The sequence below is a fragment of the Cyrtonyx montezumae genome, unplaced genomic scaffold, assembly GCF_038088225.1.
Source record: "Cyrtonyx montezumae isolate F1298 unplaced genomic scaffold, pur_monq_1.0 scaffold_10, whole genome shotgun sequence".
NCBI lineage: Eukaryota > Metazoa > Chordata > Aves > Galliformes > Odontophoridae > Cyrtonyx > Cyrtonyx montezumae.
Window position 1 is genome coordinate 19,609,766 of NW_027071826.1, and position 243,793 is coordinate 19,853,558.

The window sequence follows — 243,793 nt, forward strand, 5'->3', positions numbered from 1 at the left end:
TAAGGCTAGGGGACAGCTGAGTACTACACTGGTGATTTGGTAAAAGTCCACAAGGAAAATCATAGCCTTGTACCAACTAATCTGGAAACTAGCTAGCATATACAGGGAAGTAGTAGAAAGAAATGGGGTAGTAATACAAAACTACACACAAACACAAAATGAAGCCAATAAATATTTGGCAAGTAACTTCAGCACAGGCAGTATATGGAACAACAGCTGGGGCATGTGGTATTTTCCCTTATGGTAAATAAGTCTGTCTTGGAAGACCTGTATTAACAGAACATATAAAAGAACATTTATAACGACTTTTTCAGCAGCCACCAGTTGCTAGATATCAAAAGTCTGCTGAGGAAGCTTGCCAGCTTGGAATCATACAGTAACAGGGTCATTCTGTCTTGATAATGCTATATCCAGAGCCCAATGATTCCCCAGTGGGAGAACATCAAGTACATCTCCTAGATATTGCTTGTCAGTTGTGCCACAATATAATTTTGTGAAACAAGCAGAAAAACTATTCAAACAAGCCTGACAACTTAATACTCAAGGGCATTGAGGTAACTTCACCTCCTTATGAGAGCACATTACTCATCACTGCAGATAGTGCAAGAGGATATCTACGCCATGCAGTAATATTACCCTGGAAAGGTCTTGACCACTGTCACTGCATGGAGGACAATAAGTAGCATGCTTTTTCTCCAGGATTAGCTGTATAAATGTGAGGTGAGATCCTCTTGCTTTTGTGGTGCCTACACAATATATTGACCTCAAATGACAGAGGACTAGAGGTGAAGCCTAACAAATACCAGCAGTTCTGCACACCAGTGTTTTAAGTACCAATTGCTTCTTACCAGTACAATACAGCTCAATCTCCACTTCTCAATCTTTAGAGAAAACTATAAAAGAGGAGAAGGATATTGTCTTTCAGTCATAATATCCATAAACTTAAATTGTTACGTGTGAAAGCCGAGATGTTGAAGCTTCTGTCTACTAGGGGATGTAGAATACTCATCTGCTTCTCCACATGCTAAGTGCTTGACAAACTGCCTGCAATGACATGAAGATCCAGAAAAAAAAAAACAAAAAACAAAAAAAAAAAAACAGGCCTTGTCTTAGGAACACTGAGGCCAGCGGTATCACATGAACATCTTAGAAACCAGGTGATGGTAGGCAAGAATGCAAGCTAGTCTTGAGCTTGGAGATGTCAGTGGTAAAGGTCTACTTTCATAGAATCATAGAATAGGTTGAGGTAGAAAGGAACTTAAAGATCATATAGTTCCAAACCCCCAGCCATGGGCAGGGTTGCCAACCATTTTACTATGCTGAACTTCAGACAGAAGACGGCTTGTATGTATCCGCTACATTTCTTCAACCTAGAAGAGGGCAACAACCTCCTTTATTATTTGGTGTAACATAGCATGAGCAAAAGCTGCTTATTCACTCCTACATAATCTCTTGTATGACTCTCAGAGGAATCAACACCCACTTCTATTTGGGGCAAGCTTTCTTATGAGTGATGCCTTGAAAAAGAACAGGAAAAGGATATAAAAGATTAAACTGGACAGAGAGCTACAACTGTACCATGATTTACAAAATAGGATGAGACAGTCTCCAAAGATTTATGCATTGAATTCTGAAAGTGCTCCTAATCACTACTACAGATTTACAGGTGTAAAATATGAGTGGGCTGTATTATTAGGGAAGTGGAAGAGTGTTATTCTCCAGTATCTCACTAAAATTCTTGCCCTGATACTTAGGTTGCTACGAGAGTAAAATCTATTGATCAGAGTATTCACTGCAATTTGATGGCAGAATGCAAAACCCTAGAAAGCACCAGTTGGGCCTTCTGGTATTTCAGAACATAAAGTCTTACTCTCTATAAAGTCCTGTCATGTACTTCAGCTGTAGACTCAGAAGTGAAAATATTCAGGCTTAGTCAGAACCACTTTGAATATCTAATATCTTTGGTTGGGCCGTTTCTCATCCTCTAAGCTATAATATATGTCTTTATCTCCAGACCTTCCAAAACTCTTATGAACAAGCAACACCTTGATATACTCTAGTCTTCATGAAGATGACAAGGATATAGTTGTTCGTTTGGTAGTGAGCATTAGCACTGCTTTGTCACTAGAACTTTCGCGTCCCCATTTTTCCCCATGTCAATTTTCCTTCATCTCAAATGCAGTGCTGACTTGTTTCTTACAGACTGCAGATCACTCAGCAATGCACTGCCTCATGAAATACAGTTTATGATCAGTTTGCTGGATACTGGTCAACTTTAGGCTACTCCTGAGAAGGTTTGAGGCATGACCTTGGTGATGACCTTCAAAATACAGGACCTGGCACCAGTATTAATGATGATTAAGATAGCCATGGTGTTGCTGCCTCAGCAAACAAGTAACATCAGCTCCAGCAGCCTTCTGCTTGCTGTCTTTCCCACACCAGTCTACACTTCCCTCTCTGCCACAGCAGGCTCTACATGAAGGTGTAGAGCCCTACAGACACATATTTGCCAGAAGGTGTCTGGAGCTTGTCTCCAACAGGGCCTTCAAGGACTATTCCAGCAGATGGAGCTTTTACCTCATGTCTTGAAATCTAAATGTTCTTGTAGAGAATGAAAGTAAGGCATCTGTTTCTTGATGAAGTTTCCCAATATAGCTGAGATTCTTGTTGTGTCCATTTCTTACAATGATTGAGCTCAGAAAAGAAACAGCAAAAATAAGTGAGAGCCTACATGGCTTCAATTTTCTTATACCTGACAAGGTTCTCCAGACACTTTTGATGATAGCAAGGAAGGTGTGAGGAATGTCTCTTGTTAGTATTAAGTTGCCAATTCCAGCATGGAAATCCAGCATCAAAAGGAGGGAGATTTTGAGCTCTGCCAGTAGATAATCAGGGAAGAGATCCTTAAGTGATAGAGAAGCTTACACTTAGATAATGACAAATAATAGAATGTAAATGTGAAAGTTGAGCTTTCAAAAGGTGCCTTGGAGGCCGACCAGTTTTCCACGCATGGGCACTTACCACCTAAAGCACACAGAAACTGGGCTTTCCCTTGGAGAATCACTTTCCTCCAGTTGCAGAGTCTGCTCCCTCCCCAGCCTCCTTTAACTTTGCCTCACAGACAGCTTTGTCTCCCAGTGCCAGTATGTGAAAGCTGGTCTGGCCAGTCACAACCAGGAGACTCTTCCCCTGCCAGCCATGATCATCCTGACAGTTCTGCTTTCCCCTCACATCATCTGTCATTTCTCTCTCTCCACATTCCCTTCCTGAAATCACCCTTCCTCAACAACCACATTAGGACTGGGGTCAGAGGAACTAGGAACAGTGCCAAAGCCACATCACTCTCTCTGCTTCCATCCTACTCCCAACACAGTGATGAACCTGTGAAAGCCAGGGTTAAGTCATGATGGGATGATTAAGCTTGGTGAAAGCAGTGACAGAGCCAAAAGCAGCTACAAAAATCAATTTATGAATACTTCTGCTCTGGGGAAAGAACAGCTAGAGTATCAGCATCTGGTTGTGGTTTGGCTCATGAAAGACTGACAAAAAGATTTAAGAAAAAGATCCATACAGTCACAAATTTGGAGACAACTCTTCAAATACCTGTAATGGTGTTAATTGCTATAGAAATACATCTCTTTCTGGACTGGACACTCTTTTTTTTGTAGCAACTTGAGTTCCACTTTGACAGCACTATCAACAAATGTCACTCCTGATCTTGGCATTTCCTGTTATTTTAGATCTGCTTCCTTCTGGCCTACTTTGGCTGATGAGTTTTATTACAGGCCTGAAGAAATTATAGCAATGTGCTTCTTCAGAGAACAAGCCAGTAACTTTCTGTTGTGCATTATACTAAAATAATCCATAAGTAATGTTTACAGCTTCTGTAATAAATTAGTTATCCTTGAGCTAAGGAGTCATACTCATGGTGTTGTTTACTGTCTTTACCAGTGCAGAGACAGTGGCACCAAGTGCACGCTCAGCAAGTTTGTAGACGTTGCTAGCCTGAGCAGTACAGCTGATACAACAGAAGGAAGGGAAGCCATCCAGAGGGATCTGGACAAGCTTGAAAAGTGGGCTCGTGAACCTCCTGAGGTACATCAAGGCCAAGAGCTGCTGCACTTGGGTCACAGCAATCCCAGACATGAGTACAGACGGGAGAAGAACTCATTGAGAGCAGCCCTGCAGAGAAGGACTTGGGGTTGTGGTGGACAAGTCTGACATGAGCCAGCAATGCACACTTGCAGATCAGAAGGCCAGCTGCATCCCGAGCTGTATCAGAAGAGGGGCAGCCAGAAGAGTAATGAGGGCAATGTCCAAACAGTGCAACACACTAACAAGGGATATGATACAAGATGCTTTCAGGTAACAATTATGTGACAATAGACACAATCCCTAAAATACAAAACTTAATTTTTAGCTTCACATTCAACATAAACCACAGTATTCTGTGGCTTTTCTAATGCACTTGGATGAAACTAGATAAACTACTATATTGTTTAATACTTAGGATTTAGTATTCTGGATTCCAATCTCACCTCAGGCAGCTTCTGACACGATACCCTTCAATAATTCACAGTCTGTTTGCCTCTCAGTTTTGCCATCAGTAAAATGGAGATAACATGCATTTTGCTGTGTGGTAGAGTGATGTGAAGGCTGACTGATTTATCAGTAGTTGTGAGATGCTTAGGAATACTCTGATGAAATGTGCCACATGTATGCACAATTTATTATTAACCTGACAGCATTTTAGCTCTTTTATTTTCCTGCCTTGCACACAATTCAAGTGCAGGATGCCCGAAGCAGATTTGAATGGATGCCATGTGGCATTTTGATTGTAGCGGGTACTATCATTTAATTCTGAAATTCACAATCTTAGTATTGCACAAAAGCAGGATTTTTGCAACTAATTTTCCTTCTTCTCTCTGTCTTTAAAAACATTTATATACCTATATATATTTTAGTTCGGTATCAGTTCATTAAAATTATTAAAGGCAAGGAAAGAATCTCAAATGAAAAATGTTCTTTAGGCCAAACCCCTAGAGGTAAAAAAGGGAGGAAATAAATGTTATATGAAGGTTAAATGATTGAAATTACTCTTTCGAAGCCCAAGTTGGTCTCAAAGCTCCAAGGTGCCTGGGTCACTTTCCAAACTAAGACTTAAAAGTAGTATTTTCAAAAATAAGACCAATAAAATCTAAAGAGATTTTGGTTTAGCTCTTATTTAAGCACATCTTCTATCAGTATGAATGAAGGCTTTACCTGAATTAATGTATGAGATTAATTTTAAGAAGCATATCATTCAAATGTTCAAATGTGCAAAAAAGAATTTCATACAATGATCTTTACATTCCATATGTCCTTACAGAACAGCTCATTAATGACACTGCATCTGCAAGTTCGAGTAGTTCAGGCACCCACACTCTACATCACAGTCAGACCTTCATAAGGAGAAAATAACTAGATAAGTGTACACCTAGAAAATAAAACAAATGTAATGTACATTTTGTTTCATTCCCAGACCTGAAAATCATCAGCTTTCCACAACATTTTGTCACGTTACCAAGAAGAAACTTAAGCAATTTCATCTCCAGAGGAAAATCAGTGAAGACTGTTACAAATGCCCCAAAATAGTGGAACATAGATTCATAGATTTTTAAGGCCAGAGGGAGCACTAAATAGACCTACAATAAAGCAGTGACCTCCACTGTAAGTGGTAGCAGGGCTATAATTAAACACCATTGACAAATGAGGTCTGAAATCACAGCCAATTGTTCTCCCCAGACAGAGGATCTGAACGCTTTGGTTTAGCTATCTTTTGCCTCAGGCAAACTGGGAGTCTCCACACTGGCAGTGGCAATGACAGAGAAAACGTCCCAGAGCTCAGGAGTGGCTGTCATGCCATACTAGTGCAGTTCCCAAGTGATCTTCAAAGGCAGTGCCTTGCTCATCCAGCCCAAAATCTCAGCTCCAGTTGGCTGCATTTCAAATAACGTTTCTTGCACAGAGATATATTTTGTTATGTTCTTCACTGGAAATGCCCATCGCCCAGTCCTCAGGCCCAGCTACACTGCAAACTGCTTAGGTTCAATTTAACACACTAAAAAGCTAAATACCAAACTGCTGACAATCTCTACTTCCCAAATCAGCAATTCTAGCTCTTGTTTAATATATTCAGCCTTGTTGTCTTCACCTGTCACTGCTGAGAGACTGCACTATTCAGTTATAATAGGACATCTGAGACATTAAATGGGGAATAACCCAGCCAAGTCCTGTCCACCCTAGATCATTCCTCAGGCCCTTCCCTTAGTGGAACTCTTGACAAACAGCAATACCTACAGATCTGTCACTTCAAATGAACTTAAATGATAACAGTGCTTTGCATCACTCCTCCTTCCTCGGAGGTTTCAAAGGGCACTTATGTGACTCACCACCCTACCTATGCTGCAGGCTCCCCTGGCTAAGAGCTAGAAATATGTTCTCCTCTCCAGTCAAGTCAAACCTAAGCTAGGTTCCATTCTTCTGCCTCCACTTTTGGGCCTGACATTTCCCACAGCTGTATCAGAATGGGTTTCAGTGCACGGGTTTTCATTAGATCTTTCTAGTTGGTGTGGAAACACATGTACCAATGTTGAAATTCTTTAGATATTTACTGATATAGAATTGCTCGAGAGCAGTACGTACTTATTAGGGATAACAATGCCAGCAAGTTACAATATATATAGAACTGATACAGATTACATTTTAAACTGTCAGGATCAAGGAATTCTACAAAATATGCCTCTTTCTCTGCCATAATCAAAATCAGTACTTTTACTAAATATTTTTATTTTAATGAAACCACTATTGCTCTTGAGAAAAACAGTTCCAAGCTTTCTTATTCTGATATCTTATCTGGTCAAAATGTTGCTTCATATGCCTTTCAGTAAAACATGCCACAGGACAAGAACAGTCAAAAAAATGCCTTATGGATGCATGTTAATGCATGATGTGAAGCAGAGATAAAGTGTATAGGTATGTATGTTGAATATTTGTTCAAGCACAGCAGGTCTTGTAGTTTGTTGATGTGTTCATTGTTGAAGCTGAGGCACAGCTGAGCATTTCAGCTGAAGTAACGAAAGAAAACAGAATTTAGGAAAAGAAAACTAAGCCAGTAATCTAAACTAAAACTGAATTTCAATGTCTTAATGTCTGGGTCTTTTTTCCCAGCATTTTCTTTCAACTAGTCCTAAACAAGCCATTTAATTACTCAGTTTTCTCTCTCCTCCACACGTCTCATCTCTTCTTTTATTCTGTTTTAAGAGCAATTTATTTAATAACGATACTATAGACTTCTTCCCTTTGTTTTATATATATAGATATATACGTATCTTTAGGGAATAAAAATAATGCATTTTCAGCTATGTAGAGAAAAGAGCTTAAGGAATTTAGCTGCAAACACCACTGAGCTATGACATTCACAGATCACAACACAAGCTGCTCTCATCTGTGCTAGCCATCTCTGCCACAGCTGGGACATCTAAGCAGCCTCAGTGGACAAGCCTGCATTTAGCTCCATGCATTTCTTCTACACCATCTTAAGGAGAAAGGTGAAGAGACAGACTCTGCCCCTGAAAGTCAAGCTGGCAGGATGGAAGCATCAGGAAAGACTGGACACGTGCTGAGGGTGACACAGCAGAGGTTTGGAAAACTCAGAGAATATTTTCCTCAAGTACTGAGGCAACAAACTGAGAAGAGATGAAAATCCACCCAAGAGACTATGCAGTCTAAGAAAAAGTTTCTGAGTAAGCAGCATCCAAGCAAGAAGCAAGCTCTGCGGCACACCAGTAGCATTACAAATTGAAGCATATAACATATAACAGCCATTTCTACATCTGCAAATGAACCATCTTAGGTCCTGATACAGGTCTGTCAAATACTCAGAGCCAAACCCAGTCCATTATATTCACTCAGGTTACTTTACTAGTTGAATTCCATTCTTCACACTTGAAGAATAAAATCCAGATCACAAAACATCCTTTCCCTCCTTCACTCACATAGCAGACTGCAGACCAGCTACAAATAAGCATTGTGGCTATTACTGAACAAGAAGATTCAGTCATGTTAGCCAGAGTTTACAGGAAGAGAAACAGAGCAAGATGCCTTCCTTTTCAATGCTTTAGAAATACAAAGCATTTGCCAGCTTTGGGCTGTGACCCAACTCTGCCTACTTAGCCCAGAGCATCTCATCAGCACCTGGGGTTCACAACAGAGGGCATTTGGAGGAAGTCAGTGGAGCAGTGGGACAGATACAAAAAAAAAAAAAAACCTACAAAAGCTCCTCTCCCACTGTTCCTATCAGCACCCTGCAGTGCAGCACCTGGTCTGTGCCATCCAGCGGGCTGCACTGCTGCTGGCACTCTGGCTCCATCAGCACAGCTGCAGCCCACACTGGGACAGCTCCATGTGCACCCAGCATGACACTGCATAAAGCTGCAGGAAAATGGAAATTTCAGTGAAAAAGGGAGATGAGGAGCACTCCTTAAATGTGGCCACTTAACAAGGAAATCTACTTTATTTTCCAACTGCAAGCCAAGTGAGAAAACTGATGATCAAACCAGGTCACCGTTCTCAGTGCTCATGAATTAACATCATTGAACTGTCTTGCTAAGGTATTGATATGGTTTTATCTTTCTCAAACAGAATCATATGAGGTTCTTAATTCTTGAATTAGGAAGCCCTTTTGGCTATGTATTTTGGGTAGGGAAAATGAATCATAGAGGGTAACCTGGTACATATTCTCTGTGAAATACACTGAGGTGATTCAAGCCTGATTCCTGTACTCTGACAACAAATCATCCCATGGATGCAGGAATCCTGTGCCAGAAGCTGGAAAGTAGTCTTAGGTGCTCAGCTAACTCTTTAATGACTGGACCATTCCTTCTTGTCAAATATAAGAGTTCTGTTGCCCCAATCCAATTTCTTTACACATCAAACCTTGGCCTCCTCAGGATAACGAGGTGTGCAAGTGAATATGCTGGCCAGCTGAAACAACACTACTAGCAATGCCATCAGCAACACAGAATGGGAAATCATTGTTCTCAGGTCCCAGACCCATTGCAGAACAAATGTATTCCAACACCAATACAATACGGTTCTGCTTTGAGTAGTCTGTGACACCCTCACACCTCCCTCTCTCAGCCCATGGGCTGTTTTGCACCCAGCTGCCACCTCCTGGACCCATTTGCGCAGGTGGAGGAAGGGGGATTGCTTTGCTCTGCAGGACAGGTTAGCAATGACATTGAGCTTGTCTGCAATGAAGGATTGTGGGAGAGACACACACATACACCCCAAAATCACATTGCTGTCCCTGAACAGCAATAACATGGCAGTTGCCTTGTTTTCTAGAGGTGGAAGAAAGAAGCTTTGCTATTCATTGAGCTCAAAGTTGGTCAGCAAAGGAGCAAGAGATGAATGAAGTGAGATCAGAGGCTGGCCTGGGACAGGTGGCCGCTTTACTGTTCTGTCACATGGATTACCAACCACCTCCTCCCAGGTCGAGGAGCTCAGCGCTGAGGCTGACGTGTCGACATCCATCTTCTCAGATCTGTGCCAGACTGTTGGATCGATGTTCTCCTCTGCTTCCTTCCCTGTAGCTTTCTCATTCAGTTTCCAGCATCTCACGGTATCCAGGAAAATTATCTCCTCCAGTTTTCCACCAGAACTTAACAAAAATTACCCTATGGCAAATGACCTGCACACGTCCATCCTGGAGTAGAAATGAAAGACAGGCTACAGCATGTGTTGTCGTGCTCGGGGCTGTATTCACTGCCGACTGACCTTCATGACAGGCTGCTTAGCTCAGCAGAAGCCTGGACAGTAATAATAGGCCAAGTCTTTTTTTCCCCCCCTTTTTTTTTGTTTGTTTTGTTTTGTTTTGTTTTGTTTCTGTATCAGGGTTAAAACAAAGGAAAAAACCTTCCTCCTAAAAATCAACTTCCTGACTCTTCCTTTTCCTGCGTTGGAAAGGGAAATTCCTGCCTCCACACACTTTCATTAGTATTATTAGTTCTTTTTACCTTTTTAAAAAATTGTTACTCAGCAACACACCAAAGTTGCAGTTTAAGTCATAGCTGCAGCATTTGGGAAGGAGCAGAAGCCACCAGGCTGGTCTGAGGGCTGACAGAGGGAGCTGGTACCCACGCTGCAACTACACTATGTCTTGCAGAACCTCGCCCAGCCCATTCACACGGACTCCTGAAGATAGCAAAGAACTGTTCTGTTACAGAGCCAGGAAGGTAATTCTAAGACTGGACAGCTGTTGTAAAGAGCTTGTGTAAATTGTGGTTTATTCATTTACAAAGTAACTTTTTCACCCTGCTTTCTCCCCAGTCCCAGCTCCACCTTGCCTATAACTGTTCTCACTCTACGCCTGTTCTGCCTCACACCAAATTGCAGTCTGATGCTGTACCCAACTACAGCTTGCTTCGTTTCAGCGAAGGCACTGTCCACGCTTTGCCTGACTGCCAGCTAGAACTTGTCTGTTGCCTGAGGGCTGCAGCTGATCTGCAATCAAGCTGAAAAGGATTGTAGCCTCATGGTCATCTATAATACAGAAGAACGAAACAAGGATATAGCTGTCAGCATCTATTGCCACTGGACAGAATCAGTGGCACACTTCATACAGGGGCCTGTAATCTCCCTGTGGCTTCCCTACATCAGAAGCAGGGGAGGCCATGAGATAAAGCCAGCTCGGCAGAAGCTGCAGGCTCAACAAGGAGGGGAGGTGTGTCTTCGGCCATTTTTGTGAAGAAGCATGCTGGGTCTAAGCTGAAAATTCTGTGGCTCCTGCTTGTGGTATCATTAAAGTAACCAGCAATACTTAAACTGCACCTCGGAGTTTCAAAGCACCTTAGAAATTTTAATTAATATATTTCTTTGGTGCCCATCTGGCAATGTATCAAAAAATTACACCCAGTCTGGAAAAAAAAATCACTATTTTAAATAGAACCAAATGAACTTAACCTAAGAATTATGTACAAGAGAAAGAGGTGGGGAAAAAAACATAATCGTTACAAAGCTATGTCAGGAACAGAGTTTTTACCAGCTATCTGCGCAATAGCCTGAGCTGGAGCACAAACAGATTTGCCTCTTGAACCATTTACTTCACAGCCCTTCAAGACCAGCAGTTCCAGAGTTTAGCACTGAAGATCTGGGTCCCCACAGTGTGCCCCAGTGTGCCCTTTGCTGTCCTCAAGCGCAGAGCACAAGACCAAATGAAGGGTCTGCAGCTGTTTATTGCTGGTGAATTCAACAACAACCAATGTATATTCATCCATCAAGGAATATGCAAGTGGAAGCAAATATTATGGTCATGTTCATTTGTTTCTGATTACAAAATGTATGATTTACATGATGTATGTAATGCATATGCAAATTAACCTCACCCATCAGGTTCATGGCAAAGTGCCAAATGATCCCTTAGCATTACAAAGTTTGGAGTGGTGGGCAGGGAGGTGTGCTGACTACAAGGAAGGCTAAGGCAGTCTTTTTAGATTCAGCCAAAAACTGGGCTGCTCCAAAGAGCAGGTGGAGGATAAATTCTACAGTAACTTGTCTCTTTAAACGAAGCTGAGGGGCTATTGAAAAATCTGTTCCTGCTGCAGTTAAAAGTGTGATAATTACAGAGCAACGGGCTCCTCTGTCATTCAGCAGGCAGCATCCCCAGGAAATCTTGCTCTGTAATCAAGGGAAGAGGTGCAATCAGGACCCTATTCAGGCTTCGTTTAGAAACAGCCCCTGCAGGCAACACAAAGGCTTCAGCGTGGTGCTTTGTGAAGCTGGTGATCGCATCACATCTTGGTTCTGTAACTACAAGCAAAGTTAATGTCATTTCTGGGCACATCTAATGCTCACCTTCACCCTCCAAATCCAGAAGAGGCTAGAAAGAGGGGTGAGGTCGTGGACCAAAAGAATTGTACTCCTGATGCCACAAGGAGCTCACCCTTCACACCTTGATGTAGGAGGGAATTTCAAGCAGACTAAGCATGACAGTGTGGTCTAGAACGGGAAGATATGAGAGATAGGAGCATGCATATCTGGCTGTTAGCAGCACTGTTTGCAAAATCTGTGTGGGAAATGTTCCAATGTGACTTTTGGTTGGTTGGTTTTGGTTTGTTTTCTTTTTACTGACATGAGCATACTTGTCTGTGCTGCTCACATTCTACTGGAGCCTCATTCTCTTGGCAGGAGCCTGATCCCACAGAGACTGATGAGGTTCATTAGAGGGGAAGGTGTCTCTATGACTTCAACTTTCATGTTTAATGGCACCACTGCCCGGAAACATACAAATTAATTGCTACTCAAATCAGCCATCCTTCGTACCCTACAGAGCTGTCAGATTCAATGAACCTGTTTACTCCAACTGCAATAAAAATAGTATCACATTTTATTCAAAACAGATAGATCTTCTGAAGTGTGCACACATTTGCACTCTTGCTCAAGCACAGAAGTTGTACTTCTCATTGACCAGCAATGACCAGTTCAGATACCCATCTGGGCATGTAGCTATCTTGACACAGAAAATGCTGGCAACAGTGAATGCACACTGAGTGCCAAAAAGCTTTCTGCACATTGGGGCATATTTTGGACAGAATTTTGTTTTTTCTCATTATGAAATGGTTGTTCAATACTGAGGTTCACTATAACTATACTTTGCATTACAATAACCTCTAATAGTGTAAATGGAGCTTCATTCTATAAAGGTATGTGACCAGCACATTCCACTCTCTATTTTTTATTTTTCTGGCTGTAGAATAAATGAGAGTGCTGTGGTTTTACCATCTGCAGACATAGATATCAGTCGATAGCCAAGTAATGGCCTGGACCCTGTCGAAAGAAGTCATTATTAAAAAGGTACATTACATTTAGCTGTTCAAACAGAAGTTGTTATTGATTGGATCCCATCAGCTCCCACTAAAAGAGCCAACTCCCAGGACAAAATGAAAATACACACAAAGACTACAGACTAGTAAATACTATAATGGAGTTAAGGAACCTTTCCAAAAAGGGAGTTGTTGATATCCAGTTAAAATAGCATGTCTCTTTCAAAAACAAGACTGAGAATAAAATCAACATGTTGAAAATAATTTCTGCGAATAACCAGAGGCAGGATAAAGAAATAAAATAAAAGAGAACAGTTTTAATGACAAACACTTCAACCTCTTGGAACAAAGCAAACACAGAAAATACAGGATAGTTAATAGCCAATCATGCCACAGGCAGGAAGAGCCTGTCTTGCCATTCCTACAATGTTCTACTGTTCTTTGGTGGAAGTCCTGACATAGTTGGACAATGGAAAGCCAATACCTTTAAAGTTTCCCAGGTTTTTCAAAGTCAGACAAAAAGGTAACATGACTTCACTTAGTTCATTTTTTGTTTCCTCAACACTTTTCTTTGTCTGCTTGTTTCCACTTATTGAACTTCTGGTTCTCCTCTTCCCACAGATTACACAGACACTGTAACATTTCAGGGTGACAGCATTTAACACACATAAATCACCAACATTGCAGAATATAGGAGACAGAAAACAAGGCTAATTATAAAATCCTAACATAAACCAAATACACACCATGAATTTATACATTAAAAAAAAAAATAAAGACTAGACAAGGTGGGAATTGTTTGTGGAAATCTCTGTATTTCTTCCATCGGAAAAGTTATCTGTACAGCATCTTATGTGTGAACAAACAACACAATTAAGAGTTAAAAGTGTTTATTTTAAAAGGTACATTGAGACAAACTTCTTTGCTCTGCCTTAATAAAAGGTTGGGCTGAAAACTGATGAATCACTATAGGAAACAAACAGCAGCATTGACGCATAGCTTCAAAAGGTAACAATAGCACTGCTTGATCTGTGATGCCTACAACAGAAATATCCCTGGTTTCATCAGAAGATGGATTTCATCTTGCTCCACCCTTCCAGGAAATACAGAAATTCCACAGCTGAGCCTTGGCTAGAGCTTGAAGCCGCCCCACAGGTGTATATGGAAGCCTCACAGTATTTTCCCTAGACATTCAGTGAAAACCATATTCTGTTGATGTCTTGAATTGTGAAGTCTTGATTTATTAGCTCAGCAGCAGAAAAAGGCTTACATCTGTATAATTCAGTCTCCACATGCCTCTGTGGCTCTCATGATCTTCCATCACTCAAAATTTGCATTTGAGCACCAGGCCCCCAGCTATTCAAGTGCTCAAGTCACAACCAGAATTCTCACCAGCCCCACATACTTCATGGTTTGAGCAAAGGAAACTGTTCTGACTCATTACTGGTTTGGACCAAATTGATGATGAACAAAAAGCCAGGAAAAAAAATTTGGAGTCTAAAGATTCAAGTCTCGTTTGGAAGACTTGGAAACGTCACAAAAATGAGGGGGAAGGGGGGGAAATCAATGTAGACAGTCCCTTACTAGTCATTCTGAAAATGATTTTACTGTCGCACTTCAGTTCTTTAAGCTGCTATTTATTATTAATAAATACTTCAAATTTTATTACTGTACCTGAAAACTTGCTGCACGAGGGAGGTATTTCTTAAGTACACTACAGATCTCTATAGCACATACAGCTAATATTATCCCAGAAAATACATTAGTCTTGTCTCTAAGATGGCTATTTTGGTTAAGAATGATGAGTTATGTAAAATGGTAATGTATATTATTCCACTATTTGGATATAAATTTTCTTCTATCATTAATAGCACTTAAAATTAATGCCCATATAGATGTCATGCTTGTTTTCCAAACCTTCCCTTCCTGTAAAAACATGCTTGCTCCTCCTTATTTTGATGTAAAAGAAGAGCCATACTTACACAATATTTCTGTAAGAGTATGCAGTATATAGATGTTACTTTCAAGACTTCTCAAATTCCACATACTAAATTTCAATTAATCTACTTCCATTCCCAAAATACATCAAGGAATTGTAGTTGTGATAAATAGGATATTAATGCAATCTGACAAAAATTCAAAGTGGTTTTATTTCTTCTTCAGACTGGACACTTCTTGCCCAGTTTCATCTTTGGCATAAGCTCAAACCGTTGCGCTCAAACCCAAATGTCATTAAAAAAAAGCTGTAATAAGATTCTCAAATTCACACTGATTTCCAGTCAATTTACTTCATTCTTCTGCACATAGAGAGTTAATTACCATGACACAGCTAAAGATCAAGGAAAGATCCCTGAAATATTCATCATTATGCAGTTTGCTTAAAACTTCTAGATTGAAATTTTCAAACATAGCAAGAAACAATGAAGAAAAACTCAAATACCTCTTCCTTTTGCAATACTAAAAAATGTCATTCAGCATTTCCCAAAGCAATTAAATCAAGGGTGCTAAAACAATCAAGATGCCATTCAGCAGCTAGTACATGAGAAATTGAAGGGAAGCATAGGGCTTCCACAGAGTGCTTGCACCAACTTTGGTGGCCTAACTTCTGAATGCCCAGTCAATCAGTTATGTTAGCCATATACACACTGCTCATTTTCATCAACAATTCACTCAGCATTGGTAAAACATTGTTGAATTCATCCAGATAGCTAATTTCTTACCCATACTTTTATCAACATCAGCATCGGGTATTTCTGTATTCACCAATTCATGTTGCCTACCCTCATTAATAAGCTGCTGAAGAAAATCTGCCCATGCTACAAATGCATTTTTTCAAAAAGGCACTTTTTGCAATTGTTCATGCTTTCTGTCTATTCTCATTTCATTATTCCCAGCTGGAAAAAGAACAGTGGAACTTTAATTCCTCTGATAGCCACCAGCAGGGATAAGAGCTCAGTCATAGCCTTGCTAAGGGACAAATAAACTCTTAGGATTTTATACAGATCAATGGGAAGTATAGAAATATTTTCTTACCTTCAGAACACAGCTTGCCAACATACCCAGTAGCTGAGCAGTCGCACTGTGGCTCACCATCCAGAAGAAAGCAAGTGCCACCATTTTCACAGGGGTTTTCTGCACAGGGCCCATCCATTTCCAGTCGGACTCCTTGACTGCCCAGGAGCTGTGGCTCAGAGTTGCCATATTTCAGATCCAGAATAAATCCTTGAAATGGAGGCTCACTCAGAACACCATCAAGGGTCAAGGCAGCAGGACGGATGTCCAAAGGGACTCCACCCACAAAAAGGTCACTGACGATATTCATATACTGACGTTGTGGACGTACTTCACCTGGTTTGGCTTCACCATCCAGCACTAGCACTGTCCGAAGGTGATTGCGGCTGACCATCAGGAAGTGCCAGTTGCTGTCGTTGACCTGCTTATCTGTGATGACTGTAGTCTCTGCACAGTCCACACTGAACTGGAGCTGGATGCGCCCATCAACAAGAGACAGACAGAGGAAGTCACAGACACCACCGTCATCAAAGTACAGAAGCAGCCCGGCAGAGACATTGGTCTTGAACTGGAAGCTGAGTTCACTCCTAGTGCTGGCATCCCAACGGAGGTAGCGGGCCCACTGGTTGGGGATGCCCATGAACTCCAGACCCAAAGAGAGACCCAGCAAGGAGCCCAGCAGCAAACTCACCTTCAAAGTGAAGTACACAGAGTGGAGAGTGAAGCCCATTGTTTCAAAAATCTGCTCTTTGCCAGGAGAAAAAACAAAAGCCACACTACTGGGAGGACAACTCCAACAGTCAACACTGAATCTGTTAAATCCAAAGGAAGAGGAGAGCACAGACTGACAGAGCGAGGGAGAGCAGCTGGAAAGAGAAATAGCGAGGGCAGGTGACCAAGAAGAAATGCTTCCTCTCCAAGTAAAGATCTCAATTATCCAGAGGCCTTTACATCAGATGAACAGGGTATATGAAGTGACTTCTCCAGCTGGTGTACTTTTGTGAAGGGTAAAATAACCCACAGTGGTTTGTTTTGGTAATACACAAAGGTGATACTGGTTGTTCCTGGGAGGGAGGAAAGGTAGAGATGAAGCCAAAGCCTCTGATTCTGGTTTCCTAAAAGTGATGACAGTATTGAAGAAGGTGGCAGTAAGATGGAAGAGAAAGTGAATTCATAAAGTATGCAATCCTTGGGAGGGCAAAAGTGAAGTCAATCTTCATGGTGCACTGTTGGCACTCCAGCTCATAATTCAACGCTTGGCACTCAGAGAACTTGCAGGACCTGCAGAGTCAAGAGAAGAAAAAGGTTGGAGCTTTACTAACCATATCTTTACCACGAAGCTTATTCTTTACATTTCTTGATATTCTGATCTCTTCTTCATGCCTGCAGATAGCTATACAGTCCTTCAAAGCAGTAGGAACATATATGTCATCAAAACTAAGGGGTCCAGATAGAGAACATACCAAGAGATCTGCACACACCACAGCTCTAAACAACAACAACAAAAAAATACAACAGATTATTTTACCCCTTTGATGAAGGTAATGTCAGTGACTAATGAGAGAGATGGCACTGAAGATTCCATGCTAAAAATTTTCTGTGGAAATGCTTAGTGCAAAGATCAGTATACTTTAGAGTATAAGATCTGATGAAGGAAGGATAACATCCAAACTTCCCATTCTTTTCCTTTTCTTAGGCTTTCTAGAACACCAAGAAAACATTAGAGAAGACAGCTCCACTGGCAGCCTGTCATGCAACAGCTGCATTTACTTTCCATGTCCCTTCACACTTCAGAGACTTTAACAGGGACCTTTGTAACCTGGAAACATGTGCTACCCAAGGTATATATGACAATCTGCAGCTGAGATTATAGGAAACTTGTAGATTAGATGATAAAAAACTGTCAAACTTAACCAATTACTCCAGTCTAATGGTTTGGCAAAAAGGCCAAATTCAGCCCTAGCTAAGAGCAAGTAGTTTCAACTGCCTTCAGTAAACAGGATTTAGACCTGTTAGCACTGGGATTTAATTCACTTCTGACTATTCACATGTGGGTGACTATATGCCTAAGATGGGAGAATGTTTTAAGATGACAAGTAAAAATAGCATAAAACTAGGCTCCATTAACGCAGGAACTTGTTTGTAGAGATGGGCTAGGAATGAGAAAAGTTCTGGGAACTGCTAACATTAGCAAAGGTACAAAGCAGGAAAGAAAGTGCTATGAATCAAGGTCTGCAACCTCTCAGAAGATAGCATGAACACAGATTTCAAAAACTGGGTCAAAAATATTGTGATGCAGCATTTTGCCCAGGACAGATGTTTAGTGATAGGAACAATTGGGAGTTGCTGGAGATACTGCTCCTGGCAGTTGCCTCCCAGCCCTGACGCTCACCTTGGTCCTGAGGTACTGGTCCACTGACACTGTAGAAATAGGCAGTGCAGAACAGCATTGTCTAGTAAGTACAGTGGTTGAGCTGGAGGAGAACCACCAGGCAAAGGAGGGGATAGCTCACACAGACACAGCCTCTGCCTTACCTGCCCTAAGGACCTGCAGGAGCTGTAAGTCTCCAGGGCTGTCAAACTGGCAAATTTAGCCAGCACTGAAAAACAAGTCACTTAGAAAACAAAATGAATCAATTAAAAGAAAACCCTCAAGCTAGAAAGAAACGTGAGCTTTTGGTGCCCAGTGGAAAGCAGGCCTGCTCCCTGCAGCTGCCTGAGTGGAGCTTGTTAGCTAAACTGCTATAAACACAAATAAAATCAAGTCAAAACCAGAGGGAAGATAATTCCTTTTAATTGTTAACAGCTTGGCTTGGGAGAACTGAAGGAAGAAAAAGGAGGTGTTAGGAGAGGTGTAAAAAGAAAGAAAGAAAAAAAAAACAAAACAGAAAACAGATCCAAATGCTCAAATCATCTGTTTTCCCAAAGATCATAACATTGGCTCAATTCATGAAGGTTTAGGGGTGCTTCGAAAATCAAATGGAGGAAAAAGTACATGGTTCTTGTCCATTTACCTTTCTCCTCTGTGTTCCCAAGTGGCTCCACTAAAATAGCCTATGATTTATGGAGAAGGAGAATAGAGTGAGCAGGAGGAAAGAGAGAAAGTGATGACCCAAGCCTGGAATTATTGATGAGATGGGAATAGGAATATAATAATGTGTGTAAATTAGCCAGCGATGTGCTCCCAGCAGCTCACAGTTCCCTTTACCTCACATTTACCATAGCAGAACTCCATGCAGCTCTGCGCTCAACTTGTGCTTAGGAGGCAGCAAGCCCTGCACAGCCCCTATCACCCACGGGGCCCTGCACAGTGGATCCCACACAGCAGTTCCAGTCCTCCTGGTCAGGATGCATTGCAGCACCTGCACCAGAAGCAGCCCTCAGTCTTCCTACTCTGCTCTTGCTGTTCTAAAAGACTAACTCTTTGGGAACCAGTGGACCACAGTGTACATCATAGCATCAGGTGTGAGCAATCTAGAGGCAGTCACAGAAGAGATCTACATGCCCACCTACAGCTGTACAAAAAACCTGCCTATCTTTTCAAACTTCGTGTTGCTAAAATTCTGGTTTAGAGACACAAAGAAATCTAGATCCCCATGGAATGCTTCAGTCCTTGGCATATTTCAAGGCAGAAGTAAAGGAGCAGTGCTGCCTTGTGGTACAGATATCTGTAACATGGATACATGTTCATGGATTGATGGCAAAGGCTAATGAAGGAAACTTACACCAGGCAGAAACAGTTAAACAGAGACTGCACTGTTGGCTGAGTGAAGCCAAGCAAATCCTCTGTCTGCTTTAAAGAAGATGGGTCCAGGCCTGTTTCAGTAGAGGAAGGCAGCATGAAAAATAGTGAAATGCAGGTGTAATTCTGGGCACTTCATTGGCTGTTGGACATCCCAGAGCAGGCTTTGGGAAGGCAGCCCACATTCAATAGGCCAGGGCCTCCCCCAGAGCTCTGCCAGAACCCATCAGGCTGACCCACAGCAATCCTTGCTACCTGCCCTCTCACTCAGCTCAGCCTGTGACAGCAAACACCACCACACAACAGCAAAGCCTGCAAAGAAGAGCCAGTGGCCTTTCTAGCACCAGCCAGGAATTGTGTCTGAATCTTGACAGAGCAAATTCTGACACAACACACCTTGGCTTTACTCATTTCCCACAACGATCCTCTTTAAACACACTGAGAACAAATGCATTCCTGCTTTTACCATTTTATTTTTAGCATAAATACTACCCTAGCAGTCTCATACAGCACACTGCTACCATAGCAATGCACTACAGTTTGGGACAATAACTGTAGAATCCCATCGTATTTTCTTATAAATATGATCTCTGGAAATCTCATACTTTGCCACAGAATGAACACATCTAACATAAAAAAGACCTCATGATGGTCACTGCCTCCTCCAAGCATGAAGCAGCAACATCCCTGTTCCAACTCCACCTATTCCTTACAGAACAAAGTAACACAACTGTGGTATATTTTAGGCTTAATGTGAGTTAGCACGAAATCAGAGACCAGCATGTGAGACAGCACTCTGAATACTTGTTAGCCTGATGGAGCAAGGTTACCTCCACATGCAGTACGCTGGCAGCCCGCACACCTCCCCAGACCTCTCGAGAGCGGAAAGAGCCCACACATTGACCAGGCAGCTCAACATCCCACATACATGGGGCCCACTGGAGGAAGCACCCCGCTTACACTATTCCAACTTCCTACCCATGGAGCTGACAGACTACACAACTTCCCGAGCAGAAGGGAGGCAGCTCTGCCACAGCGAAGCCTACCCACCTCCACACAGCTGAGGTCACAGCCATCCACTCAATGGCCCACAAAGAGGGCCTGGGCCACATGTTGGAGTGGCTCTCAGCTGCTTATCAGCTGTATGCGGAGAGTGAATGACATTATCTAATTGCCAACTAATTTCCATAATTACTGACTGGCACACTCTGTATGCAGGGTTAGTATCTCTGTAAAAGCCTCACAACGCACCTGCTTAGGAGACAGAGTGAGAAGCCAGGCACTCTGCTGCTCGGCAGCCTATTTACCCCACGGCACTGAAAGGCTGCAGAAGGGTTTGAAGCCTGCCCTCCCTCCCTCCTTCACTGTCTCCCTCCCTGGTTACTAATTGCTTGGGGATGAATATTTTGGTATTTTCAGCAATTCCTAGTGCAGAAAGAATAATGGAGTTGGATGAAGCCAGGGATAGTCTGGCTTCTGCCACAAAGCACTACCACTGTAAACCTGCATAGGTCCTGTCATTCCAGTTAAGGTCACTTAGACAAAATCCCACTTACACGCTGATAGGTGAGGTTACTGTCCCCATAGTCTGCCACTCATTCCACAACCAAAACTACCCATTATGTCATACTTTGTATGAAGTGAAAAAACACATTATTGTCCTTAGATCCATGGGTTTTTTTACCCAAAGTGAATTTACCCTTGTCATTGCCTTCACTGGAAAAGAAAACTGAATGGCTTACTCTTTTCTCCGGCCTACATTTGAGCAGAGGAGTTTGAAGAAGGTCCCTAATTTGGCTCTGCTTCCATGTGCGTTCCCACAGTCAGCTCAAGGCACAGCAATCAGATAATTACAGCTCAGTGACATGTGCTGCTTGAAATGATCCAGTGAGAATCACAATCAATAATTGATATTAAAAGCCAGGCTTGCCAGCAGCAGAGAAATGGGGAATTAATCGTATTTATTCAGCCTATCTTCACTCATCCTGTTCTCTAGTGAAGAACAGGCTCCTTTTGGCTCATGGCTTGAGTGTGGGTCTCCAAAGGCACCACTCTCACATAAGAAGAAATCTTTCTGTTTAATCCATCCCCAGATGAATTATGGCTGAAAAAAGATGGGAGGAAAAAAAAAACAACCCGTCAGATGAAAAATACAGATGGGAAAACTGTGAGTTGCTACCATCTCTGGGGAAAAGAAAGGAACATGAAAATCCCCCCCACCTCACAGCTTCCTCAGCAAGTACGCCCGGTGAAATGTTTACAGAGAACTGAGAGGGACCATGGAGGCTTTGAAATTCAAGAGAACAGAGAAAACCACATAGGTCAATTTAATTTTTATTTCCTCTAGCATGATTTGTATCTCAGCTATAAATCTGGATTCTGGCATCACCCCCTTGCTGGGCTGGAGACGACTCCAGGGCGGTGCAAGAACTGCATTGAAGATAGACATAGACTGCTTCAACCACGGGAGATCTTGGCAGCAGTAGGCTGCTGGCAGAGGTCAGGGATAAAGGAGAATGGGCTCTCCTTAGTCAAGTGGCTGCAAGTGTAGTGGAAAATAGGGAAAAGTTTGGAAAATTTTATCTTGTAAGGAGCTGAATGCACCCAGCTCCTTTTTGAAGTTGACAACTTCACAGGAGGTAGCATCTTACATGATAATGCTGGAGAGAAGCAGAAGAGGAAAGGAGGGACCTTTAGGCCCTTTTTTATAGTTAGAGATAGCAGGATGAAGACCAGCATTTTCAAACTGGGGACTAGAGGTGACACTGAGCACCTGGTGGCCTCTTCTAGATGTTTTTTTCAAGGGATATTACCACTCATGCTACTCTCTGACATGGGGAACTGTACATACCTCTGCCCACAACACAACACAAGTCCAAGGAGAGGATGTATTCTTCTCTTATGTTTGCTGGATTTTCTCTCCATTGCTATAATGTGTGGGCTTAGCTTTTTCGTTATGGAAAGTGGATATTGGATTTGCTCAATTCTCCTTATCTGAACTCAGCACAGAGCTCCTCAGGAGACACTAGCCAAAAAAAAAAAACAAAAAAACAACCCACCAACAAAACAACATATCAAAGTGAAAAGTAAGAGCGGGAGATGCTACTATTTAGGAAGTCTACACACACAATCCAAGAGTGTCAAAGAGTGTCCTTTTAAAACAAAACAAAACAAAAAAAAAAAAAACAGAAACAAACAAACAAACATCTAGACGAAAAAGCTAGAATCTCTTTGTTTCTGCTCCCCTACAGCAGATAGGACACACACACCCACATGCATATACTGTCAGTCATGATCTGTCAGTGGTCAGACATTGAGTGTTTCTTCGTCTCCCAGTACCTGGGCACCTGGTTTGCAATCAAGCAGGTCATGCCCCTTGGTCTGCTTCTCCCTGTCCTTAATTCTCAGCTGGAGAGGGCAAGAATGATTGTCCACTGCAAATCCCCTCTTGGAACTCACCTCCAGAAATGCTACCATTTACGTGGGCATACGTGATACCCAAACTAGGTACCCACACCTGGGGGAGATGAGCTCATGTGCATTTCCCTCATGCAAGAGGCACAGCTGGAATGCTCTCAGTGAACTCAGAAGCGCTATAAGCAAGCTAGTAAAGTGCTCAGTTTTAGAACAAACATGGGGACCGTGCCATCACAGAGTCACACTTCAGAGCAATCCAGCTGATAAAAGTTAATACTGTATAATAATTGCCCTTCAAGAGTCTAACCTCCTGTACCTACTCAGCTCAGAACTGGAGCTCTTAGAGCTACACTAGAGGAAGAAGGGTTAAAGAAGTCTCAAGGGACAGCGTGATTCCCTTCTTAAACACTTTCCTCACCCCACAAGGAGTCCATGTAGTCCATGAGAGTGACCTTTAACTAGCCTACCTAGGCCAAGCTCAGCAGGAATGCAATTTACAGACCATTTCAGCTCTCCAGCTTTCTTAACACAAAGAAGAAAAATCAAAACCCAAGCACAATGGAAAAGAAAGAAAGAGAGAGAGAAAATAACCCTGCAGAGCAATCATGTCTGGGGCTGCTCTGATGGCTTTCTGTTCCCCTCCAGGACACAGAAATGACCCCCAGTGCGTTAATTACTCCCATTACCACAAACTTTCCACTAACAAGGACTAGCTAAAAGGAAGCACTGGCAGCAGCAGAGCAGTTATTGCTCTGTACTGCCACGCAGGAGAAGTCAGACTCCCCCACCCCAAGCCGGTACTAATCAGGTGAGCAATTTCTGCAAAACACCACAGCCTTTATTGTAATTCCCAAGGCAGCTGCACTAGGAACGCTGGCCTTCCTTCGATCCCTCCATCTTTAAAACAGAACCAAGAGTGCCTGCTTTCTAAAGACTTTCAAACTCAACAATTGCACAGCTCTGAATTGTTATCATGTATTTTACTGCTTCAGCAGTTGGTCTATCTCCATGCCTTGCGAAGTCTCCTTCCTGCCACCAGGAAACCTGGATGGTCTTCAGCACTCTGTTCTACCAGACCCTAAAATGTCAAGTGTGAAGAAGGAAGCTGCACATACGGAAACAGGGGATTCTGTGAACTTCCAGTGCTGGCATTACTGATAACAGTATAGCTTCTTTCAGGTTCCATATCCAATGCACACACTGTACTTCAGTTTTAATGAACAGCTCTTGAAAATGTGCTCCAGACTACTGAAAACTAATTCTGAATGTCATCAATGCCTGAAAATGAAGTCACTCCCAGGAAGACCTTCCTGAGACATACAGTCTGGAATTGGTCTGTTTTTCCCTGCATTTAGATTTGATATCACAGAGATGTACATCAGACACTCGTCAGATAACAAAGCTGGAGTGTGGGGGTTTCCCAGCTCTGAGGCAAGAAGAGAAAAGAAGTCACTCCTGCACTGCTTCACCAGTTACTTGACATTAGGAAAAAGTACAGAAAATTAAAAAAGAGCAAAATAAAACTAGTGTCTGGCAAACCAAACAAGAACCCCTTGTTCTTCCTATTCATCTGCTTCTTCTTTAGATATGCTTTATAAGCTCTTCATGAACAAGAGCAGTACTAGTTCCTGAAAGAAGGGAGGGGAGGGGAAGGGGAAGGGAAAACAAACAGAAAAGTGCTATCCAAAAAGGCCAGAATAAAAACAAAGGTCAAAATCATTCTTTCCTTCACTTTCAGATCACACTGAATTAACACTTTGTTCAACACACTTTTGTACAACTGAGCCTGATTTCCAGTAAGTCAGGAAAGTCTGCAGGTTTTTAAACAACACAATAGGTTTTCACTGAAAGAGCAGATTGATGCAATCGGGCTTTTTTTGGGTTTTTTTGTTTGTTTTTGTTTTTTGTTTTTTCCTGAAGAAGGGAACACTGCACCTTGTCAGGGCTCCCTGTCAATAGCAAAGCCAGTAAAAAGCAGCATCCACTTGAAAAGGAGGTATAGAGATTTATGAAGTCTCTCATTATGTAACATGTCATGCTCTATTTTATTACAACTTTCACATAAAACTTTCTCCTCAGCTTCCCACAAAGCAAACTCTAATACACAAACCTAGAAAGCAAGGGCGATAAGACATCCACAGCACAAAAGAAGTTCTGTTCTATTGTTAAGGACCCCAAATAGCTGATGTTCTGTTTAAGACCAATATGGAAATGACTTTCAGGGTGCTGATTTTAATGTTCACACTGGAGTGTGAGAGAGCCACATTCACTGACGTTCTGAGGGAGAAGGATGTCAGAGAGCTCATAAGCACTAAAAGTCAATGGCCTCTGTGAGATCAGATGCCTGCTTTCCAAATCACATTCCTCCTTTACCACCAGTTCCACACACATTTCCTTTTGTGGCTATATACACAACAACAGGCTAGGAATCCTCTGCCATGTGAAATTTGTGCATTCTTCTTGCTCTCTGCTCTTTCCACCTTCTGATATACAAAATTCATCCCACTGTAACCCCCTCACTACTTCTACCTAAGGATTATTGGGGGAAAATGACAAGAAGTTATGCATAGAGAGGTGTCTCAGTTCCAGCAGCAGAAAAGTCTTTGCCAAGATAGACTGCTAACGAAAATCTTTAAGTGTCAGTGTCTTGGCTAGAAACGGACAATCTTTGAAATGCTCAGGTTATTGAAAGCTTTCCAAATCAAGGAACTGTCTTATAGCCTTGCTTGACAGAGACCACTTCCTAAAGTAACTGGCAATTCTGTCCCTGTAATACAATGTGGTGACCTTCCGGGGGGTAACCAAGCAGTCCTGCACTGAGCTGGGACTGTAAGGCTGGAGAAGGACTGTCAATGAGTTAAATTCAGTTTTAAGAGCTCTGTCACCCCAAGAGAACAGCAGGAGTTACACACTGGATGAGTTTTATTATTGTTTCTTATTTCAAGTAAAATCTGCCCAACCTGTATTTCTGTGCTTCACACTAATTTGCCCCATAACTTTTCTCTCTAGTCAGCTCTTTTCCTCAAAGACTTTTCAAGATGAAGTGTAGAAATGGATGTGAAGTCATGTAAAACAAAACTATTTTTACAAAATTCAGGTATAAAGGATTCATCTGTTTAAGTGGAACTATTTAAATCATGGAATAACTTGAGTTGGAAGGGGCCATAAAGATCATCCAATTCAAACCCTCCAGCCTGGAGCAGGGCTGCCACACAACAGATCGGGCTGCTCAGGGCTCCATCCTACTGGGCCTTGAACACCTCCAGGGATGGGGCATCCACAACTTGTTTGGCAAACCTGTTCCAGTGACCTTGGTCTCCCACATGACAGACAGCGATACTCATTACTATAGTAAGGAAGTAATGACATTTCTAAGAGCAAGTGGGACATGACTAGTCAAAAAGACAGGGACCGACCACATGTAGCAAAGCATAAGTGGAATCACTGAGTGTACAGCATGGCAGAAAGGCAGATACTGGCTAAAACAAGCAGCCTAGGAGAACTGCCTGAGCTGCCAGAAGCACTTGAGCACATCTGCAGAAAGGTGCAGAGAGAGCACCACTGCCTGATACCTCTTTAAATGAACCTGGATAAAGCCGTTGTGAAATAGTATAAGAGGAACTGGTCCTCCAATAGCTGAGGCACAGATCTGTGCTCTGCCTGCACTGTGAAAACTCCACACTAGGCAGCAGTGTGTCTGGGCCGCAGACCCAGAAAACAAAACCCGTCCCAGTCAGCTTATTTCAGCTGAAGCCCTGAGGTGAGGGGTAACCAGTAGTATTAAGGAAATTACTGCTTTTAGAAATTCTTTCAAGTTTTCTGATTAAGTGTTCTAATCCCACTGGAGAAAACACATGCTTTAAATAAGCTTCATTTGTTACACACTGATAAATCAATCACACTTGGTAGATTTAGAAAGAACTAGAAGATAAATATTCTTCTTCAAATGTTCCTTTAAAAGTCAGACGGTCTTTTAGAGAGCTTCCAGCCTTGAGACTCACAGTGCAGTGCCCTGGAAGACAATTGACATTCTGAGTGACTGGGCTGTGAATTCAAAATCCCAGCTCAACCTGCCCAAGTCAGGATGCAAACTCACATATTTTAAAAATAGGAAAGAAAAAGAAAGAACGAAAGGGAATGAGGAAGGCAGACTTGTATTCCTGCAGCTGCCCAGGACAGACTGTCAGAACACAGACGTGATCGTGGCCCAGGGAACATCCCTGTAATGGATATGCACAGGCCATACTTTGTGCTTTGATGTACTGAATATGAATTTCTGTATTTTTAGCAATACAGTTGAAAAGGGATAATTGTTTGCGATGAAAGCCACTAGCGAAAGGAGCAACAAAAAAAGATGTATTACACTAAGGCATTTAATTTTCTGTTTTTACTTTAAAAAGGAAATTTTCTAATGTAACTGTTTCAGTTGTAGTAACTTCCACTCGTTATTGGTTCTCTTAGAAAAGAGAACAGAAGTGGGAAAACTGAGGCTGCTATATAAATAGCTTAATTCCTAGCAATTGCGTAACTTTTCATTTCAAATCAATTCTAAATGTATTTCTTCCCCTTTCAACAAGAAATCTGCACATTCTGAATAATACATCCTTTCTGCTAACATTGTTTTCACAGCCTGAAGAGTCATTATTTTGACAAAAACACCCTGAGCAGCTCCTGCTAACAGCGCCCACTTTTTCCCCATCACTCCAAGCCCTACACCTGGCTGGAAAGCTCTGCAAAGTTCTGCACGTTGTTGATGAGGTGGTAGCATCAATTTTTATCTTTTCCTTCCACATAAATTGTTCTGAAAGCCTCTGCTAGGCCAGTAGCACACTGGTAGCCAATGAGGCCCTGGTTTCTAAATTAATACCACAAATCCCCTTACCAGGAGGGACCATGGTTCTTTCTGTTGTCCACTGGGCATGGCAAGCTACAAAAGTACAAAGAATGAAACTCTTCTTGCATTGAAGGAGACACCCTAAGACATAGCTACAACATGTCAGGGAAAAAAAAATCACTACAGTGAGAGTACTCATTCCTGGGAAGCTGAGGACTCCAGTCTCCCACCATGTACCTGTCAAGGGGACAAAAATAAGCACAGGGGTGATAGAGGGAAAAGCTTCGCTAAGCAGAGCTTAAAGGAAGATACCTGAAGTGCTCATAATAGCCTGGCAGAACTTCTGTTTCCAAATTGCACTGAGTAACTGAGATTTAGAAGTAACGATGGAAAATGATTACTCGGTACCTCAGGCAACAGATGGTTCCTGCAACCTGCCAGTTGCCAGATTCCAGGCCAAAATTCTCCCCCGTGTAACTTCATCACACATTAATTTAACTCATTTTATCTGTGGTACCTAGTTACTGGCTGCCAGCATTTCGCTGCTCCGCAGCTCCTCACGCAATGGGATTTGTGTTCTAGCAGTCTGGGCGCGTGCATGAGTCAGAAGGAAAAGTCTCATGGCCTGCCTGTGTGGCCTTAGGCAAAGTGTTCTTTCAGGGGATACAGCGAAGGCTACAGCAGCCACATCGTGAAGTTTAATTACTGACTGTAAAGTGCTTGACCCACTCAAAAGACAAGCTAACATAAGAGCAACCTATTTTCCTTTATGACATGACTAGTCCCCTTTCAAATTAAGCAGAGAAGGCTCACTACGAAGTGCAGGTTTTGCTCAGGGCTGTGATGGGGTGACAGGAAGCTATCCACTGCTCCTCTAGTGACCACTCCACTGCTTTCCTAGCCTCACACCTTCCCAGGCTGTCCAGCCTCACAGGAGGGGATATAACATGCCTCACTTCTCCACTGGGACAGCCAGGAGCAGCCACAAGATACCTCCTGCCCATGTTACATCTGGGACACAGGTACTAACCTTCCCACTTAAATACAAATCAAGTGAATCTTTACTTTGGCCCTCTGTTTTAAGCAGGAATCATGCTAATCAGGAATCACAGCCCATGCTGGATATGCTGCTTGGGCAGGAGATCCTCAACCCCTAATTTTCCCCCACTCCTGCTTAAGGAAGACCTCATCTCTGGGGCTCCTCATCTCTGGGGCTCCTAAGTACTTCACCATTTGGGGGGGGGGGGGGTGGTAGATTTCACTCAATTTTTCACCATTACTAATCTAAACCATCTGAACGGTTCAGAGGAAGGGAAAGGTGTCAGGTACAGCAGGTTTCTTATAAGCAGCACTGCCAAGCATTGAGCAGTACTTAAGCTTGTTTTATTGACTCCTTTTTGTTCCTCCACTCTTCTGGGGTTTTTAAAAGTCAGAAATAAAGGCAATTTAAAAAGACATGCATTTGACACAAGAAAACTCCTGTGTACTCTATGTGTGTAGTTAAGATCTAAATAAAGAGAAAAAAAAGCTACAAATCACGTCTGTATATTTATGTTAGTCTTATGAGGAAATATAAGGTTTTAGCTATGTTTAATCACAAACATTGCTTTAAAGGAAGAAAAAAAAAGCCTATTTTCAAAGCAGCTAGTTTACAAATATGTGAAATGTGTAGGACTGCATGAGGCAGAACTGCTTCCACAGTTTACAGGAACAAGAAGACAGACACTAGTGTAAAACACTTTTACAGAATCCCGAACAGAGGATTTCCTACAAAATTAAATGAAAAAAAGGAAAGGGTAGGGAAAACCCATCAGTCTACTGCTGTCTTCCAATTATCTTGCAAATACAGGCCAGAAGTAATCACTTGCTAAAAAATACATGTCGATGAAAGGTATATAGTTACAGCACAGCTCTGAGGCAGCCTGTTGTCTTGGACTGCAATGCACTGCTAGCAGTCAGATGTCTCCCCAGAGAATCCTATATGGCTTCACCACGACAAACAGTGCTCGTATACAGCAGCAGAATCAGAGGCATTCAAAGTGTATCTCCTAAAATATCTTTTCCCAATAGCTTTTTCCAACTAGTGGGAGAGATTAAGATTGCAGCTATACTACATTGTACCTGCCATTCAATACCCAACTAGTTGATTTTATACCGCAGGACTGCAGGCTGTTTCAAGACGATGAAAATAAAACCTGAGGTAATAGTACCATAGAGTCAAGAGTGCATGACTGGGCAGAGGAAGGAGGCAATAGCAGTATTCAGCAGAATATTTGCTGTTAAGGTGGGAAACAGAAAAAAAAAGAAAAAAATCAGAAAAAATATTATTTGAGCAGCACTCCTATAGGGGAAAAAACAAAAAACAAAAATAAAACAAAAAACACAAAACCACACAGGTTCAATTGACTTCACAGACTTGAAGAAGAAACTTCCCTTAGTCTTCACAACCATAGAAGCTAAAAATCCAACAGCCCAGATGGCCAGCTTTCTCTCCAAAGACATTCATCCCCAACAGACTCAGTATTTCCACTTCAATACTGGCCTGAGAAAACTCTGCTGTTAAACAGCTTTCCTAAGTCACCAGGAGGGAACAGATGCCTCTAACCACCCCATCCCATTCTCCTTCAGTACTTTACACTCAAAACATAAGAACCTGCCTACGGAAATCAGTTGGTCTTTATAGCAGAAGCTCTGCATTATAGGAGGCCATCACACATTCCCTCCTTCCCTTCTCACCAGGGGACTTCCATATAATACAGCCCACTGCCAGAGCCAGGAGGCCACCTTCCACTCAGACACTTTACAACTCACTTCTCAACACTAAGTACTCACACTTTTAGAGAAGCCCCTCCCCCCTCTTTCTCAGTTCCCAGAAAATCAGAGGCCATGCCCAAATTCTCCAGACCTCTGTGAATTTTACAGTGCTCCCTGCCCCAGACCTCCTCTTGAAAACCAGAGTGCCAGCCATTCCACGCCTCCATTCATGGAGGAATCACTAAAGAAAAAGGGGAATTTTCTCTCAACTCTACTTCTAGGCAGGATGAACATAACTGCATGCACTTCATAATTGTATCATGTTGGGCTGGGATCTTGATGAGCTTTATAACACACAAAACAAAATAAAACAGAAGAAGTCCAAAAAACCCAAGGTGCCTCAGCATACTATTCCATGTAACCTGGGTTCTCCTTTGGCTCTTCTACAGCTTCCATCTCGGAAACATACAAGTGCATAACACATTAAGTAAAGTGCTTAGAATTCATCCAGAATGAACCTCCCATTCTGCCCCAAGGGAACAATTGCACTATTTTTAAAGGGCAAAATTAAAGCATCTGATTTTTAACTAGAGATCAACAAGTGAAAAGTCCCATTCCCATTCTAGTACTAAACCTCCCAGCCAGAAAATATTTTCCCATTTATATTGTATATTAATTATTTATACATTTATACACTTGTCTGCTACAAAATGACTGGGAATACTGATGCAGTCCCAAGAGCAGTAAAAGCAAAGTAGCTGCAGTAGGTGGGAGCTAAGCTGAAGTGATGAACTACCAACATAAACCTGTGTGGACCTCCAGGCACACTCCACAGCCATCAAACAAACAAAATGTTCAACAGGCTATTCAAGGTGATGGGGTGAGAGTGAATTATTTTCTTTTATCTATTTTTAGGTTTAGAGATGAAATTTAAGTTTTTCTTTGACCAAAGTAAGCTTACCACAGGGGAATGGAGATACTCTGCATCACTGAAACAGAATTTTTAAAAATTCTTCAGTGGCAAATAAACATTTCCAAAAAAGACTGAGAATCCCTGGGAAAGTAAGCTCAGGTATGTCAAATATCAAGCCTTTGTCAGAAGCCAGGGAGAGAAAGAATAACATGAGGAATATGACTTGAACAATCAGTCTCCTGTAAAAAAGCATTTTTACTCAACATTCTATTAAATACGTTCTTTCAGTGACTCCAATATTCCCATTTTGTGCCCCTTTGTTGGTGCTTTTCACTTATCAAGATCTGCCCACAATACCAATGACCCAGAAAAGAAATTAGTTACTTCCCTTTTTTAAGAACTGTGTTTGACTTTAATTACTTCTATACTTGCTTGGGAAATCAAACTGCATCCCCAAGAGGGTTAAAAAGGGGAAAGGGAAGGGAAAGAAGACATGGAGAGAAAGAAACAGGAAAAGTAGAGACAAAGGTATACAGAAAAATCCAATTAAAAGATTCTAAGCTCCTATTACTGAAGTTGCCACAAAAGCTACTACTAAGCAACATGGTGGTGTGTTTTTAAACTATTTTTTAACTTCTATTGTATCAGTTATCTATTCAGAAAATTGCTGACATTATTATTCAAGCACACATGATTATCAATCATTAGAAAATGCTTTTATCTGGAGCTGCTCGTAAGAAATTGAAGTCTTTCCAAGATTAACTTAATGCAGATAGATGGTAGTTCAAGGCACTGGAAAAAGAAGTGAACACAGGGATAGTCTGGGTATGTCTGTTTCCATTTGCATCAATATTCAAGACTAAAAAAGCACAAAGGGCTGCAGTCAGGGTTTTCAATTAGAAGATTCTACAGAAGTGAATAAGAAGCAGTTACAACAAAATGATTGTTTCATGAAAAATACTTTTTTTATTAAAAAGAATCACCTTCTTTCATCTTTTAGCATTGAGAGTTTCTCAGTGACACAACACTCTCTGTGTTGCTTGTCCAAGCTGTATCCATGACTGCCAAAATACTTATTCCATTGGTTACTCTGGACTTGCTGATCAGGACTCAGCAGCAGGGTCAGACCTCCACCTTTCACTTTCTCCCTCTCCCACACTCCCTTCATTCTCTGATACAGCCTTTCATTCTACCATAACCCTTCCTCACTCCATTTTAATCAAGACTCTTTCCTAATTAAAACAAACAAATATGAGGAAGCAATTAACATCTTGAAGGAAGCAGATGGTGGAATAGTGCCATTTCGTTATTACATTAAGTCTTAACTTGCAATCTCTTCAAACTTTTTGCACTTTAATTAAGCACTGTTACAGGCAAGTTCAATGGGCCCTAGAGTAGGCTTTATCCAATTAGCTCCTGAGAAGCCACTGGTGCACAGTGACAGGCTGAGCCAGCTGTGGGGGCAGCCATATGGGACTGCGAACTTCCCTTTTACATGCCCAAGGTGAGGAAAGGAGTGAGGGGGAATCAGACAAGAGCGATGCGGCAGTTCTGACGTAAGTTTTTCACTGTTCATGTCACAAGACTCACTGATCCTGAATTCCACGTGCACAAATTTTAAGGGGCTGCAGTGACTTAATGCAACCTTCCCAGAGTGAGGGCAGAAGTGTAGAAAACGGCTAACACAGGTAAAAAGAATTGTGGATAATTTTCAGGCACATTTATCACCCGAAAATCTCTGGCATTCCCTCCACTTCAGTCCTCTGCTTCCATTATACCTCAGATACGATGGACTGCCAAAGAGTTGGCAGTAAAGAACTTGAACTATTTAGAAAGAAACACCTAGAAACAGAAAGATTTATTTTTCCCTCACATGCTTTTGTTTGAAGCTAGCCTGGCATTGCCAAACACAGGTCTCTGCAGATGAAGGAAACATCAAAGGGCAGCTGTGTCAGCCAGGGTCATCCTCACACTTGGCCTCGACATACACATGCCAGAGAAGCAGGCAATTAGAAGATGCTGTGACCTAATTTACCTCTGCCCTACCACATTCTGGCAGGTGATCCTTCAGCAACAAAGCCAAGTGTCACTGAATCCTACCTGTGTGCCTCTAAAAGCAAAAAGAAAACCATTCAGTGTGACCCAGATGGACACAGCACTACACATCCTGAGCCTCAGGATGCATCTCCATTCTCTACACCCATACGAATTAAAATACATTACAACATTATGTCCACTTATAGACTGAGGAATGAGAGCCACTGACAATTTTTGTGATTCCCAATGTCAGCCAGGGCTGTGTAGAGTAAACACACATCAAACCTGTCCTTTCTGTTTCTCTCAAACATCATCCTTTTTGTATAATCAAGGTTGGAATATGACTCACGGAGGATTCCGAAATTACAAAGCCAGAGAACATCTCTGGGGTCACCTGGCCTGGGAACTTTTCTGAATTAATTTCTGTTTGAAGCAGCAAAAAAAATTCAAACCTGACTTAAAGATTTCTATTAATGGAGACTTCATAAAAACTCCTTGAACATTTTCTCAGGACCTAATTGTCATAGTTAAAGATGCACACTTTACTTCCAGTCCAAAGCTGTCTATTTCAGCTTCCAATCACTTCATCTTATTACACACCCTCGTCTGTACAACTGAAGAATCATCTATTTGCATAACTCCTTTGTCTCTGAAGGATAAAAGACAACATGTAACATACATATTTGCTGAGGGATGGGATACATAGTGTCATGGCACCATTTCATTCAAAGTTTCATACTCAAACAAGGAAACCATTGAACATAACACTAAGAAATGCAATCATGGCATCCTGTAAGTAGTGATGTTTTCCTTGCTAGCCTCTTATAGTTATGCCATGGGCAATGCAAACCTAATTATTATGTTGAGTATTTAACTGTGTAAAATTCAGAGGCTGTGAACATCCAGATCTCACACCAAGCATTATTTAGTATACATGTGAGGTTGTGTGTTTTCCTGAAGATGATGTAATTATGGCTTGAACATTGCTTTAGTAGCTTTCTGAGAACAGAACCTCTGAATTCCTTAGCTTCAGTTACTTAAATCCACAGTGACATTATCACACTACAGGTATACACATATAATAAGACTGTCAACATCAGATTCAATAGTTTTATATGGATGCTTAATCTTACATTAGAAGTGTGTGTGCATGTAATCATTTCACATTTATCCTTACTCAAGGCATGTTCATGTTCCTGTGTGAATTATCACACACAACTATGCCATGTTCTCAAAAAGCAGGTGTTCAGATCCACATACTACCAAGAAAAGAATTACCTTTGGTTACACTAAAGGAGGACCTATTTTGTACCAAGTTTATCATCTGATTATTTGCCCTCATGAATCAGTTTGAATATGCAATTAGTGTAAGTTGATGTTTCACAATTGCACTAATAGGAAGTGATAGTGTGCTGGCTACTGGATTAAAAGTGACTCACTCAGTTACATCCTATCCCCAACCTACAGGCATAAGGAAATCCCAGTAATACCTCGGGAGCAGTATTGAGTCCATATTGACACCAGGACCCAAAGCCATTGTCCATGACACCAAAATCAGACCCTTATGCTCCCTAAATTCCACATGATATAAACAAACTTAGAGATTTAGAACATGAAGGCTCTGTGCTGTGTCCTGAAAGATAGATCTACACACAAATCTGGCAACAAACAATCCTACAGCAGCAGCTAGAGTCGCACACCACATCTGAGGCTGACCTCCAGCCACTGTGCCAGCCACTGGTCAGACTGCCCTGGAGCAGTATGTGTTCTTCCAATTACCTGTGCTCACAAAGAAGAAGGCCAGATGAAATGAGCTTCAAGAACACTTCCGAGGGTGAACAGGAGAACCCCAAATCCTACCTCATAAAAAGAGACTAAGAAAACACAGAACAGAGATGACTACTGAGGACTACTAGAGATGACACTCTAAATACTCTGGGGACAGGAAAGAAGAGATTTAAGCTGGTGCTGGGACCAGAAAAGAGATACACAAACTGGTTATAAGTAACTGTACACTGGCAATTGAAATATCATTTCTAATAATTAGAAGACTCAAATTCTGGAATAGCCACCCATTCAGAAAATAATTGGATATTACAAAACTAAATGGTTTTACTTTCTTTAGATAATATACAACTGCTTGTCATGGGAGTCAGAAGGTCTTCTGCAGTCCCATGTTCCTGCACTGATCAACGTATTGTCACGGTTATGATTTTTTGTTTCTTCTTGAAGAAGAACCCCAGAGGACTTTGCATTACTTTGCATTTCCATTTTCCATTCAGAGGGAAAGATAAAACTGTTGGCAAGTCAAGAGATCACTCTGTTTTTCCATTTCGGCTCATCCCTGCAGCATGTGTTCTCCTTATTCATCTCGCCTTCAGCATTAGAGTAAGGCCTTTGGTTTTAGGACACTCTCACTTTATTTATTAGCTTCAATTGTAATTATACAAGGCCAATAAATATTAGAAATTATTTAAGATAAAATTGAGCAATGGTGGGGAAGAAAAACTGTCCCCAGAGTACCATTCCCAAGAGTGGTTTAAGCCTCAAAAGTATCTGTACTGTATATGAGCATATGCTGCAGCTCACGCAGCAGCTCCCATTACACAAGCAATTGGAGTAGATCATTATAACAGCTACCTCTGGTCTTAAAATCCATGGATCACAAGGCATGGCAAAAATGATACAAGCATCAACAGAAAACCTGAATTTCTATTCCCATTCACACAGCACTTGGAACCAGGCAGCTGGTTCAGATCTCAAAGCTTTTCTGAGCCAGGAAACACAGCCTGACCTAAGGCTCACACAAAGGTGAAACAAATTCCAAAACCTCTATTTCACAAGAGCCTGGGGATGCCTTCACAGCACTAGGTTTTTGCATTTCCTTGCTAATATGATCTGGAGATGCAGAGACCAACACATTTTGCCTTCTGCAATTGCTCTACTTCAGCAAGTGCCCACTATGTGCTCAACTGGCACGTTCTTTAACCGGGTGTCCAACTTCTAGTAAAAAATACATCAAATCCCACGAAAACATAAATACAGTGAACATGCTGTTTCCTCTAGAAAATCTTCTCAGAGATGCAGTCACCAGTGGACAAAGACAAAGCACACCTGTGACTTTTAACTCGGTGCACCTTCCTTTTTGACCCTTAGATGAAACACAAACCTCCATTGTCTGAGAATACCCAAAGTGTGTGACTTTAGCCCAAGGGAAGTCTGACTCCTACAGCGGACTTCACATGCACACAAGTTCTCTGTGTGGCTGAACTGATGCCAAGTCTGAGAAGAATTCTGTGGATCTTCAGATGAGAGACAGTATATGAAAACTGCATAAAACAAATATTTATCATCTATAAATACAGGCACATTCCTCCTCTCCTCTCCACAGAGCAGAGACTCCCACTACAAAGTGTCTTGCAACATGTCAGACATATTGACAAAACAAACAGAAGTTTGTTTTTTTTCTCTGCTCTGTATAGCAAGGCCATGTTCTTTATTCCTACTCCTCTGATATTTGTCCCTTCCTTTCTTCTCCTTATTCTGCCTCGAGCCATAGGCTTGTCTGCTGTCTCTTCATATTGGAAGCATGCAAGCTTGTTTGGTTTAAAAGGTCAATCACAGCTTGTTTATACTCAGTCTTTCTCTAAAATCTCTTACTACAAGCTAGGAAAAACACTGGAGAAGAGCCAGTGCCGGATGGAGGAGTATAACTGTAACACAGGTATCACATCAGGGGCGTGGATACACAGCTAAGGCACTGTGACTTATCAGGACATCATCCATCAGTTGAGGGCTTTGTGGCTGGCTCTGTTCTTGGTCAACAGCAAATAATCTCATTTCATTCAGGTTATAACAAAAAATGCTTAAACCATGTACAATTACCTCATATTCATAATAAATAATAGCATCAAACCAGCAGACAAACTGATGCTCCATATGTTAACCCAAAGTGACTGACTGTGTCACTAAGTTTAACTCTTTAACATCAGGAAATGAGTTAAAACAATGCCAGTTCTGTTTTACAGAAGGGGAATGGGTAGAGCTATTAAGGCTTATGCTTCCATGATTATGAGTCATAATAGAGGCCTTGGCATTTCAAATCAGTTCTGTAGTTGGTTTGGAGGCTTTTTTTTTTAATGCATTAAAAAAAATACAATACAATGTTTGAAAATGTATATCATCAATGGGGTGTTCTACTTCTTAGTTCAATGGCAATAACTCCCTTTCAAATTAAACTAGTTCCAGTGTGTGGTGCTGTTACTTTATTCTAATGCAATTTAGCAATGCTGAATTGTGTGTCATAAGCTCTTATTGGTTACAGAAAATATGAATTCTGCAATCAAATGTTCCTCAAAGTTGGAGCAGAAGATCCTACTCCTCCCTGCTTTTCCAACAGATACCTTGTGTAGCCACAAACCATCCAACACACCTTTCAACTTACAGAAGAATACCTTTGCAGTTGCTTCCTCTGTCCCAGGCCTGCCATTGCACAACCACGTGCTTTTGTGCAGACAGTTCATGGCACTGCTAAGGCCGTGCCCCAGGTGCTGTGAATGAGAACATAAACCACTTCTCACAGCTGGGTACCAGCAGTAAAAAATCCATCAGGAATCAGAGTTCACTTGTGTAACACGCACACCACAAACTACTTCATACCCACACTCCTGTGTTCTCTGTGGTATAGATCATGGGATATCTGTTCTTTCTTTCCTCCTCCTCTCAATTGTCAAAAGAATAATCAAGTTCATTTTCCACTCCCAGGATGGTGTCTCTGCCATCTTCCAGAGTAGTTTTTTTTCCTATTGCACAGCTATTCATCCTGGTACCCCCGTGACCTTAACTGAAAACCTAACCAAACCAAGACAAGTAACTGTCAATTCAAAGACTAAAAATGAGGTTTGCTTTTAACTAGGTTTGACAGGGACTGGCTCTTGGTATGTTATTTCCAACATTTATTGATGGCCTTTCATAACTCAATTAGAGGCTCCATACTGCTCTGTCACTTCAGAGTTACAAGGCCATCTGTAACCACTGAAAATAAGGTAACCTGAGAGGGACCAGAGCAGAACCTCCCTCTCCAAAATCTTTCTTCACCTGTGTAGTCTGGGCTGAACTACAGCACTGAGTAGCTGCTCAGTAGTGCAGGCTTCAGCTGACACCCACGCACCAGTGAGATGCAGCATGTTCATTCCAAAAAGAAAAAAAATCCCCAAGAAAACTACTACAGTTTCATTTTTCTTCTGTGTGAAAAAGTGCAAGTCCCTGTCCTGTATAATCAGAGACAGCCTTGGAGCAAACACCCACATAGCACCCTGCTGCTATTCATTACTCGCTCCAGCAGCTCACAATGAAATCCCCAGAGAGATTTTATAGCTTTCTTGTAACTCTACGCGTCTGTTTGAAGAGACCCCAGCCACACACATAGGCACCTGTCACACACTACCAGATATTTGAGAGCTTGGTGCCTGTGAAATATCAGAGGTACTACACATACCTGATCTCCTAAGAGACAAAAAGGACAAAAAAAAAAATCAGTGACCTCCTCTTAATTCATGTCATGTGGTGAAATACAACTGTGTACAAACTAAACATGCCTGCAGAGAGTATTAATGTGTTTATTGCACAACATATATTGGAAATTCCAGTAAGGCATATGATATTTGGAAATTTGGTTTCAGGAGCTAAATAGCAGTCTCTAGCAGCAAAACAAACAAAAAAACAAAAACAAGTATCCAAAGAAACAGCGGAGATGTTCATTGCTCCATTAACACAACAGGAAAGAACAGAAGTTACAGCTCCAGCAGATGATCCTCCCTAAATTTCTTCTATTCTCATACACAGATAAAGTATAGAGTCTACCTTTTGTTGGGATACGAAAGTGATTAATGTTAACAAAAGAATTAGGGGAAATAAACTAATATTTATCCTTACTCAGGACCAAAGCAATCTTAATTGGCCTAAGTAAGGCTAGAAATTCCTTTTTATCCTTTTTGTTGTTGTTGTTGTTGTTTTTAAATCAGCCACTTAAGGCAGGGGATACTTCATAAAAACAGTAATGAGTTCTGAAAATGGAATTTTGAGCTTCTCTTTTATCCTGAAGTTTAACCATGACATTTCCCAAAGACAAGTGCATCTCCTCTGTATTCAGTTGAGATCTACAGCACCCCAAGGATGCCTATTCCACAGCAGATGTAAACTGACACAGGAACACACTCTTCATCACCAGTCCAGCAACTTCCTCTCTTCTGGTTCAGATCAACTCTCTGTGTCCTTTTTCAAAGACGTTGATTGTAGATAAAGTCATAAAACGTGGTTAACTCTTTTAGCTTTACAACATCACGTCATGAAATGTCATCTCAGTTTCCACTGCTGTCAATTTATGCCACAGCCCATCTGGCCTGCATTCTTGCTCTTTCCATTCAGTTTGTCCCATATGTGTACTGCAGGCTACAGCATTTTTGAGCTCTCCACCTTACCTGTGTACATGCACTCTGGAATGATATGAATATTACATGTAGCAGCACTTGCAGCAAATGATACTCTAAGTCCTATATTTTTAATGCCACTTTTAGTATGCCTATAAAAAGACTCTATGTAAAAGATTGGATTTTGTATTTTTGCACTGTGTGGGAATAGGATACAAATGAGGGATGTGGCAAGTGGGAATGATCCCATCCAGGTGCAGCAGCCCTTGGCAACCTGCACTTACAGAGAATGCTGTAAAATGTATCTTCCTGCAGGCACCACTGCTAGTTAAACCCATAGGATTTTTACATCTCAGAAGGTTTCCAACAGGCTATCACATGGAAAGTGCTGGTGAATGCTATCCCTTGCAGTGAGTGGATTACATGCTGCTCTTCAATTTCTCTGAATCCACTCAAAAATGTGATAACTTCACATCTCATAGTATGCTCTCCCACAGCTCGTAACAGAGGGCCAGAAGGAAGAGAAATGCCTGCCAGACACTTTTATCAACACTGAATGGTATTTGGAGCCTTCTCTCATATTTTTCCTTACCTCTTTCAAACTAAATAAAGGCACTAAGACCCATAAGAGCTTCGTAAGTGTCTCACCTGATTCAACATCACTCCTGTTACCTCAGCTTTGGCCTGCAGAGACTTCCCCAGCAGCAAGAGAACATTTAACCTCTATGATCTTTACAATGTTTGATTTCCTTGAGATAGCAAATGTACAAAACAAGCAGGACTGGGAGCACTTTAAAGCAAGGATAACTCAGATCACCGCATGGCTTTTCTTCCCTGGTATCATTTGCCAAGAGAGACTTTCCTAAAAAAGACAGCATTTCCTAACACTGCTTCCCTCAAATAACAGAGAAACTTACCAGATAATTAGGTGATTAAAACAGAGCCTGACTCACAAAAAGAGATGAATCAATAAGTGACCTTTGACAAAGTGGGGCCACTGATCAATGGTTACTTTTTTAATAAATGATTCTTTTCTCATGTCAACTGGGACTTCTTCCCTCACCTATAACATTAACGTTAACCTTTGCCACACAGGGATTAAAGGAGATGACACTATGGAGAACTGTCAAGCAAGATGCCAACAAGAAACAAGAAGTGGCAAAACAGAGGCTCAACTGAAGGAAACTTACTATTTCCCTTTGAGGGGTTAGATGATGCTGCTCAATTTCATCACTACCATTCCACCCTCTGTTGTACACGAACTCTGTGATGGCAGGTTGGTCAGAGGAAAAAGGCAGCTCTCAATGGGGCTAAGAAGGCTAGGAACTGAGAGATAGCCAGTGAAGGCAGATGGGGCAAGGTGAGACAGCATTGCCATAACAATATGAATATATTGGCCATAACACCACAAGAAAAATCAAGTTCTACAATTCCAAAGCAAGCTGTGATGTTCCTGGGCCCTTAACTGATGGCAGGCACAACCCTCAGTTCCTTCTATTTCACTGGCTGGCTTCATCCCAAAACACTTCTGCCTCTATACAAGCCAACCTGTTTGACTTCAAGGCATTTGCTTCTCCTGAGTGGACTCCACCAGTCACATCAATCTGAAAAAGTTATTTTGTGAGAAAAGGAAAAAAGCTCCGTAGGGAAAAGCACAGTTTATCAAGTATACTGTGCCTGGGACCTGGGTTCAGTCTTAACCCAGATTTCCTGGTGTGAAGTGTGCACTAATCAGATGAGCCCTTTGGCACCATACCCACAGGAAAAAAAGACCATCTGGAAAGAGCTTTTGAAACCTTGAACAGGTAAAACTGCAAGCATGATAGAGGAACAGGAAAACCTCAGCATATAGCAGGGAAGCAACTGCTTCCTGTTTTTAAGGGTGGTACCTAAGTATGGCTTCTGCTACAACGCCTCTGCTGGGTTCTCCATATACTTCTTTAGTTGATATGTCTCACAGAAGCCGTAGGGAGGATCATATGTTTGCTTCTCACGCTGTCTGACTTCATTGTTCCCTGTATGTGTTGTACTATGATTCCCAGTGGGGAAAAACAATCCCATCTTGGCCATGTACCATGAAGCCAACTCCAACTTGAGCCTCAGAGAAAGAATGAAATACACTGAGGGCAGCTCAGCCCTTGGCAAAAGGAAACATTCAGCTAAAGGGAGTAATCTGTGGGAACCAGGGAACCCCTCAACAAGAAGCCTCTAGTACAGCTTCATGTATCTTGTGCATGTATGATTCATTGTCATACATGACGACAGCAGACAGTCAAGGACTACTCAGACAAATCTGAAGCATCTCCCCACGCTCATAGAGAAAGAGGGGACGCAGTCAGCTGAAGCTCACCTCACTAGACATTTCCAACGCAAAAGCAGCTTCACTGTGGGCAAAGAGGTCTGCCTTGTTTCTCCTTCTCTGGGATGGTCAGTTGGTAATTTTTTAAGCCACCAGCTTGATATGTCCAATAAAGACTTTGTGCAAGCCCTCTCTGTCAGATTACAGTGAACGCCTGCCATCACCACAGAAGAGAACCTTATTTATTGCCCATATTGCTTCATACTTTCTGTCCACGTCCAGGAAAGAGAGTTTGGAAGAAAGAGGAAGGGTATGACAGAAACCATTCCTACACAGAGACAAATTATAAGAGCACTGGTTACTAACAGTACAGATCTGAATTGTTAGGGTGAAGATGTGGAGCCTCACCAACTGCTTAGCACAGAAAGAATCCATGGGATATGACAAAGCTCTCTCAACTGAAGAAGAGAGTAAACTCTCAAGTTCTTGCAAACCCATAGCTTTGCATCGTGAAAACTTTTCTTGTCCTTGTAGGTCTCACTTCCAACATACCTATCTGCTCACTGGTGTCTCCAAGGGCTCAATCTGCACATGAAACATTGCTCTGCGTACTCAACTTCCTCTCCTCTCTCATCAGAAGAGAGAGGCAAGGGATCTTGTATTTTAAACATAATGAAGTGTTGCAGCCTAAGAAGTTTGATCATACATGCCACTTCCATGTCACTCCATTTTTGTGCCAAAGTTGTTAGGCACTACTTCTTCCCGACTCTGTGCCAATTCCCAACAAACAGGTCTTGGCATTCTTGTCAGAGCCAGGAAACATTGCCAGCTGGGTGCATCCAGCTCCCCAAGAGACCTTTCACTGTCACACCAAGACAAAAGCAGAGTGGCTCCACAGGACAGCACCAGCCTCTACCTCCACATGCAGAGAAGCCAGGAAGGGATTAAGACAGACAATTACAGATTCTGACTTCACCCCAGCCATTTGATGGATGGTATGCTTTTCCACTCATTCATATATCTATGTTTTGTCCTTCCAGACACAAGATGCATGTCAAGTCCTTTCCAGGAACTTGGTCAGACCAATATTTGTAGAGACTAGAGACCAGAGATAAGGAACATCATTCTCTTACCCCACACAAACTTGCTCCCTCCTTCCATTTCTCCATGATTCCACTCCACATTCTTCATTCCCTGTGACCCTCTATGTAGCTGATTCACATCTTACTCTTTATTATGAACTATTAGCTTGTTCTATAAATTAATGGTTCAAAATTGCATCGTTCGTCAAACCATGGCCCCAGATTTGAGACACAACAATGCAACTGAGTGGGATCAAGGCAATTCACAATAATTTCATTAAAAAACAGCATAATGGGGTTCATCATTAGCAGGCCTTGAAAAAAAATGCAAATTTCTAAATTTTAGCATCTTACACTGCAAGAGAAGTTGTGGATGCCCTACCCCTGAAGGTGTTCAAGGCCAGGTTGGATGTGGTCTTGGGCAGCCATATCTAGTGGATGGCATGGGGGTTGGAACTAGGTGGTGATATTTAAGGTCCCATCCAACCCAAACCATTCTATAATTCTTACACTGTTACTTCCGGCATATTTAAAACTAAAAACACACAAAGCTTTTCTTGCTTTTTGTCTTAGATCCCAGTCTAAATTGTGAGTGGCAAATTATATTCCATTAAGGGACCAATTAAAGATAATCATGCTTCTATGTGAATACTTTTCATCTGGCATTGTTACAAGCAACATCTAAGATTAACAGAACTGAAGGATTAGAAGGAAAAATGCCTTTCACCTAAATGCTTACTCCATGAGTTTGACAGCATTCCATGTCAAGTCAGTTTTACTTGTTCTGCTATAAGCAGCCAGTTCCTCTGTTAGTTGAGCTGGATTAGACCCATATAAATAGGAAAAGAAAAATACATATGGAAATGTAACTACAGAAAGTCAAATATTAGTGAAAGAGTCCAAGGAGAGCACTTCTTTTTTCATCTGAGTAAAATGAAGCTGCTGGGTACTCCTTAAACAACACACACACGCAGAAAATCATCTGCCTCAAATAAACACACATTTCCCATCAGGCACAAAAACATATTCAACATTCAACAGACAGTGTCAACATTGGCAATGGTTTGTTTTTTTTCTAATTTCAGTAAAACGAGTGATCAGTTTTTTCACACAGACTACCCTAGAAACACAAGATATCTATGATTCACTCTGCAACCTACCTCTCCAGTCACACAACTGGGGTGAAATCACACTGAATGTTTCAGGTGCTTTTTTTTTAATTTTTTTTTAACATCCAAGAATAAAAACATTAAAAGCATTGTGGGTTTTTCAGTATTTCGTTCCTCCTCAAAAGTAGCCTCATCACTTAATGTTTCCCTTCCGCATTTCCCCATGCTTCCCCCACTTCCAACCCACTGCCTGGCACTCTTTCCCTTCTCAGGGTTTGTCTCCTTCCCCACTGTGCTCCTTCGGGATACCCACTTCAGTGCTGCCTCCTGGCTCCCCCATCCCTCTCTGTGCTGAGCTGACTGGACTCTTGTGCAGCTGCTAGTGAGGTCAGCACATAGAGGAAGCTGTTAGACATATACTTCATGTGTCAAAAAGCCACTTTTTGTGCTCTTCATTCATTACGTTCACTTTGAAACTTTTTCTACAGTCCTTCACCCTCCTTCCTTCTTCGTTACTTTCTTCTACTTCCCTGTACCTTTTTCCCTCAGCCAAAGCTTATTAATTTTCTTTGTTTCTCTCCTGGTCCTAAAACCTCCCATTTCCTTTCCATTTTCCACCTACTTCCTCAAGCTTATTTTGTTACTGGACTGTGCTTTTAGCCCCAGCCGTGATTCCAGTACCTCTACAACTGTATCATTTGTTAGACTCCTTAAATTTTCCCCAGTTGCTCATTTGGAGTCCCAGCAATGCCAGTTTTCAATCACACAAACACAAAATCCACTCCCTTCAAAAAGCACATTCATTCACTAGGAATTGTCTGCTGCTATAGGAAGCAATCACCATTTTCACAGGGGTGTATGATGATGTATCAGTGGTTAAGAGGGTGGCTTACTAAGAACTGATTAGAAGAGATGAGCAAAGCTTTGATAATCAAGGCTGAATCCACTTGAGGTTAAGTTAAAGGTTTGGGCTGCCTGTTCTGGAGGAACTTTTCCCCAGAAACTTAGGAAAAAAAACTCAGCTGAGATATTTAGGCCATGGACAGTGCTAACCAGGGCCATCAAGAAATCCCAAAGCAAGAGGAATCAAACCAGCTACCTGCAGCAACCGTTCACCTCTTCAGGGTTCAAACTCTACGTAGTCAACAAGCAACTGCATATAAGGCAGCTTTCCAGCAACTCAAGGAAGCAAAGAGCAATGGGTCAGAGCTACAGCATTCAGAGTACTACAATTTTTACCTGGAAAATGAAAAGAAGAGAGAGTAGTACCTGTTCAGTAGGCTGAATGAAGTGGTCCACCTGGGACAAAGACACAGACAACACCCAAGTAGTGAGGTGGGATATAGCCTGTCAAAGTTTAAGGCAGGATCCTCAGTTACAAAGCTGTTTGTGGTGACCTGTCGCTCCCTCAGAGCATAGGAAGGTCACTTGTAGCATCACTGCATTACTGTGGTTTGCCCTGTGACGTGACATGCTGCCCAGCCAGACACAAATGTGGATGTGTGGGTGGCACAGGAGAAAGCAGGCAGAGAGGTGAGTGAACATGCAGGCAGCTGTGATTGAAAACTCTGAAAGTCTAAGGTCTCTGCAAACGCCTGAGTTAAAAGCAGAGGCAGTCTCCTGGATCAATTATGCATGCACGCCACCGAAAATACAGGCAGCTAAAGTGCCAGAGCCCTGCTGGATAATTTATAGGCTGTTGTTAGTATTCACAGAGCGGTGGGCAGAGTTCAAAGGAACGAGGTGGAGAATAGAAGTTTGAGCCTTACAAACACAGCCAGCATGAGCCTCTGCTCCATAAAGGGCTCCACTTGTGCTAGGTACAGGCAGAAGCCAGCAGACATCAGCACAGCAGGAGCTGACAAGTGCCATCCTGGCACAGGGGCAGAGCATCCAGGCAGTGTGCACAACTAGAGAGCACTAATGTGCAAACTGTGAATGCCTGAGCACGTGGCTGCTCAGCTTTTTGAAGAGTTCAGGACAGTTGTGTGGCAAACAGCCCTGTGGCTCTTCTTTCCCCACAGTCCTTCCTCACAATACCTTTGATTCTCCTACCTGCCACACCTCACATTTCATGGGCTACTTCTGCCATAAACACCAAGCAAAGAATAACTGAGGACCTTCAGACGTCTTTTTTGCTTAATGGTTTCACCAGGATTTAAAGCTGGGAGGCTTCAGAAAGAAAAATAATCACACTAAGCCACTTAAAACATGAGCTCTGTTCAGGTGAGCTTGAGTTTTTCAGTTTCACAACTTCCTGAGCCTCTTAGACATCAAGTTATCAGAGAGAAGGACAGTGGAGGATAGACAGTGAGGTCACCAGTTTACCAAGCTCCATGTCTGCACACATTTGAGATTACACACAACACCAACAGTATTAGCATAAGTTGTTGCCTTCAGCAGAAACATAAAGCAAAGCCTCCCTTGCCTGACTTCTCTCCCTGCAAGGCTCCTGTAAATCCAGAGCTTGCAGACAGACATACAGGAGCACTCTGCATGCTGTTACTATCCACCAACAACTGCCTAGCACAGTAAAAGGAGAACAAGATAAAGCATCACACAGACAGATAAAAGAAGGGGTTTAGCCAATTTTGTACCATCACCTGCATGCCCAGGTGCTACCTTTAAATTCCACTCTTGCATCACCTCTCCAGCACCCAGCATATTCCTCTTCAGCCTTATACATCTCCAAAGAGATATATCTGAAGGTACAAGTAATTACCTGATCCATAATGTTTTCTAAATGAAGCTCCCTAGCCATTACAACACACATCTGTACTGAGAAGGCACACAGGAATTTAGTAACACACACTGCCACTTCAGAGACACCAGCCACTTGTAATGAAAACTTTCAGTTCTACATTTGGACACCTAGCACAATACAGTTCTAGTCTATGACCCAGGATTATGGCAGTATGATTAATCAGATAACAGTCACTTAAAGTCCGCTCCATACACATTCAAATAAAATGCTTTTTTAATTTTTTATTTTATCTCCATAGAATATGTAGTACTAGAATATTGACAGAGGCATGTTCTTCCAATCATCAGAGTCTAATTATAATTAAGTAATTATTTTTAAAAACAAAGAAGCAACATATTTACTCTCTTGAGCAATGGCATGGACTCAGTGTAGTGCCAGCCAAACTATTAAACACAATATGTAGCTTTATTGATTCAGTTCTACATATGGGGTCTCAGCAATTAATCCATAAAAGGTCCACAGCAATATTTCGGGTGGATATTCAACAAAAATATTATTAGAAGCCTGAGAATAAACGTACATGATGCACACCACAGAATTTGGAAGACTGGCAGCATCTGCTGATAAGTTTGACAGCCATTAACTTGCAGAACATTTTGGGATAGAATCTCAAATCAATCCTAAGGTGAAGAGCACACAAAATGTGATTAAATAAATCAGTCCATTGTCTATGATTTTCAACACAGAGGATTTAAACTCCTTCTATTGAATTTGAGACCTATTTAAGCGATAAAAAATAAGAGATAGCAATTTGCTCTTGTCACAAAACAACACAATTGCAGAACAAAAATAAAAGTTTCTGCTTCCTGTCCCTTCCATTTGATTGTTTACCTCTGACAGTATAAAGAGTGGAGGTTGCAGGAAAAAAAAATCTGCATTTAATGCATGAAAAAAATCTGGACAGAGTCCGACAGAAAAAAAAAAAGGCTACAGGCAGACAGAAAAGAGTTGAGTGGAAACAGAGGGAAGAGATTTAATGTGTTTAACACGCAGAGAGACAAAAATTACAAAGAACAACCAAATCTGAAATGACATATAAATCAGTTTACAAACAGAACCATTTTCCCAGTACAATTATGGTGACAGAATAATCACTGGAGAGCTTTAAGAAATCATTCGCTGAGCACTTACATGGGATAATCTAGCAAGGGGACCCAGGAGACCTGGTTGATCTTCAAGAACAACCTCCTCAAAGCACATGAACATCAGAATTGATGTGCAGGAAGCCAAGTGGGTGTGGAAAGAAGCAGGTGGCTGAATGGAAAACTCCTGATGGAGCTCAAGCATAAAAGGAAGAAAAGGGAAGTCGAAAGTGAGGGTGGTCTCGCCAGAAGAAGAATGAAACTCCGCCTCAGCACAACAGGATGAAAACTAGAAAAGCTTGAAGCTGCATAAAAATTCATAAAATGTAAAAGGTGACAAGAAGGGCTTTGAAATACACTCTCATAGCAAGAGGAAGACTACACAAACTACAGCCCAGAGTTGAACGGGACAAGGTACTATAGTCATAAAAAGCACAGAAAATACATAGGTCCTCAGTGCTTGGGTCTTTGTTTGTGATGTCTGTTCTCAGCCTCCCTGTTCCACATGCTCAATGGAATTACCCAGGGAACAGAAATGCAGCCTGCAACAGAGGAAGACTGACTCACGAACTGCTTAGGCGAACAGAGCTTACTCAGTTCCCTGGGACCAGACAAAATGACCCAGAAGCAGCAAGGGATGCAACAACACCTGGTGTCATTTTCAGTCTGGTTTGAGAGGTCACAGTGATTGAAGGAGACTCCTGATGACTGAAAAAGGTTAACGTTGCACCTCTCTTAATGAAGGGAGAGAAGGATTCAGGAAATTTCAGACAGGTCAGATTAACATCAGTCCATGGAAAGATTACGCAGCAAATCCTCCTGGAACAAGGCAAAGGAATAACCAAAAGACAACTGGGAACCACCAGCAGGACTTTATCTAGGGAAAACTCAGGCTGATTATCTTATATGATGAGATGACTGGTTTGGTGAAGAAACAGCTTCCAACAGCATACCAGTAAACTATTTAGAGATGGCTCGAATCAGGTGGGCATACTGCAAAGCACGTGGAAAAATGACCAGACCGCTGAACTCAAAGGTTAGTGGTCAGCAGTACAGCAAAACAACAGTAACCCATTAGTAGTGATGTTCCTCAGGGGTTCTTTGCTGAAGAACTTCCCCATTTTCTCAGTGTCTTCTTTGTACTATACTGTGCTACATATGGTGAAATAGTCTCACACCCTGACTTGTCAACACAGTTTGGTATATAACTTTTTTTTTTTTAACCACTGCAAGAATTATCATGATGGGTAAGGGCTGGAGCATGATAGGCAAAAAGGCTGAGAGAGATGTGCTCATTCAGCTCAAAAGAAGAATAATATTTGGTCCCCATTCTCCATAGTTTTCAGCCCTGAATCTGAAAACTCAAAACATAGCCATGAAACTTCACCGTTCCCTAAAGGAGCATAAAAGACAAACTGAAACATGGAGACATGTTTCAAGAATCAAAAAGCAAAGAATTTTTAATTTCTTGTTTCCAAAGGTACATAGAAGTCTACAGGAGAGCCAGGAACAAACCCCAAAATAGTCCAACTCTCTTTTACATAAAAGCTTGCCCCATAAATGTGTTCTAGGACTAATAGTCCCATCATTTTGCAATTTGTCTGTTTTAGAGGGTTCCTGGCAATCAATTCACCCACAGAAAGTTAAATAAGACTGAAGTGGACAGTTAAAATTTTAAGTGTTAGACCATTGTAACTATACATCATGATATAAAACTTGCAGCTACATAGCAAGTGAAAGTGGAAGGGAATGGGGAATTGCAACACAGTTAATACAGTAGACATTTGTAATGTGCCTCACGTTGGTGTAATGCAATGATAACACATTACACAGTGAAGAACAAAAAACATCACAGCACTACATATAGTTGCTCAACTTAATATAAATTCAAAAAGAATATAAACTCACCTCAAAGTTACCCACTGTCTATCCCACATCATGGCCCTCTTGAGGAACTACTCAAAACAAGAAATGCAAATGCAGACACTGGAAAGGGTGCAGCTCCTACAACCAAGCAAGCCCAGGTTCCCCAGGCAGTGCAGCATAGCCTCACAGCTGGAACTGCCGCTCTCTGTACTAACAGTTCAGAGCCCTCCATGTTTTTGGGCAGCCTTGCACTCACTGATTTACAGCAGCAAAGATGCTGCTACATGTTTACATGTAGTTGATAGTGATAGGTCAAAGGGGGATGGTTTTAGACTAAGACAGGGGAGATTTAGGTTAGAAGGAGGAATTTTTTCACTAAGAGAGTGGTGATGCATTGGAACAGGTTGCCCAAAGAGGCTGTGGATGTCCCATCCCTGGAGGCATTCAAGGCAAGGCTGGATGTGGCTCTGGGCAGCATGGTCTAGTGGTTGGTGACCCTGCCCATGGCAGGGGGGTCGAAACTGGATGATCTTTGAGGTCCTTTTCAACCCAGGCCATTCTATGATTTTATAATTCTACGTAAATGTTGTTTCCTATGAATGGCATTAGATGTTTTTTGCATTAACTTGGCAGCACTTTAGCCAACAACCCTCCTGCTCTGTGCCACTTAGTTTGCATGCTCATCCTCCTGAAAACCTTAGTTTTTTCTCGGCATCTACATCACACTTAATGTCTCATTCTCTTTTATAACAACAACACAACCACCTCCTTTTCAACCAAACCTTCACTGGTCACTTCACTGATGGACCACTATGTCTCCCTACCTACATCAGAAAGATGATGAGAAGTTTTGGGACAGAAAATCTTCATCAAGTAAGAAGTAAGCTGTTTAAATGAAACAGATGGAAGATGCACAGACACAGACTCAGAAGCAAGGGCCACAGCTTGAATTATTATTGTAATCCTTTGCCACATGCCTACAGAAAACTTGACAACAGCAAAGCTGTCAACATGCTATCATACCACCCATCCTGCTGACCAATCTTTGTTTTTCAGTACTCCCCCAGCTATCTGTGTCCATCTGTTGTCTCTTGTCTCATTATTAGCCTGCTGGCTCTTCGGGGCAGGGAACATTTTTTGCCCTGTGTTTGATCCTGGACTGTGTAGGTGCTACCACAATAGGCAGGATAATAATAACAACAGTAATTAGGCTATGTCTCACTAACTCCTTGGACTGGAATATTTCCCTCCTAACTTCACAGCAAGTTCACAAACAATTATTACTTTGTGCAATATGGGGCGTCATAAACCATTGCATCCCAGCCTATCTCCGACCATTTTTTCAGTCACCCTTTCAGGCCTGCATGTACTGAGCTCTCCATGTGCTTCAAATGGTGAGTGCGTGTGAACTCAGCTCCAGAGGAAAATACCAGTCTTGTAGTGCAGCAGGACTAATGCCCTGTATATAACCCTTAGATAGATTTTCCCTGGACAGAACAACATTCCTACACACAAACTGTTGCCTCCTACTGTTATGTGTCAACCCTGACTCACTTCTACTGCCAAGTAGAGGAAATTTCTTCATCCTCCACTTCGAAAAATGGCAAGAACCTGCAGTTACAACTTTAAATAAAAGCAGAAAATGGATATATCATGAACTTCACACACACACAGTCGTCAATCCCAATGTTGCCCTTGTTCAACAAGTATATATTCCTGCATGTTCTGTTCTTTGAGGTTTGGAGAGGAAGTGGATCTTTGCACTGGATTTGCTCAGAAATTCACCCTTGGGCCTGATTAGTGTCTGTTCATGTAAATCTAAGATGTAGAAAAAAATTGTAAGAAAGACACCACATAATGTCTTGAATTGCTTTCCAGTAGCCACTTAGGAGGCTTTGCTAAGCCCTGAGAGAGTCAGTACAGTAGCCTCTCCAGAATTACCATCAGCCCCTTTTCACAAGTACTGAAAGTCCATGCCTTTACTGGGTCAGGCCTCAGGCTCTCTTTTCTCTAGCCAGTGAAGTCTAACACACCTCCCAGCAATGCCTAACCCACACTACTCTGCTTGGGGTAATTGGAAGAACATTTAATTCCACAGGTGAAAATCCTTTGCCTTTGTTCAATGCATTTCATGAAAGAGCACAACAAAATCATTTTTCAGAAATAACAACATGGTATAAAAACCTGCAATGGATTTTAACAGGGAAAAGGAGAGGTAGAAGTCATCTTTTTCATCTCCAGATCACTTCTCAAAGTCTTCCCAGTGCAAAGTAATTAATAACTGGGAGAAGAACCTCTAATCTCTCCAATTTCTAGTTAAGAGAAACATAGAAAGTTGGGTGAGCCCTCTATTCTTTATCCACAGAAACAGGACTTAAGTGCTGGATTAAGTGACAATTCCAAAAGCTACAAGTTTGCTTTTTGGGACACTATAAAACTGATTATGGCAGGGACAGACCAGGTGCTGCAGGGGCATTGCAGAGGGAAGGTTTCACAAAGATCCCTCCTCCTGACACTCCCACCGTAATAACCAGCAAAGGCAGATCTCTGCCTTTCATGGAGCCCAGAAGGTGCTAAAACCTGACTCTGGGGTTCAGGCAGTCCATTCCCCTCCTGAATAGGTCAAACTTATAACAAAACAAACTAGATAAGATCTGGCAGCTCTGTGCCTCACCTACTCTTAAAGCTTCCTGCGATGGAGGCACCACAACCTCTCTCAGGAAGTTATTATCATTCTTTATTAACCAGTCATAAAGCTTTTCTTAGTATCCATCTCCACATCTTCCTTGTGGCAAATTAAGCTGATTACTCTTGTCCCATCCCCATTTGACACAGAGAACAACTAATAACTGTCTTATTAAATTAAGGTTCCAAATATTGGAAGACTTTTCATGTCCTTCGTCAGTTTTCTCATCTGTAGACTAAACCAGCTGAGTTCTGGGATCCTCCTCTCACAGATGACAATTGCTGCTCTGGTCACCTTCTCCTTCCTCTATTTCTGGGTTTGCTGCTCATACTGGACACAGTGTTTGGACGTTGCCTCAGCTGTGGCTGCTAGAGTAGAAAAACTACCGCCTGTGTGCTACACGTGACATTTCTGTTAAATATACCCTGAAATGAGATTTGCTTTTTTGCAGTGTCACCACACTGTTGACTCACATTCTGTCTCTGACTCACTGTAGTGCCTCCCAGATTCTTTTCTGCAGCACTGTTGCCTGGCTTGTTATTCCCCACTTTGCATGTAGGCATTTGATTTCACCTTCCCAAGCACAGTACTTCTCATTTGTCTTTAATGAATTTCTTCTCACTGAATTGAGACTGTCTTCCAGTTTATCAGGTATATGACTGATGCTGGACCAAGGTAACTTCCCTCTTCATGTTACACATGAGCAAATAGAAAGAAGGAAGAACTGTGTTCACACAAACTTCTTAAAAAGAACTACTGTCTTATAAAAAGCCTATCAATTTGTCACTCCCTTTTCACTCTGCATTTCTGTGAGATACACCATAGTCTTAGTAAGCAAACAGCAGATCCAGCAGCTCACTGAAGCTTTATAAAATGCATTTATTCAATACAATTATAATCCACTGTCAGAAAAGGACTGCAATATCCCAAGCACCACATCACTCTGACCCAAGTGGGAACCAAACAGAGCTGCTAGCAATGTGTTAACTAGGTCATATCAACCAACAGGAAAGACAAAGGAGTTATCTAAAAACAAATAAACCAACCAAACAAACAAACAAAAAAACCACCCTATTCATTTTGGTCCACTGCTGTTAGATACACTGTCAAGTATGTATTTGATTAATGACTTGTATGAAAATAGATGGGGGATCAATTTATTTCTGGGAGCCCTTTGGCTCCCAGAGATGTAGCTGGTATTCTAAATGCATTTACCTGAAATTCTGTTGTACCAAGCCCTCTTTCAAAGCACTGTATGAGCTAGCCAGACAAACCAGTAGATTTTGATTCTGGATCTTCAACACAGGCATATAGAGTTCTGTAAGAAGGCAGATCCCATCACAGAATTCCTACATTCACCTTTTCAGTGCCCTGTGTAAGGCTTTTTTCAGTAGTACCCAGTAACAGGACAAGAGCAAACAGGCACAAACTGGAACACAGGAGGTTCTGTCTGAACGCAATGGAACTCCACTACTGAACACTGGAAAATGTTGCCATGAGTGTTTGTGCTCTCTCCCACCTTGAAGATATTCAAAAGCCACCTAGCCATGTTCACCTGCTCTAGGTGACCCTGTCTGACCAGTGGCATTAGGCAAGATAACCTCCATAGATCTCTTCCAACCTCCACAGATCTCTTCCAACCTCCATCATTCTTTGGGTTTCATCAGTCATCGACAAGTAGAACATCTTCCTGAAAAATAGTTTATCTGTTGCTTAAATCTGTTCCTCATGCTACAGTGGAACCTCCTGTAGTCTCATATTGACGGATGGTGCAGAAAGAGACGCAGCAGACAAGAATTCCTTCTTCAGACAATTCTGCCATCTTGATTATTACATAAACTGATAAAGATCTTTGCAAGAACACTTTAATTCAGACTTCTGCTATGTTCAGAAAGGTCAGACAGGTTATTCTTTCCTTTCTGTTATTTCCCAGAACCGGCGAAGACAGAAAGCCCAGTGGTCAAAATAATTCAAATCAAACTGTTTAATGCCATACTAATGTACTGTTCGCACCAGCTGAAAAGTTTATTCCACATCAGATCTCAGACTAAACCAAGGACTCATCTTCCTTACGACTCCCTAGCACAAGGAAAAAGGAAAGGAGTGCAGCACATCCTTCCACTAGCTCTTCCAGCCTAAACAGAAGAGGGTTCAAAAGGAAGGATATATCATAATCTTGTCTCACCTTCCATTGCTCTGAAGACCAGAAGAGAAAACTGTTAAACATGCACATTGGAATTTTATACCTGTGTTCAGCAACTGATTTATCTATGGGCATCAAATGAAGGCCAGTCAAGCTACTACATATCTGGAAGTAATGAGAGCAAGCACACCAGTATAGCTGGTTCTTTAACTTGCACCACAGCTTAATTCACCCAGAAATACAACAGTAACTACAAGAGTAGAAAAACAAGATTGTCAAACTGGTCGTGAAGCTTCTTGAGTACTAGCATTCCTTGAAAAAATCTCTCTTCCATTTTGTGTTTTAGTAAAAATGAAGTATTTTGTTAAGAAAATACAACAGGATACCTGGCAATTCATTAACACACATCCATTGAAATATGTACTAGAAATAAAGAACAGAATTCCCCCTTAGGACAAGTGAAGGACTCAAAACTTCACATGAGCGGGTGTGTTTTTCTGCAGCCCCTCTGTTGTTTCCCTCCATGACTGGTCACGAAGACAGCTGACAGAAGGTCCTTCCACACATCTCTTACCAGATCCCATTCCTTCTTGCTCCATTTAGTTTCTGCAGTTCAAGCAGATTCCTTTCTTCTCCTGAAATCAATGTTTAATTAACACATTATTGGAAAAAAAAAGGGCTGTAACAGCAGACTGAAATGAAGCCAGCACCTCCCTGCTCTGCAGATGCAGCCAGTCCCATCAAACAGTTACACTGCTGGAGAGCTCCTCCTCCCTCAGCTGCCAGCAAACATCATCCTTTTCCTTGGTTACCTTCCTTTGCATCCCCATGGGACTCTTCCCCTCCTTAAAGGTGGCACACAACAGCAGAAAAGACAGGCTCACAAAGCAGAAAGTAGAGGGAGAGAGCAGCAAGTGCTCTCTTGGTAGCCCTACACTATGGCCAATGCCTCATCTCTAACCCTGCCATCCCTGGAGGAGCAGCACACGATTCCCCTGATGCCTTCCCCTCACTCAACACAGAAATAGGAGGAGCTGTGCAGCTGCAACAGGGAAGAAAACTTTGCCATGAGCTCACAGGGTCAAACTCACCAACAGCTTCTAGGACTACACAGTTACATGTACCCAAAAGCAGCAGAGAGGCTACTGGCAACTTCAAAAGATTTACATCATGCCTCCCCTCATTGCCTCCTCCCAACTTCATCAATTATTATTCTAGCCCATTCTTTGGCTCTCATCCGGCTGCTGGCAGGTACTGTAGGGGATGCTGCAGCATTGTCAAGGGCATTGCCTGGCAGGCTCTGGGTACCCTCCCTGCTGAGCACCCAGCACCCAGCTTGACAGCAGGCAAGATACAAGAGTATCAATGAACTCCGGGGCTGCACTGCCCTAGTTATAAAAGAGACATGGGGATCTTTGAAAGAGTCTACTATCCCAGCACTGCCATTCCCAGGATCCAAAGCTTCTAGTGTTAATTAGTTCCTGTGATGTGATGGATGACAAGCGGCAGGGCCAGGAAGGACACAGGCAGATTGTGTTCAAAATAAGCCGTCCCTCACCATCAAGGGCAAAGGAAAGGAATCTGGAGAGGACAGGAGCTAAGCACACCGCTGAGAGATGACAGGTATGCTGACAGATGCCCCCTCAACCCTGACATCCCCTTCCCATCACCCCAGCTCAATCCTGCTGCCAGCAGACAAGAAACAGTCAGGGAAACATGCCTGGAGAATTTGGGCACAGGGATGTGAGAGATAAGGGGAAAACTCAGAGAATTGGGGAAGTAAGGCAGATGAAGGGCTAACTCCCTCTGCGGCAAGGGGCAACATTTCAGATGGACCTGAGTTCCTGACAGCTGCAGGCACATCTCCAGCACCCTCTGCAATGCCTCGGTGCAATGCCTGCAGCAGCCTGGGTCCCAAGAGGCCGCATGCTTTAACCCAGACAGAGGGCTCTGCCAAACTGGCTGCATGGTGTATGTTTTCCAGATGCTGTCCACAGTGCTTTATACAGAACCTTTTTCTGCAAATGGCAACAAGAAGCATTGCATCCCCACCTTTCCTTAAGAAAGAACACAGGATCTTCTGATACCACAAGCATTTCCCCACTGGGACCTCAACCACCCAATTTCTCAAGCATAATGCTAAGAGGACGTTACATTTCTAACAAGCTTCAGTAAAATGCTCAGGTTAGCCAAGCCCAAAGCTAGGACTTTTCCTTATCAAAATAATTTTAAAAAATGGAACAAAACATAGAGCACTAAAGGTGCCATTCCTCTGCCCACAACAAGGAGAACAAGAAAACTTTTCCCATGCCACCTTTCTACAGTCCTGTCTTGTTCTGGCTGCTTGGATTGATGGTGAGAGCTCAAAACACCACCTTTGGTGCTCTGAGTCCTTTATACATTTGAATTGTCTCAGTCTATGTGAGGAGAAATCAGAGGAAAGAAAAAGCAAAATAACTGTCTCAAGATTATGTTGGTTTCAAGAAGCCAACAATCCCACCAGCATCTTGGTTTCCAAAATGCTAAATAGTCTCCTCTGCATAAGAGCTTACTTTGCTAGATTGACAGATTCTGCTATTAACTAGAAGAGAAGGACAGAGGAGAAAGACAGCTAATAAAAATTTCCAAAGTCTAACCAAAATTTGGGTAACTTCTGGCTCCTGCTACATCGGCAACTGTCACAAAATAAAACCTATCTCCCTGTTATGCTGCTGGGGGAAGGGGCATGTCTCCTGAATTGCTCTCAGAGATCATAACCTATCCTGACTCCTCATCATCACCAAGTTTGTGGCTCAGTCATTTTGTTCTTGGTCATACTGCTATGTGTCCTAATCCTTGATACAGTACATCCCCTGCACACCCAGAGTTTAAGAAAAGAGAAAGCAAAGGAAAACTTATCAAAGGAATAAAACACATGGTGCTTCTCTCAAGACAAACTCTGGAGTGCTGGATAAAGATGCAGAAGACAAAAAGAAGAAACACAGTAGATTCACTGAAATACCACTGCTGCTACACCAAGAAAGGATCTGAGTTTTCCTTCCCAGGAGTGTGCTAGACAAAACCAGACCCTGTGTATTTTGAATGTATCCTTTAGGGTGACACTTTGAATCCAATCCTAACAGAAAGAGAGAAAGAGTTGTCTGATGGCTTGATAACTGGCTCAAAAGGGGAGAAAGTTGCGGAAGTAGCCTGCCCATTTCCTTTTTGCCGAGGCACTTAGGTATTAAAACTCACCATTATCACCACCATAAATTATGCCTGGCACCACTGCTCACCATCTCAGTGCTCTGCTACAACTGAGTTCTTCTCTCACATCTAGGGTACAAATCACTCAGGATCAGGAGTTACTTCTGCCACTAAGTGAAGTTCACACTGCACCACCAGCTGTGCAAGCTCACGCACCGACAGAGAACCACAGTCTACAAAACTCAATTTGTAGTCATTGAAGTTTTCCTGCTGTAATGTTTATTTTTCTATCTTCTCAATCTCTGCTAACAAATAATCAGTAAATACCTTAGTCAGTGGGAAATGGAGGAACCATAAGACCAGGCCCACCTTCACCCAACACAGTCGCAAGGTGGCAGTCCCAGGTGGCTGCTGCTCAGCCAGCCACTGCATCATCTTCCTACAGGAGCCATGCTCAGTCCACAGCACACAGGCACCACAACATGGTTTCTGAAGCAGCTGAGGAACGAGCAGGGCAGGGAGAGACCAAAAGCAGCTCCTGATGAGGCTGGGCAGCTGAGGGGGGCAGCAGAATCAGGCATCTCTTTGGCATTACCCACCACAATAGCAGTAACAGGCACACCCTACCCCACTGTCCTGATCCTGGCTTGCCATTACACCTCAAGGTCAGACATAAAGGATTAAAGCAGAAGGCTTTTATCCAAGGCAATAGCCCTGGGTAGGCCTAGTTGTTGGGCTTTTGCTATTGCTCCACAAAGTGGAAAGATCCAGAAAGGTGGAGCCCCTGTGAGCAGGCACAGCCACATGCAGGAGATAAGAAGCAGTGGCTGGTAGAACCCCGAGAGCCTTCCTCTTGTAATTGCCCTCTGCCTGGGTTGCAAGCAGCCCACATCCCATGGAGAAGGTCTCCAGACCCAAGGAGGAAGGCGTCAAGCAGGTTTGCAATGCTCACTCCCCACCCTACACATCCAAGGCTTGCTGGGCCATTCCTCTTGCTCCTGCTAGGGGGAGGAAAGAAGGGAGTGAGGAAAAACAGGATTCCAGGAAGCATGTCTTCCTTTCTTCTTCCCCCCCTTTTCCCTGTTCCACACAAGCCCAAAAAGCCATGTCCCTCCTGTGCATCCTATAACAGGAACATAAGAAGCTTCTCCTCCTTTTAATTCACCTCTCTCCATCAGGGACTGCACAGAAATGGCGATGTTCCCATATCGTCTGGATCAACAGCACGGACGAGCTCAAGGAGGACAAGGGAGGCTGGCATGGGAGGATGAGGCAGGAGGCTTTGTTTGGTGCTGGTTCCACCCCCTCTCTCCATCGCAATGCCCTCCAGCTTGGACACGTGAGGAGGCAGTGGGAAGGGAGGGGGCTGGGGGTGCCTATGAATTTTGTTCCCCCCGTCAAGGGGACGGCTCGCTCCCCCGAGCATGCCTGGCTCCGCTAGAGCTCCCTGGAGTAACCTTTATTCCAGTGTGTCGCAAGCATGTATTTCACGGATGGTTACACTGAATCATTATCACCAGACGTTCATTTGACCAAAATAATGTTATTAGCATCGTCAGGTCCATTCTCCCAATCTCTCCCTCCCTCCCCAGTACATACGTGCTGCCTCCAAGCCCCAGGTCCCTTCCATCCACACAGGGCACACCCCTCCCCAGCACAAAATCTCATGATGTGTGACACAATGTCCTGGAAAAGAGAGTGGCGAGATGGGCAGGCAGAATGGATGGACGTGCCTTTGGCATTTAATGCGCTCCCAACCCTCTGCCAATGTTTATCAGCCATACACACGCACGCACAAAGACATGCACGCAAAAAATCAGAATTAAATCACGGCCCGTCCTAGGTACGTGACCACAGGCGCCTGAGCGTGTGCACGTGTGCTCGAGCTGTGGTCACAGTCCTGTCGGTAGCCCAAATCTGCGTGGCATGAAGCAAAGGTCATCATGCCACTGTTGTGATGCACTAAAAACCACCGCAGAGCCATCAGGATGTAACACAGAATTTTCTCGTCAAGGGACAAGAAACCTTCAGAAGGGTGGGGGCTGGGAGGAGGAAAGCGGGCGTGCGGATGGGGGGATGGAGGGAAATGGCAGAAAATGGGGAGGAAAATGAAGAATACAAAGCTCCACTTCGCTAATCCAAGATAGACAATCCATCCCTTCCCCCTCTCTATGCCCTCCCTCCCCCCGAAATGTTGGTGCAGATGGATTTCTGTATCTTGGTTTTGCAGCAGTGGGTCTAATGACTCCAATACCAAACCCCCTCGCTATCATAACCCCTCCCACTATTTTTTTTTTTTAGACTGGGCTGAAGAATAATGTGTTTTTAGAGATAATGGGTTTTATAAAAAGAAAGAAAAAGGGACGCAACGCAGACATTATGTGAGTAGGCTGCTCCCCGCATCACCCCCATCTTCTCCCAACCGCATATCCCGATTTCTCCCCCTCTCGTCTTCCTCCAGCCTTCCCCATCGGCTCCCCCAACGAAAGGGAAAAAAACCCACAACGCGATCTGGGTAGCCGATCTCAAAATCCTAAGCACTAATCCGCTTGAATTTGTTCTTCCCCTTATATAAGCAGCAGCACGTCAACATGTTCAGTGGAAAGGCAGCGTAAAATGAGGCCAGGCTACAGCCATGGAATGGGGCTGATATCGGCAGATATCGCATCTATTGAGAAGCCGTTCCCACCAGGACGATGAAAGCAAGCATCGGGCTTTCAGTCCCTTCTTTTATTTATTTATTCCTCAATGCTTATTTTCTCATTTTATTTCATTTCATTTTGGTTTCATTCTAGTTCATTTTTTTAAAGGACGAAAGTGAAATAAATAATTAAAAGCCAGAGACATACCCCACCGGAAGGTGCCCGAATGCTCCAGAAAGAGAATCCTTACGTTCTAACTTCTTTTTCTCTTTCCTTTTTATTTATATATATATATTTCTAATAAATTTACACAGTCCTGTTGCTCCCGTTATCCCCAAACATCCAACATCCCCATCTGCTTCTCCCTGCTCACAAAAACCACGTACTTTTCTTAGAGAGAGACAAATGTTTAAGAAACTGACAAAGACCGAAAAAGAAACCGATAGAAAAATGGGAAACGAGCTGTACAATAGTCGAGTTTGTTCAACGGATAAAAGCGCGCCCAGTCCCAAAACCAACAGCAATAATCTCTGGAACTTCCTTCCCCCAAAACAAGATTCACCCTCAGATAAACTCGCCCAACTTAACACTGATGACCATTTTAACTTAAACCAACGGCAAACGTAACACCCTCCCGGTTCACGCTACAATTAATAACTGACTGTGTCACCCCGGCAAACAAAACCCTTCGGGATGAATTTTTCCCCCACCTACCCAACATCTCTCTCAGACTTTTCGCAGGTCTAGGTAAGAGTTCGCCCCCTCAAAAGCAGCCCCTCAAAAAATGCCATCAGCAGACAGTGGTGAGCGGCCGCATCAATGCCCGTCGCTTTGGGAGGGCTGCGTGCTCACCACAGAACAATTGAGTGCAGGAAAAAATACAGCAGGAACAATTAATATTTAGAAAAAATAAATAATTTTTCAAGACTAGCTCCAATGAAGTGTTGAACAGTTTGACCACGGAAAGGTGGAAAGAGACTTAAAAAGCAAAAGGTTGAAAGAACCCTTTTTAAAAACAATTTTTGTGGTTTTAGCCAGGGTTTCTCCTCCCCGGTGCTTTAGTTTTTCTGCCACTGATCTCACACCAAATCTTTTTTATTGTTTTCTTTAAGAGGGGGAAAAAAATGAGATTTTTTGTTTTTTGAAAGAGAAAGATTTGTTTTAACAAAAGGCATCCTCGGAGAGACCTGCTTAAATATGTTATTTCCAAGCTACAAAGGACTGCAATTAAAATAAATTTAAAGAGTAAGCAAAAGGCAAGTCACCTGCAAAGCACCAGAGTCAGTGCCCTTAGGTAGGAGAATTACATCACTCCCTGACTGCACGATGTTCTCTTTTAAATTATAAAGCAGGTGATTTTTATTTTCTTTTTGTTCCGACAGGGGAAAAAATTGAAAGCAAAAGAAGAAAAAGAAAAAGAAAAAAGTGGGTATTTCACATACATCTTGCACGAAGAAAGCATTGAACCAACCTTTAAGGTCACTCACTGCCTGAAAACCCACAGCAGCAGCTCACGGTGGAAGTTTTCAGGCAAGACGGCTACTAAATCATTAATACAAACAAATGGAAGGCGGGGAGGAAAGGCACTACTGTAATAGATCCGAACGCTTGGAGAAGGGAGAAAAAAAAAAAAAAAGCAAAAAAATAAAACTTTCATCTTCAGCCTCTCTTCGTTTCTCATTAATTTTTTGGAAAAGAAATCCTTAAGCTTTAGTCAAACAAGAGGCTCTCTCTAAGCGTCTCGCTGCCGTAATTCAGCGTAGTGCCTTCCTTCTTTTTCACGAGGCCCCCCCGTTTTTCACTCCGAAGAGCCCCCCGCGAGAAGAGCGGTTGCCCAAAAAGTCGGGCAGAGCAGCCGGAGCGTCCCGGGGCCGGGATAGCCAGGCAGCGCCCAGCCCCGCCGGGGCGGCCGGGAAGGAAAGCCGTTCCCCGGCACTTCTTTTACAGGGGACAGCGGGAAGCCGCCCGCGGAGCGGCCGAGCGGGCAGCGCCCGCCGTGCCGAGCAGAGCAGAGCCGAGCCGAGCCGAGCCGAGCCGCCCCCCGCCCCCTCTCACCTCCGCAGCCGGGCGGCCGCCGGCCGCCGAGCCAAGTCGCGGCTCGCCTCCGCTGCGGGGCAGGGGGCTCCAGCGTGGCCCCAGGCGCGGAGGCTCGGGGGGGTACCGGGGAAGCGGAGCTGGGCTGGGCTGGCCGTAGAGTGCCGAGCCGAGCAGAGACGTGCGAACCGCGGGCGGCCGCGGGCGGAGCTGCGCAGGGCTGAGCGCGCCGCGGTGCCGGAGCAGCCCGAGCCCCGCGCACGCCGCCGCCGCCCCCTGCCGCCGCGCCCGGCCCGGCCCCGCCCGGCCCCGGCTTTTAAAGAGACCGCGGGTCCGCGCCCCGGCACGGCACGGCTCCGGCAGAAGCCGCCGCCGCTCCACGCGCGTCCCGCGGCGGCGCGGGCGCTTTCTCCGGGACGGGGCTGCCCGACCGCCCTCCGCCGCTGCCGCTCCCGGGCCGACGAAGGCGGGGGATTTCCGTCCCCCCGGCCCCAGCGGGAGAACGCGACCTGTTCTCCGGCACGCGCGGAGCTGTCCCGGGGCAGGAGGTAAGGCGCTCCTCGGCCTCTTACTTTTGCGATACCCCGTAGCATCCCTAAAGTTCAACCCTCGAGGATTTTTCTTCTAGCTCGGAGTTTTTCCATAGCTCCACAGCATCTCATTTATGCGTTGCCCCGTGCCCCATTCATTTAAACCAGCCCCGAAGTTACTCTATTAACGCTCTCAAACTCTTAACCCATTCATCCGCTGCTAAAGCAGGGCAGCGCCTGACACCATGGACAGCGCAACGGGCAACATTACCTCCGGAGCGGACGTCCTCAGTATTGTAGTCGACTGCTGTTTCATCACTAACACTCAGCATAGTAAACAAGCTCATTCGGAGTACCTTCTGTAGGGAGCATCTTTGGGAAGTTTGAGGCATTACTGCGCTGGAAGTCCAACTCAAAGAAGCACACAGAAGACCAGGCATGCCAAAGCCAAAGTCAAAGATCCAGCCTTTGTGCCCTTCTCTCAAGCCCCCAGAATTTTGTAACTTTTCTGAGGGATGCTCATTTTGCAAAGCCAGACACTTGGAATTTCATTTGCCTGTAGCACAGGCTGGGAAACTGTTTGCCTTCCATTCTCTTTCAGATCACCATGTAAAGGTTTTTGTTCTTTTCAATCCTTTGAATAGAAGTGAGCCTACTCACAGCACTTAGTAAATAAATAATTATTTTATACAAACGTATGCATCACTTTGACCACTATCGAAACGGAGTGGGGCCTGAGGTGTGCAATAGCAGCACAGAAGCACTAAAAAGAAAATAAAATTAAATCACACTTTCAAGCATTAGAAGTCCCCTGGGAAGCTCCTCTAGAAAACACAGTCCTCCACAGCTCCTAACAAATTCAGATACATGCACACAGAGGGTAATGGGGACCTATTTCAGGGAAGTGACAACAACCCATCAGAGAGGCATCTTCCAGACTCAAAATCAGAGTCCCTAGAGCAAGAATTTATCCCATTATGTCTGCAGGTTATTGTTGGCTTCCTGTTTTAAATGGTCAGCATCACAGTGTGAATTATCAGCCCCTCCTCGGGGCATGAGATTAGATCCTAGTCTCAATTACTGTGAAGAAAATCAGGTGTTGCCTTATTTTACTTCAAGAGTTAACTCCAGATATAAAACGCACAACTGTCAATAAAATCTGGTTTCTAGTACCTCTCAGCCCCTGATGATAGCTCAAGCAATCCCACATTTTGTAGCTTGCAGTTTATCAAAGTAATGATTTGATGAGGCAGCCATCTGAGATTGCACCAGCTCTGGACCTCTCCAAGGTCTTCTAAGACCACGCATGTCCCCACATCAGATCCTGATCTGGCCACCTATCACAGTCTGCCATGCAAAAAAATCAATGTCAACAGCACAGGCTCCACTTTCAACTCTAAGCTAAACCTCCTCGGTTTGGCAAGGGGCAAACAGCACATACTCAAGAAAAAGAAACAAACAATAATGGCTCACAGACAGTTTGGTCAAGAAAGTTTAAGCCTGAGTGGATTTGAGGGAAGTAAACTAGTTTTCATCTACTTTCTACTTTTTCAAGTAGAAAATCCAGGACCCCCATGAAGAAAGCACTTATAACTCAAAAAGGGAGAGGAGAGGCTTCATCTGAGGAGCTATTCAGAGCGCTATATATGGACCAAGGAAGGTAACATCTGCTTTGAAAAAAATCTTACTGTGCATAACTCGGACACACAGACCTCTACTTCTGAATAATTGTTACAGTCAGATACCAAAATAGCAGCCATCATTTTAAAAATAGGCAGACAGTAGCGGGAAAACATTAGGAGGGCAGGAAAGCTTCCTCAAGGCTGCTTCCTTTTGCTGGAGTGTGGAGCAAAACAGAGGTGAGAGCAAAGCAGTGCAGCACAAGAAGTTCCACACCCAGCCCTCAACATTCCCACTGCTCTACAGGGGAGTGGATTTTTCTAATTCTTTCTCTCACATCCCCAGTCTATCCCTGCAGTTTGCAAACAAGTTGTTATTGAGAGGAAGGGAAAAAATAAAATAAAATCATTAGGACTAGTGAACTTTACAGCAACCCTCTCTAACACTGCTCCTCCCCCTAGTATACACCACTGGCGTCTGACAATCTCATACACCTGCATGACCCTGTAGATGACCAGTAGGCATACTAACCTTTCTCTGGTCTCTTCATTAAGAATACAGCAGGATCCCTTTCCAAAGAGATTGGCACAGATTTATACATCTGGCCACAGGCACCCCTCTGACACTGCTACCACCATCAGAGAGAAGAGGCAAAGGCAAGTGCACCCAAGCATAGGCAGTCATTCATCATCTCTTGCTTCCTTTCTTTAGAAGGAAGACACAAACTTTTCACCAGTCTCAAGTGCTTGAGTGAGAGAGAGCACCACAATGCTGCCATTAATTTGGGGGCAGTTATCAATAAGCTTTACAGTCAGACTGTTTGTCTTCAATGCACTTGTTCCTCTCTTTGATCTGGGGCTGGTAACTCAGGACAGTGGCTATAGTATCCATGAGACAGCATTCGCTCTCACCTCTCCAGAGGAGCAAGTTGATTCACAGGAGCTACCTAACTCTGAGGCACTACAATCTACATATACCATTACCACCAGTTTCTATTCCCCCTCTGTTCACTGAGGAAGGGTAACGGAAGATAGATCACAGTTTGAAATGAGCCCTGAAGGCAGAACAGGCAGGAGTTAGAGGCATTACCTGTCATGGCAGGATATCCAAATGTTACAATACTAAAATTGAGGTAATCCTATGTAAATAAATGCCCTGGGAAGGGCAGCAAGGCACAGGAAGAGGGATTGTACTGCAATATTGCCCCATTTAATATAATCTTCTGAACTTTTTCCTCTGTTTCTCTGAATAGCATTCACCAAACCACTGATTTCACGTATTAGTGTGGTTCTATTACTGGAAGTGAGATTTGAGGGGAATTTACCATTGAAAGAGCGGCAAAGCAGTCTGTGCAACAAGGCAAGAACAGTATTATCTATGGCTTCTCTCACTTTTTTTTTTTGGCCACATTAGCACTTTCAGTGTCTTTTTGCCAGAAGTTAATACCCAAGGTGAATCTGGAAGCTGCAGTCCAAACTGCAATCAGATCATCTTGGTTGTGCCAAAAAAAAAACCTGATCTTATCTCACTTGTGACCTTATCCTACTTGAGAGAGCAAAACTCATTACAATAATAAGCAAAAACAGATGGGAAAAGAGTAATGATGACAGCATCTGACCAGAACTCACTCTACCATCTTTTTGGAGGGGTAGTTCTAAGCCTTTCTACCGTAAGCATTATTTTTACCTCCAGCAGGAGGTGCAACCTCCAAAATTATTCTGGCCCCTTGCAGGATGCATCTGTTTATTCTTAATTCTCAGATGTTTTCCCTTCCTCCTCCGAGCATATTCTGTTGTACTTTAGCTACAGAATATCTTCCTGTGTAGACTTGTTTGCTGAGCACTTCTTTGCTCAGCACACTGTACAGGGAACAGAAAATATACAGTTACACTGCCATACACTCAGATGTGTATGAATGAGAAAGCACGTGTCAAAAATCTGCACTGCATGTACTCAAGTATGTAAGGATGAACACATTCAGATGAGTATTCTCACAGGAGTAAAAATGCCCCCCCTTAAGTCCTCATAGACAATTATGTAAATACCACAGGAGCGCCATCAAAACAAGTTGTGTAGGTAAAAAAGTATATATCATTACTTAACGCTAATGTAATTGGAGGGGGGGGAATGGGGAAGCACTTGAAGTCTTATATATAGTTTTCATTTATCTTTAAGTGGAGTTGTGGAAGAGCATCTTGTATACGGGTATTTAAGAACATGTAAACGTAATGACAACTGATGATTCCTGCACATGAGTTTGCAAGGAAAGAAAAAAGCTATGCATACTTTTCATCTAAAGTATGTATCTAAAATTTGATGGTTGTTGGTTTGTATGACCTCCCCTACCAGGTATTACATGTGTATTATACTTCATTTTAAGATAAATACTTTCCATCACATCCACTCAACAGAAAAGCATCCATTCCCATCTTTCATATTGTCAACAGTCCCGCTACTATGACCCTGCCCCAGTGCTGGCTCATAAGGAAGACAATCATTCATACAGCCCCTTACAGGCCTTCACTCAAAAAAAAAAAAAAAGTGGAATTAACCAACTCCGCTTTGTGCTATCCATCAGGTAGTGTCCTGTGAAATGGTCAAAAACAAAGGCATGGTCGAGTCAACCCATGAACCTTCCAACATGAATCTTCCAACAACTATTTCCACCTGTTTTGAACTCTATTCTTTCTTATTTGTCCAGTCTTCTAAACCAGTGGGATCACCCCGATTTCTGTGATGTTCAGCTCTCTCTGCCACAAGACCCAGCAAATCCTTAGTGCTTACTGGTTTCTCCACTTAGCTCTGAACCCCATTCTTGTTTATGAATGCTCAGATGAGGCTGAAAAATCATCTGATGACATCAGTATGCTTCCTGGGCAACAAATACTATATCCTACCTACCTGTCCATAAGCATATTTGGGTAAAAAAAGAAAATAGGAACAGAGTATGGGTGAGTACTCAAAGCTATGAAGAGCTCCCAGTGATTCCCAAAGCAAGATTAAGTATTATTTCCACGTTGCCCATGACCTCTTCAGCAATACCAAAGTATAGAGACCTTGCAGTCTATCAGTGGTACAAGATAGGGACACTTCCTGCTCAGCCATTCAATGATACTCCAAACAAAGTAGGAAACAGCCATTTTTCAGGTTTTGCATCTAGTCTTGCATCCATTCTTCTCACTTCAAACACTTATCTGTGGTCTGTTACACCTAAGACAGAAACCCTCCTCGGCCAAGATGCACAGGTGGAATAAAAACATTAACGCAGGACAACACCATCAGTTGCTTCTCACAGATGACAATTAAATTATTTATTTTACATAAATCTATAACTAGATTTAAGATGAGATTAAGAACCTCAAATATGTCTACATTAAAAGTGGGTTGAGGAGAAGAATTCTCTCTCTGATGCTCTAAAACATTGCAAATGGGAATTTTCTAACATAATCAAAATCATCTAACAAGCCAAGAAGTGCAAAACATGTCTTTCCACAGAGTTCTCCATGGCAAGTTTAAAGCCTTGATTTTTGACTTTTAAAGCACTATATAGTCCTTTTTATTTTTATGTTTTAATTAATACAAATTAGATAGCTATGGTATTGAAGTTCTTTGTGAAAATCTTACTGGGTATCTATCTTTGAAAAACCAACACTAACCAAGTTTTAAAGCTGAATGCTAAGTGGCCTAGGTCCCAACCTCAGAGAAGGTTAGGCTAGCACTGAATCCCAGCCACAGCAGCATGGAGGCAGTGAGCCAACAGTGCCAGACCAGGTACTGCTTGCAGGACTGTTTCCCCTTACATATCCCTGAGCCTAATGGCTCTGAGTGAGGCCATGGGCCTGGCAGCAGGTCTGTCTTGTCCACTTACAGATTCTGCATACCAGCTCAGCCAGTTTACATTCTTGCATTTGCTGGGCTCGGCCAAGGCTTTAAGACAGTAAGACAGACAGGTTCTAAAGCTAGACAAATGCCTGCATTTGAAAAAGGGACAGCACAAAATGGAGAGCAGTTCCCCTATTTTAGCCTGGTCCCTATGTCCCAGACCAAATACAAAGCTTGCTTTAGGGCAATATATAAATTGGTATTATAAATTCAGATGGTGCACCAGGGAGTGCCTCATTCTGTATGATTGGAGTCATTCTCAGGAGCAGTTCAGGCACTCAGTCTGCCACATGCGACTGCTGCCCCAAGGGCTGCCATTACAGATGCATTATTACAAAGCTCCGCAATAAAGCATGAACTAAAACAACTTCATTGAAATGAAGATTAATACAGAACATGTGTTCACCTCCCTACACTCAGAAGGAACAGTCCAGCAAACACAAGCACCACAACACTAGAGCTGATGGGCTAGGGGAGCAATGCAACTGGCCGACCGTTGCTATTGCTGAAGGCAAGCAATACATTTCCATAGCATCTTCTAAGCATCCACAGATAGATTTAATGTAGCATCTGTGAAGCAGAAAGTGAGGCAAGCAAGACACGTGGAGTGCTGGAACACACAGGGAAGCATGCTGTGTCTAAAGCAGAGAACATAGAGGAATGCTTCAGACCTACAGAAGTAATATCGCTGGCTGAAGAGTGATCCATACCTTTAGTTATCACAGACTCCAATGGATATTGAGGCTTTTCAGCACTTCAAAGTGTCATATCCACATGAGAGTTACAGGTGAGAAAGATCAACTAAGGCGATGGCTTATCCATCCCTCTCACAATCAGAGGACTATTTCCCATGATCTGTTTGTTGGTGCTATTGTTGCCTCACTTAACCTCTCCCATACAATTCACAACATTCGTTACCTCCTTTTCTGATGCTGACAGAACCTCAGATTTCAATACTGGCATGAACTGATGGACATCACATCTATATATTTCCCAGATCAAATTAAACTCACGATACTCTGTTATGGTTTAGTGGCTCAATTTCCATGCTTCCCTTCCTGATTTTCATTCTTCCTTTCCTTGAAAACACTGTGAGGCTCCTATCAGAAGGCAGCTGTGGCTAGTGACAAGTTTAATGGGGTTCCTTCCTTCATTCCATCACCCACATCAGCCCCCAACTTAAAGTAGCAGTATGCATAATGCCATCCAAGATAGACACAATCCGTCATGTCCTAAATAAGTGAATGACTTGATCAATCCTGAAGGTACTCCACTAGATCCCTTTGAAATTTCTGGACTAAGACCCAGTGTGAAGGCACCGAACATAAAAGGTCTTCTTGCAAAGGATTAAATAATAATAAAAATTTTTGAAAGGCAGGGGGGAGAAACAGAACATTCATTATACTTCACAGAAACCAATGATAGAAGGCAGGATTGGAGGTGCGACATAGTAACAAAAGTAACAGATTCATAAATAATCTGCACGATGGGTATTTGGCATTTGACAGGGAAAAAACAACTATGTTCTCTGAGGACACACCTCACTCAACTGAGCCTTCGAGCCTTTGGAACCAACTGCATGTAAAGGCTTTTATTGATTACTTAATAGTGCTTAAGACCTCATAGATGGTCTATCTTTGGCTTAGCACCCAGATAGAACATTGTAATGGATGACACAGGTACTAAAAAAATAAAGTCATGCAGCTCTGTATATAGGATAGAAGTGAGTGGGGAGAAAGGATTAATTAAAAGTAGAGAACAGATGCCCCCATGATGCTAGCATCTCTAGTGCTATCTGTTTCTGGAATGAAAAAAAATCATAAAAATAAATGAACTGACATCAAATATTTGAATAAAAAAAATAAGAAAAGATTGAAGGGGAGATAATAAATACACAGTAAACAGGCAAAATCTCCAGTTAGCAGGTTTGCCTTTCCTCCCCAAGCTGACTGGCACAACACCAATGCACCTCAGAGAGAACAAGATCTGCTGCATGCAAATGATTCCTAACAAAGCTGAAACTCTGCATTTAACATGGACGAGCAGAGCTTAGGCAGCTGCCTTTAGACAACGCTGCCATGTCACTGGTCATTCAAAGGGCAATACTGTAAAGAAATGGGTATAAATTAGATTATTTCACAGCAAGGTGCCATCCATTCCTACTTGCACTGCAATTTTGTATCCCAAAAATAGAGTAGCCTTCACAGCCCTCCTACAGTGCACCTCTCATACCACCACAGATACAGCTCCATAATATTTCATTGGCATCAATATTCCCCTAACTGAAGATGACTTAATAAAACATTCTTGGAAGCCAATGAACATGGCTTGTAATTAAAAATGAACCAATGTCAAGCTCTGTTGAATTACTGCTTTCTCTCAGCTCTCCACGCTCCTACTAAGCCAAACACCATGCTATACTCCAGAATGGATCTATGCTTAATGCCTAACTCTGAGTGGAGAGCAGACTCTCACTATACAGACTTCTTTTTTAATTCTTTTTTAATACAGAACTTCAGACTTGCACATCTCAGACTTATGCCACATATAAACCCCAACATAGCTCCATGCTGTTTGGATTTCATGCTGGAAACACTCAACCTTCCTACCATTAAGATCAGGTATGTGAAATACAATGTAACAATCAATACCTGGCTAAATAATAAGGCAGAGGCAAGCCTTTCCACATTGGCTTGTTGTCAATGAGTGCCCAAACGCTTCTATGGGAGCTGATCCTTCAGGTAAATGCAAGAAACAGTCAAAAGACCACGCTAGGTCTGCAGTTGCTATGTCTCCTAGTTGTATCCTAATAAAGGAAAATATTTCCAACAGGTTCTAATAAACAAAGTTCTGCCTAGCCTGTCACTGCCAAAGCAAGAGGCACTGGGGTTAAAATCAAGGGGACTACTGCAACCTGAACATGGCACAGGTCAGTCACAGCAGAATTGCAGTGTCTTGAAAGTACTGCTCTTAACTCTGTGCAAGGCATCAGAGAGATCATAGGAAGCACTGACTACAATCACTCTATGCATAGACAAATACTTAACAGAAGACTGCATGAAACCATACTTTTGTTTTCTGCCACTCTCCTGCAAACCACAGGTGACAGATGACCTGGATTATCTTGTGTCTTTGTGCCAGGGACAATCATAGGACTATGGCTAAATCTATTCATGGCACTACTGATCATCACTGCAGAAGTGGCCATGTCATTTCTGAACCTGTTCATCAAATAATCGGCTTCATAATAAAAAACAAGTCATTCTAGTTCTTGTCTGAACAGAAGTTTCACTGAGCCTATCAGTTCAGTTTCAGAAATCTTGTTAAATGAGAACTATAATTCCCTATGCAGATGCTTGCTTCAGAACAGGAGTTGCTATTACGCTTTCCCAGCTTAAACTCCTTTCCAAGTGATGCAAGATGACATGAGAAAAGTTCTTATAACAAAATAGTGAAGACATATTGGTACATCAGTTTAAGTTCAGACTCGCATACACCAGAATTACTACACCAGGTAGAGAGCCCAAGAGATATGGAGCTTTCATAGCCTTTTCCACAGCAAGACAGAAAATTATGATTGTCTCTTGGGTCGTTTCCCACCTTGGGAAGGAAAGTGTGATTTGGTATCCTGTTTAAACAATGGAACACTCAGACTTGATGATCCAGGCACCTGCAGCCATATCTGTAAGCCAGTTTCCTTCTCCATGCTCTATCTTATCCGACTGTTAAATGAAGAGCACTTTCCAGCCCCTCCCCATATGTTTTCCAAAGGTTAACCCATTAGTTCAGAAGAAAACCGATTCAGGCAAAAATTGATGGAATGTTATCTGAGAAAAATACTTTGAGATATGAATTACTGGATTTTTTCAATGTTTTAGACTTCCTTTTTGAAGTAACTTAAATGTACATGTACGAGATTTCCACACTGTGGGTTCCCTGGCAGTTTCAGTAACAGAAACCTGGCTATCCTCCATGATTAAAGACTTACAATATTAAAAATAAAAATAGAAAAGTTTGCCTACAGTAAAATATTCACAATTACTCCTTCTTTATCCCTCTCTTTCCACCTCAGAGAAAAAAAAATATTTTCAGAAAAATGGAAAAAAGAAACAAAAAACCTCATTGTAAAGGATTATGATGCATCTTTAATGAAGGAGGCAAGAGAAGTGCCTGCCATACAAAGGAGCTAATCAGTCAATCAAAAATCAGCTCACAAGACAGAAGCCGTCAGCGCCTAGCTGTTCCATCTCCACCTGCCCGGAGAAACAACAAAACAGCATGGGACATGCCTGACAATCGTGTGCAAAATAGCAGAAGCACTTATGTATTCCTAAGCACTAAAAGGGGCAAGTCATTGCTGCAAATTAAAATTTTCAGTAATAGAAACAACAAACCCAGCACCACGCATGTACTGATGTGCTTTTTAAGTAAGGCTAAGTGACTGCTTTTTATCCGTTTGAAAACACTAGCAGCCCTCAGGATACAGAAGGGCAGAAGGTGAAAACTGCTGTAACTGGGCTAGTTTGAAATTTTTTTGCCATAACCATGTTAATCTAAATCAGTTAAGTGAACGGCAGCTTAGAGAACGGAATACATCTCTTAAAACCAAAATGAGCAGAGTTGAGGGAGCTGTATGGCTTTCTGTTAGAGAAAGCATAAGGGTTGTAATCTTTACTTCGCAGGTCTCATACTGGCTGACTGAGCAGGCTGAGGCAAAACACATTTTATCTGCCTCAATTTCCCAGACTAGAAAAGGATAACGTTGCTTCCCCCAATTATATGGAGATGATTTGGTTTTGCAGCTGGCTTCATTAATATTCATGAAGTGCTTAGAGAACCTCGCATGAAAATCGCTGCCAACTACAGGTTTAAACTTGTCATTTTGCCGAGCGCTCTCGTAAAGAGCTTCGACTTTGCTGTTTCCCCATCTCCGCGCGCACAGGCAGGTAGCGCTCCCCCCGGCTCGGAGCACGGGCCGGGCCCTCTCCACGGTGCTGAACGCGGCTGCGCAGAGCAGCTCCCGGCCCGGCCTCCCGCGGCACCGTGCGGGGCGGTACCACGCACGTCCTGCCAGGAACTCCGGAGCGCGTCACCGCGTTACTCCCAGCAGGCAAACCCGAGCTGCGAGTCTAGCTTGTCTCTAATAATGCCAACCTACTCCCACTCGCTGGCTTAGGGGCTTCCCACTGCAAAAAAGCAGCTCAGGTCCTAGCAGGTCTGTGATCTCACTACATCACAGGATGCAAATCCATCCTGCATCTTACTTCACAGAAGTCATGTACTCCCGTGGTCTAAACCATTCTGGGTATGGACATCTGCTGCAGAGCATTTCAGACAACTTTGCTCACCATGAAGCATGGCCTTACTTACACTCTTAGCCATTGTTCACTTATCTATAAGGTAATGGGCAAGAGCAACAAAAGTGATACTCCAGCTTGAAAAATTATACATATATTTTTTGAGGGGAAAAAATAGAGAGCATAATCAGTGTCCCTAGCTTATCCACCTTCTCTTTTAATTCCAAGTCCTCACCTAGCTAGTTATTTCTATGATCACAGGTGCTTGGGCCAGCAGCAGGCTGCAGAGCTGTGCAGCTGCTCTGCAGAAAACAGTCTGCAAAGTGTGTGTGGGGGGGCATCTCTTTCATCAAAAAACAATGCTTTGGAAGTGAAAGAAAGCAGCCCACAGGTAAGGCTCACATAACAGGAAAGCCTACCTGAACAGAGAATCATAGTGTCAGCCCTGAGGAAGAAGGGACAGGCCAGCTGTGTAACATACAATACTCTATACAAAACAAACTTGATATTTTGTTCATTAAATATACAGCCCCTCATTCTGCTTGGTTTTTCTGCTCACAAAGAACAAGGATGGCAGTGAGGGAAGTGCTCTGGTTCCCATCAAGTCTTTTGAGGCTCATTAAGTTACTTCCTAATCTGAATATTTATGCCCTTTCCTTGTGGAAAAGGACAGCAAATAAAACTGTATTCTCCAGTGCAAGAAACAAACCAAATGTCCTCATTGTGTACTTCTTTTCAGGGACCACTTCCAGGCATGAAAAGGTATCTGGGAAAGTACTTCCTAGTCTCACAGAGGTGAGAAACTAAATTCAGTCAAGTTTTAAGGCTCAGATATTAGAAGAATGCAGGTCATAGAAAAAGCTTATCAAGAAAATTAAATACAAGATCCTCAGTGCCTACTTCTAATCTTAGGAACTCTCAGGATGGGGAAGAGATAAATAAAATCATACTTGCTTTGAGGGTCAACTCTGTGTCATGGCTAAAATCCAAATTGAGTAATTACATTCTGTCTCCTGAGCATGCCCTTGAATTTTCTGCTAAGCATGTGACTTCCCTCCACTTCCTGTTGCCAAGTTCTGTCACACATGCCTAAATATCAGCTGTACTTACCCATACAACCTGACTCGTGCTGCAGGAAGAGGAATGTTCTGTTCATTCCCCACTCTGAGCTATTCTGTCTAAAGGTCTTGCTGCATTTTCATATCTTGCACAATTCACGAGAGTTCCAAAGGCATTTTACTAGAATTGTTTCTCTGTTAACAGCAATGCCATGTTTGCTCCACAGCACATTTTATTAATACCCTTTTCCAGTGACAGCAATACCAGGTGTGTGCCAAACTCCTAATAGCCACAGCATACCTCTTTATGTTCCCTTATTTAACAGAGATGCTGAATAGGCTGAGAATATGCTGGCTGTTTTCTGCACAGGGTTTAAAGGTATTGTTTAGCACAAATATCACTCTCTGAACTACAGAAAGGGCCTATAGAAACCCCAAACAAAATCTTCTTGCAATATTAACAGAGCCATGAATTATCTCCCACAGACACTTTTATACATCCCTTTATTGTATATTTACTTAGGCTTCTTCCCTTACACATTTTCTCCTGACAGGAAACGTGTTTTATATCCCCCCAATATTACTCTAGAGAAGCTAGAATAAAGATGAAGACAGCATCTACTTCTCACAAGTTACTTGACTTTCTTGGAATGCATCTTCAGCTTATGAAATGCTAGGAAAGCATTTGGTGATCAGGGTTTGGTCAGGTTAAGAAGGTAGGATTAGAGTTTTTAATCCCTGAGATTTGAAAATGTCACTGGGACAGAAAAAATAATAGCAAAGAATAAACATGCTTCCCCTAAGCAGATCCCAAATTTTAAGAACATACAGGTACCTTATTCAAACTGGCACAGATTACTGAAAACAAGTTAAATACTTATATACCCCAATATCCTTATTACTTTTTTCACTTGCCTTCAATTTTAACCTCTGGACCCTGCTATCCAAGATACAGTATCATCTTATAAGATCTTGAGACTCAAAAATCAAAAGGCTTCCAAAAGCTGTAATAGTGCTCATGTCCAAACTAGCCACCCACGTTTCCTGGAACCCAGGAAGCAGGAGAATACAATTCTAAAGCTAGATGTGTTACCATGGGTTTTTATTTTATTATTTTTTTTTAATCCAGTACTAAGCAGCAGTGGGGAAGGTAGCTTCTCACTACCTGGAAAATAATAAAAATAATGAAGTCTAGTTCCTCATAAATGTTTTCCATCCACACATGTCAGTAACCTCTATTAATAGAAGAGGTTTTCTTGCACTGAAAACCTGCAGACCTATTTAGCTTTAATAAAGGCTGTGGGCATCAAAATGAAAGTTAAACTAGTGCCATCTGACAGTATTTTGCTATATTAGAGGCAAGAAATTGCTCTCATCCTTACCTGTAAAGGAACCAACTGTCATCTGTAACTTGGTATCCCAAGTTTCTTCAAGGTTCTTCTAAAGCACTAACAACACAGAAGGATGCTCACCATTTATTGAAGGAGCAAGATGAAAAAGTACTTGAAATCCACTCTTTTGGATACAAGCAAAGCAGTAGCTTTGCAAATCAACGTACTTACATTTCTTACTTGCATGCACAATCATGAAGGAAAAAAAGACAGCTAGTTCTCTATGGATCTTCAAAGTCTCAAACTGAAACCAGTCAAGGGAGGCACTACCTAGACTGTTATGTGTCTGTGATGTGCACTTAGTGACCAGAAGGTGGATACTGCTAGTGACTGAAGTTAGTAGTCTAGGAGATAAATAAGCAGCTGATTCCAACACCTCAGCAGTTTTTCTAAATTGAACATTCTAAATTTTCTGTGCCCAGACCAAGGTACCTGTTCACATGATTCAAATCCACCACTGTCACATGGATGAATGAAAGCCATCTCCTCTGGAAAATGCTGGAGATGTCCCATGTCCGAGCTGAAGTCATTTGACAGTGAGAGTAGAAGCCGTAGCCTGGTCTAGGGCTGTGAAGTACCATGACAGCATAGACTGACATGGAGTAATATCCTCCCTCTGAGAGGACACGTCACTGCTTTGCACCATTTTCTCCTATTTGCAACATAATCCATAATTCCAGCTAATGACCATTTACCGTGCTTTACTCAGACTAGCTGCAAAAGTGAAAGGGCTGGAGCTACATAAAGACATGACATAAGCAAACATGCTGTCTGATGACTGCTTACTAAAAGAGTACAAGTAACCTCGTGATCCCCACCCTCAGCCACTGGTTTGTCACTGTACTATATGGAAGAATTGCTTGACAAAGTCACAGCACTGCACCCTCAGAGGACTGAAGTAAAAATCCTGCAATACATCATACACAGTTCATGTAGGATAGATCTTTAACTAGCCAATATGGACTTCATCATTTCTTTGTTTCCCTATGTTGCCTCATCTCCCCTGCTGGACTTTGCTTTGCCTCAGTAAACTCCCATTGTTCACAGCAGAACACGAAGGTTGATAAATTTATCCTCACATTACTCTCCGGAAGGCAGAGAAGTGTCAACTTCTCATCTGCAAAAGGGTGATAATTAAATGCTGAGAGAATAAATGACATGCACAAGGTCACTTGGGAAGTAAGTAGCAGAGCTGAAAATTAAATGCAGATCTCCAGAGCTGGAGGTCAAGGCCTGGAACACAAAATCTTACTGCCCTGGTAGTATAGAGGAGACCGGACTCCAAGAATATTACAAAGCACTCTACAGGAATGCGTGTTTTAAGAGAGATGAACAAAACTCCTTACGTGCAACTTATCAGTAGGAAGAACTGGATGAAAAATCAGATGAATATTAGAGATCAAGGAAACAGGAAAACAACACCAAATCTACCTGAAGAACAACAGACTGCTTTTTCAATAAATTACTTAAAACAAAGATGTTTTTGTAGGCTTCTACAATTGAGCATACCACCAGTCCAGGAAAAGAGATAATATCAGCACACAGGGTTTAATGTGCAAAAGTAGAAGAATGGAACCATAAAGTAATCTTTGCAATTTAACATAAGGCATACTAGTAGGTATAAGATTTTAAGTAGCTCTACAGATTGACAGGATTACAGTCTAACAATTATGCATCTGCACTTTCCTTTCTTCTTGCTCTCCATACCATCTCTCCCTACTCATGCTAAGCACCCTCATTTAACCTTCCTTCTCTTTTCCTTGCAGATGCTCCTTGCTGCTCAGTATGATCAGATTTATCCCCTTCCTTGAGAGCAACATGTTCTTTTCAGACTGCTTCCTAAAAAAACTTTCTAACCTAGGGCTTTTTAAAGGAAGCTATCATCTCAGCTGTTGATAACCCAATGGCACAGCTATATTGGGCTCCTCAACTTGTTTGACAGCAAACAGTATTATCATTGCTAGGTGTGATTCAATTGCTGCACTCTCTCCCTCTGACCTGCACTCTGAAGCCTGACATGGCCTCACTTGCCATGGCTCACACTGTCTTTTTTCAGATAATTATAGAACAGTTGACAATGGAAGGGATGTCTAGAGATCATCACATTCAACCCACCTGCTCAGAGTCACCTGGAGTAGGTGACAATGTCCAGGCAGCTTTTTAGTATCTCCTAGGAGGGAGTCCCCACAGCTTCTACCACAACCTGTGCCAGAGCTCAGTCACCCACATATTAAGCGATCCTTATATGCAGACAGAAACATTTGCGTTTCACTTTGTGCTCAGTGGCTCTTATCCTGCCAAGGGACAACACAAAAAAGAGCCTGGCTCTATTCACTTCACATATTTCTACACATCGGTAGAATTACCCTAAGCTTTCTCTTCTCCAAGCTAAAACAAAACCAGTTCTCTCAGCCTTTCCTAATATGAGAGATGTTTCAGTAACTCACTTATTTTCAGGGACCTTTGCTGGTCTCTATTCAATAGCTCTGTGTCTCTCCTGTACTGGGGAGCCCAGAAACGCACACAGCACTTCAGATATGGCCTTAAAATTGCTAAGCAGGGGGAGAAATGGATATCCTTTTGCCAATGGTTTATGGGCCAGTTCAACCTGGTTCTGTGACTAATGGGGCAAGGGATCCACGCCCCAGGAAAGGGGGGAAAAAGGGAAAGGGTAGGGAGATGGGCCTACAAAAAAAACCAAAAACTAGTTTACTAAATAAGACAGTGGAATGCAAACTAATACAATATAACACAGTACAGCTGGAACTGAAGCTAATAAGTCAAGTAAAGTGTGAGAGAAAACGTCCGAAACTGAAGGCCTTTACTCTAAAGCTGAAGACAAGATGGCTAGGGAACCTTCACTGCTGAGAGGAACAGCAAAAAGAGGGCAGCCATGGGACTGGTATGCAGTTTTATCTTTCCCCCTGAGTGGAAAAACAAGAACACAAAGTCCTCTGGGGTATGTAGTTCTTTCTCCTGAGAACCAGGTAACCGGAAATTCAGCAGTCCATGGAGCTGGAGCATTAACTCTTTAACTCCCAATGCCTTACATGATGCTAAAAGGTGGAACACCACTAATAAAAATCATAAAACCATGACACCCTTCTCAGCCTGCTGGCAAAACTTATCCTAGTACAACCCAGGATACCACTAGCCTTCTTCATGGGAAGGACATACTACTGACTCATGTTCACTTTGGTGAGAAGCTGCTTTCCAGCCAGACAGCCCCCAACCCATACAGGTGCTTGGAGCTGTCCATCCCTAGGAACAAGACTCTGCACTAGTCTTCATGATGTTTCTGTTAGTTCATTTCTCCAATCTGTTGAGGTCCCTCTGGATGGCATCATGACCATCTGGCATATAGCTACTTCTCTCTCAGTTTTGTACCCGCAGCAAGTTTGAAGATGATACATTACAGAATCACAGAGTTCAAGTCCAATCCCCTTGCCAAATCAGGTGTTTACCTTACAGTAGGTCACACAGGTAGGCATTCAGACAGATCTTGAATATCTCCATAGAAGGAGGTGCCACAACCTCTCTGGGCAGCCTATTCCTGTGGTCCATCAACTTTACCACAAAGTTCTTCTGCATGTTAGTACAGAACTTCCTATATTCGTGTTTTAGGCCATTACTCCTTGTCCTATCACTACACACAACTGAGAAGAGCCTGGCCTTATCCATTTGCCTCCTACTTCCTTTTAGATATTTATAAATATTAATCAGATCTCTTTTCAAGTCTTCTTTTCCCCAGGCTGAAGAGACCCAGATTACTTAGCCTTTCCTCATACAGGAGTTGCTCTAAGCCCTTTATCATCTTTATAGCCCTCCACTGGACTGCTTCCAGGAGATCCCTGTTTGTTTTTTTTTAATTGGGGAGCCCAGAACTGGATTCAGTATTCTAAATGTGGCTTCACCATGGCAGACTAGAGGGTGAGGATCACCTACCTCAACTTGCTGGCCATGGTCTTTTTAATGCATCCGTTCTGTTCTACATTAAAGAATACGTTAAATACGGCTAGATGTATTAAGGACCCCTGCATACACTGCTAGTTACTGGCTTGCAACTAGTCTTCATGACACCGATCACCACACCATGGGTCCATTTGTTCTGCCAGTTTTCAGTCAGTCTCCCTGCTTGCTCATCCAGCCCATACTTCATCATCTGCTCTGAGAACTATAGTGGAAACATTGTCAAAAGTCTTACTGAAGTTCAGGTAGATTGTATCTACCAGTCTGTACTCATTTAAGAAGCTAGTTGTAGACTGATATCAGGTTGGTTAAATACAACTTCCTCTTAACACCTCCTGATAATTTTGTTGTTGGTCTCATGCCTGGCAACTGCTTCCAGGATTAAGCACGCCTGCAGCAGGGATTTAGATGACGCTAATTTGCCTGTAGTTCCCTGGGTACTCCTTCTTGGAGATAGGAGTGATACAGAACACATTCCCATTGTCTCTCCAGAGCTGGAGAAGGAATTTTGGGACTCTATAATCCATAAAGACTCCTTAGGGAAGCAGCAGACTGTCAGAAGATGGTCAAGTAGCAGTGCAAGCTGAGCTGCTATAAAAATGGAACTGGGTGGGGGCCTGTGAAAGCACCAAGATGGGAGCAGGTAAAGGAACAGGCAGGGAGCTGGGAGAGGAAGGAACTCATCCAGATGGAGACCTGATCCAGGTGCATCCAAGCTCCATGTTTTATTCCAGAACAATCAAGATGAATGAAACTGAGAAGTCAACAAGAAATAAGACTGCTCTTGAGAACTCCCACAGATCTCTATCCAGAAAACACAACAGTATTCGGCAATTCACACTTTCTTGATTCTTTTTGGTTATCATCACCATAACAGATCTTACTGATCCTTGCTCACCACAAACCCCAGGCATACGCTTCATCTCGGCAGTGAATGTCCCACACATGTAACACAGGTAACTACACCATTTTCCTGCTGTCTGAACCCTGCTGTGAAGTTGCAGAGTGGCCCTTGTTCTTAAAAATGCATTGAAGAAAGCCAACAGGCAATATTAAATAGTGACAATAACAATAGATCGAATGCTGTTGCCACAGTCCTTGCAAAGTTCTGCTAACTTTACAAGTCCTGCATTTGTATTCAAAAACTTATCAAATTAAAAAGTTGCAGCAGCTTCACCTCAACAGTTCAGTGCTTCATATTACAGCCCTGTTTCTACACAATGCCGGGTGTTTCAGACAACAAATTATTTGGGGAAAGTCTTCAGCTACAACAGTTTTACTCCACACAGTCCACCAAAAGAGCAGAGTTGTTTCGCTGGATTTCGGTTTCTTCTGTTTTGTGTTCACTGCTTTGTTTGGCTGTTGTTTTTGTTTGTTTTATTATGTTTTTCTCAAGGAACATAAGCATTTATGTTCAGAAGAAATATCTGGCACAAAAAAAAGGTCAAATGGCTAGGAAAAAAAATATACCCCAAATGGGATTTTAAAACTTACTTCAGTTTTTTTTTTAGTATATTAAATTATTCATGATTTCTTTCACTCTCAAACAATTCATTTATTGCTCCAAAATAAGTGTGGGGGAAAAATATTTGTTTGAGGGCTTCTTTTTAAAATGCTTATCTAATGTTCTTCATCCAGTCACTAGGGCACATCATCAAAATATAATTTTGGACATTCAAACAAACTAGAATTATCTCAAAGGCCATCCCCATCTCAGACATCTGTACTGTTCTGTATAAGAACCTGTCTTTGCTCTCAGTACTTGTCTGAATATCGCAGAGCACCCACAGACAAAACTGTTTTTATTTCAGTGAAAAAAATACATGCTGCTGCCCCATCTTGCTCCTGATTTCACACTGACTTTGGTTAAGAAGAATTTCAGCCAAGTAAATAACCTTAAAATTTTTCTTCTCCTATTCTTGGAGGATGTATATGCTGATATACATGAGGATAATGCCAGACTATACTCCGCATGACATTTTTATTAATACCGCAGCAGTACAGCACTGTACCCAATCAGTTCTATGTAACCATCTGCACACTGACTCCGACTGATTACATCCGTTTACAGTGTCTAGACATAGATAACTTTATAGACCTTGCAGACAAGAACTGCCAATGGCCCAGAGGTAATCAGTGGATTTTGCTGATAGAATCAAAGCTGCATACTACCTTTGCAGCAACATCTCTGCTAATCAGAAGGTAAAGAAAGGCTATCCAGATTGGTGACATTAATGAAGAGACACCCTCCTCAACACCTTCCTTTTCATCCTTCTTCCCTCTCATCTAAATCCACAGCTCTTAGCACTAAGAGGTAAATTCCTATAGGACAGTATGCAACTGCTATGCAAAACAAAACAGAAAATGTTAAACCCAGCTAGGTCAGGACTAATAACTCCCATAGAAGAAAACTAAAATACTTTCAGTGTTGGAAGGGGAACTACAAGAGTAAGAATCACAGAATTGTAAGAGTTGGAAGGAACCTCTAGAAACCATCGAGTCCAACCTCTGCCAAAGCAGAGAACATACACCACTTTTGACCTGTCAACCCAAAATGTGCAAGACAGCATGACTAAGCTCCTAGCACCATGACTGGCCTGCCTAGGGAGGTGGTTGAGGCACCGTCCCTAGCGCTGTTCAAGAAGCGTTCAGATGAGGTGCTAAGGGATTTGATTTAGTAGTTGGGTAGGGATAGTGATAGGAGGATGGTTGGACTAGATGATCTTGTAGGTCCTTTCCAACCTAATGTATCTATGAATCTACAAGCCCCAAAACTAGGCACATAAAAATAATTAACTTTCAAATCCTTAGGTTTTCTTCTATTGTGCAAACAGCCCTTTCTGTTGCCACAGTGTCAATATCTCCTACCTTTGAGGGAAACAGATTTTGAAGATTCCCGAGGAAGAACACAAAACTTTGGATGGGAGTCAAAATTCTGGAACTAAAGTGAGAAATTCCCCTGCAAAATGGGGAACAACTGAGAAGCATAGCCAGTCACACCACCTTTTGCAGTTCTTTGTTTCAACATACCCATCTTTCCCAAATAGAGGAGGAAAGGCAGGCAGTTTCATTACAGCCTTGCTGGAATCAGCAGCTTCCAACTTCATGAATTCTGTCTCTTACTTCCTTATCTCCCACTTTATACCTTCTGGTTCAACCTGATACATGCTCTCTCACCTTTTTTCTGCTTCCCATCGGTTGCCTTTCTTCTCTCCCTCACTCTCAGATCATACTCTTTTCCTAGTCCCCAGCACACTCCTTCCTTTTCTCAGAGGTACTTCACTATCTCAGCATCTTTCACTACCATGTCTTCCATACAAACTCATTTTGAGCTGCTCCCACCTACACACCTCTTTACTCTCCCACTTTTGTGCATTAGCCCCTCTCCTTCCAACCCTTTAGCCCTAACTTATTTCCCTGCTTTCCTCATGCCCGTAGCTGCTATCCCTCTACCTATTCTCCTCTGTTGAGCTGTAGCCCCCTCATCCAACCCATTCACTTTCTTAGCTCTGATCCCTGCCTACATCACAAAGATGTTTCTCATGCTCTCTCCAATTCACCATAGGATCACTCCTCCCACTAAGCCAACTTTTCCTGCCTTTTGTTTACTCATCATCAGGTCTTCCCTCCCTCCCCCTCCCCCCCCCACTTCACATAAAGATTTGCCACATTTAGAGAGTAACCATGACCTACTTAGGGCCCCTGACCTAGTTATAGCAGAAATACTGACTCTAATACTCAAGAAAAAAAGGGGCAGGATGAAAAGGGAAATTTTATTGGCTGAAATGAAAACAAACTTAACAACACAGGACTGCTGATTTATTCTCTGCCCTTCCCCCAGGGAAAGTAGATCAGCAATTCACCTAATGCTGCAACAGTAGTGTGGCGATGGATCACCAGGTCTAGAAATTACCTGGAAATGTAGTCTGCACTCCCTTGCCAGCAACTCATTTTGTTTTTTCTTCATTCTAGAATCTTTTTTTCTTTTTTCCTCCAGGCTTTCCAGGGAATTTCTTCAGCCTCACTCAGATTTTTTTCAGTCCTTCTCACTTGTGAGTCCAGGCTGCAAGAGCAACTCAGTTCATTCAAGAACAATCTTTCTGCAGCTGAACTTCATCTGAAGCAATGTCTTACAGCTGTCCACTTGACTTCTTCAGACCTTTTACCCTCTTTCAGCTACCACCACAGCTGTTTTCACCATTCCCCTCCAAACTGTGTCATTTATCCACCCTGCTTTTCTACCTGGTTTCATGTTGCAATGCTGCTTTTTTTCTTCACCAGTTCTGGATGCAGCAACAGTGGTACTGAGCTAGAAAACATGCCATGTGATGGATATTCACCTGACCCATTCACTTGTGTGGTTTGCTCATGGCTTAGCAGCCAGGAACCACTGCTTTGTGACACTAGGTCTATGATTTGCTCCTAGCTCAGCTTTTCATTTAGCCACTGCTAATGAATTTCCCTGTAGTGTTCACATTTTAGCAGTCCTGATGGCCCTGTAGTTCTGTGGATGAACTCATTAAATCATGTTATATCTTCTTACAGCTGATCTTTTGTTCCCCCTGAATAGAGCCAGCACCCTATCTGATACTGGAAGCCTGCCCTCCACCCTGAATTCACAGTGTGTCCCTACTTCAAATCCTGTCAAATAGACCAATGGAGCCTCCCTTCTATTGCCAAAGCTCTGTCAGAAAAACAGTTGAACACAATGCAACTCTCCCACAGCTCCACTGTTTGTACCTACATGGACATGTCAGCGCAGCCCAAACTGCTTCTCCTGTGTGTAAGTCAGCTTTCAGTATCAGCCACAGGTGGACACTAGTCATTCTGCATCCATTTACTTTTTACCTGTTTGCGAGCTTCAGAATAAAATGCATTTTTGCCTATCGATTTCCTGGGTCACGCACTAATCTACTGTGCAAATGGCTCTGGGTATTTGCTATGAAGCCTCCAAATCCCCATGTTGCCATCAACCACTGCTTGCTCAGTGTGCACTTGTGAATACATTGAGTTGCTGTTTGGGCTCTTTTCCTTTGCAGCCTCTGACTTCTCAGATCTGTCCCCTCACCCACTGGTTTTCCAGTCCTTACTATGCTGTACCTTTATTAGGGCATATTCCTACAAAGGCACAGCTAACCCACAGTCACTTCAGCCATGCTCAGTTGACTAACAGCATCACGTCAGTCTCTGATGTCTCCTCACACACCTATGCCATCCCAGCCTGTGCTACACAAGCTTCTCCAGCCACAGGCCCTCACACCACTCTGACAGCGCCTCTCTCCCCTGACCTGCATCACTCCACCTTTAATCAGACCAAAGTCAAATTCTTCTAGTACAGAGAACTGACATGCCAGCCCTACAGTTTTGACCACTGCTGTTCTCTGAACACACCAAAGAAATGTCTCCAAAAGCAGTAACACCCAGTGCTTCTATGGGCAGTAACACCTTGCATCATCACCCCCACTTGCATTTGCTGAGTAGAAAGAAGGGGTAAGAGGACTGTAAAAGGACACAGTTGTGCCTGTACAGGCCATGCACAGAGGATTCTTGCAAGCTTCTCAAGACAGTATAAAACCAATGAATTAGGCAACTCCAGACATGCTGATTACATTTGCCTTTGCAGTTTCTGATGGGATTTTCAGATGTCTCTGAGCATTCTCTACGTGCATGTGTCAGCCACACTTCACTGCTGCCTTTATGTTATTAGTATTGACAGCCAGTCAGTTTAAATGGAGGTTAGGATTGAAATCCTGTCTCTTTGCTTATCTCTACCTTTTTATCTTGTTTGTTTCCATCCCTTACAGTGAACTCCTCCTTTTTATAAAGCCTCTTCAAATACCTCAGCAAACATGAAAAGACAATGCTAAATGGATTAACTGGGAGGTACTGGGGTCTGAAGTGTGCCCAAACAAATGCTCCTGTATCAATCAGCTTCATATACCAGCTCTAAGGGCCTGACTTCCCTCTTGATCTTTTTGGCCATTTAGCACAGGTCCAGTGGTGAGCTGAGTGCAACTTCTTTCTTCCAGGAGTGGCAGAAGGGAAGAATAGCTAGTCTGTAAGAAGGAGCTAGTTACTCTGTAACACTATAAACCACTGCAAGATTTTAACACATAGCAATGGCAAAGGAGTGGGTGTGTCACGACTACAGATGATTATGCCAAATTTGATCATCTCACTTTTACCTTGTTCCTTCCCCCGTTTTCTGGTTAAGAGCCATATGCTACAGAAATTGTCATTTTGTTCTTTTGGAAGCTGTTTGTGGTAGGGACTATCTTTCTCTTATGGGCATACAGAAAGCTTAGTACAGTGGCAGTCAAGACCCAAAATGAGGCCTCAAAGATGTTACTGCAATATCAATAATATCAATAATGCTCTTCCATCTTTAGGTCCTTATAGGACATTTTTCAGGAATCAGATTAAGTTTTCAAACATCTCATGGCTGTTATTGCCATACTGTCTATCTATCTTATACCACCTATTTTAGTACCTAATTCATTCTAAATCTGAGACATCTGAGGGAGAAAGGGGACTAAGGCACTCCAGCACCGTAACACTACGCATACCCAGAAAACTCTGTATCCTTGCAGACATGAAGCACAGATCTGTAAGTCCAGCTGGCTGGGAGGGCTTCTGAGAAGGTCTGCAGTACTTCGCTATCGAACTGTTCCAGAGTGAGCAACCCAGGCAGTCCCTGCTTTTGGCAGCTCTGTGCACTGCACCCTGGACATCAAAAAGCTGACCTCAGAGATTCATCTAAATGCTGTCAGCAAACAGAGGCAGGGAGGCATTTTGACTCCAGGACCAAAGTTGGGTGGTGCGCTCACCTCTGCTACTTGAAACCCTCTCTATGGACCCAGAACAGTATGAGACTGTTATTTCCTTAACAGCAAGGATAACTCCTTCCAAAACGAGCAACAAGATCTATTTAGCCCTCAATCTCTGCTAATATGGACAAGGAGGTTACTACAGTTTCTGAGCACTCTGGCACACTGAAAACAGGATGAGATGTGGAGGAGTCAGCTGACTCCTCAACCAGTCATTCACACTGATGGAGTCTACAAGAACAGCTGAGCTTGCTTTTTTCACTTCTCAGATTCCTTGTAGGGACGAAGTAAGGATGTAAACCTCCCACCTGAGCCAGTAGGATAGACCTAAGGTTTCACTTTGTGCTAACAGATCAGAAATAAGGCTTTTCAGGGAAAGGGAACAGCGTCCCTGGTTTGCTCAGCACCATGATGATCAAGTCAGATACCACTGGTAGTGGCAGAGAATAAAACAGCTCACCACAAGGACGTACATCTGTGTTAATAGTATGTAACAGCTAAACAAAGGATCAATGATGACGTGGAAAGCCAGCACAGGTACTAAACAATCCACTCTCTAAATAAAAGGTTTCATCCAAAACAAAACTACGTTAATGTTGATGTTCTTGAGGTCTACAATTACTAGTGAACACTTTGTGCAACAACCTGTCTTGCATGAATGTGAATCTCTTTCACTTTTTAAAGCTAACAAGCAAATTTCTTGTGAACCAGAACGTAGCATGAGCCACACACTCCAGGAACTCAAACTGCAAGGAAAGACAGTTCACTGCATACTGCTTTCTAAAGCACATACAAATCAGGCAAAGTGTAAATTCAGTACTTTTATAGTACTAGATATAGTACTATATATAGTATTAGATAAACGCTATCTCCAGTCTTACCCAACAATACTTGCTTTTTCATCCAGTAGCTGAACATACACAATTGTCTCTGAAAGACTGATACATAATAAAAGCTAGCAACTGCAGTGAACGAAAGCTATTAGTGCTTCACTTGGTGCCATGACCAACTGGTATGAACCATCCGTGCACAACTGCCCAGACTAGCCTGCTGCACATATGGAAAGCAGTTCCAGGTAACAAAGAAGTCATATTAACAAACTGAAAACGTGGCATTAAGGATATAGACAAGCCACATCTGTTGGCCAACTGAAATGCCCTGAAAGCTTTCTTCGTACAACTATTTAAAAGCCCAACAAAGGCCACAGTTGGAAACATGCCATTCCCAACTCAATATGTTTAATGAGAGCTTGGTAATGAACACTGATGTTGCCTAGGGGGCATTGGAACAGAATAACCACCTAGAGGTTTTCAATCCTCTTTGTAGAAGAGTAGGCATAACAATGCTGTTACAAGAGGAGGGGCTATTCTAACAGGAAAGATCTGCCAGAACAAGAAAACAGAGGTGATGGTGTGTGAGTTGTAGGAGGAACTACAGAATAAAGAAGATGTAGCATGGCTACCTGTGATCATCAGTTCACAGCATTTCTTAGCTTTTACACACTATATATATGTTTGTGGAGAAAAGATACAAAAAGTATTAGCTGTTTCTTGTACTTTGCACAAGTACAAATTGATGATATTTGTGCTCATACTACAAACCAATACCTTGCATTTTAAATGCAACCAGGACAGGTATCACCACTTTGGATTTTACCTTGAGCTGTCCTTCCAACCTCGATGAGCCATTTTGATTGCTCGAGGGTTTCCTTCTCCTATGTAGTAACATCTTCATGATGAAAACTTACAGGCTGCCTGAGAAACAAAAGCAGAAGAGCAGCTTCTTTCAGAACAGGAGAGTGGCTGCTGCCCACACAAGGCCTACTGCCCATATCTCAGGGAAAGCCCATCCCCAGAGCGGTTAATTTATATCACTGAGAGAGGCATATTAGCTGTTGTAGGCGGAAAAGTGTACTGATTTGGGGGGGATTTGCAATCAATTTAAATTCTGGCAGTTCTAATTGCCAACTCTGGTACTGAAAGAAGCAAACCTACACCTCAGATGAGGTACAAGTTCTCACTTGTACCCAACCTCTCCTCCCCTTTTCTGCTGCCTCCACGCCTCATACTCCACACCTCCTCCCCTCAGAGTCACACCTGCCGGCCACACTCAGGCCGCTGCCCCACTGCTGCTCTCCTTTCTCTGCGGATCCAGAGAAGGCTTTGGCTTTTCTTCCACCTCCTCTACCCTCCTCCTCCAGCCTCATTGCTCCTTCACCTGGCGCACACCGTTCTATCTCTCATGCACCTTCACAGAAGCACCACAACCCGCCGCGCCGGTGCTAAAAGCCTCACGCGCCCAGAAGCACTACCCCACGCTGGGGCTGGCCGAAGCAGCTGCAGCCGGAAGTGGCTGTGATTGGCTGTGAGCAGCCGCGCCTGGGCGGAACTGGCTGCCATCATCCGCTGAGGGGCGCTCAGTTCCTGTCGCCGTCATCCCCCGCAGAGCGTGGTGGATTTTAGGAGCAGCCCAGTGGACCCGCTGGTCACTCCTGTGCTGACTGATACATACGTTTTCCGCCTATTAGATCTACATATTTGTTTTCTGGAGAAAATACATTTATTGCTTTTAGCACGCTTTGGAGTTTAAATAAAAACAAATATATCTATATTGACTGTAGTTATTATGCTTGGTTTCATACAGCGTAAGTGGTTCAAATAAAAATAGATTGGTTGGAGTGAACGTGCATCAGTTCCAATAATAACACAGGCAGCTTCAAGAAGCATATAAGTTTCATTTAATGTGCACTGCGTTTACAAAGAAGAGGGAAGAAACATTGGTTTAGAGTGGCTTTTAGTCTACATTTTCTGTCTAAATGCTTCTGCATTTACCAGATTTTTGAAACAGAATGAGAGTCCATAAATAAGTGGGGAGAGAGGTTTATTAGGAGGCCCGAAGGGGGTTTACAAAGGGAGAAAGTGATCTACAATAAAATATGAGAGCAAGGTAAAAATTCCCAGCTGTATTACCACACTACCTTACACGAGGTATTATCTCCCCGTGGGAAGGCTGTGCTTCATAGAATCATTAAGTCAGAACGACTTAGGTAGGAAAGGACCTTAAAGAACATCTAGCTATCTCAGATCTCTTTCTCATTTTACATGGACCTTGTCACCTCTTCCAGGAGGATCTACTCTGTGATCTTCCCAGGCACAGACATGAAGCTTACCAGCCTGCAGTTCTCCAGGTCTTTCTTTCTCCTTTTCTTAAAAATGGGATGTTTCCTTTCTTCCAGTCACCAAGGACTTAACCTGACAGCCTCAATTTTTCAAATATGATGGAGAGCAGAATGGCAGCCACATCAGTCAGCTCCCTCAGGATCCTGGGATGCACATCATGGGCCCCATAGACAATATAATTCAGCCTCATGAGTTGGTCTTGGACTTGCACTGTTCGTACATTGGGAGGGATTTTGCTCACCAACCCCTGCTTAGAAATTCAGGGACATGAGAGGCATGGGAATTCCAACTGCCAGTGAAGACCAAAGTAAAGAACTTCTTTCTTTAGTACCTCAGCTTTCTCCATGTCTGAGGAAGCCAGTTCTTCTCATTTGTCAAAAAGTTTACACTCTTTACCTGTCTCTTTCACCCAACTTATCTAAAGAAATCTTTCTCATTATTTTTCATAACCCTTGCCAAGCTCAGTTCCATCTGCACCTTTGCTTTCCTGATCCCATCTCTGCATATCCAGGCAGCATCCCTATATTCTTCCCAAGCTACAAATCTCTGCTTTCACTGCTTGTACATTTTGTTTTTATCCTTCAGTTTGACCCCTTTATTAGTGAATGCAGCAGTTGCTGTGGTCCTAATGGTACCAGTGCAGATAAACAGAAAAGGAGAAGAAATCTCTGAGAGATATCAGATGTTCTGTAGAACGTGTCCAGGAAACAATCTCAAAGGTAGGAATTAATTTCCAGGAATGGATGCTGATAGTTGAAGGGATAATTTCAATCCTACATCTCTCTTGCCCCAGAATATAGATAAGAGAACAAAGTTGGAAATGTAACTGAAGAACAGATATTGAAAGAGATTCTTTAAAATCTACATGAACTCACAACAAACTCTTAAAGTCACAGATTTACGCCCCAGTCCCCAGTCATAAGAGAGATCTGCTGTGGTCTTACCCTGGGTAGTACAGGAAGCATATATGGGGGCAAGAGACTATTTTGTATGGACCACAGGAAAAGGTCTGTATGTCATGCTCTTTGAGTCTGTGTGTTACATCAGTTTCTCTATTCATTCCTCTGATTTATCCTACATCCTGTAGAAAGGAGAGTATTGCATGTCTGTTGGAACACACTGCTTTGCCATAGGTTAGGTCAGGGACCTACATAACTACACCTGCTGGGGACTTTTCATGGTATTAAAAAAGTACCAAGAATGCCTTTGGAACAGATCTGTAAGGTAAAGGGTGCTATCCCATCTCTCTCCAAAAGCCTCTGGAAATTCCCAGCTCCAGGACCATCTGTCCCCCAAGGGACCATCTGTTCCTGGTGAGCAACACCACAGGAAGGTGTGTTTACTAAGACAAGCAGATTTAAGCTTGGCAGGGTCTGTGAGTAAGCAATAGGAGGCCTTTAAATGCAGACTTTCTATTTGCAGTAAGTGGAGTGTGCATATGTGTATTTCCTTCAACCACCCATATACCACAGGGGAAAGCATTCAAAAGAGGACTCGAAATAGAATAAATTGTGTGACTCACAGCCCTGCCCCTGAGTTACATACTCACCAGAAATCCCAGGCAATGCAGCATTAGATGCTACACAGACCCCCCACTCATACCAGCAAGAAACCACGAAGGAAAGCCTTTTCTATACACATATAACAATGCATCATGTGCTAAATGCACCTCACCCAACATAGCTCTTACCTCTAAATGTTTCACCAGTGTGCTATGGAGGTTTGGTTCTGCTGGCAACACCAGATCTCTGGTAAGAAACAGCTGAGAGGACCAGCTCCCTCTGGTGTGTGAAGCACAGTCCTGGCTGTCTGCAAGAAATGAGGCATGACATAAATACGGTAATATTAACACAACTGTCCTCAGCCACATTTCTGTTTCCTTGGGATTTTAAGCTGAGAAGGTCATTCTTCACTTTCCCTCTTTAAAGGTGTTGTTATGCTGTTCAATAGCTGCCATTGTCTTCCTGCAGAAGTTCATGCTTTAGGGATCACTGAATCAGGTTTTTGACTACAGAGAAGAAAAGGTCCTTGAGAATTGCCAGTTTTTGCCTGGGTAATATCTATTTCCCTGATAGACAAAAAGCAATTGGCTGAAAATTTTGTCTGCAAATATATTTCTGATATCAATATTTTGACAAGTTTCTTGATGCTTCTTTCAAGATTGTCCAGTTTCTGAAAATATTTTGGCCCTATTAAGAGTACTAAAAAAAAAATTAAAAGCAAGAATGAAGAAAACGAGGATTTTCATTGTCAAAACCCAAAAGCCTTGAGGATTTTAAGAAAATGTAAGTAAAAATTGTTGTCTTGGAAAAACCTCACTTCATGGTCAGCTCCAGCCATTTCCTTTTGCACCATGCTGGCCAGGTAGAATGAGTGATACAAATAGCAAACAGGTTTTCTGTGTGTACTCATGTCTCTCTCTAGTGGAAAGCCCTCATCACTGCACAAGTACGGATAACAGGCATGGGATCTTCAGTTCACTCAGGGGAGACCTGCTCCCCAGAGACTCATGCATCTCAAGGGCTTATGCTGCCCCATGCCTGGCAAACAGCTCTCCTTCCTTGCACAGAAACCCACCCATTTTGGCCCTTGCTCCAAGGCAGGACTATGCCATGGCATAACATAACCACAGTGTTTTGGAGGGAGGGAGACTTTGGTGGCATACCCAGAGCTAAATCAGTACTCAAAAGCTGTTGGCATTTTGGGTCTTGAGCCAGATTCATTTGCACTGTGAAGAACAATAATTAAGAAATCTTCAAATACCTGGTTAAATGCATTTCCAGGTAGGAGCTATGCCAAAGAAGGAGTGAGACTTCATCCCAATTCCCACAGTTGGACATCCATCACCTGCCAGCCTGGTCTGCTGACACTTCCTCACCCCTAGGAACAGAGAGGCAGCGCACCTGGCACGGTCTGCTGGCCTGGGTCCCTGCTCACATCCCTGTGCAGCTACCCCACTTCAGGCTCAGCTGCAGCAGCTCAGATGTGGGAGGCACTCATTCCCTGTCTCTTGTTGCATTGGGACCCACTGTGGCCAGCACAGGCACAAAGAATCCAGCACAAGCTGCATCAGAACTGCAAATAGTGTTGTGCAGCACAATGCATAGTGCCAAGCAGAGGCAGCCTGCTGAGCAGATGCCATGCTTGCACACGGCTGGGTTTTTCTCCTTGCAGCGGCAAATAAGCACCAGCATACTGGTGGAGGTGGGAGCAGCGCAGTGTGGAGTGGGTAGCTGGCAATTCACCCACGTCACCACTGGTCAACCATGGGACAGATGTAGGCTGCAGGAAGCTGCAGGGGTCTATCCCCACATTCTGTGATGGCACCTAAGAGCCAGGTTTCCTCAGGAGTCATTAAAGGTTTCCCTGCTGCCATGCTGCGTGAACAAGCTATTCTGTCCTCGAGGCTCAGCTCCTGCAGCATTGCCTCTGTTTCACAGAGTGGAAACTGAGAGTCACTGAAAGAAGAAGGCCTTTGTTACAACTGCTAGGTCCCTCATGGCAGGCCTGACTGGGTGGGCAGAGCTGTTTGACCTGTGGGTGATCCACTCCCGGGTTACCATTAAGGAGGCACTCCAAATAACTGGGCAGTTTCAAAAAGTCCAAATGATGTGGCTGAGGTGGCAGAGAATGAGCAAGGCACGGCCAGAAGCAGCAGCAGACTTCAGGGAATTCCCCTGGTATAACCACCACGCCTTCCCCTCCCATGAGCCAACATTTGACTGGAGATCTTACCATACTCACAGGAACCTGATTTAATATACTAACACTTGTTCCATGTTAGAGATCAGTATTAGGTTTCAAAATAGTTGTAAGTATTTAAATATTATGTATTTAAGTGTCATAAGTATTTAAAATATATTAGGAAAGGGACAGTAGGTGCAAATAAATTGTGAGAGCACAAATGCCCTTCAGCTAAGCTGCATGCACAGTGCCCTCTGCTTAGATTAAGCAAGGCTGAAGATTGTAATATACTTTACATGGTAGAGATGACTTCACACAGCATGAGCTTTGCATTGAAGACTAACAGGCATAAAAATATTTACTCATTTCATTTGGAATACAAAGTCAAGGGGCTACTCAAAAAAAAAAAAAAAAGAAAAGAAAAAAAGAAAAAAGCATTTCAGAGGTCCTGAAACTCCCCCTGGCTTGTCTGTCAGAAATTGGCAGAAACCTGAAGTTGTACCTTTCATTACCTGCTTTGCAATATTCCTCTAACACAGGATGACAGCAGTGACTGGAAAGGCAAGTGCGTCCCTTGTTTGAATGCAGTATTTGCTGCTTACTAATAAACTAATTGATTGAGCTTGGCTGTTGAAAGCTGAGTTTTATCCACTCTGAACCCTGCACATGCTAATGCCTATCAGCTAGAAGTCAGAAAACAAAGGCATTTTTCTCTCTCTTTTCTTCCCAGCCAGAATAATTTTTTAAGTGATGGGTTTAAAGGTTCCCATCAACTTTTGTTTCCTAAACAATCTTCTCCTCACATTCCTTCAGTCACACTTTATCTCCAGTACGATCTAAGCAGCAGCTATTGAGCCAGACTCTAAATCTCATCCAGCTCTGCCTTTGCCTTTGGCCACAGAGGGAAATCTGTAGTGCCAGCCGCTCTGCCACTTCCCGTCCTAACACAACATTATTTCATCGTAACCTGTCCAGTGAGCAAATTGCCTCTTTGGTCCCCTCACCGTCTCTGCGCGAGGGCTGGGCTATTGATTGTAACACTGCGCTGGTGTGTGAGGGGCAATTCCAGGAGAGTAGGATCGATCAGAGTGTAATTGCTACTTCGCCGGCAGCAGCTGAGGGAAGGGGGGCCAGAGCACAGCTCAGCGGCACAAAAAGCTGACGCTGCTTCTGGAGCATCCTCCACCCGATGTCCCTCTGCAGGACCGGGGACACAGCCACACTGCCTCCTGGGGAACGGGCAGACTGGCTGAGTGTCCCCACACAGCGGTGTTGCAGCCGCTTACAGGGAAGCAGAGAGCTGCAGGGCAGGTATTCCTCCAAGGTGTGTGTGCATTGCAGTCGGGCTGGAAGGGAAACTTGGAGGGTTATGCAATCCACCCTGCTGCTCCAAGGTGAGACCAGCTGTATTTACATTATTGCAAAGATGCAACTCTGGCTCAGGACAGCACACAAAGCTGTAAAATGAACCAGAAACCAGAGTTCTCGTCTGTAATATAGGAGTGTAGGCTTCAAGACTGTAGCATGCAGAGTGACCAAAGTAATGGCAATTTATTACGGGTTAGAAAGGCCCCATGGTATAGGCAGTACCTATGCACTAAAGATAAACACAGGAAGCTTCCTATCTGACAAGTCCATTGGTTCATCTTGCTCGTATCTTCCATGTTGATAAGTACAGATGCTTCAGAGGAAGTTTCCATCACCAACAATGAATAACTATATATTGAGTTGCCTAAATCTCTGATGATTTGGATGGTAAAAAGCCCGAAATACTAATTAACACACTGGCAGTGAGTCAATAGGTAGTGCCAGGTGCGCCTTTTCTCAACTTCGTGCCTCAGTTTCCCCACTATGTAAATAGGAGAAACAGTGTCTATCTGTTATGTACAAAGAAACAAATTGGTTACACTCTACTGATCACAAATTGTAGATCTTGATATAAAAATCAACATGTGTGACACCAGATTCATCCAGAAAGTCCTGAGATGAGAAAGCATCCAAAAAAGGAGCTAATTTTGTCCTGGGTACGGTTGTATTACAACATCTCAGAATGAAATTCTACTCAAGAAGAAGCGAATGGCCTTTGGAAAAGGCACTTATTCCCTGAACAGAAGATACCACAAGCTCATTAAATGAAAGTTTTGTCTGGGTTTTAATTTTTCTCAGTTATTGTCATATTTGTCCTTATAATTTTCATCCCTGTCTGTCATCAGAAGACTCTCACATGATAAACTAAAATAATGCTAAGCATCTAACATGGGTCTCTCACAGCCCCTCATTCTAGTAAGTAGTGTCTTATTATCCACATCAGAGAAAGAGGGAAACCAAGGCATGCATGGAAGGAAAATGTCCATTTAACATCAGAGGCAAACGTGGATTCTACCAACACAGGAAAATTCATTTGGGTCATATTTGTAAGTACCATGAATATGAGAAGTCCTAAATGTCATCCTTTTTCATATGATACCTGTTTCACTGGCTTTAATTTCAAAGGCTCATGAGAAGGCAGGCTTGCAAAGCAGTGGTTCCTGCATTTGGCACCACTGCAACCTCTACTGAGCATTCCAAACACAGATGCAAACTCAGACCTGCCAAACATGTCAAACTTTGGAGAAACTTGGCTCCAACCAAACTGGAGCACATTTCCTACCTCAGAGACACCAGCTGTGCCAACCACAACTCCGATAGCTTCTACTCACAACTTAGCATTTTTCCATACTTTGGCTTGGGTATTACTACAGCTGATGGAGAAACTTTGCTCCCATCATGTCTATATTTGTTGGTGACTTCCTATCACTGACACTGACTGCTGTTTGCACTTGCAGCTTTATGGACTTGTCCAGTAAGTAAATGCTGGTGATTTATTGTCTGAACACCTACTGACAGCTGGGTACTCTCACACAGCCAGGGACAGAGTATTTTATTTCACCTCCAGTAAATCAACCAAACCTCCAGTACAGGCTCACACCAGTGATACTCAGACAGGAGCAATGTGGTGGTAGAACAGGACACTGAGGCTAAAGCAGGACTATGGAAACAACTACTTTGCTCTGTGTACTCATGTAGTAAGGACAGACTGGGGATATAGGATTGACTCAAAGGCATCCTGCAGATTAGGTAAGGTGGGACCAAAACTAGTATTGAATTCAAACTTCTTCATGGTAGTGTTAGATTTGGGGATACGAGCTAGGTTTTCATTGGCACTTTACAGTCATCAGTTTTGCCTGCAAACACCAAGGTTGGAAATCTCTTCCTAAGATCTGTGTAAACCACTGCTGTTTTCAGTGCCTCATTGGAATGGTAATTGAACTTTGCCTCAGAGATACTAGTAAGTGCAGAGGAGCTTTCACTGGAAGCAGGGCTCTGCAGGAATCAAAAGCCTATCTCCAAAACTCAGGTACACTAGACTACACCCACCCACTTTCTTCTCTGTCTTTATTTCATTCCAATGTCATAAGTCACTTTCTGCCAACTTGATGAAGCAAAATCATGGCATTAATGGCATAAGGCCAAGAATGAGGCTAGGGTGTTATAGCAGCTCTCAAATCCACACGGAAAAACAAAATGCAACAGTGACTTCATGCCAGCAATGAGCCTGAGGTGGCAGCCCAATTTGCTTCCCATGTACATTACTGCTTTTCTCACGATACTATGAGTCATGGCTTGCCTGGCCCCAAGAGTTCTCCTTCCTCTTGCAGGCCTTGTGGATTTTGTGTTCTGCATGAGGGATGAATTTCACAGAAAAGCCCCAGCTTCAGTGACTCAAGTATTGCAAGAGCCAATGTTTGCTCTAAGTGCTGCCTTTGTCACCCTGGCAGAGACTGGAGGTGAAAGAGCCAACACATTGATGGTATCTCCAGCTCCATCTAGAGAAGGTAGCACCAGAAGTCATACCCCATAAAGTCAGGCTTGGCAGGAGGGCAGGGAAGCTGCACTGGGCTCCAACCACTGGCAGGAGGACACAGACAAGTCTGAACTAGAAAGGCCAGTATTGAAACAGAAACAGTAGGCTGAAGGAAGGCACCTAAACTCAGCTCCAAGATGAGGCTCAGATTTTTTCTACTCTGATTTGCAGAAGAAAATGGGACCCAGCCAAAGCTTAGTTCTGCTGTTGCTCTGCTGGGACATCTGTCTGTAGCACAGCTCAGTCCACACACACTGAAAGACAGAAATTGTACATGGGTTCTTACATGAGGTTTAGACATCTTTTGTCTCTTCACTTGTCATATCATATCATATCATTCTAGGTGCTGGCACAATGTATGTCTTTATGTTGAGTTAACGTAGAGATGCAAAGTCAGATGTTAAAAAAGATTTGTTTAAATCCCCATTTTCCCCAAGCTTCACCTAAGCCCTGCACACATAGCAGGAGGGAGAGAGGAGGCAGACATGTCACTTCATGTTTTGATCAAAGATTTAACTTTCTTATTGATTCATCCAAGCCCATTTACCTCCCTACCACACCCAAATTCTTCCCAGCATCACTGACTCTGTCACGGGTACTTCAACATCAAGCCAAAGAATTTCCTCCTCAGAACCACCTGCTGTGAGAAAGCAAAGGCAATGTATCTTTCTGAGAAACTCAATGCCTTCCATCACACACACTGGCCTCCTGCCTTCAGGCTCAGCTTGCAGCAGGGAACAACTTTGTCATCACTTGTAATCGAAGGGCTTTAATGTGGACATCGCTGAGAGAGAATAAACACAAGGTACAGCACTGTTCTGCAGTTACTTCTCTGATATTCCCAACTGTATGTGGTGCTTTCTCTCCTAAGATGTGAAGACAGCAATCTTACTGTCAATTTGATCATAAAAAGGGCTTCTCAAACAAAATACAGAGGAAGATGCCCATGGGGAAACAAGTCTCCAGGCTGGAGGGGACTCTATGCTTCACCCATACAGAAGGCAACAAAGCTGCTTTGGCCTCTGAGCGAATCCTAGCATAAATCCTCATGAAGATTTGGCAATGATCTCATACTCTATATCACATCACGTTTAGAGAAAAAAATCCAGATCGATTGCTATTCACATACTAGATAGGGAAACAGACAGCAGCTGCAGTGTCGCCCACTTATTCTGAATTAGTAATGACCGTATTGCAATTCAGCCCTCGAGCTTTTCTAAAACACAAGCAGGGAGAGACCATCATAATGTCTGCCATAATGACTGGGTGTCAGGAACAGGGAGCTGAAAATTATTTCTCCAGAACTCCTTTCTTAGAAGAGGACATGTGTTCAGATTTGGCTGGTTTGTCTGAATGTGTGCCTGAGTTCATCTCCGCCGCATACCCAGTTTGTGAACCAGCACTGATCATTATGCTGATTGCCATTTGACTATCACATCAGAGAAGTAAAAATCACACCACAACCTACAACCAGCCTTCTACTGCTACATGATTTAATAATTTAATAACAATTATCTACTGGAAATTACAATTATACCAAGCAGGAGCCTGGATAAAAATGCCAATTTGATTGCACACTCAGAATATCTCTGCTTTTCAGAAACACGAACAAGTGTCTGCTGTAGATTAACATTATAGATCAAATCCCAACCCGGTATAAATTGGCACCTCCATTTGCTGCACCACTTTAGATGTACTGCTGAATATGGAGTCCAATGTCATTCAAACAACCAGATCAGCAAACCATCCACAACACTTAGCAGAACCATACACAGGTATATATATCACATATATCCCTGCTCATCATGAGCTGTGTGTTTGTATAGCTAACTCAGTGTGTGAAGAGTGAAAAGTGTGCACTGTGGTGTACCCAGTCCTTTAGTGTGAATGAAAGAGGTGATGCTCTATTGTATTGAAATCAGAGATGAGGGCACGAATGTGCAGATATGGCTGAGTATCATGACAACTGTGCTAATAATGAAAGATTCGTGCAGTGCAAGATGTACAAGAATCTCTAATTTTCTTGCACTGAGCAAATACTTTCAGCATCCTCAGCTCTAGGCTATTGGTGTCTGAGGGCAGGAGGGCATATGTATGCTTGTGTATAACATCTTTCCTTGTAGGCTTCAGCTGGATGTAGTATGAAGTTTGGTATGTGACTGTAATTCTATGGGCTACAGCAGAAATTTTAGTGGATGCAAAATCAGACAAAAAGAGTGCCTTGGTCTTCCACATTCAGGACTGATCACCATCATCAGCCTAGCCTCACAGGAGAGCTACAGACACGGCAGGAGATAGCCTTTCTCTTATACTGCTAGACAAGCCAAACAGGAGCAGTCTGAGTCTGCATCACCATTGCACACCCTTGCTCCAGCATTTAGCTGGCTCCTGCTTCGCCTTCCCATCCCACACAAGCAATCCAACACCTACAAATACCTGCAAAGGTAAAACTACAGCTTCATCTCTGTATCTAATTAACAATGCAAAGCTGCACCCGGAGCAGAGTCTGCATTTAGACCTAATGCACCAAAGAAGTGGCCTATTTTCTAATGCATTTATTAGCATTGAATACCTTCCTTCCTTACACGGATATGTCACTGGGAAAGCAGGAGACAAGGGCTCTCTCCTTTGTGCACAATCAGGCAGGGCAAGCTATCTGACCCACGCGTGCCTCCAACCCCCCCCCAGCCCCCCCGTTCCACTTTGTGCTTCCGTCACACTGAGCTCCTGCACTGTGGTTTCCAGGCGAATTTCCACTCGGTGCTCAGAGAGCTGAAACCTTTAGATTAATCCCAGATCTGTCAGCCTCCATCATTTTCAAGCAGGCCTGTGAGCTCCAGGGCACTCAGTTACTTTCTCTACCACTGAGGAGCCTTAAGCCTCTTGCTCTCGCTCTCCTGGAGAGTGGACAGCTCCATTCCTCTCCCTCCCCATCCTGAGATGACCCTGAATCTGTGGACAGTCTCATTGGAACAGATTCTCCCTGAATCAAGTGATTTAATTTGTTTCCTCTAGTTCAGTGAATTTTGACTTGATCTGTGAAGCTGAAGCCAAGCAGGAGCCAAACGCCAAGAGCACGTCCCTCGTTTCCTCACCCATGGCTGCCTCAGCCTCTGAGCTGCAACCACTCTCACTGGCACCATGATCCTGCTTGTTTGCTGCAGGTGTGGAAACGAGCCTAAAGACCCCACACAGAAACTGCAGTGATTTCCCTGCTAGCTCACCACTCCTGGAAGGCTCAGGTAGGTTGACTTTTTGCTCAGATGTAGCTTAGGTTAGACCGAACCTGATTTGTCCGTTGATCATCAACAGCCATGGAAACTTCTGTCTCCTACCCAGCAGACTATCATTGCCAGTTACTTACCCCCTGCCCCTCCCCCATCTAAAACAGTGTTCAACAGTCTTTCATTCAGTATATTTGCATTCTTCTCTTTTGCATCTCTCTGCCTATTTTGTTTTGTTCTTCTATGGGCGACAACAGTGGCAGTTGACCTGAGGCTGCAGGTCAGTGCAGTGTCAGTAGGACCATACCGTGTGGTCCCCAAGCTCTTTGTGCCCATGACTTATGTATGGAACCATACATGGAAGAGAACACCTCCACCAACCTCTAACCTGCTGGTAACATTGCATAGCTAATCCAGCAGTCACGGGACTCTAGTAAGCAGCAGGCATGAACACCTGGAGCAAGCAGAAAAGAAAGGATTTGGAAAATTATTTACTAATCAGTAAACGGTGGGCTCTGTGTTGTACAAAGCATAGAGCAAGAACTGAGCTCTGCCCCACTGACCTATAATCCACCATGGTATTTCTTTCCAGCTTGCCCTGGTCAATGGAAGGAGGATACACTGATCCAGCCTGAGACTGGCTATGCTGACTTCCCCTCTCCCATTGGAAGGTGGTACGAGTATAGAGGAGCTCTACGAGAGGCCCTGCAGAGGTCACTGCTGCTGGAGGGATGTCAAGTCATACAGCAGCAGCCGGCTGCACAAAACCATCCTGGTCCTGTCTGCTCCATGTTCGATGCAGCCCTCCACCATGGTAGCAGCCTGGAGGCTGACGTGAGCAGCTGGCTCCTGCAGAGATGTGCACCCCTGCACGAGCTGCTCAAAACCATCACAGTCCCAAGGGCCAAGGCTTCTCAGCCCAGTGTCAGTGGCAGGGAAGAGGTGAGCAAAGAGAAAACATGATGCCCAAGCCCACTGAGGAGGCATGAAATGAAGTGGAAATAAAACACAATGAGGGGTTGAAAGGTCCTTCCTCAGAAAATCTTTGCAGGCACTAAGAAAGCCAAATAATGGGAGCTGCTCAGGACTCTGGCACTTTTCTGAACTGCTCCCCTGCACAGAGGTGCTTGAGGATGGGCCAGAGGCACCTGGGAGAAGCCCTGTGTTCCAGGCACCAGGCCATGCCCGGCACCACCAGAAGTCAGAGCAATCCCAAAGGCCTCCGCAGGGACTGCCTGAAGGTCCAGGTACAACTCAGAAAGCAAACACCCTTGCACTCCACCAGGGATGCTGAGCACACTGTCAGCTGTGACCCAGGCCAAGCAGGTGGCTGCCCCACAAAGAGAGGAGGTTTCCAGCCCACACACCTCACATGTGAGCCACACATAGGGCCCCAGGCTGCAGCCCTGCCCTCCATGCCCCTGTGAGCAGGGACAGGAGAGCTCCTTGATGTGCCAGGCTCGCTGCTTAAGCAATTATCCTTTCTGTGAATACCTCCTTGTGTGTGGAAAGGAGAGATACTCTGGCACAGGGCTCTGTGAAAACAGTTTAACCCTTCAGCTTTTAACAAATAAATCCCATTATTCCAGCTCCCTGGCTAGCACTCCCTCCAGCCTGCATTCCCCGAATCCCTTTCAAGAGCAGCTGAATCAATGTTTGACTCGTACAAACAGCCGCCTGACTGCAATTTGGAAGGGATTCAGATGGGGATTACAGCAAGGCAGTGGATAAAAATCTATTACATGGCAGTATTTATTCTAGATCTCAGTGGCACTCACTGTGAACTTTGGCAGCATCTTCTGTTCCTTATGCACTGGCACACATGCAGGACACTGAAAAGAATCACTCTGGGGAGAGCATGGAGCAGAGCAGAAAGGGCCAGGATCAGGACTACGTACATACTTCCAAGCCAGAATGACCTGGCCCTGCAGTGCTTCCTCCCAGTGGTGGGAACATTTTTGGTTGAGGAGAATTCGCTATTGGTAAAATTGCATTGTTTTGATAGCTCAGAGGACCTGAGCCAGCCCTGATTTACCAAGGAGAGATGGTTCTGGCTCAGCACAGTTGTATCTGAGATCAAAATGCAATCCTGCCTCTCTGTTCTACTCACTCAGCAGTAGAAGTTCCCTGGGGAGCAGGAAAGCAACCAGCCAGGTCTGGGACCACAGCAGCGCCTTTGCAGTGAAACTCATATTGCAGACTGGTAATGAGTGGGGCAGTGCAGGCCCCTGAGATAAAGTCACCTGGGAACAGGGCTGCAGAAGATCCCCTCATTGCTCCAGGGGTCTCCACCATACCACTGCTGTCAGCCTGGCCCAGCTGGCTGGGTGTCAATCCCAGGATGCACACGCAGTGCGCAGACCTCAGACTTTCACTGTGTGTGCACACAACCTCTGCTGGCATGTGGGAGGGAGCGTGGGGAGCACCAGGGCAGCACTGTGAGATGTGGTTGACTTAACTGGCTGTGACAGGGCTGTCCAGCAGCAAGAAGCAGCAGAGAAGCCACTGCTCCTGAAAAAGAAACAGAGAGGAGGGGTCCAATGGGGCTGGATTACCCAACCCTGGCTTCAGCTTTTCTTGTGTACAAGTACCAGATTTTCACTTGACACATGTACATCATATATCAATGGAAACAGAGCTCTCTACACCACTGCTGCATTGTTTTCTCTGCAGGTGATAGCAGTAGGAGCAAAATGAGCATTGGTGGAGGCCCCCTTGTCTTGCTGCCACCAGTAAGACAGCACAGCACAGCACATACAGACACCCCACTCCCTGGCAGCATGCATTTTTGGGCTGAGGGATGCAGAGTTGACAGCAGCAAATGGGCTGGAAAAGGGCTGGGGGAGTCTGTGCCAGCCCAGGGGGGCTCAGTGAGAAGGGCCTTGCCCTGAGCACAGCTGGAGAGTGCAAGGTCCAGGGTGGCCACGTCCTCAGCACTGAACAACTCCCTCTGAGCACCACTCACACAGCTAGGCCTGTGCTGGCATCAGAAATCACAACGAAGGAAGCTCACCCACAGGGTGCTTGTACATACAAAGAGCAGCAGCATTTGCTAGCAGCAAGCACCACAAATCTCTTCTTGCTCAGCCATTCCCAGGCTCTGCCTTGGGCTCTCCTATATGGCCCCACAGGTGACTGCCTGCATGGCTGGGCTTCATATTAGCTAGCAGTGTTGTACCAGTGCTGGAACATTTTCTTGTCTCAGCCATTTGAACTTCTAGTTAGAATGTTGTTATCTGTAAACCAGAGGCCAACCTATCCTGTAAACTGTCAGAAACATGGTGAATTTTAAAATCACCACAGAGGAGATAAAAGAGATGGTCAAAATATTACCATACCTATAACATTTATCAGACTATAACAAATTCTAAAATAATTCACGCACCTATCCTATAAAGATGAGCATTACCATACATTATTTCTTAAATGACCCACAGCTCACCAAATGGAGCAAAACTTTGAAAAGGAGGCTAGGAAGAGAGCACAACTCACAGATTTCTGTTGGAAGACACATTCGTTCCACATGGTCTTTTTTTCCCTCCTCATTCCCCCTTTCACTACAGAGTTTTGTTACACTCCATTTCATCCTACAGTTCTCCCTCCATTCCTGTAAAATAATTGCTCGTTTGGTTTTGCTTTCATGAAGAAGCCAACAAGAGTAACCAGGAGACACAGAGGCAAGACCACCACGATGGCAGCATTTGAATCTTATCCTTCAGATACACAGATCACCCTTTGAAAAAATGATATAGCTATGAATCTGGGTCTCTCCACAGTGCTGTGGCCACACAGGTTTTCTGAAGGGACCAAACTTCAAGGAAAGCTTCACCTCTGTGCCATGGGAGAGCCTCCATCCTTGTGAGCGTAACGTGGTCCATGCCAGTCCCCAGCTGCTCAAGTTTACACAAGCAAGCCCAGTAATTCCTCCCAACAGGAGGTACTTAGACACTACATTATATATTACTGCTAATGAAGTTGCTTTGTTTGTTCTATTGCTTAGGGGAATAAGTTAATGTGTCAGAATGCCTTTTAACAGTATTTGGCTTTGTTTATTAAATATTTATTTTGCAAGATAAAATGTGGATAAGGAGTTCCTGTTGGGATTCTTCCTAGGAGGAGACTCAGAGTCCTTGTACAAAATGTCTCAGTATAAAGTAGGTATAGAGATCCATGGTGGACTCTTATCCAAAACAGGTATGCCACTGTTACAGTTTCAGCTGCAGTAGAATTGTTTCCTTCAGTGTCTGGGTGATACTATGTTTTGGTTCTATGGAGAAAACAGCGTTGATACAACACTGATGTTTATAGCTGCTGTTAAGCAGTGTTACACAGAGCCAAAGCAGTTTCCAGTTTCTCAGGTCATACTAACAAAGGGTTGGGAGGGGACAGTTGAGGACAGCAGACTTAAACTGACCAAAGGGATATTCCATATCATATGACACCATGCAGAAGGAGAGTTTTGAAGGAGGTGGGTGTACATCTCTTTCTTCTGCTGCTCAGGGACCTAGCTGGGCATCCATCAGAGGGTGGTGAGCAATTGCTTGTGGGTATATTTATAAATATATATATTTATGAATTTATATATTTATATTGTCCTAACTATCATCCATTTCCATTTCTCTATCTTAGTAATAGTTTCATCCCAACCCAGGAGTTCTACTTTATTTTTTTTCAATTCTCTCCCCCATCCCACTGGGAAGGGGGGATGTGAACAAATGACTGTGTGGTGCTGAGCTACCTGCTGGGTTAAACCACAACAAGATTCTCTGAGAGAATCTGTGCTACTCTCAGGACCAAAACTGACACGGTGCCTAGAGGTCTCTTAAACTTCCAAGCACCAGACCTCACCAGCTAAGTTTTCCTAAAATAGTTGGTCTGACCATTCCCAGCACCTTTCAACTCACCACGTAACAGTAAGTTGATGGGGGCAGACTCTTTTCAGTGGTGAGCAACAACAGAACAAGAGGCAAAAAGCAGAAACTGGAACACAGGAAGTTCCATACTGATGCAAGGAAGAACTTCTTTACTGTCAGAGAGACAGAGCACTGGACAAAGCTGCACAGAGAGGTTGTGGAGGATTGCAAATGTCCAAGACCCATTTGGACACCAACCTGCGTGAACTGCAATAGGGAACCTGTTTTAGCAGGGGGTTGGGCTTGATGATCTCTAGAGGTTCCTTCCAACCCCTGTAATTCTGTGATTTTGTTCAAGTTTTATGCATGTCTACAAAATCTCTCCACCTCTCCCCATTGTGTTTCTATCATATCCTTGGAGAAGTCTTCACGGGTGTCTGTTCCTAAGGGCTGACCTCAAAGTCCTAAAAGCATCCCAAATCAAGCTTTCAGCAACAGGGAGGGCAGGATTCTGGTTCTCCTAGAGTGAAAGTCAGTGCCTCAAATTCTACAGCTCACGAACCATGGGATAGTCTAGGTCCGGCAAAAAGGACACAACAGGTAACCATGGCCAAATGAAAAGGATGCAAGAGGCAACAGTGACACAGACAGAGCTCAAGATCCTCATGCTACTGGGTAACTCCACTGCAAGCTTAGACACTTCCTAGAATTCTAAAAGGGAATTCTCCAGGTTGCCACACCTCTGCTGCTGCTACAGGTTTGGCAGATAGGTGGGGGCAGGGAGGGAAAGCAAGACTGCAGTGGTATAGGAAGCCTTTCAAAACGGGAAGGAGGGAAGGAAAGAGTAAGAAACACATGGATGGAGTACAGCTAATCTTACCCTGCTCACCAGCGAGCCTGAGGGCAGTCTACTCACTTACTGAGCCTTACTTCAGTATCTCAGAGGTGTGAGTGAGTGGAAATAAAGATAAATGCAGTAGGTTAAGCACTTGTGATTAGAAGTGAACGCTTCAGGCTATCCTGAAGCTTTACAGGGAAGCAATGACAACTTCCAAACTTCACCCAGGGAGGGTTTGGTGGGCCCCTGCATCCTAAAACTCATAGGAACTGCCCTAGAGAGTAATCTGCCTCCCAGTTCCCCTTCTTGATTCCTAATGCCCAGAGAAGAGGTGTGAACTGGCACTGCTCTTCTGCACACACATCATATGAATCAGAACGGAAATGCCATCTCCTCTCTGCCCATGCACATGGCTGGGATTTGATTCAGGGCTTTCTGATCCAAACCCACTGCACATATTGCAGAGAAGATCAGGCCCATTGTGTCCTCCCACTGGCAGGGTGACTCCTTTGGTGTCTCAGGGACAGGAGCAGCTAGAAAGAGGAATAGCCCTCTCTTCCTGACATGCATGGGAATAGAGCTGGAGGGAGTGGTGTGGATTCAGCCTCCAGACATCTGCAGTGTGGAACGGGCAGATCCTTATCCAGAGAGCTCTGTAATTTTGGTTTGCAAATGCTTGCCCACTGGCATTGAGCCTGAGGAGGAGAAGGAGGTTGTTAGCAGCTCTGCATGCCAAAAAGGCACTTTACCATGCATGAGGCCACCAATGCTTCTGCAGACAGAAGACCTTGCAGACTTAACCCTCTCTGCTGCTCCCTAAGGCACTGGTTTGTAAGAGGGGGAGAAGAAAAGAGGTAGAGAGGGAGAGAAGAACAAGGGGCTGCTGGAAGGAGGGAAGAAGGAGTGATGCAGGGCAGAGAGGAGGACGTGATGGCTGAGGAAGGGGCATGTGCAGAACATGGAGGTAAGTGGTGAGTGAAGTCCCTGCATGAGCTATAGTCATGGGAGGGAGAGGATTTCATCTTCAGGGTGCTAAATGCACCAAGGCTTCCTGGGGAAGCCTGGTTTCTGTAAGTATATTGCTTACAACTGCAGCAGCCTGATGTTCCTGTTGTCTCCCCTCAGCTTGTATATTTGTGGGCAAATTTCAGCTAAATATTTGACATGGCTATATCTCCATCTGCCATTATATTTTTGTAAGTTTCATGAAAACGAGCAAATGAACAGCAGAGAGAAGCCAAGTTTCTATGAAGCAACATGCTGAACTGTGAATTCAACACTTATCACAGAGCAGAGAATCCCAACAGGAGAGTGCTGTTATGAAAAAGGTATCACAATGAAGTTCAAATTTTAACTCTGAAAAATAGATTTTCAGCCAGACATTTGGAAAATCACTCTGATCCGGGGATGCTGGACCTCCAGAAGCTATTCCATGCTGACACTTGCTCACTCACTAATTTGAACATGTCAACATCAGAAACATCTGTGGGGAAAAAAAAAAGTAAGCTGGAAGAAAGTCATCCTCTGGAATCTATGGTCAACTGCTTGTCTCCTTACACCAGAGTCCCAACTTCTAATAGCGTAAGTGACAATAAAACTAGATTTGTTGTTGCTAGCTGATCTATTGTAACAGTAAACATGCACCCCAGTTCTGCTGGTGCTACTATATGCTCCAGTAGCTTACAGCATATTTACTATGTTTAAAGACACTTTAAGAAGCAACAAGATGGGGATGTAATTTGATGACATTTTGATGATTCACACTATTTTATCAAAAATTTGCATCAGCTCTTATTTTTCTAATTATTTCTAAAAGCATGCTATGAGTTTTTCAAGCAGCTAGTTAGTGAATCATTGCCCCTGAAAAGCTCTAGTTTGAGCCCCTTGATCCTACATAAATACATGGAGGCTTGCTTCCAGCATCCTGGCTTCATGTACAAAAATGGACAAAATCCAGGACAACCAGGAATGCTCTTCTGAAGTAGAAGTGCTGGCAGTTGGGATTATTTTTTCTTCTCTTTCTCCTGAATTTTCCATCAAGATCTCACCTACTTGCAATGTAGTGCAGTGACAGGTGAGTTTTTACTCAACAGAGTTGAGAAAGTAAAAATCTTAACTTTAAGATGGAAGTGTCCCTTCGGTCATACTAACACTGCCCAGAGTGATGTTGGAATACAGCTGGGAATTAATGGGACAGAACAAAAAGTTTTCCCCAAACCAGAAAAAATATGTATTGCTGTTGAATTGCTTCATTTCTTTCCTAAGTATGTGAAGCAGAGTTCTCACTGATAAGATTTGAAGAAAAAGAAATTGTTAGACATTCTATGTCTAGCAAGTTCTTTATCTATTTGCTAGAAATAGCAAAAATACACTTATTGAGCAGAGGGGAGATCATCATTTCAGAATTTTACCATCCAATTACCACAGCAACAACAGAGGTAAACAACCACAAACCGAGATTTATTGGCAGCTGTCTGCAGAAGATGTGGCATTTCCATGCCTGTGCTGCAGATGATGAGGAACCCAGGAAGCAGGCTGGCTTTGGTGCTTGGGATTCACAACCTGATTGTTTCTTTCAAGGACCACCCCTTCATGGCATCTGTTAGGTGTCCAGCACCTCATGCAGGAGGCTGGGAGCTACAGAGCTGAGCTGCAAGCCTCTTCAACCAAAGGGGTTTTGGTAACCAGAGCCAGTCCCTATTTGGTGGCCGCATCTCTGGGTATGCATCCTTGCTCACCTGTGTTACATTTGGGATCCAGACCTAGGGACAAGATTTCAAGGGTCAGCTCTTAGGTTCAGTTTCCTGTGTGCGTGACTGACCAAGCCACCAAAGCTTCCTGGGACACAGACTTCCCTTCAGTATAAATAATATTAGCAAAATTAGCAAGTAGCTACTTCCAAGCATACAGTGGATTATATTGGTATACAACAGATATTATATATGAAGTTGCTGAGAAGTTATTGGTTTAAAGTGCTTAGCCATATCTTCTCAATAGGACAAGAATGTGAAGCTAATAGTTATTCTTATGAAGCAGCTTAACAGCCAATACGGATTTGCAAGAGTAACTCTGGCTGCAGTGATCTAGTTTCCTTTCCCAACAGAGTAACAGGTTTTGGGAAGTAGCAGGTGCTGTGTCTCTACTTTAGTGAAGCTTTTGACATTTTGACATCTGACTCACACTACTCAAGAAAAGATTGTCTAGATGAACTTAATGTGGGATAATAACTTCTGGTTAGAAAACCATTTCTTGAAAATGATTATCATTGTTTCATTGCCAGATGAAAGATGCACTGAGCGGATTCTACAGGTGTTTATTGGTGGGTCCAACACAAGTCAGTGTTTCATTTAATGACTTGGATAATGGAATGAAGAGTATACTTATTAAATCTGCAGATTACATCAGGCTGGGAAGGATTAAATTCACTGGAGGACAGAAATAGAATATGAAACAATCACAGCAAATTGGATAAATGATCTCAGAACACAAGCTGAAATTCAACCTGGACATATTGTGTAATTAAACTTAAGCAGGAATAATCAACTTCATAAATTCAGAAAAAGGAACATTTGGCTAGGTGGCAATTCTGCAAAAAGGAGCCTGGAAGTTATTGTATGTCACAAGCTGGAAAGGAGTAAGAAACTTGTCTTGCTTTCACAGGATGGAAGTATCATATCAGGATGCTGAGGTTAGTCTGCCAGACCTGCAATGTAGGTTTTTCCATGGAGCATTATGTCCAGTGCTGGGCATCTGACTCCAAGACAGTGGCCAGCTGGAGAAAGTTAAGGAGAGGAGAAGGGGGATGGCCAAAAGTTAGGATCCCTGGCCAACAAGAACAGAGAGAGCACGTTTAGGTAAAGAAAACATACCTGAGAGAGAATGCTGTGAGAATTCTCAAATATCTGAAGAGTTTCTACAATGAAAAGAATGATCCGTTTTGCATGCCCGTGGTAAGAGAGGTGACAGTTAAACTTCAGCATGGAAAGTTTACATTAATCTGTTCAGAAAAGGGAAGCCCAGAACTTGACAGATGCATGCCAGAAGGCTGTACTGCCATTCAATGAGAACTGGACAGGCTGGAGAATTGGGCAGAAAGGAATCAATGATGTTTAACAAGAGCAAGTGTAGAGTCTTGCACCTAGGGAGGAAGAACCGCATGCAATGGTACAGGTTGGGGGAGGAGCTGCTGGAGAGGAGCTCTGAGGAGAGGGATCTGGGTGTCCTGGTGGATGACAGGCTGGCCATGAGCCAACAGTGTGTGGCCAACAGGTCAAGAGAGGTGATCCTCCCACTCTACTCGGCCCTGGTGAGGCCTCATCTGGAGTACTGTGTCCAGTTTCGGGCTCCTCAGTACAAAAAAGACAGGAATGTCCTCAAAAGAGTCCAGCAGAGGGCTACAAAGATGATAAAGGGTGTGGAACACCTCTCTTATGAGGAAAGGCTGAGAGACCTGGGTCTGCTCAGCCTTGAAAAAAGAAGTCTCAGAGGGGATCTGATCCATGTCTAGCTATAAGTATCTGAAGAGTGGAAGGCAAAGAGATGAGGTTGGACTCTTCTCTGCAGTGTGTGGCAATAGGACGAGGGGAAATGACCACAAATTGAGGCAAAGGAAGTTCCACACAAATGTGTATGGGAACTTCTTCACAGTGCAGTGATGGAGCACTGGCACAGCTGCACAGAGAGGTGGTGGAGTCTCCTTCTCTGGAGATGTTCAAGACCCACCTGGACGCCTACCTGTGCAACCTGGGCTGGGGAGCTGCTTTGGCAGGGGGGTTGGACTTGATATATCTCTAGAGGTCCTTTCCAACCCCTACAATTCTGTGAACTTGGTCCAAATGTTCAAGGGCAAAGGAGGTGCAGCTGCACGTGCCCAGGGCAACGAGATGGACTAGGTGATCGCTCAAAGCCCCTTCCAATGCTTCTTCCTGAAGTGTTTTTGATCCTTGGAAGTGAGTTTAAGCAGAAGCTGTTCAGAGAACTCTTCATTCCCCCTCCTTCACATCAGATATTTTTCACAACGAAAAGGATGAGTTTTGAAGTTTTTACAGAACAGCACAATACACAGTAGCTACACAGATTCAGCAAACCTGCAGGCTACAGTATGAGCAGTTTCTAAATATACCAGCCACACATCAAGGTGCTCTCAAGTCTATGGTGGAACAAAGCTTGGGACACTAATCTTTCAGCAGCAAAAAACATGAGCCTCTTCTAACAAGCCTGTGTAACTCTTCTGAGGGGTGACCACACAGCAGCACAGCCCTGCACACACTTTCAGCAGCTCTAGCTAGGAAATCTATTGGCATCTCAGGGCACCGGACTGCAAATGTCTCATCCATTAAATCTGAAACAAATTCCCAGTAAGTGAGGTTCCCATCTGAAAAGATAATAGAATCCTAAAACCAGTATTGGTCTCAGCCTCTCCTGTGAGGCTTCAGCTGCCACAGGGTTTTCCTCCATGTGGAAAGGCTCTGTCTATTGCACAAGAGGGTGATCCCACGCACGCATAGCATCCTCTACTCCTGAGATAAAGGGGAAATGGAGGCTGAGGGGAGCCCACAGAATTCCATCTGGGGAGACAGAGGTCACCGCAGCTGTTTAGCTTTGCTCTGCTTCAGGGCGGGCTCAGAACTGAGCTTTCCTTATTGCCACGCTCAGGTGGGCAGTGGGGACTCCCACGCTCCTTACAACTGGCCATCCTTCCTCTCCCATCTCTCGCCCACGGCATCTCTGTGCGACGTTCCCAGCGCTAGCTGTGCCCCTGCTGCTTCAGTTAATTACAGTAATTATACCTGCGCTCCTCTGCTCCATCTCCCTATTGTTGTCACTTTCCTGCCCGTTCATTTGCAAATCTAATCGCTCCATGGATTTTTTTAAAAGGAAAAAGGGTATGGAGGGCAAAGATACAAATGAAAATAGAAACTACAATTCTTGTAACAACAACGGGAATTGAGGAGCCATTGAACAGCACCAGGTGTTTTGTTTAGCGCCCCTGGGATAGCATTCTGCTCCCGGCTCTGACAAAAAGAGCCTGGCTCCAGGCACTACGTCAGAGTGGGAAGAAAGAAAGAGCAGCATCACCCTCCCCCAGTGCCTACCAAATTGCTTCCATCAGGGCTAACAGCTCAGAATGCTGCCCTGTGCTCTCCTGCATACGCTTGCAGAGGGCACGAGAGCTCCCTCAGAAAACCACACACCTCCAGCAATTGCTCTTCTCAGAGCTTGGCCCTACATGTTTCTCGAGCAGGTTCCCTGGGCGACTGGGTGCTGCAGGATCAGAAGTCTGGTCTCATGCCTGCGAGCAAAGGCTTCCCAGCAGTCACCCTGGGAGGTGAGCATGCAGTTCAGGTCATCTGTCTGATAAGAATAGATCAGAGATCATAACTTTGAATGAAATGGTAAAAAAGCATAACTTGAAAAAAGAAAAAGGGGAGGGGAAAGGTTAGAAACAACATCCTAATTATTTTCAGGCCTGCCTGTAGGCTGCCCTGCCTGTGGACGCTGGGACCCTTCCTTTTACGATCCTGTATCACTGGTACAGGGCCGTGATGTAGAGCAAGTGGTTTGTTTACCCAGTACTGCACACACAGGGCATATCAGTTACCAGGAGAGAAGTATAAAACAGTTGTTTTCATCTTCTAGAGCCAACAGAGAGAGTGAAAAGAGAGCAAGGGAGGGACTCCCTGAGCACTGCAGTTTAATTACAGTGAACTGATCACCCCAGGCCTTGCCCTGTTTGTCAGTATAGCCACACAGTCCTGAGCTTGTTCACATTACCATGCTAGATGCAATAATCCTCCTTGCTGCAATGTTTTGCTGATTTACTCTGGGGATGATTTCCTTCCATTTCCTTACGGGACAGGAAGCCCAAATGGCTGTGGAAGTCCAAAAGTTTGAGAAGGTGAGTACTGAGTTAATCCCCTTGATGCCTGAGCAAGCTAGAAAATACTTTTTCTTAAAGATTGAAAACAGGTGCTATCTCTTATGATCAGAGTAGATGTTTCTTAATCACATACTTTGCGTATCTTAATCACATATTGCACATCTACGTAGGCAAGAAATAACACGTAGTGAATAGATAGGAGCAGAGACCTTTAGAGAAACCTTCTAAACATCACAGGCTGGCAGAGAGGTAGAAAAGGAAAGAGGTCTGAACTGTAAAGCATTCCTATTTTGAGGTAATATCCAACTGGGCCTTTTTTTTTAATTGTGAAGTGAATGAAACAAATTCATTTTAATTTAGCCACCCTCCTCCTCAAAAAATAAAAATAAATATGAAAACCCTCCGAAGTAACGCCTTGTTTCTGAGCAAGAAATGTGAAGCAAGAGTCCTGCACAGCCCTGAGCAACACGTAACTGCAGCACAGCAAACCTGAGAGATTCCAAACCCTGCAGATGACGTGCTCAAAAGGATTTTCCAGCCCCCAGGAGGCTGAATGAAGGAGGAGGACAGAAAGGACCTGCAATTAGATTAATTAAAATAGTGGTCCTAGTATGGTCTGTTCTTTGCAGTTGCCAGGAGACTAGGCTACAATGAATTGCTCAAACCTTTGGTGACAAAAATAAGTGTTTACTTTCACACCATACGTACCTTGGCACTCCCCAAGGCTGTGCATTCTCTATTAGTTCTCCAAAAAAAAAAAAAAAAAATCTCTTCTCCATTCTTTTCTCAGAAGCATGTGGTGATAGGATGAGGGGAAATGGCCCCAAACTGAAGCATAGGAAGTTCTGCACAAATGTGCATGGGAACTTCTTCCCAGTGCAGTGACGGAGCAGTGGCACAGCTGCACAGAGAGGTGGTGGAGTCTCCTTCTCTGGAGACGTTCCAGACCCACCTGGACGCCTACCTGTGCAACCTGGGCTAGGAGCTGCTTTGGCAGGGGGTTGGACTGATGATCTCTAGAGGTCCCTTCCAACCCCTACAGTTCTGTGTTTCTGTACTCCATGTTCCTGATCCAGTGCCCAACTCCAAGCTTGATGCTAACCATGGCTGCTCTTGCTGTTTTTATATTATGAATCCTGCCTTTCCTTCCTGATCTGGAGACTAGTTTTGGATAGAAAGTTCAATTCCAAGTTACTCTTCCCCTGGCATAAACATATGAAGTAGCGGCTGGCTACAGGACTCAGCTGATGGATGAAGACACTGAGATGAGCAGCCACACACAGGTTATTAGCACTATATGCAGTACCTGCAGTTGGTGATTTATGTTGGAAATAGTCACTTTAATGCTTCAGGAAACATAAGATTTTGACGTAGCAAACAAGCAAGGATTTCTTACCAACTTACTACATTTTCTACCTTCCTCTTCTCGGCTGATCCAGAAGTGGAAGAAAAGGAGAGTATATTGGTGGGAGATGAATGTAGTCTGAAGCACAACCCCAGGCTTTGTGTCCCTTTTAGGGACCATCCTCAAGTTTAGCAGAAGGAAAAAACGAAAAGAAAAAAAAAGAAAGAGAAAAAAAAGACTGTAGTAGAGGTTTTCCAAAATTAAAAGCCTGAAGATCACTTTGTTTCTGATGTTCCAGCAGCCTGATTTGCGCCATTTGCTTCAAGAAAATTCTCATCTTTCCTAAAGCCAGGCACATTAATGAAACTGAGCCAATGTGCCTTTCTTATGGTTTACTCTTGTTGATCTGCTGCTATAAAAACTGCCTGCCAAGCAATGCACTTCTTTTCAATGCCCTACTGCCAACATCTTGAGCAGCAGGCAAGGGGCTGTGATAGATGGATGGAAAGCCTGCATGACATAGTTTTGGAAAGGAAGGAGAGAGACCACAGTAAAGGTAGAAGATAGCAAAAGTAGCAGTAAAATTAGATCAGAGCTTAGCTCTCTGATACAGACGCTATGGAATGTATGTGGGAGAAGGGAGGTTGAATTCCAAGAGGCAGAGGATCCTCACTCCTGTTAACATAGCAGCAAATCAGGCAGTAGCTGGAAAGAGCCATTTAAATCTCCCTGTGTAGCTGTGTTGTAACACAGCACATAATTACTCATCATGCTCCTTTCCACAGCCTGCACAGGCTGCTGCTGGAAGAGCTGTACTGCACATTCAGCTCAGCTCAGCTTGGCCACATGACTTCTTGGGCACCCTCTAGACCAGAGAGAGGGGAATTCATGAGCACCTAAAAGTTTCCTGGTAAATCCTGTAACTCACACAAGGCTTCCATAGTCTCCAAACCAGTTTCTCTGCCTTCTCATTCACAGGAAAATATAGCCTGCTCCTCAGAATAAGGGCAAGCAGCAGCAGTGCTACTAGGAAGATCACTTTGCTTCTTAGCCTTCAGGCACTTCACCAGGCCCGGCCCAGACACCAGCCCTGTTCGTGCCCTTTCTCTGCATTTGCTCCAACACAATCACACACTATTGTGAATGAGAGCAGGCACATCCAGGGACTTTGACAGGGGACACTGGGAGCACAAAGGGCACTTTCGTGGAGGTTACAGACTCACTCTTATTAGAGCTAGAAAGAGAGCCCTGGGTTTTCCAGTAGCTTTTTAGAAGAGTTTCTGCTTCAAAACCACCTTGAACGTTTGTCAAGTACACATTTTCAAGGCAGGTCAATCCAGGTGCAAAGCAATGTGGCATAGAGGTAGCAGTTGGAAGCCTGTCAGAAGCAAAAAAATACTAAGAACATGCCCAAGAAACTTAAACCCATTAAGGTCAATGTGAGATTACTAAATTAATTGCCCCCTGCAACCTCAGGCACTAATGACTTGTTTATTTTAATTTTTGTACTTAACATTCTTCAGTCCAAGTTAATCTAATTTAATACCTCAACACAAGCAGTCTCCAAGTGTCTTTTTTCCTTGAAAGCATTTCCCACTAGCTGGTACCTAGACAACACACCAGAACTGTGCTCTTTTATACTAAGTGGCTTTTGTCTTATGGATTGCAAACCTGGACGAAAGACAGAAAAATGATGTGAAAAAAATGACAACTTTTGCCACTGATGAGGAAAGGAGGATGTTTGTCTCAGCAAATAGATGGCTTTGCAGATGCAAAGGAATCCATAGGTTATTGAATAGCTGACATGAGAGGATTACCTAGAGCATGGGTTATCTTGGTAATAAATACAGCCCGCCACAGATCTCCATATTAAGAGAAGTTTCTCAGGGTCAGTAGGCTCAGCAGCTTTGGGTCAGTCAATAGGAGCTAGTATTAGACTCTGCAAAATTGTCAACTCTTGCTTATTACAACATGGTTTATGTTTTGAGTCTCCCAGAGACTTTTCCACAACAAGCTGCTCCTCATATAGCCAAATACTTTCAGAGTCTGTGGGGAAAGAAGGAAAGGTGCTGGTGTGACATAGACAGTAGTGTTTTGGGTCTGAATAATGAGCTGAAGTACAAAAACAAAGCTCCCCTCAGTGATATGGGGGAAAAAGAGAACAGGAAAGTGGAGATTGACAGAGAACATGGCACCTTCCAAAACCAAAACACTGCTTTGCATTCTTTACACTTTCTCCTTCCTGTCCTCAGCTGCCATTCACACACCACTCCAAACTACAGCCCATGCCCAAAACAGCATGAAGCTCCCTTCACGTATTTATTATCAGACTTGCAATTCCAAAGAGAGATATGCTATCATATGTTCAAAAGCAAACACCATCTCCAGGAGCAGGACTTTCCCTACCCACCCCTCCCTTGACTTTTTGCCAGAGAAGCAAAGAAACACTTGTCTCCCTCCAGGTCACCAGGCAAAAACACCCCCCTCCTTGGGACAGCCCCACAGCTCCTTGCTCTGCACCTGCTCCTTTTCCCTTCTCCACACCACCCAGATGTCTTAGCAAAGGAGATACTGAAGCCTTTACAGAAACTCTCATCTCCAGAGAAAACAGAAGCAGCAATAACCAGAGCTTCAACCTCGTTGCAGTTTGTAATGAGCTGATGGGAAAATATTTCTGCCTGATCAGAATGCTTAATGAGCTCCAGTTTACTATGAGTGCAAGCTGGCTGGCCGTGTGTTTTGTCCCACCTGCAGTGGCAGGACAGCTTCTAGCAACCCTTCTGAATCTCTTCCTCTCAGTCTAGCAGGAAGAGGTACACCCAGTCCTCACCGATCCACATTATACCCTGAAAGCAGCAGAAGAGAAATACTGCTGGTAGTAATACACTGGCCCTTGCTGTAAATCGGGGGATAAGCCTTCTGCTGCTTGGGAAAGAGCTTTTAGTCACTAGAGATGTCACCAAAGACACCACTGAATCATGCTGCATCCCAGAGACTGCTGGGGTTGGGGTTTTAAGATCTCTTAGCAGGTGGTTAAAAACAGAACACTGCTCTTTTGTTATCATTTATCTATTAGAATGAACGAATAAATAAATAAATAAATAAATAAATAGATAAATAAATAAATAACCTACCTCCACTGAGCAATCTCACAAGCAGAGGAAAACTGCACAATATGTATTTACAACAAAAGTAAGCAGTCAGTCCTGGTCTGTGTTTTAAGCGTGGGCATGGGTCTTGCAAGGCACTGTCATGCATCCCCCAAGATGCTTCCACATTGGCAGCTTCAGGAGGAGAGCAGGGAGAGTGCAGATAGGGAATGTCCCATCATCCCAAGGAGGATACCCCTGCAGGGCAGGTTTGTGGCATATCTGCAATGTCACACTCTGAATCACATCAAAAGTGTTCTGTTTTTTTGTCTTGTTTCAGCCTGGGATGCAGGCATCCCCGTGAAGCCCTGTCCCTTGACAGCTTCCACATTCCTTCAGCACTGCAGGTCCACACAGGTAAGCAGTGATCAGTGCAATGAGCTAACCACTCTCCACCCCACAACTAAACTGAAACTTTATACCACGGAAGAATCCTCCACCTTCAGCTCTGTCCATTTGCCTCCACCTCAAGGCCCTCTGCTCTACTTCCTCCAAATTCTTCAGCCAATAATTCTCTTGCTGCCCTCCCTTTTGACACCCTCTCCAAGTGCCATGGCAGACACCAGCTCCTCTTATTAAGCTATTCCTCCCTTCACAACAATGAGCAATGCCTTTTCTCCAGCTTCCCAAAGGCCTTTCTGCAGCCAAGGGAGGTGACAGGAAAGGCTCTCCAAGCCCAGCTTACTTTGTAACACAAATTCATAATACAGTTCAGCTATATGACAGTCACAGGCTGCATCAGTTTGGGTGGAAGGAAACAAACTCAAAACACTGATTGTTCTGATTCAATATTCAAGCTGGAAAGTAACTTACTGTAGTTTTAAAGCCCATCTTTTAAGTTTACCTACACTTTTACTGAAGTGATTGATCTTATCTAGGAAATGGCGATGCCTCATGGGGTCTCAGTGATTCAACCCCAGCTTACATATCTCAAGCACCCAAGATGATCTGGTGATATGAGTGAGCCAAGTGACTCATAAGACTAGGAGGGCTCGGGCAGGACATTCTGGTGACCACTCTGAGTCAGTGTTTGCCACTGCTGTGTCATAAGAGGTACCCAGACCCAGTTAGACACAGTCAATTGGTTAGTCACTGCTCCGCACTGATTATAAAGATTTCAAAGTACTCAGCAATCACTGAAAACAGTCACAGCTGAACTATATGTAAAGATGTATACATTTATGTATATTAGCAAAAGAAATACAACCTTTCTTGTTAAAACTTCAGATTTGGTACAAACGGAAGTATAGAGTAGCAGGAAATCTCTCCAACTGGCAATTTTTAAGTTTTGTTCATTCACAAAGCTCTTCCTCCTTTCTTGGGACCAGCCAGAATGAACTACTTTTGGAGGCTGCAGTCCAGAATGGTCTAATCTGGCCAGTAAGAGTCCAGATTCATTTTAGTAATTGTGGCTTTTATTTACAATAGTCTTAACATTTTAATGGCATTTTACCACTCAGACATCACTGCGGCTATATAATGGCAGGTGCCCAGGGCATGTAGCCTGTCCTTCCAGCAAAGAACCAGAAAATTTGTACCTGGGGATACTGTAAACATTTTCCCTGTTTATGCAGCCCTGGAGCTGGTGGTGAAGAGTGTCCAAGGGCTCTGCTGAAGACCTCAGCCTATAACAGGGGTGGATTTCCCTTGAAATATATTAACAAAAGACCAAAGCAGAACAGAGGTGCTTTATAAGACTCTTTCTCTTAGGTCTTCTGGCTCCGCCCCAAAGCTTCCAAAACCACAGAGCCACTTTACATCCTCCCATAGCCAAACATAATAAAAATAACTTGAAAGTCTGCACACAGTGGGATCACCCACTGGCACATGCCTTAGCAATATAAACATACTCTATCTCTTGACACTGGCTGTATGTTTCCAATTGAGACGCTTTTAATACTCAGCACTTGTAATGCTTTTAATCCATATATTTCATAGAATTTCAGTGAAAAGGGAAATTCTGAATAGGGTTGCAAGAGCCTAGAGATAACCCATTCAGATTTGACAACAGTAGCTAATATACTCACTGACCCAGCTGAAGATGCATAGAGAAGTGACAACACTCTCTGTCCAACATGCAGTTTATTTCGTGTGAAGCCCAGAATGGCTTCCCTGGAGTACTGTAGTATGGAGTTCAAAAATATCTTTATGTCAATGCAGTAGTAACACAGATCTGCCTTCATAAGTTAAATTCTCCTGACTCTGAGTATAGACTCTAGGAGAATTTGCTGTTTCAACCTGTAAGGTACAGAACAGCTGTTCGAACACATCCTATTGCCAATCCAGTACAGACAATGGGGAGAGACGTTAAACAGCGCTCTGTGTTCTCGGTGGTGTAACCATGTGACATGGCTTTCTGTGCAGAGGTTGTACTGTCCCACTGCAGAGATAGCCCAAAAAGCTCTTTTCCATTGAATACGTGAGAAATCAGTGAGAAAAGGAGGGTGGTGGTAGAGGCCGAGTCCAACCTGTTATAATACACCAGCCCTGTTCCGATCCTCCTAGCAAACAAGGGCTCTCAACTTTATTCTCCGTGCTTTTGTTTTCCCCCTTGCTTCATGCTGCTCTCCAGACTGTGGTGTCCTCTCTTAGATCTGATCACTCTGTGCTTCTCTGACCATTGTCCACTCTCAAGCACCCTCCTGGAAGAAGCCAGGTGAATACGCCAGACTACAGCAACTATTTCATCTACTTCTATGCTCACAGGATCACTTGGATTGGATGAGGAGCAATGGAGGCTGGCACAGCCCACCACAGCTGGGCCAGCAGCAGGTCCCTGCTCCATGCCCTTTGGGTGGATGGAGTGCACAGCTGTCTATGATCAGATGCATTGTCACACCATTTGCTTATGTCGTTTCCCTTCTTAGCATTAATAGCACTGAACTGTGCAATAAAGTCTGAGACCACCACGAGTATTTAAAAGGCCTATTCATCTCACATGAAGCCAAGAGCATCCTCATTCCTCTTCAAACCCGAGGAGACATTACACTCTATGCTAGCAATGCCAGGCCAACCCGCTGATGAGGCCGCGTTGTGCTGCTAATACTCCTGCTTCCTGTGCAAGACTTCCCACACCATCTCTGCAAATAAGCTCAAGCCAGGTCACGCCCTGACTCCAGCAATGGCTGTGCTGGTATGTGAGTGCCAGCCAGTTCCTTCAGAAGCTGTTGGACTCAGTGATACTTATGGGGCCCTTCCAGCTCAGGATATTCTATGACTCTATGACCGTGTCCAGCTCCCTGCAGATATTCTATACTCTGCTTGGCAAAACTCATTTCCATTCTGAAGGGAGAAGGCATCCCATGGAAGGGCATTAGCCCTCCCATTTGCACTGAAACCCTGGCAATGCCAGCACGCTGAAAACAGAAGTCGTATACCTTCTTCTAAAACCGCAGGGGCTAGGATGCTTTCCAAGACTAGAAGGAAATTTAAGGCCAAGACTGATCTTTCAGAGACTGCTGCCAATTAATTTAACGAATAAAATTCTCCCCTTCAGTTGTGCCCTCTGTATGCAGAAGAGCCAGGTTGTTTTTTTTCCTGCCCCAGTTCTGGGTAGCAATTTTTGCTGCATTCACTGGGAGACATCTGCCTGTTTTCATGCCCGCAGTGTAAGCTGCATCTGTGGAGGAGACACTGAATTCCATATCCTGGGGGCTATTTCAGGACAAAAAAGCCTATTAACCGCTTACACAGAAGCACAAGTTTGACAAAAGCACGAGCAATGCAGGTAATGATGCCTCGCACTCCACGTGCAGCTCACCTGCCGAGGCTGTGCCCGCGTGGCTGCAGCAGTGAGGCCTGCAGGTGCCGTACCCACTGCCCAGAGGTTGGGGTGCTGATGTGAGGCTGTGCAGCAGCTTCTCCCCACCCCCTGCCTGGAGCTGGGAAATGAAATAGGAATGAGCTCCCAAACCACTAACAAAGGGGAAAAAAAGAGCTACAGAACCCAGAAGGGTCAGGTGTGGTGTGTGATTCCAGGGTACGTGGCTGACTGGAAACAAAAACAAAATCCTTGAAAACTCAGAGAAAAGAACAAAAGGTGGGAGAAAACTACAAAAGCAATACGAAGCACTGAGGAGAGGTGCTCTGTGTATTGATGTTTGAGATGGGCTCTTTAAAAGGGAAGATAATGACACTGGAAATTATTCTGAGCTTTTCAAAGGCATAAATGACCAAACTGCCTCCTGACTCCTGAATTACATTACCCAGAAAGAACTTAATAGCATGTTATTATCGCTTCTCCTTGCTGACAGGATTTCGGCGCTGAAAAGACAAACAAGAAGTGCATTCACAATGGCGGCCACACTCACCTCTTTGTGGCAACGATGGCAGCTCATTTTGGGCAAGCACCCAGTGGCTCCTGCGGCGAGGCCAGCAGCGCTCATTGAGGACCACGGATGGTTAATTGCCCCAGTCACTGCCTGGGGGATGGGATGGGTGTCCCAGAGGCGTCGGCCTGCATGATCTGCTGCTGCAAGGGTGCGCAGCTCCGCATGGCTGCCCGGCGCTCGGCCTGCCTCCCTGAGGCCTCTGTGTAGGCCGCAGGGGCACAGAGCAGCACCCTGCCTGGCCCAGCAGCCTGCCTGCACCACACAGCCCGGGCACAGCAGGGATGATAGGGAACAGCAGGGCACAGCCCTCAGGGTTTCATTGTAGCTTTTCACCACATAAAACAATCCTCCCATGGCCCCGGTGTACTGACACACCAAAGCAAACCCCCAGCCCGTGTTACCGCATTGCTCAGCCTTCTGTTGCAAAGCAGCTATTTCACTGCTGATCTCCAGTGCATCTTCTGTGATATATGCATCTTATATTGCTGGGCATTCCTTTCAGCCTTATCAGCATGATGGATAGTTTAAGCCTGATGAAGGACAAGACAGTAATAACAATGGCCACGATTCCTATTTTCCATATTTTCCTTAGGAGCAATATTATATTACCAGACTTAGTGCATGTCACTTTGTTTATTAGCTACCATTTAGCAACCTCTTCTGTCATTGGTTTATGAAAGTCAGAGGCACTATGAGGCAGTCAGCTGAGAGGCCACAGGAACCTGCAGTCCAAGTGCCACAGAAGACAAGCCAAAGGGACAGCCATAGCGGAAAGACGTTTGCTTGGTCACTTACATCTACACTGAGCCTACAGCTGCAGGGCTGCAAGCTAGCAGCTAACCTGCATTTTGCATGCAGACAGACACACAAACAAAAACAAACAACAAAAAAAAGCCCTCCTTCCTACTCCATATTGGTTTTGCAGGATGAATGAAACCTGGGTCAAAAAGGAAGCTGTGCAAAGATTACAGCCAGTGATCTGACACTATCACTGATCTGAAGTGCCACAGAGGACTCCGAGCAGAGGGAAGCACTCCAGGTTGCACAAGACAACCCAGAAAGGCTGTTCCTCTTGGAGAACGTCATCGTGAGCTGCATAGAGGCTTCTGAAAGAGTCTGGCACTGCTAAATGCGTCACAGGTTCAGTGGAAGCAGCACAGAGAAGTGCACAATCATCTTGCCTGAGCTGCAACTTGCAGGGCTCCTTCAAGCTTAGCCAAGGGTGAACACATTGTGACGATCCCTGAAGAGGACAGAGACTTGGATCGCTACCCCTTGAAGAACTGGCTGCAGACTCCCAGGGAGATTCAGAGGAGGTCTCAATTGTATGCAGCTCCTGACAGAACAGGCCCAGATGCCCTCAGATGGAGAAATGATGAGTGTTTCCTCCATGGGCCCCAATTTCCATTACACAAAGGTCACTTAACTTCAGCTCACCCAAGAAGACTTCATCTGCATGCAAGCAGAATTTATACCTGTTTTAAAGCCTATTTAAAGCTTGAGGCAGCTTGGTGCAAACAAATGGCCTGCCTAGGGAGGTGGTTGAGGCACCATCCCTAGCGCTGTTCAAGAAGCGTTTAGATGAGGAGCTAAGGGATTTGATTTAGTAGTTTAGTGGGTAGGGATGGTGATAGGAGGATGGTTGGACTAGATGATCTTGTAGGTTCTTTCCAACCTAATGTATCTATGAATCTATGAAATAGGCTCTCAGCAGGATTTTGGAGAGGAGCCTACAGCCCCTTCACATGAAAGCACCAGAACACGTGGGTTTCATCTAAGAAGGATCTGTAAAGTGCCCAGCTTCAGGCTGAGGCAGCCAGGCTCTCAGTCCCAGTCTGCAACAGAACCAAACAAAATGGCTAACAAGCACCAGCCTGGGCATTACCACAGAAGAAAGACAAGCCCGGGGTGGGGAACTTCTTCGCTGTCTCCAAGTTGTCCAAGCTGTAACTTGTGTCCATTGGCCCACATTAAATTGTCTGGCAAGACAAGTTTGGTGCTGTTGTCTCTTTAACTCCCTCTCATTTGTAGCCCATTATCAGGTCATCCCTTTGCTTCATCTTTGCCAGACTAAACAAGCCCACTTCCTTTTCAAGCTGTAGGAAGCAGGTCCTGGCCATGCTGAGAGCCCTCCACCAGATTCTGCCCAGTTTATCAACATCCTCTTGACATGAGAGACCCAAAAGTGGTACACTGGTTCAGTCATGGACTCCTCAGCACCAAACAGAGGAGGACAACAAGCCAGTCACACTCCTGATATAGCCAAGGGTGTGGTTTCCACCTGTATAAATGAGAACACACTGTGAGCTCAGGTTTACGTGGGTCTACCATAACCCCTCCTGCTTCTTTTCAGCAGGGCTATGACTTTGCTGGTAGGTTTTCTTTTCAGGAGAAAGGCTCAAGTAACTCTTCATGGAGTAAGAAGTCAGGGGACTGTGCTGTCACCTGCATGACGCTTGGGATGGATAATGTTTCTCAGGAGGGTAATTCATGAATTACTCATGTCACTCTCTCACTCTCCAGCTCTTTATGTCCTGGACAGATGCTGAACCATTCCTGGAGCATCAAGGATGGTCCCAGCCTGCAGACACGTTGGTGGGGATGAAGACAGGTGGCCAAGAGGGGCTGCAGAACAGTGCTGAGCCTCCCAGCTCTGTGCTACAGAGACCCACAGCAGGCCCTGTATCCCCACTGCTGGGGGCTTCAAATGCACCAGCCTGCCATCCCCAGCAAGTGACAGCTTCTGGCTGACCAGCTGGAACAAAAATCTTACGAGAGCCCATAGTCCCATATGGAGGAGGGAGGGTAACAGCCACATGAAAGCTCCACAGAGACAGAGCCAAAAAAAAGACTCAGAGATGCCTGCAAATGGCTGTGCCTCAGCATTACACCACACTGCAGAGGTATGTGGGGCTGCAGGAGGGGAACTCTTCACTTTGCCTGCTTGTGTTTGGGCAACCTGCAAAACAAAAAGCAGGGAGAGAAGTCCAGAAGCTTTTAAAGATCATGGATCAGTTTAGAGACACGCATTTGGGGTATTTCCTAACTAAATGGGAGGGATAGCACATCTTTATTTTTCCTTCTTTCTTTCTTTCCCTTTCTCCTTTCCCAAGACTCCTCCCCTCCAAACCCCAAGCCTCCAATCCAAGCTAGCAGACATTAACTGCTGGGAGCACACAGCATCACACGGATCCTTGCACTGCTCTCCAAAGAGCTGCCTGCAGCCTGGCAGGACTGTCAGCACCGCTATTAATGGCCTGTGGTGAAGCAGCCAAAGCTGGTCCCCCACACAGGAGGAGGGGCAGAATGGCCATTGCCCCCCCAGCCAGCAGTGCATGAAGACTAGCAATCAGAAGCAGAAAGCCTTTGGGCTTTGCAGGTTGACCATACATAGTATAGCATGAGCCAGTGAATGTGGAGCAGCTGTTACCTCCAGAGACATGCAGAGGGGAAATGGAGAGAAGCAGCGGCTAGAGGGGAAGAGATCTGCCAAGAGGTGTGTAGCCCTCCTAGTAGCCTCATTTGGGGTCATTTGGGATGGGAACAACTTCAGTGGTGGCCAGGCTGAGTGCTGGCTGCTGTTCAGTTCTATGAGACACAGATAGTGGCTCGTTTGGAAAGCCTCTACACTGTGACTGCACCAGGTCACACTTCCTGCAAGATGGCAGAGGGCACAAGCAGCCTTAATCTGCAAATCTGTACGCAACCAACCCATCATCCTTAAAGTTCGCTGGATGTGCTAGGTAAAGCTGTGGTGTTTAGCCTCGACTAATGCTCTTTCGCTTTTTCTTCATCTGGTTATGAAAGAAGTCTATTCACTTCCTACCCTACACTCCTGCAGTTTTGCAGGGCAACATCATTCTCACTGACTACCCCCCTTTTCTACCTCCAGCCAACCCAACGATGCACATTTAAATATCAGCTGAAAGGCTTTCTGCCTTCTCAGCACATTGGAGAGCACCAAGAGCTCTTAGGAAGGGAGACATTAGCAGGCTATAATGCAGTATTTCATACCATGGAAGCAGAAAGTGGCACATTCATTTTGCATCTCTGGCCTGAGCTCAACCACCCCAGTTGTCTGTCCTGAGAAAGAGTTTGTGGGTTCAGGAGTCTGCTTTAAGGCAAATGCTCAATGCCTGCACCAAGCAGAGAGCACTGTGAAATTTCTGTTCATTCACAGCTGAACCCAGGCACTGCTGACTGCAAGCTGAACCCAGGCACTGCTGACTGCAAGCAGAGCAGCAGAGACTGCATTTGCTGGCAGTGAGAACACCAATAAATTCAGGTTGGAAGGAGAAGCCAAGTGCACAAAGCTCATCCAGGTTACCCATGTTTGACAAGCACAGTTGGGATGAGGAGTTGTCTTTTCAAAACCCTTTTAACACATTCACCTTTGAAAGCATCCAGCAAAAAGACAGGGCAAAAATGTCAAAGGGTCAAATGCTGGGTGTTTGCTTGTTCTTTCCTCAGGCAAACTCTCATTGATTGACTGTGGGAAGGGTGAGAGCTGAGCAAAACTGACTGAGGAGTCCCACTGCTAATTCTGCTGTACGCAGCCTCCCGGCAGAAACTAATGTCAATAGACAAAGCTCTTTCAAATATACCCTGCTGTCTGACTGCTGCATGCTGCCAAAAATGAATCTGAGTGGCTGATGACTCCCTTCCACTTTTAGAGCTCATACCTTCCTCAAGCAGCACTGTCAGCAGTCGCATGGCTGAGTTCTGCTGGGATGAAAGCACAGGCTTGGCTGTGAGCAGGTTGTGGTCAGCAATCAGTGCAGATCTCAGCTGCAGGATCCTAAGAAAGTGAGGTATTTGACTAGGATTACAAGGAGGGATGAGCTTTCGCAGATCTCTGAGAGATCCAAACAGTGCTCTGGTCAGTATACCCAGACAGGGTTAAGCACGGGTTTTGCAGAGGCAGCTGAAAGAAGTGGCTGCGCAGTGGGTGACCAATCATTAGAGGGTCTCCTGAATTTCACTGAGTGCACTTGACCAATCTTTTGAGCAGAGCTCTGCTTGTGAGGAGAACGAAGCATACTCTCAGTGGCCAGCCTACCAGCTGTAACTGCCCAAGAAACACACTGATTCAGCAAGACTGCTCACACGAGCACATTACTCGCATCCAGACTGCAGGATCAATACCTCGGGATCCCTGTGACTCCTTGTCAGCTCAGGAGTCTGTCATGGTGATCACCTCCACTCCATTCCCTCATGCTATTGCACAACCCACAAGTAGGAAGAATCTCTGACCTGTCACTGCGCAGGCAGGGGATGAGCTTTGTGAGGACATTTGGTCTTACTTTGCTTTCTGTTTTTGCTCTTAGCAAAGATGGGAAAGCACATCACTCCAGCTTCTGTCTCCATCACAGGGAGTGCTCAGGCAATGGACTGCACAAGAGACCGAAACCCCACACTCAGTAATTCCCCATCGACAACTCTGCCAGTCACACACTGCTTCACAGCCCTGAGCCAGCTGGCTGTGCACACACAGTCACTTTCGTAAGCCACATTTCCACAATCACTAACTCAACATGCCCAAGTGCACACGCAGTCAGGTACCTTTTGTGAATAAATCCCTTCCCTCTCCCACACAGCCAGCAAGAATCAGTTCACTGAGGACTCACGCAGGTACCCACCCACAATTCTGCCCCATGCCTCCCTTCACACACTGCAAGGTGACGTTTCACACCTGTGCAAACTGGGAAGCTGCATGCAGATGGGAGGACTGCATGCCTTTCTTGTGCCTTACTCTCAAGCAGAGCCTTAATGATTCTATGAACCTCAGCTGTCAGTGAAGGGACATTCCCATTCCAACTTTGGTACGCAGCACAGAGCCCCTTTTTCACCAAGATAGCTGATGAAATAGCTGAAATAACCTCAGTAGCCATCCCCATCTCGCCAGCTAAAGGAATCCTCACAAGCAGCGGGGACATCTCCTAGGGTCCCAAATAAGTTCAGCATAAGAGATACCTCTGGGCAAGACTTCTTGGTAACCATCCCACAGCTGCAGTGAGAGCCATCAGACCTGTCACTTGCACCACCGAGCAAGTGGCAGGTTTTCATCTAAGGCAAGAGCAGTGAAATGTCATGGGCAGTGATGAGGTGAAATGCTCAATGCACAGCACGGAGATGGTGACGACTCACAGATATGCTGCAGCACACTTCTGCAGACAGGGAGGAGGCAGGCACAGCATGGATCGGCGTGGCTGGGAGCAGTGAGTCCAACCAGGAGGATGGCACCCTCTCCTGCACTCCATCCCAATGCACCTCATGCAACTGTAGAGGATCTGGATGTGGAACAAACCTCTTGAGCAGAGGGAGGACCAAAATGGCATTTCATTCGCCTTGCAGTTAACAAGCACTGCCTTGCATCACTCCACGGAGAAACGTAGACAGGTCTGAGGTTAGAGGCCACAGTATCACCCTGAGTACAGAGCCAGGCATCCCTCCTACAAATGTCTTTGATGCAACACATTTATTTTGCTGTGCGGCAGCGTCTGTACAGTTCACACACATTATCAGCAGCTTCAGAGCCCTGAGATGTCCTTTCTCTTGCTTTCCCTGAATTTTGGAGAAAAAAAGAAAAAAGTAGACCACTGCCTCCTTCGTTCCAACTGCAAAGAACCAGGACTGGAAAAGTCCAAAACTTGCTCACAATACAAGAGATGAACCTCAGGAAGCCAGGGTTCCAGTCCACTGTTCTCATCGTTAGGGTGCCCTAGTGCAGGAAGTGGAAGCCATAGTGCCAGCTCTCCACAAGGTCTCACTTCTCTCTGAGAAACTCTCTGCATGCCTGAGCAGAAAGTAGACTAGGGAGACTCTGCAATAACTAAAATAAATGGTACTGGATTTTAAAGGGATGTACCCTCTCTCTTTGAGGGTCAAATCAATCTTTTGGGGGGTATTCTAGGCAGGGCAGTGATTCTCTTAAATTCTGTAAGATTGTTTAAGCCTAGAAAAATACTTTTGCTTCCAGTGCAGTTCCACTGGAATCTGTGTGGAATTTCCCCAGCTCGAATGGGAAGAGAAAGCACCATGTCTTTCCTGACACACAGTATATACCACACCTTCTTTTCCTAAACCATAAAACAGCAGAACCCTTGTACCCACTCCACCTCTTGCTGCCACAGAGAAAGCTAATGCTGTAACAGGCAAGGACAGTGCAGCATGTAACAAGGAGCAAGACCCATGAACAGCCCGCAGAACAGATAGAAACAGTCTTAAAGGCAAATGCACCATGGAGAGTAGAAGTGAGGGCAGGAACATTTGGGCCTCTCACACCAGTTCACGTCAGTTATGTGGAATGGTGCATCCGGCTCAGGAAAGCAATGACCCAGTTCCCCAGACGAGACCCCTTCAGCCACAGGAAGAGTTCATACAGGTTGATCTGCCACAGGCTCAGTGCTTCTGTGAGTGAGATGTGGACCCTCCTGTAAAGTGAGCGACTTTTGCTCCTCTGATACCTAGAATGAAAGAAACAGCTGCATTAGATCCAGCAAGACACAGTCCAACAGGAAGATGGCCTGTCCTACAGTTTCCTTCTGTATAACCAACCCTTCCTAGAAGAGTGAGCTGGATAATCATCAGCTGTCAGGTCCCCTGGAAGTACAGATTTTCTCCAAACAGAAGCTCCTGAGGAACTGGGGACTCCTTTTCTAGCACAAATCAAGCAGAAGAGACAGCCTGCTCCTGCACAAGCCCACATCCTTCCCACTGCGCAGTGAGCCTAGGCCATGGCATCCTCTCCTTCCATGCTCAGCTTCACTTCATCAGGAACAGGTGTGTACCCCTGTAGCTTTGACATTCAGAGGAGTCCAGCAATCCTGACACACAGCTTGCTCACACAGCTGCTATGAGACTGGTCCCTTGGCCTGCTGGCCATGGGATCTTCCTTAGCCCTCAGGGAGCAGCCAGCCCTTCATACCTGGAGGCTGCTCTGTGTTCAGGTCCCGGTGCCTGGAGAAGAGACTTACGTGGACACAGCTCTGACGCAGCAGCGAGACATGTTGAGGAAGGAACTGGCACTGGCCCGTGTGTGCAGAGCTGACTCAATTCCCCTCAGCAAGTCATTGGTCTTTAGCAGCAGCAGCATCTGGCGGGGGACATTGTTGAGGAGCTGGGTGATCTGGGGTAGGTAAGCAGCAGCGTTGGACCGGATCTCCACATCCTGCATTCAGCCAGGTCATGTCAGGGAGAAAGGATAGAGAAGCTGAGAGTGCATGGGAAACCATGTCTAGACATAGCTGAGATCTGGCAGGAGGAGACAGCATTTTGCCAGACCATGACTCTAGGTCAGGTACTAGAGAGCTCTTCCTGTTCTTTTACTGCAGACATCTAGCTGTCCCAAGCACATACAGCATAGGCACAAAACCTGCCCTTCGGTGAGATAAAGCCCCTTCCCCTTACTGGCAGCATTACCAGACTCTCAGGAGAACAAGGCATTTGATGCTATCTGAGTTCTTGGCCCAGGCAGACAACAGCAATCATGTCTGATTATCACCCTTGCAGCTTTCTGAGTCTCACTCCAACAGACCCAGTGCTGGTAGAGCTCCAGGTATCACAAGACTGCTTGGGAAGGTGGACAAATTGCAAGGACAACCAGGCTGGTCCATATCACAAGTTTCATGAGACAGCAAAACACATAAGGCTTCACAATTTACTGGTAAAGCTGTTTCTAAGGCCCAGTTTAGTCCCTGTCCTCAACACAACTGAGTGAAGGTGAGAAAGCATTATGCATACCTTCATGCTAACCCAAAATAACATAGAACTGTCACCTGTGTCAGACTAAGGGTCCTACACATATACCTGTCTTGCAGCAGCCATTATCAGATACTGGAAGAAGTGGAAGATCAAGGCACATACAGAGCAATCTTTCATGTTCTTTTGCTCTTCTGCTTACAAATACACTACCCAAGGTAAAATCCCTACCTAGGATGGCACAGTCCAGGAATTACTGACAGGCCTGTGCCACGTAAGACAGCTCCTATCCAAACCTGACTTGCTATAGCATGCAAAACAATCAGTCCTCTGCCCACGGCCTGCTTCTTCTTACATCTGACAGTTCCACCATAACCCCAGTAAGTGTAGGACATGATGGCAGAACTCATTCACACTGTGCTCTTACCTCCTCCATGACATGAATTGGTAAAGCCCTAAAAAAGTCCTTGAAACACCTGAAATATCCATAATCCAACAGGACAGATATAGAGGGTAGTAAATGACTTAAAGAGAGGGAGGGTCCTTTGTGAGGAAGAAAAAGGATTACTCTAAAATGTTCTATCCTGTGGAATGAGGGATGGTGTGTATGTATTTCATTATATGGGATCTCACATTCAGCTTTGTCAGACTTCAGACTTAATACAGAGGGAAAGGCCCACACAAAGGCAGTGTGTAGGCCACAACGGTCTGAGGCATATCTACCTCAAACACCACCAAGGTTGCTTTGGTGTTCGCAAATAAATCATAAATGATGTCCTGATTCTGCCACTGACCAAACACACAAAGCACTGGGGCAAGAAGATGCTTAATGTTCCTAAACGTTAAATGTTTAATTCCACTATCTGTTGGCAGAAAATCTTCTGCTGATATTCGCCAGCATCACTGCAGAGGGTACTTTATCTTCCTCAAAGAGGTTTTGTTTTCTCTTTTTTTTCTTTTTATTTTTAGCTCCAGCTGTTTGTACACATCACAAAGCAGCCACATGATCTGTCATCAGAACTGTCATTTTCTGTCAGGAGTGAAGCCTGTGCATGGAGGAAGAAATGAGCTGTGCCACAGGACCTGAGAAAAGCCCCTTGGCTGCAATCACAGAGATGGCTGCGGGATGCAGCAAAACACAATCATAAAATCTGATGAGATAGGGCTAGCAGCCACCCTGAGCAGTCAGCTGCCAGCCTTGGCTCAAGGCACGAACAACTACACCTATAGCAATCCTCACACATTTGCTCAGCCTGCTCTTATAACTCTCCAGAGATGTGACTGCATCCTCCCCAAACCACTGCAGCAGCATCTTGCTACCCTTGCCATTAGATATATGCCACATATATATTCTCAGCCTGCATTCTCTAGATAGCTTCTGCCCTGACTTAATTTACCTCCTGGGTTATAACTGCTTGACCACCAATCCTTGTAGCTTCCCAGTGGCCCCTCCCCAGTTCTATTAAACCTTCCTCAAGAAGCAGTGCCCCATAGCACTGCAACTAAGATCTTGTATCAGGTGGGTTTGCTTGTCTCACAGATCGTTCTCCGGTGGATCCATCCTAGCCTTGCTCATACAAGCTAACTGATGACACCTGTTTACAAGAGGCACTTGGTTCTCGCTGCTGATACAATCTTTCAAATTCACCTCTAAACTACGGGCAAAACAGCAGCTCATTTCCTAATGCCACAGTAAATCTGCTCAGCTCCCCATTATCTGTTACAGGATTATCCAGTTTCAGCATTAATTGTGTCATGTAGGCAAAGGCAACAGAGCTGGTTCTGTACAAGCAATCCAGTTCTGACAAAGTTCGTTAGCCCACACAAGGCACCATGCAGCCACGGTTACATCTCTGGCATAACTTACAGAAACCAGTTTAGGATAAACATTGCTTATTAGCTTAGATTCAACACTGGCCTTGAAGTACTGGCCTTGTAGTCAGTGCTCTGTTGGTTCACGTTGGTGCCTCCATTTTTTTTCCTGGAGCTACCAGCACCAGAACTCAGCAGATCAAGCACAGATCTGCTAAACAGACATTACATTATTTCTAATATGCACAAATTTAACTTAGGTAGGAAGCAATCAAATTACCAGGGGTATTCCTTAACCCACGGTATCTGGCCTACTCATTATTGTGCATAACATCAAGCCAGCAGAGCAAATTCAGCCACATCCATCAAAATGAAATGCCAACCCAAAGGAGCTTCCAGAAAATAACTTCACAGAAGAATATTTTAATGCTACTTAAATTAATTTCATCCTATCTACAACAAACGTGTGCAGATAAGAACAAACCATAGAATATAACAGGTTTCTCTCTACAGACACTGGTCCATTTCCTGAAATCACATCAGTATGTGTTCATCTCTAAAAAAAGCACAGCTGGTAGGGGCTGCTACTATTCTTAAGGCACTGTGTGCACGTAAGGAGTGCAAGGAGGTGTGAGAAGGATCCCAGCATGTGTGGATAGGAAAGGGGGGAGAACGTAAGTGGCAATTTCCTAGATTTGTAGTGATTGAGTTGACAGAACCTGCAGTTAAGCAACCTTGACTTCAAGTTAATAGGTTTTCTGATTGGGAGGTAATTTCCAAGGGTTTTTAGGAGTTTGTATCAGTGCTGATAGTCATTTACATGAATAGTGATAATGCATTATCCTTCTCATGTCTTCTTCCCACTAAGACTTTATGTCTCCTCTGCCTCATCCTATCATCCTTGCTGGTTGCCTGCACAGCTGCATTAAACACTACTCTTTTTTAAGAAAAGGCTGATTTCCTTTCCCAGAACTGGTGAACACTTACCCATTAAAATATTACACAAAATTTAAGCAGCCCGTGACAAATGAAACTGGGAAATTAAGTTCAGCCACTATAAAACACATTGCAGAAAGATTCCTTGCTTTTTCTAGCTCGGCTGTCACTGTAGAATTTGCCATGGAGCTGCCCCGGGTTGCCCGGTATCACTGTGGTATCACCAATGCAAGCAGTTAGAACAAGGAAAGGTACCCAAGAAGAAGGAAAGACTCCCAGTACAGAAGGGCCCATGGTCCTACCTCACTGGCTGAGACTGGTGACTGGTCAATTCCCCTGTTGACAGACTCCCAGGACCTGGCGGTGAGCATGCAGGCAAAGAGAGGGTATAACTCCCCTGCCCCAAGCCGCTGACTGTACTTCTGCACCCTCTTCATGTCAGCCTTGATAAGGGCCTGCCAAAGGCGGCAGTAGTCCATGCGGAATGACTCGCTCAGCACCTGAGGAAAAAGGCATTGCCCCTCAGAAGTCTGCAGAGAAGGAATGAGAAGGAAAACACTGTGTCCTCTAGTTGTACCCTATCCCCCATGTCGGAGTAAGGAAGTTTCCTTGGAGAGTTACAGGAAAAACAGGAAAAATTAATTCACACAGGCTTCAAGGAGTAATGATGCAGCCTCATACCCAAGGGAGCCCTGCAGAGTCCTGGAAACCCCCCAGTTACATACCTGGTAGAGCCCATGGTCCAGGAGGATAATGTAGGCCTTGCCAGAGTTCGGGCATTTCTTCACCAGCACATTGCCCGGATGTGGGTCACAGTGGACAAAGCCATTCACAAAGATCATTTCACTGTAGAGTTTCCCCAAGTTGCGAGAGATCTGTGAGGAGAGAGGAGCTGCTCACACAGTGCCACCCACAGCAGGGTGCCTGCCAGGGACAGGAGAAGTCTGTGTACGCCTCTGCTGGAGCAAAAGGTTGGCACAAGACAATGTCCTTATACTGTCATCAACTGCAAAGTGATCAAGGGTGTTTAGGGAAGGATCCACGCAGGGGTATCCTGAAGATGTTTGTGGAGTCAGGAGTTATTTCAGAATACTTGCCTGGTATAAATTAAAAAAAAACAAACATCTGAGGGTACAAACAGGGTTTCTGGTAAGGAGAAAGAAAATGAGATGGAAGATAGAGGCAGACAAACATCAACAGTGAAGGCATGGAAGAAGCTGCCGGGATGGATTGTAGGAAGACTTGTGTTTCCAACCATGGATGATAGCAGAAACCAATAGTGAATGGGTGGGAGGAGATTCAGCCTGTCCATCTGCTTGCTAGAGCAAATGTGGGTTTCCTCTGCCCACCCTCCCTCCATCACTCCATTCCCTACTTCCTCTCTTCCTTTCTTCTGTCCCACACTAAACCAATTTATGATGTATGTGAAGATGAAGCAGCATAGAAAAGCTGTTCAAATCATCCTATCATTGCTGTGTACTTCCATACCACAGCTCCTCACCAACCAGATGTTATTCAAGTTAAAAACCTCCTTGGAGCAAACAAACATCACCAGGGACTCAAATCAACCCCTCACTACAGTCATACAGAAGCCTCTTAACCCTGACATTCCACTGCTGGGCATTCCTGCCACCAGAAAGTGGCATAATGCTCCACAACAGAGTGCTGAACAAGCAAGTAAAAGACAATCATCATAAATGATTTCAACCATGGCAGCAGACACACAGTGTAAGCAGCATACAGACAGCTGTCCCCATAAGCAAAGGTAATGTTATACTAACAACAGCGTGTCCTGCAGATCACTTGTAAGATAGGGAGGTCTTGTTTTACCACCTACAATATGTGTCAGCCTCTGAGAGGAGCATGATGATTTATTTACTCTTTAGGTAGCCACAGAACAATGCCACAGGACAGAACATGTGAAGCTCCATACCACAGCCTATAGAGCAACTGGAGGACCAGCCACCACATTAAAATACCATCCTTATGAGTAATACTCTAGTAACTACAAACAATAAGGAAGAATAAGAGCTGTTCCTACAGCACACCAATAGGAACAGCTGTAGAACCACAAGGGATAGCCCTCCACATCTCAGGTGGGAGCTGGAGCCATTACAGAATTATGGCAAATGCTGCTTTCACACCAAATCAGACAACCAGGTGGTATATCGCAGTCATGCAGTCCCCTATTTCCACATAGGTATTACCATAAGTTCTGATGGAGGGGAAAAATATTTCCCTTCTGAATTACCAGCGCAGATCACTGCAGCAATGAAGGATAGTACAAGAGAGGCGTGGACATAGAAAATACTGACATCCTGGAAAGAGAGATGTGAACATATTGGAAATAGTTCAACATAGGGCCACCAAAATGATGAAGAGACTGGAGCTCCCCTCCTGTGAAGACAGGCTGAGAGAGCTGGGACTGTTCAGACTGGAAATGAGGAGGCTTGGAGGCATCTTATCAATGTCTGTAAATACCTGAAGGGAGGATGCAAAGAAGATGGAGCCAGGCTCTTCTCAGCAGTATCCAGCGCCAACACAAGAGGCAATGGGCACAAACTGAAATATAAGGGATTCCATCTAGAGATGAGGAAGCATTTTGTTACTATGCAGTGGCTGAGCACTGGCACAGGCTGCCCAGAGTGGCTGTGCAGTCTCCTCTTCCTTAGAAATTTCAAAAGCCACCTGGACACAGTGCTGGACAGCTTGCTCTGGGTGTCCCTGCTTGAGCAGCAGTTGGAGCAGATGGACCCAGAGGTCCCTGCAAGCCTCAGCCATTCTATGAATTTGTTAAGAAAGCTTTCTAGGTCTCCTTTATCAATTTACTTTAGTATTAGGTGCTCAGACATCACAGAAAAGCTAAGCAGAACCTGTTTAAAGTCCAAAGATGTGCTGTCCTTGAGCCAGTCATTCATTCACACAGTCTCCCAGGGACCTGCACACCAGGAAAAGTGGACTTGGACTTTGTGACTGCTTAAAAGTGCAGGAAAGATGTCCCCTCTTAAGTCACCATCATCAGACAGGTCACATATCTGTGGTCATAGCCTTTTGCAGCCCATAACACAACAGAAGCTTGGGGACCCCACCTTAAGGTAACCTTTAGCATAGGTCACCTTAGAGGGGTCACAGCCCTACTCACACCCACAGACTGGGTAACAGGTATGAGACAAAACTTCTCTTCCCTATCCCCTTCTCTGCCATATTCACATTTACATCTTCCCCGTAGAACAGCCTTAAATATTTACAATAATTAATTCACTGAAAATAAACTTAATAACTTCTTTAATAGAGAGGAAAACATCTTGTAGAATTTAGTAAAAATACATGAGATTTTACAGGGATTTATAATATAGGCATTGTTTTTAATTTTGTAAAAACAAAAAACAACAAAAACAATTAGAGTAAGAGATGGAGCTGCCCATTAAAGTATTTCAGTGCATTTTTGTTAGCTGACATAACTGTAAAACTGAAGAATTAATTTAAGAGAGAAAACATCAACACTTTTGAATTCTAAACAAAAAAGGAAGCCTGCATTTCTAGGGTTCAGAGTACAAAACATGAATAGTGATTTATCACTATAAGTCAGGCAAAAGAAATTCATATTTATGGAGGAAAAAGTTAAGAAATAACTGTAACACAAATTTACATACATTAATTGCAATACAGCCCCTTAGGTTTTCAAAGATACATGTGCATATAGAACCTCTGACACAGAGGTTCCATGTGTCCAGTTCCGTAAGACTTCACTTAAATAGCTTCATTTTCTGTACATATTTATCTCATGCACACTTGCTGAAGGACTGAAATGCAGATATGCTGATAGGATTCTTAGGCTTAATACCAAAATACTTTCACTAGCCATCCTGAGTGGGGGGGAAGAAAGCAAAAAACAAAAAATTGAATTCTGCTTTTCTTGGTTTCCCAGCTTTCTATTTCTACATCCCCAAAGAAGTGAAATGAGACCAGGACAAGGTGTCATTTTTGAATATACAAAGGAATAAGGCACTTAAAACGTGTGGAGAAACAATTGGAATAACCTACTACGTAAGATACCAAATTTCCCATACATGGTGACCTCTGTTTTGCTTTCTCCAGTACAGCACTCCATCACTATTGGCCTTCAGTGCAATCACTGAAACTACCACTAGATAAACAACTTACAAAGAATTCACTTTGGAAGAATGCAGTTAGGTAAAATGAGAAAACAAACACACGAGAACATCTATTCTGGTGCAGAGAAGAATTCAGCACACATTTAGGCTGTGTAAGACCTTGAGGTGAAGGTGCAGAGCAAATTAGACAAAAGGTTGCAATGATTTACGGTAGCAAAACCAAAGTAAACACACACAGACATTTTGTTATGACAGGAGAGGTTATCATTCCTCTCCCTGATTGTCATTCAGCATGAGGTCCTAATGATTACCAGGGTCTCCCAGCTTTGCTCTTTCACACATAACAAAAAAACAAAACAAAAAACCAAACACCCTTGGAATCCTGCATTCACTTCAAGACACCTCATTAAGGGAGATTCAGACAACGAGGAGTGAGTTTACAGAAAGCAAATAAATGAGCAGCATGCAGGAGGAATTTACTTAGGAAATGGATTAAAATAGCTAAAGACTCTGAAGCTGGCTAAGGAATTGCAGAAGAAAAGCACTCTACCAATTTTAGGAGGTTTGAATACCAAGGAAACAGAGGCACTTGTAGTGCTAAATGTGCTACCCGAAAAGCAACTAGGTAGAAAAGGGTGTAATTAAGAATGGGACAACTTAGGCATAGCATATAAGAAAAACAACTACACTTGTCAGCAAGCAGAACCGAGCTTGATACATCAAGATGACACCAGACTCCGACTCTGTCCAAAAGCATGTCCTTGCCTACTGACAGAAGGTTACGTTACTGCTTAAAAGAAGTTCAATTTGTCCACCTCTGCTGCAGCAGAACATGATGACCATAGGCACAAACCTGTGTCTTCACTAGCCAACACAAAACGCAACCTCCCATCGCCACCATTATGCGACGTGACCATTACACTGTGTCAGGCAAGCTGCACATTCCCAATCCATTGCTTTCTTTCTTTTTGGAAAAAGAAAATGTAGCTGAGGAATAAGTAAACTGAAAGTAATGCCTCTCCTTTTGTTATGCTGGCTTATGACGTCAGAGGCAGATGGTGGTATGGCAGTACAGGTTGAACCTTCCCACCAATACTCCGCTACGTGTTGCTGCTGGGAAACAGATGGCAGCAGAGAGGCAGACTGACAGAATGGTGTCTGATGTGGAAGCGGTTATGAAGCAAAGGTGTGAAACTGAGTTTCGCTATGCAGAAAAAATTTCACCCACTGCCATTCATTCACACTTGCTGAATGTTTATGGAGACCAAATAATGGATGTAAACTCAGTGAGGTGGTAGGTGGTGCAGAGTTTTACAAGCACAGCATGCATGCTCTCCTTCATCACTGGCAAAAATGCATATCTCATGGAGGTGACTAGCTGAAGAAAAAAAAAACCAACAAAAACTGATTTGCAGCTGAGAATTTGTTCTATGAAATAGCGTCATCGTGTTCTTTGTATATGTTGTGGTTTCCACAGAAATAAACAGGAGACATTACTTTCAGAGCAATCTATGCAGATGGGAAAAAAGAGACTTCATCAGAAATGACAGTGACAGATACATGTACACCAACTGGACTTTATTTCTTCCATAAACTAAGCACGGGATGTTCATTTTGTGGGCACAATATGGCAAGGATGCCAAGTGCTACAAACTGTCCTGCTTGAGTTACAAGCCAATACAGAATGAGACTAATTTCAATCATGTCCAGTTTATGTCCACTGCCTTCTTTTCTAACAAATCCCTTGAGTGTAACTTGTCCTCTCCCCCTACAATGTGTTTATCAAAACAGTAATTATGAGCATAAGTACATGAATACAGCCCCATTTCTACAGAATGTCCCTTTATCCAGTGTGTTGTAGGAGTCAATCTACATTTAACAGTCACACAGTACTGAAACATGCACTGAGTAACATCCCAAATTTAATTCTAATATGTCACTTCCTTCTGATAAACTCCCAGTATTTTTAAGAAACTCTTCTCATTACTTTTAAGAGTATGGCTTTGCACTTGGTATTTCTCATTTTTATCCCTTTCTATCACTCCAGTCCTCAAGGCCACCAAGTCCTATTGCTACTTTAATCCTTTTCTATAGTGACAGAACCTCCCAAATTGGTGCCATCCACAACCTCCTCCAGAAAGTTCTGCTCGTGTCAAGGTCATTACTGAAATTACTAATAAAATCAGTATGAAGGGCAAACCTTGCAAAGCTCAGCGATAGTGATATTTTTCTACAATTTCCTCTTCTATCCATTTCTTACCTACTTTGTGGCTTCCCCACCTCTTCTAGTTATCTGACTCATATGTAAGCACACCAAGTATTTTACCGAGTACACCTACTGCAATTCCGTCACCTAACTCAAAGGACCTCAGAAGACAGACAGCAGCGGTGATATACTTCTTGTACATACACATAGCTTGGAAGTTTTGCTGCCATCAGTGTTACCCAGCACTGCTAGACTACAGGTTACAATTTGGAAAGTACAGACAACACGATATCCCATGTGTTGGGATAAAACATGTCCCAACTACCTGGTGAACTCATATCCCATTGCATAGAGCTCCACAGCAGCAAAACTTCAGACACATACCAGCCCCTGTAAGTAATCTACCTCTTAAAAAAACAGTACACCCAGCTGACAGAACAAAAACAACACTGGAAAGCACATCACAAATAAATACCCTTACAAACACTAGGACAACACTCATAATTACCAAGAAAAAAATGAGCAAGTGCAGGTTTGAGCCTGTGTCTACTCTCCTAGTAACAAGGTGGAACATATATCATGCTCCTTGGTAGTTGCAGTGCAACTAACTGGCTAGTGTCACCCAGAATACTTTCCTGGCCTCCTGACCAAGCAGCAGAGGTCCTGGCTCCATGGCTCCAACTGACACGAAGATGAAGGGCAAAGAAAAATATCTTGTGATGTGGTCATTGTAGAGCAGATCTTCCTGCTTGCCCTGATAAGACCCATATTACACTGCCTCACAGGGCATTATCCTTTCCTGTCCCACCTCCATTTGTGACTGTCTCTTTAGATCAGAAGCAGATAGTAGTCTCCAGCCTTAATGTGGCTGTAATATTTGCCAATTATTTTAAGAGATGGCGACACTAACTTCTATTGATCTCATTAAAAGTAAAGGTCGTTGTGCAGCTCATTTCTCAGAGCTCAATATTACCTCCTCAGGCCAAAAGAATAGAATTGATTTTGGAACCTTAATCGAAGGTTAATTGGATTGAAGTGTGTATTGGGTTTTTGTTTTCTTTTGCTGTTGTTATTATGGCCACCATCTACAGGTTTGCTTAATCCTGCTAGGACAATCCTGCCCAATTAAACTGGTGTCAAATTAGCAAAGGGTGTGGATGGAGAATAGCTACAGTTTGGAGCATGCTCTATGTCTCTGTTCTGAAATGGCTCCTTTCCATAGAAGATTAGGATGGTCGCACACAAGAGATCCTATTTATACTTTGTCCCCTATGATGCAGTTGTGAGGATCTAAATACTGTGCTCTGTAATGCAGTACTACCACTACGCACTGATCTTGCATCACAGCAAGGTGATGGTCAGATACATAAGTTGTCAGTAAGACACAGGAGTAATTTTTAAGATTTCTGGGGTGCGTATCTAGCATGCCCCAAACTCTCTCTTGAAAATTGAGAAAATTATTTTCCATCTGAATGACCCATATTCACATATGGCCCATATGGCACATAAGTGGAGAGAATTATTCTGACTCGCCTGGCCAGGAAACTGAGGGACTAACTTAGTAAGTTTCAACAAAAAAAATTATCTGTTGCTGTTTATCTAATTGTTACTTGCACATTTGCCCAACTTGAAATGGCTGGGGTTCACCACATTGGCTTCAAGTGTAGTTGTATTTCCTTGGATTTAATGTAAAGCATCTTGCTGAGTTTCTTGAGCCATACACAGTTGATTTACACTGAAGACTGAGAATGACTTTCAATGAGAGAAGGGTTTGTGTGCAACTTAACTCTATACGTGGTGCCTTTTACATCTCCCTGGATTAAATCAGCAGGTGCAAAGAGCAAGAATAACCATTTTCCCCAGGAACTCCATGCTCCATTTCATCTAACACTTGAGTTTCATAAGCACAAATACTTGAGACATGAGAGTTTTCCACACTTGCATTGACAAAGGGATTCCAGCCTAGGAAATCCCACTCAAATTTTGGCAGCTTCAAGACAGCAGCTCCTGCCTCTTGGCAGAAGGGTAAATTTCACACTAAAACCATATTTTAAGTTGCAAAGCTGTCAACTATCAGAAGGTAGCTGGACTCTTTATCAGACTAAAAGATATTGTTGCAGTAAGGATTCCATTTAGTAACAGAAGGAAGCAGAAAGCCGCAAAGGATGGGGTGACAGATGGCAATAATTGCACACAGTAGCTCATCTTAAGTACCTTAGGTGTTTGCTTTCACTTCTCAGCTGGACAGAACACTGACTTCTGAATCATTCACAGCGCATGAACAAGCTCTTAGCAAGCTGAAGCACATGACACCATTTCCTTTCCCTGACTCAAATGTAAGCCAAGGCAATCATGGTGAATACCCTCTACAAGCAATTAGAAGAGAAGGCGGTTATCTAGAGTACTCAACATGGCTTTAGCAAGAGGAAATCATGCCTGACAAACCTGTTTGCCCTTTATGATGTCATCACAGGCATAGGTAGACAGAGGTTGTGGATGTTGAGTGCCTTGACTTCAGTTAAGTGACTGACATCAGCTCCCACAACATCCTTTTTGTGAAATTTAGGAAATGTGGGATAGATGAGTGGATGGTGAGGTAGATTGAGAACTGGTTGACTGGCAGACTTCAGGGGGTCACTAGCAGCAGTGCAGAATCTGGCTGGAGGCCTGTATCTCGTGATGCTCCCCAGTGGCTAGTGCTGGGTCTGGTCTTGTTCAACATCTTCAATGGCCTTGATGAGGGGATGTAGTTCACACTCAGCAAGTTTGCTGATTATACAAAGCTGGAAGGAGTGGCTGACACACCAGAAGTCTGACATTCAGTGAGACCTGGACAGGCTACAAAGTTGGGCAGAGAGGCTGAACCAGAGCAATTGATGAGTCTAGCATGAGAGCAATTGCAGATTCTTACACTTGAGGAGGAATAGCCATACACATCAGAATAGGTTAGGGGATGACCTGCTGGAATGGAGCTCTGCAGAGAACCTGGGGGTCCAGATGGACAACAGGTTGGCCATGAGCCAGCAGTGTGCCTTTTTGGCCAAAAAGGCCAACAGTATTCTGGGGTGCATTAAAAAGAGCACAGTCAGCAGATCAATAGAGGTGATCCTTGCCTTTTACTCAGTCCTGGTGACATTTAGACGTTCAGAATACTGTGTCTGACTCTAGGCTCCCCCGTTCAAAACAGACAGGGATCACCTAGAACAAATCCCACAGAGGGCCACAAAAATGATAAAAGGCCTGGAGCATCTACCAGATGAGGAAAGGCTGAACAACCTTTGTCTGTTCAGCCTGGGGAAAAGAAGACTGAGAGAGGATCAGATAAACATTTAGAAGTATCTAAAGGGAGGCAGGAAGCAAATGGATGAGGCCAGGCTCTTGTCAGTGGTGTGCAACAATAAGACAAGAAGTAATGGCCTAAAGCTTCAACATATGAAGTTCCATACAAACATTAGGAAGATTTTTTTTCTTTTTACGATATGGATGACAGAGCACTGGAACATATTTCCCAGAGAGGTTATAGAGTCTCCTTATAGGGAGATATTCAAAGCCCATCAGAAAGCCTGCCTGTATGATCTGTTGTAGGGTACCTGGTTTGGCAGGGGCTTTGTACTCTCTCAAGGTCCCTTCCAAACCATGTGATTCTGCAATTCTTTCCACTTGACTACCTGTACTGCCTGGTTAGTTGGAAGCAATACAGCATGTGCACATGTGCAAGCTTCACAGCTCTCATAACCTGTTGATCCAGCAGCCTCTGCTGAAACAGGCAAATTACCTACAAGAATGGATGGAGTGGACCTATGCAACAGATCAAATATAACATCAAGATTTCTATATGGACAAAATCCCTCTAAATTAATCAGAAAAAAAAAATCAGAATGGGTGCAGAAAAGGCATTTGTGTCACTTGGGTCTTCTTTAGAAGTTCATGCTCTTCTTCCTTCCCTCTCGTATACAAATGTGCTGAGGGCTCCACTGACCATTTTCCCCCCTTCTCTGTTCTACTCACATACTCCAAACGTATCCTCCAGAGCAAGAATGTAAATACTTGTGTGTATTAGGAAAAGAATGATTCAGTTTCCAGGTGGTGCCTTTTTCAACCCTTCCATGGCCTGGTCTTCTCTCAAAATTCATATCAACTTATTTCTTCGTAACTCCTCTCTCCAGCTTTCCCTCCCACTGTCAATATCCTAGCTGCATTCTCATCCTCTGCTACACTTGCACATGAATAAGTAACTGTTACACAGGCAGATATTTCAGTGTTTGCACTTGTCTTTAGAAATCAAAGCCTTCTCTGATTAAATGCCATTACAGTCCAGCGCTTGGACGGATCCAGAGAGATTAATGTGCTCTTGGGCAGCTTTAATGATAATCCTGCTACAGATGGTATTAAGTAAATGTCAGTAACCTGGTTTGAAGGGAGCTTTCACCTCAGGGATCTTTTCCATTTAGAGGAGAGAAGCTCAGCTTGATTTCAAGGCTACGTTGTCACAAAAGAGAAATCCTGCTTATTGAAGACTCCTCTTTCTCTGCTCAGTAAAACAAAATGGAGTAAGATGATAGAAGGGTTGATAAATAGATTGAAGTGATACATAGGGAACTAATGCATCTCTTGAAAGCAAAAACTGGTGTATAATTCACATCATAGCTCTGAAACTTCTGTTGCCACTCCCTCCTCGTTTTATTTTCAGTGCCTGTTCCCTTTTGTCACCATGCCATGCAGTTCCTTACCCTTAGCATCAACAGCAGCAGCCAGTAATGGACTTTGGTTCTATCTGTCCTCCATCTGCTGTACCTCACAGAGTTCCTACCTCATCTTATTGTGCCTATAGTAACAGACCTTATTTCTCATCATATGCTTCTGACAGGGATGGTATCCTCCCCTTTGTATTGCTACCTTATTGGCAATCAGCAAAAGATAATCATTAATTTGGAGGGAGGGGGGAAGGAGAGTAGGGAGAGAAAGGAAGGAAGAACAGCTCAGCACAGGTACTACAACAGTGAGCAGAAATGTGTGATTCCACCACTGAGCTGAGTAATATCGCACACCTGACAGACCACCAGAAAGCTCTGTGGCTTATACTTAGCCACAATAAAAATTTGTTGACAACTTATTTATCATTACATTTTTACAGACCAGTAAAATATGTTGTTTCATTGCTGCATGGAACCTATTCTGCCAAGATATCACAATACAACCTTCCCAAAGAGGTGGATGAGCAAAAACAGGTGCTCAATTTTCACTCAAAATTTCCTCTATTAAAAGCAAAGGCCCCTGAAAGTTATAAAAAGTGAAACTAGCTTCTTCCATACTTGATTTTTACATATACTCTCAGCAAAATATCCCATTGAAAGGCTGAAGCCATTGAGTTTTCCACATTGATTGGCTGGAGAAAGCCCTGGAAGACTGCCAAGAATGCACTTCCCTGGGCTTCTCCAAACAACACTGCTACCTCCAGCAGTTTGAGAAGATTCATGCAACCAGAGTCCCATGGAGATCGGCTGGGCTGGTTACCTCAATCTCAGAATGGATCTGTTGTCCGAGAACTTTGAGGAAGCCCTGTTCAAAATGTGAACGTAAACACTGTTCAAGAGCCCTCCTGCTAAGGCATCAAAATGAGCCTGACTATTTCAAAGCTGGATATTGAGAAATATTTTGTTTTACATCTGAGTGCTGTGGGCTAGATTTGACCTTTGCCCATACAGCAGAAGAAACAACCTTATGTAAGACATATTTGCTCAAAGAAACGACTCACTTTTGACCAGTCGTTTCGTCTGGGAGAATGGAGCTGACTGGTTGTTCTGCAGTTGAACCAGGCTTTTTAAATCTCACATGACAGAAAAGTCCACCAGCTATCGTGTTCTTCTGAGTCACACAATGATGCTCTGCAGACCAGATGCATCATAGAGGAACCTACCTCAGTAAATACAAAAGAAGATCATCAGCACAAAATAGACACAGAGAATTGCGTCTACCTCTGATCAGCTGACAGTCATTTCTCTGACTCCCTGATGAGAGAGAGGAGAAAAAGTAATGACCAAAATGTTCCAAATGCTTGCTGATGGAGACGTGAAAGAAGGCAGACTGCACTATACACAAGTAAGTCATTCAAGAAGCCTCTTTAATGAAAATTGATCAGACATCTTTCAGAGAAGAGAAAGTCATTCACTACTGTCCATTGACCTTGACTTGTTCATCATAATTAGAATGGAAAGAGAGACTCAAAATCTGCTTTAGCCTTTGAATTTTCTTTCCTGTGTTTCAATGGAGAAACAAGAAAAGGTGCCCGTCGCTTGCCAGCAAAAGTGACTAGAAAATATTTTATTCACTTCTGCTGAGTTCAAGAGCAGAGAAAGAAGTGTTCTATGCAGAGAAAAGGGCAGGTTGCTCAGTCCTCCAACAGTACTTTTTCAGACGTCATGGTGATTGAGAGAAGCAGCTGACAAGATGCACCTAACATTCCCTCTTTGTGAGGCACACCAAACTCATTTTTCCCTTCCCCTGAGACATCTTTGGTATATCTTAAACAACATCACAAGGACTTTGCCATAGAAAGGAAGTAGAGAGAAAGAAGAGTAGAGAGGAAGCATTCAGATTTGAGAATTAAGTGGATAGATAGATTAAGTACAACTGGTTGAGTTAGCTTTTTGATAGCCAATCAATCAAGTGTGATTTTGAGGTTCACGAACAGGGCACAATGAGAAAGGAAAAAAAGCACTGCCTCAGTCAGCATTCATTGACTGAGTGGAGTGGCTTGCCATCCTGTTGAATGGCCCAAAACCATTTCCTCAGGCATATTAGTTTTCTTGTAAGAAATGCCTCGTTTCCTCAAGAATCTCTTAGCCACATAGAATTCAAATCTTCCAACTTCATGCCACACAAATTATCTTATCCATCAGAGAAACGGGGCTTCCCCTGAGATGAAATCTGGCAGCTGTATAATGAGGGGCAAGAAAATTACACAACAGTACAGGACCAAGAAGCAAAGAAGAAAATGGCATCAAGTTACATCCAAAAGAAACAGGAAAACTTTGGAAACCAAAACTGAACCACTCACAGCAGAATATTATGCATAACACTATGGGTCAAGCCACTCCAGTAACTATGATCATACAAGGCCTCCTATCGGGTTACAAAAGCTAGACCCCAAGCATTTGCCCAAGAGAAGTTAATGCAGAAGAAAGACAGAGGAAGAAAAGAGACAAAAAGAACAGAAGCTGAAGCTGTCCTATTAGGATACAGGAACTGTCAAGTTGGAAGAAAACATTGGTGTATGCAATATAAAAGCATGGTTAACACTCTGAAGACCTCTCTAGCTGTGCAATCCTACAGAATAGTGTTCCCAAAAGGGATTATATACATTCCCAAAGGCAGAAGAACTGAGATATTTCAGACTGATTACTCTCTTCATACCTGTATGTGTTCTCTTTTCTGTCCTTCCTTTTCTATCAGCCTAACAGGCCTATCAGCCTCCCATTTCTGCCTTTCCTGTCCTGTCAGGTGTCTGACATGGCCCACCAGGCCCAGTTCAGAGGTTGATAAAAAAAAAATACCTCATTGACATCAATGCCATTCCTCTCCATATATGCCTTGTCGTTCACCTGTCCCCCTTCCATGAACTCCATGAGAAGAACTCGCCTTGTTGAGAGCTCCCAATAGATCCTGGGGACCTGAAAAGGGAATAGATGGCTTTGGTCAAACAACGGGCTGGGGAAGGGAAAGAGAACGTACCACACACAGCTCAGAAAAGGAGTGGAGAAGCAAGAGGTGAAATGAGGACTTCGTTTTTCCCCAAGCACAACAGAGGTAAATCCATCTAATGGCACTGCAGGTCTCTTCCCTAGGACAGCTGCAATGTGTGCAAGAACACAACAATACAACAGTTGCACGATTTGTGCTTGTGGAACATTTCAGGCATTGCTCTATGAGACTTTGACTTCATCCCACTCCCACTGCTGTATGATAACTCCTCCTTATCTCCCTCGCAGCTCCTATAACTGGCTCGCTCAATACCAATTGCAAGTTTCTGAATCACTCACTTGGTTCCTTTAGACAGGAACCATAGGTTCATAAGGTTGGAAAGGACCTACAAGATCATCTAGTCCAACCATCCTCCTATCACTATCCCTACCCAACTACTAAATCAAATCCCTTAGCACCTCATCTGAACGCTTCTTGAACAGCGCTAGGGATGGTGCCTCAACCACCTCCCTAGGCAGGCCATCCCAGTGCCTGACCACTCTTTCGGAGAAAAAATGTTTCCTCAGGTCTAATCTAAATCTTCCCCGGCGCAACTTGTGGCCATTCCCTCTCATCCTGTCATTATTTATCAGGGAGAAGAGGCCCACCCCCTCCTCACCACAACCCCCCTTCAGGAAGTGGTAGAGTGCAATAAGGTCTCCTCTGAGCCTCCTCTTCTCCAGACTAAACAATCCCAGCTCCCTCAGCCGCTCCTCATAAGACTTGTGCTCCAGACCCCTCACCAGTTTTGTTGCCCTTCTCTGAACACGCTCCAGGGCCTCAATGTCCTTCTTGTAGTGAGGGGTCCAAAACTGAACACAGTACTCGAGGTGCGGCCGTACCAGAGCTGAGTACAGGGGGATGATCACCTCCCTGCTCCTGCTGGCTACACTATTTCTAATACAGGCCAGGATGCTGTTGGCCTATCCAAATCCCTCTGAAGGGCCTCCCTACCCTCAGGCAGTTTGACATATCCTCCCAACTTGGTGTCATCTGCAAACTTACTGAGGGTACACTCAATTCCCTCATCTAGGTCATCAATAAAGATATTAAACAAGATGGGCCCCAAAACTGACCCTTGGGGGACACCAGCTGCACTTAACTCCATTAACCACTACCCTCTGGGCATGGCCCTCCAGCCAGTTCTCCACCCAGAGAAGAGTGAACCTGTCCACACCACGGGCTGCCAGTTTCCTCAGGAAAATACTGTGGGAGACCATGTTGAAGGCCTTGCTGAACTCCAGGTAGACTACATCAACAGCCTCTCCCTCATCTACCTCTCTGGTCACCCAGTCATAGAAGGAGATGAGAACCAGATCTCCTTTGCCACAAACAGGGCCCACTTATGCAGTTCCAGAAATGATAAGCCATAGTCACAAATTGCATCTCAGCAGTGCTCCTTGGAACACAAACGCATTTGAGCTGACAAACCCCATGTACTTAGGCCATCTGCAATCAAACTGGGAGAAAAATCAAGTGTCACAAATAAAGGACTTGTCACAGAAACCCTGGGATACCCTTAACTATCTTATTGCCAATGCGACACAGTAATGAGTGTAAAATGTCAAAGCACTTTTCATTCAATCTGCAGTAAATCAAGCTGAGTAAGGTCTATGTAAGAGGCCCTGTGTCACGCAGGGATGCAGTGACACAGCGTAACAAAAGTCTTAACTCAGGCAGGCTCCCCCGTTTCCAGTCCTTATGACAAATTCTTTCTGTCCTGTAGCTTCCACTGTTGAAAGAATGATATTACTGAAGTTCCCCTTGGATATTCTTCACATCATTGCACTTCCGGTGTCTCAAGCTGTCTATATTTATCTCTGCACACAGGAGAAATCAAGGGAGTACATTCTACCAAGGAAATAAGAGTGTTCCACCTATTCCCATTACTGTGCCCCAGTTCATAGAATTGTAGAATCGTTTTGAGTTGGAAGTGACCTTTAAAGGTCACCTGGTCCAACTCCTCTACAACAAACAGGGACACCTACAGCTAGATGAGCCATGTCTAGCCTGACCCTGAATGTCTCCAGGGATGGGGCATCCACCACCTCTGTGGGCAACCTGTTCAGGTGCTTTACTACCCTTAGTATAAAAAATCTTGTCCTTATATCCCCTCTTTTAGTTTGAAATCATTTCTACTTATCCTGTCACAACAAACCCTGCTGAAGAGTCTGTCTCCTTAATTCTTACAGCCTTCCTTTAGAAACTGAAAGGCTGCCCTCAGGTCTCCCCAGAGCCTTCTCTTCCCCACGTGGAACAGCCCCAGCTCTTTCAGCCTGTCCTCGTAGAGAAGGTGTTCCATCCCCAAATCATTTTTGTGGCTCTACTGTGCCTCTTTTTGTGCCTCTACTGCTCCAGCAGGCCTCTGTCTCTCCTGTACTGAGGACTCCAAGTGAAGTCTCACCAGTGCAGAGTAGAGGCCAGATCACCTCCCTTGACCTGCTGCCCATGTGTCTATCAACACAGCCCAGGATACAGTTAAAACATACATATTTTGGATATTTTGGTGGGTCACTTTTGGAGCTGGCTTTTATCTGACATGGGGCCGCTGCTGGGCTCTGCTCAAAAAGGCCACCACTACAGCTTTCCTCATAGCAAAATCCTGCCACATGAGCCCAATACAGCAAGCTCTGGAGCTTATCTGGATGTCCACTCTTTGCAGAGTTATATTCATGAGAAAGCAAAGGAACTCCAAAACTAGAAGTCCCCCAGATCCTCTAGCTGCTGTGGTCTGCCTCCTAGATCCTCACTGCCTTACATCATCTCAGATGACACTCATTCTTATCTCAAGATTTACAGGGGCAAGTCAAAGGGCTTATAAGGAACCATCTATGTTCTTGGAAGTACCTCTCTCGCTCACAGATGAATCTTCGGTGATTTTTTTAATTACTCACGGGTGCTTGGGTGCAATGCCAGTGCATGGAAACAATTTATCTCTGGTTTTAAAAGCTCAACCAGATTCACAGCACAAAATCCACTTCTCAGCTTTCTTGCGTGTTTAGGAAAATTAATGATACAAGAGCCCAATTCTTCTGTTGCCTTTGGGTGATGAACACGTCTACGAATTGGCAGGTCAGACAGCAGGATCCATTATTTAGCCATCTCAAGCCATTTGTTATTGTTACACATATTGATATCATGATAGCTCCTTAACCCAGCAAGAAAGTGATTGGCCGTCTCCATGGGGATTTACTTCACAGTCTCCTAGTTACAGCTGCAACGGATACAGCTCACCAAGGTGCATCACTTCTGATAAGTGCCCACCCAGCAAAATCTTTGGCCTTCTGTAGCCCTCGTGGTTTTTAGCTATCTGTGTTTACAGAAAGGCTACTTGCTGCCTCCAAGCTTCAAAAGGCCTGCCCCAAACCTGGTGACAAGGAATTATAGCCTTTGGGTGGAGGAAGCAAGGAGAAAACAGAGGCATAGGCCTGCAAGGCCTAACAAAAACTCAATTCACTTCAGATATCTATCACTTCCATCTTGGGACTTATACTTAAAAAGGAGATTAAAATGTTGTGATAATGTCTGTATGAAGGAGGGTCAAAAGGAATAGGTATTTTTTGCTGTCACTGGGTACATGCAAATGCAGTTATGTCAGTGACTGTGGCCACAGGACTACATATGCTTAACCTGTGTATTTCCAGAATGTACACAGTGGAAGCCTGTGCCTCATATACATCAGCAAAAGATGCTCACGTGTGATTATGACGATATGAACATATGTCTGCAGAGAAGGGGAAGAGAGCATGCCTCATTCACTTGAAATCAGTGACCTCTGTCAGCGTGTGACAGGAGAAGTGGCGTATGTGCATCAACGAGGAGAAATACAGTATGGGTGCAGCTATGTTCACGTATGAAGGTAACACAAATGCATTAGCCACAGATGTGTATGCACAATGCATGCCTACTTCCAGAGAAAGAATATACTATTTGAAGGAGGAAAGATACATACAAACATGTTTTGTCCTGAACTATACACATAGTACACCCAAGCCTCCTTGACATAGCCAGCCTCATCCTAGTTTTGTTGTCCGTATGAGTAGAGCAATAGAGGAAGAGCACAAAAGGACTGAACACCACTATCCCTACATTCAATTCTTCCAGATGATGAATGATTTGCATGAGAGGTATGAAGTGAGACTATTAATGCACATACATACATGGTAATATGTATTCCCTTACCTTCAGGAAGTCAAAGTTCTTGAGCATCTGGGCAACCTTTTCAGCATTTCTGCCCTCATTGAGGAAATCCAACTCCAAAGGCAGATTCTTTTTTGCTTCTTCCACTAGCCACATGAACTCAAAATCTGGAAAGATCTGCTTCACAACCAAGAGGAGAACCTGAGAACAGTGAAACAGACAGTCAGCCACACTCCAGCTCCAAAGCCACACAGCTACCACAGTGCTGCACTGGCAGCTACACAAAGCAGATGCTGTTTTGACAGGATTATTTCATATAACTTACAGATACAAACATTAAAAAAAAAAAAATCCACCCATGGCTTCATGCCTTGATTCTGCAACACAAATTTTGGCTTGCCCTTCCACACAGGCACATCCAGGAGTGAAATAATAGAACTGACACAAAAGAGTAGCAGCCAGAGTCCATGTGCCAGCTGTCTAGAACTGAGTGAGTAAAGCCCGAGAGAAGACAGGACAAGACCAGATCTTTCCAAGAGAATAGCCCAGCAATCGCATTCTGTTGAGTCTCTAACTCTTAATTCTACAAGTCATTGGCTACATTGGAATAGCTCTCAGATAATGCAGAAGAGGAAGATTTAAAATTAAGATTTCTCACCTCTACGTTACTTCTTCCACTACTAAGCAAAAATTTTGCTCAAACAGAAAATCCATCAGGCGATTCAGAGAAGACAGTGAAATTCAGATACAGGGAGTAGGCAATATGTCCTTGAACAACACTTTCAGTGGGGAGTGAGTTACTTCTCAGTGACACTGACAGTGACACTGAGGTAGCACTTTCTGAACATCGTATATCCACCACCTAGCATCCTCTTCTTCTTAAGGGAATTAGGCTGCTGCACATGGCTTTGAAAAGACCAGTTGAAATGATTCTGAAAACATTTGTTTAGAGCAACATTTACTAAAAGAGCCAGTGAAAGGCAGTCCTTCCTGAAGTAAACCAAGATTATGTGACTGGATGGCACAATCCAAGCTGCACAGCAGCCAAGAGTGCTTTCTATACAGATGAAGGGCCAGTTTTTCAGACAGTGACACAAATTAACAAAAGCTGACGATTAGGACCACACATTAAGGGAAAAAAAAACCAACTATGTTTTTTTAACTACTGAGTCATAAAACAAGAAAAAAAACTTCAAGCACAATCTCCTTTACTAACTTTATCTTACTTGTTCTGTATGCCCATCTGAAAAAAAAAACCAAACAAACATGCTGTTCCTGGACAGTTTTCCTTTCCTAGATCTCCAGCAATGAGGTGGGGATTCCTGTACTGCAGGAGGAACATTAAAACATGCACAGAAAGCTGTTATCATTGGAATGTATGGCAAAAAATAAATTTGTGAGCCATCACTGCCACTGTTCAGCTGTGTGAAAACATTTATTCTCTACCTCTGTCTCTACTTCTCTTATCTCTAAATGTCAGTTCCAAACTCAATGTTCTTTTAAAATGCAATCACCAGGTTCCAGACGCTACTGAATGATTTTTCTACTGTTATATCTAAATGCATAAATTCTTTCAAATTTATGTCATCCAAATGAAATGTAACCAATGATCTTCACGAACATGTATATAAACTTTATCAGAGCTATTGGCATTTGATATGAGAAAATTCAGACATTGTTTTTGCTTTCTTTGAATGCTCTTTAGAATCAATTTGCCAAGTTGACCATCAGCAGCAACATACTTTAAAAATATTTGGCTTGTCACTTTTCTGTCATCTGTCTAATATATTGTCCTGAAATAAGTATTGATATAAGAGCAGAGGGATCTCTCTCTGGATTTATCAGATGGTGTCCTGATTTTCAAAGAGTCAGAAATGATGTTATGAAACCACAAGCGAATTCAGGAATTTTCCATCTATATTCAGATTCCTTCCCATCAGTTTCTAAAGAAGACCATCTCCAACAATGATTAAATTAACCTCCTATCTAACTGCAGTGGCTGGCTGATTCCTCAAGGACCAGAACCTACGTGAACATAATCTAGCTTTAAGCACAGCCTTGTCAAACACAGTTTCACACAAGGACACGATGCATGTAAACCAACACTCCACTGGAGGACCTTTAAATAAAGACTGAATGCATCATGTTGCAAGTTTTTTTTTCCCCAAAAACATGTGTACATAACAAACCTCCAGTATGACAAACTAGAGCAGACAACACCAAACTGACAAAAGGATGTACACTGATTTAGTTGTACATTTCCAAGGAGAATTAGTCTAAAAAGAGAAAAGACAAATCATTAAATTATTTGTTTGAATGTCTCTTATAAGGTGAGGGGGATTTTTTTTTTTTTTTGGCATCTTCTGTTAACAGTAAAAATGCCTCAATGTTAATTTGGGTCTTGGCTCATCCATAAACAATCCTCTTATTGCACTGATCTCACAGTCTTTCTTTATCTTGTTATTCTTGACTGCTCAGTTAGTGGTCTCCTGTCCTGAGCAAGAATGGGGGATTCCACACACCTGCTGAGAAATGCTGTGCACATATTACAACTCACAAAAGGGAAGAGACCACTGCAGTCAGTCCTGCAGCAAATCTGAGTCAAAACCAAAACTACAACAGGCACTGAAGCCAGCTCAAACTGTTCTCTGTTCTCAAACAAGTACTGAATCAAACGTTATCCATTTTAATAGAACATATTTATCGAACTCCAAAATGTATGCTACCACTAATTCAAAATAAATGATCAGCTACAATTTAACGTGCTCTATCTGGAACTAGCTGTATTGCTTTGCAGACTGACCAAGACTGCTCAGAGCACAGTGTTTTATTTGTCTAAAAAGTTTTAGTTACACACTCCTCTGAGAGCGCACTGGATCTTTGATTCCTGATCTGTTGTGATGGAGAACTGCATGTCATTGCATCAGCAGTATCCTCAAAACTTTTATCAGACTTCCTGAGCATCAATTTCCCCTCTTCAGTCCCAAGGATACGATGTCTACCAAAAGATGTATTACTGTGTTTTTCTGCTATACATACAGGCACATGCTTATTGGAGAGTTAAAAGCATTAATATTACCACTTACAGATCTAATCCTTCACCTCTCCATCTAAGCTCCATTTCCATTTCTGTACCACACCACTGGTATCTTCAAAACCTTCAACCATTACAACACAAGCACAGTGCCACAGCTTTTCTCCAGTTTCTCTCTTCAATGGACTAGACTTTAGGAGATGGAGAGAAGCTAGAGTGCTTCACAGGAAGCATGAGTGGAGCCTACCATTCGGGAGAGGAACTTTTTCCTAGCTGAACACCTCTTTTGTGTCTGCTCCTGTTACAGGACACTCTCCATACTTCAACGTTTTCATTTCCAGCATAAATCAGGTCAGCATTAAGGAGCTGATCAAGAAAACTGAATCACAGCAGTCTGAACCAAAAAAACATGCTGATCTTAGCAAATGATTACTCTTTGGTTATACAGACCAGATTGCAAGGGGAATTGAGACCGGTATAATCTACCAGCTAATAGGCACACAGACATTAAAGAAACTTGCAGCTTTACTCTAATTTTCAACTCTCATATGGACTTGCTCAGTTGTAATTCATGTTTTACCTGTCCATTCTTCTCTCCTCCTTCACTCTGACTCTCTTGTTCAGTCTTTCTATTCAGACAATCATCCTCACAGAAGTCTTCAAACAACTTTCTGTATTATCCCTATATGATAGCATTTACATCTGTGGAAGTTTGCATGCTATAAAACTGATTGTTATTATACCTGCTCACACCTTGGTTGAATTTGTATTCCTCACATTTGTATAACAACTGCTCAGTAAGTCAGAGTCACCAGGCAGCTTTACCTCCATGAGGAAAATATCCTTGGAGCTCTGAGCTTGGACCTTTGGGTGCTGGATTTTCACCGCCACTGTTCTCCCATCCTGCAGCACTGCCTTGTGGACCTGGGCTAGCGAAGCTGCTCCCAAAGGCGTGTCCTCAAAGTTCACAAAGAGCTCTTTTATCTGTCGGGAAAAGGTAAAGAGACATAAGCTTGAGGTGTCAGAAACTACCTGTAAGGAAAGCCTTGACCACTGGTGAGAGACAGTATGCACAAAATCCATGCAGGCTGTTCTGTTATCCTTCCTATGTCCCCTGCCTATTCATTTCATTGCTTCATCTCCCAATGAAGTCTACCAAGAAAGAAAGTGTGTCAGAGATGGTTTCTTAACAGAAACCTGTGTCAGAGTGCCAGCAGCACATTTCTAGGACACGGAGTGGCCAGGAAACATATGAGGGATCACTCCAGGCTGTCTTGAAAACAATTTGAAGCAATTATGGTCAGCATCCTCAGCTATTGAGGGGTGCAGTGGCCACTGTTAGCACAGTAGTGTGATATCATCCTGGCAGACTAGTCAGGCTCCTCTGAACAGTTCGGCTAAGAATGGGTACCAGCATGGTTATGTTGCTTAACTCAGGACACAAGTTTACTTGTGTAGTGCTGATCAGGGGGTTTTGTCCTGCTCTGCAAAGCAAGGTGCACACAAGTTCTAACATATCCATAAAGGATTCTTCCCAACCTTTCCCTGGGATGGACTTATTTCAGGGGAGCAGTTGAAAGGCCTGTAATTTATGCAGGAAAAAAAAAGAAAGAACATCAGTGCATTTTTATAACCTGCTTTTTAAAAGGTAATTAAAGATGGGAGCTGCAGTGAGCTAGTAATTAAGTATGAATAAAGATCTTCTAAGCAAAGTCTTCATGCAAAGTGTTAAATGAATATTCTTTTTGCTGACAAGGAGAAAAAAAAATACTATACAGGGAGCAGCTTGTTCCCTTCTGCAGCTGCCAGGGAACGAGCCCCCTCCCACACCACCCTACCCCTTCCCTCCCAGCCCCTTCCACAGAAATCTATTGGTTGCAACAAACCAGAGTGTTTGCAGCAATTAGATTCCAACAGAGGCTCAGCTGCCTCCAGCAATTCATGAGGAAGGTGTCCTTTATTTATTTAATTCTCTTTGGTCCTGGTGGCAAAATCAATTAAGCAAAACAACTGCATTTAAAAACAACTAGTTATGTGTTTTTTAATTACCACAGGTCCATAATTCAAACCCATTGACATTCCTGCCTAGTGAGAGAAAACGTTCTCTCTTCCTCCTCCCTTTTTCTCTCTCTCACTTCACTGGATTTTGAGATTCTCGTTTCAGATTAGTATAAAGAAAAACACCTACAGGATGACAGATGGCTCAAGGGATGTGTTGAGACACAGAGATTTCTACCTCTGTGTGAAGTTTGTCTATCAGATGAAGAAAGAGCCTGTTAAGGAAAAGAGACCTAAGGTGCCAGAAGGAACACGCTGGACTACGATATTCTTAAGGAAAGAAAAAACACCAACAGAGAATTTGCTACCTGAGGTCAAGCTGGGGTTTTCTTTTACCTCTTCCACTACTCCACATCCTCACGTTAAAGGGAAATACCCTTCACAGTATCCCAGCCAAGATTACCAGTCGCAAGGATGCTAACATCCTGCAGAGGTTAAAGCACAGAATTGGGAGTTCATTGGCCTGAATCCATTGTAAGGTACATTTATAGAAAAACTGCATATAAACTGCATAAAAATCCAGCTGCTCTGGATCTTAAAAGTTTTTAATTGCCTACACTATCAATCCAATCATTTTTACCACTACTGAATGCATGCAGGGAAAAAAATAACAACAAACCACATATTCCTTCTGTCAGGAAAAATATATACAACATTCTTGTGTGACCAAGCTTTCAGAGGAAATATCATTTGAAAAAAGCCATCTCAAGAAATTCTTTTGGGCAGAAGGATTTCCTCTAAAGCCTTGTTATTAAGGACAGGAAAGCCAGGTTAGCATTCCTGGCCACTACAGACAGCTAGCCCTGCTATAGTTCAAGGAGAAATCTGCACACCCGCAGGCTCCATGCCAAGGCGCTGAGGGGAGGGACTGCAACAGGGTCAGAGAATTGATGGCTCCTACAGGAGCAGAAGGGGAAACGCATGCACGTGAGGGAGGGAGCAGATCACAGCCAGGCCGCTACAAGGAGCAGGTGTGAGGCTGAGATAAAGCAGCAGCACAATTATAGCTGGCTACAGGACCCCCCTTAGCAAATTGCCCTCATTCATTACAAAATTGTCCTTTCGCAGTGTGCTGGAGGCAACTAGTACCTCTGAAGCAGGCTGCGTGTCCCAGAGAGGCAAAAGTGAGTATGAGGCTGCATGCCATGGAAGCGGAGAAGGGGTGAGCCAGGCTCCCACACTGCCAGTCACAGTGGTCCTTCCCAAGGAAGGGGTGCACACAGTTCCTGGAGCAGGCTTTTAACACTCCTAGCACTCACAAGTGCCCAAGTGACCGTTTACAAAAACTCTACCCACAATTTCTATAGTGGATAATTAGCAAACAAAGGTATGGGGCAGTTTTGCAGCCCTCCTGATGTGGTACTTAAAGAATCTTCAAGGCCACAGCTTGTCTCAAAGGGCTTTATCAAACTGGTTGTTGCCATCTGTAATCCTAGCAGGAGATTAAACAAACACAATTTCCAGACAGGTTTAATAAGGGTTTAAAAAGAGGAAAAAAAAAAAAGAAACTTTAGCATTGCTCTTCCAAACAAGCATGACAGTCAGGTGCAGGTTTTCAGCTGCAGAGGTGAACAGCATCCCTGCACAGAGTGGTTTCTCTCATTAGCTTTCTGTACATCCACACTTGGGCACGTGCTCAACCAGCAAATGAATATCATTGTACTACACTGGTTGGAAACACAGCCCTGACTGCTTAATTCTAAAGAATGAAGCTTGTTTAAAAGATGCAAAATCTTTTCATGATTGTTGATAGGGAGCTGAAATAAAAGCTCTTGTAGGAACCATCTACTCAGACACTTCTAAGTGTGCATTTGTGCTGAGGTTGCACCTAGACACTGTCATTAAGCCCAGAGTGTCATGGTATGAGGTGCAGAGCCATGCAGGCCCCACACAAGCTTGCACATTCCAGGTGTCCCAGGTTATTATCCACGATCCTTCCCATGCACTGAAGTATCTTCCCAAAGCACACACTGCTCTGCCTGAGTTCCAGGGCACGTGTCAGCTGATACTGCAATGTTGAGCACTACAATGCCTCAGTGTTTTTTGTGAATCCTGTCCTTAAACACTTAGGAAGTTACTGGAAGTCAATTGGATTTAAGCTCCTAAATCCTAAGTCTTTTTTGAAAGCGTTGCCTTACATGACCTGCCCAGCATGTTCTGAGAAGTCTTTGGCAGAGCTGGGATTTAACACAGATATCCTGAGTTACAGCCCAGCATCTTAATCTTCAAACCATAAACGTTAAATGTGCACATCTTGCTAGCTAATTTCTTTTGAAATACATTGCTTTTTAATCCCAACCTTTTTATAACCATGTGCTGCAGCAAATGATCAAATATTGCTGCCTGGTTCCAACCTGCCCACCCAACAATGAGGTACATCCTTTGCCCTCCAGAAGGGCTGCCAACAAGCTATCCTGGAGCAAGAGCTAAGAGACGGAGCCCCTTCCTGATCCAGCACAGCAAATTCAGGTTTTCCACCACCATTTACAGGGAAACTTTCCCCAGCACTGCCAGAGCCAAACTGGTATGGTACAGATGGGTGACTCAGGAGGCTTCCAAATGCTCAGCATTTCCCTGGGAATGGGAGTCCTTAAAGTATTTCAAGACTGCCTTCGATTTTTATTTCCTTTTTTTCTCTCAAAAGACCATTCAGGGTGGAAAGAGACAGTGGGTAAGGAATGTCACAGAGCACTTCAGTCATGGAGAACAGGATTGGCACTGTTCATTCATTCTGCAGAAAAACTCAGGAGCAGCACATTAACACACAAGATTAGCTGACAGCACCATTAAAGTAGGCAAAAAAAGAAAAAAGTACTTTTCCCCATACTGCTGAATTAAGCCATGGAACTCATTGCCACAGGGGGTTACAAATTCCAGAATTCCTGGTAAGTACGTAAGTCAGCGTAGAAAATCCAGCACAAGGCTGCTAAACACTAAGATACAACCTCTGGCCCAAGAAATTGCTAACCATCAGATTACAAAGGTGGAAGATCATATCAGGTAAAGCTTAATTGTATGCCAGCCATGCTTTTATAGCCTTTTGATGGCACTGAACACTGAACACTCCCTTCTAAATCACAGCTCCATGGATAGCAATTTGCTAAGGTAAGTGAATCAGTCTGCAGGAACCTTCTGAGATTTACACAAGGATCATGCTTCCCACAGCCTCCCAGATGGGACAGTGTGAAGCACAGTGGTAACAAGACTTGTGGGCTTGCTGGAAGACAGAACCACAGGTTTCCCAGGGAAGCTCTGGGGCCTGCACCTGCCATTTTCACACACCTTAGTACAGGGTCCCCCTGATTTCTCATGGCAGAGTAGCTGCAGTTATTCAGCTCTAGGCCTGATGCAGCATTTCTAAGAACTATGGCTTCTAGAACTTCTAGAATTCTCTCTACTGACAATGGGAGCCTATTGCTTTCAAAAGTCTGGATGCCTCTCCTGAAATAAGTCCAAGGAATGTGAACCTCACTGCAGACTGGTCACCTATTCAAGAAAACAGACATAACTGTTCGTGGCACCAAAAAAACACCAATCTCTGCAAGACTGCAAAACCACAGTTCTAGGCACAAGAAAATGTTACACTGGGGTAGAATAAGCTACTTCCCAGACAGCAAATAAGGGTTGTTTTTTTTTGTTGTTGTTGTTTTTTCTTCCTATTGCCCCAGCCTCTCTATCCCCTCTATGAAAACAAAATGTGACAGCATTGCTCCAAGAATTATTAAGACAGCAAAAACTGAAAGATTAGATTTATCGCAGCAGACAGTGGATTATGAAGAATAATTTATCAAACGTCAGAACAAACAGCCTACAATTTATAGGAGGCTTTGTTGAGTCAGTGAAATCTGATTGGGCTTCTCCCCACCTAATGAATGTCAAGCTTAATTGATGGTTCCTAAATGCATCTGTCAAGAATATGTATTTATTAACTCAATATTTTTAATAATATTGCAGATATACGCAGGATAGCACTTTTCTCCTGAACAGACTCCATCGTGTTCATATTATATACATAAATGTCCATGTATATAGAGGTATTTACTGCATCCAAATGAATCCAGGTAGAAGGAACATGTGTATTCTGGTGCACTGAAACAATAACATAAAGCTTATTACACTAAATTCCTATGTCTTTTAGTGTACAGGAAGGAAAGCAGTGTGGACCCTTTCAACAGGAGATACTATATGTACTGTGATGCCTGCCTAGAATTCAGCAGAGCTGAGCTCTAACATTGGTCCTCCCTGATATCCCCCTATGGAATGCTGAACTACACCATGTTGCAGAGTCTCAAACAACCTCATTCAATGAAGTGAGGACAGATCATGACAAACCAATTCATCTGGTTCCACAGACCTATGTCCCTGGGAATGTAAGATGGTGAATACTGTCTTTTGTTCTTCATAAAGGGAATTGCAGTATTCAGTCCAGCAAAGGCAAGGACTGCCATGGCCCAACTGGAATCCAGCTGTCTCAGGAACATTTTCCTGACTGTCACAAGGAGATGGTTTTTTTTCTTTATCAATGAAGCTATCAAGTGTCCTCTTACCTTCCTGAGACACAGAATGACAAGATTAACACAGCTCAGCCTCCCAGAAGAAAACACTTCTAACAGCTGGACAATTCCTCTTCATTCAGTATGGCCCAAGGAAGCCAAAAGGTTGGAAACCCATGCCTAAACCTGTCAGAAGCTGCATCACAATATCAATATCAAGCTCATTCATTTCCCTTCCCTGGAAGCCAGAAGAACTTTATATCACCGATATGAACAATTTCCTCAGGATCTCTCGATACAGTAACAAATTCCTGTCCACTCTAATACCAAAATGTGTTCAAGGGGCCAATGCCCACTTCCTCTTTCCAGATGCAGTTAATCAGCACAGCAACTTGGCTTCTTCAGCATCCCACTTTCTTCCCCCTCAGAATACATATCTGGTGCAGCTAGTCCCGTCTGCTACCTTAACTTCCACAACCCACTGTCTGTAACTTGCCTTCAACAGCAGCCAACATTTTCCAATCCAGAGCCAAGCCAAGTCCACCAGCAACTGTACTTTTGAGGAACAGAAGGTGGAAGACATGCACACTGAGTAGTGTTGCTGCACAGTATTTTGCATGATATAATCACCTTAGCCTACACAAATTGCACAGAACAAAGCAGAGTAAAGATGAGGCATATATACTTATACATTCCTCTTCACATCCTTCTATTTCATCACACTGTGAAAAAAATTAACTTGTGACCCTCTTACTCTCTCAAATGGTGCAAGCCACTGGGGAGAAAGATGCTATTTGCCCCATGTTCTTTGCGCGTATAAACAATACCTCTTTCTCTTAATTTGCTCTTTCATCTTGAGCTGTTTTCAACTTGAACGGAACAATATTCATTAAATCCACTCTTTTATCACTGTCTTTTTGGAAAAATATTTTTTCTCTTGCATCCTTTCTGTCAGTGAGGATGGAGCCACACCTGTCAATCTTTGAGACAGATTGGAAGCACAGTTCTTCAAAAGCACTCAACTTGTCCACTCCTTGCCATTTTTTGTGTTTTAATTGAAAAAAATTCTCTCTCTTTTTTCTCCCTGCTAATAAATGAGGCTCCCCATCCTTGTTACACTAGGTGAGCAGTAAGAACAGGACAGAAGACAACTTTCTGCTGCTAATAAACATCCTTTTGCATCATGTCCGCTGAAAGAGATTCACTTATTCCATGATTCAGGAGAGGGAGCAGGGACCCCATTCAACTTGGATCCTAGGCTTTGAGGCTTACTGCACTCCCTGCAAGTTCCTCTTCTTCTCCCAAGCAATAGAGCTGGAAGTGCTAACAGCAGAAACACTCCTCTAGCTCCTAAGGAAGACAACAATAGCCTTCTGCTTTTCTAACAGATCTGTTAGCATGTCTGAGCAACATCCTTATCTCTTTCTTGGCTTTCTGGAAACATTCCACCAAGCTCTGCCCACAGTCACTACCCCCACCAACATTTCCAGATAATAGCTCATACAAAATTTTGATCTCCTTTCTGATGACTTGTAGTTCTATCTCTGCAGCCTACATCAGCCTGCTTCTAGCCAAACTACCATTTCAGCCTGTCTCTCAGACATCTCAGATATTCATCCCTTTGTTCACACTCAATGCAGATAGAGCATGTTTCCCAATCCTCTCACTCACACCACCCCTCGTGTTTCCTTTCTCATTGCAACAGGCAGCATTGCCAACCTGTCAAGCATGCCTGCAATCTTGACCTTTTCTTCAACTTTGACCTCCCTTAGATCTCATTTCCAGGTTAGGTCTAAATCTTGCACGTCTCTTCAGAACAACAACCCCCCACCCCCAGTGGTCTTTTCAACACAAATGCTTCCACATATCTAAAGGCCACACATCAAGTGGATGGGGTCAGGATCTTTTCAGTGGTGCCCAGAAACAGAACAAGGGGCAATAAACATAAACTAGTACACAAGAAGCTCCATATGAAAATGAGAAGACTTGTGTCTATTAGCCCAGTTCCCATCTTGTCACATTTTGATAGTGAAAAACCACTTTCTGCGGAGTTTGACACACACACACACTGCTCTGGAGTAATACCTATTCCAAGGATCACACCTTTTCCAGGACAGAGTAAGCTGAGGAAGTTGTTTTTTCTATCTTACCCCCTTAGCCTCATCAAGGTCTGTTTATAGTCTTCCAATAACCCCTTCTATCTGCTGACCAAACTTGTCTGTTTTCCTTCGCCTTCAAGTCCTTATGACTTAATCTCAACCTGGTAGCTGAAATGGTTCCTGCCTTTGACACTCTGCCTGTATTGATTTGCTGCATCCTATCTTATATCAATTCTACAAGCTTTCTAGGACAGAAGCTGATTTCTACTCACACCTGCATAGCACCTGGCATAGTGAACTCCTTACAATGACAAGAGCACCAAGTACTAGTGTTCATAGGTGACAGGTGACAACAATCCATCTATTCTCTCCCCTTCAACTCAAAGTTCCCATTCTTCCTAAACCACACACTCAGCAGGATGCATACAGGTCTCCAATACTCTCATAATCCCTTGATGGAATTCTCATAGACACATCTCTCCTACAGAGATCAGTGGCCTGCTGCACATTTGGAAGGAAATGCCACAGAGGTGGGGCTATTCGGCATGTTAAGCAAGACAGTGAGATTTAAGAAAGCACACAGGAGCAAATGAATTTCCAAGACCATTCTGACCCTGGAATAAATACATTCCTGCCACAAACTGGCTGAAAGCAGAGTAGGAAAGGGTCAATGGACCCACAACAGGCTCAGCTTAGTCACGGTCAGGCAGAGGGAAAGCTCTGCTGACTGCAAAGACGCCCCAAGGGCCCTGTCAGCAGTAAGCCTGAACAACAGCAGCAGTCCTATGAGAAATAACCAGCTGCCAGAACCTGAGGATATATAGGGACCTTCGGGAGCAGACATCACCTGTGCCTCATCTTAAATGCCTCTGATTCGGTTTTTAAAGCCTTAGGGCTTTGAGAAGCATAAGAGAGAAGTGGCTGGGAGAAAATAAGTTTATGGGCAGGTTTATGTGACTGTGTAGAGAGGTGAGGAGATAGCTGGGAATTTACAGTTGGGAGAGATGAGTTACAAGCATCTTACCAACATGCAAATCTGCACGCACAAAAAATAAGATGGCATGAGGCAGTGCATTTATGCACACAGTTTGTGTGGGGAATGATAGGCAAAATCCACAGAAAGTCAAGTAAAGATGAGGGACAGGACAGGTGTTAGAGTGCCTCTGAAGAGGTAGGGTAGACATGAGAAGCAGAGTGCTATGCTCCAGGGTATGTATCTGGGAGGACAGCACTGCTTTCACATGAGTGTGTGTCACAACAACAGACCCATCTACTCCACCTCCTATAACTGACAGGAGAGGGGGGTGGAGAGAGGAGAGAACGGAGCTCCTGTGAGCAATACAAGGATCACTTCCATGTATTTCTTCAGAGAGGAATGACGTAAAAATGCTTCTAGGCCTGAGACAAAGGGCAGGAATGGCAGAAGCTTCATTGCACTGCACAGCAGCCTGTCACCAGGGTGGACAGAGGCATGACACAATGAAAACAGGCAGAGGACAAGGCTCCAGTTTTAGCCAGATTCTGCCCAGCTACATTCCTTTCTCAGGCTTTCACTATAATTAATAAAACTGTACTACACTTGCATTGATGCAATGTACCACGTTACCCAGAATAATAGGAAAGGGTTTTAGGAGAGCAGGTTTGAAGTAGACATGGAAGTAGATGTAGCCTAGTAGACATGGATATCAGCCTGAACAGAATGCACTTCAAGAACTGGATACAACGAGGTCACTACATTAGATTAAAGATGCTAAAAAGGTAGTAAAGCCCTGCTGGAGATGTTAAATTCATCACAGAATGGTTTGGAAGGGATCACAACAATCACCTAGCTCCAATGCCCCTTCCACAGACAGGGACACTTGCCTCTAGACAGTGTTGTTCAAAAGCCCCATCCAGTCTGGCCTTGAATACTTCCATGCATGGGGGCATTCGCAATTTCTCTGGACAATCTGTTCCAGTGTGTTACTACCCTCATAGTAGTGAGGAATGGGAATTTCTTCCCAACATCTAATCTAAATCTAATCTCTTTTAGTGAGTCAGTTACTGATAATGTTTCAGTATCTCAGCAAGGCATAATCATCTGTACACCTGGAAAGAGGCACAGCTCCATTAGTTCGTTCCACATAGAAAAGGGTGCAGTGACTGAAGAGAAGCAGAGGTAGGATAACTGTATGGGACCTTGAGGTTCATGCCCTTTGCAGCATACTCTCAGAAAGAATTTGTGGAGATCCAGAAAAGCTGTTCAAGGGAACTAACAGAAAAGTGAATTAAATCCACAACCAACTCTGCCACGAGCATCACTGCTGGGGAAGGGCAGCAATGCTTCCCCTAATGATTAGGTGCATGAACCTACAAGCCCAGGGAAGATCTTCCCTGATCCAAGGAAGAAAGTCCTGTGCTAAGCCAGCCACAGCATTTCCTGCTTCTTTCTTGTCAAACTTCCCCCTGAACACCAGCCTCTCCTTTCCGCTCCTGCCCATATTTCCACTACTTTTCATGGCTCTACTCTGATCCATCCGCTCTTTTTACAGTTTGTTTCTCCGTCCCTGCCTACCTCTTCCTTCCATGCTTCTTCCCTTGCCATCAGATTTTGTTGGGCTGCCAGGTCTCCAGTTCAGTGACAAAACTCAGCTGATTTACCCTCCTTAAAGCAGTGTCTTCTCTCATGTAAATCACCCTCCAAAACTCGTCTGTGAAATGGGCTTGTTCACTAAACTCTATGAATAGGAAAGTAGGCACAGCTGGCCTATTCATAATCAACATAAAAAATAGATTAGCACTTTACAGATTAAACATTATCGTTTCAACAGTTAACATAAATCAACTGCACTTACAAACCTAGCATTGCTGCTGCCACTGCAAGGTGACAGGCGTTGCAAAGGGAAAGGCTGCCAGTCTGGGGTGCAGTGGAGAACAGCTCATCTGTCTTCCACCTTTATAAGTTTTCATCTGGCACCCTAAGGGTGCACTGCCAGAGGTTGTTACAAGGAGAAAAGCTGGCTAGGGAAACAAAGGCAGGGGGGTTAATTTTGATTAATTCACATGTATTTCTGAGCAATCCAGCAACCCATGACTCTAGGGCCAAAATCCAATTGCTCTACATCCCTCCCTGGGGTTGATGCAGTGCAAAAACAGATGGAGCAACAGAGTCAACTCCTCAAAGAGGAACAAAAGAGGGGAGCCTCTAAAGACCAACTGGTATCTAGCTCTGTTTTCTGTAGCTCAAAATCATTGGGCCCTTGAGGCTGAAGCAAAAGCATTTTATGTAATGTAAGCAGGGACACCTATTAAAAAAAAAAACCTCAACATTAACCAAGGAAGTCACCTCACCAAAGAGGGGCCAAGGACTGAGATTCACTCCAGATGTGCCCTGTTGTCAGCAATGCCAGGAAAGCAGACGAGTCGGTCACTGACCAGGCTGCACCTCTTTCTTCACCAGGTAATGAACACAAAGTCACTGGAGCTGTTCAGTCCAGCACACTGCCATCAACACATTGTGGTTGTGTAGCCAATGGAGAAATGAGACCCACAAAGCCTACAGTCAGTATCACTCCCTTCCACTCCACTCCCACACTGAGAACCACCCCATGTCTCAAAAGGTTAGCTCAAAAAAGCTAACCTGAAATTTCTGAGCTGGTCCTGACGATTCTAAGCATCTTTAACAGGATACTGTCTTAAGAACCACTCTCATAGCTTTTTCAAAAAAAAAAAAAAGAAGAAAAAGAAGAAGAGGAAGAGAGGAAGATGTTAGGTTAAGGTTCAAAGGACAAAACTTAGTCTGCTAAGGGTGGTGTGGCACTCAGGATCCCCTCAGGGGCTCAGACACCCACAAGCCACAAAAGACTGGGCAGCAAAAGTTACATGGAAAGACTTCTTTAGTATAATGCCTTTTAACAAGCCCTGGTAATTTTAATTGCTCTAGCCTCTTTCCGCCCTTTCTTGATAAATGGAAATAACAGTTAACAGACCTGAACCAATCCATTACATCCAACAAAGCGTTTGGCAAAAATTAGCTTTGTTCTCCACTCACAACTGATACCACTATGGTTTCATCCATTATCTGAAATGAGCCAACTAATGTATATTTTCTACGAACCTTTTGGAATTTGGCAGGGCTGGTGCTGATCAGCCTCTTCCAAGAATTTGCCAATTTGAGATAGATCGATTATGTGAGTTTTGTAAGGATAAAAAAGCATTGGTTTGCTTCAGCTGAGCTCTCCTGGCACAAGCTGTAGGTCATGTGATTTTATTGCTTCAGTTGCCACAGACAGCTTCATATGTCTGGCCCTGAACCACGCATCTTGTAAAACCAAAGAACCGCAAATCTTACAAAAAATAAGTGCAAAATGTGCATAATGCTCACAAATGTAACTTGATTTCCACAGAGAATGTTAGAAAACTTTCTCTTTTCAGGCTGGCCTGCTTCGTATGGATTTAAACACTTGGCTCACTAATGGTGGAAAGATCTTCGAAACCCCTGAGATGCTAATTCTTGATTCAACTTTCAAAACACTGTTGTGTTTATGGCTTCCTATGTGAAGGATTTTGCATGTTCTCATCCACAGCAACTCCTTCACAAGAAAGAAAACCTGCAGGCAAGATTGAAGTCCCTTCTACAGCTCAGCATACCTTCATAGAACCAGAAACATTCAGACTGATGAGCTTATTAGATTGCCTGTACACCTCAAAAATTCTTAAAAATGCTTTGTCTAATCTGTATGTTAAAAAAAATATATGCAGTACACCAAGCTGAGGCCCCATAACTCCCTATTTTACCTCATGCTCCCTAAGAGAAAAATCAAGCTTGCTATACCCAGCCTGTGCCTGTATCAGAGCATCAGGTAGGAGTATTTCTGAGTGTATCAGCAGATCCAGAAGCCTGGAACTGGAATGACAACCCATGTGCTGAGATGTGGTTTCTGTCTATAGATGGAGCACTGCTGAGCACACATCCACCACCTCCACAGAATCAGAGCATGGAGCACAACCTGGCACAGATGTTCTGTGCTTTGCCAGCAGAAACCTGCACCAGCGCGACACTTCAGGTGTCACAGAATCTCTCAAACTATACTGAAGAGAGCCCACCATCTGCACACCAGACACAGTGAGGCAATAAATTCCATGCAGGTAAGCTATATATTAACCCCTATGTACCTAACTAATCTGTAAATTAAAGAAATAAAGGTCACCAAGCATGCAAACCAGAATTATTCCTTACCATGTCATTCTTCATTGCATTTTCTGATCTCAAATATTTCAGTTTCTTGCAAAAGATTTATAAAACAAAAATCCCTCAGAAAATCCATGTCCAACTTCTTGTATTGTAAATCATTAACTTAAAGGAAGCCAAAGAAGATTACCCTCACCTATCTACCAAAACCTTCCTTTTCATAGGCAAAGGGGCTTAGAGCATCTGGGAAAAGCAAAAAAGCCTCCTCATCCAGGGAGGAGGGAACACCCTGTCCCAGAGCTCCCTGGGAATAAGGACACCAGCTTGTCACTGGTATGGCACTGAGGATCAATAACTCCAGAGCCTGAAAACAGAGCATGCAGGAACACGAGTGACAGAGCAAGGAAGATGGCCTGACCCAAAGTTTCCTGCACCTGCATTTAGCACTAGGGCCCTGGTTTTGGGCAGCTGACACCTGCGCTGTCCCAGTGCAGGGGCAGCTGTACTGAGCTCCACCAGCATTGAGAAGCTCATACTCACAGAAAGGCAGAGATGGGCCCACACAGTGGCTGTTCCTGCCTTCCAGTTGAGTAATGCAAGCCCATTTGTTCTGGGTGACATTAACGTTATTCACCACCCATGTACAAACTCTTTAAATTACCTTTTTTATGGCCAAGACCCTTTTCATAATTGATAAAAATCTCTTTTTTATAACCCAAGTTATTGAAAAAAAGTGAAGATTTTTTATTCCTCATTATAATTTTAATACAATTGTGTTTTTTACTGACAGCTGCTTGGAAGCCCGGATGGGCCTACTCAGATTGACTAGGGGAGGGGTGGGAGAAGTGCCAGATCCTCCCATCCCAAAGCCAGCCCTGTGCTTACCACAGCAGCCTGCAGTCATTGCCATCACAGCCTCCAGTCCAGGGGGTAAGAAATCGCTGGCAATGTCACAGAGGAACAGGAGATTTCCTGAGCTGGACACAAAACCCACGGCAGGCAGAAGAGGCTCTTGCTGACCTAATTCTACCTTCCCCATGTCTGGTAGTGACGTATATGAGGGGCTACCTTCAAAGAGCACACACGGCACAGCATTACTTGAATGCTGTGCTTAAGGTCAGAATCAGGATCACAAGCAGCAGGAGACTTGGACTCAGAGGTTTTGCCATTGCATACACAATGTGTTTACCAGAGCATCAAGAGTGACAGCACACTGAGCCACACAGCAGAGCATTCAGAAAGAGCGCTCTACCACTCTGTGCAAACCTGGGGTAAGCAGGCACCTCTCCTGGCATCCCAGTCTGATTTAACACTGCCAGCCTGAGAGGAGGCCATATCAGGTCCATATCAGGATCTGCAGCATCAAGACCTGAAGACCTTGCCATTCAGTAGGGTAAGTGAATCTTCTGCAGGACAACATAGGGAGCCAGCTGAAGAAAGTGATTCACATTTCCCTGGGAATAACTCAGATGCTGTAGGACATGCAGTGTATGCAGCACGTCCCAACAGCATACTGAAGTCTTTGCAAGCACTGAGCACTGCTTCAATGGTTCTGCAAATCAGAACTAAACGAATGTCTTGCAGCACTTAAAGAGCAGATAAAATGATTCCCAAAATAAAGGAATCAGACTGTGCTCCCTGCCATTGCTTGGTGCTAGCACACCAAAGGCTGCCATGCTATACCAAGAGAGCCTATGGAAATAAAAGAGGAGACCTCCCTATTCCTGCTGTCCTTTCTCAGACTGCAGCAGCTGAGCAGCACAAGAAGTTTCTTGTAGTGATTAAGGTTGTCATGGCAAAAGCCTTGCATTAGTACCTTGCTGCATACCAGCTCCTTTCCCTGGTAGGCTCGCATGGCCATGTGGCATTGCTGCGCATCACTGCGGTGACCTTGCTCCCCAGGTGTATATGCATATATTTCAACAGTGGATGAATAAGGCTCACGCATTCAACAGAGAAAATGTTTAGGGAACTCTGTGAGCAATTTAAAGTAGAGGGACAAAGGATAGCCTCACTCTTAGAAACTGTTTTGCGCAGGGACAAGAGCTTCTCAGACAAGGAACATCTGTTTCTTATTGCACAGCACTAGGTCCGTGCCAATACAAGGGCAGGAATCCAAAGAGCAAAGCCCTTTGACTGAAGGCTGGGTCCCAAAGACACCTCTGTCTGTAAAAATACATCCTGACTCAGAAACCACAGTACACAGGAGGTTCCTCTGCCTCACGTGCTTTGTTTACCAATCACAGTAAAACCACTGGCATATCATGCCCTGCTCAAGCAGCATGCTCCATGAATGTACGGTTCCAGGCAGCTTCTTGCAAATGGCAAAATAGTCCTCAAACTGGTATAAAAGCCACAATTAATTAACTGAAGGTGAAAAGGATGGTCTCCTTGGAGGAAAAAGTTAATCATGCAATTAGAAACTATTTCTCATTACCTGTGCTCCCACAAAGCAGGGCTCTTTCTTTTCTGAAAGAGTGGTCAGGCACTGGAATGGCCTGCCTAGGGAGGTGGTTGAGGCACCATCCCTAGCGCTGTTCAAGAAGCGTTTAGATGAGGTGCTAAAGGACTTAATTTAGTAGTTGGGTAGAGATAGTGATAGGAGGATGGTTGGACTAGATGATCTTATAGGTCCTTTCCAACCTTATGAACTTATGAACTTAGGGCTGGGTTGCCATCCTTCTAAATTTCTGGCTTTCCATCTATTCAAGCTCATTATTTGGCTTTAAAGAGAGAAGTCTCAACCTCTGGGCTTGCTCCAGCCCTTTCTCCCAGCTTTGAGCAGTGAGAAACAACAAACTCAATCCCTGGCAAGTTCTCTCCAGTTACAGAAATTTTCACTCAGCTCTGCAACAGCTTCAGTAGCTGCTTGTGAGGTGCCGGAGTCACAAGGATAAGTCAAGAGGAGAGGCAGAAGAAGAGATCTTCATTCCCACAGCTAGGTGAGGCCAGACCCTTACACTGCATGCCAGAACACAGTCTGGGCACTGAGCACCAGCTTTCTGTGTCATTAGTAGTCCTGCTACTAATGACACATTGAGAAAATGACAGCATTACATTCTCTGCCCCACAGCTTTCTCATTCACTTTCCACAGCTGATATCTTTTTACTTTCAGGTAGCAGGGGAGATAAAAGCAAAGGTAGGAGAGACTCTTCCATTCATGTCTTATCAACCATTTTCACAGTTTTTCCAAACTCATCTGGAATTTATCCAGAGCAAGTCCAACTTGTGGTGCCTCCACTATCTCCCCAAAAGACATGTTCCAGCTCAGTCTCCAGCCATGCTGATAGTACAGAGTGGGAGCTCAGCTGTCAGCAAAGCACTCTGCAAGACTGCATGGTGACAACACAGCCATGTCAACGGCTGCAAACCCACCTCATGAGCCTTCTGCCTTTGCTCAAAAATCAGTCCCACCAGCATGCTCTCCATTTAGACCTCTTTTCCCATAAATCAACCTGCTTTTTCAATCATTCAAGTCTCTGGTAAGATTCTCAGGAGTAGGTCACATCAAAAAACAGGCTGTTTCTAATGGTTTGAAGATACAATGCTTCTACACGTGATATTAGTGGTTTTTTTTAATTTATTTTCATGCCCTTTTGCAAGCTCCTGCCTAATTTGTCAGCTTGTCACATTCCTCCCTGGGTGTATCTTTATTTCTAGTTGCTATTTCCACCATTTCTTCTGCACTGATCCAAGCTGTATGCAATTATTTCTTTTGTACGCTTGAGATTTATCAGAGGAGCTTGCTCTTGTGTCTGTTAGGGGGAGCTGGAAGCTTTACCACTGAATTTGAGAGCAGCAGGATTAAGTCTAGACGCCCTGGAAAGATTCCCTCACCCTCAGTTTCTCTTTCTGAATTCACCTGCAAGTTCCCAGGTGTGATATTGGGCCCATGGGGGAAGACCTTAGTAATACCCTTTGTATCCAATACTGCTCTGACACTCCACCTTGCCCTTCTGCCATCTATATTTCAGCTAAGCACATTGTATTTAAAACATACTGGGGATGTAGTCAGACTGAAATTAAATTTATTCTGGAAGTAGCCTTATTAAATCCTCTCCGCTTGAGCAAAGACAACTTTGTTGCATTAAGTTTCCTAAACCATTAAAAAAAAATCCTTAATTTCCTACCCTGTAGGTAACTAACAGGCGTGGAATATTTACCCGTGATTTTAATACCACCCAGTTTCACCAGTTATTTTATTTTCATATATTCCAGTTCTCTTTTTTCAATCATTGTTTTCTCTCAATAGCAGTTCGTCTTTCTCTTCCCATTTCTATCTTTTTCCCTCTCTCTGCCTCTTTAAAATTAAATATTGCCCAGCACTGCCCATGTGGGTGCTATGAACGCTAAGAGGAAAATCTGCTGTGGAGACTGGATTCAAAGTGTCTTGCTGGGAACCAGTGAGCCATGGAGGGCTTGTTTAGTTCCCAAAACGCTGAAAGAAACCAGGGTGCATCTGTGGCAGACGAATATGTATTTGAGAAGAGATGGGCCCCATTCTTTTTTAGTACATGGCACTGCTTCTGAGGGACATCACACAGGGAGCCAGAGGTAACTGTTCTGGTCATTTGGTAGTGGTTAAACTCAAGGTAGCTTTGCACATCTCCTGCAGAAGCAAGATTGCTGGATGGAGCCCCAAAGCTCTGATGCTCCATGGAAGGAGCAGACAACCTGTCTGCTCCACCTACCCACTGAACTATGAAACGTAACTGGTTACTGGCCATGCTGTAAGGACACAGTGTTGAGAGAGGACCGCCTAGCTTGCAGGAAGGCAATGAGAAAACAGGACAGGGGCTGACATTAACTGACATTAAACAGCAGAGAGATACAAACTGTCATTCTGAACTATACCCACCACACCCAAACCCACCCACAATATATTCACTAGGTAGGTTCAAATATTTCATTCACACCCTCTACCCACCATGCAGACAGACTGCCTGGAACACCCCCAAGGAGACACACAAAGCTCTTTCTATCAGCAGCTCTGCATGTTCACACTGCTTCCATTCTTCAGCAGCCTGTCTCTCCCTCAACACTTCCATTTTTCTACTACTGCATTTGCAGTTTCCTCCCCTCTCCCTTCCTTCTACATCAGCTGTGCTACTTGAAATGCCTCTCCTCAGCCTAGGAGTTGTAAAGGGACCTTCTCATACAGGGCAAGACACAAAGCAACAGAATGCTTTCTCTAAATACCACTGTTACTCTCCTTATATCTGATGAACACAGACACCCACCTCTGATCCCAGTGCTGTGGCCTGTTGGGGGTTAATGGTGACAAATTCCTTGGATACTGTGCTACATGACTGCAAGCACCAAAAGTGATTTATGCTATTATTTTCTTTGAAGGTTAATTAGGGGCTCAAGAATGTAAAGGGCTGTCAGTGCCAGCTGGAATTGGTCTATTGCAGCCAGAGTAAAATAGTCTTTCCTCACAAGACCCTGCTAATGCATCTTTGTCCTGAGCAGCCCCTACCTCTTTGCCCAGATCTTCACGGATGACTTGCTCGACCTCTTGCCTGGTGCTCTGCGGGGCCTGGCTGTGCAGCACCTTGAGCGTGCGGGTGTACTCCTCTGGCAGCAGGTAGTCGAGTGCTCCCAGGTGCTGGCCCACCTTGATGAAAGTGCCTCGGTTGGCACAGCACAGCTCCCGGAGGCGCTCAGCAGAGCGAAGGTGCACCTGCAGAGAGACAGAACATCAGCCAAGCCTTTTTGCTGCCTATTACATGCATAGAACCACATGTGCACCTTCTGTTTATACACTTCTGAAACACTCCATGAATTTCCTTTCTTGATTTTGGCCTTCATCTGTTTAAGTTACTTATTATAGGACTCCATCTTGATTTAGTGGGGCTGAAGCAGACCAGGACAAGATGCTCCACAGAATAAGGGGCTTCCATATGTATTTGCAGAGGCACCATGATCAAGGACAGCAAATTATCTTTTGGCTCTGCCCAGGGCTACATCCTTGCACAGAACATGATGTCTACCCATAAGCAGCACTGGTTCATCATTATTATCTACCACCAAGATGCACAGGGAACTCTTGTCAAAAGGCAAATACCAGGACCACAAACAATACCGTACCCTCTTTGATAAAGCAATGAGCTCAAGTGAGAAGAAAACCATGGATACCATTCCACATAGTCTTACTTGCCAACAAAATGACAGTAGTTTTGTAAACTAGGATTTAGGAGACTTAACAGGCTTGCTTACACTGGCCAAAAAGCATGTGAATGACAAAAACAATCACCTACTGCTTGCTCAGTCTGGATTCCAGCTCCTGAGGTTCATTCTGCCTCTCAAGAACCAGCCAGCCACCATGTCTTTTACTGACAATAAATTATTTTGCTTTTATTACTGTCAGTAGGAAAGCCTCCTGCTAAGGACAGAGCTACACTCAATATTCTTTCATAAACTTCAGATAAGCTTACCCTGATACATTAATAAAATCTAAGCAAAACAATGACAAAAAACAACTGTGCACCCATCTTCCAGCTAGGCTCAGCATCTACTCAAATGGAGGCTCCCAGTTCCTACAGCTTCCATGTTTTAAGTTACTGAAGGTCAAATCCTGCATCTGCAGACCTCATCTGTCCAGGAGACACCAAGATACTGAGGTGACAGACTCCACCAAAAGCCTTAAAGCATATGGCAGAGATGAATACCATCACAAATATGCAGAAACACCACCACAGGCACATCCACACCCACAAATTCCATTTAGTGGCCACCTTTATCTCCATGCAAAGCAGTGCTATGCCACAGCACAGTGCAGAGTGAATGTCTTGCTTCTGGGAACGTGTCAGGGGACAAGCTGTGTGCTGAGCTGCAAGTGCATGAAACACAGGCCTGAGGGAGTGTGAGAAGAAAGCCTAATGTGAGAGTCTCACACTCTGCTTGTGAGATCTGACAGCTTGATGCACACATGCACGCACACTTTCCTAGGTGGCCACGCACAGGCAAGCGTAACTGCACAAGGAGCATGCTTATCTCAGCATACTGCCTGCTCAAAAGCTCTCACAGATGTGTAGGTAGAAAATAACCTCCACAAGCAGTCTTGAAGCTTCCCATATTCCTGTGCTACATCTTACACACCTGCTTGAAAGCTCCCGCTGTAACAAGAAGGGCTCAACCTTGGCTGTTTTCTGCTCTCCCCTTTAACGTGTAGAGGGGGGAACAGGCCAAAAGGGAAAAGAAGCTGTGAAAAGGACAAGAAAGCAAAGAAGAACACAAAGGGAGTAATGGAATGAAAAAGGAAAGCAGTGGGAAGGAGGGAGCCAGAACAGCTGGGTATTTTATCACAGCACAGAGAACTCAGCCCATTACAAGGAAGCAGCCTTAGTGCAGCTCCAGTAACTAACTGACCCTGCACTCTCCTCCAGCAGCAGAGGAACCCCTGCTGATGGCTGAGTGGGGCTTGCTCCCTGCAGGTGCTGGGCCAGCTGCAGCCCAAGGCACAAGCAGGACACAGCACCGGGCCTGTCTCCTTGCAGACACACACAGAAATCTCCAGTATCAAGCAAGGGCCAGCACATGGACTGTGTACCCCCACAAGATGCAGCAGGAGCCCATATAATGCTCTGAGTTGTTGTATGGCTCAGGGCAGAGCACCAGTGATACCAGGGCTGTAAAACAGAGCTGGGCATAAACCTGGGGTGGTCAGCTGGGACCAGAGGCACTGGCCCCAATGCACTTAGCCACCCTGCAAGAATCACTGAGGGAAATGGCTGGGTGGGTGAACGACCAAAGACAGCCAGGAGGATGGAAAACTCAACTCATATACAACTGATGCAGATACACTTGGATGCAAGGTTTATCTTCACGGCTGTCACTGTAGACATGAGAGGAAATTTCAGTCCTCCCAAACTTATCCACCTCCACAGAAAACCTAGTTTGCCTTGTGATCGCCGCAATCCTCAACAACAGAGACAACAACACTCTGACAGAAGAGCTAAACGGATCAAAAATCCCACACCCAGCATTCCCCACAGCACATTTATGACTGACCTGGCTGACACTTTCCTGGGGGACACCAGCTCCTACCCGTTACAGACAGCTGACTGGACAACATGTTTTGAAAGAAGAAAACCTACCTGTAGCCTTGAACTTAACAAAACTACAGTCTGCTTTAAAGGCAAAGGTGAGAATAAAGCAGGACTGCGAATCTCTCTTCCAGCGTCTCTTTTCTTATCAAACAGGACAGAATCTTCAACAGAAAAATGTTCCTAACACAACTAACTGTCTTGATCCCCACAAGCCAGGTCACAGTCCAGATGTAGTGTTTGTTTCTTTGATACCTTCTACTCACAGGCAAAGTTAAGAGGTCCATAGTCCTACTGTGCCTACCTCTACTGACCAATGTTTCCACCCTATCTCAAAGAAACTGCACAGTGAATAGAAATCCCCCAGAATGGCTCAGAGCTTTCTCTGAGCAATCTCACGTGATATTACACTTTGTTACTTTTACCTTGAAAATTCTTCTTATCAGGGAAAGAGCTAGGAACAACAGCTAGTTAGACATTGACCTGCTTGTATGCATCATGCCTAGGAGCATGCTTCAAAGAAAGGAAGCATTTCACAAATAGAGGATTACCAAGAGTAAGCCTCCCTCAGGAAGTACTTCAGATCACAAATGCTGTCTGAGTGTGCAGATGGCTCTTTCCCCAACCCACATGGTTATCTCCTTCTCTCTCCACACTCTCTCCAAATTTCAGTAGGATAAATTCTCCATTAGCCAACAGCATGGCTATCAGACCTACATGGCTTGCCTAAATCCTGACTAGGCTGGGATTAACATTAATTACTAAAATGTTTCCATGTGGGCCATAATGAAAGCAGAAATTCTCAGATGTGGAGTGGAGACATCTTTGGGTTGAAGCATATACTCTGAAAGCAGGTGTGCACATGGACATCTGTTAATTTACCCTTGATGTTCAAGCAGATTTGGCTTCTCAAGTCATTTTGATGCTTTTGAAGGAGTCTTTGCTCACAGAGACCCTGGCAAAGAGTTGCCCCTCAAAGCAACAGCCAGAGATGAACAGACATTGATCTGGCCTTCAAACGAAGGAACTAATTTAGAAGATAATAAACACTAAAGCTGAGATATCCTGGTGCCAACTTCAGTACCTTATCTGGTGACAGATCTGGCAACGAACGGGCTCAGAAAGGCCACTTGGGATAGTAAGTTAAGTTGTGGAAGCAGTCTTCATACGAAAAATCCTTTAGAAAAGTTATTCCAACCCTGAGGGGCATACTCATAGCTGGCAAAATGTGAAATAAGAATTAGGGATGCAGAGAGAAAATATGAAACGCAATTAGTCAAAGACACAACAAACAAGTCACCAGAAATTCCTGGTGATAAGGGCAGCCTCCAGGAACACTGCAAACACAGATTGCTTAAAGGCCATCAGGCTGGATTTTGACAAGAAGATGGGTCTAGAACAGCTGCTCCTTTCTCTCACCCCCACACAGGGCAGCACACCTGTACAAGTGAGCAGGAGCCCTTCCACATTGTTTGCTGCTCATTCACATTCACTTCAAGGCCAGGTTGGATGGGGGCTTGGGCAGCCTAGTCTCATGGGGGGCAGGTCTGCCCACGGAAGGAGGTTGGAACTTAATCTGAGGTCCCTTCCAATCTAAGCCATTCTACAATCCCACCTATTCCCAACCTGAGAAAGGGAGGAGGATGGAGATGCCTTCTCTTGCCACTGCCAGATGCTGAGAAGTCTGACCATCATTGCTAACAGTGGGGACACATTCTCCATGTCAGTATTTTTAAAAAGCTGAGCACATCCATCAGATAAAAATTACACATCATTTCAAAAGGTAGCTGAAATGTTAACAATGATAATGAAAAGAGGATTGTGCATTAAAACTGTTAGCTTCCAGAGAACCAAAGGGGAACAAATGTTCCTCTGTTTTTAAGAAAAGTCCAGAATAATCTGGGAAATTATAATCCTGTTAGCTTTTATTCTGTATGAACTATATTAGCTGAGACAATTATTACAAGAAGTACTAAAAATGATCTTGGTAACTGAGAGATGGACGAAAAAAGCCAACAAGAATTTGGAAAGGAGAAAAAGAAATAATTCTTCACCAGTCCCCTAAAACACTCTGAGCACATTAACGCAATAGTCAATACAAGAGGAAGGGAAAATATTCATCAGAGCTTTCTAGTACCCTTCAATAAATCCCCCCACTGAAAGTAAAAGGAAAAACAAGAAATTACTGGACAAGATGTAAGAGCATTCTTTTACATCATTTGCTCAGTTACCCCAGTCCCTGCTCAGAATTCCCTCTTCACAAAACAAGCTCAGCACTGCAGACAGTAACAATGGGAGACTGTCTAGGACAAGGGTGCAACATGTAGTGGTGTTTTCACCATAGCTCCATTCAAATCTGCTCTGAAGAGTTTTAGACAAGGCAATACTGCAGAAGCCCTGTCTACATTAGCACCTGCAATGTTGTTACTTCCACTGAGGCTGAACTAGCAGCAAAAACACCAAAAAATATGTTGAAAAGGGAAATGGATACAGGTAGCACCCACAGGGCAAAAGGGGCTACAGCAAGATGTCCTTCATCACCATTGAAAACTAAGAGCAGTGCCCTGCTAATTCCCTCTTTGTGGTAAGGACAGACACAACAGCACAGTGGCATAACTCGCAGGAGATGCAAAAGAAAGTATTCAGCACTATGGAAAACTAAGCCCTGCCAGAGCCCTCCCAAAGAGATAAGCAATCAACAGACAAGCAGATCACCCTCCACACCTACAGCTGCAAGGTTACCTGTATTGAAAGGAGCAGTTTATCTTATCTGCACACACCGGTGGGCTCTATATTACTTGTAAGCCTTGAACACTTGCATCATGTTGTTGTGGTTGGCTAAGTGAAAGCACATGCTCAGTGCACTGTGTGGGCCTCAGAAAAACCCAAACAAGCTGTTTAACTGTATTAGAGGGAAAGAAAAAAAAACATGAAAGATATCAAACTGCCATTGAATAAACTGAAAGCACAAACCTAACCTTAGTTTCTGGACATTCCAGCACAGAATGAGGTATAGAAGAAAAAGAAAAGAAAACAGAGAAAGGCAAGAAAAAAGTTAACACATATTTGAAAAGAGACTACAAAAAAGAGACCTGAAATGTTAAGGAGCTGTTTTGATTAGAGAGAGTAGCTGTTCAAGAGAGGAAGGAGTTACATGAAACAATATAAAGCAAATCTTCCACTCCTATTTCTAGCTCTCACAAAACAGCAAATAATAGGACATTCCACAAAACAACAATTTTTAGGTTTTTTTAAAATATCATTTTGTACAGCATTAACCAGTGGTACTCACTGTCAGAGGACAGAGAAGCCAAGAGCTTAATGGCATTCACAAAGGCTTAGGCATTCATGATAAAACAACCATACCTGATTTAATATGGAGCTTTTCAACTCAGGATTGCTATCCCCCATTTTACAGACTCATAAGAACATTACCTGTAATAAAAAGTCTAAAGGGCTTTAAACACTCTTGCTCAAGGCATCAAGACAAAAATCACTCTATTGATCAGCTGCAGTAAGAGACAGAATGTAAGCAGTGTACACTGATGGCTCCCACCACCATTAAAATCTCTGAAGAACTCATTTGGTGTATTCATCTCCCACATCCCAATAAAATTGGTAAACCTTTTTACTGGGGCTCAACTAGTTTCCAAGGATCTTCTGTATTTATTAAATTCTCTGCCACCACAAGAACATGGAAAACCTGATAATGGCAGGGCCACGTACACAGTACTAGTAGAATTATAGAGTGGCTTTAAATAACTCAAGGCAGCACGAACTGCAGAGGAAAAAAAGGAAGTCCAACTCAGTTTAACACAGTAAGAAACTGAAATCACGTGCCATGCCAAATATTTATAGCAAATACAGCTACTGGTGAAGTGAACAGGGTACTTCTGCACTTTAAAAACAATGGCAGAAAATCTAGAACCCATTGAAATGACAATGTAGTTGCATCCAAGGGGCTATTACCTCCTTATTCAGCAAGTCTGAATAGTATCCAGTTAATATAAACTCCTATAAACTTCCCTAACACTATACCCTCCCTAATCAGCCAGATAATCAGTCTGACAGCAGGGATGTGGCACTGAGACACAACTCTAACTGGAATTCTTATTGCCTCCTTTATATACCTTCTCTTCCTACTATTTACAAAAGCTCATTCTTATGCACACCAAAGACTTCCCACCATTCAAATCTTCCTCCCACTAATACTAACTGATCACACAGCTGATAGCAGTCTGAGCATGCATCTTTGGAACCAGAATACTTCTGGTTCAATGTAGCCCACAATCTAATAATCCATTATTTGTGTAAGTTACATACAACACTCATGAAGACTTTTCTATGGGTCTGTCTGCCCATAAGAGACCAGGGCATTCCGCATGTTCTCACTTCAGCAGGTAAGCTGGTACCTCTTCAGTTCTGTACTGAACTTCAGTTCTGTACTCTTCAGTCAGCTCTGTTCTTGGGTAAAAGGGCATCCCTCAATTATCAGTTTTGACTACCATAGCTCATAAGAGTCCCAGCAGAGACCACAATTCATCAGAAACCTCCTCACAACCATAGGCAGCCAACTGAGCAACCAGGAAGTGGGAGAGTTATACAGGACTGCTCCGAAAGTAATGCCTCCCATTTTATTATGTCAGCCCATAACATCCAAGGCAGATCACAGTGGTGGTATTGCAGTGGAGGTTGAACTTTCCCACCAATACCCTGTTACATTTTGTTGCTGCACAAAAGACAGCAGTACAGGGGTAATCTGACAGAATGGCATTTGACATGAAAACAGATAGAGGGAAGCTGTGTCAGTGAGTCCCTCTACACAAAAAAAGTGTGGCACCTATTAATATTCATCAATGCTTGCTGGACATTCATAGAGACCAAACAGTGGATGTGAGCATGCTGAGTGGTGTGGTTCAGCAGTGGCAAGAGCAGCTTGCCCCCACTGGTGCTGATTTTTTTTTTTTTTTTTTAAAAGAAGCACAGCACATAGACTCTCATTACTGGGGAAAATGCTGACGGTGGTGACTATGTTGCAAAATTCTGTTCTACAGCAGAGAATTTGCTCCATCAAACAGTATTATCGTGCTCTTTATATCTGTTGTTGTTTCTGTGGAAATAAACAGGACACATTACTTTTGGAGCTACCTACATGACTTGCAAAGGATAAAGGACAGAAGTGACAATTTCTTAGCCTCATTAGTTCCATGAATACAGGAGCAAGGTGTCATTCAGCAAGCACAGCCAGTGAACTCTGACCAAACTGAAGGACACACACAGTGCATATGTGTCAGCTAAAAATCTACTGGTGCTGCCAGGGCCTCGCATCACAAATGCTTGAGCAGCTGAAATTAAAGCAAATGAACACATTTCATGACTTAAGCAAACCTGTGGAAATTGGGAAAAACTTTGCCAAACATTCCAAGGCAGCCAACTTGCAGATATACAAGCTGCCACCCTTGGAACCATCAGGACCCCAGATCTCCATGCACAAGCACATACAGAAAATTGCACGCTGTCCCACACTAATACCTTTATTCACAGTATGTATCTCAACAGCAAGTACTGGTGACAAAGAGGAGGCATAGCAACAAAGCTCTAGTTCAAGACACTACATGATTAGGGAAACATTTCTGTTTCACTGAGGTACATCTCCTCTAGCAGTCACTGGAGAGGATGGAGAGGGGGAAGCAGTGCTGCTTGGCCACAGTCACCTTGCTGAACTCTGCCCTTGCTGACTGGTGCATGCACAGCCAGTGCTGATCATCTGCTCATGTTCCATCTTAATTTTGCTCTAAGCTCGGTCATTTGTGCTCTGATTATCTCTCATTACTGACGACCTTGCTGTAATGAGTTTTAATCTGCCTCGTATTAATTAGAAACATTTTCATTAGCCAGCTCAATTTTAGGTAAATAGCTAATAGAAGCAACTGAGCAGCAATTAGTTATCTGCGGGGCAGTCCAGGAGAAAAATCAGGAGGGAGCAGTTGACTCCCCTCTAAACACCTCTGTGATATACTGCACTATTCTTTCCAAGTCTCCTCAGCAGAAAGAATAAGCAGCATAGGGAAGGGATGGCCAGCTAAAATAAGTGGGATGTAGCACTTTTACAGCTCCAGCATTACCTGCCTGTTCTCATCCACTAATGGTTCCAGACCAAATTTCTGAGTACAGGAATCTGAGACTGACGTCAAGTTGAGCCCTTCATGTCTACAGACATCACCTCCAGAGGATATGTGACAGTTGCGTCAAAAAGATGATTTAATGCCGCAGACAAGAGGCCCATACCTCAGACAATCTTGGGGGCTTGTAAGTGGAAAAGCATCCAGAAAACTAGATCTCTGCTGCAAGAAAGAGCTAAGATCCTTTAGCAATGATCAGTGGTAGAGTCCTGGTCACTCAAAAAACTTAACCTCAAGTGTTACACTGTGAGGTGATGGTGTATTTCCTGTGGTAGGTACAGGCACTGAATACACTGCAGTACTGGACACAAACCAGCTGTCAGCACACAGCCCAGAGGAGAACCCAGTTCATCAGTTCACAGCCACACTAATTTCTGAAAGCTTAGCAGGAGTAAAATCTTCAATAATTTATCACAGAAGACCTCATTCAGACACATCCAAGAAGGCAAGAACAGTTATGTGCTTCCAGAACAACCTTTAAGTGATAGTTCAGTCTGGATGGATTCAGAGAAATCTTTTGCTGGCCAAAATTACAGGAAAGAAGAACTCCAAAGCTCATTTTTCTTTTTTTCTTCCTGGAAGATGCTGTCTGTGAACGAATTCTCAACAGTGGCAGCAGTCCTTGCATAGGCCCATACCCTAGGAGTTCCTACCGTAACATTAGGTAACACTGTTACTGTAGCCAGCTTCGTATACACCTCTGGAAGCATTTCACACAGGCAAATCCCCATTCTTCCTCTTTGATCCAAAAAAGCTCCTATCAGTGAAATCATCTGAGTGGGTCCCTCAAGGAACACTACCATCAGGACTGCAAATAAAAATCAAAGTCCCCCATTCTGTTCTCAACAGCATGGCTGCAGAAAGCACAGACATTTACAGAAGCTGCAGTGAAATTAGGTACATGTCTCAATCCATTGATCACAGTGTCTGCAGTTCCTGTTACAGAGGCAGGTGAAATGATAATAAATTTGACACAGTATCTCTAGAATTCTTGCTAGCAAAATGAATTCAGCTCAGCTTGGATCAAATCACATGGAGTAACTGTAAAAACAAGCTGAGATTTGTGAAGACACCATCTTAAATGGTCTTGCTTTTAGCTGTGGTGGGGGGCTCCCAGCCATCACTCCTGATAAGCCCTGCTTTACTGCTTTCAGTTGTTGTAGGGAACAAGATCAACTGAAATGCGTTACATTCAGAAGTATTCCCTACACAAGAACTGCAGGCACACCCTACAGAAACTGGAGATTAATAATCTAACTGCAAGAGATTATTTTGTGCAGCAAAAAAGCTCTAGGGGGAGAAAAATCTCCAGATAGTTATACCCATGCAAGGAAACATCAAGTAGGCAGTAGCATGGAAAACGTGCGCTGGTCCCAGGCAATAGAAAGGGAGAGGAAATTAGCTCAGCCAAGGCCACAGTAGGATTTCGTTGCCACCAACCTCTAACAGCTATGCACAGCAAGGTTTCACAATAGGGACAGGGGTGTAGAGATGGTCTTTTCATTGAAAAAATGTCCCAAGTTACAGATAAAGTAGAGCAACAAATAAGGCAGGGTATGACACGAGCCACTGCAAGACAGCTGAACCAGGATGGTATTGATGAGAAATAGTTTCACTATTTGCCTTCAGTAATAAAACCAATGATATCAAGAGAATTAACATCTTCCAGCAACTCAAGAGATCAGACGCTGTAAATGGAAAGGGAAACATACCGGGTGTTAACGAAGGCAGTGAGGAGGTAGAAAATGAGGTGAAACTGAATATCAAGTTAATCTGTTGAACATTGAACATTCCTAGCCTTCAAAGAAAAGCAATAGACCTCAGCAGCAAACATGAGGATGTGCACTTGATTGACTCTTCCCCTTATCCATTCTGCAATAAAATGGAGCTGGAAAAGCTACAGTCTAACGGGACCTCTAAGATACACTGACATATGAGATTTATAAAGATGGATGTCCTGTACCAGAAAGGAAGATGAAGAAAGCTCTGCTAAGTCCCATATAGTTCAGCAGCAGTGACTCAAGACAGGGTAGCTTCACACAGTCTGCTTTCCTAGCGTGGGTGTGCAGGGAAGAAGGAAGAGCAGAGGCAGTCGTTGCTGCTTGAGGGGAGAAATCATCACATCCACTTTGTCAATGTGGAAGAATCTGGGCTGACATTTTTTTCTTCCCTACAGTCGAATCCCACCCTACCAGCTGCATGTCACAGCTGACCTCCAGTCAGGACCTATCTCATTCAAAGTCAGGCAATTAAGCCGTGTGACAGCAGCTTCTCCCCCTTCTACGTATGCAGCTTCACTCCTGGCAGGTCACTACAATGGCCAGGAAAGCACAGAAAACAGGCTTAGTTCCTCAGTGACAGTCACACACCAGCATTTGGTTTGGTCACAGAACTCAGAAAGAAGAATTTCCATCACAGTCTCTCTAGAGATCTCAATAAACTATTCCCTTACCAAACTGACAGAGGCAGATTCTTCTCCCCTTCTTTAATCTGAGATGCCCTGACCTTTAAAGTACAGCCCTCTTCCCACAGGAACAGGATGCTTGAAGAAGAGAAAGACAGCAATACATGAAATACCTAGAAGCGATTAAATTAGATTGACTAGGAAGTCAGAAAAGATAACAACCATGAGATTATGCTGTCATTTCCAAAAAAATTGCAGCAACCATCACAGCACTACATCCAACATATAGAGTGGCTGTGGTGGCACTAAGTCATCACCAATAGTAAAGCATCGCTCTAATTTTAAAATGGGCCTATGTTGGGAAGAAAAAAAGTCCCCTTGTTACTCAGCAGATCTGATCCCCTCTGGGTATCAGTCAGAGTTGCTCTCTTCAGTGAAAAATATATAAATTTTTCCAGCTTTTTTCCTCCAGTTAAAAACACAGAGCTCCACAACACAAAAGGAAGCTGTATCTGTTAGCATCCCAGCAATGACACACTATGGAGACTGAGCTGGTGTCTCTTCAGATTCACATACAATCAATAGACTTGCTAAACTACAATTAGAAGGTCAGATCCTTCCCCACAGCCACACCTCTGCTTTCACACTGGAAACAACTGGTCTGTGTAGTTGCCAATGGAAGCAGAATTCAGAAAAAACACACTTATACAGGTGCCACTGAAGGTAGCATTTGGTCTGCTGAATCTTTATGGCTGGTAAGAACACAAGAATCAGACAACTTGCATTGGCTTTTAGGGTGCCACTTAAAAATAGCACTAAGTAGCAGTTTAAAAAAGTAAAAGATATGAATATTAGACATGGCATCACACAGATGAACAAAAGGAAAGCACAAGTAAACCTGCATGTTGTTTAGTCACTACCCAGAGAAAACTGCTTTTGCTCCCACAATAGGCAGAGGGAATTACTCTCAGCCATACCAGATGCAATTGCCTTTTTCATATGTAGTATCCCAACAAAAATACTGCACGTGTTAACCCTGCACTTGGCTGTGGCTCACCTATGTTGTGAAGGAAATAAAATTAAGATTATCTTAATGTACATCTATGTATTCAACATTTTGCCCTTTCCATCACCAGTCGTTGAGTTTTCCCTCTCACCTAGGAGAGAAATGAGCATGCACTAGGCAGGAATGCTGCATATGTAGATGTCAAACATATTATAAGAAACAAGAGTAAAAAAAAGTTAGTAAAGCTGGTGGATGTCTTGGTTTTATTAAAATTATAATGAAACAAGTGCCCCATCCCACTGTAGACTCACTATCAGCCATTATTTTACTCATGAGGAACTGGGCGCAACACTAAATAGTATCAGTGCACAGGGAGCTGGACACGCATTCAACAAAAAAAGGAGCAGGAAGACCTCATTTCTTCATTTTCGGATTACTGATCCCATCCAGAACCAAAGAGTTTGGTCAGTAGTATTCCTGAGTGGTTCAGACTAGGACATTCTAAAACAGATTTTTTCTTAATTGCCTGTGGAAAAATATGACTACCCTTACTTCCCACTCCCCCAGAGAAGCAACTACGAATATCAAGAATTGGGTTTTATCCAGTGGAAATCTAAGACAGATCTTTTCTTAATAGAAGAGATGCCAATTACTACAAATTAGTAGTAGGCGAGGAGACAAGGTAAGAAAAGCTTGTTCCTTGTTCTAACCCAGTTAGAACTCCTCAGTGGAGGACACTGCAAAACTGGCCATACTAGTTACAATTCAAAAAACAAAACACCATCTAGAGGCTTCCATTTGAATCTCACATGAGCAAAAGTCAAGGTTTTCCTTCGTCAAAAGGAAAAGAACCTGGCATAGGAGGCTAACGTTGGACAAGAAAAAACAAAGATGATACTGCAGTGGAGACAGACAAGTCAAAACCAGGCACTTTCTAACGTTGACTAAAAGGTAAATAATAAACTCCAGGCAAAAGGCCCATCACAAACTCAATCAGTATGAGACCTGACAGGGGGAAAAAAAAAAAAGAATACTGAAAAAGATTCTCAGATGAATCAGACCTTGGTGGCAAAATACATTCACTGTGAATAAGTTCCCAAAGACAAAATTTGAGCAACAAAAAGGACCACAGAGAATCAGCACTGCATAAGATGCTTGTGAAGCAAGCAAAGAAATCAGCTGCCAGTAATCCATAAACAATCTATTACTTCTTGTATATTTAATATAACAACATTTACATACTTACAAGGAAATCCCATAAAAAAAAAAAAGGAAAAAGCTGCAATGAAACAGAGTTGACTCCAGAAAGCAGGTGAGCATGGAAAATGTCATAGATACTCTCTTGATTTAGTCTCCTGAAAAGAGTGCAGCTTCAGCTTTCCCCAGTTAAGGAGATCATGGCATGAAGAGGGGCTGTGCCACTGAAGACTTCATCCTTTTGAAGGAAGGGAAGGAGTGCTGGACACACAGATGCTTGGCTAGCATTGATAAACTCAAGAGAAGGCATGCTGGTCCCAAGTAGCTTTTGCTGAATCAGTGCTACCTAATAACTTGCGTGAGACTTCAAACAAGGCAAAACCAACAATATGAACAAGATTCCTCCCAAAGGCTTCTTTAAATCTATATTATGCCTGTTCTAGAGCCTAAAGTAGACTCCTTTTTCTTAACTGTGTGCTCATCAGCACATGTGATTTACTAAAATCCCATAGTAGACAGTAATTTATGAGATACACATCTCACTGCCTCTTGGAAAGCACAAATAACGAGTCCACATAAAATGCTGTCCTGACTACACATAAGTTGGGTGGATTTCTAAATACAGTCATGAGCCATTCAGTTATTTCTAATTCCTACTCTCTTGGACTTGAACAACACAGATCTTACATCCTTCACAATAAGAACCCGTAGTGGACATAAAGCAGTTCAAACAATGATTTAGTGCTTTGTTCTAAAATCCATCAAATCCACAAGTCCTCACTTCTAAGCCTTCACAATATGCTGCTGAACCAAGATCCTAATGGTTCAGTACCAATCATGAAGACCTTCCCTCCATATGGCAATGCCTCATCTCATGCTTGTTTTGGCACATGATATTGGAAAACCAAAAGCTCAATTAGAAATAGAATGCGTTTTCAAGCTTACTTTAGTTTTGCAAATCCCTGATCTCCAGCAAAGTACACCTTGGTTTACAGAAGAGCATGTGATCCCAACAGTTATATGGGAGTTGTTAGATTTTACTACTCAGTTGCTTGAAAGAAGGAAAAGAAATCTCTGTTGGCTTATTAATCTGTCATAACGAGACTCTTCATAATTAATTTGTCCCTAACAGTTGCTTTGTAATGATAGCAAGAGAATATTTCAGGAATGGCAATTACCTCCAGTGTCAGAATGATGAGGAAAACAAATGTTCACCCATCAACAAAATGCAGTGCCTTTTCCACTCCCATCCGATGGTGGGTGACAGCACTGCACATCAGAATTACAGTGCGGTTAATTACTAGGTATGTTGCAATTAAGAATTCATTTCTCCTCTCGAAATGAAATTTCTTGAGCAATGCGGGTAGGAGGAGGGGCATCTGTTACTGGGATGGTGGTTGTGTGACTTATCTACACATTATTTCTTTAATTAACTACACATATGTCCAACAATTAAAAGCAGCGAACATTTTTTGAGATATTTTAAGCAACCTTCCTTCATTAGCTGCACATATGTCCCACTATTTAAAGGATCTTGCAAAAGGACAGAGCTTGTCATTTTTTGTTGTTGCTTTATTTAAATTTAATATTTTTCAAATAGAAGCCACATGCCTGTTATTAGTCTTTCATTACTAATATGCAGTGTAACAGTTTTTGTAGGCTGTTTGTAACTGGAAGAGTTTCTCATGCTGTGAGCTCATCAGATTTCAGCACATTATGGAACATGACACTCAACTGTTTTAGGACTGAGATTTCCAGGAAAGAAGGTAAGGCAAGCACAGGTGCTTGTGACTCCAGGTGAGGACCAAGCTCTGCCACTGCTCAGAATACCACTCCAGAAGGGAACCAGGAAAGGGAGACCTCCTGGCTCAGCTGCCTTTGACAGAAACGTGCAAAGCTGCAGCATGTGAGACCTGCCTGGGCCTGGCAATGAAACCACCCTGGGCCTGGGTCTCAGTTTTCTCTGAAAATTAATATTGTGGCAAACCTTTACCCTGTGAGTAATCAATGAGTGCAACACTGGATAAAGTAAGTCAGTATCCCATCTGTTAGGAGGCAGAGAGCAAGGAAGGCAGCAGCCAGTGCTGGAGCATTAGTAAGGGAGGTAAGGGTAGGGCTGCCACAAGCTGGAGGTGAAGTGGGAGAGCAGGAAGTGAATCCATGCCGGGTACTAACCTGTTCCGAACCTGCGGCCTCTCCGGGGCCAACAGAGACGAAGGGAAGCTGCAGCGAATCTAAGACCTGCAGGTCAGGAGGCAGGAGCAGGTATGGCACTTTTCACATGCATCAAGCTACAGACTTCTCATCTTCAGCAAACAGCTCAGCACAAGCACCAGCACGAAGTGAGGAGAGCATGGTCCCCACTAACAGCCTTGCTGTTCCTAACTCTTCACCACACAGAAACCATCACTAGCAGTGGAAGACTCACAGTTCAGACTACAATAGCAAAACCTCAGCTTACTTCAAGAAATAAAAGTAAGGAAGAGATATGGAGCAGGCGCTACCAGGGCATTCAGAGATGAAAAGCCTCCTGCTGGGCTCTGGAAATGCCCAGCTGTGCTGCCTGACTGGATACAAAGGAAAGGGCTCCAGGGAAGAAAGCGTATCTTCCCTTCTTCTCTTCGCACAACAATTCTACAATAAACAAGCGGGAGTGCAAAGCCTGCTGCCCTTCAGCAATCCTGAAAAAAAAAACCAACTTGTGTTCAGAGCAGCCCTATGATAACAGACTGGATGTGCAGTTACGGAGTTCACAAGCAACTCAAAACCAATACATTTTCAAACAGAAACTGCAGGGGCAGTAAAGACGTTTTATGAGGTGGTCTGTTGTTGTTTGAAAACAGATTCTGCTAGCGATCTTTTCAGTGAATTTCCTTCTAAATTCAGCAAAGTTGGCAAGGTAGTAAACGAATCCAGGCTTGGCAGGAGGCATTTCATAAACCACTGTGCATGTGTGTTTATGTATGGGCTTACATGCAAATTCGTTGTTAAAGTGGAGCTAGGAACAGAGTGGAGGCTGTATAAAGATGACCCTTGTCACTATGTTTATCTGCTCCCTGTGGGCTCCTTGCAAGTCACATCAGCTCAGTACACTGACAAAAACAAGTTGTTACTGGTGTCAAACCTGCCAAGATGATGCTGCTGTATAGGAAGGAGCAGCAAGCTGTTCTGATGGTGCACCATCAGCAGAATTTGCAGTCACTGAGACAGGACTCTCCCACAAAAAAAAAAAAGGAGGGTAGAAACCCCAAACCAATTCTATAAGACCAAGAGTAGGCTTAATTAGGCCAGATGTCAAGATTCACTCCAACAAAGCTATCTTTGATTGTGCCTTGGAAGTGGCTGTTTCAACACAAATACATCCTGGACACACAGGCACATACTTACAGGCAGATAGATACGCCCATCCAGATGTACTAAAACGCAGAGATGCACTCACATCAGCAGATCTCTAGGAAGGGCATCTGAACAGCCTAGTCAATAAATGAAGGAGTTGCTTCCAAACCAGGCACTGAACTCTGCATTTTGTTGTTTTTAGATTAAATCAGCAGCTGCTCTAACTCAGAGAAACACTGTTCCCTTTTTTCTAGTCCACAAGTCTTATCCAGCCTCACAGACTTCCACCAGTCCCTAAGACTTGGATGAAAGAACACAGATAAGTTACCATCAGAGACACTGTAACCTCAAGTGTGCAGGCCAGGTAGCCCCCACATAGGTGAAAGGACTTGCCTGAAACCAACTAGGATGCCTTCAACATTGCTAAGAACTTCAGGAAGTGTTTGCAAGATAACAACCACCAAAGCAATTCCCTCAGCACTCGCTGAAGAGAGTGAGGAAGACACTGGCTTTACAGTTAAGATCATTGCATGCTACCCTCCAGCACACTCTTTTATCAAATACACTTTGGGGAGTGCTGTAAGGTCACTAGTTTAGCATATCAAATCTACAGTTTTCACCCCTGCTCTGAAATTCCAACCTGGACTGATATATGATGTATCTTCTGCATGCAAAAATCAGTCTTTCCACCTCTGGTTTTATACCACCATACTCTACCCTCACATGAATGACTAGATATCTGTTTCTACAAGTCTCACATAAGATTATTTCAATTCTCAAACCAGTCACCTTCCCATTTTTAAAATTGGTAAAGCACTGGTTACTTGTCATGTCTTCTGATTTTACAGGCAACCTACAACAACTAAGTTGTTTTAACTTCTGTCAATTCCCATGAAGGGCTGGACCTGGCAGCCTTCCAAGGTCCCTCCTAACCTGGGAGGTTCTATGATCCCATGAAGAACCAGTGAGCAGTAGCTGAAGGCTACTCAGCCCTTCACTAAGAAAACATCCCTAAGTAGGTATTGACCCAAAGTCAATCCCAACAGTCTTCAGTTATATACAGTAGCACTGTAAGAAATCTCACTTTGTTTCCTTCCCTGAGAAATCCTGCATGTACATCTATTTGCACTGTTCACATCCAAGGTGAAAATCCAAGCAAACAAGTAACTCTCAACTCTAAGCTCTTCAAAGACAACACTATCATCTCCTTCCAAATCTCTGACTTTGCACTATTGAGCATCCATTTCATGCTAGGGCTCAAGATATTGACTGAACACTAAGTGAAATTATTTCTTCACATACTAGTTGCTCCTCTCATGGTGCTCCTCACGATGCAAACTCCTTGCAACCTACATGCTTCAAGAGCTTCCAATAGGTTCCTCACTGCACCAGCTGAAATGTTCTCCAGATGTTCCTCTGGCTATTATGCAGCGATTAAAAAAAAAAAAGCAAAAGTAATGAGGTCCTCAGGGATTCAAATGCAAAGGGATAGCCCCACCTGGAGGAGAGAAGGCAAAACGCTCCCAAGGCCAACGGTTTCACTCCAGTTGGGAGTTGCCTGAAAGACAATGCACCACCTAGGCAATCTGTGCACATCAGCGGCATACCTGATACTCTCCACTCGTGCTCCTTGTGAAGCACCTCAGGGATGAGAGTGCTGAGCAAGCAAGAAAAGTGCAATATGTTAGTTATTATTTTCCCTCACTTCTCTTCTTCCCTCTCCTCCAAAAACATCACAGTGAGGTGGCCTATTTCTCTGAATAAACCTCTGCAGAGGACTGAAGGATAAATCCTGCTTTATAGGCACACATCCCAAAATTGACCTTCCGTGCTACAAAATTAAAACCTAGAGATGCTGCAACCATGACATTCAGCTGACTGTACTCTAGAAAGCAGGAGGAGGAAAAGGAAGTGCCTTAAAACTGTAGGATTTTATAGCTTATATGTTTTTGGTGCAAAGCTTTCATGCTTCATGTGATGGCAGAAAGTTTGCTAGACAGCAGCACTTGAAAGTGGATTCATCAAGGCAACAGCTGGCCCTGCTAGTAGCTTTTTTAGACTGTATTACTGTCTATTATTCCATTACGATGAAGATACATCCTCGGGAGAACAAGCATAGGGCAACCTAACACCATCAGCTCAGGAACTAAAGGTGAGCTGTGAAGCTTTCCATCTCTCTTACTGGTTCCCACTCAACTCGGTGACAGAAAGTCACTACCACCCAACAGCCATTTCATGTCTCTCAAGGAAGCTCATTCTTCTTATTGTCCACAGTTTGAAGGTAAAGAGATCCACCAGTGTATGCACTAGCTGTGGTGCAGAACAACCCCTGGTTTCCTCTCAGAGCTGCCAGTCTGAAGGAATGCCATGGAGACCTCTCAGGCATTTCTCTGCAGGCACAGTATAGATCCACCACGAAGAAACTATTTTACCATATCTCTTCCTGTTAAGAGGCACACTACTGAATGATGGTGGAAGGCCACAGACACATGCTAGTTTGCTGGTCTGAGCTAACAGGAATTGTACAATATTAAAAAAATCCATGCATAGGTACACCCATTTTTTTCTCTGGATGGTAGGTCTCTTTCAGTCAGGAAGCATCACTGTGAGACATCTTTCTTCAAAATATCCAAACCACCACGAGAAACAACCATGACGTACAATCATAATCACTCTGAAGGAACAAGTCCTATTCTATGTAATGACGGCACAAGGTTACACCTTCAAAATATTTGTTCAGATATCGAAAGACCAATAACCAAGAGTCTGAATGAGAACATCCACATTCTGTTCTCAGAAGGAAGAAGTTAATTATCTTCCCCAAGTGGCTTTTCCCTGACAAAGCAATTCTGTTGCCAAAGTTAATTCAAGAATGGATTCTTACTGTCTCCAGAGACACCTTGACCAGAGATCCTTTCTCTATCTCCTCTTAAAAAATATCTGTATCAACAATTGCAGCAGTAACTTCTGTCTTACATTGGAAAATGACTAAATAAGTCTCCTGCTCGAGATTTCCAGCTATGACCAGTAGTGTAGAAATCTGCAAGCTGAGCAACCCACTGCAATCCTGTTACTTTGACGACGATAACTTAGAAGTCCATCAATGCCATTTCCTAAACAAATGCACTGTGAGATATCTCCTGACTGACAGCAGTATAGGAAGTGTCAAACAAGGCAGCCAGGTGCCATGATGAGAGGCACAATGGAAATATCAAACGGTAGGCTGACTCAGGACAGGGGAGACAATTGCTCAATGAGGCAGAGGAATATTAAAGAAACACAGACCTTCACATAATAAAATTGTTTGTTGAGAAAGGAATAGATAAACATCACATCTGGGAAATGGCACTGTGCCCTCATCCCTCCTCTGGTCCTCAGTACAAGTAGAGTCAGGAACAGAAGAAAAATGCCCAAGCTCAAATGTGCAAATATTTCTGAAATCATTTAATGGAAAAGCCATGTGCTGAAGAAAAATCAAACCTTTTCAAAAATATTTCTGACTAGACCTACAGATTTCCAGTGTCTTGAGTCTAACTCTGGCTACCATTAATCTTGGTATCAGTACTGTGGCAATACCTTGGTATCAGTACTGTGGCAGAAGAAGGGCAAACAGGTCAGGAAAGGATTCTTAACTCAGTTGAACAGAATGTTATGGACATAAAGTCTGACTACTTGAGCAGGTTCACCCATGCTACAGGAACCAGCAACAATGAAAAAGACTTTTTCACTGCTGTTGAAGAAGGGCTATGAGCACCTTCAGGAAGGTGGCTCCTCATATCTCATGGCTGCTGGGAAAAACATAGATGCATAAGTGATAGAACCAACCCAAGGGACACACAGTGGAATTTCAGCTACTGCTTTCTGCCCTGTAGAAAGTAGCAAATACTTCACCAATCTACTGACCATAAAAAGATGCTTAGAACTGACTAGCTGAGAACATTAGCATCAAAGTGGCCCATGAGGGACAGAAAAATAGAGTAAGATTGAAGAGGTTTCCCTGGAGCTAAGCAGGATACTGGCTAAAAGCCCCTGGGGAAGCCACTTCCTTCTTAATCTGATCTGCATTTAATTGTTTCCTAATGACTATGCCCCTGTTTCACCCCAACAGGCTTGGGGACTGATGCTGCCACTGAGGCTTCCCATCTCCCATCTAAATTACCCTGTCGGGTAATTTAGAGGCCCCAGTTTAATACTTAACTTTCCTTAGATTTCCAGTCAGCTATTATCATTTGCACTCAAGCAGCACCCACTAGCATACTGAGTACCAAGAGAAGATACACAGAAAGGAGTCCTTTTCAATTCATGGATCTAAGCCCATCTCAGACATTTATGTCCCAACATCACCCCCTTCTGAACTGATCTAGACCAACTAACTCCTTTAACACTTGCCAACTGCAGGACAGATCTTCCACAGGTCAAAGAGTTTTGCCAACTCATTGTATGTCTGCATTTACTCTATCTACCAGCTCACTCCTCTTCACACAGCCAAAGGCTAGTGCTGGCCGTGCCACTGAGCCAGGCCCTCCGCCACAGACAGATGCTGACTCAACTAGTCTTGGCCACCAGGCAGGGAGAACACAGCCCTGAGTAGCACCAGCAAACAGGGCCTGGACTGGCTGCAAGGGCAGGAATTGACAAACCATTGAAGCCTGCATGACAGAAGTTAATGAAGTTATGGAGACATACAGCTAAAGGTCAGGAATTTGCAAGGGCTGCTATGAAGTGCTGCCAAATAAGATGTCCACAGCACTGATGACTCCATAACTTGGTTGTTGCCCAAGAAAGCTACAAGCAGTCCTTCTGCAAATCAGGTTTCAAAGGCAAATGACAGAGACATGGACAGATGGAAAGCAAAGCTCAGGATTCCAACTAGTTTATATCAGAGTATCAGTGCAGCTCACGCAGGATGAGGCCCTACAACAGAACAGCCTAGCATCTTCACATAGGAGAGAATGAGAACAAGCCTAGAGAAGCTGCTCTGTAAACTATCCTGAATATTCTTTAAGACCACACTGTTGGCACTGATTTTCTGCCAGAGGAACATGAAGCATGCTTTAGTCCAAATGCCATTGCCTTTAACTCCTGATGAGATCTGAACCAGTATGGCTGGCACATGCATCGGTACAATGCAGGAAATGGAGACCAATGCTCAACCACAACCCACTGCTAAGCTCAGCTTTAGAGCCTCTCTGGTTTGAGAGTCCCTGGAGAGCACTACCCTCCACACATATCAACCACATCAGTTACCCAAATCCCTTATGCACTAAGAAGAAAAACAAAGTTAAACATCTTATTTTAAAAGTACTGCACACACTTGTCTAATTTGTTACAGACCCTATTTCTCACTCCAAATCAGCCTTGAGCTTGAGTAGAAGAGAGACGGGGGCTACATTATTAACACAAGTTTTACTTCAGTGCATATCACAGATCAAGATATTGTAAGGCTGCAGGATAGAGTGAAAGGTGCAGCACACGTCTGAGAGAAGCAATAGGGATACTTATACTTGTCAGTCAAAATGCATTTTCTATTCATGTTAGTTATATCAAAACACAACACAAGACAGTCTTACATTGAGATGTACCACTGTTTGCCCAATTCTGATCTCTTGAAAGATCTACAGGCCCAATTCACACCTATTACTTCCTGTCCAAGACTCAACTTTTACTTCTATCTCTCAGCCTTCAAGTATTACCCTGCTTGGATAAACAGTATAAGAAAACACTGCCAGACCACTTCTCAGCCCCAGACCTCCACAATGCCACTCCATACAGCAGGGAACTGATAACAGGGCCCAGATTACCTTACCCCATACAATTAGAACTTGAATCTCTAACAGGCATAAGCAAGCACTGCTTGCACTTGTCTACTGTTGACAAAGGAACTTCTCAATTGGGCAATACAGGTACTGTACTATTCTTATCCAACACGCCACACAGTTTGCCTCTACAGTCATAACAATAGTTTGGTAGAAGGTATACTGAATCGTTAAGCTGACAGTTTGATAGCTTGTTTTACAGCAATGGCTTTGGCAACACACCTGTGCATCAAAGAGCTTCCAAGGAACACAAATCAGTAGTATAAGTTACCTGTGATTTGAGGAAGTCATACTCCTCTGATCCATATGGGACATTGCGAAGGGAGGTGAGGTAGTCATAGGTGATAACTGCTGTCTGCAAACAAAAACAGAAAAGTTGATCAAGCTGTGCAGTTATCTTGGACTAAAACAACAAGCCATCTGTTTAGGAGAACATACACAGTTCAGGCTCCTAAGTTTAAGCTCTACAGTGAAATTTACAGTAATAAACTGAAGAAACAAAAAACAATCATTAAACATTTAGAGAAAGCAGTGCAGGGACCTCAGTGGCATGCAGCTATTAAAGATAGCCAACACTTAGCATTCCTATACTATCTTCCCTTTGAGAAGCTCTAAGCATTTTTGTATCTCCATACCGCAGACTGTGAAGTCCTGTTTGTCCCCTACCCATTATCCCACACCTGATCTTCACACCTGCAGCTTGCCTAACTGCACACTGGTGCACAGGAAGCTCAGCAGGGGACAGAGTGGCTGAACACAAGCTCACTGATAACCGCAAGCAGTAGTACTTGCTGAGATACTCAACTTCATGAACGACTAAAGGGCAGAAGGGTCAGACACCCAATTACAGAATTACAATATAAAGAACCAGCTAAAGCTTATTAGCTAGACACAGCCACAGACAATGGAATGAGATTCCTAAATGCCATAATTTCTGAAAATGAATCTTGGGTATTTCACAGTTTTAACCTTTGACTAAAGTTCCTCTCTTTCCACAGTCAGAAAGACAGCAAATGGAACAGAAATATACAGTTCACGTCCTCAAAAGTTATTTGGAGGGAGAGAAGGGAATGTCACTTAAAGATCTTTGCCATAAAGAACTATTTGCATATAACAGATCTAAAGCTTTCCTAAAACCTCCCTAACAAAGGGGTAACAACTCACAGCAGGACAGGATATTTGGCCTTCTTTGACTGCACATGTGCCTAGGAAAGGTACAGATGAAACACCTAAAGCAGAAGCTACATATCAGGAGAGCTAGGGAGAAAGGGAGATCGAATCTGTTCCGAAACCAAGTGACTGGAGTTGACAAGAGTGCAACAGCAAAAAGCCCAGAGATGAATCCAAGAGGAAATCAAGCTGGAAATGAGAAACAGACGTTTTTTTCCTCGTGGGGTTTAGGTTTCCTGCTTTCCAGGCTGGAAATTGAGCAAACTGATTTTTTTCTTCTGGCTTTTCAAGCTCTCTTGCCTCTGATGAATTCAGAAGGTGCACGGCTACACATTCTCCAAAGAAAAAATTTTCACAGTATCTTTCCAACCTCAAAGAACAACTATGAAGAAAAAGGATGTTCAAATCAGTCTTGCATGAATGCTTGAGTTGGTTCTTATTTTATCTCTAGTCCATGAGGGTAATTATCACCTCCAACTTGAAGAGAAGCAGCTAACAGATTGGCCTGTATTACAGAGGATGAGGGAATTAATTAAGTATTTGCTAATTACATCATAATCTTAAACACTAAATTAGTATTATGATGATCCTGATAGGCAACTCTGACACTGCCAAATCCCTGTTACTCTGTGAGAAATATTCCAGCTACAGCACAGCATTCATTCCACATACCCAAAACAACTGGGCTAACCTTGAAGAGGTAAGGCAAACGCACAATGCTCTGCCAGGCTTCTGACTTCACCAGAACACAGAAAACTGCCTGAAATGTGATGCTGTTCAGCCTATCTAATTCATTCTCAACCAGGAATAGTGTCATTGCTCACATTACAGAGTGAGACTGAATCTTAGAGACACAATGGGAACTACAAGATCAGCTGGAATCTCTCCTTTCAAATGCCAGATTTTTTTTAAATCTGATCTTGTATCCAGACCAATGTTAAGTGCCCCAAAGGCTTGGCCTTTCATTTGGTTCTATTAACTCTCAATTCCTTATGTTTTATCCACCACTCCTAAAACCATCCTCAGATCTCACCGAATCATGTTATGATATTCCCTCCATCATCTATTCACATATAAACAAAAGCCAGTTCTCTCAGCTACATGGGAACATCATCAACTTTCTCAGGAAAGTCTGAAAAAGACCACATAACCAGTATACATTAAGTACAGGCAGATTCAAATCTCTCTTTTCAAATCTTCCCCCAATTACATCCTGCTTTTTGCTGGATATGGTCCAGTGACTAAGTAGCCTGGCCAGGACTAGATCAAAGGACAAACACATTAGGTCCATATAGATTCCACCAATATCCAGTGTCCTCAGTTTTCATTCACAAAATGAGCATGCTCAAGAAATGAACATCTAATTACTCTATAAGATTCAGCCTGATCATGGTCCAGAAATTAGACCAGTCTGGGCTGTCAACTCAGATGACAGTGGATCCCTGACTTTCCAGCTAGGAGCAGAACTCAAAGTGGAGAGGCAGAGATCACTGTTGCAGCAGAAATTAAGAATCCCTCAAAACAAATCTGACCATATACAATCTCATGTATTAAAGCAACAGAATTCCAAGAGACAAAATTCTTGTCTGAACAATACAAAGACCCACAGATACAAACACATTCTGTCATCAGAGCATTTGCAGTACTTTGGGGAAGTCACTTCCAGCAGCAGTGGGTGCAGAAGCCTTGAATAGATTTGAATGGCCCAGACAGCAGACTTCTCCAATCACAATAAGCTACAGCCCCTCTTCAGGCATCAGTTTTACATGCAGTAAAAGGGAAAGAGCTGCTTCATACCACCAGGCAGTGCTCCTACAGTCAGTGGCAGAGCACAAAGCCTAGCCCTTGTTTTGAAAAAAAAAGATTAAAAGATTGAAGCCTGCATTTCAGCCCTCACTCTTAGAATCACAGAATTGTAACGCCACAATGCAATGGAAAGTACAGCAATAATAACAGGGTGGCAAAGTCCTCAGCTACAGCAAATGAGGACAAACCCTAAAGCAGTATCTGAGGATGCAGAAATGAAGGAAAAAAGCTGCTTATCTTTGGAAGGCCTCAGGTAGGCAGAAACCTCCAGTGAGAAATGCCCTCACCTCCACTGCCAACCCTTAAATGAGGTCTGGAAAGGGGCAGAATCTGGCTCCATCCCTTCTGGTCACTCACATGTATTGCATGCACCTGAGCTCCCCTGGGTTGGCCCCACCTTCCCACCAGGTGTTCAATCACTTGTTGAGGCCGTGACTTAGCATTTCCGCTACAAGAATCGTCAAGGTCGGAAAAGGCCTCTAAGATCATCCAGTCCAATTGTCCACCCACCATTAGTATTTCCCCCAATAAGCCATGTCCCTCTGTACAACATCTAAGCATTTCAAAATAAACACTCATTTTTCACAATAGTTCACAGTGCAGCCTCCACACATAAACAGCATGGTACCTCAGCCAACCAGCAGAGCTTGTTTCTTACTGCATCTGCCCTTAGGAGCTGACTCCCTGTAAAACTCATTAATGAAGTGCTTAAAAGTCATAGAATATGTAGACAGACAGCTGCTTAGCACTGGGGGTCTGTAAATGATGGAGACTGTGGCCTGAAGTGACAAGTGCATAATCCAAGTGAGGTACAGGGAGACTGATACCCCCTCCAGTCTCTGCTCTCCTTGTTTCTGGCTGCTCATTAGTTCATCAGTGAATGTCCTCAAGGAGGAGGCAATAACCTGGCTGCCTGGCAGACTCCATTTTCAGGTTTTCTGAAGTTGTCATTAATGCAACTTTGGAATAGCAGAGATACTAGGGTAAAACAGCAGTCATGCTAGCAAGATTTAGTATTTATTTTATGAATCTGGAAACCAATACATGAGTTCATAACTGCATATCTGACCTTGAAGGGTGGTTGATGGAGATGACGGCCCAAAGTGAGCCCTCTTGTTCTCAAGTTCCCACACAATGCAGGGAAACAGACGGTGCTCTGCAGCACAGTATCTCCACTTGTTTCTTTCCAAAACATGCAGATGACACCTTTATTCCCTCTGTGCTTTCACCTTCCTTCTCCCTACTGTGTCAACAACTTAAGAAGCTCTCTGCTGACCTGGTGACTCTTGGAGTTAGTTACCAACTGAAAGAGAGGGCCTGCATGGAATTACAAGTATTTGTGAACTCCAAATCTGTGCCCTCCCCCCACCCCCCCAGAATCTTTCTGTACTGTGCTACTGTGGAACTTACTGTGGCAATGGCTCGGCCCACACGAACAACTCCAAAATCGTTGGGATCCATGAACTTGTTGCCGTACAGATAGATGCTAGAAGCAGCTGCTGCCAGAGAGGCAAGTTTCAAGGCCCTTATTGCCATGACTGGTGAACCCTGCTAAAACACAAAACAAAAACAGTTACATCAGAGAAAGACACAGTGATGCCTGAAGGGACCTGACAACCCAAGTTTCAATTGCTCCTTTGCTGATGATGTGCTTCTAGCACTGCCCACAGCTAAGAGCTCAAGCAGCCATGCAGCAGCCAAATGCAAGCTGCTCTGCTCTGACTCCAGTGCTTTTTCTACTCTACAGTGTCTACAGACCACTAACCCAGAAGTATGCTAGACTTTGCATATCCACCACAAAAACATTTATTCATGATCCCAAAGGTTTTACAACAAGAAACAACAGGCGGGCAGAGAAAAGGCAGCATATGTTCACCATAAGTCAGATCTTTATTATAGGAATAGGCTGCCTCTTCATTGCAAATGTTTTGAAGGTATCACAACATAGTCAAACTGCAAGGGTATATTAGAAGATTTTTAAAAGGCAGAGTTTAAAGAGAGTTCCAAGAATATTAAAAGAGCCCAAAACTTATTGAAAACTGCTGGACTGGTTGTGAAAGCTCCTCAGCATCAATGAACACTGGAGAGAAGACATGATGCATCCCTGGCTGTGGCTTCAGACAGCTGCATGCGACACAGGGGATGGGGTCCTGATCAGTGACCAAGTGAGCAAGACTTGTTTTCTCATCTCATCCACATGCCAGGCTAGGAATGCACTGGCAGAACAGATAGTTCAGCTGCAAGTACCAACAGCCCAGGCCTGGCTCTACCCTGGGCTTGGAGTGCATCACTTTTTTCCTCACACACCTTTCCTCTGGAAGATGGGGGCAGGAGATGAAGTCATCAACCGCACTAATCGCTTCAGAGCACTGTATTCCTTACAGTGTGGGAGGTAGTATAAACACGTTGTTCATTAAAAATATGATATATACTTTGTGTCTCTTTCTGTCACTTTTGCAGATTTAAACCTGAAAACTACCAATCAGCGGTATTCTTCTCTCCTTCCTCGTAGTCAGATAGAAAACATGCTCGAGTGGTTTTCTGCTTGCACCATGAATCAGGCATTGTGGATGGCTGCAAGTTCCCAAGAGCACCTCTGACAGAGCGCAGGACTTTTACCACACGCAGACAGACTGCACCAATTCCCTTCATTCTAGTTTCCTGCCTCCCACCGTGACGCCTCAGCAAGGTCACTCTGCCTCGTGCCTCAGCAGCCCACTAACCAAAAAACACACGCAGCGACACAGGTCACTACTTCCAAAGAACATCCGCGTGAAAGCAGGCTCGCGTCCTTCGGGCCCACCACCAACCCCGAGCCGGGCGCTGAGGAGGCCTGGCGTGCGACCGAGCGGGACGAGCCCCGCCGAGGGGTGCGGCCAACGGCCCCGCCGCTCCTGCCGCCCGCGGGACGCAGCGCACCGAGGGGCCGGCAGCACAGGGCGCGCACTTACCGGCCCGCCGGCACCGCAGCAGCCGGCCCCGCTCCCCCCGCGCCTCGCACGTGGCACGGCGCTCCCCGCGCGGCATGCCGGGACGCGTAGTTCCCGGCCGCGGGGGTTGGGCGGGAATTCTTTGAGGGTTATCGTCTCCGAAGGGATTCTGGAAACGGTGACGGAAATTCAGGGACGTACCTTCACGCTGCGTTTGCATGTGTGTGGACACGGTTGTGCACGAGTGCAGCGCGGGGTAAAGAGTGATTTAGGAATACTACGATTATAAAGCAAAAGATTTCAGTTTACTGAGGAAGGCATAAAAGATTACAGTGCTAAAGGACATACCTTGATGCGCCTCTCTCTTCCATGACAAAGGCAGCCTGCCCACCTGCAATGCTAGACTAAAGAGCTTCCTAAGAGATCCCAATGATACTGGGGGTATTTCACAGAATCACAGAATTGCAGGGGTTGGAAGGGACCTCTAGAGATCATCAGTCCAACCCCCTGCCAGAGCAGCTCCCTAGCCCAGGTTGCACAGGTAGGCGTCCAGGTGGGTCTGGAACATCTCCAGAGAAGGAGACTCCACCACCTCTCTGTGCAGCTGTGCCACTGCTCCGTCACTGCACTGGGAAGTTCCCATGCACATTTGTGCAGAACTTCCTATGCTTCAGTTTGTGGCCATTTCCCCTCATCCTGCTCACCTCACACTGCTGAGAAGAGTCCATTTACTGTCCATTTATAGGTTCCACTCTCTTTTTTTTTTTTCTCTTACTTGTCCCCATGAACATAAATGCCTGCACAATGTGGGCCTCTTGGTAAACATTGTCCTAAGAAACAAAGTGTCTACAACTTAGGAAAGGCAGAAATATGTTTTTTTATGTTAGCACATTCACCACCTCCATGGCTGAGGCTGATATTGGGCATAGCAGTGAAGTATCCATTTAAAAACTATCACCCTTCTACATAGAAAAGCTCTGAAACAGATGCTGTGTCACCAGCACTATCTCTGATTCCTGGTCACAGCCCACTGGTTCTACCCAGGATGTCCAAAAACACAGCCCAGCCCATGCCCTGCTCTGACTGCTGCATCACAGGCATTGGCCATATTCCCAACAAAAGGAGCAGGTCAGCACCTGACTTTGCCAGCCTCTCCTGGAAAATCTGCATAGGTTTCTCCAGATTAACTCTTTTCCTTGCTGCTCTCCATTAAACAGGCTAATGCTAGGTCTGCTGGGGAAAAAAAGAAAAAAAGAAAAAAAAAAAAAGGCTTTTGTAGTATAACAATGCCATGTGCTGAAGTGCAGCCTGCAATTTTGTAAGCAATCCTAAATCTTTCTATAATTAGAACAAGCACCTAGTTAGACTGATCAGAGCTCTTTTGTGTGAGCCTCCACAGGGCACTCAAGAAAGAGCTTGGCTCAAAAGAAAGATGCTGGCTTGATTTCCGCTTCCCTTTCAACTGGTGAATAAATTAAATCTCAGATTACCCCAAATTGCCATGGAACATGAAAAGTGAATCGTATTTCCTTTTTTTTTTTTTTTCAGCCCAGGTGTGCATCTTATGAAATGCTGAACCATACACAAAGCCTCAGGACTCTACATCCAGGCACTGGAGTGGGAAGAGCGATCAGATTGCCTGAGCAGAGAACCAGGCTTCACTGCTAAGAATCAACTCTTTTTTAGATTTCCTATAATGAAAGATACAGAAAGATCTATGGTAAGTCTTACTGACACCCATCATTTATCATATATGGGAGAGGAGAGAAGGCACAGGAAGAGACTGAAACAAGCCCGAAAGCAAGGGATCCTATGATTTTGGGACCCAGAGAATGAACTTAACAGAATGTTAAAAGGTATGGGGAGAGACTGTTACCAGCAGAGTGAGAAGAAAGGTATGACCCAGCAGGCCCTTCTTCGCTTTTCTGATCTGTCCTGCCATACTATGGATGGGTACCAGTGAAATATTTAGGCAGATCCATCCTCTGCCATCTATAAACAAGTTCAGCTCTGAAAATCAGTATAGCAATACCAATCCATACATGCCAACAATCTGGCTATCAGAGTCTCTGCTGCTAGAGATCTCTACTTCTGAAACATTTTCTGAATCTTCTCCGGTTAGTTCAGGCTGGCAGAAGAAAAACAAGAAATTCCCCTGTGTAAGTCTTGATAGATGTGCAAAGCAACATGGAAGACCGAAAGCACAATGACCTACCCGAAACTAACTCCAGAAAATGATGTAATGTACTCCCACAGGTCTCCTGCAGGGCCAAACCCACCCACATCCTTGGTCCAGTTTTAAATGGATGCTGACAGATTTTGCCTTTGTCTCAGCAATGGAATGCACAGAGCTGACTCTGGGAGCCATCCATTCCAATTAGATTACAATCTCCTTTGAGATTATATTGTAAAAGGCCGATATTTGGATGAGACATGTCTCAAGAGAAAAATGCCCATTGCCCCAGGTCATGTAGCTCATGAAACTCAGTAATAAAGGTTGTCTGAATGTGACAACAGAAAGTGATGTGCTACTTGGAGAGCTGGGCTTTATGTGAGCTGCAAAATCTACTTTTTTGTCCCTGTCTGCAAGAATCAAAGCCTTTGCTTAACACTGTTGCCCAGTATCAGTTTAGGAAATCGCACTCCACCTCCATATCCCTCTCTTTAATTTCTGCTGGCAAGCAAATTCCCTTGACTTTGTCTTCTTCAGCTGCTGGGAAGTTTCAGCAGGCCACCACATCCCCTGTCCAAGGAGGATATTTATCAGCTGTGAGTGGAATGCGTAACAAAGTTTACAAAACACCTTTGTAACAGAAAGGTGTTACAGAAGCATCTGAGATGATTTTTGTCTACCTGCAAAATTTTACTCTTCTAAAAAGTATAACGAATATTGGAAATTAAACCAGTCTCCCTTTAAGTCATTCCAGATAATACAGACACAGCTTTAAGAATTTAAAGATTCTTCTAAAAGTACTAATCTAAATAGACCTTCTGAGCTTTTCCCCCAGCTATAATTATTCCTTCTGAATACTGCCTGTAACCCCAAAGAGAATGTGAAGAGCAGGGGTTGCTGAACTTTTCCACCTAGATAAATCTCTTCTTTTTCACAGTTTAGCATCTTACCTGTGGCATAATTTATCCCTTGAGTTAAGAAGTGTCATTTATTTTGATCATTTTTATTCCACAATGCGCAGTGACTATTAGGCATACAGATATCTGATATTAGCAATAGCTTATTCCATTACTTTGTATTGTCATCTTCATTTGTTACAAGATTTTTCATGAGCCATTTAATTCTACATTTGCAAATGTGGAAAGTGCTGAAGTAGATAAAAAAAAGATGGAGAGGATTTAATAGCCTAAATCTACCCCAAAAGACTCCTTGGAATGCACCAGAAATACACACTAAAGGAAGTGTTCTCAAAACCAGCTGTGGTATTCACATGAAACTAAAAATGTCCCCACTGGCAGCGAAGCCAAGGATGAAGTGCCTGAACTCTTCACTCCCCATACAGAAGATTATTTTGTGTACTTACGGAAATTGATGCATGTGGAGATCTGGTAGCATTTCTGTCCAGAAATACTAAGCAAAAAAGATCTCGGTAAAACAGATATTAATTAATTCTTCTTTCCTATAGATATATATACTTGGGAAAAAATATGTTGAAGGGTCTCAGACCCATCCCATGCTCGATGTTTCTTCTTATCAAAGAAGAATCTGCCAATGCTGGCATCTCTGAATCATAACTAAGTCTGGTGCACACAAAGTCCAGCACTAGGAGATACATGAAGATGCATGGAAATGATCAGCTCACAGATCTGGAAGATAATATTACCTTTTCTTGTCTGACAGTGTGGAACGTGATGTTTCACTTGACTGTTCATGCACAGGCCCCTAGACCCTAGGTTTGCCTAAAGGAGATCTTGTAACACTGAAAGCATCTCCCAAGAATACTATCAGCTTTGACTAGAAGGTAACAAGGGATAGAGAAATAAACACTTTAAAAACAGTTTTCCAAAGGTTAATGGTTCTGTTTGTTAAGTGTTTCTGCCTCATTTGAATTTCTCTAATTTGAAATCCCTGACACCGGTCCTTATTATACCTTCACCAATGAGCTTAGAGAGTACTCTCAGACCTCACATTCCTCACTTGTAAAGGTACACACACAATGATGAAATCTCTTCTCGGTCTTTCTGTAATGAGTAAAACACACTAGGCTTTTAATCTGCTCACTCAGGTTAATTCTCCTTGCAATATAATTGAAAATAAGAACACATAAATTGAGTTCACCCTGTTCAAATTTGGCAATATAACATTTACCTCTTAAAAGTTCATCGCAGAACAAGTTTACCTTTTAATATTATTCCAATCAATGTTTCTCTTAGATTACCTTTGTAGTCCTCTAATCCTTTTTAATATTCCAAAATTTTTTACAAACATGAACACCTGGATAGCCCAGAGTCCCTCTAGAGTTCACCATGTTCCTGCTTACATCCAGTATAGCAAAGCATTAAGCCTTCTATTACTTCAGAGCACAACAGATTTATGCTATGCTGCTTCTCAGCTCTAAGCCCCTTGGATCCTTTCAGAATCGCTGTTTTCTGGGACAACACAATTGTGTTGTCCTACTTCTACTGATATTAAACTCCTACTTCCTGATATTAAAGCTTGCATGATGTGACGTTAGATCTTAAAGTAAATGCTGCTTTAAACCAAAGTTTGAAAGTTTCATTTTGAAAATGGTGACAAATATTCAGAATTTCCAAACTTCCCACACTGACTTCATAATTTGTGAAAAAAATATATATTTCACTAAACACTACTGTCCAATTAAATCATTTACATCAGCATTTTCTACTTTTGACACACAATAGGTAATGCAGAACAAGGACAAGAAGTTATCCACAGCTGGATTAGCAGCGTGTGCCTAAAATACAGACAGATAAGTTTATAGAGCCATTGGATTTTGAATAAGCCCATACAGCCTCATCATACCATGTGGTCCAGTCTACACTGTGCTAAGCATCTTACACAAACACTATATTAGGCAATTTCCACATCAAAACTAAACCACAAAAAGAAGCAGGTGAAGGTGAAATAAAGTGTTAAAAAGAACTGGTGCTGCTCATAGCCAAGGCTAAATGTCTGCAAACACAAACAGCCTGCTGTCTGCATGGAGACAGCAACTGCACAGCTGCGAGACTGAGGAAACTAGTGCAGGAGCAGCAGCAGATTGCCCACATTCAATTTTACAGTGTTAGATTGTGTCTGCCTTACAGGCTGTGTTGCAAAATAGGTCTCTAAGTGTATTTACCACACAGCAGTAGATGATGCATCACAGCAAAGGAAGAAGTAGGAATGCAGCAGGGAGAGTAAGTCATTCTTCAACTCCAGATAGTATAACAGGTAGGAACGGAGAAAGGGCTCCTGAGCAGGAGCAATACTGTCAGACAACAGCAATTCTGCTGCTAAATGACTGACAGGAAAGGGTAGGAAAGAAGGCAGATGAGCTTTGCTCATGACAATTTATTGATAAACGATGTATGTCAATGTCTCGTATCCTTAGTTTTGTGTGAAGGAGTCCTCAGAGGCCAGCTGTCCTGGAGAGAAGGTGACATATCTGTCACTCGAAGAGACAGTGACAGAGCTGCTGCCACCAAAGCACAATCCCCGAACCCAGCTCCTAATGGAGACAGTTTCTCCTCCATCCTCCCCTTCCTAGAAATTCTGTCGGGTGAACGTGTGCTGCAGGACAGCGGGCACAAACTGGGACACGGGAGGCTCCCCGTGAGGACTGGGGAACATTTATTCACCGTGCGTGTTACAGAGCACAGGCACACACCGCCCACCGCGGCCTCTTCACTGCAGATCTTCAGCTGCCGCCCGGACGCGCTGCTTGGGCGGCCTGCTCCGGATGACCGTGACGGAGCAGGGGTCGGACCGATGCAGCGGCTGCTCCACGAACACCCCTCAGCGCAGCCCGCCCAGACACGACGCGTCCCGCTGCACGCCTAACACGCCTACTTCCCGCTATGACGTTTCCCTGACTACAACTCCCAGCCGCTCTCCGCGGCGCATGCGTCTCTGCAGTGCTCGTCCCCGCCCCGCGGCCTAGCTCCGAGAAGGCGGCGGCAAAATGGCGCTCACCAGGTGCGTCTCCTCGGCCCCGCTTCCCCTGCGCTGTGCCGGCCGCGGTGCGGGGCGCTGCCGGGCTCCGAGGCGCTGTCGGGCTCCGAGGCGCTGTCGGGCTCCGGGGCAGCGCTCAGTGAGCGGCCTCTGCTGATGTGAGGCTGCGGGGCGGTGAGGGCCGGGCCTGCCTGCGCTGCCCGCTTTGTGCGGCCTGGCCGGGCCGGGCCGGGCCTGGCCGGGCCGCGCTGCTAGGGGCAGCCGCGCCTTTTCTGAGGGAAGGGCTTAAGGTCGGTGGGTTACCTATTCTCTTTCCGCCGTTCCATACCGTGAGCGAGAGGCCTTTGCTACGAGCTGCCGCCTCGGCAGCGCGGCCTGCCCCGCTTTCCTGACGCGGCAGGTGAACGCTTGCTGGCGGTACGGTGTGCGCGAGCTGCAGTTGGGAAGTGGGAGTTTGACGTTGTGACTTTGGCCAAGGGGTGGCTGAGAACTGCTGACGGATTCGTCAGTGGAAATTAGCTTTCTTAGGAGTTAACTTACGTTTTTGGTGTCTTTCTGCGTTTGCATGCAGTTTTTTGCCAGCTCCGACCCAGCTGTCCCAGGACCAGCTAGAACTAGAAGAAAGAGCGAGGGCACAGAGATCCAGGCAGACTGCCCTGGTCTCATCGCGAAGGGAGCCTCCCCCATATGGTTATCGGAAAGGATGGATACCACGGACTTTAGAGGTAAGTGTTTAAACTCACACTGTACTAGTATATCTGTGTTAATGGGGATAAAAGTGTATTTTCCAGAGTAGATGTAAACTCTTAAGTATCTTGAGATTATCACAGAGAATTGTGCAGATCTGCATGCAGGATTTCCATCCAGACTGATGTATTCTTGGTTTGGAGGAAGTTGTTCCAAATCACAGAGTTCCTTTAAAAGTTTGGTGGTAAACTGTATGTTGTAAAGTTTCTTCTCTTTAGAGGTTGTTGTTTGGTAATGTGGAAATAGGTCCCTGGTTCTTTCTGCGTTGGGTCTGTGATTGTAGTGACCCTCCAAGAATGGCACCCACATCATCCTTCTGTCGTTATTTGTTAAATACCTGACCGGACTACAGGTGGGATAAGTGGCCAGGTGTATAGCAGAGAAGTGAGTGCTCGTGTGTACTGTGTCCCTGAGGTAGCAGAAGTTAACTTCCTGTTGGGAGAGTAAGGGAAGAGAAGTTTGTTTGATTTGGGAGTGCTGGATAAGGTGAGTTCAGGCAGTAGTTGTTCTCTAAAATAAAATATTGTATGGAATTGCAGTATTCAATAAAGGACATGCTATTAAAATGTGTTGTTCAGTTTCCTCTTTATACTGCTTATTACTATAGCTACCATTTGAGTATTTATTCTAAATGTTAGGGGGGAAAAAAAGAAAACAAAAAACAGCAACAGCAAAAACCACTTAAGTTAGTTCAGCATCCAGCATCTGGGCCAGAAATGCTGTGCATTTTAGGAAGCCTCCTAAAGATTTCCCTTTTTGCCTTGTAAACAAAAGCAAATTCTTCAAGAATAGTAATTGTTTGCAAATTATAATCTTTATCTGGTTATCCAAGAATGGAAAACAGCATCTATTCTTAAGAGATTTGGTTAGTTGAAAAATCTGAGGGATGGCTGACTTTTGGTCTGGATTACACCTTAGTGTCAATTCTGTAACTAACGGTTGAATGTGGAGCATGTGGTGGAAGTCTTTAACTGAAGTTGAATTTAAGTGAGTCTTGGGGCTAGTGTGGGCGTGTGCTGCTTTGGTAGGAAATGTTCTGCCCATTTATTCCAGTCTCAACCTGTGCTGCCTGTGGCAGTGATGGACTCGTGGTTGAATATGCAGGGAATCAATCTATTCAAGACAGCCATTCTTTCTCTCCTTGGTCTGGTTCGCTGTCAGGCAAAAGCGAAGCCATTGTGGCAGAGTGAGAGGAATCACACACACAATCACGGACTTGTAGGGATTGGAAGGGACTTCAGGAAACACCAGTGCTGCTTAAAGCAAGGGCACCGTAGCCTGGACTTGGTTTAGCAATACTGTGTGCTAATTCTGTGTGCATCTTCAGTGTTACTGAGTCAGGATGTTCTGCTTAAAGAGGTCTTTAATTTATTTTGCTCCTTAAATGCTTTTACAGCCACAAGTTGAACAAGAGAAAAAAGTAATCTGTTAAGAACATCACCAAGCTATTAGTTGCTTGTCTAGTTTTCAAGTCGCATGTCAAAATAAGGAAATGGATGGCTTGGCATTCATACCATTGCAAAGTTATGAGCTGCAGGCTTGAAAGTGTTAGAAAGCTTTTTATTTTTTTTCATATAATTATGATAACAAAAATCACAAGATAGCAATTTTATGATGAAAATCTCTCCTGGTTAATTTTGCATATTTCAACAGTTGCTTTATTGCAGCAGATAAATTCTAGAAGTTCTAATTAGTAACGTACATATAAATTAAATACTTGATCATTTACTGTCTGTCATGCTGCAGTGCCTGCATGTCCTAGCCAGTGATACGAGCCATTTCTCTGCATGAGGAATAATCCTAGACACTTTCCTGCAAGACATCTTTGTATTTCCTTTTAACGAGTGTAAGCTCTGGTCAGCTGCTCTTTTACAAGCTAGAACAGTAAAACTGACAGAGCATTTCAGCAGTGTTTCATTTTACTTAAGCCACTGTTCCGTTTCCCACCCGTGCAGATGTTATGACCTGGTCTAGCACCAATCTGGAAGGTGGTTGCCCTGCCTGTGGGTTGGAACTTGATGGCCCTTGGGGTCCCTTCCAACCCAAGCCGTTCGTGTTTATGCCTTTCAGTCATTCTCTAATTTTTCTTTCGTGTAGGATTTTGGAGATGGGGGTGCTTTTCCGGAAATTCATGTGGCCCAGTATCCATTGGACATGGGCCGAAAGAAGAAAATGTCCAATGCTTTGGCTGTTCAGGTGGATGCAGAAGGAAAAATCAAATACGATGCAATTGTTCGGCAAGGACAATCAAAGGACAAGGTAATGTTTTTTTTCAGAAATGTAGATTGTGACATATAACTGGAGAAATTCTAAGTACATGGTACATATTCTTACAGTCATTGGTTTGACTTCACCTCTTAGAAATACATTCCTGTTTTTCTTAAAGTTTGGGCACTGAAACAATGTCAGACAGATGTGAGCAATAGAATAAGCAGTGATTTCATTGCCACATGTGTGATCCCGTTTTGAAATTAAAAAGATGAGATAGAAATGATGAGAGTCTCTAAGGAAAACTTAGCTGATAGCGTAACAGCTTTTGTTAGAGAGCTCTCATGTGAAGGCAAGAAATTGAAAGCAGGCCTGGTCGCAGATAGCCTGAATTCACTGTGGTGAGAAAAGGGGTGAAAATGTCAGGAAACAATTTAGCCTTCAGAATACTGAAATGCATCTTGTATTTTACTAATTTAATATTTGAAACTCCAAACTCCTGGCTTGTTTTCTTTTTTTTTCTTAAGTTGCAGCAGAAAGTATTGCTGATGCTTATATGGCAGAAATCTTCGTGTTGAGTTCAGTGATTCCACTGAATTTAATGGGATCCAACTTTAATTTCCCATCTGCAGTTGTCTTTCTAAAAACAAAGAGATTATATTTTGTCTTGTGCAATTCAAACTGGCGTTGATGAAACAATTTGTTTTGGTTTCCCAAGATCCTTTTGTGGAGTATCTTTGTCTGCCTTTTCAAATATGATGATGTGGACTATGTTAAAGCTTTAATTTTATTGATGGCTGGAAAACTGCTGAGGCATCATGTTTGATGAGCTTCTTGTTATAATGGGCATCTCCTGTAAAGAATAAGGCAGCTCAAACAAACAAAAACATGGACGTTATTGTAGTTAATAGATGTGAATACTTGTTTTTAAAATAATATTTCTGTTTCTCATCCTTCAAATTAGATTGTCCTGAAAAGCTTATGGGTATGTAATATGCCTGTTGTCTTAATGCTAGTGAGGAAGGAGAAAGTTAAGTAGGAAAACAGAAGGTGAACACTGTCTCACAAACAAAATAGGGGAAGAGTTTGAAGAATATCAGTGGAATTCTTTGCTTATAATGGACTTCTGTTGTTTTAAATTGATCCTACAGTTACTGAAGTTGAGAGAGTTAATGCCAATAGGGTTTCACGTTTAACTAATGCTCAGCTGAGTGTTACAAGTTGCACATCCTCATCCCATGCATCTTAACTTACTGCAGAACCTTTGGAAAAAGAAGTTCCAATCAGTCAAGCTCCGTGATATCATATGGGTGGGAAGTAGTCTGAGAAAACAGAAACTAAATATTGAGGGGACTGTCACTGGGCTTTAATCACAACTTACATGACATCTTGAAATGTTTGTCAGGAGGAGGATGCTAAAATATAAAAGAGACAGGGAGAATTTTGTGACACTGAGTACTTGATAAGTAGAAGTTCTACTTAGCCCAAAATGGAAAAAAACAATTTGGAGAAGAGTAGTAGATGGAAAGTAACAGCCATACTTGTTTTAGGGGGAAAGATTCAGGACAAGTGAAAAGCAGGGGTGGGGGGAAGGTATGGTTAAACCCCAAATCTTTACAGTTTTCTCAGATTTACAGATTCACTTACAGGACCAGATTTAATTTTCATATAATAGAATTGTTCAGATGTGAACATAAGGATCTAAGTGTATTTAGATAAATATTAGAAATTATAATAAGCTTCAGGGAAAAAAAAAAACAATCTGCTGCTGTGCCTTATTTGGTACAGAATTGGGAAAATACTGTGAAGAGCAGGTCTTCACAGCAGTGTGCCTCCAGCATTACTTTCATCTGCTAAACAGTGCCACATAAAAGCTTAGAAGGGCTTGAAAAGTAGTATTGGAAACTGAGGGAAGTTATAGTAAGTTTAATTTCACGCTGTTAATGTTTGTCAAATCAGTTTCGTGAAGATTGGTGCCATCATTCATTGGTTAACTTTTCTGTTTGGCTTGTATAAAGAAGCAGGCATGTTCTCATTTTGTGGCTGTACTTATTAGCGTGGCATAGATGAGGAGCTTTTCCAAAACTGAGCTCTGTTAGCAGCTGAACTAGAATTGAGCTTTCCTAGCTTCTTTGCCTCATCTTCCTTCTGGAACAGTTCAGTTCTGACTGTACCCAGCTGGATGTAAATGCTGAGATTAAAGACCAACTGTTGTGATTCAAGGGGGAGTGAAATTGCAGAAAAATAACAATATTTGAACAATTTTGCTGGAAGTAGCAGAAATATTATAGGTTGATGTGTTTTGCTGTAGAGTTGGTGAAGTATTAGTAAATATGTCACAGGGAACCGTTCCTCGGTGATCTGGGATAAGCTGAATGATATATTCTCTGCGAGATAGAACTTTTGATAGTATGTATCAGTAGGATTACATACACATGCTTTATTATCCTGAAAGCAGCTGTCATTAATGAAATATTTTTTCAATCCTAATACTTAAAGTTATGAGAAATGGAGATTTAGCAGACTGCCAGGAATGAGAAGGGTTTTCTGATCCCATTGTGTGAGTTGCTTGTTTGGTTTGAGTTAAGCGAATTTTGCTGTTGCTACAACGTATGGCTTTTTTGAGGTTGAATTTAGTATTCTGCCTTCTTGTAGAGGCAGCAATTCCATCATCCAAACCCTGTATCTAGGTGGCTTGTCAGCAGTTTGTGCTGTTGCACTGGTTCATCTCTCTTGCATCTGTTCCTTTACATATTTAAAAAATAGTTGCTTCAGAGAGTTTTCATTGAAAAATGCTGACATGATTGAGATTGCCTTCTCCAAACAGAAGGCTTGTCAGTCTGAAATTCTGCTAGATAGGAAATGCTGGGTAATGTTGATGAATCTGGATGTGTGACCTTACTTATCTGAGTTTGAAGTTCCACGCTGTTACCCAGAGAAAGAGCTTTCAGCACTAGCTGTGTCGTTAGCTCTGGTGAGTTCTGCCAGTTCTGTCTGTGTTCACGTGACAAAAGCCAGGCTGAAGTAGTGCTTGGAGCATCCATACTTGATGTATGCATTGGTGAGACTGATACATTGCCTCCTTATTAAGGGGAAAAAAGGGATGCAATTGCTTAACTGCATTTTTATTAGAACAGTAAAGGAACTGAACTTTTAGGTGTTGCTTTTTTTAACGGCAAGAATGGTTTTTCTGTGCAGGAAATGGATTTCATCTCTGTGGCCCAATGCTGTGGCTTAGATGTTAATGGAGGAGAAAAGAGCGACAACTCTTACCTACGTTTTACTCTTATTATTGTGAATTCAGTTGAAACATTCACGAGAGAGTAGTTCCATGCTTGTAGGAACTCCCATCACAGCAATAGAGTGGGCTAAGGGACCATGAATTGAACTAAAATAATCTCAGAAGTATTCATTGCTCATAACGTATTTACCCTCTTGGTTGAGTTTGGTTTTGAGAGCTCGTTGCTGTTTTTCCCGTGGTGTGTTTGCTGGCCTTCCAACCAGATCACTGTAATGACTTCAGAAATGCTCTGTGCCCTATATGGAGAAATAATTCTTTGATGAAGAAGGCATTCAATCTGCCATGCTTAATAGCAGCTTCTTGACAACACGTAGGATTGATGAGAACTATTCAGGGCTGCTCTGGATAGATAGAATAAAATGTATTGAGGAGAGATGTTCTGAGTGTTAAATTAAGAAATTGCTGCTAAGATACTTGCCACTATATGTTGTCTTTTGGAACTGAGTGTGACTGATGGCTAAATCCCACCATGAGCTACTTAGGTGAGATTCTCTTTCTCATGGTATGTGGCATGCAGATTTGTAGTTGCTGCCTCAGTCAGAAAAGGAATTGCCTGTCTGTACCAAAAGTTGAGCATTTAATTTGTAGCTAGAATGCTATTCTGCTTTTCAAGCCTTTAAAATTTCCTAAATGAAAATAGTAGGGATTTAGTATAATAGAATATCAAACTGTCCCAGGCTGCTCTTTATCCTGGATCAATAGGACTCCTGAATATTAATGTTAAAACAAAATATTGTATGGAAAAGCAACATAGTGCAACATCTTTCATTTCTCTACCTGTACCAGTTCAACAAAGGTCTGCAGTTAGAACACGCAGTTGCATCCTTCTCTTGGGTTTTGATGGAGACAAAAAAAAAAAAATTGGGTATTCTCAGGCAAATTTCATGAGTGTTACTGATTTTTATTTTATTGTTTTCCACCCTGCTGCAGTTTTCCTGTTGTGTGCAGTACTGTAGGGTTTAACCAGTTCATGTAGCTCATTTGTACCTCATTATGGAGCAGTTTTCAGAGAACCTCTTTAGGCTTTTTTCTTTTGTCTCGGCAGCAAGACATGTGGATTTAGAGTTAGACAGAGAATCACTGCTTTTCAGATGCCCTTCATTTTGAAATGCTGCAATATTATTGTTGCTATTGTAAAGGATTAAAATTTTAGCAGAGTTGGATGAGAAGCAGCATGTGGCTTCTGTGTGCCACATGAATACTGAGCTAAAGGTCAGCATCCTGGTTAGATGTGTGCCTTATATATTAAGCTTAAAATAATAGGTATAATAACTTTTAATTCTGTGAATGAAGACTTTCTGATGTTATTGTGTTGGATAAATGTGAAACATTAATGCAACATAATGGAGCTTTTCCTGTGTATTAATCTAATAATGTTCTTCCAGTGTATTTCAAATTGGGCCTTAAAAGCTAGTGACACCCAGCTGTGTGTTGTAGGAAGACTGAAGTACCTGTGTGAGGGAAAGTGTTGAGAACAAATTTCTCTGATTTTTCCAGGAACGTACAAATAAATGAAAATAATCTAAATGCTAAAAGAGGCACATCTGAAATTAAGTAAGCCTTCAAAACAGAAATAAAAATGCAAATTTTCTGTTTGCTTTGGGTTCTGAAAAAGGAAAAATGGAGAAGGAAGCAGAAGTTTGTGCCTAATCCCAGCTCTGAGGGTGATTTCCATAATTGGATTTAGATTGGTTTTCTGTGATTATCTTAGCTGTAAGTTGGGATGAGGAGTATATTCTTGTTCTGTGGAAGTCATTGAAGAATGTATAATTGTAAGGTATTTGTTGTCTTTTTGTATGCAAGCTTTAATGTAGGGCTGAAATATTGACTGAGTACTTCTATTTATCCCTGTTTTTCCAGCACTAATAACGTATGTTGTCTTTTAGATCATTTACAGCAAATACACGGACCTTGTGCCAAAAGAAGTCATGAATGTGGATGATCCTGAACTGCAAAGACCGGACGAGGAGACAATTAGAGAGGTGTTGTATGCACTGATGTGCCTGGTTGCCACAAGTATGTTGTATGTCTTGTGTATTTCAATGAGATACGGACTGTGGTATTTTTTCTTCAGATTACAGAGAAGACAAGAGCAGCTTTGGAGAAATCAGTCTCCCAAAAAATTGCAGCTGCTATGCCAGTTCGAGCAGCTGACAAACTGGCTCCTGCGCAGTACATACGGTAAGTAGTGCAGGATGTGAGCAAGGTGTTAGATACAAAGTGAGGATATTCCCTGACGCTCACATCTGTTCTTGTGGAGGGACTATGAAACTAGTTTGTGTCAGGAATTGACCTGCTGGTGGTAACTTAGTTTGAAGCATGTTGAAGTATGTTTGTGTGTGTCATGATTTGCAGCGCTCCTCGTGGCTTATTTGCTTTAACAGTAAGAACAGATTTGTCAAGGAGGACTGTGGATGATGTTGTCCTGGAAACAGATTCCTTACTGGGAGATTCAGGCTAAAACTAAGTTTGTCACAAGATTCCTCCTGTAAATAAGAGTTGAATTTGTCATTACTAGGAAGCTGGTACTCGCAATAACTTCGTGAATCTAGGTGTAAACAGGAGAGCATAGCCCTGGGGAGGTGCGTGCTATGTAGTGTAATTGATTACCTGCATGTAGTCAGGTATTTTCTGTGAGGTTACCTGTTCCTGGTGTTTACAGTGGAAGTGTTTTTAGCTGGTATGGATACAGCTAAAACGCAGCTAGAGCAGCGAACTGGGGGGAAAATTGAGGTAGGAAGGGGATACCTGGCTGCCTACAGAAAGCTGAAGCACTTTGTTTTGTTCAGATACACTCCATCTCAGCAAGGCGTTGCCTTCAACTCTGGAGCTAAACAAAGAGTTATCCGGATGGTGGAAATGCAGAAGGACCCTATGGAACCTCCAAGATTCAAGTAGGTATTCAGAACTTGTTCATAGCAAATAAAAGATTCTGAAGTGTATTTCCATGCAACATTAATTGCGTTTGTTTTGTTAAATTGTTCAGAATTAATAAGAAGATTCCACGTGGACCACCTTCTCCTCCACCTCCTGTAATGCACTCTCCTAGCAGAAAGGTATGAAATACCATTGCTGTTCTCACTTTTAGCTTCTAGGTGGAATCCCAAAATCTGCATTGATCTAGTTCGTTTCTGTGCACCTTCTCTTCACTGTCCATGTGATATTTTAAGTGATAAATTTGGTGCCTGGTACAGCCTTTTTTAAAAGTTCCATTTAGGCAGTTCTGAAAGTATGTCTTCTACGTAACTCATCAAGGGTTGAGTAGGTTTCCCATGCGTAGGTTTGCATTGCAGTTGTCCGTGGCATGGGTGAGTAGGCTGAACACTCAAGCTATATGGGACGTTCTTGTACTGTGAGAGATTATCTGAACTCAGAGATAAGTGTAGTGCTTCTTTAGTTTCCTACAACTTGAACTGCCATTAAATGTTCAAATGTTAACAACCTGACTGAGATCTAACCTGTGTGATGGAAGTTGAGGAGTGTGGCTGAATACCGTAACTTCTTTCAGTGTTAGCAAAGGTACTGTGCAGGAACGTTTCATTGCTGCTATGAAGGGTATTTTGGTTTTTTGTCGTGGTTGTTTTTTGGTTTTTGCTCTGGTGCAGTGAGTGCCCTGAACCTCGCTAACGTCAGTGGTACTACAGCTGCCTTTGAGAAAGAAAACAGTATTTCCTTTTGCTCTGAACCTAAAGATTTCTTTGTTTTCTCACTTAAATCAGATGACTGTGAAAGAACAACAAGAGTGGAAAATTCCTCCATGCATTTCAAACTGGAAAAATGCAAAGGTAATTAAGTTGTCATAAAACCACATTTCAAATATTAGACCTTGCTGCTAGACATATTATTCAGCTGTACATCATTCATATACTGCTTATAAACACCTGAAGTTAGATAAACTGGTTTCTTCCAGCACAGAGAGCACACAGTTGTGCACCTCAGGTTTTTCTCTCTGGCACATTAGAGTTGTCAGAAAGACAACAGTATAAAACTGGGAATATGTAGTTGAGATTGTATGCTTGGAGAAGGAAAAATAAAATTATATTAGTTAAAATCTGCATAATAGTGCTGTAGATGGAGCCTAAAACCAGAGTCTCTGGAGCTAATACACTAAAGCCATCTGAACTGAAAAAGGGAAGTTCTTAGAGAACCAAGCAGGTTTCTTTTTAATTTTCAGTCTGAATCTCTAGCAAGCTATCCTTGCTTGCATTCTTAGAGTAATTATCATCATAGGCTAGCTTAGCTGTTTTTATTTCTTGTTTGAGTATCTATGTCCTATACCTTTGGTTTTATCAGCATGTAAGTTTATGTTCAGAGATAAAGGAGAACTTAGAACATGCTGCAGTGACCAGTCTAGTTCTCGAACTTAAGCTTTTGTTGTGAGGTGGCCTCTTCGGATGGAGAAAGGACAAGCTGCATACACTGATGTTATTTTTCCTGCCCCAATGCAGCTGCATCGCTGGGACTGACACTGTTTAGTAGATGAAATTTTAGGTTATGGATGCTAACACCAAAGCAAAAATTGTATGGAGTCATCTGAAGAATCTTAAGATACTTGCAGGCTTCAGCTTCTGAAGGCATAGCAGGCATCTAGTGTCTTTTGCATTTGCTAGTGGCCTTGGCCCTTAATTTCTCATTTTTGAGTCAGCTGACCTATTATATGTTTGAAAACAGTTAGGGAAATCAAGTTTTAAATACGAATGGTAAAACTACTTAGAAAGTAGGAAAGCTGTCATCTGGAATCCTTAAAGCAAAAAGCAGAGCTTATCAATCAGAAGTTCATTCTAAGTCATACTTGAAGGAAAAATGTGATCTAGATTTGGGAGTGGGGATGGAATTTGGAGGGAAGCTTAGTATTGCCTGATGTTTATTTGGAGTACATCTAAAGAAGGCCTATGGAGGCATATTAATGATTGGCTGAGTTCTGTGATACTGTTTTGTTTTTTTTTTTTGTTGTTTTCTTACCCAATAAATGTAATAAAGTTTGCTATTAAAAACCTTGCTAATTTCTGTAACTGCCTGTCTCCTCTGTAGGGTTACACCATCCCGTTAGACAAGCGTCTGGCTGCAGATGGAAGAGGACTGCAGACTGTTCACATTAATGAAAACTTTGCCAAGCTTGCTGAGGCTCTCTATATAGCTGACAGAAAGGTCAGTTGGTTGTTTAAACTGTTCTGTTTCATGTGGCTTTACCTTCATTATGTGTTTAATTCCTTGGGAAAACCAGCTGGGAACGAGCTGTAGCTTTTTGGTCTGTCCTGCTTTTTAGGCTACTGTAACATTTTTATCCCCAGTATGTTTGAATCAGTGGCTCATCATGGATTAAATTACTGGAGGTCACGTCTGTTGTTTCTCAGTTTGAATTGTGGTGTTTTTCTGGCTTTGAACTTTAACTATGGGACTCAATTCTTGCCTTGTTTACTGAGCAACTCCAGGACAGAAGATCTCCTGCATCCCAGGTGCTAGCTTTCTGTCAATTTAACTAGGGCTCTTATGTATGCAGGCTCGTGAGGCTGTAGAGATGCGTGCCCAGGTGGAGAGGAAAATGGCTCAGAAAGAAAAAGAGAAACATGAGGAAAAGCTCCGAGAAATGGCCCAGAAAGCAAGAGAAAGAAGAGCAGGGATCAAAACCCATGTTGAAAAAGGTACATTTATTTGTTACTAAGATACTATGGGATTGTTTTTTTTTTTTTAAACACTCTCTGAAGTGTAGGTCTGTAGAAATAACCTAAGAAATCTTTTCTTGAGCGGTCAGTGCATTTGCTTAATTAATGGGGTTCTGAATTTCAACCTCAGGTTTAAAGAGGTTGTTGAAAAAAGTGATCATTGTAACTGGATCAGTACAAAGTAATGGCTTTCATGGACTGTTGTAATCTGATTTCTTTTTCAGAAAAGGCTTGCTTTGACTTGGTCTTTGGGAGCTAAATGATCTTTAAGTTTTCAAAGATGGTAAACGCAGTATTCTGTCTCTGATGTTATAATTGGTCTTAAAGAGAAATAGCCCTGGCTACCAGGCCCAGAATCTAATATTTTAACTAAATCATTGCCACTGTGATATCTTCTGTCTTGATTGAAATGACATTTCAGAGATCAAGGTGCTGAACTTACAGAGCAGTTCTCTTAATGTCACTTATAAGTGGAGAAGAGGGTCATATACTGCCAAGTACTGCAGCTAGGATGGGCTAATCTCTTTCCAAAAGTACAGGCTGAGAACTAGCAGGCTGCAGAGCAACTCTGCTGAGAAAGACCTGGGAAGTCCTAGTGGACAATGTGCTGAGCAGACAATAGGTTGTCTGGAAAGGTTGGTGGTCTATCCGTGGAGGGTTTCCTGACCTGAATGGGCAAAGCTCAGAGCAACATGGTTCAATCTTGCTTAGAGCAGGAGATAAAAATAGATGCGCTATTCCAGCCCGAGCAATTTGATGATACTGTGTCACAGAACGTTCTTCAAGGTGTTCAGATGCCTGTGTTTGAATTTTTATACTTATAAAATATACTGTATAGAATATACTTACATTTTTATACTAACATACATATATACACTAACATACAGTGCTGTGGAACACTTCTCTTTTGGAAATGAATATTGAATTGAGTCGCTATGCCAGTGTCTGTGCTGTAGTTAACAGACTTCAATAGCTTCTTGTAATAACAATCTTGCTTGTGTTCAGAGGATGGAGAAGCTAGAGAAAGAGATGAAATAAGACATGACCGGCGCAAAGAGAGACAGCATGACAGAAACCTCTCCAGGGCAGCTCCTGATAAAAGGTGAGTCACAAAGAAGCTGCTTTATTCCTGTACTAGAACAGGATTCCCCACTATAGAAACTACTACGTGGAGCTTTCTCCATTTCCTTGACACTGGTGCCTGAATTTTACTTGGCAGAGATGCTCACTGGTATGAAATGGTATTACTGAGTTAGAGTATGGTAGTGTTCCTGTGGTAAGGGTTAAAAACTCTGTGAACTTTGCTGGCTATGAGCAGGAAATAGTTGGGTCACAGACATAATACTGATTTGATGTATAATAAGTACTTTAGTTGGAAGGAAGTGTGGGGGTATCCTGTGCTGAGTTCTAATGACCATACAGCACCTGTTTGTGGACTCTGGTTTTGGAAAGTTTAGCTTGGACTGCGTGCAGCCAAACATGTCTGATGCACGAAATTATGAATTTTCTAGATAAGAGAAGGTTTAAGTATTGATTTGTTGTTCCTATTTGTCGTTTTGGGTGGGGGGGTTTGTGTTCTTTTAGGGGGAGGAGTGGGTTGGATTCTGAGCATATTCAGACTTTAGCACTACGTTTGCAGCAAAGAGGTTGGTACCTGTATCTTCAGTGAGACTGAAATACAATCTGTAGCTTTTTCTTGAAACTTCTGATTTAAAGTAAGCTTAGATTTGTGAATGTAAGCTGAAGTAACTTGTTTGCCCAAGACAGGGAGATTTCTTGAGGACAAATGGTTTCTGGAGGCTTTAAATATCTAATATCTTAAAATTAGATTGCCCAGCCTTTCAAGAATATAATTACACTGGTTTGTGCAGAAAAATAAATATGACATTTTAGGCAGAGTCTGCTTGATTATAAATTGCAGATAGTGGAAAGTAAATTTAAATGCCATGCCTAGCCTGAACATAAGTTTCCCAAATGTTTCCTTTGCCAGGAGGCAAATTTTAAATGTTACCTAGTGAGAAACAGTAGCAGTTGAAATCTGGTATCTAGGGCAAATAGTTATCAGCTAATAGAGAATCAGATCTCAGTTGAGCCTATCAACAAACATGATTTATCTGACTTAATGTTTTCATTTCAGGTCGAAGCTGCAGAGAAATGAAAACAGAGATATCAGTGAAGTTATCGCACTAGGTGTACCCAACCCCAGGCCATCTAATGAAGTCCAGTATGACCAGAGGCTGTTCAACCAGAGCAAGGTAAGAATACCTTGTTGTGGTTGTGTAGTTTTCTGTGACAGCGAGCGAACATATTGCACCCTAGTGGGCACATCTTGAGTCCAAAGGGGACCTCATTTTAATGGATGGCGTGGATGAGCTCTGAGAAGGCTCTATCTAACGGGTAGCAAGCTGCTAATATCCCTAATCCATACCTGATGCAACAAACATTGGGATATTCAGAATGTATAACTGGATTAAAGTAGCTTTTGTTTGTGGGGTGAGAAGTAGGAGAAGAAAGCTACTTTGCCTTCAAGCTGCAGTAACTTCACTTTCTTTTGTGTAAATGTACTGATTGAATAAGGAAAACGTGCTCTGGAAGAGAAGCAAGTAAACACTTGCCATTCTCATTACTGTTTATATTAAAAAACGTGCTGAAGATACAAATAGTTAACAGAAATGTTTGTCCCTGAAGTTCGTACTACTGAGAGATTGAAAAGAGTGATTAGGCTTTTAAAAGTCCCAAGATAGTCCTGCAGTGTATCAGTCATTCTTTTTCATGCCTCTAACGAAAGACTTGTAGGCAGAAGGGAAAGCTGACAAATCAAAATTGAACAAGCAGGCGTTTCTCCTACTTCCATGGCTTACATAAATTTGTGTGTGATTTGGATAAGTCAGCTTAAATCACATTTTCCAGAAATTCTGATTAATATGCATTTCTGTGTGGTTGCACTTGGCTATTATAGCCAGCTGTACTTGCAGGGCAGGCTGAAATGATGGGTTATTCTGAAGTATGAATGGCCTGCAGTCCTTCCTGCTGCTTTCTGGCAGTGCAGAAGTGGTTCTGACTGAGGCTTGTAAACATAGTGTTATGTTGTCTGGAATTAATCTCAGACCCAAAACTATTCATAGCACATGCAGAGCTTGAACTTGTTAGAAATAGTAGTAAATCATACTGTAGCATGTTTTTATATTTGCACAACAGCAAGCTGTATCTTGATGTTAAAATAAATGAGCTGAAGTTTGGCACTCATTTGTATTATACAGCTGTACATCTTTCTCCTTCGCAGGGTATGGACAGTGGCTTTGCTGGAGGAGAGGATGAGATTTATAATGTTTATGACCAGCCTTGGAGAAGTGGCAAAGACATGGCTCAAAACATCTACAGACCAAGTAAAAATGTTGATAAGGATATGTATGGTGATGATCTAGAGGCTCGAATAAAGACTAATAGGTAAGAACATAAACACAAAGTACTCTTAATTAGCCTTCTGAAGTCCCACTCAACTGAGCATAACGTGTTCTCCCACAGGTTTGTTCCTGACAAAGAGTTCTCTAACTCTGATCGTAACACCAGAGGAAGAGGCAGAGATGGACCAGTTCAATTTGAGGAGGATCCCTTTGGTTTGGACAAGTTCCTGGAGGAAGCTAAGCAGCACGGTGGTTCTAAACGGCCATCTGATAGCAGCCGCCCTAAGGAACACGAGCACGAGAGCAAAAAGAGGAGGAAGGAATAAGTGCCTCTGTACCTGGAGGAGCAAAGAAATGGACTCCAAGAAATGGACTACTTCATACGAAAGGCATTTTTAATACCACAGACGTATATAGGGAGAGTCATGTAAATAAGCAGTTCAGAACTCTTGTGCCGTGTGGGGATGCATACACACACACAAGTTTCTCTGTGAAGGACAGCTACCTACGAAGAATGGAGACCACTGGGACACGTTTCACAGGGGAACTGTTCTTTAGCAAGTACTCTGACTTTGATAATTCCCTCTTGCCCAGCATCTCAGGGTAAGAATGCAGCCCCTTCCCACTTCTGTAGATTTATTAAGTAGCTGAAGCTTTCATTTGTTACAAGTTCTCCCACTGTAAAGAATTACTGTGTCACACTGTAATAGATGCTAGAGAGCTTATGCCTGTGTTTCTGTGTGGTTCCATAGTTTATTTGAACAAGGAAGGGAAACAGCTGGATTCTGTTTTAAATCCAATACTCAGTTTCTCCATAATCTTTATTTCAGTTTCTTTACATTTAGTGAAATAAAGCCTCTTTCCACAGTTCAATCACATCGATTCTCTCTTTTGTTGAAGGTATCTTCTACCTTGCTGCTGTCTGAGAAATAGCTGAAAACAATGGAAATTGTTCACATTAGGCAAGGAGCTTTCACTTTATTTCTGATCTTCTGAAACAATTGTATTGGAAGGCAGACCTTAATGTGTGACAGCTGCTGAGTCCTGGAAGGAACATTTAAATAAGACTTGCTGAAAAGACCAGCTGTGGTCATGCAAACCACATCTTAGAAGCTTGGAATTTCAGGTGGAATTAACAGAAGTGCTCGTATTTTAATTCTAGAGAGGCTTGCTTTTTTATTAAAAAAAAATCCATATTGCCTCCTGTTACACTAAGAAGTATCTTAGCTCTTGTACCTCCTGTTACAGTCCTTGGTGTCGCTGGCAGGTACATGAATATGGCTGTATTACAGCTTCAGGAATACAACGTAACGCAGTTTCCAAGAAATGGAGAAATTCACAGGAAAGACTATGCTAGTCACAGGACTTATTTTGGTAATTGCCTGCAGATCTGCATTATTTTCAACTGAATTTACCAAGTAATAGCCTATTGCCTGGCTTAGCACATCTTAGGAGTGAATTCAGGAGACTACTGAAGTTTTGCTTTTCTTCTGCACTACTGAAAGTCACAGTAATATCATGAAGTAACACAAACGAAGGCATCTGTAGCAGTACAAACCATTTTAAGCAAAATACTTAACCACAGTCAACATACTGCAAGAACCCCTTTGGTCTCCTGCAAATTGGTTCTACTCTTAACACAGCTTGCCAGAACAATAAGGCCAAACTCATACCGAGTGTTTAAAGTCATTAACTGGCAGTGCCTGCTCCAGCAGCATGCTGGTTTGCTCTTTAGTGAGTAGCTAGGTGTCAGCTGAAGCACATGCAAGTCTACAATAAAATCTCCTTAGTAATCCATCTTTTTTACCACACTTGTGTTCCTTTAGTTTAGCACAGTGGAAGATTTTGATGTCTCTGGCACCTACTGCAGCTATATGACCCTAAGTAGTCAAGCTCAGATGGTGGAATGAGTAACTACAAACTTTAGGGACGCACTAGAATATCAAAGTGGCAAAATGGTTCATCCCACTTGAATAAGTATGGCATGAATTTGAAGTCACTGTGTCCAACAGGGAGCAGAATTGAAACCCCACCTGCCTGTGCTACTTCAATAAAGGAGTTACAACATTACCTTGGCACCTTCCAGCACATGGGAGTCCTTCTGAAGTGCATTCTGAGCCTCTTCAGGGGATGAGAATTTAATCCAGCAGTATCGTTTGTGAAAGCCTGTGTCTTTGTTCTAGTTACAGATTAAAGGAAGAAATTGGTAGTTAGTATTAACATAAGCTCAACTTCCTATCCATGTCCAATTTAAGGATTCAGAAATCATCAGTGAAATCAGTACGCTTGTTTCAGAAGTCTGCTTTATACTTTAAAACACTGCAGGGGCAGGGGGCTATCGGAAGCTGTTATGCATCCCCTTCCCTCAGGTTGAGTCTAGCAATAAACATTCACAATTTGAAGTTATATTTTAAGACTGGAATAAAATTGTGGTTACCTGCTATTAGGGTCAGTCACAACAGCAGTGTCAGTGTCATTTACACGGCTGCTGATTTGAAAATAAGCCTGCCCGACTGCTTGCAAGGCAGTCTGCAAGTTGGACGACAGCCTGAAGAGAGCCGTCAGTGAACGCACTGGGGTGAGGTGCACTCTGCCGCCTGCCTGCTACCCTAGGCTGTACATCCGAGCCCGCGGCGCCGGTGCAGCCCATCAGCCGCTGCCGCGGTACCCCAGCGAGGGCTTAACCATGGTGGCCGCAGCAGACAGCTGCTTTAAGGCGGCTCTAACAGCCCGCAATCGGTCGCCTTGCCCATCTCCACTAAGGCGCGCTGGGCACCGCGGTCCCAAACCAGCAGAGCACTCCGAGCTCCAGCGTGGGGGGAGCTGTTTCTTTAGGGCATCCGCTATGAGCTGCGCTTCAGTTCAAGGAGAAACACAGCGCTGACCGCCAGCTGAAGCCGCAGCATCCTGACCTCTAAAGCCAACCGGAAGCGTTGACCTTAGGAGCGGCCCGCGGGGGGCACCGCGCGCCACGTGGGGCCAAGGGCGGATACTTACGAAGGGCAACTGGCACCGCTGCACCGACCCGAACTGCGAGAAGTACTCCTTCAGCTCCCCTGCGGGAGAGACGCGCACCCGGTTAGACGGCCCGCAGCTCCGGCCCCGCGCGGTACGGGACGGAGCCGCGGCAGTCCCAGGTACCGAAGGAGGGAGGAAGAAAAGGAGAAAGGGAGAGAGGCGGCGCGCACTTACTGCTCGACACCGTCCAGGGGACCTCGGCCACGAAGATGTCAAAGAGCCGCCGCGCCCGCCGCGCCGCCGCCATCTTGTGAGCCGTGCCGGCAGCCCGCCCCGCCCCGCCCCGCCTCGCCCCGGCAGCGCGCGCCTCCGAGCGCGGCGGCGCGGACAAAATGGCGGCGGGGGCGGCTGCGGCGACGCTGGGCCGGGAGGGCAGGGAGGACGCGTTCCGGCGGCTGTTCCGCTTGTACCGGCAGCGCGACGCGGCCGACCTGCGGGGTGTGCTGGACTTCTCCGCGCCGGGGGGGCAGGTAACGTGCCCTTGTGCGCGGCACAGCTCGGCATGGCATGGCCGTGTTTGCTGGGCCTACCCTGTGTCCTAGGCCTGAAAGAGTGGGGAGGCACACAGCGGGCTCGAGGCTCGCTCCTCCCAGCTGAGGAACGCGCGGCCACACCTGCAGCTGCCTTCCCCTCAGCCACGTTTCTTTCTCTGTTGTCTCAGCAGCCGTCTGCTTTAGCTGATAGCGGCACAGCCTCTGAGAGCCTTTCCTGAGCTTGCAGCAGCCCTCCATCAAATGAAGGATTCTAGTGTTAAACTCTTTTTGAAAGCATGAGAAGCATCCATCCTCTCTCCGTGTCTTTTTCTTCTACCTTCTGGGATTAGCTGACAGCTTTTTAGTGAAATAATCTTTGATTCCTCTTCCTCCCAGGTTTTGCATGTAGTTTTTTTCCCTTAAAGAACAGCTGCGGGTCAGCCAGATTGGCCCAGATAGCGTTCTTTTTCTCTCAGAACAGTGCTTCAAGTGATAGAGATTTCTGGTGGAGTGTGACACCCCCAGCTGTTCTGCTGCAAGGCATATTTGACTCATTCAGCACATGTACCCTTTTGGTGTAGGGGCAGGTCTTGTTCTTGGGAAGCCCTGGCAGCAGCAGTTGGAGGAGACAGAGTTATGAGCAATAACTGTGATGTTTGGAAAACACTTTGAAGGTGTAAAGTGTTATGAGGACTAAACATTGCTCTCTCGTGGAGGTTGATACTCAGCAGAATGTTTTTTTTACAGATCGAGCTGTGAATGTGGAAGTGGTGCAGAATTTTTTCTTAATACAAATGGTTCTATATAAATGAAGGGTATCTCCTGATTCCTGAGGCTTTGCAAAAGCTGTAGGTACTAGCTCTGTTAGCAGCTCTATGTATCGTGCTCTGGTCACGGTTTTTCAGACAATAGTTCCCTTGTTTTCACAAGGTTCCTACTTTCTTTTTCCTCCCTTTAGAAGATCTGCTTTCTTTTAACAGGTGTTCAGATCACAGCTGAGTGTTTCTTCAGTCAGTGACCAGGATGCCTGCAGGGCAGGATTGCAGCCGGTTAGCTGCTGGAAGGCCTATGGCCTCAATGGATACCCTGGTAGGTACCTCTGATTTCAAGAGAAATCAGTTACAACCTTGTTGCTCCTGGTTCAGGCATTCTCCATGTTATCTTTCTTGCTCCATCTGACAAATCTGCTGAGGTAATCCAAAGTAGAATTGAATATTCATGGTGTTAGGCTTTTTTTTTTCTGTTTTATTTGTTTGGTTGCTTTTTTAAGTGCAGGAGGACAAACGGGTCAGTTAAAAATATGAGGTGCAGTGATATGTGGAGGTTAGAACAGAAGAACCAGTAGTTTCATGGCCTCTTACCCAAACAGACCACACCTTGTGAGAATGAATCCATATTGCCATAGCCTTTGATAGAAATTTTATACCTCTGCAGCATCAGTTCCTCAACATATATCACAAACATTAGATAAGTGACTGAAATACAGCTGCTTCAGGTCTGAAGTGTGGCCTTTCTTTATTTACTGATGTGCAGTAAGGGAATATTGACCTCTTCTCCTATTCAAGGTATAGAATAATTTCATTAGGCACATTGATAACAATTTCAGTTTTAGAAATAGATTTTCAGGTCACTTAGTAGAGTCATAGAAGGATGTCTGTCCCATAGAAGGTTGGATGGGACTTCTGGAGGTCTCTGGTCCATCCTCTCTGCTTTAAAGCAGGGTCAGTTTGAGAGTTAGATCAGGCTGCTAAGAGCTTTGTTTGGGTGAGTTATGCAAATCCCCAGGGACAGAAATTACTTTCTGCACACTTGATCCACTGCTCAGCTGTTCTCCTTGTGATTTTTTTCACCCTTTATCTAATCACAATCTGCATTGCTGTAATTTGTAACTTGTTCCCTACAGTCTTGCTAAGCACCTTGGAGAAGAATCTGGCTGTTCTTTGTAATCCCCCTTCAAGTAGCGTTTAGTCATACAGACCAAAGTGCAATCAGCCTTAATTGCCACAAGGGTGCACTACAGACTCAGGCTCAATTTGTCTTCCAAGACAAATTGGTTTTATGAGGGGTTGTCCTTGTTGCTAGTCACCTGCTTGTCTTATCAACACTGAGACTGGAGATCACTTGTGCTAGGTGTGAGTTAATACCTAATGTGCTGCAAGGTTCTGCTGCAATACCAAAACTGTATCTGCATCCTCAAGGCAGATTTTATTATTGAACAGATTCCCAAGGAATTCCTTACTTATTATTTCACTCATTCTTTCTTATTTCACTCACAGCCTAGCTTTTTCAAGGCCAAAAAGATTGCCTTCAACGCTTGGATTCTTGTTTTCAGTTGTGTGTGTAACTAGCCCTCCAGGCTTCAGTTCCTTCATTAGTACCTGGATGTGATACATACCTCATGCAGTATCATTTGTATAGGTAGTAAAGTGTTTTGAGAACTGCACATTAAAAGCTGTAGACACAAAGGGCAGTGTTATTACTCTGTTCTATACAGAGGCCAACAGAAAGTAAATTTAATGTTTCTAGCAAAGAAACTTGTAATCAGACTTGTAAGGCAGCTACCTGTAGACTAAAGGTGCAGGGAATAGAATGAAATGAATGACGGTGTCTTATTACTACACCGAGGGCTTTTTTTCTAACCACTTAATTTAATCTTTTGAGGACTGTGAGAAATGCTGGCAGGAAGATTTTTCCATGCTTTTATTACCACTTCATAAAGGCCACAAGACAAGTTTGTATCCTACTGAGACACTAGACTTGCTTCTTCCTTTTTCATCTATTTTTGTCTGTTTACCTTGATATGACTGAGAAGTTAAAAAAGACACAATAGGGCAAAACCTTTGAAATCTCCTTTTCCTTTGTTCCTGCTGTGTCCTTATCTTTCTTTGTATGAGAACATGTTGGTGAGCCTTACTGAGTTGACAGTCTTTGAAAGAATGCCTTGATTCTCAAAATAAGTACGGTATAGATTAATGGCATCTTCTCAGCACACTTATTCATCAGTGCTGTCAGTCCTGTCTTGAAAGGAAACACCCTTGGGGTGTTGGGGAAGAAATCTGGTAAAGAATCCTGTTAGCTCTTCTAGTAATGGCATATCTTATGACAAAGATTCCTTTCTGTTATATGGACCAAACAGACCCATTCCACCTGGGCTAACCCTCTTATTTGGGCTGTTGTTTGAACTCTGCTTGAAATGCTTGGCTAAGTCACTGTGCTCACTAGCTACCTGTTTTCTTTGTTTTGTTGATAAATTTTGCAGTCATTGTTAATGAGTAGACTGCAGCAACAGGCAGCTTGGAGTATAGCTTGATTTTTCATCCCATTTGAGTAATGTCGTGCAAAAGTGTAAAGATTGATACAACCACACTTGCTTGGAAATAAGCACAAAGCAAAGGAGAAACGTTGCTAAGAACTTGTTCTGTAGACTGCTCTCTGCAGGTTATGACAATGAAGGAGCAATAAGAAGACAGTTCTGAGACAGCAACAGGGTTATTTTGAAGACTAGTAGCTATAACAGCTATAACTTTGAAGAGTTAAAGAAGAATTTTGCTGAAGCATTTCAGTATCAAATTTACTCTGAAGCACCTCGCTTTCCACATTCTCACCCCTTTATCTACCTGCAGTCCATATGCCTTATGCAGATGTGCTATTGCTGTATTTTTTATATTCAGGCCAGCTTTGAGTGCCCTCCATGCCTTCTAACTTATAGGGACCGGTTTTTTAGACTGAAAAAACAGTAGGTCTTAACCATTCAGACCTGTTAATAGATTTGAGGTGTTCTTTCATTGCCTCCAACCCTTTTCCTTTCCTCTGATTTTATTAAAATAGGGGGTATGCCTAACCATACTTTCTCTTTCCCCCCCAACCTTTTTCTCTATGGTTAGGGTTTATTTTCATACAAAACCCTTTCCTTCCGGGCTGCCAGCATCACTGGGTGAAACAGTGTCTCAAGCTGTACACCCAGAAACCCAACGTCTGCAACCTGGACCTGCACATGGCTCCTGAGAAGACCACTGATCTGTGGGGGCAAAGCAAGGAAAAGCTGAGGTGAGTCCAGAACAACCTTTGGTCAAAACTAACAGAGCCACAAGTGCTCAGCTCTGAGAAGGCTAAAGAAAGATTAGCAAGGAGAGGAAGCTGAAAAACATTGTGTACTTGCTGGCAGTATGCAGATCATGTCAGACATGCCAAGTTAAAGGTGTATCTTTGTATAGCTTCATGTGTGTCTTTAAGTCTCTTCTTCTACATTAACAACATGATTCTCTAGTAGCAAATTATGCCAAATAAATCTATCAGTCTAGGGTAAAATAGCCACCCTGGCTGATGTTATGGTGGTCAGAGGCTTGCAAAGCTCAACTACAAGTGGAACCATGAGGTCACTTTAGACCTCAGTCTTCCTGAGGTGGAAAGGATCCTTTCCAAACACGCTGCACCTCCTAGCTCTTCTTCAGTCAGCTGCTGGATCTAGTGTGCTGTAATTGAAAGCTTGTATATTCACCTTTTTGTATATGCACTCAAGCTGACTAGTTTCCATGTTTTAATATTCATCCAATCTGAGATGGCAATTAAATGTGTGCCTTTTTAATGTCAATCCTGTTTATTTTGAAAGATTCCCATGGGGTCAGAGTTCTGTGGCAGATAAGGCTGCCTTTCTTCTCCCTGATTTGGAGGTTAATGGAGAATTTGTCTAAGTTTTGAAGTCAAACAGGAAATGTTAAAATCTAAGTGTTAAAGCTTTTTTTAATAATAATTGTAAAAATAAAAAGTTAAATGCTATTTATAGTATACAGTCATTATTTATTTAGGTATTTATCATTGTTGGTTAATTGCTTATTTCTGATAAGGTTGTGTCATGTGCTGTGACAAGATTTCCCTGCAGCTCTAATCTTCCACTACCAGACCTTCAGGAAACTTGCTGTGCTGAGAAATTTCTTAAAAAAAAAAAAAAAAGCCAAACTCTTAACACTCATGAAAAATAGATTTGCCAAAGCAAAGTTTGAACTTCTAAATATTCATACCTGGGAGAGAAGTTAGGCTGCACTTGAGTTTTTCAGGCTCAGCTGGAATTAGTTACAGAAGTTCAAATGTCTTTTTTTCTTAAGTTTTCTATCAAGTATGAAAAAAATGTTCTTTGAAAGCATTGTCAGTTGTGCACTACTGCTGAGAAATCTGGGTACTGTCCCAGCTTGACAGACCTTTCCCAGCAGTACCTCCTGCACACGTGAAATGATCAGAACAGAGGTTAATTTGCAGCTGAACCTAGTTCGTTGAAAACAGCATTTGAAAGAGCAGTGGCTGGCAGAAATACCATCAATTTTATTAAGCAGTTGGCTTAGTCTTTGCATCTGCAAACTGCTGTATCTATGTTTTACCTAGCAGGTCAAACTAGCCAACTTGTCTGCTACTAAGGAGCAGACAAACAGCATGCTTAGCTAGAAGTAGGTCTGTTTCCAAGACTGGATACAGCTTTAATGCTTTCTATCTTAACATCTTCTTTAAGGCCTTTTAATCTTCTATCAGATAGATACCTAAGTGTGCTTGGATCATGGCATATCTGCTGTTGGCAGGAATCATGAGGTAGAGAGAGTCCATACAGCTCCTCGAAATGTATGCTGTGCTCTTTGCAAAGTGGAGTATTTTCTTAAAGTGCTGAGGACATATGTTCCCATGGGGGATATAGATGTGTGTGTATATGTAAGAAAAAGGTTGGGAGGATTTTATGGATGGGATCATTTATCAGCAAGTAAAGAAAAAAAGAATGCTTCAGAGCAACTTCCCCCCCCCATAACTTTCAGTCTTGCTCTATTTCTAACATTGCTTAACCTGAATTTCTCAGTGTCTTCTTGCAGGAATGTCTCTGCTGCAAGCTTAGGAACTCATTGTTTCCAAATACCTAGCACTCCAGACTTTCCTCTTCTTAGGAGTCACATATGGTTGGGACCTACTGAGCTAGCATTCCTGCTTCTGTGTATATGACAGATAACAGTAGCTGAAGAAGATGAAGGGCACTTTCAAAAGTCAGGTGCTAAAAATGTTTAATTAGGAACATTAACTTATAATTTGAAAGATGCAGAGGAATGAGTTGTGGCTTCTCAATTTTCTAAATGCTGTTACTAGTTAGTAGGCTCCATAAATTGTTCCAAGTAGCATGTATTTGACATTTACGGTATTGCTGCGTTATGGCAATTACAGCTGCTATTATCCTGTGACAAAGAAGGAAACAGGAAAGATGACTTTCTTTCAATATTCAGTGAGCTATGGAAAAATCACTACAGGTAAAGAAACTGTCCTTTAACTCCAGTTTCCAGTTTAGCTTATAAGCTAAAGATCAGTAAAGTGAAGGGCAGAAACAAGCTGTGCATCCAGTAGAAATGCATGTTGAATGCACATGCTTGGCTGGCATTTGACCATGGCAGCACAAGTGCTATTAATTCAGTTTGGTAAAGGAGATCATGTCTTGCTGAACTAATGAGGCTATAAATGAGAGCCAGCCATCTGGAGCTACTGTTTTGTTCTGTCTCCTCCCTTTCCTTTCTTTACCATAACACATGACAGAGCAAAAGAAAAGAAACTGAGATTGCTGGTTTAAGTGGACTAGGGGGATATATGTGTACCACCTTTTTTGAATTTGTCACTAGCATGCTTCTGATTTACTACAGTAGTACTCTTTGGTGTAACTTTGTGAGAACTTTTCTTTATGCCATAGTAGAAAGCCATCCTTGAAGTCTCTTCCTGCCTTCTACATCTTTAAGAAGGGTAAATTGGTGTGAGGTTACAGGTCACTGCATTAGAGTTGTCACCTGAGGGAAACAGTTTGGATATGCGTTGTGCTGCTTTTTCTAAAAAAAAAAACCAAAAAACAATTCAGTGTGCTTTTTGTCCTATGTGACATCCTGGATAAGGAAACACCTGTAATCAGGATTCCTTGACATTACAAGATGCATGTATTCATAGCTAAAGCCACCTCACAGAGCTAATTCTGTGATTAAGTGCTGCTTGTAAGAGTACCAAGTAGAACTAATGGTCTTTTGCCTGGGAGGGTGTTTTACAGCCTCATGTACTTCCCTGTCAGCTAACATGCTTCTTTCTTGCAGTTTTCCATGTAGTGCCTGGAATATTTCATTCTTGTGTTTGTACCTTTTAGATCTTCACAGATTCCCTTTCAGCTGCACGAACAGTACATGCTTAATTCTGAGTTATACGTCTGTGGCAGTTCACTGTGCTGTCTCCATTTGATATCCCAGCTTAGGTACCACACAGCAGATACAACAGCAATTGGCAGCAGACTCTACAACTTGCACAAATTGCATGAACTGAGTTTTCAGTTCTGAAATTCACTTCAGAAATAGAAATTTCAACAACAAACAATGGCATAAAAGGAAAATAAAAGTTTAGCATTGATGGTTTTAACAGGCTCATGTGGCTGACTGAATCTCATTACTGCATACTGTGAAATCTCTCAGAAATTAGCATGTATCCTGTTTCTTTCCATTTTGTCTCTGCAGAATGAAAGGTTCTGGTAAATGTGAGCCCAGAAGCTTACTGGAGAAGCTGCGCTGGGTGACCCTTGGTTACCATTATAATTGGGATACCAAGGTATTGAAATTAAATTCTTCTCCATTACTTTTCTTCAATGTAAGTACTCAGAATGGCAGACAGAAAGAGGGTATTATGGAACAAAGTTCAGTAAGATTCATAGAGTCCTACAAGACAGTCTTAAGGAAAGGCTGTAACACACTGTGCTCCTAAGAACATTTTAGTCTTTCTGGATTCCCTATGGAGGATTTAACAGCAAAAGCCCATTGCTGCCTTCTTCCTTTGAAAGGTAACACTGTAGCATATGCTTTGCTCTAGACCTGTTACTGTTTCAAGATAAGTGAGCATTTTTACCTTTCTAAAAAGGATAGTATCAAAAGCACTTAGAGCAAGATTGACCTTTAGTGCTTGAAGACAACTGCTTCTGAGAAATGCTGCTCCGCAATGGAGGGGTGAGAGCAAGAAGAGTCTGCTTAAGATGTGACTTTGAACTTAGAATCTGAACCAGTATAGCACAGTCTCACCAACTAAAAGCTATTTTGGGGCTCCTCAACATAATGGAGACAGAAATAAACTTGTTCAGCAGATTGAGTCAGATAGAGGCTGAGAAAGGACGGCAGAGTGACTATGTATAGTCTGTCAGTATTTTACAGATACTTAACCAAATCAGTTTGCAGCCTTATATTTACCAGATCAGCGTATTATTTTGAGGCCTCAAGAAAACTTGATTACTCCCTTTCACTCTTCTCAGTCAAAATCACTTGAGGAAGAGAAGAAAATGTGGGTTTGCTATTGATGCCTGTCTGTTTTATCCTTCAAAGAAGGAGCAAAGATGTTTGTTTCAGAGCTCTGAAAGGAGCTCTGTTGGCAAGATAAAGAATTAGCCATTAGCAAAATTAGATGGTGACTGAATGACCTGAGGTAGATCCTCAGGATGTTGGTATTAATATACCAACTTCAAGTTTAATAATAATGATCAATTCCGTGATTAAAATCCCTGACTATTAATTCAGGCAAGTTCAGCATAGGCCCAGAATAAAATAATTTGAGGAAAACTTGCTTTCATTATATGCGTATGTTGTAGTCTTTCTTTATGACTGTTAGCCAGACTTCTGAGATATGATTCAGTGTTTGTTTCCAGTTGCATTTGCAGTTCTGATGTTCTAGGTTTGCTCTTTTTGTGTTTTTTGTTTTGTTTTTGTTTCACTTTCCTTCCTCCAGAAGTACTCAGCAAATCACCACACTCCTTTCCCCTCAGACCTTGCGTTCTTGTCAGAACAAGTGGCTGCAGCCTGTGGGTTCCGGGGTTTCCAAGCCCAAGCAGGGATCTTGAACTATTATCACTTTGATTCTTCACTGGGAATTCATGTGGATGAGTCTGAACTAGACCACTCACGACCCCTTTTATCATTCAGGTGAGTCCATTTCTGTTATTGAAGGCACGGTGGAATTATTATTTTTTTTTTGCTGTGATTGCATATAGTTATAGGAAGTTAGTATGATGTACTTAGTTAACTGAGTATGTAATCTTTATTCTTCAAAGAGCTGAGTATTAGGAAGCTGTAGCTCAAGGACGTAGGTTCCTTGAAGACTGCTTTAGTAGTATGGATGTGGCATCGCAGTGGTATTGCTGTTAGTACAGGGCATGGTTATGTTCTAAAGCAGCAGAGTGGCAATTTGGGCACTGACTGACAAGCATGAAATACCTTAGCAGAACTTCAGAACTGGGCAGAGCAACTGCTCACACTGTGTCTAAAGTAAACTAGTCCTCTTGGTCTGTTTTCTTTGTTATCTTTGTTGTAACAAGGAGTCCATCTGCATTTTTGGTTTAGTTTGTTTTTGTTGTTTGTTTTCTGAAGAAATACAGTTGCTGCTAGTATTTTCCTAATACATATAATTTTCTCTACCACATTTTTTCTCTTTTCTCTCCATCCTCATACCATCTTTAGTTTTGGACAGTCTTCCATATTTTTACTGGGGGGCCTGAAGCGGGAAGAGGCCCCAACAGCGATGTTGATGCACAGTGGAGATATCATGGTGATGTCTGGCTTCAGCCGTCTGCTGTACCACGCTGTCCCCCGTGTCCTTCCCAATCCTGAAGGGACACCTTTGCCTTCATGCCTCGACCAGGCACTTTCTTTAGACCTTCCTGCTGGCTCTGTCATTGAGCACACCTCTGATGAAGATTGGCAAGTCTGTGCCAAGTACTTGCGGTCTTCCCGTATCAGCATGACTATTCGACAGGTATTGGCTGAGGGTCAGAAATTTCCAGAGGAGGCTGGGACAGACACACAGAATCAGGCACGCTCTGAAGACAGTCACCATCAGAACAGCAGAGCCAAGAGACATAAACCAAATACTGACAGCTGAGACCTGAATATTATGCTGGCATGGACTGAATGGGCAACCTCAGTTGTACTCGGAGTCTTTGTCTATACAGGTATTAAGAAACAGCTGTAGATCAAAACGGTCCTTGCTTCTGTAAGGAAAGGGTTGCAGTCTGGGATGAAGAAATAAAATGGGAAAGGATACATTTAGGACTGGGACTCAGAAGTTGAACTTTGTTGTGGACATGTATTGTATTTGGTTCCCTTTATGTATCCTCTGCAATTTTCTGACCTGTATGTCAGAACTGTAAGCTTCGTTCGGTTATGTTTGTAAAACATCTGAAATAATTGGGCATAAAGTGCTAGCAAATGATACGGTTGCTATTTATTAAAGAAGCTAATCGGGCTAGTAAAGCTCAGCTGGAGTGCATTAACAAATGTCAGGTAGAGCAGGTTGCTATGAAACAAACCTGCAGCACTTCCAAGAGAATTACTTCTACAGCAAAAGCTGGTTCAGTGATCTAAAACTAGCAGCTCCCTTGAGCAGCGCATGGTAAGCTTGTTCTAGCCCTGTGCTCTCCTTCTACCCATTTGCAGCCCCTCAGCTACAGCAGAAAATGATTTTGAGTGGTATCGGGCTTTACTGCATACCTCAGATTTTAAAGGGAAGTGACATGAGGCAATGTTAGAATACCAGCTGAGTCTCTTTCTAACAGACAGTTTGTCCTACACCCCCCATTCTTTCACAGCTGCCTCCTCTAAGTGCCTGTAGATGAGGGTCCTGCAGCCTCGAGCTAGCATCTTTAAGTTACAGAGTGACTTTAAAGTAAAAGCAATGAAGTTGTAGACTAGGTACATAAAAAATACATTTATCAGTGAGTATCTCTGTCACCCAAAGATAAATACGTTGAAATAAAGAAAAGGATTGGCTTTTGTTCCTGTTCTTTTTAAGCCTGAGTCCTTCCAATTGGGTTTATAATGCAATTTTAATTGTTGGAGTAGAATGCTTTATCTCTAGGCTATTCTATTGCACTTTCCAATGAATAAACTTACACAGTTTTTAAATTAAAGATCTCTATCAGTTTAGGGCTTTTTTTTCTTTTTCCCTTTTCTCCATGTTAGTTATTTCAGTGTATTGTTCATGCTGCTGCTGCATTTGTACTGTTTCTTCCAGGCATCTTTTAGATCTATTGCTCTTCCATCTGCAGCTCTGGCAGAGGAGCCTTGTGTGCATGTCTGCACGGCCACTTCGCTTAGGAGCTCTTTTGGACTTGTTGGGTAGTTTCTGAGGGGGGTGGCCTGGGGTATCAAAATCCAATTTAGTATGCGTATGGTATCTTTTCCACACAGGGGTAAGTGTGTTTGATCTGTTTATTTCACTGCAGGTGAATATTGGTGTGTGCACCTGTGCAGTTTATTCTGTATACAATACTGCAATGTGTTCCAGTAACTTAATGACCAAAACAATCAGATCTGGTTTTTAGTATCTCACTTCCAAATTCCATGCCAGTGGAGTGTCCTTTCTATACCCTACAGTGTACTTACAGCTAAGCCCTAGGAGAGTGACTACCCTTACAGAGAAGGGTTACAAAATTACAAGAAGAGAAACGTTAACTGGCTGGTTGGTCAGACCACAGTGGAGCTCCCTTAGGGGCACCTGTGGAAATGAACGGCAATGCTTTCTCTTACGGGTAGAAAGCAAACTGTTCTCAACTCAGAAAGAAGCAAGAAATCTACTACCTCCCTTATCACTGTTATCACTGGAGCCTAGAAAAGATGGGATGTGTGGAACTAGACAGTTAAAAAACAAATTGGCCTGGATTTTGTTTTTTTTTCCCTGTATAGCAGGCTGATGTTGAAGTATCTTTGTACTTTCATTTCTTAAATGTCTTGAATTCCCTGCAACCATGACAAATGCCAAGCAATTACTTATTCAGCTATTCAGTTGTTCCTGTGATTTGAGAAAGAGAAGCCCTACTCTGAAATTGCAGTAAATGCTGAAAAACAGCAATAGCAATTGTTGATGCCCATACAAGCTTTTTTGTTTAGTGCTTTTTTGTTTAGGCTGTGCTGAAAACCTGAGTTACAAACTTGCAGTCAAGCTGATTATCCAACGCTACTGTGAGATACATTCAATATAATTTTGCATCATGCATCCAGAAAATGAAGAACCCAAAAATGAGCATATCAGAAATGCCCCCAAAAAATAAAGCCACTCATGTGTGAAGACTAGGAATATAAGAAGGGAGAACTTCCTGGGTAGCTGTTAGTGACAGCAGCATTAAGATTGCAACTATATTCATAGCAAACAGTAGAGTACAGACAGGCAAACCACAGAACTTCCACAAATTACAATCCTGAGCATGGTTTTGAAAAGGCAACATCCCTTGGACAACAGAGTAATAAGGCAGCATCCAATAAGCATTCCACTAATAAAAGTTTTCCTTCAAGGCAGAATGACTAGAAACCAGTGACCAAGTCAACACTACTACCGCATTGTGGCATTTGCACTTTATCTGTTAAGGTCTGCGTTGACCCACCAGGGTTTGTCATAGAAAAATTAGGGCTATCTATCAATACCACAAATATTTGCTTCTGTTCATGTGGGTATGTGCTGAGATAATCTCTGTAGTTCTTTATTTTTAGAAAGAAGCACTGCCCAAGGGCCACAAGCACAAATGCTTCAGTACCTGTCAGTACTTGGTATCTGTCTTCTAGGATGCCCTGCTATGTGCAGGAAGGAAAGAAGAGGTCATGTGGGCTAGCTCTGCAAGAAAATGTAGGTAATGAGCTGATTACTGCAGGATAATGATGTGTTTAATTCAAAGCCACCTGGAAATGAAGCATCTCATTTACCACATGTACTCTGTTCATTGTGTGATCCATAGATAAACTCTATCCAAAAGAATTTCAACAACTACTGATACTTTTTTTTAATATTCTACAGTAAAGGAAAAATAAAATCTACGGCTAAATCAGAATCAGTGTACAGTGGGATGAGTATTGGAAGTAGAAGAGGAAACTGCCTGTACAAGCTTAGCATTTCAGTCCTCCAGGGAGTACTGCTAGAGAAATTCACTACTATAAACTGGGCTGCACAGTACTGCCCAAGACAGATTTACTGCATGTCCTTTTCTTGGCAACCAGGCAGTAACTTACTGGCAAAGCTGTCCCTAGAGCTGTGCCTGCTGCCTTAAAGATTCTGCTCTTAGGTATTTTTCCTTTGAGAGCTTGTTGATGTTTTTTTGTTGTTGTTTTTTCCTCTGTTCCACACCAGATATTTCTGCAGATAAAAGATGGACTTAAGGAGTAAAATGGACCTAACCTCTGCTGTTCATGCTCTGCTGAGCTAGTGTATAGGAGAAGCTGGTAGACAGGGAAGAAGCTAGATGGTAGGAAATACCCACATGGCAGCACAGTATCTCAGTCTTACTGCTGTGCCTGGAAGTTCAGGCTGAAACTAGTTTGCACCTTACCAAATTCAGACCAGAGCTTGGATTTGTCTTCACTTACATACACAATTGCCATTCTCTGCACCACAGCTCAAGCAGAACAGATTTAGCATGAAGAAGAAAGTAATTAGTGACAAGACTTACTTAATTAGGATAAAAAAAAATTGAGTTACAACTCAGCATGCTCTAAGATTACTGTAGTTCTGATGAAATCAGAAGACTTGCCTTCATCTGAACATGTTACCTCAAGAAGCTAATAGATGTACACAGTGCAGGAATTAATGATGCAGAAAAATAAGTTGCTGGAGGCCTCAGAAGACCACTACATAAAAACAGCTTTGATAGAAGACTAGTGATATTCACCCAGTCTGCAATGCCTCTACGCATCCTAATAACCAAACCTAGTTGATCCAGCACAAGTGGTATATGATGTTGTTGATTGAAGTTTAGCATGGTACTAAGTTCAGCTATTTATACTTAGAAAATGACAATCACAAATACCTTAACAAAATAATTTTCCTATGCGAATAATTGAAGACTGCCTCATAATGTGTTCACATATGCTCTAATGGCAGTGGGGTGAAATCAAAGTTGCCATTGTGCAAGTTGCAGCTTAGCTCAGACAGGCTCTTTCCTTGCATCAGCTGATATCTGTAGTCAATGGACAACAAGTGGTTTAAAGGCACGTCTAGAAGTGTCTAGTCCAACCTGTCACTACAAAGAGTGCTGTTGCCAATAGATTATCCATGCTAGACTTTGAAACCTCCCACTATGACGACTGCTATTTATTTCAGCAACCTGTGTCAACACTGCCCACCTCACCTTATTGAAGAAGTTTTGTCTTATGTCCTGCCTGAGTTCCCCAAAACACAACTTGTAACCATTCCCTTGCTTTTTCTTACCAGCTACCAGTAAGAATTTGGCTCAACTTCTCTTGTAACTGCCCAACCCTTAGTCTCCTCTTTGCCACACAGAAGGACTTTACAATGAGAGACTTTATGATGAGGGGAAGTTCTTTGCGAGGAGAGTGGCGAGGTGCTGGAACAGGCTGCCTGGAGAGGTTGTGGATGCCCCATCCCTAGAGGTGTTCAAGGCCAGATTGGATGGGGCCCTGGGCAGCCTGGTCTAGTATTAAATGGGGAGGTTGGTGGCCCTGCCTGTGGCAGAGGGGTTGGAGATCCATGATCCTTGAGGTCCCTTCCAACCCGGGGCATTCTGTGATTCTGTGACTCAGTGCCCACAACAGTTACACCATGTGCCCTGTGTCCCTGGCCTCAGTAACCCTCCTCAACACCTTTTCCAGTTTCAGATGGTACACCAGTCTCTCAGCTAATGCCTTGTTTGTAACAATGCTGTTACAAACAAGGTGCCAACAACAAATGAACCACTGGATCCTAGTTCCCAAACCCACTAGATTCACTTAAATCCATTGGATCCTGTGGTGTTTTGCTTTTGGAGTCTCAGAGGACAGAGAAACAATCTGAAGTATAAGAGTAATTCTAGCCCAGTTAGCCCTATCAACATCCAGTTCTTGCTATTTTAAGTGTAAGAGCCATCTTAGGAGGCTCTGACTATGCACAGAGACTCTGAAGGAATTAACCAGCTAAATGCGCATCTCCCCAAGATGGTATTTAGAGGACAGCAAGGAGCCAGATCTGACATTCATTCACAGCCAAGGGTTTGTGCTCAGATAGGCACCACAGAAAGTACTGCACTACCACAAGGAAAATGACAGAAGAGATTAAGTGTAAAAATCTGCAGTAGCTTTCCCTCTCTTCAGAATAGAGAAAATTATTTACTCATCTGGACAGTGAAAGTTTGAACCCTGTTTAGGCATTTCCCATCTCATTTCCATTCCAACTCTGACTTTTTCCTATGTTGCTATATTCCTATGTTACTGATGAGCATCTTCTTCCACAGAAATTTCCACGTGCAGTGGAGCGTACCCTGTGTACTACCTGGGAGTTTCTTTGGGTGGACTCCCACTTTGTGTCTGTAATAACACAGCTTAGCACTAGTGTGAAATGAACTGAGCGGCAGAGCCCTCCTTCACAATCACTTGATGCTTCTTAACTCAAGTGCTCAGTGCTGTTGGCTGAGCCAAAGGAGGACATTTGCTCACAACACAGCTTCTCTAATCACGTTCATGTACAGATCTCTAGGCTCTTCCAAAAGTTAGGTCAGGACCATTACTCTTTGGAAAGTCAAGACCAAGGCCAATTTACAGTAAAATGTGCTAAAACTGAAATAGAATTAAAGCAAGGTACATTGAAACATTCTCCAA

At 43.3% G+C, this 243,793-nt stretch overlaps 5 protein-coding genes across 9 annotated transcripts in view; 2 read left to right on the forward strand and 3 right to left on the reverse strand.

The window, feature by feature from the left end:
• Positions 1-16,605, reverse strand: part of NRXN3 (neurexin 3) — an 877,901-nt gene extending 861,296 nt beyond the window's left edge. For all 3 annotated transcript variants that reach the window (XM_065751885.1, XM_065751877.1, XM_065751894.1), the window contains exon 1: positions 15,897-16,605. In XM_065751885.1, coding sequence (XP_065607957.1) covers positions 15,897-16,605 — 709 coding nt within the window. The remainder of the gene's footprint in view (positions 1-15,896) is intronic.
• A 112,858-nt stretch (positions 16,606-129,463) lies between these two features.
• On the reverse strand, positions 129,464-203,079 carry ADCK1 (aarF domain containing kinase 1). 2 transcript variants are annotated; one of them, XM_065752179.1, is made up of 11 exons: positions 203,047-203,079; positions 201,734-201,874; positions 197,619-197,702; positions 174,838-175,041; positions 156,363-156,521; positions 152,546-152,704; positions 148,177-148,293; positions 135,028-135,177; positions 134,605-134,802; positions 130,831-131,024; positions 129,464-130,320 (listed from the first exon to the last, which is right to left on the reverse strand). In XM_065752179.1, exons 2-11 carry the CDS (start codon positions 201,857-201,859, stop codon positions 130,152-130,154), a joined length of 1,560 nt encoding a protein of 519 aa, XP_065608251.1. In that variant the 5' UTR covers positions 201,860-201,874; positions 203,047-203,079; the 3' UTR covers positions 129,464-130,151. The 2 variants fall into 2 exon arrangements, with proteins under 2 accessions (XP_065608251.1, XP_065608262.1); XM_065752190.1 differs by lacking the exon at positions 156,363-156,521.
• Positions 203,080-209,349: 6,270 nt separating this feature from the next.
• Positions 209,350-225,202, forward strand: SNW1 (SNW domain containing 1). The gene is made up of 14 exons (XM_065752121.1): positions 209,350-209,404; positions 209,952-210,105; positions 212,225-212,386; positions 217,523-217,618; positions 217,711-217,817; positions 218,426-218,530; positions 218,623-218,692; positions 219,356-219,421; positions 220,668-220,784; positions 221,137-221,278; positions 222,305-222,401; positions 223,437-223,554; positions 224,583-224,746; positions 224,825-225,202. The coding sequence occupies exons 1-14, from the start codon at positions 209,391-209,393 to the stop codon at positions 225,027-225,029; spliced, it is 1,617 nt and encodes a 538-aa protein (XP_065608193.1). The 5' UTR covers positions 209,350-209,390; the 3' UTR covers positions 225,030-225,202.
• A 143-nt stretch (positions 225,203-225,345) lies between these two features.
• Positions 225,346-228,006, reverse strand: SLIRP (SRA stem-loop interacting RNA binding protein). The gene is made up of 4 exons (XM_065752317.1): positions 227,896-228,006; positions 227,701-227,759; positions 226,775-226,882; positions 225,346-225,636 (listed from the first exon to the last, which is right to left on the reverse strand). The coding sequence occupies exons 1-4, from the start codon at positions 227,966-227,968 to the stop codon at positions 225,577-225,579; spliced, it is 300 nt and encodes a 99-aa protein (XP_065608389.1). The 5' UTR covers positions 227,969-228,006; the 3' UTR covers positions 225,346-225,576.
• Positions 228,007-228,017: 11 nt separating this feature from the next.
• ALKBH1 (alkB homolog 1, histone H2A dioxygenase) lies at positions 228,018-238,987 on the forward strand. Of its 2 annotated transcripts, none has more exons than XM_065752244.1 (6): positions 228,018-228,191; positions 229,175-229,283; positions 232,079-232,241; positions 235,700-235,790; positions 236,952-237,145; positions 237,680-238,987. In XM_065752244.1, exons 1-6 carry the CDS (start codon positions 228,054-228,056, stop codon positions 238,098-238,100), a joined length of 1,116 nt encoding a protein of 371 aa, XP_065608316.1. In that variant the 5' UTR covers positions 228,018-228,053; the 3' UTR covers positions 238,101-238,987. The 2 variants fall into 2 exon arrangements, with proteins under 2 accessions (XP_065608316.1, XP_065608326.1); XM_065752254.1 differs by having other exon boundaries at positions 228,117-228,191; positions 232,120-232,241.
• Positions 238,988-243,793: the final 4,806 nt, after the last annotated feature.

Coding starts and splice junctions, on each gene's coding strand:
- SNW1 (XM_065752121.1), top strand. Junction 217,818..218,425: donor GCTCCTGCGCAGTACATACG/GTAAGTAGTGCA, acceptor TGTTTTGTTCAG/ATACACTCCATCTCAGCAAG. Junction 220,785..221,136: donor TCTATATAGCTGACAGAAAG/GTCAGTTGGTTG, acceptor TTATGTATGCAG/GCTCGTGAGGCTGTAGAGAT.
- SLIRP (XM_065752317.1), bottom strand. CDS start 227,968: ATGGCGGCGGCGCGGCGGGCGCGGCGGCTCTTTGACATCTTCGTGGCC. Junction 227,760..227,895: donor CCCCTGGACGGTGTCGAGCA/GTAAGTGCGCGC, acceptor TCTCTCCCGCAG/GGGAGCTGAAGGAGTACTTC. Junction 225,637..226,774: donor ATGTGCTGGAAGGTGCCAAG/GTAATGTTGTAA, acceptor CATTGTTTTCAG/CTATTTCTCAGACAGCAGCA.
- ADCK1 (XM_065752179.1), bottom strand. CDS start 201,859: ATGGCAATAAGGGCCTTGAAACTTGCCTCTCTGGCAGCAGCTGCTTCT. Junction 134,803..135,027: donor TGGACCATGGGCTCTACCAG/GTATGTAACTGG, acceptor CTTTTTCCTCAG/GTGCTGAGCGAGTCATTCCG. Junction 130,321..130,830: donor TGCGTCAGAGCTGTGTCCAC/GTAAGTCTCTTC, acceptor CTTTCATTCTAG/GTATCAGAGGAGCAAAAGTC.
- ALKBH1 (XM_065752244.1), top strand. CDS start 228,054: ATGGCGGCGGGGGCGGCTGCGGCGACGCTGGGCCGGGAGGGCAGGGAG. Junction 235,791..236,951: donor ATTATAATTGGGATACCAAG/GTATTGAAATTA, acceptor TCCTTCCTCCAG/AAGTACTCAGCAAATCACCA. Junction 237,146..237,679: donor CGACCCCTTTTATCATTCAG/GTGAGTCCATTT, acceptor TACCATCTTTAG/TTTTGGACAGTCTTCCATAT.